This window comes from Mustelus asterias, chromosome 14 (genome assembly GCF_964213995.1).
Source record: "Mustelus asterias chromosome 14, sMusAst1.hap1.1, whole genome shotgun sequence".
Lineage (NCBI taxonomy): Eukaryota > Metazoa > Chordata > Chondrichthyes > Carcharhiniformes > Triakidae > Mustelus > Mustelus asterias.
This window is the reverse complement of record NC_135814.1, coordinates 103880968-104134974: the sequence shown is the minus strand read 5'-3', so window position 1 is coordinate 104134974 and position 254007 is coordinate 103880968. Positions and strand designations below refer to the sequence as shown.

Sequence of the window (254007 nt, the reverse complement as noted above, 5' to 3'; positions counted from 1 at the left end):
GAACCCTGTTACAGGGCGACATGTATTATAGGGAAAATTACCCTGTATGTGTTAAAGGTGTTGTATAAAGTTGCATAGTAAATGACAAAGTCATACTGTTCGTTGTCTGTTCTATTTAGAATCATAGAATCCCTACAGCACAGAAAGAGGCCATTTGGCCTATCGAGTCTCCACTGACAACAATCCCACCCAGGCCCTATCCCCGTGACTCCACACATTCACTCTGCTAGTCTCTCTGATACGAAGGGGCAATTTAGCAAGGCAAATCCACCTAACCAGCACATCTATGGACTGTGGGAGGAAACCGGAGCACCCGGAGGAAACCCACGCAGACATGGGGAGAATGTGCAAATTCCACACAGACAGTGACCCAAGATCGGAATCGAACCTGAGTCCCTGGCACTGTGAGGCAGCAGTGCTAACCACTGTGCCACCGTGACACCCCTTATGATGAGTTGTGGGACTATAAATCATTGTTCTTCCCCCTTTCCTTCACTTCCAACAATCTTCACTGTTTCGGTTTCAATGCTTTTCCTGATACTTTCCTTTCCCAAATCACAAGACATTTTCCGCGGTTGAAACAAATAGGTTGAGAGAACACCAGTCGCAACAACACACAGGACTGAAAGAAAAACAGAAAGTGCTGTAAATACTCAGCAGGTCTGACAGCATCTGCGGAGGGAGGAACAGAGTTAACATTCTGGAAGACTTATGTTCACCTTGAAACATTAACCCTCCACAGATACGGCCAGATCCACAGATACGGCCAGATCTACAGATTTATTTCCAGCACTTTTTATTTTTATTTCAAGTTTCCCGCATCTGCAGTATTTTCCTTCTGTGACGCACGGCGAACTATGACGTTTGCTTCCTCGGCCTCCCCAAACACAATGTCCACTCCCTTAATCACCGGCGCAGAGTGTATGCAACCTACAGGACAACACTGCAGCAAATTGCCAAGGTTACTACAGCTGCATCTTCCCTCATTGAGAGCCATGACTATATAAGAATATAAAAACTAGGAGCAGGAGTAGGCCACCTGGCCCCTCGAGCCTGCTCCGCCATTCAATAAGATCATGGCTGATCTTTTTGTGGACTCAGCTCCACTTACCCGCCCGCTCACCATAACCCTTAATTCCTTTACTGTTCAAAAATCTATCTATCCTTGCCTTAAAAACATTCAATGAGGTAGCCTCAACTGCTTCACTGGGCAGGGAATTCCACAGGTTCACAAACCTTTGGGTGAAGAAGTTCCTTCTCAACTTGGTCCTAAATCTGCTCCCCCTTATTTTGTCCCCTCGTTCTAGTTTCACCCGCCAGTGGAAACATCCTCCCTGCTTCTATCTTATCTATTCCCTTCATAATCTTATATGTTTCTATAAGATCTCCCCTCATTCTTCTGAATTCCAATGAGTATAGCCCGAGCCTACTCAGTCCCTCCTCATAAGCCAACCCTCTCAACTCCAATCAACCTAGTGAATCTCCTCTGTACCCCCTCTAGTGCCAGTATATCCTTTACTTATATCCTTGACTGCGGCAATATCATTGGGAACACACTCACCTTCAAGTTGCGCAAGTCCCAAATTGGAACCATGTCACCGTTTCTTCACTGTAGCTGGGTCAAAATCCTGGAATTCTTTGCCATCTCCATCAGGGTGGCACTATCACCCCTGTACCACCCATCCTGTGGGATACAGGGATTGGGAGGTAAATGTGGGCACAGTAAGAAGTCTCACAACACCAGGTTAAAGTCCAACAGGTTTATTTGGAATCACGAGCTTTTGGAGCACTGCTCCTTCATCAGGTGAGTGGAGAGTTGGGTTCACAAACACGGCATATATTGACAGAGACACAACTGCAAGATAATTATAGATTGGAATACGAGTCTTTACAGGTAATCAAGTCTTTACAGGTACAGAGACTGCGAGTGGAGAGAGGAATAATCACAGGTTAAAGAGGTGTGAATTATCTCAAGCCAGGACAGTTAGTAGGATTGTGCAAGCCCAGGCCAAATGGTGGGGGGTACAGATAGTGTGACATGAACCCAGGATCCCTGTTGAGGCCGTCCTCCTGTGTGCGGAACTTGACTATCAGTTTCTGCTCGGCGATTCTGCATTGCCGAGTGTCTTGAAGGCCGCCTTGGAGAATGCTTACCCAAAGATCGGAGGCTGAATGCCCTCGACTGCTGAAGTGTTCCCCGACAGGAAGGGAACACTCCTGTCTGGTCTAACGCCGGCATCTCCACATCAAGTTAAATGTGGGCATGTCAACAGTGTCCACATCCCAAGAGAGAAAAATGAATACCGCATGGCCTGTGATGTTGGGTAGCCCATTCCCAGCACTAATAGCAGCGCAATGCCTCCCTCAACCCTCACACCTAATAAAAAGGAAATGACACCATTGCAACAAAGAGATTTCACTCACCGCACACATATGGCCAGGTTCAGATGGTGCTAAGCTTCACTGTGATTGACACAGCTACAAAGGTAATCGGAGATAAATGTGTGGGTTTGTTCCCTCGCCCTGTGGTTGACTGACTTGCATCAGGCAGCAGCGACAGGCAACATATGTACTGACTGAGACATAAAAAAACATATCCCAAAACGACCTGATCTTTCCCCAGTTGCAGAGGGTGCATTATCTCCCATTCATTACAGTGCATTAACCCTCAGAGATTACACCATGTACCCCCAGTCATTACAGTGCATTACACTCCAGACATTAGAATAAATTATCCCCCAGCACTTACACTACATTACACAATGCATTACTCCAATAAATTACAGCACATTACCCCAATCATTACAGTTCCATTACCCCCAACCATTGCAGTACTGTACCCCAAACATTACAGTGCATTATTCCAATATTTATAGTACATTGTCCTAATCATTTAAAGTATATTCTTTCCAGAGACGCCAGTAAATTGCCACAATCATTACAGTACAATGCCTCAGTGATTACAGTACATTACCCAGCCATTACAATACAATACCCAAGTGATTGCGGTACGTTACCACAATAACTACAGTGCATTACCTTAATCATTAAAGTACATTATTTCCAGACATTACAGTACATTACTCAGCCATTACAGGACAATATCTCAGTGATTACAGGACATTACTCCCAGTCATTACAGGACAATACCTCAGGCATTACTCAGCAATACTGGAGCCTACCAGCCATTACAGTACCTTACCAGCCATTACAGGTCATTACCTAGCCATTACAATACATTGTCTCAGACATTACAGGACATTACCTCAGGGATTACAGGATATTACTCAGCAATACTGGACATTACAAGCCATTACAGTACATAACTCAGCCATTACAGGACAATATATCTGAGATTACAGTACATTACCAGCCCTTACATGACATTACCAGCCATTATGGTACATTACTCGGCCATTACAGAACATACCTCAGGGATTACAGGACATTACCAGCCATTACAGGACAATATATCTAAGATTGCAGTACATTACCCAGCCATTACAGGACATTATCTCAGTGATTACAGGACATTATCTCAGTGATTACAGGACATTGCCAGCCATTACAGGACAGATTACAGGACATTCCTCTCAGTGATTTTGCCTCAGAGTCAGGCCCCGCCCTCACAGTGATTGACGTTCCCGGAAACCAATCAGGGGTGCGTGTTCCACCTCCTCCCCTCTGATTGGCGGAGGCGGTGACCCGGAAGTGGACAGCGGGCGGCGCTGACCCCGGGAACCGGGGCTGCCAAGGCAACGGGAAAGCGGGATGGCGAGCGGGGAGGAGGCGGTGAGTGTCCCACACTGCGGTAAGGGGCTGCTGTTGGCCTCAGTACCCTGGGGTAGGGGGCTGCTGTTGGCCTCAGTACCCTGGGGTCGGGGGCTGCTGTTGGCCTCAGTACCCTGGGGTAGGGGGCTGCTGTTGGCCTCAGTGCCCTGGGGTAGGGGACTGCTGTTGGCCTCAGTGCCCTGGGGTAGGGGGCTGCTGTTGGCCTCAGTACCCTGGGGTAGGGGGCTGCTGTTGGCCTCAGTACCCTGGGGTCGGGGGCTGCTGTTGGCCTCAGTACCCTGGGGTATGGGGCTGCTGTTGGCCTCAGTACCCTGGGGTAGGGGGCTGCTGTTGGCCTCAGTGCCCTGGGGTAGGGGGCTGCTGGTGGCCTCAGTGCCCTGGGGTGGGTGGGTGGGGGGGCTGCTGGTGGCCTCAGTACCCTGGGGTAGGGGGCTGCTGGTGGCCACAAATAGGCTATTTTCATGAAGCCTTTCACATTCACTTGAGAGCAGATCTGCACTCAGGATTTTCACAGTAACTTCATTGCGGTGTTAATGTAAACCTCCTTGTGACACTGGTAAATAAACTTATAAAGTTTAACATTTGAACTGAAAGACAATATATTTGACAGTGCGGCACTCCCTCAGTGCTGCTGTCGTGCATCAACTTATGCAAATCCTGGCATGGTCACTGTGAATTTCTGATTCAGAGGGTGGGAATCTCTGTGATAAGGTACCACCAGCATTTATTTCTGTGCTCTCTGTGGGAACTTACTGTATGCAAATTTGACTACCCGCATTGCGACAATGTCTACACTTCAAAAGTACACATTCATAGAATCCCTACAGTGCAGAAGGAGGCCATTCGGCCCATGGAGTCTGCACCCACAACAATCCCACCCAGGCCCTATCCCCAAGCATTTACCCTGCTCGTATCCCTGACACTAAGGGGCAATTGGGCAATTTAGTGTGGTCAATCCACCTAACCTGCACATCTTTGGAGTGTGGGAAGAAACAGGAGGAAACCCACGCAGCCATGGGGAAAACGTGCAGGCTCCATAGGGACAGTCATCCAAGGTTGGGATCAAACTCGACTCTCTGGCTCTGTGAGGCAGTAGTGCTAACTGCTGTGCCACCGTGTCGTCCTATTAATTGTAAAGCCTCCACCATGTTATCCTCCGACAGTCGAATACCATAATCCCATCCAGGCCCTATTCCCGTAACCCCGCACCTTTACCCTGCTAATGCCCCTGACACTAGGGTCAATTTAGCATTGCCAATGCACCTAACCCGCGCATCTTTGGACTCATCAATATAATAACGTTGTTATGAGGGAAACAGCTTCCTCCAAGACAAGCAAGCCTTCTTGGGGCTTCTTGAACCCAATACTTCTCTGCTCCGACACTCAACCACCTGAACTACCAGACCACTATTAATTGCCTCTGGTTCATGTGTGAAGGATGGGCAGCCAAGTAGTCTACTAGAGGGTTCTGCTATAGTCTGCAGAACAGCACACAAACAAGAGTAAGCTCATCAAGGATAGGGTAAAGGCAAACAATGTGGGTATATATTACCGGATGGGGTAACCCAGACAAGCACTCCGATCCTGCATGGGTCAGCTGGTGGGAATATTCGCAGACATCTTCAACCTCTCTTTACAACAATCTGAGGTCCCTATCTGCTTCAAGAAGATGACCATCATCCCGGTACCTAAGGAAAACCAAGCAGCGTGCCTTAATGACTATCGGCCGGTGGTTCTGACATCCATCATTATGAAGTGCTTTGAAAGGTTAGTCATGGCACGAATCAATTCCAGCCTCCTGGACTACCTGGATCCACTACAGTTTGCCTACCGCTGCAACAGGTCCACAGCAAACGCCATCTCCCTGAGCCTGCACTCAACCCTGGAACACCTAGATAACAAGGACACCTATGTCAAACTCCTTTTTATTGACTACAGCTCAGCCTTTATTCCTATGAAACTCATCTCCAAACTCCGTGGCCTGGGTCTCTGCACCTCCCTCTGCGACTGGATCCTGAATTTCCTAACTCACAGACCACAATCAGTAAGGATAGGCAACAACACCTCCTCCATGATCATCTTCAACACCGGTGCCCCACAAGGCTGTGTTCTCAGCCCCCAGTGTATATGTATTCACTTCTTATACACTATAAGGAGTGTATACTCCTTATACACCTATGACTGTGTGGCCAAATTCCCCTACAACTCGATTTTCAAGTTTGCTGACGACACCACCGTAGTGGGTCGGATCTCAAACAATGACGAGACAGAGTACAGGAAGATAGAGAATCTGGTGAACTGGTGCAGCAACAATAATCTCTCCCTCAATGTCAACAAAACGAAGGAGATTATCATCGACTTCAGGAAGCGTAAAGGAGAACATGCCCCTGTCTACATTCAGTTCTCATTAGGTTCTGATCACCAATATTTTTGGATCTTTCTGCACTTTCGCCTCCAAACATCATGATGTCTCTCATAACCTGGTTGCACTTTAAATATTCCACTATTATAACTTTCATCAGGCTCTGTACACATTGTCCTGGGCTAACCTCTAGGGCAGTGCACAGTTCACAGTGTCATGAGTTGAATTACTGCTGCTGTGTTTTATTAGTGTCACAAGCAGGCTCACATTAACACTGCAATGAAGTTACTGTGAAAATCCCCTAGTCACCACACTCCGGTGCCTGTTCGGGAACACTGAGGGAGAATTTAGCACGGCCAATGCACCTAAACAGCATGTCTTTCGGACTGTGGGAGTAAACCGGAGCACCCGGAGGAAACCCACGCAGACACGGGGAGAACGTGCAGACTCCGCACAGACAGTGACCCAAGCTGGGAATCGAACCCAGGTCCCTGGCGCTGTGAGGACAACGAGGTTTTTAACCAGGGTTTTAAGTTATAGAATAATACAGCAGAGCAGGTGACCATTAAGCCCTTGGGGTTTATGTCATGTCTTTTGGAGAACAATCTGGTTAGTCCCATCCACTGCTCTTTCGCCTTATTCCTGCAATATTTTATCCTTGACAAAGAACAGCCCTGAAACCCAACTCTTGTCAGCATCTCCAAGTGGTGAGACTGTGGCTAGAGGTACAGAGAGAGCAGGAGGAAAGATAGGCAGGAGAGCTTGGCTATAACTGTACCGTGAACACTCTTGTATCACAGCGGAAAATTGAATTTAGGGGATTTGATTTGATTTATTACTTGATTAATTATTATTAACATACAGTGAAAAGTATTGTTTCTAGCGCGCTATACAGACAAAGCATACCGTTCGTAGAGAAGGAAAGGAGAGAATGCAGAATGTAGTGTTACAGTCATAGCTAGGGTGTAGAGAAAGATCAACTTAATGCAAGCTGGTCCATTCAAAAGTCTGACAGCAGCAGGGAAGAAGCTGTTCTTGAGTCAGATGGTACGTGACCTCAGACTTTTGTATCTTTTTCCCGAAGGAAGAAGGTGGAAGAGAGAATGTCCGGGCTGCATGGGGCCCTTAATTATGCTGGCTGCTTTGCCGAGGCAGCGGGAAGTGTAGTCAGAGTCAATGGATGGGAGGCTGGTTCGCATTATAGATTGGGTAACATTCACGACCTTTTGTAGTTTCTTGCGGTCTTGGGCAGAGCAGGAGCCATACCAAGCTGTGATACAACCAGAAAGAATGCTTTCTATGGTACATCTTTAAAAGTTGGTGAGAGTCGTAGCTGACATGCCAAATTTCCTTAGTCTTTTGAGAAAGTCAAGGCGTTGGTGGGCTTTCTTAGCTATAGTGTCAACATCGGGGGGGGGGAACCAGGACAGGTTGTTGGTGATCTGGACACCTAAAAACTTGAAGCTCTCGACCCTTTCTACTTCATTCCCACTGATGTAGACAGGAGCATGTTCTCCTTTACGCTTCCTGAAGTTGATGACAATCTCCTTCATTTTGTTGACATTCAGGGAGAGATTATTGTTGTCGCACCAGTTCACCAGATTCTCTGTCTCATGCCTGTATTCTGTCTGGGGGAAGGGGGGGATTCCTGCCCCCCCCCCCCCTCCCCCCGCCAGTCTGGACTTTCTCCCTTTTTCAAACTCCACTCCTTTGGAGATTGCTTGCTCTGCTGTTCTGTGTCCATTTTTCACCTGTTGACTATGAATGTTGTCCGGTCTCCCAGACAACCCCAACCAGTCATTATCCAATGTTGAGGAGTAAGAACCCTAACTGTTACCATAGAATCATAGAATCCCCACAGTGCAGAAGGAGGCCCATCGAGTCTGTACCAACCACAATCCCACTCAGGCCCTATTCCCGTAACCCCACATATTTACCCTGCTAATCCCCCGACATGAGGGTCAATTTAGCATGCCAATCCACCTAACCCGCACATCTTTGGACTGTGGGAGGAAACCGGAGGACCCCCTTCTATCTTCGAACAGAGCGAGGGGACAGAGATAGGATTACAACCATTCTCCCACCAGGAAACCAGAATCTCAGTCTTCATGGTACCAAACAGAGTTAATTTGATTCAGATCACTTTCCACTGTACACTGGAGCTATCATAATCAAGGGACATGATGAGAATGTTGGGTTGCTTTCCTGGTAACTTATTTGTTGTAATTTACAAATTACAGGCCAGAGGATTGCAGGTTCAATCCCCAAGTGTTCATCTCAGTCAGGAGAGCAGTTGGCTGCTTTTTCCCTCAGCATCTTTGGCATTGGGAGGGGGGTGGTTCAGAGGGGCAGCACGGTGGTATGGGGTGGCGCGGTGGCACAGTGGTTAGCACTGCTGCCTCACAGCTCCAGGGACCCGGGTTCAATTCCCAGCTTGGGTCACTGTCTGTGCGGAGTCTGCACGTTCTCCCCGTGTCTGCGTGGGTTTCCTCCGGGTGCTCCGGTTTCCTCCCACACTCCAATGATGTGTAAGTTAGGTGGATTGGCCATGCTAAATTGCCCCTTAGTGACCCAGGATGCATAGGTTAGAGGGATTCGCCGGGTAAATATGTGGGATTACGGGGTGTTGAGCCAGGGTGGGATTGTGATCGGTGCAGACTGGATGGGCCAAATGGCCTCCTTCTACACTGTAGGGTTTCTATGATATCTTTCAGTGGGAAGTGAAGTGGGAGGAAAAAAGGGGAGAATGTGCAGCGTTTTTGTTGAGTCACAAGATTCCCAAATCCCTTCCGTCACAGATAGCTGTCACATGGATAGTCACCCAGCTAATCCTGCAGGTCAGAATCTTTCTAAAGGTGGATTTAGTGGGGGATTAGTTTGAGATAAGGTAGCTGCTGACCCACTTACCGAGACTCGAGGATCGCAGACACCATGAGGAAGAAACGAGTGGTGAGGAGCTCGAATTTAAGTTGGATCTGATAGAAGGAATGGGAGCTGGGAATAAGCAATACCTGGAAAGGGAAAAGCAGGTTAATGTTTCAATACCAATGGGTGGCACAGTGGTTAGCGCTGCTGCCTCACAGCGCCAGGGACCCGGGTTCAATTCCCGGCTCGGGTCACTGTCTGTGTGGAGTTTGCACGTTCTCCCCGTGTCTGTGTGGGTTTCCTCCGGGTGCTCCGGTTTCCTCCCACAGTCTGAAAGATGTGCGGGTTAGGTGGATTGGGCATGCTAAATTGCCAATTAGTATCATGGGGACCAGCTAGGGTAAATATGTGGGGTTGCGGGGATAGGGCTTGTGTGGGATTGTTGTCTCTGCTCGATGGGCCAAATGGCCTCCTTCTGCACTGTCGGGATTCTATAATTCTATACAGCAGAAACCAGAGGGTTCACTGTGACCAACGGACTGTAACCAATCCTTCTCACACTAGACGCACCTATCCATTGCCAGCACGTTGCTGGAATCAAAACCATTTAGTGCGATAACTGGTTTATAAGATTAGTCAGTCATTGCTTAGAGGAATTGTGTGATCACTGGTTAGTGGAATTGCACAGTCAATGGTCTCACTAGTTAGAGAGATTTATTACAAGTCAGACACTATATGAACTGGGGTACAGTGTTAGCGGGTACAGACTGTTGCACGAGTGCAGTATTAGCAGGTACAGGTCTGCCACTGTGTAACTGGGGTACAGTATTAGAGGGACTTGCTCTTGTTATGTAGCAATAACCAACATTGCTTTTTTAAAATTCCTTTCAAATCCATCCATTACTTTCTTGGTTTCCCAGCCTAATTTATCACCCATTTCATGGAAATCCAAACCAATTTTGAAGAAAATGAAAGCAGTTATATAGTTCCTTCCATAACCTCAAACAGCCGACTAACTATTGTATTTTTGAACGATCATCCAGCAAGATCTGACAAACAGCGATGGGATAACCGATCAGTTAAAATGTTTTTGGAGTTGTTGATTGAGGGATGAACTTTGGCTGGAACATCAGTTGCTCCCTGTTCTTATTCAAATAGTTCCACAGGATTATTTTAACGGAGATGTGGTTTAAGGTTGTGTCTGCAAACAGCACAATGTCAGCCTGAATAACAGCCCTAAAATCTTGTAATAATTGTATCAGGGACTGTGACACTATGTCCATGATGTGGAGATGCCGGCGTTGGACTGGGGTAAACACAGTAAGAAGTTTAACAACACCAGGTTAAAGTCCAACAGGTTTATTTGGTAGCAAAAGCCACACAAGCTTTCGGAGCCCCAAGCCCCTTCACACAATTTTGTGAACAGAATTCCCACTCACCTGAAGAAGGGGCTTGGGGCTCCGAAAGCTTGTGTGGCCTTTGCTACCAAATAAACCTGTTGGACTTTAACCTGGTGTTGTTAAACTTCTTACTACACTATGTCCCTGACAGCTTCGGGGTGCTATAATGATGGTTTGTACCAGTAACTGCGAGTGGTGTGCCTACAGCTTGACTGTGTCGTCCTTGTGCTAATGATTCTCTGTCATTTTCTTTCAGCGACCACCACGCGCCCTTCCGCCAGTGCCGAGGTAAGACTGTTGAATCTGAAGCTGTAAATGGGTGAGAAGGCACGGTAGTATATCAACTGCACTGTGCTATTGGAGAGTAACAAACAATAGCTGGGGCTGTGATGGCAAATGTTTGGAAACTCATGGATTAATGACCAGTGGCTAATGTGAGAGGACCTTGAGTTGTGGAGTTGGATGCTGGGCCGATGAGTGGTCAAGTGGGGAGGGGTGCATGCTCAGTTGGTGGCGTTGGGTTAGTGTGGCTGGTTGTCCGATCGGTGGCCAGGTGGTTGGGCTATGGGACTGGCTGTGGGTTGGTGTGGCTGGGTACTGGGCCTTTGGGTAGTGGTGCTGGGAACTGGGCATGGGTTGGTGGGCTGTGTTAGTGGCATTTGTTTAATGCAGTTGGTTGTTGGATCGGTGGGCATTGGGGCAGGGGCTTGGCTGTGGGACTGGGGTTTGAGCATGGGTCAGTGGGCTGTGTTGGTAGTGTTTGGTTAATGCAGTTGGTTGTTGGATCGGTGAGCAGTAGGGCAGGGGCTTGGCTATGGGACTGGGGGCTTGGCGTGGGTTGGTGGGACTAGGTTTTGGGCCATTAGTTAGTGATGCTGTGTACTGGGTATTCGGCTGAGTGCTGGACAAATGGTAGCGGGCCAAGTGTTGGATAGGTGGGTAGCAGACGGAACGTTGGATAAGAGGTGAACTCAGTTGAATGGACATCTGGTGTGGATTAGGTTGGTGCAAACAGCACGGAGTTCATTACCCGTTCCGGCTGGGGTGGGATTTGTCCTGCGCAACCCGAGGCGAAGCTCAGGGCTTTGTGGGTTGGACCTGCCTTTGAGCAGGGCACTCCAGCAGGACAAGACAGTAACTCATTCCCTAATTAAAGTTTAATTGCAATGAAGTTACTGTGAAAATCCCCTAGTCACCACACTCCGGCGCCTGTTCGGGTACACTGAGGGAGAATTTAGCATGGCCAATGCACCCTAACCAGCACGTCTTTCGGACTGTGGGAGGAAACCGGAGCACCCGGAGGAAACCCACACAGACATGGGGAGAACATGCAAACACAGACAGTGACCCAAGAACATAGAACAGTACAGCACAGAACAGGCCCTTCGGCCCACGATGTTGTGCCGAGCTTTATCCGAAACCAAGATCAAGCTATCCCACTCCCTATCATCCTGGTGTGCTCCATGTGCCTATCCAATAACCACTTAAATGTTCCTAAAGTGTCTGACTCCACTATCACTGCAGGCAGTCCATTCCACACCCCAACCGCTCTCTGCGTAAAGAACCTACCTCTGATATCCTTCCTATATCTCCCACCATGAACCCTATAGTTATGCCCCCTTGTAATAGCTCCATCCACCCGAGGAAATAGTCTTTGAACGTTCACTCTATCTATCCCCTTCATCATTTTATAAACCTCTATTAAGTCTTCCCTCAGCCTCCTCTGCTCCAGAGAGAACAGCCCTAGCTCCCTCAACCTTTCCTCATAAGACCTACCCTCCAAACCAGGCAGCATCCTGGTAAATCTCCTTTGCACTCTTTCCAGCGCTTCCACATCCTTCTTATAGTGAGGTGACCAGAACTGCACACAGTATTCCAAATGTGGTCTCACCAAGGTCCTGTACAGTTGCAGCATAACCCCACGGCTCTTAAACTCCAACCCCCTGTTAATAAAAGCTAACACACTATAGGCCTTCTTCACAGCTCTATCCACTTGAGTGGCAACCTTTAGAGATCTGTGGATATGGACCCCAAGATCTCTCTGTTCCTCCGCAGTCTTCAGAACCCTACCTTTGATCCTGTAATCCACATTTAAATTAGTCCTACCAAAATGAATCGCCTCACATTTATCAGGGTTAAACTCCATTTGCCATTTTTCAGCCCAGCTTTGCATCCTATCTATGTCTCTTTGCAGCCTACAACAGCCCTCCACCTCATCCAAGCCAGGAATCGAACCCAGGTCTCTGGCGCTGTGAGGCAGCAGTGCTAACCACTGTGCCACCATCAGTGAGAGATGTCTGAATGGTGATTGAGTGTAACTCCTGTGTGGAGATTCACCCTCCTGTCAACATGGCTTCCTGATAGGTGATGTTATAAGCTCCATTAGCAGCGACAGAGGACAAATTTAAGGAGGGTAATGTTCTGTGAGGTGCTGATAGGTGATAGGTGATGTTATAACTGGACAGTATGATGGGGGTGAAGGACCAATTAGATGGGTGTGTGGTTGGAGATGGGATTGAGGAATGTGGTGAGGTTCTGGACGGGTGGGGTTGAGGGATATGATCAGAAGAATGGGTGGCACGGTTTGATTTGATTTATTATTGTCACATGTATTGGGATACAGTGAAAAGTATTGTTTCTTGCGCACTATACAGTCAAGACATACCATTCATAGAGTACATAGGGGAGAAGGAAAGGAGAGGGTGTTGCAGTTACAGGTAGGGTGAAGAGAAAGATCAGCTTAATATAGGATAGGACCATTCAAAAGTCTGATGGCAGCAGGGAGGAAGCTGTTCCTGAATTTGCTGGAACGAGTATCTTTATCCCAATGGAAGAAGGTGGAAGAGACAATGTCCAGGGTGCGTGGAGTCCTTGATTATTCATTAGAGGGACATGGGCGTCGCTGGCTGGCCAGCATTTATTACCCATCTCTAGTTGTCCGAGGGCAGTTGAGAGTCAACCACATTGCTGTGGCTCTGGAGTTACCTGTAGACCAGATCAGGTAAGGGCGGCAGATTTCCTTCCCAAAAGGACATTGGTGAACCAGATGGGTTTTTCCGACAATCGACAATGGTTTCATGGTCATCAGTAGATTCTTAATTCCAGATACCTTTTATTGAATTCAAATTCTACCATCTGCTGTGGCGGGATTCGAACCCGGGTCCCCAGATCGTTAGCTGAGTTTCTGGACTAATAGTCTAGCGATAAGACCACTAGGCCATTGCCTTCCCTATGCTGACTGCTTTCCTGAGGCAGCGGGAAGTGTAGACGGAGTCAATAGATGGAAGACTACTTTACGTGATGGACTGGGCTCCGTTCACATCCCTTTGTAGTTTCTTGCGGTCTTGGGCAGAGCAGGAGCCATACCAAGCTATGATACTTTCTATAGTGCATCTGTAAAAATTTGATTTGAATTATTATTGTCACATGTATTAGCATACAGTGAAAAGTATTGTTTCTTGCGCACGATACAAAGCAAACTGTTCATAGAGAAGGAAAGGAGAGAGTGCAGGATGTAGTGTTACAGTTAAAGCTGGGGTGTAAAGAAAGATCAACTTAGTGCAAGGTAAGTCCATTCAAAAGTCTGACAGCAGCAGGGAAGAAGCTGTTCTTGAGTCGGTTGGTACGAATCCTCAGACTTTTGTATCTTTTTCCTGATGGAAGAAGGTGGAAGAGAGTATGTCTGGGAGCGTGGGGTTCTTGATTATGCTGGCTGCTTTTCCAAGACAGCGTGAAGTGTAGACAGAGTCAATGGATGGGAGGCTGGTTTGCGTGATGGACTGGGCTTCATTCACGAGCCTTTGTAGTTTATTGCTGTCTTGGACAGTGCAGGAACCATACCAAGCTGTGATACAACCAGGAAGGCTGCTTTCTATGGTATGATGCATCTGTAAAAGTTGGTGAGAGTCGTAGTGGACATGCCAAATTTCCTTAGCCTCCTGGGGAAGTAGAGATGTTGGTGGGCTTTCTTAATTATAGTTAGAAGTCTCACAACACCAGGTTAAAGTCCAACAGGTTTGTTTGGTATCACAAGCTATAGGAGCGCTGCTCCTTCATCAGGTGAGTGGAGAGTTGGGTTGGGTAAAGACTTGATTACCTGTAAAGACTCGCATCCCAACCATTATCTTACAATTGTGTCTCTGTCTATATATGCCGTGTTTGTGAACCCAACTCTTCACTCGCCTGATGAAGGAGCAGCGCTCCGAAAGCTCGTGATTCCAAATAAACCTGTTGGACTTCTTACTAAGGAGAGAGTGGGTCTGATGCCCCTTCTAAAAACTAACTCTGCAGCCAAACAGAAAATTAAACCTTAAATTCATTAGGAAGAAACAAAAACTGTGCAGAACACATGACCTCCCTCATAACCCAACCCAGGGTAAAAATAAACAAACCATATTTAAACCATTGATGGAGCAATAAAAGGGCTTCCATGGACAACTCGGCGATGCTGAGAGCTGCAGAGAACATGATTTTTTTAAAAAGCATTTCTTAAAGGTACACTAACGTCACAATAAGGAGTTATAGTAAGGGGCTGAGGACAGAGCCTTGTGGCCACAGGTGTTGAGGATGATCGTGGAGGAAGTGGCACAGTGGTTAGCACTGCTGCCTCACAGCGCCAGGGACCCAGGTTCGATTCCCGGCCTTGGGTGCCTGTCTGTGTGGAGTTTGCACGTTCTCCCCGTGTCTGCGTGGGTTTCCTCCGGGGGTGCTCCAGTTTCCTCCCACACTCCAAGAATGTGCGGGCTAGGTTGATTGGCCCTGGTAAATTCTCCCTTAGTGTTAGGGGGAGTAGCAGGGTAAATATATGGGGTTATGGGGATAGGGCCTGGGTGGGATTGTGGTCAGTGCGGGCCTGATGGACTGACTGTCCTCTTTCGACACTGTAGGGATTCTATGATAAGACTTATGGTCGGATCGTTTAAAGCTGTTTAAAGCTGTTGGTTCCTTTGTTAAACAGTGTTTTACAATTCACGTTTACCTTGTTTATTTTTCCTTTTCTGGCCTGATTGGAAAGAAACACCACAACCAAAGGTAGGCCTTTGTTACGTCGAATCCCTCCCAGCGATATCAGTACCGGTTGTTCTTGTATTTTCAGTCCTTGTTGGGTGAATTAGTTATTTTAATTACCTCAGTAGGCGATGGGGCCTCCTAACAGAAACGGTTTGTTGTTGACTGGAACTGCTGCTCCCATTTGAAGTCCAGTTTCTAATACGGAACATTGCCCATGCGTGTGCACCAACTAAGAACAGCATTGGACGCAGCTTTCACAGTTGAATTTTTGACTCCTGCTCATTGCCATAGTTTATACTTCAAACTACCTGAGACCAGTTAGTATCCGTGTCCCTGTACTCGTGTCCCAGTATCCGTGTCCCTGTACTCCAGCTGGAGATCTCCTTGGGAAAAGGGGGCAACAAATTGGCCAGTTAAAAACATTAGTGGTTTAGGTTAGAGATTCTCTTGGGTCCAATCGAGAATTGTGACACAAATTGCACCTATTTTAAATAATTTATTTTCTCCCCTCTGATTTTTCTCGTTAAGCTTATTTGTGTCGGACCCAAGACAAAAATCCGTCATGACCCAGCACAATTTGACTGTGTTTTAAAATTTAATTTTAAAGAAGGTTGCTTTAGAAATATTCACTAGCTATGATGGGGCAATGGGGGAGAGTGGTGCGGGAAAACTTTATTCTAACATTGAATTGTATGAATATTGTACTTGTATCCTCGATTGCTGTACTCATTGTCCATGTTTAGTTGGGTGGAGTCTTGAATTGTACCTTTTGATAGTTAGTAACAAGCTGCCTTGTCTTTGTGTCCATTACAGATGTACCTATAAACAAACCTAGAAAGAAAAAATCCAGAACAAGCAATGGAGTAGGTAAGCTGCATCAAATACCCATTTACATCTGGTCCGTCCATATCACATAAACGGCCACGTCACTGGTTGTTCCAGTTTTTATTCCCAAGTTTCCACCTCTTTCCTTTATTATTTGTTTTTTTTTTACCCAGTCTATTACATCTGTCTCTCAGTCATTACTTTAAATCTATTGCTGAGCTGTTCCTCTGTTGGGTTAATTTCCCATGATTAGATCAGCAGCAATTCCTCGCTTGTTGGGCTTCTTACATACTGGGTGAGAAAGGAGTCCTATATACGCTACAGAGACTCCAATGACCTTTCCTCTTTCACAGTGCCATCTTGTTAGCTTATTTTAGAATAGTTGAAATCTCCCCTGAATATCACGTTGCGTCTAGACTAATTTCATTGACTTGATAATATATTCTTTACTCCCGTCACTATTAGGTGCTCTGTAGAGTGGCCAAGTGAACATGATTGATCCATTCTTGTCCCTCAACTTTTATCTAGTCCACATGGGTGCTGTTTTATTCTTAATGTTGGTTATGTCCTTTTTTCTACTATCATTATGCTATTTCTAATTAGTACAGCCACCTCACAGCCCATTGTTCCTTTCCTGTGCTTTCTCAGTATGTTATATCTTGCAATATATATCTGCCTGCTATGTTTCAGTATCCCTACTGCATCTGACTCACTGTTACAAACTGTTACATAGAAACATAGAAGATAGGAGCAAGAGGAGGCCATTCGGCCCTTCGATCCTGCTCTGCCATTCATCACGATCATGGCTGATCGTCCAACTCAATAGTCTAATCCTGCTTTCTCCCCATAACCTTTGATCCCATTCACCCCAAGTGCTATATCCAGCCGCCTCTTGAATACATACAATGTTTTGGCATCAACTATTGTTTTCCATTTCCCCCATTTTGTTATGGGTGCTCTGCATATGAAATTAACTTGTTTTTTTATTAATTGCTACTCTTGCTTTAGCTTTAACTTTATGGGGAGGCGATGGCCTAGTGGTATTATCGCTGGACTATTAATCCAGAAACTTAGCTGGGGACCCGGGTTCAAATCCCGCCACAGCAGACAGTGGAATTTGAATTCAATAAAAAGTATCTGGAATTAAGAATCTACTGCTGACCATGGAACCATTGTCAATTGTCAGAAAAATCCATCTGGTTCACTAATGTCCTTTAGGGGAGGAAATCTGCCATCCTTACCCTGTCTGGCTGACGTGACTCCAGAGCTACAGCAATGTGGTTGACTCTCAACTGCCCTCAGGCAACTAGGGATAGGCAATAAATGCTGGCCAGCCAGCAACGCCCGTGTCCCACGAATGAAACTGCTATTTTGTAGTTTTATATTTTAATTTTATATGTTCCGAAGCAGGTTATATTAATCTTTTTCCTTACTTTGGTCAGACCTTTACTCCTGTCGCCTGCAATGCAATGTTGTCGAGTTCATTTTTCCTATTACGACTATAGTGTTTAGTACCAGTTCTCAGTGAAATCAGTGCCTGTGGAACTGCACCCATTTGCAATCAGCGCTGAGTCCTGCCTGGAAGAATTGGGTATCTTGCTTGGAGCGACTCCAGTTCCACATGCTGACTGAAGAGTATCTTGCTCTCAAAATTCCACATGTTTGATCTGAATGTCTTTTACTCAGATTACCGGCACTCAGGGTTGCTGCACAAGTGCTCCAGAGGAACATTTTGGAATCATAGAATCTCTACAGTACAGAAGGAGGCCACTCGGCCCATCGAGTCAGCACCAACCCTCCAAAAGAACACTCTACCTAGGCCTCCACCCTATCTCCGTAACCCCACACATTGATCATGGCCTACCCGCATAACCTGCACATTTTGGGACACTAAGGGGCAAATTAGCATGGCCAATCCACCTAACCTGCAGATCTTTGGACACTAAGGGGCAGTTTAGCATGGCCAATCCACCTAACCTGCACATCTTGGGACACTAAGGGCCAATTTAGCATGGCCAATCAACCTAACCAGCACATCTTTGGACTGGGAGGAAACCAAAGCACCGGAGGAAACCCACACAGGAGAGAACATGGGGAGAACATGCAAACTTCACACAGACAGACACCCAAAACCAGAATCAAACCTGGGTCCATGGTGCTGTGAGGCAGCAGTGCTAACCACTGTGCCACCTTGTTTGATTCGGTCAGTAACAGATGAGCCACTGAGGTGTTTCCATGGGTTTGTGAGGCACCGCAAAGGGGATTTCGCTGAATATTCCAGAGGTTCAACAGGGACTGGCTGTAATGGTGATTACATCCATTACCTTGTCTTTGAAATCTTCCTGCCCTGGTGCTCTGAATCTTTCAGGAGGTGCAATTTCATAGATACCTGAATGTCACCCATACCCACCACCCCCACTCCATTGTCAACCAGTGAATGTGGGTGCTGAGTTACAGAGAGCCAAGCTCAATTCTGCTGACAGGAGCAACGGCCCCAGCTGATTGGACTTCCTTTAGCTGGAGCTGAAGACACTTGTTGAGCCTTATGGGCAGCACAGTGGTTAGCACTGCTGCTTCACAGCGCCAGGGACCCGGGTTCGATTCCCGGCTTGGGTCACTGTCCGTGTGGAGTTTGCACATTCTCCTCGTGTCTGCGTGGGTTTGCTCTGAGTGTTCCGGTTTCCTCCCACAGTCTGAAAGATGTGCTGGTTAGGTGCATTGACCTGATCAGGCGCTGGCGTGTGGCGAATAGGGGAATTTCACAGTAACTTCATTGCAGTGTTAATGTAAACCTACTTGTGACATAATAAATAAACTTTAACTTTACTTTAATTCAGCACAGTCTGCAAGCCAATCTGGGCATTCCCGATCTGTACAGCTGAGGTACACACTGCCATTACAAACCGAGTCATCGGGTTGGGGAATAGATCTCTTGCCTCTTCCTTGACCCTTGTCTGTCTCTCCTTGTCCCTCAGATACACTGGTGAGCACGACAGGGCGGCGCCACTCTGACAGCAACGAACCCCTTACCCCAGATCTTCAGGATACTGCTCCTCAGAAGAAAAAGAAGAAGAAAAAACAACTGGCAGAAGCTGGTGAGTAGAGTCAGACTCCTCTGAACTGCGGAGTGTGAATGATGTTGGAGCGTAGAGCTTGGTCAGTGCTGAAACAATCCCTGACGTGTTGAGACCCAAAACAACAGGCTTTGAGCTCAGCGTGGCGAAGCCCATGCACATTGCGTGCGCCAGTCACGTGCAGTTTTCCAGAATTTGCCTGTAACTCAACATTAAATTCACCCTAGCTTCAAATAAACACCGATTTACTTTCAGAATCCGACTGGCCTATTGTGCTATCCCACCCAAACAAAATCTTTCCAAGTAGCCACTGCGGACGTGCCCACCAGGATTTTGGTAACCAAAAACAAGTGTCGGATTAATCTGCTGTAAAGCCGTAGGGTAACAGTCTGAGCGCTAGGTGCTGACCATAATGCCTGCCTCCTGTCATACATTTAGACTGCGTTAAATTCAGGACTGTGCAGATCATCACTTATATTATTCCAAAACGTATTTCCTTGTGTGGATACTTTGTTCTTTCTTGTATCAAAGTGCTTGGGTTTGTTCATCTAGGTGTCTAACACTGAGACAGGGGTTCGATTCCCGCTTGGGTCACTGTCTGTGTGGAGTCTGCACATTCTCCCCGTGTCTGCGTGGGTTTCCTCCAGGTGCTCCGGTTTCCTCCTACGCTCCAAAAGACGTGCTGGTTAGGTGCATTGGCCATGCTAAATTCTCCCTCAGTGTACCCAAACAGGCGTCGGAGTGTGGCGACCAGGGGATTTTCACAGTAATTTCATTGCAGTGTTAATGGAAGCCTACTTGTGATTAATAAATAAACTTTACTTTGCGTTGAGTTTGTGAAGTTGGAATGTGATGTTGATAAAGATGCAAAAAAAAAATTGTAAAAACGCTAGAGGGACAAAACATTGAGTGATCCCTTTAAAAGCTGGTGTTTGGTTTCAGTGTTTGGAGATTTAAAATGCAAAGTACACACAGAGTCTCAGACTGAAACATTTGTATCCAAAAAGACAAGCTTTAGTCTTAACAAGACAACCTGTTTGTGTTTGAATTTTGCCCAATCAATTTAAAGCAGGCACTCAGCTACCAAGAACCTATAAGACTTAAATTTGATGATGTTGACAACATCAGACCAATCCTAATGTGGGAAAAGTGATCAGTCATCACAGGTATAAAAGAGAATGAAAGGGGGAAAAACAATAGATAGTCACTGTCACCTCTCAGGTCTCGAGAGGGAGAGAGTAGCTCTCCACCCTGCCAGCTTCAGATAGCTCTTAAGAGAATGCGAAAGGTACAAAATCAGAAAGAACTTACAGACCAAGAAAAGAACCGAGAAACTCCAGAAGGATCTGAAAGACACAAAACCTGGTTGTATATATCCTTTTGAGAGTGACTAAATACTATTATTAGTTATTTTGTTAATGAATGGTCCTTGTATTTATTTGAACAGCATTCCAGTAGAATTTTATTTTATTTGGTATGTTACTTGTTTCGTTAAAGTTCCCGGTTAGTTAAATAAATAAATTGTTAAGTGTTCATTTTAAAGTGAATGTGAGGTATTCCTGTGAGTTACCCACTAAACATTACTGTAGGACAGTTCACACCTTCCCACACTTAACAGATTACGAGGCGAGGGATTCCTCTTTCGGGCACTTGATGTTATGTCTCAAAATGGGGACAACCTCTGCATCGTAACAATAGGAACAGAGGACTGGGATAAGGATGAGGCCATTTGGTCCTTTGAGTCTGCTGCACCATTCAATAAGCTCATGGCTGATAGGATCTGTGCCTTCTTTCATTTGTTATCAATGATGCTGCTGTTTCAGTGCAGTTTTCCTGGTCTGGGGTCTTAGAGAAAGTGAGTATTGAGTAATTAATGGTTTCCCAAACCTAACTCCAGATCCATCAAAATACTGGCTTTGTGTTGACTTATGGACCAACTATTTTAAAATGTAAAGGATCACTCTGACCTCTCCCCTCCCGAGGGGAGTCACTCCGACCTCCACCCCCCCCCCCCACCCCTCCCCGAGGGGAGTCACTCCGACCTCTCCCCTCCGGAGATGATGATGTCTGAGGAGCTTTGGAGAGTTCTGCAGTGCATCTTCTAGATGGTACACACTACTGCCACTGTTTGTTGGTGCTGCAGGGAGTGAATGTTTGTGGAAGGGGTGCCAATCAAATGGGCTGCTTTGATGTTGAGTTTTTTGAGTGTTGTTGGAGCTGCATCACACTCCTGACTTGTACCTTGTAAATAGTTGCCACGATGTGGGGATTCCGACGTTGGACTGGGGTGGGCACAGTAAGAATTCTCACAGCACCAGGTTAAAGTCCAACAGGTTTATTTGGAATCACGAGCTTTCGGAACGCTGCTCCTTCATCAGGTGAGTGGAGAGATGGGTTCACAAACAGGGCATATATAGACACAGACTCAATTACAAGATAATTACAGATTGGAATGTGAAGAATGGATTATCTTGCAATTGTGTCTTTGCCTATATATGCCATGTTTGTGAACTAACCTTCACTTGCCTGAGGAAGGAGCAGCGCTCCGAAAGCTCGTGATTCCAAATAAATCTGTTGGACTTTAACCTGGTGTTGTGAGACTTCTTAGTGTAAATGGTGGACAGGCTTTTTTAAATTCATTCTGTGGGACATGGGCGTCGCTGGCTGGCCAGCATTTATTGTCCATCCCTAATCGCCTGAGGGCAGTTAAGAGTCAACCACATTGCTGTGGTTCTGGAGTCACATGTCGGCCAGACCAGGTAAGGACGGCAGATTTCCTTCCCTAAAGGACATTAGTGAACCAGATGGGTTTTTCCGACAATCGACAATGGTTTCATGGTCATCAGTAGATTCTTAATTCCAGATATTTTTTATTGAATTCAAATTCCATCATCTGCCGTGACGGGATTCGAACCCGGGTCCCCAGAACATTCGCTGAGTCTTTGGCGGGTCAGGAGATGAGTTACTCTCTGCAGGATTCCTGGGGTACTGGGAGGACATTTTGTAACTCACTGAAATTTCCCTCCACCCCAAAAGTACCAAACTTTCATTACAATACACCCATTGACCAAATCACAGCTTAATGTAAAGCCCAGCTTAGAGGATGTGTTTAGCTGCCATTAAAAATATGCATTTAAAGCAACTTCACTGTATTCATTAGAGAGCTGGCAACCGATATATAGCTAAAGATAAAATTAGGTTCTTTTCCTGGTGGAAGAGGAGACTTTGAAGGGGTGTATTTGAAGTTCTCAAGATGATCAAGGTACCTGATAAAACTGATCAATGTAAGTTGTTCCTTGTTGGTAGACTTCAGATCCCAAGGGATGTGCGTTTAAAAATGTACACAGAACAAAGAAAATTACAGCACAGGAACAGGCCCTTCGGCCCTCCAAGCCTGCACCGACCATGCTGCCCGACTGAACTAAAACCCCCTACCTTTCCGGGGACCATATCCCTCTTTCCCATCCTATTCATGTATTTGTCCTGATGCTCCTTAAAAGTCACTATCGTATCTGCTTCCACTACCTCCCCCGGCAGCGAGTCCCAGGCACCCACCACCCTCTGTGTAAAAAAACTTGCCTCGTACATCTCCTTTAAACCTTGCCCCTTCACCTTAAACCTGTGCCACCCTGGGAAAAAGCTTCTGACTATCCACTCTGTCAATGCCCCTCATAATCTTGTAGACTTCTATCAGGTCGCTCCCTCAACCTCCGTTGTTCCAGTGAGAACAAACCAAGATTCTCCAACCTCTCCTCATAGCTAATGCCCTCCATGCCAGGCAACATCCTGGTAAATCTTTTCTGTACCCTCTCCAAAGCCTCCACATCCTTCTGGTAGTGTGGCGAGCAGAATTGAACTCTATATTCCAAGTGCGGCCTAACTAAAGTTCTATATGAGCAAAATATGAGCTCAGGGCAAAGTCTTGCAAGGAGTGGGGCAGCTTATTCATGCAGAAGGGACATGGCTGTGGAAGGGGAGTGCTAGTGGACTGTACAATTGGGGTTATGAAATCTGTTTTTAGAGAGAGAAAGGGATATTCTCAGATGGTGATAGGTGTTAAGGGACATGGCTAGAAGGTTGGCAGGTGAAGGTTGGGGCATAAAACGAGAAGGTGAATAGGCTGGTTTATGGGATATGGTGTGAAGGTGGGTGGATGGGGTTGGGGGATGAGGTCAGAAGATGTTGTCCAAGGATGTGGTGGAAACGTGTTCATACCTTTTCCTCATATGGCTCTGCCAGGTGTAGGTTGCTGTACCTCTGTGTCTGTGCCCATGCCCATTGCCACATTCCTGCCCATTCCCAATAGTTTGCACATGCTTCTCCACGTCTGTACCAGGTATGGGTTCTGATTAAGTAAAGTTTATTTATTAGCCACAAGTAGACTTGTATTAACACTGCAATGAAGTTACTGTGAAAATCCCCTCGTCACCACACTCCTGCGCCTGTTCGGGTTCACCTGAGGGAGAATTTAGCACGGCTGATGCACCCTAACCAGCACATCTTTCAGACTGTGGGAGGAAACCGGAGCACCCGGAAGAAACCCACACAGACACGGGGAGAATGTGCAGACTTCACACAGACAGTGACCCAAGCCGGGAATCAAACCTGGGTCCCTGGCTCTGTGAGGCACTGTGCCACCGTGCCACCCCGATGACTATTCTGAACCCAAACCTGTGATGTGTTTATTGGTGTTGCCAGCAGCCAGTGTCTTCCTCCACTTGGTCTTCTGCTGGACTGGAACAGTTTCAGATTAAGTGTTATAAAATCAAACAAGGCTCCTGGCAGCGTCTGATTGTAAACTTTCTATTTGTTATAGAATTGGAGACCTCCTTTAACCAACATAACGCCTTTGACGTGTGCAATTTATACGGCGGACCAGATGACGAAGTGCCCCGGAAAATCAAGAAGAAATCCAAGTGAGTTTTGATAACCGTAACAGGTCCTGCTTGTGTGTTTTGGGTCTGTCATTAATATTCTCTTGAGCGTTGGAGACTTTATTAATAGAGCTACAGTGTACAATAGCCAGGTAGTTATGTTAAACTTGATTAACACCATTGTTTGGCCTCAGCTGGAATATTGTGTCCGGTTCTGAATAGGAAGAATGTGAAGACATTTGAGAGAGTACAGGAAAGACTCACGAGTGGTTCCGGGGCAGCACAGTGGTTAGCACTGCTGCCTCAACTCGCCAGGGACCCGGGTTCAATTTCAACCTCGGGCCACTGACTGTGCAGGGTTTGCACATTCTCCCCGTGTCTGCGTGGGTTTCCTCCGGGTGCTCCAGTTTCCTCCCACAGTCCAAAGATGTGTGAGTTAGGTTGAGTGGCCATGATAAATTAACCCTAGTGTCAGCGGGATTAGCAGGGTAGATATGGGGGTTACGGGAGTGGGGCATGGGTGGGATTGTGGTCAGTGCAGACTCGATGGGCCGAGTGGCCCCCTTCATCTCTCTAATTCTATGAACTTTAGCTGCGTAGATAGATTGGAGATGTCTGGACTGATTTCCTTAGAGAAGGAAAGGTTGAGAGGAGGTTTGATATTGGTATTCAAAATAATGAGGGGTCTGGATAGGATAGATAGGGGAAAACCCTTCCTGTTGGTGGATGGATCGAACAGCAGAGGGCACAGCAGATTCTGTGTGAGTGCAACAGTGCTGGTTACAGCTGTAAGCACACAGAGTATCTTGTGGTTCAGTGTGATACAGTATTGCTCAGCATTTGATAAAGTGGCAGTTTAATCCTGAGCTGTGGCCATCTAAAATCCCTGTGATCAAACTAATTGTGTATAATCGGAAAAAGGACTTCCATCGTTTAGAAAATGCTGTATTTCACGTACAGGTGAATTAATTCCCTCATTCTTTGTTCAGTTTTTGCTTCAGAAACCAGGAGCACTGATGTGGGCTGATTTACTTTGATGTTCCCTCACCTTTTTGATTTTGATTTGATTTATTATTGTCACATGTATTAGCACAGTGAAAAGTATTGTTTCTTGCGCGCTGTACATAAGAACATAAGAAATAGGAGCAGGAGTAGGCCATCTGGCCCTTCGAGCCTGCCCCGCCATTCAACAAGATCATGGCTGATCTGAAGCGAATCAGTTCCACTTACCCACCTGCTCCCCATATCCCCTAATTCCCTTATCGATCAGAAAACTATCTACCCGTGATTTAAACATATTCAACGAGGAAGCCTCCACCACTTCAATGGGCAGAGAATTCCAGAGATTCACTACCCTCTGAGAGAAGAAGTTCCCCCTCAACTCTGTTCTGAACAGGCCCCCCCTTATTTTGAGGCTGTGCCCTCTAGTTCTGGTTTCCCTTCTAAGTGGAAAGAATCTCTCCACCTCTACCCTATCCAGCCCCTTCATTATCTTATATGTCTCTATAAGATCACCCCTCATCCTTCTAAACTCCAACGAGTACAGACCCAATCTGTTTAATCTCTCCTCATAAGCTACACCCCTCATCTCCGGTATCAACCTGGTGAACCTTCTCTGCACTCCCTCCAAGGCCAATATATCCTTTCGCAAATAAGGGGACCAAAACTGCACACAGTTGCGGCCTCACCAGTGCCTTGTACAGTTGCAGCAAGACCTCCCTGCTTTTATATTCTATCCCCCTCGCGATAAAGGCCAACATTCCATTCGCCTTCTTGATCACCTGCTGCACCTGCAGACTGAGTTTTTGCGATTCGTGCACAAGGACCCCCAGGTCCCTCTGCACAGTCGCACGATGTAATTTTTCTCCATTTAAATAATATTCTAATTTACTATTATTTCTTCCAAAGTGGATAACCTCACATTTGCAAACGTTATATTCCATCTGCCAGATCCTCGCCCACTTGCTCAGCCTATCCAAATCTCTCTGCAGACTTTCCGCGTCCTCCACGCAATTCGCTTTCCCACTCACCTTCGTGTCATCAGCAAACTTGAATACCCTAGATTCAGTCCCCTCCTCCAGATCATCTATGTAAATGAATACAGACAAAGCATACTGTTCATAGAGAAGGAAAGGAGAGAGTGCAGAATGTAGTGTTACAGTCATAGCTAGGGTGTAGAGAAAGATCAACTTAGTGCGAGGTAGGTCCATTCAAACGTCTGACGGCAGCAGGGAAGAGGCTGTTCTTGAGTCGGTTGGTACGTGACCTCAGACTTTTGTATCTTTTTCCCGATGGAACAAGGTTGAAGAGAGAATGTCCGGGGTGCGTGGGGTCCTTAATTATGCTGGCTGCTTTGCCGAGGCAGCGGAAAGTGTAGACAGAGTCAATGGATGGGAGGCTGGTTTGCGAGATGGATTGTAGTTCCTTGCAGTCCTGGGGAGCAGGAGCCATACCAAGCTGTGATACAACCAGAAAGAATGCTTTCTGTGGTGCATCTGTAAACGTTAGTGAGAGTCATCGCTGACATGCCTTTTCTTGACAAACTAATGATTGTCAAAGAAACTGGTGTCTGGTTTCTTATTTTTAAGCTCCAATCACAGACCTGCAGCTCTCAGCTCCTGTATAAAACCTGCCTGCTCCACTTTCTTCTATAAGTTTAATCTGGTCACAGGTAACAGTGTGCAGTATCCCAGGCCCGTCAACCAAACCAACAACCTGCTGTCTTCTGCGTGTGGCCTGATCAGACACCTCGGGCAGTGTCCATGCGCAGCAGGTCGTGCTTGGCACAGTGGGTATTGGTTGGCCCTCTGGCATGAGATGACATTCCTTAATATCCCAGGACATCCAGACCTCCCTAGTCTTACTGCAAATCTACCAATGACTGCAGCCTCTTTATCTCTCTTTAAAAAATGCATGATTGCTCCTTTAAACATGCACATTCCCACAATGCTTTTCTTGAAGGGAAAAAAAATCTCAAACTTGAGTTTATGAAATGTTGCTGGAGAAACACTGGTTAGCACGTCTGCCTCACAGCTCCAGGGACTCGGGTTCGATTCTCGGCTGGGTCACTGTCTGTGCGGTGTCTGCACGTTCTCCCCGTGTCTGCGTGGTTTTCCTCTGGGTGCTCCGGTTTCCTCCCACACTCCAAAGATGTGCGATTTAGGTGGATTGGCCACGGTAAATTGCCCCTCAGTGTCTGGGATGTGTAGGTTAGAGGGTTTAGTGGGGTAAATATGTGGGGTTGCGGGGATGGGGCCTGGGTGGGATTGTTGTCGGTGCAGACTCGGTGGGCTGAATGGCCTCTTTCTGCACTGTGGGGATTCTATGGGCCTGATTTTACCAAAACTACGCGCCTGTTTTTGGGTGCGAAATCGCGGTAAAGTTGGGCGTCGGGTCTATACCGCGATCTGCACCCGATTCCGAGCAGATCGCGGCTTTACCGACACCCGATTCGGGCGCGGGTCCGGCCCGCGCCCGAATCGGGCGGCCCGACGATTTAAATGTATTTGCATGCATTTAAATCGACTTAATGAACCGCGCGCCCAACTCTACCGCCAAATCCCACTTTACCGTCTTCTGGCCCGATCCGCGTCCGCGCTGTTACCGACCTGCAAAATAAAAGTCTGAAGTCGCCGCTGCAGCTTCCGAAGAGCGGGGTCAGAGACTGCAACGGCTCCCTGACCCAGGTCATCCTCTGGTCGGGGCGGGAGGGGGGTGGGAGGTGAAGAGGGGTTGTGAGGTCTCATCCTCTGGTCGGGGGGGTTCCGCTGCCTGTCTGCGGCCGATCCCTCCTGGCACCATCACTGCTACACTACCAGCCACAGATTACTCTTCCCTGCAGGTGTGAGAGAGCGGGAGAGATGGCTGTGGCTGGTAGTGAACCAGTGATGGTGCCAGGAGGGATCGGCCGCAGACACGCAGCGGAACCCCCCCCAACCAGAGGATGATGCGTCACACCCCCTGCCCCCCCCCCCCCCCCCCCCCCCCGCCCCCATGGGGATGATACATCACACCCACCCCCCAGGGGATGATCGGTCACACCCCCTCCCTCCCACCCGCCCACCCCCCGACCGGAGGATGATCGTCAGAGAGCCGCTCTCTCCACTTTCTGCTTTTTGCTTCGCGCCCGGGCGCGCTGTCAGATTTTTTTTCGAACTGCGCATGCGCAGTTCAGAGCTCCGATTGGTCCGCCAGTGCTAAGCCCCGCCCACAGCACGGATCGGGCCGGAGCCGGCAAAACGCGTATGGGCGCGCTGGAAAGAGGATTCCAGGCGCGGATTTATTTGACGCCCAGATCCGGCACTTAGACTCAAAATGGTAAAATTCCCCCTTATGATTCTATGAAATGAATTAAAATGGATAGCATCAGCTCAAGATTTAGCAACAGCAGGTGTGGCTAGCGGCCTTCTGTGCTGCAATGTCTGTTATCTCAAAACTAGCTTCCTTTTGTTTAATCTGTTTTATGGGCGGCACAGTGGCGCTGTGGTTAGTACAGCTGCCTCACAGCTCCAGAGACCTCTGTTCGATTCCCAGCTTGGGTCACTGTCTGTGTGGAGTCTGCACGTTCTCCCCATGTCTGCATGAGTTTCCTCCGGGTGCTCCGGTTTCATCCCACAGTCCGAAAGATGTGCAGGTTAGATGAATTGGCCATGTTAAATTCTTCCTCAGTGTACCCAAACAGGCGCCGGAGTGTGGCGACTAGGGGATTTTCACAGTAACTTCATTGCAGTGTGAATGCAAGCCTACTTGTGACTAATAAATTAACTTTAAACTTTATTTTAACTTTAGAAAGTTTGTCAGGATCCGAATCTCTCTTCCTCAGCTCAGCGGTTCTCTAAAACACCTTTGAAGTAACATTTAGTCCAGTAGCAACATTTTGAACCAGTGTCATTTCTGAAGATCAGCAATGATCGGATGGAATGGCAGAGCAGACTCAAGGGGCCGCATGGCCTGTCACTCCTATTTCTTGTTACATGATGTTGTGAAGTTAGTGTTTGTAAAATTATTTTAAAAAGTGGTAAAAATGCTAAGAGTTGTAAAACTGTTTAAAAGGTGGTTCTGTTTTTTCTGCACTTAAGAGCTTTTTAAAAAATGTGTATAATTTTTAGTCACACTCAAAATGCAATCAGGTTTGTCGTCTCCCAGGGCCTTCTATCTTCTTTGCTGATTTCTTCTGCCTTCACTATTGTAATCAGTCCTTGGAGGCAGAAATCCCTTCACGAGAATCCCTTTATTTACAAGTCTGACAACCGCATACAGAGTGCTATCAGTTAGCAGCCTACACTAGGAGCCCCAGAGGAACTGACACTCCTGGTTAAATACAAAACAAGAGGCTCCCTGATTGGTCCATCAAGTTGGCCCTTAATCAAGGAGTTCATATTCATTACAACTATCTTCTTTTGGTACCTTTACGATTGAGATGAGGCTTTTTCTTAAGACATAAATGTAGCTGTCACACTGGCAAAGAGCTGTCTGTGTGTCTCTCTCTCTGTGGCAGTCACTGGCAGGCTGGCTTCTCGCAGTTTGGAGCTGGGGGCTGTTTTATACCCCTGATGACATACCAAAATTCGATTGGTTTTTGGTAGGATTGGTTTACAGGTTATCAAAACATCAAATTCGAATCTGATAGGCTGCTGCTATTCAAATGCCTATTTCAAATTGATTGGTTAAAAAAAATTTTAAAACCTCTCGTCTTGGTAGCACCCCTGCCGAGCCTCGCTATACAATTGTTTCACTCTGTGCTCTCTGTGTACTTGCATATATACCTGCAATGTTTTTTTTTAACTTTTAAGTACTGAAGAAACAGACAAGTTTATAACTCTTAGCATTTTTAAAAATAGTTTTACACACACTAACTTCACACCAATGGTCCTCCATCGAGAAGTATAACAACACCAGGTTAAAGTCCAACAGGTTTATTTGGTAGCAAAAGCCACACAAGCTTTCGGAGCTGCAAGCCCCTTCTTCAGGTGTGTGGGAATTCTGTTCACAAACAGAGCATATAAAGACACAGACTCAATTTACATGAATAATGGTTGGAATGCGAATACTTACAACTAATCAAGTCTTTAAGAAACAAAACAACGTGAGTGGAGAGAGCATCAAGACAGGCTAAAAAGATGTGTATTGTCTCCAGACGAGACACAGTTCCAATGATGGTCTACCCAGATAGCCTGACCTCAATGTCCTGTTTTCCCTTCAATCAGGCTATTCCACCATGGAGAGCTTCACTGCCAAGCCCACGTTGTTGTTTCTGCAACAACCACCCATGTACTTTCCAACAGGAGGTCACTGAGCAAAAGCAGGAACAGTGGCGGCTTGGAGTGGGGCTGCTGCGCCTCTTGTGGTGATGGTCCGGCCTCTGAGTAAGAAGGCCGTGGGTTCAAACCCCGTTCCAGAAACCTGAGCGCATAATCTAGGCTGACACTTGACTGCCCAGTTCTCCCCCCATCCTGCGCACGTGAGTGCAGCTGCCGAGCTGAGATAAGATCGGCAACTAGTGCAGACCAGAGGTGGGCCATTATTTTCTGATCAAAAACAGAAAATGCTGGAAAATCTCAGCAGGTCTGACAGCATCTGTGGGGAGAGAATAGAGCCAACGTTTCAAGTCTGGATGACCCTTCATCAGGGGTCACAGTCTGAGGATTCGGGATAGACCATTTAGCACCGAGATGAGGAGACATTTCTTCACCCAAAGAGTGGTGAGCCTGTGGAATTCATTACCGCAGGAAGTAGTTGATGCCAAAACATTGAATGTATTCAAGAGGTGGCTGGACTTGGGGTGAATGGGATCAAAGGTTCTGGGGAGAAAGCAGGATTAGGCTATTGAATCGGATGATCAGCCATGATGGTGATGAATGGCGGAGCAGGCTTGAAGGGCTGAATGGCCTCCTCCTGCTCCTATCTTCTATGTTTCTATGTATCTAGACTCGAAACGTTGGTTCTACTCTGTCTCTCCACAGATGCTGTCAGACCTGCTGAGATTTTCCAGCATTTTTCTGTTTTTGTTTCAGATTCCAGCATCTGCAGTAATTTGCATTTAACTTGCTGATCAATGTTGCTTGGCTCTTTGTTAATCAATTCATTTAATCTCACAAGCGATCGAGAAGTTGAAAACCTTCCTGTGATCTTCCCCTGTAAGTTTCCTGAATAAAATGGGCACGCTCAGAGAATGGTTGTAACACCGCTTTTGTTTCAAAAAAAAACCAGGAGAACTCGGCATGCAGATCACAGCAATGAGCTTGAGGTGGAGGAAGAGGACATTATCGGCGATGGGCAGGCTCCCCGACCCCACGGCTCTGTTTTCTCCATATCGGCCGGCTCCAGCCAGCCTGTGGACAAATTGTTTCTCGAACGAAGCCGTAAGTAATTGTACTGGTTCTCAGTCGCAGTGTTGGTTTTCAAGGCGAGCGGGTTGGCCAGGGGGGGTTTGCTGGGGGAGTTTAAGGAATCAGAAGGGACTAAACGCTCATGATATTCCATTGTATTTAAACACAGAAACAGACCATTCCATCTGACTGGTCCATATTCTTTATGCTCTACAGAAACCTCCTCCTCCTCTTTCTCTCACTGGGTAATCTTACATAGGGTGGCACGGTGGGCACAGTGGTTAGCTCTACTGTCTCACAGCGCCAGGGACCCGGGTTCAATTCCCGGCTCGGGTCACTGTCTGTGTGGAGTCTGCACGTTCTCCCCGTGTCTGCGTGGGTTTCCTCCGGGTGCTCCGGTTCCCTCCCACATTCTGAAAGATGTGCTGGTTAGGGTGTATTGGCCGTGCTAAATTGTCCCTCAGTGTACCCAAACAGGCGCCGGAGTGTGGCGACTAGGAGATTTTCAGAATAACTTCATTGCATTGTTAATGTAAGCTTACTTGTGACACTAATAAATAAACTTTTAGTTTTCAAACTTTTGTATCCCTTTCTCCTCCATGTATATGCTACCTTGTATTAAGTTGTTCTTTCTCTACACCCTAGCTATGACTGTAACACTACATTCTGCACTCTCTCCTTTCCTTCTGTATGAACAGTATGCTTTGTCTGTAAAACGTGCAAGAAACAATACTTTTCACTGTACACTTACACGTGAATGAAATCAAATCAAAATCAACCTATCCCTTGAATGGATCTGTGCATTTCCTCTGAACCACTCCTCATGATAGCAACTTCCACATTCTTACCACTCTCCTCAATTCCCAGTTGGATTTATTGGTGACTCTTTATGGCCCCTAGTTCTGGTCTGACCCACTCATGGAACCATCTTCGTTAAGCTTACCCTTCAAACCCTTTCATAATCTTCAAAATCTTTACCAGGCATCCTTCAGTCTTCTCTTTTCAAGAGAAATGAGCCCCATTCTGTTAAACCTTTCCTGTTAGGTATAAACCCCAGCTCCATTTCCATGCTTTGCTGTTCCTTCTTAAATTCCTTGTTTTAAGAAATGCAAAACTTGTTTTCATAATTTCTCTTTGCCTTTCTGATTAATTTTTGACTTTCTGAACCCTTTTTTGCAGTCACTTTTGTCATCCTCTGTGCGATTTCTGTGATTCGTGCTATAGTAATGTATAAGATTGTCATTTTGAGAACAGCAATACACAGGACAGCAGATCCAGTGAGGGATTAATTCAGCAGTATTATTGTTGAGAAGAGCAAACCTGGCAAAAGGAATTCAGGAGACCATCGGCCTTATGTAGAGATAGTTTTAAGTAGCTATATTCTTGTCGAGGGAAGAGTGTTTAATCCCATCCTCGTGTTTAAGTCTCTCAATAGCCTAATTCTTCCCTATTTTTAACCTCCTTCCATCCTTTGCATTCCTCCAATACTGACCTCCTATATAACATATTCATGGCTTCTGTTGTCTTATGTAACGACGCAGGGTTTGTTCCCCTTTAAAACATAACACCGAATCCCCCAAAGAGGATTACCTCGCCTTGTAATCTGTGAAAAGTGCTTGGGAAGGTGTGAACTGTCCTTCAGTAACGTTTAGTGGGTAACTAACAGAAATACCCCACACTCACTTTAACATGAACACTTAACAATTTATTTATTTAACTAACTGGGAACTTTAACTAAACAAGTAACATACCAAATAAAATAAGATTCTACTGGAATGCTGTTCAAATAAATACAATACTCATTCATTAACCAAAAAATATAATGATAGAATTCAGTCACTCTCAAAAAATACAACCAGGTTTTGTGGCTTTCGGAAACTTTCGGAGTTTTTCTGTTGATTCCTCTGTCTGTAAATTATTTCTGATTTGGCACCTTTAGCTAGTTAGACGGTGTTGTTCTCTTCAGAGATATCTGAAGCTGGCAGAATTGAGAGCTGCTATCTCCCCCTCGAGGCTTGAGAGGTGGCAGTTTTTCTGGTGCTCTGCTGTTTCTCCCCCCTGCGTGCACACTTATACCGTGATGACCTATCACTTTTCCTACAATAGGATTGGTCTGATGTTGTCAACATCATCAAATTTAAATCTCATCGGTTCTTGGTAGCTTGCTTTAAATTAATTGGGCAAAATTCAAACAAAAACAGGTTGTCTTGTCAAGACTACTGCCTGACTTTTTGGTATAAATGTTTCAGTCTGGGACTCTGGAGGTACTTCGCATTTTAACCCTTCAAGCACTGAAACAAAACACCAGCTGTTAAAGGGACACCTCAATGTTTTGTCCATCTAGCATTTTAATAATTTTCTTTATTAACATCAAATTCCAACTTCACAAACTCAACTTCGCAACACCAGCGTCTAAGTTTTGGAATTAACTTCCTCAACTTCTCCTTTAAGACCCACCGCTTTGACCAAACTTTTAGCCACCGTCCTGACTCCCTGGGTGTTAATTTATGTTTGAGAACACGCCTGTGAAATGCTTTGGGACGGTTTACTATGTTAAAGGTGCTATATAAGTATTTGTTGTTCGCTCTTCACATCTACATGTCAGAGGGTAACTGGACAACCAGGCATCAAAAGCCTCTGTGCAAACGTCTGCGGGAGTCAGTGGAGTAAACCAGCCTCTCATTTGCCTGCTTTGCCCTATGATCTTCAGATTAGTGAGTTCCTCTGTGAGGCTGTCAGCAGCTCTTCTGCCTTATTGTAGCATCTTGCACATTTCTTCCACAGGTCGGTTCCAGGCCACGGACAGGACAGAGATGAAGAAACTTCCCGAGCCGGTCGACGTGTACATGGAGGTCAAGTCCACCTTAACAACCAGAGATGTCTCTTTACAGGTGCACCGCGGATTCAGGTGAGGAGAATGACCCCTCACTTCCCCACTCCCCCAAATTGTACCAGGAAGTCAGAGCTCTGTTTTTTTTAACACTTTGCAGCTGAGATTATTTTGACTCTTTAGCTGCTTCACAGCGCCAGGGACCTGGGTTTGATTCCCGGCTTGGGTCACTGTCTGTGTGAAGTTTACACATTCTCCCCGTGTCTGCATGGGTTTCCTCCGGGTGCTCCGGTTTCCTCCCACAGTCCGGAAGACGTGCTGGTTAGGCGCATTGGCCGTGCTAAATTCTCTCTCAATGTACCCGAACAGGTGCCAGAGTGTGGCGACTAGGGGCTTTTCACAGAAACTTCATTGTTTAGAGTCATAGAATCCCTACAGTGCAGAAAGAGGCCATTCGGCCCATCGAGACTGCATCGACAACAATCCCACTCAGTCCCTATCCCCATAACCTCACACATTTACACTGCTAGTCCCCCTGAAACTAAGGGGCAATTTGCCCATTGTACATGGCCAATCAACCTAACCTGCACATCTTTGGAGTGTGGGAGGAAATCGGAGCACCAAAGGAAACCCACGCAGACACGGGGAGAACGTGCAGACTCCACACAGACAGTGATCCAAGCCAGAATCGAACCCGGGTCCCTGACACTGAGGCAGCAGTGCTAACCACTGTGCCACCGTGCCGCCACATTGCACTGTTGATGTAAGCCTACTTGTGACACTAATAAATAAATGAATAAATCTCTCTGCTCCTCGCCATTTGGAAATAAAATGTATATTTGTCTTGGGTCCAAAGTGAATGACCTCATACTTGCCCATATTGAACTCCATCCGCCGCAATAGTTTTTAAAGTAAAAAGTTAAAGTTTATTTATTAGTCACAAGTAAGGCTTACATTAACACTGCAATGAAGTTACTGTGAAAATCCCCTAGTCGCCACACTCCGGCGCCTGTTTGGGCTAATGCACCTAACCAGTTCCTGCTCACTGAATCTATCATGAGTTACATATAGCGTAAAGCTCCCTTTACATCTCCCATCAATCACTTGCAGGGCAGGTACAGCACAAGGCAGAGTAAGGCTCCCCTTGCTTTGTTCCCAATCGTGGAAGGATATTTAGCATTTTGCAGTTCCCACTTCAGGCATTCTGCAGCCTCTTTGAGTGATAGGCCACCCCATGCCCAAATTCATCAACAAAAGCAAAATACTGCGGATGTTAGAAATCGGAAATAGGAGCAGAAAGTGCTGGAAATGCTCAGCAGATCTGGCAGCATCTGCTCTGAAGAAGTCACATTCGACTCGAGGTAAATCTGTTTCTTTTACCACAGATGCTGCCAGACCAGTTGGGTATTTCCAATGTGTCCTGTCGGTATGTTCAACCCATCAACTGGAGCTCATAGAAACATAGAAGATAGGAGCAGGAGGAGGCCATTTGGCCCTTCAAGCCTGCTCCCCCATTCAGCACAATCATGGCTGACTGTCCAACTCAATAGCCTAATCCTGCTTTCTCCCCATAACCTTTGATCCCATTCGCCCCAAGTGCTATATCCAGCTGCCTCTTGAATACATTCAATGTTTTGGCATCAACTACTTCCTGCGGTAATGAATTCCACAGGCTCACCACTCTTTGGGTGAAGAAATGTCTCCTCATCTCCGTCCTAAATAATCCACACTGAATCCTCAGACTGTGACCCCTGGTTCTGGACTCCCCCACCATCGGGAACATCCTCCCTGCACCTACCCTGTCTAGTCCTGTTAGAATTTTATAAGTCTCTATGAGATCCCAAATAATGTCGATCCCAAAATCCTGGAGTGAAGATGCACACAAGTAAACACCAGCTCCATCCATTGGGTCCTCCGTGTTTCTGATTTCACTTTAATGATCTTCTTTTAAACTGTAATGATGCCTTGCTGGGTTCGTTCTGGAGGGCATCGTGTTGCAGAAGGTGCGTTACTTGGAGCTCAACCCACTCTGTTTCTCTTCTCTTTAGAATAATCGGGCTCTTCTCACAAGGGTTTCTGGCTGGATACATGGTGTGGAATATCATCGTGGTTTATGTGCTGTCGGGTGACGATTTCTCCACGCTTCCTAATCTACTGAAACAGTATACCATGCTAGTCTACCCAAGCCAGTGCCTTCTGTACATGCTGCTGGCCATCAGCACTGTCTCTGCATTTGACAGGTAACAAGAGAAGGGAAAAATAGATGTTTGTCAGTCGGGACGGCATGGTGGCACAGTGGTTAGCACTGCTGCCTCACAGCCCCAGGGACCCGGGTTCAATTCTGACCTTGGGTCACTGTCTGTGTGGAGTTTGCACATTCCCCCCGTGTCTGTGTGGGTTTTCTCCAGATTCAAGATTAGTTTGTGCTTCACCAGCTGATCTTGTAGATATTGGTGCCACGCAAATGCCAGGCAATGGCAGTTTCCAAAAGGAGGGAACCTAACCATCTCTCCTTGAGGTTGAACAACATTAACGAGAATCCCCCACCATCAAAATCCTGGGGGTTACCATCGACCAGGGACTCAACTGGATCAGCCAGCTATGAATAGTGTGATTTCAAGAGCAGGTCAGAGGCTGGGTATCCTGTGGCGGGTAACTCACCTCCTGACTCTGCACAGCCATCTACAAGGCACAAGTCAGGAGTGTGATGGAATCCTCCCCACGTGCCTGGATGAGTGAGGCTCCAACAACAATCGAGAAACTCAACATCATCCAGGACAAAGCAACCCCGCTTGATCGGCACCCCATCCACAAACATTCACTCCCTCCACCACCAGTGTACAATGGCAGCCGTGTGTACCATCTGCAGGATGCACTATAACTCACCAAGGTCCCTTTGGCAACACCTTCCAAATCTCTAGCACCTCTGTCATGGGAAGACCATCACCTGCAACTTCCCCTCCAAGCAGCACACCTTCCTGACTTGGAACTGTATCACCATTTCCTGACTGTCGTTGGGTGAAAATCCTGGAACTCCCTTCCTCACAGCACTGTGGGTGTACCTACACCACACGGACTGCGGTGGTTCACAAAGGCAGCTCACCACCACCTTCTCAATGGCCCATTCGGGAGTAAACACTGATTTAGCCAGTGACGCTCATATCGCAGGAATGAATAGAAAAAGTTGCATGGTTAACATCAGCTGATTGTCCAGTGCCAAAACCAGGGATCCTGCTTTGATTGGGAACTCCAAAGTCTAACGATGACCATGAAACCATTGTCGATTGTCGGGAAAACCCATCTGGTTCACTAATGTCCTTTAGGGAAGGAAATCTGTTGTCCTTATCCGGTCTGGCCTACATGTAACTCCAGAGCCACAGCAATGTGGTTGACTCTCAAATGCCCTCTGAAATGGAGGGCAGTTAGGGATGGGCAATAAATGCTGACCCAGCCAGCGATGTCCTGATCCCGTAAATAAATTTAATAAGTGAAGGCTGAAATGTAGTAAACTGATGTCAAACATGGCTGCAATGACCCTAATGGACACATGACTTGCCAACATTAGTTTTTTAGACAAGTACAAAGGGGCAAGAATCAGAGGGCTGACAACAGAGGCACTAAACAGATATGGAGGCCCATTTGTCTATGCTGGGTTTACAGAGGAAGGATTGTAGGTTTTAATCTGGCCCTCGTAGCCAGTGAGGATTAGGGTGTGAGACTGGATGCTGCAGGTTGATTGAGCTATAAACTAATCAGTAATATGATTCATTCATCGACATCTTGCCGTTTGTTTTGCTGTTCCATTCTCTCCAGGGTTAACATAGCTGATGCGTCAATGGCAATACGTAGAATTGTGACACTGGATCCTGCCGCACTGGCCTCTTTCTGTAAGTACTCTCACTGCTGTCCGAGTTGAAAGCATTCTTGTTTTCCCTTATTTAGTTGTTTGCACATTTTGTGTGTCCGTATCTACATCGTCAACTCTTTGCCCATCGAACTCACTGCCCGTTGCCCGGAGGACGATCAGACACCCTGGCCGGTTGGAATCAAACTGTTTTTTATATCTTTAATTGTTTATAATGTGTTCTATCACTCAAGTTAAAATTGAAGAATCTTAATCCTTCAAAAGAGGGAAGCTTGGATAATAAAATGTCCAATAGGAGAGTGAAACAAAAATACTTTCACATACATGAAGACATTTAGGCCTCATTGTCGAGTTGCCAGCTTCCTTCTGGTATCTGACTTGTGTCTCAGTTCTTTTTGATTAGCCTAGACACAATCTTAGAATCCCTACAGCACAGAAAGAGACCATTCGGCCCATCGAGTCTGCACCGACCACAATCCCACCCAGGCCCTACCCCCATATCCCTACATATTTACCCACTAATCCTTCTAACCTACGCATCTCAGGACACTAAGGGCAATTTTAGCATGGCCAATCAACCTAACCCGCACATCTTTGGACTGTGGGAGGAAACTACCGGAGCATCCGGAGGAAACCCACGCAGACACGAGGAGAATGTGCAAACTCCACACAGACAGTGACTCGAGCCGGGAATCGAACCCAGGTCCCTGGAGCTGTGAAGCAGCAGTGCTAACCACTGTGCTACCGTGCCGCCCAAAGGCTGGAATTTTCCAGTTCTTCGTGACAGTGAGCTCTTCCAGTCCCACCGATGTGAACGGAGATTTCAATGCTTCGCCAGCCCTGATGCAGGCTGGAAACTCCCAGTCAAAGTGTCCAGAAGCTGTTTGAGAACAGAAGCTTTGTTTGCTCACTCTCTCTCCCCCTTGGACACTGAGTTATTAAGCCCCGATTGTACACTGAATCACAGAATAGAATCATAGAATCCCTGCAGTGCAGAAAGAGGCCATTCGACCCATCGAGCCTACACCGACAACAATCCAAGCCAAGCCCTATACCCGTAACCCCATGTATTTACCCTGTTAATCCCCCTGACACTAAGGGGCAATTTAGCATGGCCAATCCACCCAAACTGCACATTTTTGGAGTGTGGGAGGAAACCGGAGCACCCGGAGGAAACCCACGCAGACACGGGGAGAACGTGCAGACTCCACACAGACAGACACCTGAGGCCGGAATTGAACCCTGGCCCTGTGAGGCAGCAGCGCTAACCACTGTGCCACCATGCCGTCCCCACAGTGGCAGAGGTTAGCTAGCTGAGCACAGATTGAGAATCAAACCTGTCTGTCTTCCTTTTTTAAAGAACATGTTTACATTAAACAGTGTCTGTAATGGTGGACTGTAGTGTTTGATTGGTGGTATTTATACTGTTGTCTGTCTGTGTGCAGTGTATTTCACAGCTCTCATACTCTCACTGAGCCAGCAGATGCCGAGTGACAGGCTAAACAGATACCGTTTCCAAATTCCGGCAGGCTCCAATGTCACCCTTTGGTAAGTTGCAGGCCATGCCTTTCTATTGCAACAGGACCCCTATGGAATAATAGAAAGCAAAGAAGTTTTACCCCAGATGTGCCATCTGCTTTTCAATCAGTGAGTAGCACTGTTGCAAACCAGTAATTAACCTGCACCCATCAGTCATTATGATGTGCTGTGCTTTATTTCAAGCCACACCGTGTCAGGCGCTTGTGAAAGGAGGAGAGGTGTAAGTGTGTGGAAATTAAATTGTAATTCCAGCTATGGCCAAATATTTAATTCACTTTGTTCTGCAAAATTAAGGATGCTCACTTCAAATAAAGCACCACAGGGCTGCTGTGAAATTATAGTTAAAAGCAGTTAAAAACTGCAGATGCTGGTGTGGAGATAAGTTACAACAACAAAGACAGGCAACTCTGTCAGCAAATATGGAAACAAGGTCTCATTGAGGTCAGCGGTTGCGATTCAGGAAAGAGACTAATCTAAACCTTTTGTCAGTTTCATAAACACTGCATTCCCGGCCTTGGCCACAGGATGAAACAAAGACAAGTTACCATGACAAATACCAAAATACAAGATATGTTAACATATTATGCTAATGAAGGAGACGGTTTTCTATTGGGTAAGAAAGGGCAAAAAGCAATGCTATGATTGGTGGACTATTTATGCAAATGAAGGATGAGAAAGTTGCTCATTTCTCATTTGCTGTAATTAATTATAACTGCTAATTATCTGTATGAATCCACAGAACACCATTGTGAAATTCAGTGTCTGCTCCTTGCTAGCAAGTAATAAAAGCTTAGAAGATTTGAGTGCTCACCGTGCATTGTCTGGTTAATCCTCAACAAGTGGATTAACAAGGGGGTCCTTGTGCCAGAGGGTGGTGAATCTCTGGAATTCTCTGCCCACTGAGGTGGTGGAGGCTACCTCGCTGAATATGTTTAAAGCGCGGATGGATGGATTCCTGATCGGTAAGGGAATTAAGGGTTATGGGGATCAGGCGGATAAGTGGAACTGATCCACGTCAGATCAGCCATGATCTTATTGAATGGCGGGGCAGGCTCGAGGGGCTAGATGGCCTACTCCTTATGTTCTTATGTTCTAAGTGTAGAGTGCTTTTGTGAAAGGGTTATTCTCCCACCTCACTGAGCCTGTATCAAGAAGGGGAAAAAGTTACCAGCTAATTTAGCAGGAATTTTCTCATTCTTTTCATTTGGGAAACGCATGAAGAACAAGAACCTGATCTGTGGCTCCATGCAGGTTGCAATATTACAGCCCCTGAGTGAAGCATTGCACCTCCTGCACCTTTTGATATTGAAGGCTTCCTCCTCCTCTCGAGGGCAACTTTGGAGCTCCGGCCTGTGTGCTGCATTGGACTCTTCCTAATCACTGTTGGACCCCTAACCCCTTTGCAGCATTGACCTTCCTCCCAAATCGGAGGCAGACTCCCACTCTTAAACATAGCATTGGATCTCCTGAAGCATCAAATTGGCCTTCCTGCCGACCCCGGGTGTTCTTTAGATGTGATTACGCTATAAATCTGTATTTATTACGGTGGCGCAGTGGTCAGCACTGCTGCCTCACAGCACCAGGGACCCGGGTTCAATTCGGCCTCAGTTCACTGTCTGTGTGGAGTTTGCACGTTCTCTCCATGCCTGCGTGGGTTTCCTCCGGGTGCTCCGGTTTCCTCCCACAGTCCAAAGATGTGCGGGTTAGGTTGATTGGCCATGTTAAATTGCCCCTAGTGTCAGGGGGACTAGCAGGGTAAATGAGGGTTATGGGAATAGGGCCTGAAGTTACTGTGAAAATCCTCTAGTCGCCACCCTCCGGCGCCTGTTTGGGCACACTGAGGGAGAATTTAGCACGGCCAATGCATCTAACCAGCACATCTTTCGAACTGTGGGAGGAAACCAGAGCACCCGGAGGAAACCCACGCAGACATGGGGAGAATGTGCAGACTCCGTACAGCTGAGTGCTATTCAGTGTCTCGTCCCAGTTGCAGTGATGCTGGATTTCACTGTAGAGCCTGTGACTGAATGAATCTCTCTCTCTCTCTCTCTCTCTGTGCACAGGCCTTCTGGATCGGAGTTTCAGATTCTGCACCCATGGATTGTAGTGAACCTGGTAGTGACCATCTTGGTGGGACTGGCCTGGGTTTTCCTGTCATATCACCCAACGCTTGACTACACTGAAGGTATGTGAGCAAAGATTATGGTTCAGGGTGACTGACAAATAGGTGAATGGCCAAGGCTCATAGTGAGATCACCACCTCCCTGCTGAGCAAGGTAAAAGAGGGGGCAGCAGTACTAACCACTGTGTCACCCTACGATGGCACACTGGTTAGTACTGCTGCCTCACAGCACCTGGGACCCAGATTCTATTCCCGGTTTGGGTCCCTGTCTGTGTGGAATCTGCACGTTTTCCCTGTGTTTGCGTGGGTTTCCTCCGGGTGCTCCGGTTTCCTCCCACAGTCCAAAGATGTGCGGGTTAGGTGGATTGGCCATGGAAAATTGCCCCTTAGTGTTCGGAGGATTAGCAGGGTAAAGATGTGGGGCTATGGGAATAGGACGTGAGTGGGATTGCTGTCAGTGCAGACTCAATGGGCCGAATGGCCTCCTTTTGTAATGTAGGGATTCTATGTAAATTAGCAAGTGGTGAATCGATGACTCTTGGGTTTGAACGTGGAACGGAGGGAAGATGCTCATTTGTTTTTCCAAAGTTAGGAAGGGCACAACCAAGAACAGGAAAAAAAATTATGCAAGTTCAGGGAATCTGGAGGGGGGAAAAGCCAAGATTCTGGAAATACCCACCTGCTCCTTACAGGAAAAGGCAAGTTGTGACCTTTCCACTGTGCTGCCACATCTCTCTCTGGATGCTGATGGACTTGCTATGTATTCAGGTTTCTCTGTCACGGTACTGGATAGATACATCCTGGCCAAGTACAGGCTTGTATTCAGAAGGTAAAATAACATCGTAAACTGTTCCCATTGATGGAAGGATTGAAAATGAGAGGGCACAGATTTACGGTAATTGGTAAAGAAGCAAGAAGAAACCTTTTGACCCAGCAAGTGGTTAGAATCATAGAATCCCTACAGTGCAGAAGTGGCCATTCAGCCCATCGGGTCTGCACTGAACCTCCAACAGAGCATCTTACCCAGGCCCTAACCCTGTACCCCACTAATCCCCCCAACTGACACTTCTTGGGGCACTAAGGGGCAATTTAGCATGGTCAATCCACTTCACCTGTACATCTTTGGACTGTGGGAGAAAACCCCGAGCACCCGGAGGAAACCCACGCAGACACGGGGAGAATGTGCAAACTCCACACAGACAGTGACCCAAGGCCGGAATTGATCCCAGGTCCCTGCCACCTAGAGGCAGCAGTGCTACCGTGCTGCCCTTTAGGATCTGGAATACGCTGTCCGAGTGTGGTGGAGGCAAGTCCACTCAGCGTTTAAGAGGATTATTGTCTGAAAAGGAATAATGTTCAGGGTTACGGGGAGAAGGCTGGTGAGTGGCATTAGTTCCATTACTCATTCGGAGAGTTGGCGTAGACACAATGGGCCGAATGGCCTCCTGTGCTGTAACGATTCTGTAAAGGTGTGATAGCTTCTCTACCTGTCTACCATGAGCGTGGGCTGTGTTTGCCCTGTTCTGTGAAAGGCCCATTAGGCTGGAGTCGGAATATTCATGCTCATTATATTGTTGGTAGCACACTGGACCAAAGGAACCTCATGGAACATTGCCACAACATTACTTAATCATTGTCAGCAGATTACAGATGGTCCATGAGTAGCAAAACCCTATCACGGTTCTGGGAGGGAGGGGAAGGATTGAGCACAGACATGCAAAAAATGGGTGGGACACAGTTGAGGATCCAGTCGACCATAGTGAGAGTGGATTCCTCAGCTGGGGAAAGGTAAGACATGTCAGAAGTGCCCTCGAGGAAGGTAGCATCATCAGAACTGATGCGACAGAGACAGAAAGAGTGGGAGAAAAGAATAAAAATAATGACAACGAAAGTCCATTCTGAAAATCACATTACCCTCAACTACCAAAGATATGCAGGTTAGGTGGATTGGCCATGCTAAATTGCCCCTTTGTGTCCAAAGATGTGTAGGTTAGATGGATTGTCCATGCTAAATTGCCTCTTGGTGTCCAAAGATGTGTAAGTTAGGTGGATTGGCCATGCTAAATTGCCCCTTAGTGTCCAAGGATGTGTAGGTTAGTTGGATTAGGCATTGTAAATGCACTGGGCATATGGGGCTGGGGCTGGGCCTGGGTAAGATGCTTTTTCGGAGAGTCGGTGCAGACTCAATGGGTTGAATGGCCGCCTTCTGCACTGTAGGGATTCTATGGTACTTAATGTTTCACAAAAAATGTCCTACAGAAATATTATAACATGAAGTTTGGGGCTTTGCCTCCATCAAACATCTGTTCAATGTTTGCTATAATTAATGAAGAGAGGTAAATATAGCCTATAATGCCAGGTTATCATCTGGCTGATATCCGTTTTGATGGGGTGAGTCTTTGTTACTGGAGGCTCACTGTGAGCCACTCACACTGCATTAACACTCTCGCTTCCCTTTGCAGAATCGGAGTTTGGATCACACACCAACGATGTCACTGAATCTGATGAAAAACTCAAAGCACAAGCATAAACTGGTGTTTGGAACATTAGATTTGAATGGCCTGGCTACAGGGTACCTTGGGTTCCTTCTGTGTCACTGTGTGAAACAGAATTATAGGGTGCAGATGTCCAGTCTTGTATTTCACCCCAAAAACAATCTCCAAACGTGTTGGGCAGAATCATAGAATCCTTACAGTGCTGGAAGAGGCCATTCGGCCCATCAAGTCTGCACCAACAACAATCCCACCCAGGCCCTATCCCCATAACCCCACACATGTACCCCGCTAATCCCTCTAAACTACGCATCCTGGACACTAATTTAGCATGGCCAGTGCACCTAACCTGCACATATTTGGACTGTGGGAGGAAACCGGAGCACCCAGAGGAAACCCATGCAGACATGGGGAGAACATGCAAACTCCATTCAGACAGTGACCCAAGCTAGGAATCGAACCCAGGTCCCTGGTGCTGTGAGGCAACAGTGCTAACCACTAGAAGTTGAAAGCAGATCCACAGCAAACATTACAGCTCTCTGTTTTCCAATATGAGAAGCTTTTCAACATTGCCTGTGTCATCTGCCTGATTCCAGTGAGTAAAACGTTCATTTTATGTTAAAACATTGAGGCTGACGACTAATGCAGGGACAGTATTTTGCTATACCTTCAGGGGTGGTCAACTCGTACTCCAAGTTTATGTAAAAATCAGGACTTTTGGGGCGACAGAAATGAGGTCACCTTATACGCTGGCTCACTTTATACATTATGATCTACAGTAATATTTATTGTACTGGGTGTCGAGTAGAGCTTCACACTGTCACTAGTACCTGGCACCCGGTCCTGAGGCAGCCCTGGGTGGAAAACCGCTTTGCCAGTATCACTCCAATCTCTTCCAGATCAGTGCTACCACTCAAAACTGCCCCGATTCAGCAACATTCCCCATCAACTTGGTCATCTTGGAGAAGGTATCAGAATGGCTGGTGGAGAATATGCTAAAAATATGACGTTGATGCATTAAGGGATGCCATAATGGAATGAAGATTGGAATGAAGAACATTATTAGGACAGTTTAACCCGTGTTGTCCCTGCATTGGTAGTGTTTGATGGGGACAGTGTAGGGGGGAGCTTCACTCTGTATCTAACCCCGTGCTGTACCTGTCCTGGGAGTGTTTGATGGGGGCAGTGTAGAGAGAGTTGTCAGATTTCATCCAATAATAAATCAAATCAAGTAACTTAACTGAGAACAGAGCAAGAGTCACTTATTGATGAGCGTTCCTCTTCAAACTGTCCCTCTCTAGTTAAACCGCTACCAATTCAATTGTGCTCAGACTGGGAAAAACACCGGGACACGGATAGGGGAACAAACCAACTGTAATGTGGCCGCAGTCCCTCCCTCCTCACGCTCTCTCCATTTACCATCCTGCACACATCACAGATTTTTGACTAAAAGCTCAGAACTACTTACCAGCGACAGGCCCCGGGTTAGGTTATAAACCTGATTGAATCAATATCTGCTATTGCTCTCTTACTGTGTTCCTGCACACTGCTTTCACCACAGCTGCACAGAGACTGCAGGCACAGTAATCCCTTAATGCTCTCAGGATCCTCAATCCTTTCTCAGATACACATCCAACATTAGCTGGCTGCAAGTCAGCACAACTTAAAGCTAACAGACTCCCCTGCTCCCACACTCAGCACGCTGAGCGCACATACTCAACAGTTTCTAAAGTAGAATGAAACACAACTCTACCACTGAGATTCACACCATTGCTATCCAACATCCAACCTTTACTTAAATAGGAGTATTTGATGGGGACAGTGTAGAGGGAGCTTTACTCTGTATCTAACCCCGTGCTGTACCTGTCCTGGAGTGTTTGATGGGGACAGTGTAGAGGGAGCTTTACTCTGTATCTAACCCTGTGCTGTACCTGTCCTGGGAGGGTTTGATGGGGGACAGTGTAGAGGGAGCTTTACTCTGTATCTAAACCCGTACTGTACCTGTCCTGGGAGTGTTTCATGGGAACAGTGTAGAGGGAGCTTTACTCTGTATCTAACCCCGTGCTGTACCTGTCCTGGGAGGGTTTGATGGGGGACAGTGTAGAGGGAGCTTTACTCTGTATCTAACCCCATGCTGGACCTGTCCTGGGAGTGTTTGATGGGGGACAGTGTAGAGGGCGCTTTACTCTGTATCTAACCCCGTGCTGTACCTGTCCTGGGAGTGTTTGATGGGGGACAGTGTAGGGGGAGCTTTACTTTGTATCTAACCCCGTGCTGTACCTGTCCTGGGAGTATTTGATGGAGACATTGTAGAGGGAGCTTTACTCTGTATCTAACACCCGTGTTATACCTGATCTGGGACTGTTTGCCAGCAAAATTATCAGAAGACACTGAGCCCAATGCTGAGTGCCAATTTAAGGAGCCTGCCCGACTTAAATGTGATTTGGCGGCATCCTAATCGAGAAAGGGGAATGATGTGAGACTCAGTGTAGTAGGAAGAAGCAGCAAACTGCCATCCTCCATATCAAGTGCATCTGCTGGAGTTGCTCACAGAGCGGTGGTGATCGTTACAAGGGAACAATCCACATGTTAGACCATCGAGCTGTGAAAGTTCCACTGTCCTGAGGGAGATATCTGGATAGGCAGGAGGACGCGTCAGGTTGCAGCGCAGTATATCCCTTACAGCGAAAGTCCAGTAGAAATCGCTTCAGGGGACACACAGCGTATGCGCCTCATTCATTTCATGAACCTGAATCATCTATTTTGAATGAAAAGGATTTGTCTTCAGAATGACTCCTCAGATGGATTCTGCTTTGGAGAAGCAATATTCATCCTTACTGTCTTGCCCATAACCATTAAACCACCGGGGCCATGTCCCCATTCAATCCCATATACCTCAGATTACTGATATCAACAGAGCTCATGGTTCTGATTTAGAATTTATCCTCCAGTGTTAGGAACAGTCCTTCCAAACCACCAAGTTCTTGCAGGAAAAAACAATAAATAATATAGGCACAAGTAGGACTTGTGCGATCTGGCGGAATAGTCTGAGATTCCGATTTAGTCCACAAATTTCTCTTGAGTTTCTTATTAAAAAGTGTCAGCCGTGACTCTGCCCTTGGAATGTTTGCCTCTGAGTAAGAAGGTGGTGGATTTGAGACCCACCCCAGAAAGTTGAGTCCAAAATTTAAGCCGCGGGATCCCTCCAAAGTGCCTTGGTGCAGTACTATGGGAGCACTGCACTGTCAGACGTGCCTCTTTTTTGAAATAGATGTGAAACAGCCCTCTCGGGTGGGCATGAGGGGTCCCGCGGCACTGTGGAGGGATCCCGCGGCGCTGCAGAAAGAAGATCAGTGCATTCTCCTGGTGTCTTGGACAATGTTTCCGTCCTGACTGGCGTCACTGAAACTGATTGGTCTTTCATCTTGTTGATGTTTGTGGGATCGTGCTGTGCACCAGCCGACTGCTGTGTTTCGTACACTACAACAGTGACTTCACTTCAAAAGTACTCCATTAGCTGTAAAGCCCTGTGACTCCGAGATTGGGAATGCAAGTTCTGGGGGGGGGGGGGTCTCCAATTTTTGTTTGAAATATGCATTATACTATCATGATAAAACTAAATAACTGAATTAAAATGTGAGCCCTTGTGATTTCTTATGCTTCAAATGACTACTACTACTTACTCCAACATTCTCTCCCTTGTTCTGAACAGGAGATTTCTGCCAGGGTTCAGTTTTGGGTGTTTCAGTAACCTGGCACCATGTCTAAGAGGTCACTGCATCAGTATGGCAGGACAGTGAGTGACTGCAAGCACAGTCTGATCTTCATCCTGTCATCTGAGGACCATGTGGACTATCTGAAAAGGATCACCAGTGAAAAGCCTGGTTCATCATTTCATAGAATCATAGAATCTACAGTGCAGAAGGAGGCCATTTGGCCCTTCGAGTCTGCACCGACCACAATCCCACCCAGGCCCTATCCCCATAACTCCACATATTTGCCCTGCTAATTTCCCCCACACCAAGGGTCAATTTATCATGGTCAATCAACCTAACCCACACATCTTTGGACTGTGGGAGGTCGGCACATTGGCACAGTGGTTAGCACTGCTGCCTCACAGCACCAGGGACCCAGGTTTGATTCTTGGCCTCGGGTCACTGTCTGTGTGGAGTTTGCACGTTCTCCCCGTGTCTGCGTGGGTTTCCTCTGAGTGCTCTGGTTTCCTCCCACAGTCCAAAGATGTGCTGGTTAGGTTGATTGGACATGCTCAATTGACCCTAGTGTTAGGGGATTAGCAGTGTAAATATTGGGGTTACGGGAATAGGGCCTGGGTGGGATTGTGGTTGGTGCAGACTCGATGGGCCAAATGGCCTCCTTCTGCACTATAGGGATTCTATGAAACTGGAGCACCCGGAGGAAACTCATGCAGACATGGGGGGAATGTGCAGATTCCACACAGACAGTGACCCAAGGCCAAAATTGAACCCAAGTCCCTGGTGCTGTGAGGCAGCAGTGCTAACCACTGTGCCACCTTCAGTACAGAAGAGTGAGGGATGAATTGATTCATGTCTATAAGATCCTGAACGGTCTTGACAAGGTAGATGTGGAAAGGATGTTTCCCCTTGTGGAGGAGTCCAGAACTAGGGGGCATTGTTTTAAAATTAGGTGTCACTCTTATAGGACAGAGATGAGGAAGATTTGTTTTCTCGGAGGTTGTGCGACTTTGGAACTCTCTGCCTCAGAAGGAGGCGGGGGGTCATTGAATATATCTAAGGCGGAGGTAGATAGGTTCTTGTAAGGCAAGGAATTAAAGGTTAGCGGGAGTAGATGGGAATGTAGAACTTGAAACACAAAGACATCAGCCATGATCGCACTGAATAGTGCAGAAGACTGAAGGGGCCGAATGGCTTTCTCCTGCACCTGTTTTGTATGTTCAGTTTTTTATTCATTCAGAAGATATGGGCACCACTGGGAAAACCAACATTTATTACCTATCGCTGATTGTCCTTCAGGAGGTGGTGATGAATCCACCTGAGTGACTTGCTTGGCCATTTCGGAGGGCAGTTAACCATGTCGTGTTGGGTCAGGAGTCACAAAAGAAGGATGAGAGATTTTCCTTCCCTAAAAGGACCTTATTGATCCTAATAGGTTTTTTTTTTTAACAATGATCCAGAAAGTTTTTTTTACAACAATCCAGTAGTTTCATGGTCACCGTTACTGATGCTAGCTGTTATATTCCAGATTTTATTTAATGAATTGAATTTAAATTCTCCAGCTGCCATGGTGGGATGTGACCTCGTGTCAGTTGAGTTACATAACCACTACACTACTCATACCCCAATGCTGACACTAGTGATGCACTCCACGATTGCACTGCCATCTCTGTGTCTGTTATATATTTAAGTGGTTGCATGATTGCTTTAAAAGCAGGTCACATGACTTGATCATGACATCATTGGGGTGTTTCACAGGCTTCTGTCTTTCATTTTCTGTTATGTGCAGAGAACATCTCTTTCAATAAAACTTTTGTGTTACTTTGACTCTATGTGTAGAAACCAAATCTTTTTCTTTTTGTGTTAAACGCACAACCCCTAACATAGTTAGGACATTACAGCATCATAGGCCTGTGTGTTGGTGGCCTTTGACAAGGTAATGCATGGTAGGTTGTTGCATAAGGTGAAATCTCTCGGGATCCAGGGTGAGGTAGCTAAATGGATACAAAATTGGCTTGATGACAGAATAAGAAGTCTCACAACACCAGGTTAAAGTCCAACAGGCTTATTTGGTAGCAAACACCATAAGCTTTCGGAGCGCTGCTCCTTCGTCAGATGGAGTGGAAATGTGCTCTCAAACAGTGCACAGAGACACAAAATCAAGTTACAGAATACTGATTAGAATGCGAATCCCTACAGCCAGCCAGGTCTTAAAGATGCAGACAATGTGGGTGGATCAACTTGATTTTGTGTCTTTGTGCACTGTTTGAGAGCACATTTCCACTCCATCTGACGAAGGAGCAGCGCTCCGAAAGCTTATGGTGTTTGCTACCAAATAAACCTGTTGGACTTTAACCTGGTGTTGTGAGACTTCTTACTGTGTTCACCCCAGTCCAACGCCAGCATCTCCACATCTTGATGACAGAAGCCAGAGGGTGGTTGTAGAGGGTTGCTTTGCAAACTGGAGGCCTGTGACCAGCGGTGTGCCTCAGGGATCGCTGCTGGATCCACTGTTATTTGTCATTTATATTCATGATTTGGATGAGAATATAGGAGGCATGGTTAGTAAGTTTGCAGATGATACCAAGATTGGTGGCATAGTGGACAGTGAAAAAGGTTATCTTGGATTGCAACAGGATCTTGATCAATTCGGCCAGTGGGCTGACGAATGGCAGATGGAGTTTAATTTGGATAAATGCAAAGTGATGCATTTTGGTAGATTGAACCAGGGCAGGACTTACTTAGTTAATGGTAGGACATTGGGGAGAGTTACAGAACAAAGAGATCTTGGGGTACAGGTTCATAGCTCCTTGAAAGTGGAGTCACAGGTGGACAGAGTGGTGAAGAAGGCATTCAGCATGCTTGGTTTCATTGGTCAGAACTTTGAATACAGGAGTTGGGACGTCTTGTTGAAGCTGTACAAGACATTGGTAAGACCACACTTGGAATACTGTATACAGTTCTGGTCACCCTATTATAGAAAGGATATTATTAAACTAGAAAGAGTGCAGAAGAGCTTTACTGGGATGCTACCTGGACTTGATGGTTTGAGTTATAAGGAGAGGCTGGACAGACTGGGACTTTTTTCTCTGGAGCGTAGGAGGCTGAGGGGTGATCTTATAGAGGTCTATAAAATAATGAGGGACACAGATCAGCTAGATAGTCAATATCTTTTCCCAAAGGCAGGGGAGTCTAGAACTAGAGGGCATAGGTTTAGGGTGAGAGGGGAGAGATACAAAAGTGTCCAGAGGGGCAATTTTTTTCACAGAGGGTGGTGAGTGTCTGGAACAAGCTGCCAGAGGTAGTAGTACAGGCGGTTACAATTTTATCTTTTAAAAAACGTTTAGACAGTTACATGGGTAAAATGGATAGAGGGATATGGGCTAAATGTGGGCAATTGGGACTAGTTTAGGGGTTTTTAAAAAAAGGGCGGCATGGACAAGTTGGGCCGAAGGGCCTGTTTCCATGCTGTAAACCTCTATGACTTCTGCTGAGGGAAACTGGTCTTTCATAGAATCCCTACATCGAGCCTGCACTGACAACAATCCCACCCAGGCCCTATCCCCATGACACCATGTATTTACGCTGCTAATCCCCCTGTCACTAAAGGGCAATTTAACATGGCCAATCAACCTAATCTGCACATCTTTGGACTTACCCATCCACTCTATCCAGACCCATCATAACCTTGTAAAGGTCAAGGCACCAGAGTCCCAGATGACCATAGGCTGCTCTCCCCTTTGAGGGGGAGAGCTGACCTGTGGTGATTTAACCTGAGGGTCACCACACCTCAGGTGAGGGTCAAGGTTGAGAAGGCGGGGCGGGTCCTTCATGTATAACCTCAGCCGGTACGGGAATTGAACCTGTGCTATTGGCATCGCTCTGCATCATGAACCAGCTGTCCAGCCAACTGAACTAAACCGAATGATGTAGCATGTCCCTTTTTCAAAAACTTGTAGCCACACAGACATGTGAACTGAATCCAGAACAAGAGAGTTTGCATCAGAACTGGGCCGTGCAGGAGTGAAATCAGGAAATACTTTTTCACACAAAGGATAGAGGGATTCTGGAACTCGATGCCAATTGCACTCTTCAAGACTGTGATCGGATGGATTTGAGGTACAGCTCAGCCATGATTTGACCGAGTGGTGGATCAAGATCCAGGGGCTGAATATCTTACTCCTGTTCCTCATTTCCGGAAGCGGTGATTCTCTCTCCACAGATGCTGTCAGACCTGCTGAGATTTTCCAGCATTTTCTGTTTTTGTTTTAGACGCTTTGACCAGTTTATACTATGATGTGGAGATGCCGGTGTTGGACTGGGGTGGGCATGGTAATATGTCTCACAACATCAGGTTAAAGTCCAACAAGTTTATTTGGAATCAGGTAATGAAGGAGCAGCGCTCCGAAAGCTCTTGATTCCAAATAAACCTGTTGGACTTTAACCTGGTGTTGTGAGACTTCTTAGAGATTAAACTAAAACTCATTTACCCAGGTGCTCTTACTCATCAGATGAATGAAGGACAAGAGTTGTTTCATGGTTTCACCCACTTTTACTAACAAATCCTTATCATATAAACTCTATTCGAAAACCACTGTCATTTCCCATAATAGCTATACTTTATACTGTCTAAGATTTCCAATATGATCCCCGTCTATGAATTGATCGAGCTGCCCAACCCAGTTCGCTGAACTCGGCTGGCTCTTGAATTCAGGACCTTCATGAAGGTTGGTCTCGAACCTTCTCTTTCGTCATCACTGGGTCTCCACCTAGTCTTTGCTGTGGATCGAATTTTGGCTGGAAGTCAAGTCGAGCTTTCGCTTGGAGATAGCCTCTAGTGGCCCTTCTGGAAGAATCTCTAGCTTTCAGCCAATGAGGTCACTGGGTGAGGGTCAAAGCACCCAATGGGGTTACCGATTCCATATATGGAGAATGCCCCCCCCCCCCTCCGAGGTGCCCATCCTCAGGTGCACAAGGTGGACATAGCCCCCTTTCCATATATGGTAAGAGCGGGAATGCCAGAGAGTCTGGCCGAAACTGGGGAATACACAAGTACTGACCTTATTTGGTCAGGGCTGAGCACCTCTGGCTCCATTTTCCAGGACAAGTACAGGCTTGCCCTTGCTCACCTCCGACCTCTATCTGTGTCTTAAACGTGGCCTGTCCAAATTTCCATCAGGTCTGACTGCAGAGGCTGATGACCGGTTTAGATTGTCCAGTTCTGTGTCAGGCCTAGTCGCTCAGTCCATTGACCATTTAGCCACATAGAAATATATTCCCCACTATGAGCCCAACAAGAAAATCTATCGGGAAAGGAAAGAAATCAAATCTGGAGAGGAGCCAATGCCACCGGATGGATGATATTAGAGGTAAAGGCTGCCCGCTGGACACATCCTGGAGATGAGGGATGTTCACGAGGTGCATGATGAAGTCTGTAGGGATTTCCGAATCAGACGTGGTGCTTTCACCCACCCCAAGGCCTTGGTGGACTCCTTCCTAACTGTGTTAGCATTCTCCTCCTCAAGCCCACTTTGCCCACCAGCAACACTTAATAACTCACCAACTTTCACCAATGGGTTGGGTGCTGAGAGACTGGGAATGGGAAATTGACAGACTGGGATTGAGTCATGGACAGACATAGGGTTGGAAAACAGAGAAACTGGGACACGGAAAGAAGGGGATTGGGATGTGGAGAGACCTGAGATTGAGAGTGTGGGAAATGTGATTGGGACATGAACAGACCCAGGATCGGGACACAGACCGGGTTTGCGACAAAGAGAATTATGGATACTGAGATTCCCAGGATTGGGACAATGGGAAATTGGGATTGAGACCAAGAGACTGGGATTGGGAATGGGTGGTTGCCATGGGGATGGGCTCTGGGTGGTTGTCATGGGGACAGGCTCTGGGCGGTTGCCATGGGGACGGGCTCTGGGTAGTTGCCCTGGGGACACGGTTGCCATGGAGACGGGCCCTGGGCAGTTGCCATGGGGACGGGCGGGCTCTGGGCGGGGCGGTGTCCAGTGAGAGAGCAGCTCAGCTCCAGCACCGGGATCAGGCTCTGGATCTAGGCGGGATCATGCTGGACTTCGCCATTTTTGCTATCAGCTTCGTGCTGTTCCTGATCGGGGCCGTGCTCTACCTTCACCCGGTAAGGAGGCGCCTGGGCCCCGGGACCGACTTAGGCCCCGCACCGAGCCTCGGACTTTCCTGCTGCCCAGGCCCGGGAATGGGAGCCCAGCCCCGGGGAAGGAGCAGGATGGCCGACCCCTCTCCAACAACCTCCCCCCACAGTCCCGGTACTTCTCCCCCATTCCCCACTCCCCTCCCTCTTATTCCCAACATTCCCAATAACCTCCTAACCCCAATACCAATGTTCCCAATAACTCCCATTCGCCTCCTGTTCCCAATCCCAACCCCCCACATTCCCAATCCCAAACCCCCATTCCCAATCCTAACCCCCCATTCCCAATCCCCCATTCCCAATGCCAACCCCCCATTCCCAATGCCAACCCCCCATTCCCAATGCCAACCCCCCCATTCCCAATGCCAACCCCCCCATTCCCAATCCCAACCTCCCCATTCCCAATCCCAACCTCCCCATTCCCAATCCCAACCCCCCCATTCCCAATCCCAATCCCCCCATTCCCAATCCCCCCATTCCCAATCCCCCCATTCCCAACCCCCCATTCCCAATCCCAAACCCCCCCTAATCGCAACCCCCCCAATCCAACCCCCCCCAATCCCAACCTCCCCCAATCCCAACCTCCCATTCCCAATCGCAACCCCCCCGTTCCCAATCACAACCCCCCCGTTCCCAATCGCAACCCCCCCATTCCCAATCCCAACGCCCCCCCCCCCCCATTCCCAGTGCCCCTATCCCCAAACTCACCATTCTTTGACGTGTTTGAAAATGTTACATTTGTAATTTTGTCCTCCGCTTTAATCATCCTGCCACACATCAGCCCGTCGTCTCGTGAGTGGTTTCATTGTTGATAAAACTGTCGGCCGGATGTTGGCAGATGAGGGTGGCAAAGACTGGTGTTTATTTGCCTGCAGTGAGTCCAGCCCAATACAAAGCTTGCTGGTCTGCGCTAAGGCCATCTCAGCCAGGATACTAATTGTTAACCCTCCCACTTACCAGGATTGTCAGAAAAACCCATCTGGTTCCCTAATATCCTTTAGCGAAGGAAATCTGCCGTCCTTACCCGGTCTGGCCTACATGTGACTCCAGAGCCACAGCAACGTGCTTGACTCTCAACGGCCTTCGGGCAACTAGGGATGGACAATAAATGCTGGCCCAGCCAGCGATGCCCATGTCCCACTAATGAATAAAAAAAAACATCAGCTTGGGCTACTGTTACTTCCAGTGGTTGCTGCTGCTATAAAGTGCACATCTGTATTCGTGTGTAAATGAACTGTGTGGACGTGTGTGTACGAATTGTGCCTGAGCGATTTTGTGTGTGTGTGTGTGAAGTGACTCCACGTGTGGAATCTGAATCATGCCTGTGCATACAAATATGCCTGCCTGTATGCTCATGCACGAACTTATGCCTGCCCCCACAAAGAATCAGATTTGTCTTGGATGCCTTCGCATTTCTTACACATGAATTAAGCGTATAACAGGTGCTGCAGCAGGGGAAGACTGAGATGCTGAGAGCTGTTCCCCATTGGTGAATTGCAGTAAGTGCCTATCCATTAAAGGCTCCAAGTTTGCTTGCATCGGAAATCATCAATTGATGTTGATTGATGAGCCACCTTATGTGTCTGGGCAATTGCAGATTACTATCCAGCTCCTCCCTACAAGAGCTCTCTCAGAAATCTGCTTGTACAGCATGGCTATTTGCTCCAAATTAAATTTTGAGTGAAAATTAAATAGATCCTGGAGGTCACCATCAGTTGCAGAATGCAGGGGTACACCATTCATCCTCTTGAGCCTGCTCCACCACTCAATTCAGTCATGTCTGATCACCTACCCCTATGTCACTTTACTGTGCTGTCCCCATATAAAATCAAGGTATAGTACTGGTGGGGACGGGTCTGTCAGTGTATAACCCTGGGATACGGTACTGGTGGGGGTGGGTCTGTCACTGTATAACACTGGGATACGGTACTGGTGGGGACGCGTCATTCGCTGCATAACACTGGGGTACAGTACTGGTGGGGACGGGTCTGTCACTGTATAATACTGGGATACAGTACTGGTGGGGACGGTCTGTCACTGTATAACACTGGGGTACAGTACTGGTGGTGACGGGTCTGTCACTGTATAACACTGGGATACGGTACTGGTGGGGACGCGTCGTTCGCTGCATGACACTGGGGTACAGTACTGGTGGGGACAGGTCTGTCACTGTATAGTACTGGGATACAGTACTGGTGGGGACGGGTCTGTCACTGTATAACACTGGGGTACAGTACTGGTGGTGACGGGTCTGTCACTGTATAACACTGGGATACAGCACTGGTGGGGACGGGTCTGTCAATGTATAACACTGGGATATAGCACTGGTGGGGACGGATCTGTCACTGTATAACACTGATGTACAGTACTGGTGGAGACGGGTCTGTTGCTATATAACACTGGGGTACAGTACTGGTGGGGACGGGTCTGTCACTATAACATGGGTACAGTACTGGTGGTGATGGGTCTGTCACTATATAACACTGGGGCATAGTACTGGTGGCGACGGGTCTCATTGTATAACACTGGGGTACAGTACTGGTGGGGACGGGTCTGTCATTGTATAACACTGGGGTACAGTGATGGTGGGGACAGATCTGTCACTGTATAACACTGGGGTACAGTACTTTTGAGGACAGGTCTGTCACTGTATAACACTGGGGTACAGTACTGGTGGGGACGGGTCTGTCACTGTATAACACTAGGGTACAGTACTGGTGGGGATGGGTTTGCCACTGTATAACACTGGGGTACAGCACTGGTGGGAATGGGTCTGTCACTGTATAACACAGGTACAGCACTGGTGGGGATGGGTCTGTCACTGTATAACACTGGGGCACAGTACTGATGGGGACGGGTCTGTCGCTGTCTAACACTGGGGTACAGTACTGGTGGGGACGGGGTCTGTCAGTGTATAACACTGGGGTACAGTACTGGTGGGGACGGGTCTGTCACTGTATAACACTGGGGTACAGTACTGGTGGGGATGGGTCTGTCACTGTATAACACTGGGGTACAGTACTGATGGGGATGGCGTCTGTCACTGTATAACACTGGGGTACAGTACTGCTGGGGATGGGTCTGTCACTGTATAACACTGGGGTACAGTACTGATGGGGATGGCGTCTGTCACTGTATAACACTGGGGTACAGTACTGGTGGGGACGGGTCTGTCAGTGTATACCACTGGGGTACAGTACTGCTGGGGACAGGTCTGTCACTGTATAACACTGGGGTACAGTACTGGTGGGGACGCGTCTGTCACTGTATAACACTGAGGTACAGTACTGGTGGGGACGTGTCTGTCACTATAACACTGAGGTACAGTATTACTGGGTATCTGTTGCACCCAAGCTATTAAAAATTGCTGTATATATGTAAGTGACAAAATCACCACTACACCACACACTGTTGTCAATTTGCTCCCATTGTCTCCTGAATATGAGTGTGCTGAACGTGTGACTGATCCTGTTTGAGCAGAACCTTTCCCAGCGCTGCAACAAATAACCTGCCGTAAACCTTAACTGTTGTGTGTGAAATGGGCCTCTGAGCCTGACTGCTATCCAGGAATCGCAGCTGGTTGCCGAATGACAATCCGTTCCAACTGGCCTGTGATTTCACTTGGAATCCAACCATCATTCCCATATCTCAGGAGGAATGATGTGGGAATGGGTTCTTTCTCTATCCATATAATCAGGTTTGCCATGTGTTTGGGGAGTGCTGGAGCCTGTGTCATCTGCACTTTCTGTCCAGTTGGTTTCTCTTGGATACTCATTCTGTGTTTCTCTCCCTAGGCCTCAAGGCAAGCATCTGGAATTCCAGGGATGGCGCCCACAGAGGAGAAGTAAAGTCAATCTTTTGTTCCACTCGCCTGAGATTTATCTAATAAGAATAAAAGAAAGACTTGCGTTTATATAGCACCTTTCATGACTTGAGAATATCCCAAAGCACTTTATAGCCAAGGAAAGACTTTTGAAGTATTTTAAGAGCGTAGGAAACGGGGCACCCAGTTTGTGACCATACTGTGCACAATGAAATAATGATGTTCTTTAAGGGCTAAATATTGACTGGGTCACCATGGAGAACTTGCCTTAATTCTTAGATTTGGGTCCTTGGAATGTTTTACCTTTCATTCAGGTTGCGAGCGTTGCTGGCTTGTTCAGCCATTATTGTCCATCTCTAATTCCTCTTGAGCAGGTAGTGGTGAGATGCCTTCTCAAACAGCTGCGAATTGTGTGGTGTAGGTACACCCACAGTGCTGTTAGGAAGGGAGTTCCAGGACTTGGACGCAGGGACTACGAGGGAGCAGTGGTATTTTAAGTCAGGATGGTGAGTGGCTGGAAAGGGACCTTGCAGGTCCCATTCCCCATCTCGGGGTCTGTTCCCCCCACCCCCCTCCCCAATCCCCTGCTTGAGGTCTGTTCCCCCCCATTCCCCCGCTCGGGGTCCATCCCCCTATTTCCCTGCTCGGGGTCCGTTCCCCCACTATAATTCTGTGACTCTCTAACGGTAACTGTTTGTTTTTACTCTGCAGGGATGGAAATCTCCCAGATATTGTGAGCACAGGGAGCCTTCATCAATTCCTAGTCAATCTCCATGAAAAATATGGACCATTGGCATCTTTCTGGTTTGGCCAACGTTTGGTGGTCAGCTTGGGTTCCGTCAATCTCCTGAAAGAACACATCAATCCGAACCGTACCTGTAAGTGCAGCTGATGTTTTATACACAGTCTGGACAGACCATTAGAAAACAGTCGAGTCCTGAATGAATATCAGGGAGCCTGACAACACTTTGAAATCATTTAGCAGCTGAGTGACGGATACCCAGGGCTCAGTTACAGGCTGGATCTAATGGAGAGGTTCGGCGGGTTCATATTTAGAATAACAGATACCTAGCGGTGTATTCGTTTTAAGGTGTGTGTGATTCATATAAAATCATAGAATCCTACAGTACAGAAGGAGGCCATCCGGCCCATTGAGTCTGCACCGACCACAATCCCACCCAGGCCATATCCCCATAACCCCATGCATTTACCCTAGCTAATCCCCCTGACACTAAGGGGCAGTTTAGCATGGCCAATCCACCTAACCCATACATCTTTGGAGTGTGGAAGGAAATCGGATCACCCAGAGGAAACCCACGCAGACACAGGGAGAATGTGCAGACTCCGCACAGTGACCCAAGGCCGGAATTGAACCCGGGTCCCTGGCGCTGTGAGGCAGCAGTGCTAACCACTGTGTCACCGTGCTGTTCAAACATATACATACACAACATTACCTAACCCAGGCTCACTGAAGCCAATTATAACGGCCTGATTGCTGTCCTGGGGGTTAGCTGTGTCACAGCACACATCAGGGCTCAAACCATGACTCAGTACTGTCAGGGTCTCTGAAAAACTTATGGAAAAGTAAGGCTAAAGCAGCTAACATTTTTAACTTTGCCTATTCCCTGCTGTCTAGCCGATCCATTTGAGACGATGCTGAAATCCTTACTGGGATATCAGTCTGGATTTGGAGGCAATGCTGCTGAGAGTCACGTGAGGGAGAAAGTTTATGAGGCGGGAGTGGACAAAGCCATCCAAAGCAACTTTACTGTCATACTGAAGGTATTGAGTTTGTGTCTGTATTTGCTCTGTTTGTGAACACAACTCCCACTCACCTGATGAAGGGGCAGTGCTCTGAAAGCTTGTGGCTTGTGCTACCAGATAAACCTGTTGGACTTTAACCTGGGGTTGTGAGACTTCTTACTATACCGAGGGTAACCAGACACCTGCTGTATTCACACTGTCCTCACATTTTTCATGTCCTGGCAATCTCCATTACCGTGTTTGAGTGTCTTCTTCCTTGAAAATTTGACTTGCTTTATTATTGTCACTTGTATTGGGTTGCAGTGAAAGTATTTTTTCTTGCTCGTTATGCAGACAAAACATACTGTTCATGGAGTACATTGGGGAGAAGGAAAGGAGAGGATGCAGAATGTAGTGTTACAGTCATAGCTAGGGTGTAGAGAAAGATCAACTTAATATAAGGTAGGTCCATTCAAAAGTCTGATGGCAGCAGGGAAGAAGCTATTCTTGAGTCGGTTGGTACGTGACCTCAGACTTTTGTATCTTTTTCCCGACGGAAGAAGGTGGAAGAGAGAATGTCCGGGGTGCGTGGGGTCCTTAGTTATGCTGGCTGCTTTTCTGAGGCAGCAGAAAGTGTAGACAAGAGTCAATGGATGGGAGGCTGGTTTGCGCGATGGACTGGGCTTCGTTCACAAGCCTTTGTAGTTTATTGCTGTCTTGGGCAGAGCAGGAGCCATACCAAGCTGTGATACAACCAGAAAGGGTGCATCTGTAAAAGTTGGTGAAAGTCGTAGTGGACATGCCGAATTTCTTTAGCTTCCTGGAAAAGTAGAGGGTTGTTCTTATTCATAGAATCATAGAAACCCTACAGTGCAGAAGGAGGCCATTCGGCCCATCGAGTCTGCACCGACCACAATCCCACCCAAGCCCTACCCCCACATATTTACCCGCTAATCCCTCTAACTACACATCTCAGGGACAATTTTTAACCTGGCCAATCAACCTAACCCGCACATCTTTGGACTGTGGGAGGAAACCGGAGCACCCGGAGGAAACCCACGCAGACACGAGGAGAATGTGCAAACTCCACACAGACAGTGACCCGAGCCGGGAATCGAACCCGGGACCCTGGAGCTGTGAAGCAGCAGTGCTAACCACTGTGCTACCGTGCCGCCCCATGGTACACACTGCTGCTACTGAGCGTCGGTGGTGGAGGGAGTGAATGTTTGTGGATGGGGTGCCAGTCAAGCGGGGCTGCTTTGTCCTGGATGGTGTTGAGCTCCTTGAGTGTTATCGGAACCGCACCCATCCAGGCAAGTGGAGAGAATTCCATCACACTCCTGACTTGTGCCTTTTGGATTTGGGGAATCAGGAGGTGATTTACTTGCTGCATTATTCCTGACGTCTGGTCACCGGTTAACGTTCCATCACAACAAACTGCACCTCCTCGTCCTTCACGATCTGTCTGCAGCCTTGGACACAGTTGATCACACCATCCTCATCCAACACCTCTCTACTACCATCCATCCGGGGAGGGTCTACTCTCCCCTGGTTCCATTCTTATCTATCTAATCATATCCAGTGAAGCACTGGCAATGCCATCTCTTCCTGCTCCTGCACTGTTACCTCTGGTGTTCCCCAAGGATCTATACTTGGCCCCTCATATTTCTCATCCACCTGCTGCCCATCATCCGAAAACACAGCTTTAATTTTCACACCGACAGTGAGGACCTCTACCTCACCTCCACTGTTGCTAGCTTATCAGACTGATTATCTGACACCCATTACTGAAGGGGCTAAAATTTGTTACAGCTAAAACATTGGAAGGACTGAAGCCAATGTCTTCAAACTCTGCTACAAACTCTGTTCTCTAGCTACTGACTTCATGCATCTTTCACCTCCTCCCCTGATGCGCGTTATCACACACGAGGCTTGAGATGCTCAAGGAAATAAAGGCTTTTATTTACTATTACAACGAAGCTACCATATATAGTACACGATCCCAGACTGAGGGGTCCCAGACAGAGCAGTGACCTTTATACCTCTCCCAGGAGGCGGAGCCCGACTGGGATGTACCATAATAACTATAATACAGGTGTAACAGCCCAACCCTAACCCCAACAGCAACAAGTAGAACAACCCATCCCTAACCCCAACAGCAACATATATACATACTCGTAGTACTGGCCAGACCCTGGCCCAGTACTACCTAGTGGGAACCAACGGTGGTTCACCACATCCCCCCGAAACTGTCTGAAGCTGAGTCAGACTCAATGGCTGAATGGCCTCCTCCTTCTGCACTGTAGGGATTCTAACCTTCACAACTTTGGTATCATATTTGACTCCAAGGTGAGCTTCCGATCACATGTTTGTGTCATCACTAAAATTTACCTGTTTCCACTTCCATAGAATCACCCATCTCCACCCCTGCCTCAGCTCATCTGCTACTGAAACTCTCAGTCTTGTTACCTTAAGACTTGACAATCCAAATGCAATCCTGGCTGGCCTCCCACATTCCATCCTCTGCAATCTTGAGTTGCATGCTCTGTCCTATCTCTCATATCATGGAATCCTACAGTGTAAAAGGAGGCCATTCGGCCCATCGAGTCTGCACCGACCACAATCCCACCCAGGACCTATCCCCGTAACGCCATGCGCTCACCCTAGCTAGTCCCCCTGACACTAAGGGGCAATTTAGCACAGCCAATCCACCTAACCCGCACATCTTTGGACCAAGTTCGCTTCACCCAACAACCCCGTGCTTATCGACCTCCATCAGCTTATGATCAAGTAACACCGTTGTTTAAAAATTCTCACCCTTGTTTTCAAATCCCTCCATGGCCTCGCCCCCCCTCCCTATCACAAACTTATGAATTAGGAGCCGGAGTAGGCCATTTGGCCCTTTGAGCTCAGTCTGCCTTCCAATAGGATCATGGCTCCTTTTCCCACTCCTGTAGTGTTACCTCTGGAGTCTAGGAATTTATCCTTGACTCCCTTCTTATTTACACGCTGCCCCTTAGCAACATCATCCAAAAGCACAACATCAGCTTCCACATGTCTGCTGATGGCCCTCACCATCCTTTCCATTAAACAGTGCGTTGTCTCTGACCTGTCACCTTGCTTGGCTGGCAATCCCGTAATGGCTGAGTAGAAATTTCTTCCAGTGAAATATTTGATCCATTGTCTTTGGATGCTGCCATGAACCTGACTCGCTGACCACTGCCTCTCTTTGGGAGCTGTCTGAAGCTGAATCAGACCGTTCATAGCATTGGGGGTGTTGTATATGAGTACAGCAAAGGTTTACCGGGCTGATCCCTGGGATGGCAGGTCTGTCATTTGAGGAGAGACTAAGTCGGTTAGGGTTATCTTCACTGGAGTTTAGAAGAGTGAGAGGGGATCTCATAGAAACTTATAAAATTCTAGCAGGGTTAGACAGGGTAGATTCAGAAAGAATGTTCCCAATGGTGGGGGAATCCAGAACTAGGGGTCATAATTTGAGGATAAGGGGTAAACCTTTTAGAACTGAGGTGAGGAGAAATTTCTTCACCCCGAGGGTGGTGAATGTGTAGAATTCACTATCACAGAATATAGTTGAGGCCAAAATGTTGTCTGACTTCAAGAAGAAATTAGATATAGCTCTCGGGGCTAAAGGGATCAAGAGATAGGGAGGGATCAGGATATTGAATTTGATGATCAGCCTTCATCAAAATGAATGGCGGACCAGGCTGGAAGGGCTGAATGGCCTACTCCTGCTTCTAGTTTCTATGTTTCTATATGATGAGCTTCTGACTGCATTTGTGCTCCATCATCAAAACCGTCTGCTCCCCTTTCCATGATATAACCTGACTCCATCCCTCCCTCAATTCTTCAGCCACTGAAACCCTCATTCAAGCCTGAGTTGCCTCTAGATTTGACTCATGCAGTGCTCGACCTGCTGGTCTCCCTCCTTCCACCCCACACAAACCTGTACTCGTCCAGAATTCCTCGGTGCGTATCCTAACTCGTGCCAGATCTCAGTCACCCATGTACCTCTGCATGCTGACCTAAGCTGGCTCCTAATCCGACAACACTTCCATTTTTAAATCCTCATCCTTGTTTTCAAATCCCTCTTGTTCTCACCAATCTCTGTAAACTCCTTCAAGATCTCTGCGCTCCTCTAATTCTCGCAACTCACACATCTCTAATTTTAAATGCCCTCTCATTGGCATCTGTGCCTTCAGCTGCCTGGGTCCTAAGCTCTGGAATTCCCTCCCTACGTCTCTCCACCTCTCTCGTCTCCTTTAAGATTCTCCTTGACACATACCTCTTTGACCAAGCCTTTGAGAATCTGTCCAAATATCTCTTTGTATATCTTGATGACAACATTATTTTTTATGCTTCTTATTAAGCAGCCTGGTTCCTTTTCCTACATTGGGAATAAACCTTTTAGGACTGAGGCGAGGAGAAATTTCTTCACCCAGAGGGTGGTGAATGTGTGGAATTCACTCCCGCAGAAAGTAGTTGAGGCCAAAATGTTGTGTGATTTCAAGAAGGAACTAGATATAGCTCTTGGGGCTAAAGGGATCACAGTCCAAAGATGTGCGGGTTAGGTTGATTGGCCAGGTTAAAAATTGCCCCTTAGAGTCCTGGGATGCGTAGGTTAGAGGGATTAGCGGGTAAATATGTGGGGTGGGATTGTGGTCGGTGCAGACTCGATGGGCCGAAGGGTCTCCTTCTGCACTGTAGGGTTTCTATGATTTCTATGATGATATAGGGGAAGGGGGGAATCAGGATATTGAATTTGATGAATCTGCCATGATCAAAATGAATGGCAGAGCAGGCTCAAAGGGCCGAATGGCCTCCTCCTGCTCCTATTTTCTATGTTTCTATCAGAGATATGATATATTGCAAGTTGTTGTTGTCAGATAGATAGGTGGTTTAAAGAAAAATCAAATCGAGGGATATTGGGAACATGGTGGGCAAGGGACTGTTGGCAAAAGAGGAGTGTTTCCTCAGAAAGTTGGCAAAGCTACACCCACTCCCCCAGGTGAAATATTGGTAGAATCTAATACTGTTCAGGCTGTCAGTTACCTGTTGATCCCCTCCCCCCACAGAGACCACCTCCTGGTATATATTTACAGGAGTGGAATAAATATCAAAAGAGATGATGTGAGAGCATCTTAGAGACCTGTGAATGAGGGTTCCTTGCAGTAAGTCAGCAACTCTGCAAATCATACTGGGACTGAGAAAGCATCGCCAGCCCCTCAGCTTCTGATTAACGAGTTGGAGCACGGATCCAGCAGGAAAGCAACCTCCTATCCCTGCTGCTGCATTTCCTCCTGCACCATATGGCTGGCTTTTTATAACAAGCCTCCTGTGAAAATCCGTACACACCCACAGCTATTTCCCTCCCTTCATCTATCCAGTTGGTCGCTTCTTTGAGAAATGTTTATTATGATGAGACACAGTGCAGGAAAGAGATAGAGAATCTGGTGAGCTGGTGCAACGACACTAATCTCTCCCTCAATGCAACAAAATGAAGGAGATAGTCATCGACTTCAGGAAGCGTAGTGGAAAACATGCCCCTGTCTACATCAATGGGGACAAAGTAGAAATGGTCGAGAGCTTCAGGTTTTTAGGTGTCCAGATCACCAACAACCTGTCCTGGTCCCCCCATGCCGACACTATAGTTAAGAAAGCCCACCAACGCCTCTACTTTCTCAGAAGACTAAGGAAATTTGGCATGTCAGCTACAACTCTCTCAAACTTCTACAGATACACCATAGAAAGAATTCTTTCTGGTTGTATCACAGCTTGGTATGGATCCTGCACTGTCCAAGACCGCAAGAAACTACAGTAGGTCATGAACAAAGCCCAGTCCATCACTCAAACCAGCCTCCCATCCATTGACTCAGTCTACACTTCCCACTACCTCGGAAAAGCAGCCAGCATAATCAAGGACCCCACGCACCCCAGATATATTCTCTTCCACCTTCTTCCATCGGGAAAAAGATACAAAAGTCTGAGATCATGTACCAACCGACTCAAGAACAGCTTCTTCCCTGCTGCCATCAGACTTTTGAGTGGACCGACCTTGTATTAAGTTGATCTTTCTCTACACCCTTGCTATGACTATAACACTAGATTCTGCACCCTCTCCTTCTCTATGTACAATATACTTTGTCTGTATAGTATGCAAGAAACAATACTTTTCACCGTATACTCATACATGTGATGATAATAAATCAAAACTGCTCTGCAAAGTTTGGTGGGATAGCGCACTGGGGAGTTTTAGTCCCTATTGAATTCATGCTGTGCCTGATCTGAGAGTGCTGGATGGGTCGGTGCAGAAAGAGTTGAACCCTGTATCTAACCTGCACTGTACCTGCCCTGGTTTGAAGGAAAATGACAGAGGGAGCTTTACTCTGCACCTAACCTCTTGCATATTTGACCCTTGTACTGAAAGCCAGAATTATTATTGTTAAATAAGCACTAACTTTACAAAAACAGTTGATATATAGAAACATAGAAAATAGAAGCAGGAGGAGGCCATTTGGCCCTTCAAGCCGGCTCTGACATTCATTATGATCTTGGCTGATCGTGCAACTCATTAACCTGTTTCTGCCTCCCCCCATTTCCTTTGATCCCTTTCGCCCCAAGAGCTATATCCAACTCCTTGAAAACGTACAATGTTTTGGCCTCAATTGCTTTCTGTGGTCACAAATTGCACAGGCTGACCACTCTCTGGATGAAGAAACTTCTCCTCATTTCTATCCTAAACCGTTTACCCGGGATCCTTAGACTATGGCCTTTGGTTCTGGATTCCCCCACCATCATGAACAGCCTTCCTGCATCTACCCTGTGTAGTCCTGTAAATGGGAGGCTGGTTTGCGTGATGGATTGGGCTACATTCACGACCTTTTGTAGTTCCTTGCAGTCATGGGCAGAGCAGGAGCCCCAGACCAAGCTGTGATACAACCAGAAAGAATGCTTTCTATGGTGCATCTGTACAGGTTGGTGAGAGTCGTAGCTGACATGCCAAATTTCCTTAGTCTTCTGAGAAAGTAGAGGCATTGGTGGGGCTTTCTTAACTATAGTGTCAGCATGGGGGGACCAGGACAGGTTGTTGGTGATCTGGACACCTAAAAACTTGAAGCTTTCAACCATTTTTACTTCATCCCCATTGATGTAGACAGGGGCATGTTCTCCTTTACGCTTCCTGAAGTCGATGACAATCTCCTTCATTTTGTTGACATTGAGGGAGAAATTATTATTATCGCACCAGTTCACCAGATTCTCTATCTCATTCCTGTACTCTGTCTCATCAGTTATAACATGGGTAAGGGACGGCATAAAGTGACCTTTGCACTGTCCAATCCCGTACCTCTGAAAATCTGACCTTTCTCCATTTTGCAGGCTGCGTTAGATTTTACGAGCCGGGGCCTCTAGGTGCAGGGCTGTGTGAGCAGTCATTCAGCAACCGATTTGATTCCTCCTGATCTTTTCCTTTCTCCTGCAGCTGGCTGACGAGCTGGTCACCAAGTGGCTGTCATACCCTGAAGCTCAGCACGTCCCTCTGTGCCAGCACATGTTGGGCTTTGCCATGAAGTCAGTCACACAGGCAGCAATGGGCCAACACTTCGAAAGTGATCAAGAAGTAATCCGCTTCCGAAAGAACCATGAATCGGTGAGTGGGCTGGAGAGGAGCGCAGGCTTGAGCCTTCACACCCAGTGTTGGGGAGGAAGTAACTTTCTACTGCTGTTCTCACCCAGCAGTCTCCTTCCATTGAAAAGGAACTGCTAACACCGGAAGTAGCTCTTCTCCCTGTATCGATCTGACCCAAACTGACCGGGAATATTGCCAGTTTGGAAGCTGCTCTGTTTATTTATTTAGTTTATTTATTAGTGTCACAAGTAGGCTGACAACACTGCAATGAAGTTACTGTGAAAGTCCCCTAGTCGCCACACTCCGGCGCCTCTTCGGGTACACTGAGGGTGAATTTAGCATGGTCAATGCACCCGAACCAGCACGTCTTCCGGACAGTGGGAGGAAACCGGGACACCCGGAGGAAACCCACGCGGACACGGGAAAAACGTGCAGACTCCACACAGACAGTGCCCCAAGCCGGGAATTGAACCCGGTACCCTGGCGCTGTGAGGCAGCAGCGCTAATCACTGTGCCGTTCCTCACTTAGTTCTACTCTTCTATCCAATCTTAGTTTGAAGCCTTGTTACCCCGGCTTGAACCCCAGGGCGGCACTGTAGCACAGTGGTTAGCATTGCTGCCTCGCAGCACCAGGGGCCCGGGTTCAATTCCGGCCTTGGGTGACTGTCTAAGGGGCGTTTGACCTTCTCCCCGTGTCTGCGTGGGTTTCCTCCGGTTGCTGCGATGTGCACCATTATTCTGGTATTCTGAGATGTGTAACATTATCCTGGTAGACTGAGATGTGCATCAGTTCTCCTCTCATGTCCTGAGGTCTGTCTTGTGTTTGCTTTCAGATTTGGTCAGAGATTGGGAAAGGATTTTTGGATGGATCTCTGGATAAAAGCTCTCCCAGGAAACAGCATTATGAAGAGGGTAACTTAGCATTGTCTCAGGCTTATGGTGATGCTGTGTAATGGAAGGTTGTGTAAGGAAATCTAAATCGGAGCCCTTCCAGAATAAGTCCCAGCTTTGATCACTGGTATAGGGATGTGCATGTGTGAGGGTGGGGCGTGTGAGGGTGGGGTGTGCGCGCGCGTGCAAGGAGGGGGGTGCGCGTGCAAGGAGGGGGGTGTGCGCACGCGTGCAAGGAGGGGGTTGTGCGCGCGCGTGCAAGGAGGGGGGTGTGCACACAGGCGGGGGGGGGTTGCGTGCGCAAGGGGGGTGTGCATGCTCGCTCGCTGATGGGATATATGTTCAGTAAATTAAACAAATCTGGAATAAACCTGGTATAAATAACGGTGACTGAAAATTACCGAAAACCCATCTGGTTTGAGGAAGGAAATCTCTTCTTTGCCTGGTCGAGCCTAGACATGGCTCCAAACCCACAGCAATGTGGTTGATTCTTAACTATTTTCTGAAATGGACCAGCAAGCCTCTTAGTTGTTCAGAATGGGACTTACCACCACCTTTTAGAAGGGAAACAGGGACCGGAGGATAGATGGTGGCCTTGCCAGCGATACCCACATCCTAAGAATGAATTAAAAAACCCCTGACAACATTCTTTGATGAGATCATCACTAATTTTCCGAACCTTTAAGGAATGTAGGATTTGACCAGTAAATCTCTCTTCGTTTGGACAATCCTCTCATCCCATGAATCAGTCTGCACTGTATAAAATACTCCAGGTGTAGTTTCACCCTGTATCATCACTTTGAGACCTCTTTACCTTTGGACTCCAATTCCTTTATAATGAAAGCAAACATACCATTTGCTTTCCTAATTGCTTGCTGTACCTGCAGGCTAACTTTTGTGATTTGCGTTCAAGGACACCCAGGTCGCTTGTGCTTAAGTTCATGACACAGCGGGGGGTCCAATTTGTCCAAACTTTTCATACCTTTAAAGGCTTGTTCTATATCCAAGAGTGAAAGGACCCAGATTAGTCAATCTGCCTCTGCGCTCGAATTCTGGGGATTAACCGTGTATCTCTTTCCCTGTATCCCACCTTGAATAACTAAACATTAGCCTTGGGCGAAACAGCTACAGAAAGTTTCGAGCCGAGGTGATTAATTCAGGAATGCTAAGGGGCAGCAGCATGGTATGGAATTTTAAAATAATTAATTCAGAGAAAGACATGAACTTGCATTTATATAGCACCTTTCATGACCTCGGGCCGTAACCAAAATGCTTCTGAGCCATTGTCGGCTCTCTTGCAGGAAAACAGATTAAGGGATAAAAGCAAATTACTGCGGATGCTGGAATCTGAAACCAAAAGAGAAAACGCTGGAAAATCTCAGCGGGTCTGGCAGCATCTGTAAGGAGAGAAAAGAGCTGACGTTTCGAGTCCAGATGACCCTTTGCCAAAGCTAAAAGATATAGAAAGTGGGAGATATTTATCCCACTTTCTCTGCCTTTTAGCTTTGACAAAGGGTCATCTGGACTCGAAACGTCAGCTCTTTTCTCTCCTTACAGATGCTGCCAGACCTGCTGAGATTTTCCAGCATTTTCTCTAACAGATTAAGGGAATTTATTGAGGAGTTGTTCAACGTCTCAATAGGGCACAGATAGACTTTCTTTAGTCTGAGGTGATTACTCAGAGTAGAGACCTACAGTGCAGAAGGAGGCCATTCAGCCCATCGAGTCTGCACCGACCACAATCCCACCCAGGCCCTATCCCCATAACCCCATGCATTTACCCCAGCTAGTCCTCCTGACACTAAGGGGCAATTTACCAATACCAATCCACCTAACCCGCACATCTTTTACTCAGCAACTATGTATTGAGTTTATAAGTAGGACAGTGACAAATTAACACAGGAAATCTAGGCATCACACATCTTCCCTAGGTGTTGTTGAAATAGCCAAGTGTCAGGTTGAAAAAGTCTTTGCAGTTTTAGCAAACTTGAAGGACGGCCAGTGCAGAGCGACAGCGAACAAACCCAATCGAATGTTGAACTTCAGGGCCAGAATCATCGTCAGATCACGCAGTGCCTCGGTCAGACCTCACCCAGACCACTGTCCAGTTTTGGTTGCTATGACACGACAAGAGGTTTGATCACAGGAGCCACAGGGGCGAGGGCCGCGAGGCTGATCCCTGGTACTGTATTTAATATGTGGAAAGGCGAGAGAATCCTTGGCTTTTCAATCTGAGAATGAGGTATCTACATAGAAGCACAGAAAATAGGAGCCGCAGTAGGCCATTCAGCCCATCGAGCTTGCTCCATCATTCAATATGCGCATGGCCGATCTTCTATCTTAATGCCATGTTCCCACTCTCTCTCGGTACCTAGAAATCTACCTGTTTCCTTCCTAAATATATTCAATTATTTGGCCTGCACAGCCTTCTGTGGTAGAGAATTCCACAGGTTCACCACACTCTGAGTGAAGAAATTTCTCCTCATCTCAGTGCTAAATGGTTTACCCCATTTCCTGAGACTGTGTCCCCTGACACCCCCCCCAGCCAGAGGGAATACCATCCCTGAATCCAGCCCTGTCAGAATTTTGTACATTTCAATTAGATCCCCTCTCATTCTTCTAAGTTCCAATGAATACAGGCCCAGTCAACCCAATCTCTCCTCATACGACAGTCCTACCATCCCAGGAATCAGTTTGGTGAACTTTTGCTGCATTCCGTCGATGGTAAGTATATCCTTTCTTAGATAAGGAGACCAAAATCACACACAATACTCCAGGTGTGGCCTCACCAAGGCCCTATACAGCTGCAGTAAGATATTCTTGCTGCTGTACTCAAATCCTCTTTCAATGAAGGCCAATATACCACTTGCCATATCATCCAAGTGGTGATCTTGAAGAGATCAGGAAAAACATAAACCTGGAATATTACTTCAGCCCGATCAGAATGTTGCCATAAGTTAAATAGTGATAATTTTCAAAGGAAAATTTTTGAATGGATATCAGCAAATGCTGGGCTGAATGGCCTCTTTACGCTCCGTATCCTTTATGTGGTTCTCATGTGCCTTTGCACACTGAGTGATCAATACGTGGAATGGAATCTGAATGGATAATCAGAGGTGGAAACCCTTCAATCATTTTGAAACCAGTTGGATCCAATGATGAGGCTTCAGGTGAACGAACTAAGATGGGCTGAATGGCCTCAGTCATCCATACCCATTGTGTTAGTTATACTGTGTTTGGAGAGATAGATTACTCGATCCTAAGGGGCAGTGGAGGGGGGGGGGGGTGCGGCAGGGAGGAGAGCGTGGGGGGAGGTGGCGGGGAGTGGGGGGGAAAGCGTGGGGGGAGGTGGCGGGGAGTGGGGGGGAAAGCGTGGGGGGAGAGCGTCGGGGGCGGCGGGGGTGAAGAGCGTGGGGGGGAAGGCGGGGGTGAAGAGCGTGGGGGGAGCGGCGGGGTGAAGAGCGTGGGGGGGGCGGCGGGGTGAAGAGCGTGGGGGGGCCGACGGGGGGAAGGAGTGTGGGTGGGGGGGAAGGGTGTGGGGGGAGAGGGTTGTGGGGGAGAGTGTTGGGGGGGAAGGGTGTGGGGGAGAGTGTGGGGGGGAGGGTGTGGGGGAGTGTGTGTGGGGGGGAGGGTGTGGGGCAGAGTGTGGGGGGGGAGGGTGTGGGGGAGAGTGTGGGGGGGGAGGGTGTGGGGGAGAGAGTGTGGGGGGAGAGTGTGGGGGGGAGAGTGGGGGAGAGTGGCGGGGGGAGAGAGTGTGTGGGGGAAGGTGTGGGGGGGGAGAGAGTGGGGGGGGATGGTGTGGGGGAGAGTTGGGGGGAGAGTGTGGGGGGGAGAGTGTGGGGGGAGGGTGTGGGGGAGAGTGGCGGTGGAGAGTGTGGGGGGGAGTGTGGGGGGGTGGAGGGTGGGGGGGAGAGTGTGGGGGGGGAGGGTGTGGGGGAGAGAGTGGGGGGTCGGGTGTGGGGGGGTAGGGTGGAGGGGCAGGGTGTGGGGGAGAGTGGGGGGGAGAGTGTGGGGGGAGGGTGGGAGGGAGGGTGTGGGGGGGGAGGGCGGGGGAGTGTGTGGGAGAGTGGCGGGGGAGGGTGTGGGGGAGAGTGTGGGGGGGGAGGGTGTGGGGGAGTGTGGGGGGGAGGGTGTGGGAGGGTGTGGGGGAGTGTGGGGGGGGAGGGTGTGGGGGAGTGTGTGGGGGGGGAGGGTGGGGGGGTCGGGTGTGGGTGGGTCGGGTGTGGGGGGGCAGGGTGTGGGGGAGAGTGGGGGGGGAGGGTGTGGGGGAGAGTGTGGGGGAGGGTGGCGGGGGGAGGGTGTGGGGAGGGTGGGAGGGCGGACGTGGGGGAGGGTGGGGGAGTGTGTGGGGGAGAGTGGCGGGGGGAGGGTGTGGGGGAGAGAGTGTGGGGGGGAGGGTGTGGGGGGGAGGGTGTGGGGGGGAGAGTGGCGGGGGGAGGGTGTGGGGGGAGGGTGTGGGGGAGAGTGGCGGGGGGAGGGTGTGGGGGGGAGGGTGTGGGGGAGAGTGGGGCGGCGGGCGGGGGGGAGAGTGTTGGGGCGGCGGGTGGGGGAGTATGGGGCGGGCAGGGGGGATCAGGAAGTGGTTGGAGGGGATGGTGTTGTTTGAGAGTCAGAGTGGGTGTTGGGAAGGATGGTGAGGAGGGATATTAGTGAGTGATACGGATAATGGCAGAAATACTGAGATCCCTTCCCAAAAGACTGGAGGGCTGGAAACGTGCTGCAATACATGTCTGTACCAGCAGATGGCACAACTCTGCATCTTATCATCTGCTGATCCCGCCCTGTGCAGACTCAGGCTTGGCCACTGGTGCCCACTTGTCGTATTGATGGGGGGGAGGTGTTGGGCGGGTGGGGTGGCATTGCTTTCCCGACAGCTAACAGCTGCTGAAGGCACCGTGCGCTGGACAGCTCTTCCGAAGCCACCTCACTGACAGCCTGGTCCCCTTCAAGTGGAACAGCTTCAGGGATAGACTGGCAAGGTGATAGCCGGCTAACAAAGCCTGATTGACTGCCACTGCCAAGATAGTGACAACCAGACGCTGTCCTTGCTGAAATGAGCCTCCAGGGATTGGATGGCCAAGAGTTATTCCTCTAATCTCAGTTCCTATCCTGTTTTGCATGATTTTTCAATGTTACAGTTCACAAGATAATTTCAAGTCAGGGAGGTCATTTAATTAATTTGTCCAGAAAGACACCTAAAGCTCCATCAGCTGCACCCGTTATATTTGAAGTGATTCTGCGCATAATGTTTCCGAACTTCTGAAATGTTTTAATTCATTCTCGGGGGTCCTGACAACATCCACATTTATTGCAGATCACAGAGTGGTCTGTTGAACCATACCAGAGGGCAGTTAGATTTGACCGTGTTGGTATGGTGCTGCTGACACACATCGGCCAAACCAGGCAAGGATGGCAGCAGCAACAAAAACAGAAGCTGCTGGAAAATCTCAGCAGGCCTGACAGCATCTGCGGAGAGAGAGAATAGAGCCAAGGTTTCGAGTCTGGGTGACCCTTGGTCTGAGATTTTCCAGCATTTTCTGTTCTCGTTTCACATTCCAGCAACCGCAGTGTTTTCCTTTTATACAAGGATGGCAGCAGCTTCTGTTCCTTAAAGGACGTTCGCAAATCCATTGGGTTTGACCATCTGATGGTTCCAGAGAACTTAAAAAATGTACATCCCTGTCAAACACTGACAGAACCGTGATGACATTGGGAGCCCAGTCCCTGTACTGAGCACCGCTCGCGTGGAAACATGTCCTGGATTTCACTACTTTTGCTTCCTCGAATCTCCGCACCTTCGGTGGCGCAGTGGTTAGCACTGCTGCCTCACAGCGCCAGGGATCCGGGTTCAATTCCAGCCTTGGGTCAGTGTCTGTGAGGAGTCGGCACACTCTCCCCCTGTCTGCGTGGGTTTCCTCCGGGTGCTCCAGTTTCCTCCCACAGTCTGAAAGCTGGTTAGGTGCATTGGCCGTGTTAAATTCTCCCTCAGTGTACCCGAACAGGCGCCGGAGTGTGATGACTACGGGATTTTCACAGTAACTTCACTGTTCAGTAACAACAAGTAAGCCGACTTGTGACACGAATAAAAATTTTAAAATTCACGATTTAATTTAGTGTTCCGTCTTCGCAACTTGCAATTGGAAGTTGCCCAAGTTCAGCTGGGTGCGGATTTTATTTTCTTTGCACTCCAAGTTATTTTCCAAACTCTGTCCTCTCTTCCCAGCCCTCGGGGAAATGGAAGCCACGCTGAAGAGAGTGGCGAAGGAGCGCACGGAGCAGAGCAGCGGCCGGGAAGTGTTCATGGACTCCTTGCTGCACGGTGACCTCAGTGAGAAGCAGGTACAAGGGGCTGGGTTGTGAGAGTGTGTGACTGGAACCTGGCTTTAAATGTGCCACTGCAGTGATGGGCAACCTAGGCTAGTGAGTGGGTCGCATGAGTAGCCCTCCTTCACCTCAGTGGGCCACAAGATTGAAATCGGGCTTGTTCACTAACCATCACCCCATGAATAAAATTAAGTATGTTTTAATACATGCAGGAATTCATCATGAGTTATAGAAAATGCTTAATTATTCATATAACCATTCACCAGCACAGTGGTTAGCACTGCTGCCTGACAGTGCCAGTTCAGTTCAATTCCGGACTCAGGTGACTGTCTGTGTGGAGTTTGCAGTTTCTCCCTGTATTGGTGTGAGTTTCCTCCGGGTGCTCCGGTTTCCCCCCACAGTCCAAAATGTGCAGGTTAGGTGGATTGGCCATGCTAAATTGCCCCTTCATGTCCAAGGATGTGCAGATTAGGGGGATTGACCGTGTTAAATGCGTGGGAGAACAGGAATAGACTGGGGGATGGGCCTGGGTGAAATACTCTTCCAGAGAGTCAGTGCAGAGTCAATGGGCTGAATGGCTTCTTTCTGCACTGTAGGGATTCTATGGTTCTACTCTATTGTGAAACCACTCAGTCACAGTATAACAACAATATGTTCCATTTGTATAGCCCTTATCATAGTAAAACAGCTCAAGATGCTGCAGAGGCGAGATAGCGAACGTTGCCGCATGAGGGGATCACAGTGCAGAACCATGTCCCATCCCTGTGCGGGGAATGTAATAGGCACGGATCCTGCACTCTGTGACCTTTGAGTGCAGCTTAGATTAGAAGCTCATGCTCTAGGGTGACTCAGGGTAAACTAGAAAGAGTGCAGAAAAGATTTACTAGGATGCTACCGGGACTTGATGGTTTGAGTTATGAGAGGCTGGATAGACTGGGACTTTTTTCCCCAGAGCGTAGGAGGCTGAGGGGTGACCTTTTAGAGGTCTATAAAATAATGAGGGACATTGATCAGCTAGATAGTCAATATCTTTTCCCAAAGCTGGGGGAGTCTAAAACTAGAGGGCATAGGTTTAAGGTGAGAGGAGAGAGATACGAAAGGGTCCAGAGGGGCAATTTTTTCACATAGAGGGTGGTGAGTGTCTGGAAGAAGCTGCCGGTGGTAATAGTAGACGCGGGTACAATTTTGTCCTTTAAAAAGCATTTAGACAGTTACATGGGTAAGATGGGTATAGAGGGATATGGGCCAAACGCGGGCAATAGGGACTACCTTAGTGATTACAAAAAGGGCGGCATGGACAAATTGGGCCAAAGGGCCTATTTCCATGCTGTAAACCTCTGACTCTATGAGGTGATTGTTGTCAGCTGAGCTCTGGACTCCTGTACCTCCGAGGCTTCCTCCACTGACTGCCTGTACACCTCTATTCTGTCAGTTACACCCAAACCCCTAAGCCAGTCGAGTCATTCCTACCAGCTGAAGCTGGTTTCTGTGTGACGATTCTGCTGTAACCTTTGTTTGTTTTGCCAGGTTCTGGAAGACAGTATGATCTTCTCACTGGCTGGGTGTGTGATCACCGCAAATCGTAAGTACAGTTTATTTGTAACACAAAAGCAGAATGACCCCAGTTGTCATTCTGTAAATAAAATAAAATCACAATTTGCATTTCTATAGCACCATTAATGTATTCAATGTCCAAAGGCCCTGCACAATAATGTAACTTTTATATATCGTTGTTGAAACGTGGGCAAAAGAGTTGAACTCAACAGGTGACGTGAGAGTAGCTACTCTTGACATCAAGGCAGCATTGGACCAAGCAATGGTTGCTAACTGTATTTAAATTGCCATTTAAATCTGTAAGAGGAATGTTGCTTATTTGGAACTGAAACAGCGATAGGTTAGAAATTAAGTTGTTTCCTTTTCATTTTTAAATATTGTTCAACTGTTAATGGTTAAGGTGCTTCATTTGTTAGAGTTAGATTTAAACTGTGGTATTAAATAGTTTGTTTTACTATAAGCGATCCCTAATTTGTCAGCGGATTCACTCCTAGAGTGAAACATTCTATCATCATATTTATGCCATTATGCTGTACAGTTATCCATTCAGTGTCTGTGTTGTACAGTTATCTTCTCACCGTCACTGCTGTACAGTTATCTTCTCACAGTCACTGCTGTACAGTGATCTACCCACAGTCCCTGTGGAGTACGGTTCTAGATGACTACCTACTCTCTGAAATGATCACATTTGACCTTCTCTTTCCCAGTCTGCATTTGGTCCACGTACTTTTTAGCCACCTCGAAGTCGGTGCAGGACAAGCTTTACCAAGAGGTGAGCCAGGTTCTGGGAAGGAGCCCCCTCACTTTTGACAAGCTACAGGAACTCAGGTGAGAGTGGATTTTTGCAAAGACTCTGGGTTGGGTGATTGACCAAGAGACAAATGTTCCTCATTGTGGCGTGCGCTACAGGCCATCTTACCGTGTCCCCAGGACACCTCAACAGGTGCTGGAACCTGGAGCTCGGCTGGGGCGGGAGGGGGGGGGGGGGGAGGGGGGGAATGGACGTGCAAACTCCCAGATTCAGCCTCGGGTCTGTGCTGCGCACAACTGGGAATGCAGTGCAGGGTGCCATGGACCACTCCACATATCTGCATCAACAGTGAGTGCCAGAGGGCTGCTTGGCTCCAGCCCACCTCACTCAACACCCAGGCAGCCATTATTTCCAGCAGGAATTAGGAGGTGGTGATTGGAGACAGAACCCCTTGTTGATCCCCCACTTGTGGGTGTTGGGGCTGTGTGTGTGTGTGTCTCTATCTGTTTGTGTTTGCGTGTGCGTGAGTGTGTATACAGTTATCCTCTACACAGACTCTGTGTGTGTGTATGTGTGGGGAGGAGGGGTTATTTTATCCAGTTGCTTCGGATCTGTGCTGCGCTAGTTTATATTTACAGCGGGTAGTTACCTGTAGCTTTCACCCATCTTGTCCCTCTCCTGGCACAGGTATTGCCAGCAGGTTCTGAACGAGACCGTCCGCACAGCCAAGCTCACCCCAGTCGCAGCGCGACTCCAGGAGCTGGACGGGAGCGTGGACCGTCACATCGTCCCAAAGGAGGTGAGCCGGGAGAACTGGGACTGCAGCCGCCCTGCTCAGTCCCCTGGCTCTCACATATTGATTATCGCCTCTGTGTGTCGGAGGTGTAAGCTGTCGCTTCAGGTGCAGTTCAGGCAATGCTCATCCTCCCCATGGGATCGTTTTATTTGCTCAATGTATGAGGAACGGTTGAGGACTCTGGGTCTGTACTCGATGGAGTTTAGAAGAATGAGGGGGATCTCATTGGAACTTGGAGAATACTGAAAGGCCTGGATAGAGTGGACGTGCGGAAGATGTTTCCATTAGTGGGAGAGACTCGGATCTGAGGGACGATACTTTAGAACCGAGATGAGGAGGAATTTCTTCAGCCAGAGGGTGGTGAATCTGTGAAATTCATTGCCACAGAGGAGGCCGGGTCATTGAGTGTATTTAAGACAGAGAGAGATAGGGTCTTGATCAATAAGGGATCAAAGATTACAGGGAAAAGGCAGGAGAATGGGGATGAGAAAAATATCAGCCATGATTGAATGGCGGAACAGACTTGATGGGCCGAGTGGCCTAATTCTGCTCCTATATCTTATGGTCTTTATTGTGAACTAGTGTTAGCAGTTCTGGTTGTACATGTTCCAGGAATATCCCAAGTGAATTCATTCAGGAGTCTGTGACCCATCGACTCTGTCACTCACCTTCCTTCTTCCTTCTCTCCCTCAGACTCTGGTCATTTACGCTCTGGGTGTGGTGCTTCAGGATGAGTCCTCGTGGCAGTCACCTTACAGGTATCACCGTCACCGCTTCTTCCTCCCTGTTTACTTATTGTTATGCGATCCTTCGTCCTCAGAAAGGTGGCAGATTGCAACATCAGGAAATTCAACTTCTTTCACGTTCCCATCAAACACTCCCAGGACAGGGACAGCACAGGGTTAGATACAGAGTAAAGCTCCCTCTACACTGTCCCCATCAAACACTCCCAGGACAGGTACAGCACGGGGTCAGATACAGAGTAAAGCTCCCTCTACACTGTCCCCACCAAACACTCCCAGGACAGGTACAGCACGGGGTTAGATACAGAGTAAAGCTCCCTCTACACTGTCCCCATCAAACACTCCCAGGACAGGTACAGCACGGGGTCAGATACAGAGTAAAGCTCCCTCTACACTGTCCCCACCAAACACTCCCAGGACAGGTACAGCACGGGGTTAGATACAGAGTAAAGCTCCCTCTACACTGTCCCCATCAAACACTCCCAGGACAGGGACAGCACGGGGTTAGATACAGAGTAAAGCTCTCTCTACACTGTCCCCATCAAACACTCCCAGGACAGGGACAGCACGGGGTTAGATACAGAGTAAAGCTCTCTCTACACTGTCCCCATCAAACACTCCCAGGACAGGTACACAACGGGGTTAGATACAGAGTAAAGCTCCCTCTACAATGTCTCCATCAAACACTCCTAGGACAGGTACAGCACGGGGTTAGATACAGAGTAAAGCTCCCTCTACACTGTCCCCCGTCAAACACTCCCAGGACAGGGACAGCACGGGGTTAGATACAGAGTAAAGCTCCCTCTACACTGTCCCCCGTCAAACACTCCCAGGACAGGTACAGCACGGGGTTAGATACAGAGTAATGCTCCCTCTACACTGTCCCCCATCAAACGCTCCCGGGACAGGTACAGCATGGGGTTAGATACAGAGTAAAGTTCCCTCTACACTGTCCCCATCAAACGCTCCCGGGACAGGTACAGCATGGGGTTAGATACAGAGTAATGCTCCCTCTACACTGTCCCCCATCAAACGCTCCCGGGACAGGTACAGATTCTGTTCTCTTATTGGTGAAGATGTAGCTGTGTGTGTTTGTGGCTTGTGAAACATCACACTGTCCTCCGCATTCAGTGCCAAGTTGAATGCTAGCCGTGTGGGCACATGGAAGAATATGTCTGTGTCTGTGTCTCTCTCTCTCTCCTACACCTTCAGTTCCAAACCTGTGTCTGGGAGCACCCCGTTTTGCACCATACACTATCCTGGTGACAGCAATGTACATTATTCGGACTGGAGATCTGTTTTAACTGAGCCACTCGTCTCCTCGTCCTGCAGGTTTGATCCTGAAAGATTCGACGATGAAGCTGCCCGGAAGCAGTTTACATTGCTGGGATTTTCTGGGAGCCAGGAATGTCCGGAGCTGAGGTAAGGGATGTAAGATAAGAAAAAAAGAGCAGCATGGACAAGTTGGGCTGAAGGGCCTGTTTCCATGCTGTAAACCTCTGTGACTCTGAGGGGGCTTGACAGGGTCGATGCTGGGAGGATGTTTCCTCACTCGTGGGAATTTACAACCGGGGGCAAAGTTTAAAACTGAGGGGCCTCCTGTTAAGATGGAGAGGAGGAGGAATTCCTTCTCTCAGGGTCATTAGTCTTTGGAATTCTCTTCCCAAGGGAGCGGAGTAACTACGTATATTAAAGGCTGAGTTAGACAGATTTCTGATCAACAAGGAAGTTAATGGTTATGGTGCTCAGGCCACAGTCAGATCTGCTATAGTTGATTAGGCCCTTCGGCCCAACTTATCCATGCCGTCCCTTTTTTTTAACCACTAAGCTAGTTCCAATTGCCCGCGTTTGGCCCATATCCCTCTATATCCATCTTACCCATGTAACTGTCTAAATGCTTTTTAAAGGACAACATTGTACCCACCTCTACTACTACCTCTGGTGTTACAGTCATAGCTAGGGTGCAGAGAAAGATCAGCTTAATATAAGGTAGGTCCATTCAAAAGTATGACAGCAGAAGGGAAGAAGCTGTTCTTGAGTCGGTTGGTACATGACTTTTTCCCGATGGAAAGTTTTTTTAAAAAAAATTTATTTATTAGTGTTACAAGTAAGCTTACATTAACACTGCAATGAAGTTACTGCGAAAATCCCCCAGTCGCCACACTCCGGCGCCTGTTCGGGTACACTGAGGGAGAATTTAGCACGGCCAATGCAGCTAACCAGCATGTCTTTCAAGCTGTGGGAGGAAACCGGAGCCCCCGGAGGAAACACATGGGGAGAACGTGCAGACTCTGCACAGACAGTGACCCAAACCGGGAATCAAACCCGGGTCCCTGGCGCTGTGAGGGAGCAGTGCTAACCAGTGTGTCACCGTGCTGGAATGCTGCTACTTATGGATTGCATCTTTTGATCCACTTCTGTCCCCGAGTGTGGGTGCTGTTCTCTCCCAGTTGCCAGTGACAATAAGGGGAAGCAGCAAAAGCACAAGCTCCATCCGAGGGAGAGGTTTTGGTCAGTAACATAACGTGGGCTCAGCTGGTTTTATAAGGTTGTTGTACCTCACATCCCTCCCAGTCTCAGGCTGTCTGTGTCTCCCTCCCCCTTAGGTTCGCTTACACTGTGGCTACAGTCATGCTGACCACACTGATCCGGAAGCTGAGCCTGCATCCTGTGGCAGACCAGGTAGTGGAGATGAAGTATGACCTGGTAACCACTCCCAAAGAGGAAGCTTGGATCACCATCAACAAGAGAAGCTAGCCCGACCCCCGCCAACCCGGTCCAAGCAGGGGCTGGAGCAGAGGGAGCCCTGTCGGTAGGACGTTGCAATGATCGTTCCCAGCCATGCCAGGCTTGTATCCTTCTCTTCCTTTACAAACAGGGATCTTGCCGGTTTCAGCTCCTCCACTACTCGTTAAAACACAAAGCTAACCTCGGATGGATAACCTCGTGGTCAGACGCCTTCACAGCAGAACCTTTATCAGAGCTGAACGATCCTCTCATTGCAGTGAGCAGCGATGTGGAAACGAGGGATGGCTGTCCCTGATTTCACTGCCAACCCCAGAGACAGTCGCGGCCGTCCTACAGGCGATGTACACCACACACAACTTGGATAAAAATGGGGCAAATGTTCAGCGAGTGAGGGAGGAGAGGAGGTGATGATAAAATGGGATAGGAAATCATGGTGACCACAATAGCGCAGATCGATGCTGGATTAATGCACACCGGCTTTGCAGATCAGTGGTTTCGTGTCGGGATTTGGGAGCAAGTCTTGTCACCAGACCACTCACCTTCAGAGTTCGAATCCCACCCCGGCCCCACTGCTTCCAGTGATAATCCTGCGCCAGGAAGATGCCAGGCTGATCTCCAGCCTGGGTTGCAAAGGGGCTGCCTCAACTGGTCTCAGTGTTCCTCCCGTCCATCCGGAGGTTAACTCCAGGAACAGCCAGGCCATGTATCAGTCCTAATCCAACATCTGTGTGCCCTGGCTGAAGACAGAATCTGGATATCTTGCTGGGCACTTTGCATCTGCGCGAAGACTAGGCTGGCTCTGCCACAGTGAGTTGGCACCATCTGGAAAGGAGAGGGGCATTAGACCTTGTTCTTTAAACATTGTGTATGGACGTTTGGTGCAGTTATCATGTCAGATAAGTGGGACCGGTAATTATCAGAAGGCTCTGTAATCATTTATCAATAAAGTTGCTGAAAGGACAATGCAGAGGAGTCTCTGTCCACTTGTGGTTGCTGTCTAGAGGTCAAGATGGCCTGCAGAATGTTTAAACATTTCAGCTCCCCCACTGAGTCAGATACGGTACTTGCTTGCATGCCCTGGTCTAGTCGCAGCAATGGAAGGCTCAGCCAGCATTCCCTCCCTCCGGGGATCACTGACCCATACGGAAAATCACCATGGGTGAGGAAAGCGTCGGATTTGACTGTGATTTCACCCCATAATCCAGACCACAGCATAAAGATAGGGCACTTGGAAAAGATCCTGGAGGTAGAGACAGTGGCAGAGGGTGAGGGAGAATGGCCTCGGAGGCAGAGATGGTGTCGGAGGGTGAGGGAGGAGGGGATAGACTCAGACTTGGGGCAGGGGATAGTTTTAGAAAGGTACATCCAAACAGGCACTGCGTTTGAGAGAGCACTTGTCAGACAGACAGAGATCCAGCAGAGGTCAGTTGGAGTTTACTCCGTGTCTAACCGGTTGTGACTCTCACCATCGTGAGCCCTTCAGTTCAGCTGCAGGATAGTCCTGGCCAATTGCACAAGTGATTCATTAACTCATTCCACTCGGGAGCACACAAAACAGAGGAATATTCAACAGGAAAGGTCAAACAAGCCCCCTCCCCTCCCATAGAACAATGCTGCATCCCACCCTTTACACACGAGCGCACCTCCTCGAACACAAGCGCACCTCCCCGAACGCCAACGCAGCTGCCTACAGACAAGCACACACTGATGCACACACATGCAAACACCTGTACACCTATGCAGACCCACATACTCAATACAAGTGGCATTACCAACAGGGTTGCACTTAAGAGCCTCATGAGATTTTGTGCTCATTTTCTTTTCCCCTTCAGATAATTATCCAATTCTCATTTGAAAGGCAGGATTGAATCTTCCTCCTCCACCCTCTCCGGAGGTGCATTTCCGATCCTGGTCACTCGCTGTGTAAAAAGGTTTGTCCTCATGTCACTCTTGGTTATCTTGTCATTGACCTTAGCTCGGTGTTCTCTGAGCCTTCCCCCAGTGGGAGCCGTTTCTCTCTCTCTATACTCTAACGCTATGGGGTAATTTAGCATGGCCAATCAATCTAACCAGCCTCCCATCCATTGACTCTGTCTACACTTCCCGCTGCCTCGGCAAAACAACCAGCATAATTACGGACCCCATGCACCCCGGACATTCTCTCTTCCACCTTCTTCCATCGGGAAAAAGATACAAAAGTCTGAGGTCACATACCAACCAACTCAAGAACAGCTTCTTCCCTACTGCTGTCAGACTTTTGAATGGACTTACCTTCCATTAAGTTGATTTTTTTTGCACCCTAGCTATGACTGTAACACTACATTCTGCACTCTCTCGTTTCCTTCTCTATGAATGGTATGCTTTGTATAGCGCGCAAGAAACAATACTTTTCACTGTATACTAATACATGTGACAATAATAAATCAAATCAAAATAACCCGCACAACTTTGGACTGTACGAGGAAACCCATGCAGACACGGGGAGAACGTGTAGACTCTGCACAGACAGTGACCCAAGCCGGGAATTGGACCCGGGTCCCTGGCGCTGTGAGGCAGCAGTGCTAACCAGTGTGCCACCCAGCCTCTGCCCATAACTGAAGACCCTCATGTCTGAATCCATTCTCATCAATCTTTCTGGCATCCTCTCTAAGGTCTTCACATCCTTCCTACAGTGTGGTGCCTAGGAGTGGACATGATACTCCAGTTGAGGCTGGACCAGTGACCAAAGGAAAAACCATAATTTCCTTCCTTTTGTACTCTCTGCCTCTTATAAAGCCCAGAATCTTGTATGCTCAATCCATCAATCACTTTCTCAATTTGCACTGCCACCTTCAATGATTTGTACACATCTACCCCCTCATTGAATTAGAGGGCTGATTTTTATACCCTCTGTTATAGAATCCCTATAGTACAGAAGGAGGCCATTTGGCCTATCAAGCCTGCACCAACAACAATCCCACCCTATCCCCATAACCCCACATATTTACCCTAGCTAATTCCCCCCAAAACTAGAGTCAATTTAGCATAGCCAATCAACCTAACCTGCACGTCTTTGGAGTGTGGGAGGAAACTGGAGCACCCGGAGCCAATCCATGCAGATGTGGGGAGAACGTGCAAACTCCACAGAGACAGGAATTGAACCCGGGTCCCTGGCACTGTGAGGCAGCAGTGTTAACCAATGTGCTGCCTGTATCAGACGGGAATGGCGCAGTCGGGTTTATGGAGACAGGGAAGGAAAGGCCATTACAGCCTTCCTGAGGAATAGCAGCGTCACGTAGGCCATTTCTAGTCATGGCTGTTCTGCTGAACCTTGGGCTGGGTGTGCGTTAACCAGCAAGTTCAGGAGGCAGCGACGGATGCTGAGAGACACTGGCTGTTACCCCGTCTGTTTGCGATCAAGACATATTAAGGGAAACCATTTTATGCAGACAGATTACCACATGTGATGCGGTGAGACAAGTTTTATTTTTAGCTTTATTCTGTAGTTTTGAAAAATAAACTAAAATTGGAGGTCTGCGAGAAGTTGAGAATGGGGCTGTGTGCGGCCTGCTTCCGAGCTGGATCACTTAGTGTCTGCGTTTGCATCGGCTTCATCATCCCAGCTGGAGATTCGGTTCCCTTTTTGTGGCTTCCTAACCACAGTTTGGATGCTTTCTGTGCAACCTCCAGACCACAATCCGGAGCAGGCCTCGAGACAACGTGTGAGCACTTGGAACTGAAAGTGGGCAAAGGGTCACTGGGGTAAAGGCCATGGGGTAGCACAGAATAAAAAAAGTGAGGGTGAAAGGAAGAGAGTTAGAAAGCTGAGCAGTGACAGATTATTCATATATAACCTCAGCACTGACAGAGTGCTTGTAACACTTATTAAACACAATATAGATTGGTGGCACGGTGGCACAATGGTTAGCACTGCTGCCTCAGCGCCAGGAACCCAGGTTCGATTCCCGGCTTGGGTCACTGTCTGCGTGGAGTCTGCAAGTTCTCCCCATATCTGCATGGGTTTCCTCCGGGTGCTCCGGTTTCCTCCCACAGTCCAAAGATGTGCTGGTTAGGGTCATTGGCCATTGCTAAATTCTCCCTCAGTGTACCCGAACAGGCGTTGGAGTGTGGTGACTTGGGGATTTTCACAGCAACTTCATTGCAGTGTTAATGTAAGTCTACTTGCGACACTAATAAATAAACTTTAAACTTAAACCTGTGAGTGGTTTTGACAAAATATTTGAGTTCATTATTAATACAGAGGACTGCAGCTTTTGACTATATATTAAAGCAAAATACATTCCTAAGAACATCACAGATGGGTCACAAGTTCTAGAGTATTGTAAGTTTATTAATTATACTAATGTTCCTCACATTACAGTTTATTTCGTGTTTTATTTTGCACTAAGGAAGCATAAAATGGAAAATGCTATCAATTCAGAAATATTATAAGTTCCTAAGATATCGGAGCAGAATTAGGCCATTCGACCCATCAAGTCTGCTCTGCCATTCGATCATGGCTGATATGCTCCTCATCCCCATTTTCCTGCCTTCTCCCCATAACCCTTCAACCCATTCCCAATTAAAAATCTGTCCAACTCCTCCTTAAATTTACTCACTGTCCCAGCATCCACCGCACTTTGGGGCAGCGAATTCCACAGATTCACAACCCTTTTGGAGAAGTAGTTTCTCCTCAACTCTGTTTTAAATTTGCTACCCCTTATCCTAAGACTGTGACCTCTCGTCCTACAATGCCCCACAACAGGAAGCATCCGCTCCACGTCTACTTTATCCATACCTTTTATCATCTTGTATACCTCAATTTGATCTCCCCCCATTCTTCTAAATTCCAGAGAGTGTCGGCGTAAACTGTTCAATCTCTCTTCATACGACAAACCCCTCATCTCTGGAATCAATCTTGTGAACCTCCTCTGAAGGAAAGTGTGAAAGTTAATGACTGCAGATGCTGGAATCGGAAGCAAAAATAAAAAGCGCTGGAAAATCTCAGCATCTGTGATTGAACGGGAGTACTTCTTTCTTTGTTCATGAGGCAGGGCTGGGAAACATTACTTTTTACTTTGAAATGAGTTGAACCAACCAAGATCATGTCTTCCCCGGCAGATTGTGTTACACATTGAAGTAAGAGCAGTGATAATGTAAGCAATAAACCAATGGTTTTTTTGGTCATTTCGTCATATGGGTAGCACGGTGGTTAGCACTGCTGCCTCACAGCACCAGGGACCTGGGTTCGATTCCCAGCTTGGGTCACTGTCTGTGTGGAGTTTGCACGTTCTCCCCGTGTCTGTGTGCGTTTCCTCCGGATGCTCCGGTTTCATCCCACAGTCCAAAAGACGTGCTGGTTAGAGTGCATTGGCCATGCTAAATTCTCCCTCAGTGTACCAGAACAGGCGCCGGAGTGTGGCAACTGGGGGAATTTCACTGTAACTTCATTGCAGTGTTAATGTAAGCCTACTTGTGACAATAATAAATAAACTTAAACTTAAGGATGCAAACTCTTCCATTTTTAGAACCCTTCCAGTTCTTTTGTCACACAGTGTACCTGTGGTGCTGTCATTTAAAGTAGCAATGTTAGAAATTGATGGAAAATGGGTGTATTTTCAGTTTCTTAAAATGTATTTATTAGTGTCACAAGTAGGCTTATATTAACACTGCAATGGAGTTACTGTGAAAATTCCCTAGTCTCCACACTCCAGCGTCTGTTCGGGTACACTGAGGGAGAATTTAGCATAGCCAGCGCACCTAACCAGCACGTCTTTCAGACTGTGGGTGGAAACCGGAGCACCCGGAGGAAACCCACACAGACAAGGAGAGAACATGCAGACTCCACACAGACAGTGACCCAAGCCAGGAATCGAACCCGGGTCCATAGTGCATAGATTTCCTCTGGGTGCTCTGGTTTCCTCCCACAGTCCAAAAGACGTGCGCGTAGGTGCATTGGCCATGCTAAATTAACCCTAGTGTCAGGGGGATTAGCAGGGTAAATATGAGGGGCTGGGGAATAGGGCTTGGGCGAGATTGTGGTCAGTGCAGACTCGATGGGCTGAATGGTCTCCTTCTGCACTGTAGGGAATCTGTGATTCTAGGGGAGACTTGATCACAACGTGCATGATATTTCAATGTGGTCAGGGAGGGGTTTAATAAGCAAAATAAATTGCATAGATATTTCCCTCAGAGTTTGATCGAAGCTTTTAATCTAGGTTTACGAGGTAATGATTTTTAGTTTATTGCACAGCAGGATTCCTTCAGGACCAAGATTAAATGGTAATCTCATGCGGACGTGTCATTTAATTGGGCATAAAGAAGCTGTTCAGCAGCTGAGATGTAAGGAGAGAAGTTGCGTTGCCTGTTGGTTCTACAGTTAGCACCTGAGGCGGTCATGGTGGAAATTCGTCATTTTACGACAATAGAAATAAATGTTTAGGGCAAAAGGAAACTCGAGTGTACGCATGAGGGGCATAAATCACTCGGGAACAAACCCAGCAGAAAATATCAATCTGCAATCAATGCACAATCTGCTGAAAGTTAGGAAAGAGTCATTATAAAAAGAAAGATTTGCATTTATTTGGCTCTTTCCATTACCCACCGGATGCCCCAGCACTTTACTGCTACCAAAGCATTTATTGAAGTTGATAAATTTTAATGAAGTTTATTTATAGAATCGACGGCACGGAGACAGGCCTTTCGGCCCAAACTGGTCCATACCGACCAAAAAGCCCATCTAAGCTGATCCCATTTGCCTGCATTTGGCTCATATCCCACTGAACCTTTCCTATCCATGTGTCTGTCCAAATGCCTTTTAAATGTTGTCAATGTCCCTGCCTCAACCACTTCCTCCGGCAGCTCATTCCACACACGCACCACCCTCTGTGTAAAAAAGTTGCTCCTCAGGTTCCCATTAATTCTTTCCCCTCTTAACTTAAACCTACGCCCCCTAGTTCTCGATTCCCCAACCGTATCCATGCCTCTGATGATCTTATACACCTCTATAAGATCACCCCTCAGTCTCCTACGCTCCAAAGAAAAAAATCGTAGGCTGTCCAATCTCTCCCTATAACTCAGTTCCTTGAATCCTGGCAACATCCTTGTAAATCTCTTCTGTACTCTCTCCAGTTTAATAACATCTTTCCTATAATAAGGCAACCAAAACTGAACACAATACTCCAGGTGTGGCCTCACCAACATCCTGTACAACTGCAACATAACTTCCCAATTTCTATACTCAATGCCCTGACTGATGAAAGCCTTCTTCACTGCCCTATCTACCTGTGACTCCATCTTTAGCGAACCGTGCACCTGAATTCCAAGGTCCCTCTGTTCCACAATACTCCCTAAGGTCCTATCATTCACCGTGAAAGTCCTACTTTGATTTGACTTTCCAAAATGCAACGCTCACACTTATTTGTATTATGGATAGTCAATTAATGGCTTTCTCTTGGAATCATCATAGAATCCCTACAGTGCAGAAAGAGGCCATTCGGCCCATCGATCCTGCATCAACAACAATCCCACCCAAGCCCTATCCCTGTAACCCCATGTATTTACCCGAGCTAGTCCCCCTGACACTAAGGGGCAATTTAGCATGGCCAATCAACCTAACGTGCTCATCTTTGGACTGTGGGAGGAAGCCAGAGCACCCGGAGGAAACCCACGCAGACATGGGGAGAATGTGCAAAGTCCGCATAGTCACCCGAAGCCAGAATTGAATCCTGGTCCCTGCCACTGTGAGGCAGCAGAGCTGATCAGAGTGCTGCCCACATGTAACTTGCACTCCCTATTTCGTGAATTCACTGAATCGCGCAGAAGGCTCTGTAAACCAGATTGCCTGTTGTGGGCTCAAACAGCATCGTAGAATAGAATCATGGAATCCCTACAGTGCAGGAGGAGGCCATTTGACCCATCGGGTCTGCAGTGACTCTCCAACAGAGCATCTTAACCAGGCTCAGCACCCCCTCACCCAGTAACCCCAAACATTTACTCTGTTAATCCATCTAACCTGCACATCTTTGGAAATATCTGCAGTATTACTCATTAAAAAATAGAAGCCATCTTTTAAAAATGCCAAAAACAGAAAGAAAAACTGCTGAAATGAAGTTTAGGGTGACACATTGGCACAATGATAAGCACTGCTGCCTCGCAGCTCCAGGGACCCTGGTTCAATTCCCGGCTTGGGTCACTGTCTGTGCGGAGTCTGCACGTTCTTCCCGTGTCTGTGTGGGTTTCCTCCGGGTGCTCCAGTTTCCTCCCACAGTCCGAAGATGTGTGGGTTAGGTGGATTGGCTGTGCTAAATTACCCCTTAGTGTCCTGGGATGTGTAAATTAGAGGGATTAGCAATGTAAATATGAGGGGTTATGGGGATAGTGGTTGTGTGGGATTGTTGTCGGTGTAGATGTGATGGGCCGAATGGCCTTCTGCACTGTAGGGATTCTATAATTGTAGGGTATAACTTTCGATTTCACTGCAGTGAAACCCCCGTGAATGATGGAATGTTACTATATTTTATAACCTGGCCGATGTCTGCAACACTGGCACCACACAGGGAGAGATTCAAATCAGAGACCACTAGACATCTACAGCCACCACTTCCACCTTGTCTTTTGATGTTTCAATGTGTGACCTGATCTCGGGATGCGGGTGTGTGCCCGCACAGATGTGATGTGGCCTAGAAATTGCAGAAGATGTAACGGAGAATGGGCCTCGGACAAGTGGTTACGTTGCCAATGCCACAATATGAAATGCATCACGGGACTCAGAAGCCACAGGAGTAAAAGGAGTGCTGCCTCAGTGCCGAGGATTATTTATTGATATTGTATTTCGAAGAGCAGAGATTGGTTTTTATTACTTCCCCATGATGGGAATTTGGGGAGGCGATGGCCTAGCGGTATTATCACTAGACTATTAATCCAGAAACTCAGCTAAAGTTCTGGGGACCCGGGTTCGAATCCCGCCACAGCAGATGGTGGAATTTGAATTCAATAAAAAATATCTGGAATTAAGAATCTACTGATGATCATGAAACCATTGTCGATTGTCAGAAAAACCCATCTTGTTCACTAATGTCCTTTAGGGAAGGAAATCTGCCATCCTTACCCGGTCTGGCCTACATTTGACTCCAGAGCCACAGCAATGTGGTTGACTCTCAACTGCCTTCCAAGGGCAACTGGGGATGCTCAATAAATGCTGGCCCAGCCAGCGATGCCCATGTCCCATGAATGAATAAAAAGACAGAGAGATTGTACAATGTCACCGCTGATTTATACTTTCTATTCTAGAGAGCTGACAAACACTGCAGATGAATAAACTGGGTGTGTGAATGAATGAAACAGTGATGATAGAGTGAAGTGCACTGTTGTTCATCGGACAGATTTGAAATGAAAGTAGGGGAGGGCATAGTTTTTGTAATGCAAAATTTCATTGTAGAGTTCCCTTGAGTTAACACTGAAATTGGAACAATTAAAGGATGAAAAGAAATACTTATTCAGAATGAGCCACAGGAGTAAAAGGAGTGCTGCCTAAGGGCAGAGGATCATTTATTAATATTGTATTTCGAAGGAGAGGGGCTTGATTTTCATTACTTTCCCCATAATGTATCAAAAGTTTCCTTTAGCAAGAAGATTTGAGTATAGGGATAGGGATGTTTTTGCTGCAATTGTATAGGGCATTGGTGAGGCCACACCTGGAGCATTAGTTTTGGTGTCCTTATCTGAGGAAGGATGTCCTTGCTATAGAGGGAGTGCAGCAAAGATTTACCAAGCTGATTCCTGGGATGGCAGGTCTGTTATATGAGGAGACACTAAGTCGGTTAAAGTAAAAATTAAAGTTTATTTATTAGTCGTAAGTAAGGCTTACATTAAACACTGCATGAAGTTACTGTGAAAATCCCCTAGTCGCCACAGTCTGGCGAATGTTCAGATCAATGTACCTAACCAGCACATCTTTCAGACTGTGGGAGGAAACCCACGCAGACATGGGAAAAACGTGGAAACTCCACACAGATAGTGACCCAAGCTGGGAATCGAACCCAGGTCCCTGGTGCTGTGAGGCAGCAGTGCTAACCACTGTGCCACCATGCCGGTTATGATTAGATTCATTGGGAGTTTAGAAGAGTGAGGGGGATCTCATAGAAACTTATAAAATTCTAACAGGGTTAGACAGGGTAGATTCAGAAAGAATGTGCAAATGGTGGGGGGAGTCCAGAACTGGAGGGTCACAGTTTGAGGATTTTAGAACTGAGGTGAGGAGAAATTTCACATGGTGAAAGTGTGGAATTCACTACCACAGAAAATAGTTGAGGCCAAAATGTTGTGTGATTTCAAGAAGAAATTAGATATAGCTCCTGGGGCTAAAGGGATCAGAGTATATGGGGGGTGGGGATCAGGATATTGAATTTGATGATCAGCCATGATCAAAATGAATGGCAAAGCAGGTTTGAAGGGCCGAATGGCCTCCTCCTGCTTCTAGTTTCTATGTTTCTTTGTCGGTATCATGTTAGGATATGTTAATTAAATGAAACTTAATCAAAGAGCAAATGGTTTGAAATAGGATTGTGATGCTAATAAGGTGAAATCTGAGTCCTGGGCCATTTAATTCCCAAAATCCCAGGCAGGGGAACTCTTCAAGATTAAGGTTGAGAAATATGTTTTTCATGGAATAGTTTTCATTGTTTTCAAATCAATAGTTCCATTGTGGAAACCTTCAAGCAAAATATAGTTAACAAGTGATACCATAGAATATCAACAACTCATAGACTAGTACAGCACAAGAGGAGGCTATTCTACCCATTGTGTCTGTACTGGCTCTTTCAAAGGGCAATCCAGTCAGTTCTACTCTTTCTCCATGGGTGACACAGTGGTTAGCATTGCTGCCTCACAGCGCCAGGGACTCAAGTTCGATTCCGGCCTTGGATCACTGTCTGTGTGGAGTTTGCACATTCTCCCCGTGTCTGCATGGGTTTCCTCCGGGTGCTCCGATTTCCTCCCACGGTCCAAAGATGTGCAGGTTAGGCTGATTGGCCATTCTAAATTGCCCCTTAGTGTCAGGGTATTAACAGGGTAAATACATGGGTTACGGGGAGAGGGCCTGGGATTGTCGTCGGTGCAGGCTCGATGGGCCAAATAGCCTCCTTCAGCATTGTAGGGATTTATGATTCTATATTCCTACAATTTTATTTAACTCTCTTTTAAAGGTGACTATTTAATGTGTCCAGCACCCGATCAGAGAGTGCTTTCCAAATCCTAACCACTCATTGTGTAAAACGGATTTCCTCATGTCACCTGTGGTTTATTTGCTAATCATCTTCAATCTACACCCTCTTTTCCTTCAATCTTTAGCCATTGGAATGTTTCTCTTTATTTACTCTCTTGGAACCCTGCAGGATTTTGAACACCTCTATCAAATTTCTTCTCAGCTGCCTCTGTTCTAAGGAGAAGAATCCCAGCCTCTCCAGTCCAGCCGCATTAACTACTCCCTAATGCCTGCAGCCATTTTAGTCAATGTTTTCTGTGCCCTCTCCAGGTCCTACCTAAAGTGTAGTGCAAAGAATTAGACTCCAATTGGCATCAAATTATTATTAGGCTTATTCTTAGGCTCAGTTGAGTTTGTGTCTCTGTGTGCCCTGTTTGTGAGCACATCGCCCACTCCACCTGACGAAGGAGCAGCACGCTCCGAAAGCTAGTGGCATTTGCTACCAAATAAACCTGTTGGACTTTAACCTGGTGTTGTTAGACTTTTTACTGTGTTTACCCCAGTCCAACGCCGGCATCTCCACATCATGGATTCTATGATACAGGACTTGATGGCCAAGGAAGGTGTATTCATAACGTGACCAAGCAGATTGAGTATCAACCTGCAAGTCCTTCCAATGCACACCACGGAGAATGTAAGTGGGAGTGATTCCTGCTCAGCCTATGATAGAAGGATTTTGGAGCCTGTACCATCACTGTCCATAGCTCCAAACTATAATGTGCATGTTGCTACGGCAACCTGGGCCCGTGAGTGAACTGAACACATCACCAGCATATAAAATTGTTAAAACTGAACCCTCCTATAACATCGCCTTGGATAGATCTCCTACTTTCAGAGTTGCATCTAAATCCAGCATGTGTAAGTGGATCATTTATGTTTTGTCCTGAGATTATGCTGTGAAGCTGTTTTGGGTCTTTAAGTTGATAACACTGAATGTGAAACAGAGAATGAAGCTCGGGGCGGACTGACATCACCGCCTTCTAATCACAACATTGTTACAGAACAGGAGGAGGCCATTCAGCCCATCACACCTGCAGCTCTCTCCAAATGAGCAATTCACTTGGTGCCATTCCTCTCTCTCTAACCCTGCATCTTCTTCCTTTTCCAATAGCAGTTTGAAAGCTTCAATTGAACCTGCCTCCACCATCCACCCAGCAGTGGTTAGCACTGCTGCCTCACAGCGCCAGGGACCTGGGTTCGATTCTGGCCTTGGGTCACTGTCCATGTGGAGTTTGCACATTCCCCCCATGTCTGCATGGGTTTCCTCCGGGTGCTCCGGTTTCCTCCCACAATCCAAAAGACATGCTGGTTAGGTACATTGACCACGCTAAATTCTCCCTCAGTGTACACGAACAGGCGCCGGAGTGTGGCGACTAGGAGATTTTCATAGCAACTTCATTGCAGTGTTAATGTAAGCCTACTTGTGACAACAATAAATAATTAAACTTTAAACAGCGCTTTCCAGATCACAACCTGAATCTTTTTCTCTCTCACGTCTTTCTTTAAAAGCAAAATCATTTTAACCGTGAGGTTGAGAGATGAAGAGAACAAAGAGCTCACCGTTATTTTCAGTCGCAGAGTATCCTTTGTAATCTCGGTGTTGGTTGTCAGTGTCACAAACATTTGAATGTGTGCCCAATAAGCCATCCTTAGGCATAGAGGTAAGGTTCATGTGCATCGATCGTCCATAGAAGCCCTTCAGTGCAGAAAGAAGCCATCCATCCCATCAAGTCTGCACCGACTCTCCAAAAGAGCATCTTACCCAGGCCCAGTCCCTGCTCTATCCCTGTAACCCCATTTACCCCCTAACCTACACATCTTTGGACACTAAGGGGCAATTTAGCATGACTAATTCCCCTAACCTATATATCTTTGGACACTAAGGGGCAATTTAGCATGGCAAATCCACCTAACCTGTACATCTTTGGTCACTAAGGGACAATTTAGCATGGCCAATCCACCTAACCTGCACATCTTTGGTCACTAAGGGGCAATTTAACATGGCCGATCAACCTAACCCGCACATCTTTGGACTTTGGGAGGAAACTGGAGCACCCGGAGGAAACCCATGCAGACATAGAGAGAACATGCAAACTCCACACAGACAGTGACCTGAGGCCAAAATTGAACCCGGGTCCCTGGCGCTGTGAGGCAGCAGTGCTAACCACTGCGCCACCACTTCAATTCGATCTCATCGGGGAGAATCTGGAGGTTGCACTTCCAGAAATTTCTAGACTCTTCTCCTTCCACTATTTCTTTAGACCTTCCCTATCAATGCATCAAGTGGTGGACACGAACGCAGCTTAAGGAAAACACGGGCCCTTTGGTTTAAATAAAAGACCCACAATAGCTAAACATGGTGGCAGGGACAACACACCTCCTTTACAAACTGCGTCTCTGAACCTGCTGCCTACAGATTCTGCTAGCGTTTTAAACGCTCCCTGCATCCTCTGAATAACTTATTGCCCTATTACACTGGTGTTACATACCTGACCCTCCATGAAATCCAGCAAGTTCAGCATTAGGCACAGGGCAGAGGTCCTCTCCTGGTGACACATCCCCGTGGATTTACACAGCTATTAGTTGAATCAGCTTAAGGGCAGGATTTGCTTTAACTGACAGGCAAGGAAGCTCATCTCCTGTATGTGCTGGTTGCTAGGGTATGTTGCCAGGGCACCTGTCTGTTTAGATTCCTCCATGACTCAGCCTTATCACAGAACCTGTCTGATGTACGGTATTGGGTGAACCAAAATTTCCTCCAATTGGATATAGGAAAGGTCGAGGACATTGGGTGGGATTTTCCGGCCACGCTCCCCCCGAAACTGGAGAATCCTGCCTGAGGTCAACGGACCTTTGCAATGGTCTGCCCCTTGCCCGTTTTGATACCCATGGTGGGCAGGGTGGGAAAATTTGCCCCATTGTCTTCAATCACCCACCACCACCTTCCCATCCATCAACTCCGTCTTTCTCCCTGGCCATTGGCTGACTGCTTGCAACTTCGGCTCCCTATTTGATCCTGAACTGGATTCTGATCCCATACTCTTTCCCTCGTCAAGCGTGTTTGGTGGTGCAGTTTGGATGGGTCTTTATCTGCTGAAAGTAAGCGTGCAGGTACAGCAGGCAGTAAAGAAGGCAAATTGTATGTTGGCCTTCATAGCGAGAGGATTTGAGTATAGGGATAGGGATGTTTTACTGCAATTGTACAGGGTGTTGGTGAGGCCACACCTGGAGTATTGGTGTCCTTATCTGAGGAAGGATGTCCTTGCTATAGAGAGAGTAGAGTGAAGGTTTACCAGGCTGATTCCTGGGATGGCAGGTCTGTTATATGAGGAGAGACTAAGTCGATTAGAATTATATTCACTGGAGTTTAGAAGAGTGAGAGGGGGTCTCATAGAAACTTATAAAATTCCAACAGGATTAGACAGGATCAATTCAGAAAGAGTGTTCCCAATGGTGGGGGAGTCCAGAACTAGGGGTCATAGTTTGAGGATAAGGGTAAACCTTTTAGAAATGAGGTGAGAAGAAATTTCTTCTCAGAGGGTGGGGAATGTGTGGAATTCACTACCGCAGAAAATAGTTGAGGCCAAAACGTTGTGTGATTTCAAGAAGAAATTAGATATAGCTCTTGGGACTAAAGGGATCAAAGGATATGTGGGGAAGGGGGGATCAGGATATTGAATTCAATGATCAGCCATGGTCATAATGAGTGTCAGAGCAGGCTCGAATGGCCGAATGGCCTACTCCTTCTTCTACTTTCTATGTTTTAACTCATCCAGTACTTCCATCTCTGTAAAATCACCCAATTCCATTCCTGCTTCGACTCTTCAGCTGCTGAAACTCTCTTTGTTCTTGTTGTTCCAATTGTTTCAACACTCTCTTGACCAATTTCCCGCCTTGAATCCTCCATAGATGTGAACTCTTCCAAAGCTCTGCTACTTGTATCCTAACCCCCACTCATCCATCACCCCTGTTCTTGCTGGCCTATATTGGCTCCTAGTCTTTTAAAATTCTCATACTTCTTTTAAAATCCGACACTGCCTTGCCCTTCATCTCTGTAACCTTTGACAACCCTTCAAGATCTCTGCACTCTCCCAATTCTGGCCCTCTTGCGAATCTCCCGTTTTTTCCCTCTCCCCAGTGATGGTCATGACTTCCACGGACATGGCCCTAAGTTCTGGAATTCTGTCCTTAAACTCCTCCACCTCTCCTACCTCCCCGTCCTCCTTTAAGATACTCCTCAAAACCTACCAACTCTTTAGGTGATAATTGCTCCAGTGAATTGCCTTGGGTCGTTTTACAATGAGAAAGGCACTTTGTAAATGCATTTTGTTTCAGGGTGGTGTACCTATTGGGGGTCGGTTAGCTCAGTGGGCTGGACAGCTGGTCAGTGATGCAGTGTGATACCAACAGCGTGGGTTCAATTCGTGTTCCGGCTGAGGCTATTCATGAAGGCCCCGTCTTCTCAACCTTGCCTCTTGCCTAAGGTGTGGTGATCCTCAGGTTAAATCACCATCAGTCAGCTCTCCCCCTCAAAAAGGAGAGTAGCCTGTGGTCATCTGGGACTATGGTGAAAGAGTGCAGAAGAGATTTACTAGGATGCTACCAGGACTTGATGGTTTGAGTTATAAGGAGAGGCTGGATAGACTGGGACTTTTTTCTCTGGAGCACAGGAGGCTTAGGGGTGACCTTATAGAGGCCTATAAAATAATGAGGGGCATAGATCAGCTAGACAGTCAACATCTTTTCTCAAAGGTAGGGAGGTCTGAAACTAGAGGGCATAGATTTAAGGTGAGAGGGGAGAGATACAAAAGGATCCAGAGGGGCAATTTTTTCACACAGAGGGTGGTGAGTATCTGGAACAAGCTGCCAGAGGTAGTAGTAGAGGCGGGTTCAATTTTGTCTTTTAAAAAGCATTTAGACAATTACATGGGTAAGATGGGTATAGAGATATGGGCCAAATCCGAGCAATTGGGACTAGCTTAGGGGTTAAAAAAAAGGGCGGTATGAACAAGTTGGGCCAAAGGGCCTGTTTTCATGCTGTAAACCTCTATGACTCTATGACTTTGCCTTTACTAGTTGTTTGGATGCCTAGGCTGTTCATGCTTGTACTATTCAGGGATCCTGTGTATGCTTAGCCCTGTTTGTTTCAGTCTATGCAAAGACTTCATTTTAAGATATCTCCCAATGCACAATTACATTTAAATGCTAGACTGTAGGAGTTAACTAACTCTGCTCAGCTGAACAATTGTAGCTAACTTGACGGCATGTAGAATTAGAAGGCATGATGGGTGAGCTAAAAATTGAGTGCATTTTACACAATGCAGGCAAATAACAGTTTCCCATAACAGCAGCTGCAAGGGTTGTTTTTCTTGACAAAGACAGCATGCGAAAAACACTTCCAATAACGAGATAAGGGTTGAAATATATTTTGGTTTTAGAGTGTTCAGTTCAGTTCAAGTCCAGTTCAGTTCAATTCTTAGATTAGAGGGACTGGCTGAGATGGCACAATGGTTAGCACTGCTGTCTCACAGCGCCAGGGACCTGGGTTCGATTCCTGGCTTGGGTCACTGTCCATGTGGAGTTTGCATGTTCTACCTGTGTCTGCGGGTGCTCCAGTTTCCTCCCACAGTCTGAAAGACGTGTTGATTAGGTGCATTGACCCGAACAGGCGCTGGAAGCTAGGCAACTAGGGGAATTTCACAGTAACTTCATTGCAACGTTAATGTAAACCTCACTTGTGACTAATAAATAAACTTTAACCAGTCTCCAAGTTGACTTTTTTGCTTCTGTCTCATTAATATTGTAAGTCTGTTTCAATAAAAGAAAAGCATTTTAAAACTCATAACAAGTGCTGTCCCCTCGTCTCGTCAATCGAATGAATGGACCCAACAACTCTTTTGCAGGTTGCGAACATGTTCCTGGACAACTTATCAGATGTTCAGCTCTGTGGAAGTGCTTTTGGTTGTGCGTCACTGTTGCAAATTCTGAGTGTCCCTCACAAGCTGATGAACCAGTTTCTCCAATAGAGTGAACCTCCTGACTTTGTAAAATCGTCGCTGAATGTCGGTGATCCATTGGTGCTGTCTGTATGATGGTCAATTGCAGCTGGCAACTGATCATTATACAGACAACACCAATAGATCACCGCCATCCTTATGGATTGAGCTGGTTTCGAGGTGAAACTTCTTCCGTTCCTTTGCAAGCTGAAAGCATTTTCTAGGTTCTTTCCTTTCCTCAGGAATCAGCTACAGAGTGTTGCAGAAAACTTGCCTGAAATAAATCTACTGGGAGCCTCAAGATGGAAGTTTGACATTTGTAAACCGGATACTTGGTAAATTGCCAAGTGTATCCGGGTTATCAACTGCAATTAAATGTATTCTGGAGTTTCATCACATGACTTGTCCCATGAAGTTGATCTTTCTCTACACCCTAGCTATGACACCCCAGCTATGGGCGGCACGGTAGCACAGTGGTTAGCACTGCTGCTTCACAGCTCCAGGACCTGGGTTCGATTCCCGGCTTGGGTCTCTGTCTGTGTGGAGTTTGCACATTCTCCTCGTGTCCGCGTGGGTTTCCTCCGGGTGCTCCGGTTTCCTCCCACAGTCCAAAGATGTGCGGATTAGGTTGATTGGCCATGCTAAAATTCCCCCTGAGGTGCGTAGGTTAGAGAGATTAGCGGGTAAAATATATGGGGGATAGGGCCTGGGTGGGATTGTGGTCGGTGCAGACTCGATGGGCCAAATGGCCTCTTTCTGCACTGTAGGGTTTCTATGGAATTTCTATGGAATTCTATGACACTACATTCTGCACCCTCTCCTTTCCTTCTCTATGAACGGTATGCTTTGTCTGTATACTGCGCAAGAAACAATACTTTTCACTGTATGCTAATACATGTGACAATAATAAATTAAATCAAAACATTCCAGCCATTAGTCGGCCAACACATCCACCCTTGTGACACACAACCTACGCCACTTGAAAAGCCACAAGACTCATTACCCAACTGGATGATGATTGACTGTCAGCCAAACAGCCTTTTCCCCACATTATCAACATTTTATGGCAGCCCTGTGGTTAGCACTGCTGCCTCACAGCGCCAGGGACCCGGGTTCAATTCTGGCCTCAGGTCACTGTCTGCATGGAGTCTGCACATTCTCCCCATGTCTGCGTGGGTTTCCTCCAGATGCTCCAGTTTCCTCCCACACTCCAAAGATGTGCGGGTTAGGTGGCTTGGCCATGCTAAATTGCCCCTTAGTGTCACGGGGATTAGCAGAGTAAATATGTGGGGCTATGGGGATAGGGCCTGGATGGGATTGTTGTCAGTGCAGGCTTGATGGGCCAAATGGCCTCCTTCTGTACTGTAGATATTCTAAAAAGTTAAAGTTTTTAAGTTTATCACAAGTAGGCTTACATTAACACTGCAATGAAGTTGTTGTGAAAATCCCCTAGTCGCCACACTGGCGTCCGTTCGTGTACACTGAGGGAGAATTTAGCACGGCCAATGCACCTAATCAGCATGTCTTTGGAGTGTGGGAGGAAACCGGAGCACCCGGAGGAAACCCACGCAGACACGGGGAGAACGTGCAAACTCCACACAGACAGTGACCCAAGCTGGGAATCGAACCCAGGTCCCTGGCGCTGTGAGGCAGCAATGTTAATCACTTTGCCACCATGCCACCCAATTCTATGGTTCTTCTATGATTTTTATATCTGGAAAACAGAAATGACTAAAGAAAATTACAGTTTTTAAAAAATATCCCAGTGATCTTTCTTCAGGGTTGCACAGTGTACCAGAGGTTGGTCTTCAATTCCTGGAGGTTCCAGGTTGTTCCAGGAGGGTTTACAAACCTAATCTGGTGGGATGCACATATGAAACCTGAATTCAATATATGTATATTTCATTTATTAATAAAAAAAATGAAATTAAACTGATCTACTTTTGAATAATCCTGTTTTTGAGCGCAGTAGTGAGATGACCTGAGCTCAAAAGAGCAAGATGGAGAATCAGTTTAAGTAGAAATAGAAAATAGGAAAGGACCTGTGGTCAAATGGACAACGGCCTGAGAAATTCAGCCCAACATAAAATTGGACACTTTATTTAATACAGCTAAAACGGCTTCTAAAAGATTACCGGGCAAAAGCCAACAGGGACACATACCAGCACTGTCTCGCCGATTGAACAGGGATACTTCACATTAACAATAGGGAAGTCATCATGACCAGAACCCAGAACCCAGACCTTTTACATGTTGAATAGAGAGGCTCAAACTTTACAATGGAATAACCATTATGGCTCAAAACCCATTAGGAGGTACTCAGCCAGAAGACATCATGATTGTGTATTCCCCAGTTTCAGCCCTGCTATTAACCATATCCTGAAAAGAGATCCACCTTCGTGCCGAAGACCCCGAGTTCACCTGTCGTTATGAGCTCAGTGAATTGAATCCAAAAGCTCAATCAATTTTACCAGACCGGGGTAATGTCTATTTCTCAGGCAATTAGCCTAGTTTGGGGAAAGTTGCCTAATTTGTTGTGTAAGAATTGTTTCCTTAACCTGTGAGTGTTTTAAATAAAGTTATGTTTGAACCACAGTCCTCTGTCTGTCTCATAAAGTAAATATTTGAGTAAATGTGATAAACTGCCCAAAGTTTCTGTATAGAATATTTCAGGACAACATGTCATACTGTAGGATGGAGGCCTTGTGGCCCAGTGGGTAGTGTCCTTACTACTGGACCAGAAGCTCTGGGTTCGAGTTTTTTTTTTACTAATTTGTGAAACATGGGCGTCGCTGGCTGGTCAGCATTTATTGCCCATCCCTAGTTGCCCTTTGAACTGAGTGGCTTGATAGGCCATTTCAGGTGGTAGTTGAAAGTCAACCACATTGCTGTGGCTCTGGAGTCACATGTAGGCCAGACCGGGTAAAGATGGCAAATTTCCTTCCCTAAATAACATTAGTGAACCAGATGGGTTTTTCTGACAATTGGCAATGATTTCATAGTCATCAGTAGATTCTTAATTCCAGATATCTTTTAATGAATTCAAATTCCACCATCTGCTGTGGCGGGATTCGAACCTGAGCCCCCAGAACTTTAGCTGAGTTTCTGGATTAATAGTCCAGCGATAATACCACTAGGCCATCACCTCCCCACAATGCCAAGACTTGTTGGCTATGAGAAGAGCATTCAACACGGTTCAATGGGCTGATAATCAACTTGGGAATCTTACCTCCACTTCCCTCACTATTCCCCAAAGTAAGGGTGTGAAGATACGCAAGAGAGAAAGAGGACAGAGTATAGAGGAATATATGCGCCCCGTAAGAAATTTACTGTAATAACCACAGCTGACTTCCATCTTCATGTTGATTGGGTGAGTCAGATTGGCAAAGGAAGATGGAAAATTAGTTCAAATGGTGTATTTGGAACTATTTCCTAGAGGAGCATGTTCTAGAACCAATGAGGGAGCTGGCTATTCTAGACTTGATAATGTGCAATGAGGCAGGATTAATTAATAACCTCACAGTAAAGGAGCCTCTAGGCAACAGCGATCATAATATGAATGTCATGTTCAGTTTGAAGCTGATGGGTGTGGGTCAAAGACCAGTGTTTTAAACCTAAATAAAGATGATTAGAAGGATATAAAAGCAGAATTGGCTGAAGTGAACTGGGAAATTTGTTTAAAAGATAAGGTAATGGAGAGGGGCGGCATGGTAGCACAGTGGTTAGCACTACTGCTTCACAGCTCCAGGGTCCCGGGTTCGATTCCTGGCTCGGGTCACTGTCTGTGTGGAGTTTGCACATTCTCCTTGTGTCTGCGTGGGTTTCCTCCGGGTGCTCCGGTTTCCTCCCACAGTCCAAAGATGTGCGGGTTAGGTTGATTGGCCAGGTTAAAAATTGTCCCTGAGATGCGTAGTTAGAGGGATTAGTGGGTAAATATGTGGGGGTAGGGCCTGGGTGGGATTGTGGTCGGTGCAGACTCGATGGGCCGAATGGCCTCCTTCTGCACTGTAGGGTTTCTATGATTCTATGATTCTAGATGTTTGAGGGGATATTTAATAATTCTTGGGAAAGATTTACCCAGTGAAAAAGGAAGTCTCTTTGAGAAAGGTGTATCATCCATGACTAAATATGGAAGTTAATGATAATATCAGATTGAAAGATAAACTGTACAATTGAAAGTGGTAGGTCAGAATTTGATACCAATTAAAGAAAGGCTAAGCAAAAAGGGGGAAAAATTACAGTCTGGAAGAAAGAAGGTTGGAAAAATGAAAATAGATAATAGGAATTTCTATAGGTATTTAGAAAGGAAGGGAGTAGCTAAAGTGAGTTCTGGTCCTTTATAGTGATTGTCTGGATGATTAATTTTGCAATGGGAGTGGTAGGATCCAGTTGTTGTGGCCCATATAGGCACCAACAACATAGGTAGAAATAGGAAAGAGTTTCTGTATAGAGAAAATAAACAGCAGCCAAGCACTAAGTTAGAAAGCAGAATGTCAAAGGCCATAATTTCTGGATTATTACCCGAGCCACATGCAAATTGACATCGGGTCAATAAAATAAGAGAGGTGAGTCCAAAGATGTATGGGTTAGGTGGATTGGCCATGCTGAATTGACCCTAGTGTCAGGGGGGTTAACAGGGTGTGGGGTTACGGGAGTAGGGCCCGGGGGGGGATTGTGGTCAGTGCAGAGTCGATGGGCCGAATGGCCTCCTTCTGCACTGTAGGGATTCTATGATTAATGTAAAAGAAGGCAATGATGGGGGGAATTCAACAGTTACTTGGTGTTTGTCTTCATTGTAGAAGACTTAGAAAACTTCCCAGAGATACTTGAGGATCAAGAGATGAAAGGAACAACTACCATCCCCTGGGAATAGGTACTGGGATAACTATCAGACCTGAAGGCTGACAAGTCCCCAGGGTCTGATAACCTCCATGTTCAGGTCTTGAAAGAAATTGGCTGTAGAAATAGTAAAGGCATTTGTTATAATCTTGCAAAATTCCTCAGATTCTGGAAGGGTCCCAGCAGATTGGAAAACAGTATTTTTTTTCCTTTGTTCAAGAAAACAAGGAGGCAGCACATTTTGGGCCCGTTAGCCCAACATCTGGCATAGGGAAATTGCTGGAATCCATTATGAAGGAGAATATAGCAGGAAAATCACAATGGGATGGGGCAGACATGATGTAGTTTTGAGGAAAGGAAATTAAGCTTAAGTAATTTATCGGAGTTCTTTCGAGGAAGTAACAAGTAATGTGGAAAATCGGGAACTTGCAGGTGTGGTGTACCTGGATTTTCCAAACGCATTTCAAGGTGCCACATCTGCTCTGCCCAAGACCGCAAGAAACTCAAGGAGTTGTGAATGAAGCCAAGTCCATCACTCAAACCAGCCTCCCATCCATTGACTCTGTCTACACTTCCTCCTGCCTCAGAAAAGCAGCCAGCATAATCAAGGACCCCACGCACCCCAGACATACTCTCTTCCACCTTCTTCCATCGGGAAAAAGGTACAAAAATCTCGGGTCATGTACCAACCGACTCAAGAACAGCTTCTTCCCTGCTGCTGTCAGACTTTGAATGGACCTACCTCGCACTAAGTTGATCTTTCTCTACACGCTAGCTATGACTGTAACACTACATTCTACACTCTCTCGTTTCCTTCTCTATGAACGGTATGCTTTGTATAGTGTGCAAGAAACAATAATTTTCACTGTATGCTAATACATGAGAATAATAAATCAAATCAAATCAAAGGTTGTCACACAAGTAAGAGTACATTGGTATAGGGGGTAATTTATTAGCATGGACAAAGGATTGGCTAGCTAGCAGGAAGTAGGGAGGAGGGATAAATGGGTCATTTTCAGGTTGTCAAGCTGTAATTCTGTCAGAGTCGATACAGACTTGATAGGCCGGATGACCTCCTTCTACACGGTAGGGATTCTAGAATTCTAGAACATAAACTCATGGGGTGCCCCAGGGATCAGTGCTGGGGCTTCAGCTATTTACAATCTGTATCAATGACTTGTATGAGGGAACTGAATGCATGATAGCTAAAATTGCCGATGGCACCAGGATAGATCGGAAAATAAGTTGTAAAGAGAACACAGGAGGTTTGCAAAGGTTAAGTGAGTGGGAAATATTTTGGCAGATGGAATATAATGTGAGAAAATGTGAACTTGTCCACTTTAGCAGGAAAAAGGGAAAAGCAGGTTATTATTTAAATGAGGAAAGATTGTAGAACCCGGTGGTACAGAGGGACCCGGGTGTCCTAGTATATGAATCACAAAACAAATGCAGGTACAGCAAAGGGAAGGCAAGTGGAATGTGGGCATTTATTACAAGGGGAATGGAATATAAAAGTCGGGAGGTTTTACTGCAGCTGTGCAGTAAAAGTGGTAGCAGCCGTGCCACTGGACCAGAAGCTCCGGGTTCAAGTCCAACACCATGACTTGTTGGCCATGACAGGAGCATTCAACATGGTTCAATGGGCTGATATTCAGCTCAGAAATCCTTCCACCACTTCTCCCACTATTCCCCAAAGGGTAAAAAACAAGATGGGTGTGAACGTACGAAAACAACAACAACAATTGCAGCTGTACAGGGCCTTGTGAGACCACATCTTGAGTACCGTGTACAGTTTGAATTGATTTATTATTCTCATGTATTAGCATACAGTGAAAAGTATTGTTTCTTGCACACTATACAGACAAAGCATACCGTTCATAGAGAAGGAAACGAGAGAGTGTAGAATGTAGTGTTACAGTCATAGCTAGGGTGCAGAGAAAGATCAACTTAATGCGAGGTAGGTCCATTAAAAGTCTGGTGGCAGCAGGGAAGAAGCTGTTCTTGAGTCAGTTGGTACGTGACCTCGGACATTTGTATCTTTTTCCCGACGGAAGAAGGTGGAAGAGAGAATGTCCGGGGTGTGTGGGGTCCTTAATTATGCTGGCTGCTTTTCCGAGGCAGCGGGAAGTGTAGACAGAGTCAATGGATGGGAGGTTGGTTTGCATAATGGACTGGGCTTCATTCACGACCCTTTGTAGTTTCTTGCAGTCTTGGGTAGAGCTGGAGCCACATCAAGCTGTGATACAACCCGAAAGGATGCTTTGGGCTCCTTGCTTGAAAAAGGATAATACTGCATTAGAAGCAATTCAGAGAAGATTCACTCCACTCATTCCTGGAATGAAGGGCTTACCTTATGAATAAATGTTGAACAAGTTGGAGGAAGAATGTGCAGGGGAGAAAGAAAGGAAATGGAACTGGATGAGGCAGACACGCTGGCATCGTTTAAGACTTACCTGGATAGTCACATGAGCAGTCTGGGAATGGAGGGATACAAACGAATGGTCGAGTTGGACCAATGAGTGGCACAGGCTTGGAGGGCCGAAGGGCCTGTTTCCTGTGCTGTACTGTTCTTTGTTCTTTGAGTTTCCTCATTTGGAGAGCTGGTGCAGGCCTGATGGGGTGAATGGCCTCCTTCTGCACTGTAACAATTCTGTGTTTCTGTTGGGCCGATACCCATTGGAGTTTAGAAGAATGAGACGTGATCTCATTGAAGAATATAAGATCCTGAGGAGACTTGACAGGGTGGATAATGGAAGGAATTTTCCTCTTGTCGAGCAGGCTAGAATTAGGGAAAATAGTTTAAGACAGAAACAAGAAAAAAAATTTATATCAGAGGGTCATGGGTCTGTGGAATTCTCTTGATTTGATTTGATTTATTATTGTCACATGTATTAGTATACAGTGAAAAGTATATTAAAGATATTATTAAACTAGAAAGAGTGCAGAAAAGATTTACTAGGATGCTACTGGGACTTGATGGTTTGAGTTATAAGGGGAGGCTGGATAGACTGGGACTTTTTTCTCTGGAGCATAGAAGGCTGAAGGATGATCTTGTAGAGGTCTATAAAATAATGAGGGGCATAGGTCAATTAGATAGTCAACATCTTTTCCCAAAGGTAGGGGAGTCTAAAACTCAAGGGCATAGGTTTAAGGTGAGAGGAGAGAGATACAAAAGGGTCCAGAGGGGCAATTTTTTCACACAGAAGGTGGTGAGTGTCAGAGGTAGTAGTAGAGGCGGGTACAATTTTGTTTTTTTAAAAAGCGTTTAGACAGTTACATGGGTAAGATGGGTATAGAGGGATATGGGCCAAACACGGGCAAGTGGGACTAGCTTAGTGATTTTTTAAAAAGGGCAGCATGGACAAGTTGGGCCGAAGGGCCTGTTTCCATGCTGTAAACCTCTATGACTCTATGGCTATATTGTTTCTTGTGTGCTATACAGACAAAGCATACCATTCATAGAGAAGGAAAGGAGAGAGTGCAGAATGTAGTGTTACAGTCATAGCTAGGGTGTAGAGAAAGATCAACTTAATGCAAGGTAAGTCTATTCAAAAGTCTGATGGCAGCAGGGGAGAAGCTGTTCTTGAGTCGGTTGGTACATGTCCTCAGACCTTTGTATCTTTTTCCAGATGGAAGAAGGTGGAAGAGAGAATGTTCGGAGCAGTGCAGGCTGGGTCATTGAATCTATTCAAGGTTGAGTTAGATAGATTTTTTGATGGATAAGGGAATCGAGGTGTATGGGATGACAGATGGGAAAATGGAGTTGGGACAACAACTGGATCAGCCATGATCTTACTGACTGGAAGAGCAGATTCGAAGGGCTTAATGGCCCCTCCTTTGTTCCAATGGTGATGTTTTTGAAGAATAATTTTGCCAGGACAGTAATCTTTAAAACAAATTTTAACTTCAGATGTGTCGAACTAAGGCAACTCTTTTCAGTTATTGATTTTTGTGATTGCAAAGTTGCTTCTGATAGTACATTCAGTGCAAACAGCAAAAAAATTGCAACCATTAAACCTGTTCCTCAGACCAAAGGCATTATCTATAACCAAGCTGTAGATGTACCACTCGAGCAGGTTCATTTAGAGACCAATGATATATTTTTCTGTTAAAATAATCAATTGAAATCTTAAGGTGCAGCATAATGGTTAACCTTTCGGTCCTCCTGCAATAAAAACATGGCTCTTACTTTTCTTGGCTTGGTAGAAGTCAGGCTGTTATGAATGGCGATCTCTGTTGCTGTGGCCTGTGCTTTGCTATTGATGCAGCAAATTTGCCGTTGAAATCGCTGAATAATGTTCTGCTTCTTCCTTCCTGTGGATGTGATTATTTTTGCTGGATTCCCCCCTGACTTGTGGTTATTAGTAATTTATCAGCTCCTGGGTGTACCTGTTTCCTCATCATTATGATGGTTGGTTGCTGGAGTGTGCGACTGTTGTCAGGGAATATGCTGGTTGCTAAGAATGATACCGGTTGCTAAGGTGAGTATTGATTTTTTTGGGGATATGCTGGTTACTGGGGAGATGATGCTGGTTCCTATGGGGAGATACTTGTTGTCATGGAGGGGGTGTTGGCTGTTATGGGGAGATGTTGGTTACTATCGTGAGATGCTGGTTGCTATGGGGATGTTGGTTACTATGGAGAGATGCTGGTTGTCATGGGAGGGGTACTGGTTGTTATGGGGAGATACTGGTTGCTATGTGGATGCTGGTTGCTATGGGGAGATGTTGGTTGCTATGGGGTTGCTGGTTGCTATGGGGAGATACTGGTTGCTATGGGGATATTAGTTGCTATGGGTTGCTGGTTGCTCTGGGGAGATGTTGGTTGATGCCCAAATATGTGCAGTTTAGATGGATTAGCCAATGTAAATGTGCGGGGTTACAGGGATAGAGCCAGGGTAAGATCCTCTGCCAGAGAGTCAGTACAGACTCGATGGGCTAAATGGCCTCCTTTGGCACTGTAGGGATTCTATTAATCAATTTGGTTGCTAGGAGAGATGCTGGTTGCTAGGTGAATGCTGATCGCTAAGAGGGTTGCTGGTTGCTAAGGGGGTGCTGGTTGCTAGGGAAAAGGCTGGTTGCTAGGGAGAATGCTGGTTGCTGGAGAAATGCTGGTTGTTAAGGGGATTCTGATTGCTGAAGGATGCCGGTTGCTAGGGGGATGTTGGTTGCTAGGGAGATGCCGGTTGCTAGGGGAGATGCCAGTTAAGGTGTTGCTGGTTGCTAGGGGATGCTGGTTGCTATGGGAGAGGCTGATTATTAGGGGGATGCCGGTTGCTAAGGCAGATGCTGGTTGCTCGGGGAGATGCTGGTTAAAGGGTTGCTGGTTGCTATGGGGATATTAGTTGCTATGGGTTGCTGGTTCCTATAGGGAATGCTGGTTGCTAAGGGAGATGCTGCTTGCTAGGGGAGATGCCGGTTGCTAGGGGAGATGCCAGTTAAGGTGTTGCTGTTTGCTAGGGGATGCTGGTTGCTATGGGAGAGGCTGGTTGTTAGGGGGATGCCGGTTGCTAAGGGGATGCTGGTTGCGGGGGGGGGTCGGAGCTGCCCGGAAGTGACCCCTCCCCCTCCCTCCCGGTTTCCGGTTCCGGTCCCGCAGAGTCGGAAGATGTGGGTAAGATGGCGGAGCTGCAGATGCTGCTGGAGGAGGAGATCCCCGCGGGCCGCCGAGCGCTGCTGGACAGTTACCACAACCTGGACCGGGTGGCCGAGTACTGCGAGAGCAACTACATCCAGGTGAGGGCCCGGGGCCTGGGGAGGGGGAGACACCGCCCAGCCCGGGGGGGTGGGGTGCTGCCGGGGGTCCCGGGCCGCTCGGATCCCCCTCCCCGGGCAGCCCGAGGCCGCATCCCGCTTTGGGCTGGTGGCCCTGAGGCGGTGCCCGGGGCGGGGGTTCCTGTGCCGGGCTCTGACCTGTTGGACTGTCCGCCCCGCCGCTGCCGCAGTCACCCTGAGCCTCCAATCACACCCCTCCAGCCGGAGCCTCACCGCCCCGCTCCCCCCACACCCCCCCCGCCCCCCCCCTCCATCTCCCCCCCTCCATCCCCCCCCCCCTCCATCCCCCCCATCCCCCCCCTCCCCCCCCTCCATCCCCCCCATCCCCCCCATCCCCTCCACCCCCCCTCCACCGCCCCCCTCCACCCCCCTCCACCCCCCTCCCCCCCCCTCCATCTTCCCCCCCCCTCCATCTTCCCCCCCCTCCCCCATCCCCCCCTCCATCTCCCCCATCCCCCCCTCCATCTCCCCCATCCCCCCCTCCATCTCCCCCATCCCCCCTCCATCTCCCCCATCCCCCCCTCCATCTCCCCCATCCCCCCCCTCCATCTCCCCCATCCCCCCCCTCCATCTCCCCCATCCCCCCCCTCCATCTCCTCCATCCCCCCCCCCACCTCCCCGTCCCCCCCCACCTCCCCGTCCCCCCCCACCTCCCCGTCCCCCCCCCACCTCCCCGTCCCCCCCCACCTCCCCGTCCCCCCCCCCACCTCCCCGTCCCCCCCCCACCTCCCCGTCCCCCCCCCCACCTCCCCGTCCCCCCCCCCACCTCCCCGTCCCCCCCCCCACCTCCCCGTCCCCCCCCCCACCTCCCCGTCCCCCCCCCCACCTCCCCGTCCCCCCCCCACCTCCCCGTCCCCCCCCCCACCTCCCCGTCCCCCCCCCCACCTCCCCGTCCCCCCCCCCACCTCCCCGTCCCCCCCCCACCTCCCCGTCCCCCCCCCCACCTCCCCGTCCCCCCCCCCCCACCTCCCCGTCCCCCCCCCCCACCTCCCCACCCTCCCCCCCCCCCACCTCCCCGTCCCCCCCCCACCTCCCCGTCCCCCCCCCCACCTCCCCGTCCCCCCCCCCACCTCCCCGTCCCCCCCCCACCTCCCCGTCCCCCCCCCCACCTCCCCGTCCCCCCCCCCACCTCCCCGTCCGCCCCCCCACCTCCCCGTCCCCCCCCCCACCTCCCCGTCCCCCCCCCCACCTCCCCGTCCCCCCCCCCACCTCCCCGTCCCCCCCCCCACCTCTCCGTCCCCCCCCCCACCTCTCCATCCCCCCCCCCACCTCTCCATCCCCCCCCCCACCTCTCCATCCCCCCCCCCACCTCTCCATCCCCCCCCCCACCTCTCCATCCCCCCCCCCACCTCTCCATCCCCCCCCCACCTCTCCTTCCCCCCCCCCCACCTCTCCATCCCCCCCACCTCTCCATCCCCCCCCCCACCTCTCCATCCCCCCCCCCACCTCTCCATCCCCCCCCCCACCTCTCCATCCCCCCCCCCCACCTCTCCATCCCCCCCCCCCCACCTCTCCATCCCCCCCCCCCACCTCTCCATCCCCCCCCCCACCTCTCCATCCCCCCCCCCCCACCTCTCCATCCCCCCCCCCCACCTCTCCATCCCCCCCCCACCTCTCCATCCCCCCCCCCACCTCTCCATCCCCCCCCCCACCTCTCCATCCCCCCCCCCACCTCTCCATCCCCCCCCCCACCTCTCCATCCCCCCCCCCACCTCTCCATCCCCCCCCCCCACCTCTCCATCCCCCCCCCCCACCTCTCCATCCCCCCCCCCCACCTCTCCATCCCCCCCCCCACCTCTCCATCCCCCCCCCACCTCTCCATCCCCCCCCCCACCTCTCCATCCCCCCCCCCACCTCTCCATCCCCCCCCCCACCTCTCCATCCCCCCCCCCACCTCTCCATCCCCCCCCCCACCTCTCCATCCCCCCCCCACCTCTCCATCCCCCCCCCCACCTCTCCATCCCCCCCCCCACCTCTCCATCCCCCCCCCCACCCTCTCCTGCTCTCTCTCGCAAACACACATTTGCCAATATAGAATTTTTGCATAAAAGTAACGGAATGATGGATGTGGCCTAAAATATGTCGAGTGTTGCGTGGGCGGCTGCGTGGCATCAACCTCCCAAAGACGGTGGCCTGAATCAATGCGATTGTCGTGCGGGTGAAGCTGGTGGGGCTCTGTGGGTGACAGCTAAATGCCACAGCTTGTCATGCTCAGTGCCGCTCAAAACAGGAGACTGGAATCAAATACTGAACAGGCAAAACCAAGCTTGGGTTGCAGAAAGACAGCAGGAGAGCATGAATGAGGGAGCTGAACCATGGGAACTGATTACATTTGAACTTGGCGGGGAGGAATGTGTGTGGCACAGCCTCATTACAGCTGGCAGTTCAGGGGAGTGTCGATTTATAGTCTAGCAGTAGGAGAGGAAAACAAACCTTTCATATTAAAGATGGATTGGGATGTTTTAATGGGGATTATGATCAAGAAGGCATGATGATTGCGTATCTCTGTCAAATGTTTTCAGGAGTTTGTTAAATTAAATCTGCCTGCAAATCATAGCTGTTGAATAAATTATTATTTTTTTGGTTTGTGGAACAGAGTAGCGTACATTTCTTCACTACTCCCCAAAGCTGCTCCCTCTCTATTGCGTTGAATTTCATTTGAGTTATGGGTCAAGCAAAGTCTAATTGAATGGGCAGAATGGCCACCTCCTGTTCTATAACTTGTATTTATGTACCACTGATTGCGTCATAAAATGCCCAAGGTGTTTGACAGGAGTGTTATGAAATAAAATTGGACACGGATCACAGAAGACAAAGTTAAGGGTGGCACAGCGGTTAGCACTGCTGCCTCTCAGCACCAGGGACCCGGGTTCAATTCCAGCCTCGGGTTACTGTCTGTGTGGAGTTTGCACGTTCTCCCCGTGTCTGCATGGGTTTCCTCTGGGTGCTCTGGTTTCCCCCCATAGTCCAAAGATGTGTAGGTTAGGTGGATTGACCATGCTAACAATTGCCCACTTATTGTCCAAAAATGTGTAGGTGAGGTGGATTAGCCATGGTAAATGCATGGGGTTATGGGAAAAGGGTTTGGGGGCGGGGAAGGACCTGAGTAAGTTGCGGTGTCAGAATTGGTGCAGACTCGATGGGCCAAATGAGCTCCTGATGCACTGCAGGGATTCTATGGTTCTAGAGCAGATGGCTGAAAGTGTGACCAGAGAGGTAGTTTTTAATGGAGAGACTTCGAGGAGGAAAGAGAAGCGGAGAGATTTAAGAAAAGAATTCCTGAGATTCGGGTCCAGGCAGCTGAAGACACCGTGTCCCATTGTGGTCCCATTGAAATCGGGGATGCTCAAGAGGCCAGAATTAAATATCTGAGGGTTGTGGAGCTGAAGGAGATTGCATTGATGGCAAATAGTGAGATCTTGAAGCAATGAAGAGAATTTTTAAATCGTGATGTTGCTTACCAGGCATCAGTATAGGCCAGCCAGCAAAAGGGTAAATGGATTGGGTGTGAGTAAGGATATGGGTCGCAGGGGTTTGAATGCTCAAGTCTATGGAAGCTGGATTGTGAACGACCAGCAAGGAGTACCTTGGAATAGTTGAGTCCAGCGGTAGCGAAGGCATGAATGGGGGGGTTTCAGCAGCAAATGAACTGAGGCGGGGGTGAAGTCTGACGATGAGGGAGGTGGAAATAAATGGGTGATCTTGCTGTGAATACGCCATGGGCAGCTCATCTTGAGGTCAAAACTAATACCAAGGTGCATCTGGTTTAGCCTCAGGCAGTTGCCAGGGAAAAGGATGGAGTTGTTGGCTGAAGAATGGAGATAACAGCAAACAATGGCTTCAGCCTTCCCAGTGTTGGAGGAATGTTCTGCTCATTCAGCACTGTCTGTCAGACAGGTTGTCTGATAATTTAGCAACAGTGAAGGTGTCAAAGGGAGGTGGTGGTGAGGTAAAGCTGGGTGTTGTCAGCGTACGTGCGAAAACTGAAGCTGTGTTTTCGGATGATTTCGCAGAGAGACAGCATGTAGATGAGAAATAGGAAGGAGCCAAGGATAGATCCTTGGTGTAATGGAGCAGGAAGAGAAGCCATTGCAACTGATTCTCCAGTTAGGGTGGCACGGTGGCACAGTGGTTAGCACTGTTGCCTCACAGCAGCCAGGGACCTGGGTTCAACTCTGGCCTCGGGTCACTGTCTGTGTGGAATTTGCACGTTCTCCTTGCGCCTGCGTGGGTTTCCTCCGGGTACTGCGGTTTCCTCCCACAGTCCAAAGACGTGCGGGTTAGGTTGATTGACCATGCTAAATTGCCCCGGGATCTTGGGTTCATGTCACACTATCAGTAACCTCCACAGCTTGCCTCCTGGACTTGCAGAATCTCACTGGCTGTCCTGTCTGGAGACAATACACCTCTCTTTAACCTGTGTCGGGGATTCCCAGGGTAAATATGCGGGGTTGTGGGGATAGGGCCTGGGTGGGATTTGCTATTTGAATTTTTCATGAATATTTTTCAGCCTCAGTGTGCTGTGTAACAGTGTGATTGCAGTAGTATGGGGGGTGTGCTGGAATATACATACCCCATTGCAAAAGGATCCTGAAAGTCGTCACCTGAATTTGTAACTCAATAAGCCTTCAAAATGGCAGATTCCACCACCTTCTGTGTCACGTGGATTATTTTACAGTGTGATGTTTGAGAGAGGGGGATGCAATTCTTGATGTTTGCAATCTGGTTTGAATTTCAAGTTGGAAGAGGAATACATTAAACTATAAAGGATGTGTATGTAAGTTGCAAGAGGAATATGTTAAATGATAAAGGATTTTTATGTATATATTGTACAACCACAGGCTCCGGGTGATAACCCAGCCAAACCCCTCTTGCCAGTTTGGCCAGATAGGGTGGAGTACATCAGTCACTATCTTAATTAAACCTGCTCAATCATAAATCAATTCCATCCTGATCCACATTGCAGAATGCCAAATCTCATTGCACCCATTTTACAGCTTCACTCTTTGTCATCCTGGTATCAGTGCTTTACAGTGTGTGTGAGCCAAAGCCCAAGACGTTCAGTACAGCAGCTTTGGGAAATGCAGCATGTAGCCTTTCTGTTCACTCACATGGTGAAAGATTGTGACATTTTCTTTTATATTCGAGTGTATCTTTGAACTTTGTGATCTGTTTGGACCGATAGAGAGGCCAGTTGTTTTTTAGGAAACACTTTTTAAAGTTAATTTTGTACTCTTGAAAGTAAAGGAGGCCAGCATTGGGGAATGTAGTTATGTCCCGATCAAACACGATGTGGAGATGCCGGTGTTGGACTGGAGTAAACACAGTAAGAGTTTTAACAACACCAGGTTAAAGTCCAACAGGTTTATTTGGTAGCAAATACCATTAGCTTTCGGGGCGCTGCTCCTTCGTCAGGTGGAGTGGAAATCTGCTCTCAAACAGGGCACAGAGACACAAAATCAAGTTACAGAATACTGATTAGAATGCGAATCTCTAGAGCCAACCAGGTCTTAAAGATACAGACAATGTGAGTGGAGGGAGCATTAAGCACAGGTTAAAGAGATGTGTATTGTCTCCAGACAGGACAGCCAGTGAGATTCTGCAAGTCCAGGAGGCAAGCTGTGGGGGTTACTGATAGTGTGACATGAACCCAAGATCCTGGTTTAGGCCGTCCTCATGTGTTTGATAGCCAAGTTCTGCACACTTGATTTTGTGTCTCTGTGCCCTGTTTGAGAGCAGATATCCACTCCATCTGACGAAGGAGCAGCGCTCCGAAAGCTAATGGCATTTGCTACCAAATAAACCTGTTGGACTTTAACCTGGTGTTGTTAAAACTCTTACTATCAAACACTCCCAGGACAGGTACAGCATGGGTGTTAGATACAGAGTAAAGCTCCCTCTACACTGTCCCCATCAAACACTCCCAGGACAGGTACAGCATGGGGTTAGATACAGAGTAAAGCTCCCTCTACACTGTCCCCCATCAAACACTCCCAGGACAGGTACAGCATGGGGTTAGATACAGAGTAAAGCTCCCTCTACACTGTCAAAGAATCTCTACAGTGCAGGAGGCCATTTGGCCCACCGAGTCTGCACCAACCTCAATCCCACCCAGACCCTATCCCTGTAACCCCACATATTTATCCTGCTGCTAAGGGACAATTTAGCATGGCCAATCCACTTAACCCGCACATCTTTGCAGTGTGGAAGGAAACCGGAGCACCCGGAGGAAACCTATGTGGACATGGGGAGAATGCGCAAACTCCGCACAGTGACCCAAGGCCGGAATTGAACCCAGGTCCCTGGTGCCGTGAGGCAGCAGTGCTAACCACTGTGCTGCCTTGTCCCCATCAAACACTCCCAAAATAGGTACAGAACAGGTTGGATTCTGTCGTAATTGAGAAATATGGACACTTCATTTAAACCAATAGAATTATGCTACAAGATTTCAAGTTTTTAAAATAAAACTTTATTTTCTATGAAAGGCTTGAAGAAAACAAGTACTATTAATTTTACAATGTGATCTATTGTGTGTCATGCACCCAGATTTACTTCTAACTTCCCAAGAATTCTCTTCTGCTATCTTAATTATTTACTCCTATTGTGAGCACCCAAAAGTTTGCCACAGTACTCTGGAAATGACTTAAGTTCTCCTCAGTTCCAGCTAACCTCAGACTTTCATACACTGCCTCTTGAAACTAGATGCTTCAGTCCCTTGTTCTGGTTACTGTCTCAATACTTCCAAGCTAACCTGCTGGCGGCTTTCAGACTCTGAGGACCACTGTAGATTTTTCCACAAGCTTCAAACTGGGCCATCTTCCAGCTCGTTCATCATGGGATCAAACTGAGATTAAGCTCTACCTCACTCCACCTGATCAATGATGAAGGTAGTCTTTTTGTTTCTTTCAGTGCAGGCCTAGCTAACTGTCACTTAGTTTGGTTGTCTTCTTTCAGTAAACTGCACCACACTGAAATTCTAACCTGAAACTAAAAGAAACTTTCAACAAACACCCATTGAAACCAGAGAATCTCCCTAAACTTTACCCACCTCCATGACAATGTGGCATGCTCTGGGATGTCCTCAAACAGTTTTTCAGGTTAATTATCCCTCATTTACAATTATTTTTGAGGAAAAATAATTTGGTTTTTACAACTTTTTTAGGATTTACCATTTATGTTTAAACAAATTTAACTGCAAATCTCAAAAACATTTCTGAGCTTCCCTTGCTGCAAGGATTGCAGACTTCACGTCTCCGCTAAAAATCCCACAGCTCAGTTATCCATGGTTTAAGTTTCTCCATCTGCTGTTTTATGACCTTATCTGTTTGGTGTTAATCTCTAGTCAACATGACCCAAATGTTTTAAGTTTGAATTGCATTTACTTAAGGATTATTACCAGTTACTCAACGACATACTCCGATTCCCACAGTTAAAATCTTAATTCCTAAAACCAGAAATAATCTGCTGAAAGCAGCTAGCAGATTAGCTTGGAAGTATTGAGACCGTAACCAGAATAAGGGACTGAAGCATCCAGTTTCAAGAGGCAGTATATGCAAGTCTGAGGATAGCTGGAACTAAGGAGAATTGAAGTGATTTCCAGAACACTGTGACATACTTTTGGGTGCTCCCAATAGGAGTAAATAATCATAGAAACCCTACCGTGTAGAAAGAGGCCATTCGGCCCATCGTCTACCCCAATCCCACCCAGGCCCGACCCCCATATCCCTACATATTTACTGCTAATCCCTCTAACCTATCCATCTCAAGACACTAAGGGGCAATTTTAGCATGGCCAATCAACCTAACCCACACATCTTTGGACTGTGGGAGGAAACCCACGCAGACACGAGGAGAATGTGCAAACTCCACACAGACAGCGACCCGAGCTGGGAATCGAACCCAGGTCCCTGGAACTGTGAAGCAGCAGTGCTAACCACTGTGTTACCGTGCCGCCCTTATAATTAAGATAGCAGAAGAAAAATCTTGAAGTTAGAAACAAATCTGAGTGCATGACATACAGTACAGCAGATAATAAAGAAAGCAAATGGAATGTTGGCATTTATAGCTAAAGGAATAGAATATAAAAGGTAAGGAAGTATTGCTGCAACTGTACAAGGCATTGGTGAGACCGCACCTGGAGTATTGTGCACAGTTTGGTCCCCTTATTTGAGGAAAGATGTAGTGGCATTGGAGGCAGTTCAGAGGAGGTTCATAGATTGATTCCAGAGATGAGGGGTTTGTTGTATGAAGAGAGATTGAACAGTTTAGGCCGATACTCTCTGGAATTGAGAAGAATGAGGGGAGATCAAATTGAGGTATACAAGATGATAAAAGGTATGGATAAAGTAGACGTGGAGCGGATGCTTCCTCTTGTGGGGCATTCTAGGACGAGAGGTCACAGTCTTAGGATAAGGGGCAGCAAATTTAAAACAGAGTTGAGGAGAAACTACTTCTCCCAAAGGGTTGTGACTCTGTGGAATTCGCTGCCCCAAAGTGCGGTGGATGCTGGGACAGTGAGTAAATTTAAGGAGGAGTTAGACAGGTTTTTAATTGGTAATGGGTTATGGGGAGAAGGCAGGAGAATGGGGATGAGGAGCATATCAGACATGATCGAATGGCGGAGCAGACTCGATGGGCTGAATGGCCTAATTCTGCTCCTATATCTTATGAACTTGTGAACTAATAGATCACGTTGTAGAACAAATAAACAATGAACTATGTATTATCTACAAGGTACAAACCGGGAGTGTGATAGAATAGTCCCACAATTATGGGGATGAGCGCAGCTCCAACAACACAAGAAGCGCAACACCATCTGGGGCAAAGCAGCCCTGCATGATTGGCATCTCATCCATCACTTCATCCTCCCCCAGCACACAGTGGCAGCAATGTGTACCATCTGTGAAATGAATTGCAGCACATCACAAAAGCACCTTGGACTGCACCTTCCAAACCTGCTACCTTTACTACCTAGAAGGACAAAGCTAGCAGATGCATGAAAACACAACCTGCAAATTCCTCTCCAAGCCCCACACTATCCTGACTTGGAACTATGTCACAGCTCCTTCATCGTCACCCGGCCAAAATCCTGGAACTTCCTTCCTAACAGCACTTTGGATGCACCCACACCACATGGAGTGCAGCCGTTCAAGAAGACAGCTCACCACCACTTTCTCCAGGGCAATAGGGGTGGGCAATAAATGCTGGCCTGGTCAGCAATACATGCAGTCAATGAATTAAAAAATATCCCTGACAGTACAGTGTAAAGCTCCCTCTGCATTGCCCCGACATTGAGTTAACAGTTGAGATTGATGGGATGAAAGTTTATTTTATTTTGTAAAGGAAAGTGAATTAATTTTGGCAACTTCAATGGGGAGGGGAGCCAGGACGATTTATTGGGAAGAAGAAACGAGATGCATAAAGGAATGGGAGAGGCAGCCAGGGGAATGTAGACTAAATCAGGGTTGATACTCATTTGTGTAAATGCATAAAGCGTGATAAATAGACCAGGGATTTATTCCCTTGAGTTTAGAAGATTAATAGCGGATATAATTGAGGCATTTAAGATGATTAGTTTTGATTGGGTCAACGGGGGAAACAATATTTTGTGGTGACGGTAATCTGAGCTCGGTGCACCAACCTTAAGTTGAAATTTGTCTCTTCCAGAGTGATGTGGGAAGTATTACTTCACAAAAGGATATTGAAAATCTGGAGTTATTTCCCCCCGCCCCCAAAAAAAGAGCAAGAGGAACTGGTACACACTGGACCACAATACTGGAAAGAACTAGAGGCTGAACTGGCAAACAAATGTCCAAAATATTTAAAAGCAGTGGTGGTAAAAATAGGGGTTTCAATTATCCTGATCTAGGAACAGGAGGGAAAATTCCTAAAATGAGCACAGGAGAACTTTCTTATCAGTCTGTTCCCAATTCAATGAAGGAGGAAACTATGAAGGACCTGGTTCTGGGAAATTAAGTGGTCAAGTCGAGGATCTTTTAGTGGAAGAACATCTGGGAAACAGTGATGATTAATTTGCAAGTAGATTTGGAAAGGGATCAGAAGCAATGAAGGCACTTGAGATCTAATTTCAGTTAGCTGATCTGGTCCAGCTGGTTTGGAATCAAAGATTGGCAGGTAAACCAGTAAACGAGCGATGCGAGACCTTCAAAGGGAGATATCTCAGTTACAGACTAAACACATTCACACAAAGGGAAAACAAAAGGCACGCAAAGGCCCCTGGATCACAAAGACATTGAGGTTGAAGTAAAATAGGGAAAGGAGGTTTATGATGCGTATCAGATTCGTAATACAATAGGAAATCAAACCGATTTTGGAAAGCGCAGAGAACTGAAAAAGGAAATAGAGGAGAGAGTGTGCATTAGAATAACTTAGTGGGTAACAAAAGGAACACTAAAGTATTTTATAAACCTGTACAAAGGTAAAAGGTTGCCAGAGAAAGGGTAGGTCTGATTACAATCTGAAAACAATCTCTTGTAGAGGCTACACTTTCCAAACACGTGACCTTTACCACCTTGATAAAGGCAGCAGATGCATGGGAACACCACGATCCTCTCATTCCCCTTTAAGCCACACACTATCGTGATCTGGAAATGCATCCCGTTCTTTGACTGTCAAAATCCTGGGGCTCCCTTTTTGGCTGCACTTTGGGTGTGCCAGCACCACGTAGACTGCAGCGATTCCAACCACCAGCTCGAGGGCAATTACTGATGGGCAGCAAATGCTGGCTGAGGTAGTGATTCTCACCACATTAAAGAGTTTTTAAAAAAAGCCATGAGTGAGGTATTGAACAAGAACTTTGCATCTGTCTTTACAAAAGAAGTGGTTAGTGTGCCAATGAAACAGAGGAAGTAGTCAGATATAAATGGATAAAGAACAGTAAGGTCGGCAGCTTAAGATTGAAATGTCACTCAGTCCTGATGGAATATATCCTCAGTTGCTGAGGGACGTATATGTGCAAATAGCACAGTCTCCCAACGATAATCTTCTAAACTTCCTTGGATACGGAACTGGTGCCAGAGGAATTGAGGATTGCAAATGTTACCCACCTGTTCAAAAAGAGGTGTAGCAAGAAATGAGCAAAGTTAATAGTATATTAGCTTTTATTACAACAAGGTTGTGGCACTAGAGTAAATACATTTCAGTGTAATTCTACAGCATCTTGGTGAGACAACAACTGGATCACAGCGCAGCTTACCAAAGGAGGGAAATACTTAGAGGGAGTGAAACTAAAGGTTACACAGACTGGTTACTGGAATGAAGGGATTGTCCTTGAGAGATTGAGGAGACATGGCCCAGTTTGGAAGGTGATTTAACTGAAACATAGAAACTTCTCGAGAGGCTTTACAGCTGAGGATGTTTCCCTTGGCTAGGGGATTTGGAACATGATTTGATTTATTATTTTCACATGTATTAGTATGCATTGAAAAGTATTGTTTCTTGCGCACTATGCAGACAAAGCACACCGTTCATAGAAAAGGAGAGGGTGCAGAATGTAGTGTTACAGTCATAGCTAGGGTGTAGAGAAAGATCAACTTAATGCGAGGTAGGTCCATTCAAAAGTCTGACCGCAGCAGGGAAGAAGCTGTTCTCAAGTCGGTCGGTACGTGACCTCAGACTTTTGTATCTTTTTCCTGACGGAAGAAGGCGGAAGAGAGAATGTCCAGAGTGCAGTGGTGTCATCAGCGAACTTGAAAATCGAGTTGGAGGGAAATTTGGCCATACAGTCCTAGGTGTTTAAGGAGTATAGTAGGGGACTGTCTCAGATAAGGGTTCAGTCACTTCAGACTGAGATGAGGAATTTCTTCTCTGAGTTGCAAATCTTTGGAATTCTCTACTACAGAGAGCTGTGGATGCTCAGTCGTTGAGTATATTCAAATCCGAGATCGGCAGAAGTTTGGATGCTAAAGGGAATCAAGGAATATGAGGATAGCCCTGGGAAGGTGTAGCTGAGGTGGAAGATCTAACACAGCTTGAATGGCGGGGCAGGCCTGAGGGGCCAAATGGCCTTTTACTGTCCCTCTTTCTTAGAATGATAAATCCATTAACTACAGACCAGTCAGATTAATACAATTGGCGGGGTAGCGACATGGAAAAAATAATTGTCATTTGGAAAAACATGGATTAATGAATGGCATCCAGCACAGACTTGATAAAGACAATCGTGTCCAACAGACTGGAGTTCATTGACGTAATAGGATAGAGTAGTTGATGTGTATGTGGACTTGATAAAGTACCACATAATAAATATGTTAGTGAAATTAAAACCCTTGGGATTAAACGGCAATGGCAACATGGATGTGAAAGTGAGTAGGGGATAGGAGCAGGGAGTAATGGTTGATCAGATGTGTTTTCAGACTGGAGGGAAGTGTGCACTGACGTTCCTCAGGGTTGATATTAGGACCTTTGCTCTTGGCTTATATTAAAGCTTTCGGGTGACACAAATGTCAGAAATGTAGCAGTGAGGAAGCCAGTAGCAGACTTCAGGAGGGCAGAGACAAAGCAGTCAGGTGAAAATTAACGCAGAGTTTTAAAAAACGTGTAAATGAGTTCCAAATGCTACCAGAGAAATGGGTGGAATTTGTTTAGTCCTGTCTGTGCAGTTGCTGTGTGTGAAGAGGATGATGCAAATGTTGGAAGTTTTCTCTTATCTTAGCTATTCCTTGTCTGATGCTGCACTTGGTAAGTGTGAGTGGCAGTGAGGAGTCAAGTGTAAATGACCATGTGTGGGCGTGCTGTGCTCTTCACTCTGCAGGATTGTACTAGAGAATGAATTGTACCATACATTGGCAGCTTCAGCTATTGTAGTTGACCCAGTCTATATTTGGTTCAGCTTTTATTTACACAAGATTGTCTTTAACTCATTCGTTGTTCATGCTACTGTCCTCATCTTTGCCCGCTATTACCTATCTGATTGTAGCTAGCAACTGCTTTTCAAAATGTTTGGAGTCAGCTTCCATCTGTACACAAGTGACATACAGCTCTACCTCTCGAACCCTCACTTCCTCTGTGCTTTGTAGCATCAAGTCCTGGATGAGTTGTATCATTCCACAGTTGCACATTGAATCCATTGTCCTTAGCACTCACTGAAGTCTCTACCTTCTCCACTAATTTCATGTCATTCCCTGAACACTGTCCCACACTGAACCAGACTGTTCCTGATCCTTCCACATTTCCACCTTCAGATCCTTCCTGTCATGACGACTGCCTACTTCAATCTGCATAACATGTTCTTCTGCTGCTACCCCTGTCCATGTGTCGCTAAAACTCTCCTCAAATTTCCATCTAGTTAGGAAAATAATTAATAGCTTGTTATCCATTGACTTTTCCATTTACTATTGGGGGTTACATTTAATTGAGAGAGAGAGAGACAAAGAAAATTACAGCACAGGAACAGGCCCTTCAGCCCTCCAAGCCTGCACTGACCATGCTGCCCGCCTGAACTAAAACCCCCTACCCTTCCGGCGACCATATCCCTCTATTCCCATCCTATTCATGTATTTGTCCAGACACCCCTTAAAAGTCACCATCGTATCTACTTCCACTACCTCCCCCAGAAGCGAGTTCCAGGCACCCACCACCCTCTGTTTAAAAAAAAAAAACTTGCCTCGTACATCTTGAGGTGACTTGAGGAGTTGGGCTGTGTCACTAAAGCAGCAATGGTTAAGAAGTGCAACAAGCAAAAATACTGCAGATGCCATAAATCTGAAAATAAAAAGAACGTTTTGGAAGTACTCAGCACTGTTCAAAGAGAAAAACATTTTCAGGTCTGTGACCTTTCTTGGGAACATGAGTATGAGGTCATCTAACTGCAGTGTTGAAGAATATGAAGTTTTATTAGAGTAAATTGTGAAAGACTATTTCCACTGGTCAGTGATAAATTAGAATATCCTTCTTTTCAAGGGTTATTACAGTGTTGAATTCTCTGTCACACAGTGATTAGCACTGCTGCCTCACAGCTCCAGGGACCCGGGGTCGATTCCTGACTTGGGTCACTGTCTGTGTGGTGTTTGCACATTCTCCCCGCGTCTGCGTGGGTTTCCTCCCACAGCCCGAAAGACGTGCTGGTTAGGGTGCATTGGCCATGCTAAATTCTCCCTCAGTGTACCCGCACAGGCACCGGAGTGTGGCGATAAGAGGATTTTCACAGTGGCTTCATTGCAATATTAATATAAGCCTGACAATGATGAATAAAAAACTTTAGGAGATAATTAGGTAGTTGCTTGAATAAGAAAAATGTTGTTGGACATGTGGAGAGAGCAGGAGTGGCAATAGAATAGGTGCAATATAAGGTTCAAACCTTACTTCAGAATCTTAAGTTCATATATAGGCTGACATTCCTGTGTAGTACTGAGGGAATGTTGCACTTTGAGGGATGGTCTTTCAGACAAGATGTTAAACCGTGCTCTTTGGTGGATTTGATGGCACTATTTGGAGAGGCGTGGGGTTTTGATGTCCTGGTCTATATTTATCTCTCAACTAACGCCCTGAGAACAGTTTGCATGAGAGTGTTACTTTACCAAAGGGATGGGCTTCAGGTGGAGGGTCAATGTATCAGAGCGATGGGCTTCAATTGGGAGAGTTTATGTAACAGGGATGAGCTTCACAAGCTGTTTAGCTGTTTATCATATGACTTTTCTAATCCTGTGTTTTGAATGGGAAGGTGGCTGTATTTCTGCTGATGTTTCACAGAGCGGTGCAGACATTGAAGTTACAAAGGGTGCCGAGTGCTGACAGTTGATTCACTGATGTTTGGGTTGGGCCTCTCCACTGCTGATTAGTGACTTCTCTTTTCATTATAGGATTACAGAATAAAGGGAGGATAAATGGCACAGATTTAATGTGAGCATTTTGATATCTGCATGTTTATAAAGGGCAGACTGAGTGACAGGGAGGTCGCAGCCTTGAACTGTGCTGAGTTAGCTGGGATAACAGGCTGGAATTGACCTTTCGTACAAAGGAGTGTAAAGATGGCAGCTTCTGTCCCCGACCCCTCGTGTTAGTCTGAACTAATGCCTTGCATAAGTCTACTCCAAGTCTGCACCTGTGTTTCCCCTTTTCTTAAATGAGAGTTCAGGCACAGTCATGCTTGAAAGATTAAAAGAGGGAAAAAAGGGGAAGGAGGCCTGAGCGGCAGATTTAGATAGTTTGCCAGGAAGCTGGAACCTTTTGGTTATTAGTAAGCTTTGAAAAAGCAGAGAGTTCAGGAGCAGAGATTGAATTACAATGTGTTTTTTCAGGGTACTTTCTGCTGCTGGCCCCCAAGTTACCACAGGGGTATTTGAATGTATGGCCGACAGGTTACTAGTCAACACTCACAACTATTAGTGTTTGTGTGTTGCAGGCCAATTGGTGGTTTCTCGTAGTTGAGGCATGTTTTATTTTTGCAGGTGTGCACTGTATGAGCTGCATTTTAACAGAGCTGTTTGAGGTAGAATTGAAGGCTTGCTTAGACTAGATGTGGAGCAGGAAGTGGATTAGACCTTAATTATAGAGGGGCAGAGCTTGGAGGGTGGTCAGGAAGGATAGCAGACCAAGGAACGGAAAACCTGGATAGCATTAACAAGACACAAACTTGAAAGATGCAATAGCTGCACTTAAGTGTTGTGGTAAAATGCAAGATGCTTGAGAGGCATTTTAAATGACCAGATGAGGCCTCTCTGCCTCTTGCTCTCTCTCCTACCATAACTGGTAATCAGATCCACACTGGTTGGCGAAATTAAAGCTAAGACACAGCTGCTTTCTTTGCTGGAGGGCTTGTTGACTTATTTCACAATCAACACTAAAACCCCCAGTGTCCTAGCTATCCCCATTTATATTATTTTGGGTAAAACAAATTAACAGTTAAAGGGGACAAATTAACAAAAGATTAAAGGGGCATCATCTTAAAAGTGAACTATCCCCATTTACACCTGCACAGATACCCATCGCCAGTTTAACCATGTAATCGCTATTAAACAATAACAATAATTAATAAGATATTGCCAACTGCAATCAAGTCACTTATTTCAATATCTCCTTTTGTAGTTTGGTGACAAATTGTTTGATAACGGTTCTGTGAACCCCATTGGGACACTTTGTTAAAGGCTGTATAAAAATGCAATAAGTTGTTGGTGTTTGTAGCAACAGTGTTAGTGTGCCCCCTAGTAATTGGCTCTTCCATCCTGGGAAAAAGCTTCTGACTATCCACTCTGTCCATGCCCCTCAATCTTGTAGACTTCTATCAGGTCGCCCCCTCAACCTCCATTGTCCCACTGAGAAACCAAGTTTCTCCAACCTCTCCTCATAGCTAATGCCCTCCATACCAGGCAACATCCTGGTAAATCTTTTCTGTGCCCTCTCCAAAGCCTCCACATCCTTCTGGTAGTGCGGCGACCAGAATTGAACACTATATTCCAAGTGCGGCCTAACTAAGGTTCTATAAAGCTGCAACATGACTTGCCAATTTTTAAACTCTTAATGCAAGAAAAGCCAAAAAAAAGAATAATCCATTCAGCCCATCTAAACTTGCCCCTTCCTCTGGTACATTAACTCTCCCATTGAAGACCTTTCAGCTAATATATTAACTTAATTACCTCTCCTGAATCTGTACAGCTGCCTATTCAACTCTCCAAAGTGTATTCATCTTGAACATCCCACATTCCTGCAATCTGATTACATTTTAATGATCTGCCAGGTGTACACTAACACTGTGCAGGCTTGGAGGGCAGAATGGCCTGTTCCTGTGCTGTAATTTTCTTCTTTGTTCTAATAACGTTAGTTGTTAAATATTTTTAACTTGTTTGCTCTTTGGCTGCTGGGGCAGTATCACCTCCTTACATCATTGTCTTCGTTCTTTAAGTTATGAAGAGAGGTTGGATAGGCTTAGGTTGTTTTTGTTGGAACAGAGAAGACTGAGGGGCAACCTGATCAAGGTGTACAAGACATGGACAGATTGGATAAGGAGCAGCTGTTCCCCTTAGCTGAAGGGTCAGTCACGAGGGGATATAGGTTCAAGGTGAGGGGCAGGAGGTTTGGGGGATGTGAGAAAAATTATTTTTACCCAGAGGGTGGTGATGGTCTGGAATGCGCTGCCTGGGAGGGTGGTGGAGGTGGGATGCCTCACATCCTTTAAAAAGTACCTGGATGAGCACTTGGCACATCATAACATTCAGGGCTATGGGCCAAGTGCTGGCAGATGGGTTTAGGTGGGAGTTCAGACGTTTCTTGTGTGTTGGTGCTGAGTGGACTCTTCTGCACTGCATGATTCTATGATTCTCTTTGCTGGTGAGTGAGAAGTGGAGAAAAAATTGCTCTGAATCCCAACTCAGCTGCATCCCAGAGCCAGTCAGACTGTGAATGGGCATCCAGTGCCGCATGAAGCAGCAAGTCTGCTGTGGGTCATCAGTGAAGCAAAAGTAGGCTGTAAATGGCCAGCTGTAAGAGATATACAAGGCACCGGAGTAACTGCTGTTCTATTGGCATTCATAGTTTGGGAATTTGAACAATTGTAATTAGATTACAATCAGACTGTCACCTTTATTCGTGGTGTACACCACCATTGCTGGTTTTGCTGCTCTGTTGTGTACGTATTCCTGTGCTACTTTGAGAAAGCTGACAATCATTCCAATGAGATATTGAACCAGAAACGGGTAATCTTTCTCTACACCGTAGCTATGTCTGTACCACTATATTCTGCACCCTCTCCTTTCCTTCTCCCTTGAAGTACTCTCTGATTGGTATGCTTTGTCTGTATAGCTCTTTTGCATTTGGCCTCTGCTACTGAGCCAGCTTTCTCACTCCTGATTCCAACTGGAGAAGTGTATTTGTAGAAATGGGGTGAGAGCGGGGCTGGATTTGTTGCTTCCCAACAGTTTGCTAATTCTCCCATTTGCACTATTTGTTTTCTCAAGTAGGATAGCTGGTTGGATAAGGAGCCTGAAGCGAGCCTGGCACCTGTGGAATCGCATGTCAGGGAGAACTTGTGCCCCTTGGAAATTAGGAAAGAAATGTCAAAAAATTTAATGATGGGTACTGTCAGTAGGGACAGTTGCGGGACATGATGGATGGTATCCGTTTATTGCAGAAAGAGTAGGCTTGCGTTACCGAGATTTCCCTTAATGGCAAATCATAAATGTTAAAATTTGACTCAAATTACAGCTTAGAAACACTGTGCTGTTGGAGATAGTTCCCTGTTGCTTTATGGCTAAATTAGCTGCAGCTGAAGTTCTGCATGTATAGCTCTCTTTCTCCTCCCCCTTCTCTCTCTCTCTCTCTCCCTCCCCCCACACCACCAGTTGTCATGTTTCCTGGAACTACAGCCCATCTGAGTACACGGATCCCCCAATGTCATCCTGGTCTGTTGAAAGCTCCAGTTTAATTCTGTCCTTGTTGCATCAGCTACCTGCTGTGCCTCAGAATGTGCCAAGCTGTACTTGGCTTCTCTTTCGTGGAACTTGCTAACTTACAATCCTGGCAGGAAGTGTGAAAAATTTGAATGAAATTATTTGGAAGCAGCAATATTGTTCTCCCAGAAGGAGGTATTGAGCAATTATATGAAAGTTACAATGCTTCCTGGATTGTCTCTGAGCCCTCCTACTTTGCCACGCACACAGTATTAATCTTGGAATGTTTTCAGTAATAGTTGTGGTTAATCAAACTGCCTGTGTTGTCTTCATTCTTCTTCCACTTCTGTTTCCCTTGTCCCCCTCCCACTGCCCACCCCTCACACTCCTCATCTGTCCCCCCAAGTTTATACAGCCTGCACTTCTGAATCTGTTATTTCACCAGTTAGTATATGTTCATCTATTCAGTGCCTGAACTGATTTCTGACTCGATGGGCAGAATGGCCCCCTTCTGTATTGTAGGTATTCTATTCTATGATTCTATTATCCTTTGCAATTCATTGCGCTCTCCATCCCTTGGGATGAAGCAGTCACTCAGGAATAATTTTACATCCCATACCTCAACAACTGAATCTCTTGAGAAATAAATTGAGCTCTGTAGCCTGAATGCTTAACAGAAATTTAGGAAAAGCAAAAGAACAGTCTGTGTGGAGTCGGTACGTTCTCCCCGTATCTGCTTGGGTTTCCTCTGGGTGCTCCGGTTTCCTCCCACAGTCCAAAGATGTGTGGGTTAGGTTGATTGGCCATACAGAACGTTGGTTCGGCCGCATCTGGAATACTGCGTCCAGTTCTGGTCGCCACACTACCAGAAGGACGTGGAGGCGGCACGGTAGCACAGTGGTTAGCACTGTTGCTTCACAGCTCCAGGGTCCTGGGTTCGATTCCCGGCTCGGGTCACTGTCTGTGTGGAGTTTGCACATTCTCCTCGTGTCTGCGTGGGTTTCCTCTGGGTGCTCCGGTTTCCTCCCACAGTCCAAAGATGTGCAGGTTAGGTTGATTGGCCAGGTTAAAAATTGCCCCTTAGAGTCCTGAGATGCGTAGGTTAGAGGGATTAGCGAGTAAATATGTGGGGGTAGGGCCTGGGTGGGATTGTGGTCGGTGCAGACTCGATGGGCCGAATGGCCTCCTTCTGCACTGTAGGGTTTCTATGATTTCTATGATTTCTATGAGGCTTTGGAGAGAGTACAGAGGACGTTTACCAGGATGTTACCTGGTATGGAGGGGCTTAGTTATGAGGAGAGATTGGGTAAACTGGGGTTGTTCTCCCTGGAAAGACGGAGGATGAGGGGAGACTTAATAGAGGTGTATAAAATTATGAAAGGCATAGATAGGGTGAACGGTGGGAAGCTTTTCCCCAGGTCGGTGGTGACGTTCACGAGGGGTCATAGGTTCAAGGTGAAGGGGGGGGACATTTAACACAGATATCAGACGGACATATTTTACACAGAGGGTGGTGGGGGCCTGGAATGCGCTGCCAGGCAAGGTGGTGGAGGCGGACACACTGGGAACGTTTAAGACTTATCTAGACAGCCATATGAACGGAGTGGGAATGGAGGGATACAAAAGAATGGTCTAGTTTGGACCTGGGAGCGGCGTGGGCTTGGAGGGCCAAAGGGCCTGTTCCTGTGCTGTTTTGTTCTTTGTTGTTGTTCTAAATTGACCCTTAGTGTCAGGGGGATTAGCATGGTAAATATGAGGGGTTAAGGGAATGATGCCTGGATGGGGGTGTGGGCGAATGGCCTCCTTCTGCACTGCAGGGATTCTATGAATAAAAAAAGGGTCCTGACTTTCACTGTCATTAATTCCTCTGATGATTAAAGCAACTGTTACTTAGACGTGTGACAACTATACAGAATATTCTAGTACTCTATCCTTAATTATAATGAGAAAAATCTGCAGTGCAAATGAGATAAATACACATCCTTGAATCTTAGCTGCCTTAAAACGTTGTGCCTTTTCAATAGTCGCAATTTTTGAAGACAATGGAATTCTTAAATCTAGGTCATGTGGCTGTAAGGCAGGCAATGCGTCTGTGAACGCCCATTTAAGATTTGTGAACAAGCAAGTGGAATCCATTTTAAATTCAATTTGAGGTGTATATAAAAAGCCACGGGATTGTTTCCCTGTATTTGCCACTTAGTTCAATACATTTCAGCATGTGACATGCCTCTTCTGTGGTGCATCAGTCAGGCTCAGGGGAAAATGGCTGGAAGAATCGGGGCTTAGAACCAGAGGGGATTAAAAAGTTTATTTGAAAGGCTTGGGGTGAGTTTTCATTTGGTCAATAGTGACTCGGGGTAATTGTTCAGAATAATCTCTAGCCCCACTCGGGCTGAGTTGGAATCATAGAATCTCTACAGTGCAGAAGGAGGCCATTCAGCCCATCGAGTCCGCACCAACCCACCCAGGCCCTAACCCGTAACCTCGTATTTATCCTGCGAGTCCCCCCCTGATACTAAGGGGCAATTTTAGCATGGCCAATCCACCTAACCTGCACATCTTTGGACTGTGGGAGGAAACTGGAGCACTCGGAAGAAACCTACACAGACACGGGGAGAACATGCAAACCCCCGCAACTATACAGTGACCAACAACTGTGTGTATCGGAATTCTAATTGCAAATGTTTACACGGCAAGTTTCCATTTAGATGTTGAAGTTGCCTTATTCGTAATCACAACAGCAGGAGTTAAGTATTGCAGGTGAAAAATGCCTGATATATGTAAGAATTGTAACATAGATTGGATTGGCAGTAGACACATTATTCAAGAATCCCCAATCAGTCAAAGGTTTTATCCTCTTCTATAGGTCCTCTCACATCTGAAAAGTCTACTGAGATTGGCATGGACGCGCACTGAACTGGCAGTTCAAGCTGTTGGTACTTGGGAAGGATTTCTGTAGCTGCGTCACCCTGGGCACATTGGGTTTTGTGAGTTTGGCATAGATGATCCTTAGTTCAGTGCCTGCCTCTACAGTTGACCAGTTGACTGCAGTGATTTTCCCAGTGAGGTGTTCTGCAATGCAGAAGTTTGTAAGGCTCTTCTTTTAGGCTGTCCTTGTCTCATTTGTACTAACCTCCTTGATGTAAATTTGTCCTGAGATCGTTCCCCATGGATATACACTAGTAGATCTCAAGTAGTGTTATCATGGAATCCCTACAGTGCAGAAGGAGGCCATTCAGCCCATCGAGCCAGCACTGACAACAATCCTACTCAGGCCCTATCCCCATAACCCCATGTATTTACCCTGCTAGTCCCCCTGATACTAAGGGGCAATTTTAGCATGGCCAATCCACCTCCCCACATCTTTGGACTGTGGGAGGAAACCCACGCTGACACGGGGAGAGCCTGTAGACTCTGCACAGACAGTGACCTGAGGCTGGAATTGAACCTGGGTCCCTGATGCTGAGAGGCAGCAGTGCTAACAGTCTTACTCATGGTGGGTTAAACAAAAATCACTCTAATAAATGGGTATGCCATGTGATAGTCAGTCATCAAAATGTGATGTTGAAAGTGTTACTGTACATGAAACATTTTCCAGTAAGTATGCAAAATCTGCAGAACCTAAAATATAGATAAATGGCAAGTCTCTTTATTAGCTATCCTTTTTGGATAATTGAGATGCATTGAAATAATAGAATTCCAAAACCATTTGAAAAGGCTTTCCTCATTATATTGTAATTAAGTGTAGAGAAGGGAATCTGCATTTGTCACAGTGATTTCCTTCAGTCAATCTTTTACCTGCTTATAAATTGGAGCATCAAATCAATGCTATGGTGGCAAAATCCATTTTTTCTTATTAGCCCTCAGACAGTGTGGAGAGTCATAGCTTTATATCTGCTTGCTTTGATGGCCAGCTGCTTGGTGTTGCTGTCTTTAGTGAAAAGCTCATCGTGGGACGGAGGTGTACAGACAAGGAAGGTCCAGGCTCAATCCTCAACCCATATGGATTTCGAGCAGGGCTGTAGTATTGAATGTTGCCATTGTGAGATTTCCCGTTATTGATCTCCATATAGTGAGCTTTGGCGTGCGTGAATGTTGGATGACAGCAGGATCAGGTATGGTTATTATTTGCACCCACAACTACTGGGGTGGCACAGTGGTTAGCACTGCTGCCTCACAGCACCAGGGACCCGGGTTCAATTCTTCCCTCGGGTCACTGTCTGTGAGGAATTTACATGTTCTCCCCATGTCTGCGTGGGTTTCCTTCGGGTGCTCTGGTTTCCTCTCATAATCCAAAGATGTGCGGGTTAGGTTGATTGGCCATGATAAATTAATTATAGTGTCAGGGGGATTAACAGGGTAAATATCATAGAAACCTTACAGTGCAGGAGGCCATTCGGCCCATTGAGTCTGCACTGATAACAATCCCACCCCAGGTCCCATCCCCGTAACCCCACACACTTACTCCATTAATCTCTCTAACCTACACATCCCGGGACGCTATGGGCAATTTAGCATGGCCAATGAGGGGTTATAGGAATAGGGCCTGGGTAGGATTGTGGTCGGTACAGACTTGATGGGCCGAATGGCCTCTCCCTGCATTGTAGGGATTCTATGAATTGTTGAGTTTGCACTCCAGCCTCAAATTGGCTGCTTGGTTTGGGGAGCTTGCGAGCTCATTCTGCCGCACGTTGGTACAGGAGAAGGAAGTTGTGTTAAGGTTGGACGGGCTATTGTTGGGGATGTGAAGTGGGCCACTTTTTATCGCAGTGTCAGATCCTGCGATTGTTCTTTCCAGTTGGATGATCATATCTCTGCTGGGCACAGAGAAGGGCCTGATGCTGTCAAGACCATACTTGTTGATTTGGAGACAGTGGCTTTGAACCTGGTCCTTCAACTGCTGCAGTCCTTTTCTTACAATGCAGTAGTGATTGTGTTGGGAAAATTCAGACCATCAGCTAGGCGACAATGAAGGAATGGTGACATGAGGCCAAGACAAGATGGCGGCTGATTTGGAGCAGACCTTAGCAATGGTGACATTTGCGTGGCATTGCTTCTCGGTGATAGAGATTGGGAAGGACTGTGCAAGGTGGGGGTTTCCCAAGGTGAATAAACTTGGTGAATTGTTGCAATGCATCCTGTCCACCCCTATATGCAGGATGGTGGAGGCAGTGAATCTTGAGACCAGCAGCAAGATCATCTTTCAAACTGGATGCGTTTGTCTTCATGCAATTTCAGCTGATGTTTCAGTCTTTTGCTGAGACATTGCCAAAGGTGCCATTCTTTGGATGAGACATTCAGCTGCAACGTCAAAAGATCCCCTCTGGGACTATATGGAGTGACTTCTCACTTCCTGGCCAACATTCTTCCAGCACCCAACACACCAACTAATTCAATCACGTTCCAGCAGAACTAATTAACATTCATTTCAAATAACCACCATCGTTCATTCACTCATCATATCACAAGGTGTTACTCTGCACAAAATTGTGGACCCGTTGACTTGCATCAAATAGTCACCATTTTAAAAATTCATTCTCCATAAAGTATTTTGAGTAATGAGGCAAGACCAGATTTATTTTGGCATTTCTGGAGTGTTTTTACAACTTCGAATGCTTTCTCCAGACACTGCCTAAGCTAGGATTTCTCTCCGCTTGAATGGACATTGTGAAGATTTAATGCACCCATCCTTACACCAGAATCCATTGACATTCTCCCAGTATGACCTGTGACTGATTACAATGCCCAGTCTTTCAAATTGGACCAGTTAACCTTGTAGCTCTTCAGAGCTGAGTAGTGAAGTAAGCCCGTGCTTGCAGGTGAATTCAGTACGTTGCACAAATATTTTGGTACAGAATTGAAGTATATTCACTTAACAGAAATCTCTTCAGCGCAACTATGTTCAAAAAGCCAAGAGAGGCCACAGATATTACCCAGTACTAGAATGTTGGATTCCGCTTTCGTGCCATTGTGCACGCTCTGGCAGCTCTTGGCCACCCTACAGCAGTGACTACTTTTTGGTCAGAATCTGGATAAGGGGGGTGCCACGACCAAAGCCCGTTCAGAGTCCACGTGTGCTTAGTGGGAGGTGGTGATCACCAGGACAAACCTCACTGTTCCAAAAATGTCACCTTCCCTCCATCCGTCTTTCCCATTGAAGCCAGGGCGCACAGGCCAATTGCATTGTCTGTTCTTTCCTTCATTTGTTCCTCTAAGCATGGCTCTTGTGCACATAGCCTTGCTATCCAACCGCTTGGACACATTTATTAACACGTGTGTGACCTACAACTTCTATTAGAGATCAATATGACAGCTATCAATCCTCCAAGATCGCCATTGAAACAAAATTAACTCCAAGCCTCCTTCTTTGCCCCAGTTCTTTTATTTCCTGAACCTGAAACCTGTGAAATTTCTCCCTCCCCTCCTGAAACCGGGGTGTCACCAGTCGCTTACTTTCTATCTGAAGCTTGTAGTTGCAGTGATACGGTGCCAGCCCTGAGCACAGTGTCGTTGTGCATCTCCCCACCGACTCCCGCTCTCCATGGCTTCATCTTCCATGCTGTCTGTGAGCCTTTGTTCCTGCTTTCAGCTCTTAACCTTTTCCTGTGGGCAACAGAAGCAGCAGCAGCTGGGGGGGAACCTGAAAAGTTGATTTGCAAAGGCTTGAAAATGACTCATCTAGGAGACCTCTTTGCTGCAAAGGCTGATATGAGGATTCATGGGTTTTGCCAGCTTTTAAGTTCTTTAAATTGAATTTTAATCAGTCGGCATTAATCTTTGTGGTGTGAGATCAATAAGAATTTCCTGCTTGTCTGTCAGGAGATGACAAGTAAGATGCTGTGTTCTGCTAACACCATTCTTTGCCCTGAAATAGGATTACAAGGAATTAAAAGGATGATTCTCGTTGGATTGAATCTCCTTGCAGTGTGGAAGATGCAGCCTGCAGCATAGAATCAAATTGCAGCTTCCAGAGTGCTCTGAGCTTCAAGTCACAAGGTTTTAGTGCACAATTTATTACAACACCATCAGAGCAGGTTGCCATTTTTAAAAAACTCTCAGAATACCCATGCATCTCTGGAGGTAACTGCTACCTCTCTCTGTCCTCCACTTCTTCCAGTTTCATTCTCCAAGTCTCTCATCATTCATGTTGCAAAGGGGGGAAGAAGTTGATGCTGCTTTTGAGCCAGCTGCTTTGCAGCGACTGGCCTGTGGTCACTTCCTCCCCCTGCTTCCCATCCATTCCTTTCCATACTCTGAAACCTCTGCAAATTCCTCCCTCCCCTCCTGCAGTCAGGGTATCACCAGTCCGACACGTCCCACCTGAAGTTTGCACCTGGAGCAATAAGGCGCCAGCCCTGAAGGAGGCTTCTCTCCCCTGTCCCTTGAAGGGACTCTCTAGTCCCTCAAGAAACTAGAAAAGGCCGTGAATGTAGCTCAATCCATCACGCAAACCAGCCTCCCATCCATTGACTCTGTCTACACTTGCTGCTGCCTCGGCAAAGCAGCCGGCATAATCAAGAACCCCATGCACCCCGGGCATTCTCTCTTCCACCTTCTTCCTTCGGGAAAAAGATACAAAAGCCTGAGGTCAGGTACCAACCGATTCAAGAACAGCTTCTTCCCTGCTGCCATCAGATTTTTGAGTGGACCTATCTCGCATTAAGTTGATCTACACCGTAGCTAAGACTGTAACACTACATTCTGCACACTCTCCTTCTCTCTGAACGGCATGCTTTGTCTGTATAGTGCGCAAGAAACAATACTTTTCACTGTATCCCAATCCATGTGATAATAATAAATTAAATTTTGCAAGGGGGCTTGACTATAAAAATAGGGAAGTTTTGCTTCAGCTGTAGAGGGCATTGGTGAGAACACACCTGGAGTACTGTGTACAGTTTTGGTCCCCTTATTTAAAGGGGACATACTTTCATTGGAGAAGGTTCACTAGAGTTATTCCTGAGATGAAGGGGTTGTGTAATGAGGAAAGTTGGCAGGTTTGACTGTTCATTGAAATTTAGAAGAATGAGAAGTGATCTTTTAAAAGATTCTGAGGGGGCTTGATAAAATAGCTGCCAAGTGGATGGTTCATTTTGTGAAGGGATCTAGATCGGGGGCACAGTTTCAGAATAAGGGATTTCCCAATTAAGGTGGTGATAAGGAGGAATTTCATCTAAGTCACTAGACTTTGCAATTCTCTTGTGCAGAGAGCAGTGGAGGCTGGGTTATTGAATATATTCAAGGCTGACTTAGATTTTCGATTGGCAAGGGAGTTCAGCGTTGTAGGTTTTTGTTATGTTTATTTATTAATGTCTCAGGTAGGCTTACATTAACACTGCAATGAAGTTACTGTAAAAATCCCCAGTGTCTGTTCGGGTACACTGAGGGACAATTTAGCACGGCCAATGCACCCTAACCAGCTCATCTTTCGGACTGTGGGAGGAAACCGGAGCACCCGGAGGAAACCCACACAGACACGGGGAGAACGTGCAGACTCCGCACTGACAGTGACCCAAGCCGGGAACCGAACCCGGGTCCCTGGCGCTGTGAGGCAGCAGTGCTCAGCACTGTGCCCCTGTGCCGTTAAAGTGGAGTTAAGACCACAATCCGATGAGCCATGATCTTATTGAATGGTGAGGCAGGCTGATTGGTCTACCCATACTGTGTTTTGAAATTATGTAATTATTTTCTGTCCCCCATTGTCTCGCTGTCTGCACCCTCAGCCTTAAGTTAGATGCTGATTAAAATTATGGTTCAGCATCCCACCCAAGTGGCTAGGCTTTGAATCTGGATGGTAACTTTCAGTCCGTACTGTTTCACCATGGGTCTATTACAGCGGAACCTGACCCTGAAAATATGCGCGCACCATTCGTACACATCCTCACACAATGATGAGATTAATTGGGATTTAATGATTGGGCAACAAAGGGCTTCAGAAACCTGAAGAATGTGGAAGGAGTGTTGATTCCAGCTGCTTTTTATTATTCTTATCCACTGTGTAATAAATGGTGCAGCAGAGAAAGGAATGCATCTGGAATTAAAAAGGAAAGAGCTATTTTGGGCAGTAGCTTTCACCTGAAACTCAATTGTACATAGCACTTGTCTCCAAGTTCTCATCGTGTGAGCGTCAGATTCAATTTCGAAATCACCTCTCACCGATCAGATCCCATGTTAAGACGAGCTCTATGTGCTGTTGTTGGGTGTTGCATTTTCTTTTTCTCATCTCTTGAAGGTGGTGCCTCTTACTGGGATGTGGTTTTGCAGGGGCAATCAACTCTGTGGGATCTTCCCAAGCAGACATTCTTCATGTCAGCTAAGACACGTGAGATTATTTAGGGAACAGGCAAGGTAAACACTTAAACACAGACATCGAATTTAGTGTTGCAGCTTTCTTTGCATCTGAATGGGAATTTCTGCCAGGTTTTAAAATGTAGATTATTTGAACTGTTCCACATGCGAGTGTCCTTCACTTTAATTGCTTTGTAATTATCTTAAAATTATTTCCTCACTTTGATGTCTCACTGACAAATGGGGAAAAAAAACTTACTGCTGTTTATCTGATCATAATTTGTACGCCTCTCTCAGTCCACCCGTTAAATTTTTTTATAGAAACCCTACAGTGCAGAAGGAGGCCATTTGGCCCTTCGAGTCTGCACCGACCACAATCCCACCCAGGCCCTACCCCCATATCCCCACACATTTACTTTTGTAAAAGTTCGACATTGCCTCCGTTTGAAATTTGTTCCTTTGATATGCCAGTTAAGTCGAAGGATTATATCCACAGTCAAGGCTTCAGAAGGAAGAAAATGCACTTGTTAAGGAAGCCCTTAGAATGTTTGCTCCAAGTCCAGATGTAGATTTTGTTGATATTGGGAAAGAATCATAGAAAGAATCATAGAAACCCTGCAGTGCAGAAGGAAGCCATTCGGCCCATTGAGACTGCACCGACAGCTATCCCACCCTATCCCCGCAACCCCACATATTTACCCCGCTAAACCCTCTAACCTATGCATCTTGGGACACTAAGGGGCAATTTAGCATGGCCACTCCACCTAACCGGCACATCTTTGGACTGTGGGAGGAAACCAGAACACTCGGAAGAAACCCACGCAGACACGGGGAGAACGTGCAGACTCTGCACAGACCATGACCCAAGCCAGGAATCGACCCCGGGTCCCTGGAGCTGTGAGGCAACAGTGCTAACCACTGTGCCACCGTGCTGTCCACCTGGCATGAAAAGGCTTCATGTGTGAGGAGCTCAAATGGAAGAATTTGTACTTAAAAACAGAGTTGTTGAAAGTGTAGGATGGGAGTAGGCCAACGGAACTATCTTATGCTGTCATCGAGTCCAAAACTCCATGAAGTCGATGTTGAGGGTTCTGAGGGCCACTGCCACCTGACAGTATGCCACTGTGCTCCCATCTCTAGTAGGTCTGTCCTGAAGGTGGATGTGCCCACATTCAGATGAACGAGTCTGTGACATTGGATAATGGATATGATGTGAATATGAATGTTAGATTGTCGCTTAACTCAAAACTTAGGCACCGGTCCCCAGATGTGAGTGGGGAGTGTTTTACAATATTGACGAGCTGTCAGTGCCAAATGGCTCATTCAGTTTTATCCTTTGCAGCAGCTTAATTGGGCACTTCAGTTTGCTGACATTGGTGTGGGACTGAAATCACATACAGGCCAGACTAGGTTTCATTTCCTAAAGAACATTAACGAATCATTTGAGATTTTACCACAAGCTGACAGGTCATGGTGACTCTGGAAGAATTCCTCTCCACGGCCCTTTGACCAGTGAATCTAGTCCAGGAAACCACATCGACCTTGACTTTAATACCAGGCGTTTACCTCTCGTACAAGATTTCTGTCCTGGGCAGAAACAGTCCTGGTTCTCTCCCTTTTGAAGGGCTTCCTCCGGGTGCTCCGGTTTCCTCCCACAGTCCAAAGATGTGCGGGTTAGGTTGATTGACCAGGTTAAAAATTGCCCCTTAGAGTCCTGAGATGCGTAGGTTAGAGGGATTAGTGGGTAAATATGTAGGGGTAGGGCCTGGGTGGGTTTGTGGTCAGTGCAGACTCGATGGGGCAAATGGTCTCCTGCACTGTAGGGTTTCTATGATGAATCACTGTTCATGCAGGGGCCAGGAGCCTACTCGAAAGTACAGTATTCTCAGAACTGTTGATGATCCAACCTCGTTCAGTTCTTGTGTACCTTGCAAGTGTGCACTCTGGTCCTCTCTAACCTACCTAGTTCAAATAATTTTTCCAGTTTATCTAATCTCTTCAGTGTTTCATAAACCAGCGTCAAATCTCCCAGCCTGTGATGCCCAGAGCCAGTTCTTTAAGCCTATCTGTGTAATTAAACTGGGAAACAGAGCTCCCATCATCCTGGTTCATTCAAATCTAAAGGAACTCCATGGTGCCTCTGAGTAATGTACGATATCTCACTAAAATACCAAGTTTGACTCACTTCACACTCACTCACACTCACACAACTATCTGTACTGAGTTATAATTGATCCTGTGTGCAGGGGGTACAGTTGCTTTCACATGCCCCTTGGCTGGCAGGGAGAAAAACATCAGTCAGGCTTTCCAGACCTGCGTCTATGCAACGCCTTCTGTGTTCTCGGGTGTCGGGTAAAGACAGGATCAGGTTCAATTGTGCTGTCGTCTGTGATGGAGCGTGCTGCTGGCACTAGCTGTCTCGTTTCACAAGTGAAGAATGTTCAGCTGATTTAAGGCCCAGAGGTGCTGGTGCTTTTGGAGCTGAGACCTAATAAATCAGCACATCCAGGAGAGGGAGGAAGATGATGGGGGGCTGGGGAACCAAATCTTTTCACTTAAAATATCTTCAAAAATTTGTAACGAGCTATCTATACTTGTGCGGTTTTGTTTCTAACGCATTAGACCATACTTGAATTTTTTCACTGCATATCTGGCTCTGTACTCCTGAAAATCACAACTATCTAAAATATAAATAAGATGGAATGCAAGTTCTGAATGTGCAATTCCCTCCCAACTTGTTTAAAAAAAAGCGATTCTTTTTAAAAAGAGTTACAGCAAATGAAAGTACATTCTTGCCTCAATTAGAATGCTCGAAGTCAGGATAATGATTAGGTTGTTTATATTGTGCATTAGCAAAAGAGTGTGGAGCTATCAATAAAATTAACTTGGATGCCTTCGGTGGAAATAACCGACCAGGAATAGCAACCTTGACATTTAAATTTGTTCAGTAAAAGGGCAATAGCCCTGTGTTTGTCCAGAGGGTCTTACCTCTAACCAGAATCTGTACTTGCTCAGCACTCTCCATTTAACACTGCAGCTCTCTCTGTATTGAAGCTGAATTAGCTCACCCTTGCACACAATGCAAATTTATTACAATGGAAAGTTTTCTAGATTAAATTTTAAATTATTTGCTTTCCTTTCCTGTGCCAGTTATGCTGCAGCTTGTGGTGCTGCATGCAATGGGATTTACATCAATGAACCTTTCTTGCAGGCAGTCTAAAGCCAGTGTATTTGAATTTCTCAATGGCATTCAGCGGAAATACAGGACAAAATAAATTCAGCTCAGCCACAAGAGTCACAGTGCAAGAACAGATTTGAAATTATCATTACAGGCTCACTTTGTGGGGACTGGACAGTCACTGCAGTACAGAACTGGCACTGTATCAAACTTTGGGGGAGGGGGAACAAGTCTGTCACTGTAATGCTGAGGTACAGTACTGAGGGGGACGGGTCTGCCACTGTATAACACTGGGGTACAATACTGTTGGGGATGGGTCTGTCACTGTATAACACTGGGGTACAGTACTGGTGGGGACAGGTCTGTCACTATAACACTGGGGTACAGTACGGTGGGGACAGGTCTGTCATTGTACAATGGGGTACAGTACTGGTGGGGACTGGTCTGTCACTGTATAACACGGATACAGTACTGGTGGGGACAGGTCTGTCACTGTATAACATGGGTACTGTAGGGTGGGGACAGGTCTGTCACTACAACACTAGGGTACAGTACTGGTGGGGACTGGTCTGTCGCTGTATAACACTGGGGTACAGTACTGGTGGGGACGGGTCTGTCACTATAACACTGGGATACAGTACTGGTGGGGACGGGTCTGCCACTGTATAACACTGGGGTACAGTACTGGTGGGGACTGGTCTGTCGCTGTATAACACTGGGGTACAGTACTGGTGGGGACGGGTCTGTCACTGTATAACACTGGGGTACAGTACTGGTGGGGACGGGTCTGTCACTATAACACTGGGATACAGTACTGGTGGGGACGGGTCTGCCACTGTATAACACTGGGGTACAGTACTGGTGGGAACTGGTCTGTCACTGTATAACACTGGGGTACAGTACTGGTGGGGACGGGTCTGCCACTGTATAACACTGGGGTACAGTACTGGTGGGAACTGGTCTGTCGCTGTATAACACTGGGGTACAGTACTGGTGGGGACGGGTCTGTCACTGCTATACCATTGTTTAGGAGCAAGCATATGTTTGAGAAACCACTTGATATGCCTTGATTTTTCATATAAATCTGCAGCATAAACCTGGAGTGCTGCAAATTCACAATATTGAAGGAACTGAAAGAAAGTCTGTTCTAATAGTGTTTCTTCTAAGGCAACTGATCTTTTTTTCTGAATGATGCTGGCAGGCCTGTGTATTTCCAGCACTTCAGGTTTGTGTCCTTTGTCAGCTTCCTTTCAATTTGAACAATAGGACCACTGTGAGTATGTAAATGCGCCGGGATCTCTGGGTGGAATTCCTGCTCGCAGCTCTCGCTAACGTGACTGCCTGCACCCAGGCAGTGAGATTTGTAAAATGTCGGCTCCATCACTGAAAGATGGTTGGCGTTTCTCTTGAGCTCTGGCTCAGGAATTTATCTGTCCAAGTTATGTTCACTTGTAGGTATCAGAAACATGTCTGGTTCATGAATAAATCCGCAGCTGAAATATTACTTCTAATCTCCTTTTCTTATTTGCAGGCTAGTCACAGATCAGGAGGGTTCATTTGAATTCTTCTACCCACAGATATCCTGCTGCAGCATCCACTTTTTTTCTCTTCCTGCTTTTTTTATTGCTGCTTCTGTCCTGTCTGGGAGACTGCAAACACCAGTTCTCGCTTTGTTTCAAGAAGAATTTCCTTGTATCACTCCTAAAATAACTTGTTCTAGTTTGTATCTGTGTCCCTTGTTCTGCTTCTGCAATTTAAAGCGCTATTACGTTCTCCATATCTCCTATCACTATAAAGGTTGCCTCACAGGTACTCCCTTCCCAGGTTGAAAAGCCCAACTTTCTCGCTTCGTTTTTATAATCGGGCACCTGACACCTTATGACTAAAGGCCTGAATCCTACCTAATATAAAAGCAAAATACAGCAGACGCTGGACTCTGAAACAAAAACAGAAAATGCTGGAAAATCTCAGCAAGTCTGACAGCATCTGTGGAGAGAGAATAGATGTGGAGATGCTGGCGTTGGACTGGGGTAAACACTAAGAGTTTTAACAACACCAGGTTAAAGTCCAACAGGTTTATTTGGTAGCAAATGCCATTAGCTTTTGGAGCGCTGCTCCTTCGTCAGATGGAGTGGATATCTGATAAAGTGCAGATATCCACTCCATCTGACGAAGGAGCAGGGCTCCGAAAGCTAATGGCATTTGCTACCAAATAAACCTGTTGGACTTTAACCTGGTGGTGTTAAAACTCTTACTGAGAGAGAATAGAGCCAAAGTTCGAAACGGGACTAGAGGTGCATGTAACAAGGGTAACACAGGAATCATGGAGGACTTCAATCTATATATACACTTGGCATACCTAATTAGCACTAATGCTATGGAGGGCGAATTCCTTGAATGTATACAAGATGGTTTTGTGGAACAGCGTGTTGAGGAATCAACTAGAGAATGGGCAATTTTAGATCTAGTAACGTGCAATGAGAAATGGCTAATTCACCTTATTGTAAATGAACCTCTTGGGAAGAGTGACCATAAAATAATTGAATTTTACATTAAACTTGAAAGTGATGTTGTTCAACCCGGAACAAGGGTCTTGAGTCTAAACAATGGAAACTACAAAGCTATTAGCAGCAAGGTAGCTGAAGGAAATTGGAAAAAATACATTACCATATGTGAAGGTAGACTGGCAATGGCTAGCATTTAAAAGAATTAATACATGGTTTACAAAAATTTGCATTCCTTTGAGGAACTGAATTCCAGAAGGAAAGGTGATCCCACCATGGCTAACAAGAAAAGTTAATGATTTTATTAGATCAAAGGAGAAGAGGCTTATAAAATTGCCAAAAACGTAGTATGCTTGAGGATTGGAAGGAATGTACAATTCAAGAAAGAAAAACCAAGAAACTACTAAAGAGAAAATAGAATATGAAATTACACCGGCAAGAAACATAACAGACAGTAAAACCTTCTCTATATAAACAGAAAAATATTGGCAAATGCAACTATGATGCCACAGGCAGAGACAGGAGAATTTATAATGGGAAATAAGGAACTGGCAAAAAAGTGAACAAATAATTAGTGTTCGTCTTCACAGAGAAAGGTACAAAGCACACCTCCAGGAATACTAGGGACCAAGGAATGAATGAGAATGAGGAACGGTGGCACAGTGGTTAGCACTGCTGCCTCACAGCGCCAGGGACCCAGGTTCGATTCCCGGCTTGGGTCACTGTCTCTGTGGCATTTGCACATTCTCCGTGTGTCAGCATGGATTTCCTCCAGGTGCTCCGGTTTTCTCCCAGAGTCCAAAGATGTGCAGGTTAGGTGGATTGGCCATGCTAAATTCTCCCTCAGTGTACCCGAACAGGCGCCAGAGTGCGACGACTGGGGAATTTTCGCGGTAGCTTCATTGCAGTATGAATGTAAGCCTATTTGTAACTAATAAATAAACTTTAACTTTGAATTGAAAGAAATTAGCAAAACAATAGTACTGGAGAAATTAATGGACCTGAAAGTTGATAAATCCCCTGGACCTGATCTACATCTCGGGGTATGAAAGATGTGGCTGTAGAGATAGTGGATGCCTTGGTTGTCATCTTCCAAAATTTTATATATTCTGAAACGGTTCCTGCAGAAGGTAGCAGATGTAACTCCTTTATTTAAGAAAAGGAGAGAGGAAAGGAGGATTTGTGGATCTGTTAGCCTGCCATCGTAAGGGGAAAATGCTAGAATCTATTGTAAAGGATATAATAATTGGACACAGAAAATAATGGATTGGACAGAATCAACATGGATTTCTGAAAGGGAAACCATATTTGACAAACTTGTTTGAGTCTTTTGAGAGCACAGGTAAGAGAATAGATAAGGGAGAACCAGTATTTGGATTTTCAGAAAGCTTTCAATAAGGTTCCACAGAGAAGGTTAGTGTGCAAAATTAAAGCAAATGGGATTGTGGCTAATATACTGGTATAGATTAAGAACTGGTTAATGGACAGAAAAGGAATAAACAGGCCATTCTCAGGAATGGCAGGAGGTGACTAATAGTATATCACAAGGATCAGTGCTTGGGTCCCAGTTATTCACAATCGACAGTGATGCATTTACCCAGAGTTACTGGGATACATCAGTGTCCCCTTAAAAACAAATGGAGTAAGCAATTCCAAATTGAACTTGTGTTTTATAATATGTTTAATAACTTGCTGCAAAATGTGTCTGGTGTTAAACTGACCAGTGGAGCTTCTTAATCCCAGCCTCTATTTCACTGTTGGGATTGTATAACCTCTGTTATTAACCAATCTGGGTTAGAAGCTGTGCCCTTTACTGATCACTTAGCTGGCTTTCATTCTTTGGCTCGGCCCTGCCTGTTTCCACAGTGACATCCTTTTCAGCCTGAACAAAAATAGTCAGAATCAATAGCACTGCAAGGAAGTTAACTAGCATGTCTTTCTGATTTCCGATTCCTCTCCTCTCAAGGTGATGACTTGTGTTGGATATTTTTCAGGAACCAGCGTCCCCCAACCCAACAAGCTATTCTAAAATGTTTTTCTGCAGAAGAGGTTGTTCTGCCATTCAGTTAGATCATTTTTAATCCTTTTCGCAAGAGGTGGGCATCATCAGCTAGGCCAGCATTTTGTATTACCCATCCATAATTGCTCTTGAGAAGGTGGTGGTGTCCATGTGGTGTAGGTACATGCACAGTGCTGTTGGGGAGGGGGTTCCGGGATTTTGACCCAGCGACAATGAAGGAACAGCGAATATATTTCCAAGTCAGGATGGTGAGTGACTTGGAGCTGGCAGTGGTCCTAAGCTTTATGCATTGTGGATGATCTGTATGTTATCGCGGGGCAGCACTGTGGTATGGTGGTTAGCACTGCTACCTCACAGCGTCAGAGACCCGGGTTGAATTCCAACCTTGGGTCACTGTCTATGCGGAGTCTGCACATTCTCCCCGTGCCTGCGTGGGTTTCCTCCAGGTGCTCTGGTTTCCTCCCACAGTCCAAAGATGTGCGGGTTAGGTGGATTGCCCATGCTCAATTGACCCTAGTGTCAGAGGGATAAGAGGGGTAAATATGTGGGGTTGCAGGAATAGGGCCTGGGTGGGATTGTGGTGGTGCGGGATTGTGGTGGTGCAGACTCGATGGGCTGAATGGCCTCCTACGCTGCAGGGATTCAATAATTAATCCTTTCTTTCACTCCCCTTGAATCCCTTACCCCACAAAAACCTACATTGATGTTGAAAGTTTCAGTTGGCTTTTTCAAATTGGCCCGACTCTGCTGTGTTGCTGATCAGATGGATGTTGTTCTGGGATGCCCAAGGTGGACACCTATTTTACAAGAAATGGGAAGTGCAGGAGTGATGACAGGAAGGGGCTCAGCTGGGCTCTGCTTCTCCTAGATCAAGGCACTCACTGTCAGATAAAATGAATGCTTCAGCAAGGCAGCTGGTGGAAGTGTCTTGGCTGCTTTCACAGGAATCTTCATGTCATGACAGGAAATTCATCCAAACTTAAGCAGGCTGGAAAACCTCAGGAAAAATAAAAGACGACCATGTTAAAGACGCGAAGGATAAATTGACAGGAATGAGGGCGTACGCCCAATAAATAATTCATGATACCTTTTTAATTCTTTTCTTTTTGTCTGCTTGAGTAAATTAGAAGCTTCCACAATTTGTGCAGTGCCAAACTCCCCTTGCATTTATTAACCAAGCTCAGTTTTATTCATATAATTTAACTCACCCTATGCCGGTTCTCAGTGCCCCAAAGGGGTAAGCGAGTGAGCAGACAAACTCAAAGGCTACTGTTTGACATGTAGTGACCAGATCATGTGGTGCTGACAGAGACACCTTGGAACCCCCTCCTCTACTGGTAATTAGTGTTTAGTAATGGGGGACGGAAGAGATGGGTAAAAATGTTCTGCGCTGTAGATGGTCCAAGCCCTGATCTAGCATTAGTTAACTGATCTTAAAGAGTACGGCAGTTGGCCTCCTGGACAAAGGGATAGGGAAAACCAGCCGGGTTTCCAGCTCCTAACTGCTCTCCAATGACTCCTGTTTGAAAGTTGCACATTGGAACTGTTTCCCAGCCAGAATCGCCACCTGCAAAAAAAAAATTGTCAAAAGCCAATGTTAAAGTAGTCCTATTTTATTTAGCTGCAGGACCCGCATTATCCCCCTTACTGAAATAATGTAATATCCTTAAGTCGGATTGTCGTGGGTTCAAGCCCGCTTCCAGAGACTTGAGCAAATTATAGGATGGTGCTCCAGTACAACAGATTGCATTTATATGGCACCTTTGAACGTACCCTAGTAAAACATCCCAAGTACTTCACAGGAGTCATTTTCAAACATAATCTGACAGCAAGGCCTATAAGGATATCTTAGGACAGGTGATCGAAAGCTGGTGCAAAGAGGTGGGTTTGGAGGAGCGAGGGGTATGGAGGCGGGAAGGATTAGGGCAGGAATTCCAGAATGGAGGCTCTTGCCAACTGAAGGAATACTGCCAGTTGTCGAGTCAGAGTTGTACAGCACAGAATTAGGCCATTCAGCCCATCGTTCTGCGATTTACACATTCCAATCGCTTAATGGGCTGCTAGTAACACCATTCTCGGCCTTTATTACCACCATTTACATTCCCCTTGTCTTTCATCTATGACATCTTTGTCAAATACACCCCCTTCACCCTTACAGTATAAATCTTGTCCTATTTTCTTTCTCCTCAGCTCTGCGAAGGGTGATGCAGACTCGAAACATTGGCTCCATTCTCTGTCCATAGATGCTGTCAGACCTGCTGAGGTTTTCCAGCATTTTCTGTTCTTGTTTAAGATTCCAGCATCCACAGTATTTTTAATTTTATATTAGGGAGATCCAGGACTTTGACCCAGCAACGGTGAAGGAATGGTTAGAAGCTTGGCATTGCTGAGAAACCTTAGTGATGTCCAAGCCAGGATAGTGAGAGACTTGGGAGGGGAATGTGATGATGGCGGTGTTGCTTTGCATGTGATGTCCTTCTCAGGGTTAGAGGTCACAGGTTTAGCAGATGAACTTGTCCAACTGAGGGATCTTGGAGATGATGATGTCCCTACAACATTGTTGCTCTTGTCTTAGTGCTGGAGGCCAGTGGAGAAGGAATGGCTGTCGTGCACCCTATTGGCTGCACAGACTGTCCACCCAGGGTGCAAGCCGCCTTTCCGTTAGCCATTTAGTAAATTTTGTTTTAATGGCATGCCTTATTAGTAAAAAGTCATGTTGTAAAGGCTTCCCTGTGGAGCCTTGAATGCAGCTATCTCCTGAAAAAGAGGAAATATGAATGCACTATGGAAATGAGATCGGGACAGCTGCCTCACTCCCCCAGTGTTTCTATTTCCAAGAATTACTGATACTTTAGTGTGCTAAAACCGGAGTTAGAACTCCCAATCCATCTGTAAACTGATTGCATTCTAAAGCAGTCAGACTCTTAGCTTTTCCTGGGAGGTTTTTTCTTAGCTAAATTATTGAAGAATGGTCAGTGAATTTCAGGCCTGTCCAAGGAAGTGTTCTGGGTTTGGTAAGAAGATTAGCTCAGGCATACTGAGGGACAAGCGCTTAGTGCTTGATGCAACTTGCTCGGGAATGGCTTGGGGTTCTGGCTTGTTGTCCTTGTGTTTAGCGTCACGAAGCACTCCTACAAGCAGACCTCACATTGTTGAGGAAGCAGTGTGTGCCATACTTAATATCATGTAAGATGTCTCATCTGTGAGTAAGGAGGTCATGGGTTTGAAACCCACTCCAGAGACTTGATCTCATCATCTAGGCTAACCCCCCATTGAGGGAATGCTACGTGGTTGGAGGTATTATCTTCATATTGAGACTTTAAACCAAGGCTTCAGCCTGAACAGCCGGTGTCCTAGCCAATGCTTATATCAACCAATGGCACCATAAACAGCATCCCAGGCTGCTAATGGAAGTAGTAGCAGAAACTCTGATCAGCATTTTCCAATTCTCTCTGATGCTGAATGACTGCTGATGTTGTAGTGTTTAAAACGGAAGACGGGATCGCCACAGTAATCACAGGCTAGTCAGCCTAACATTGGTGGTGATTGGTACAAATTTTGAGACAATATAAATCATCACTTGGAGAAGCATGGATTAATTAAGACAGGCGGCATGGATTTGTTACTGGAAGGTTGTAGCTGATGAACTTGATTGAACTTTTTTTGAGGTGATAACAAGGAGGGTTGATGAGTAGCACGGTTGATGTAATCTACATGGATTTTAGCAAGGCTTCTGATGCAGTTTTGTGGTAGACTGGTCAGGAAAGTATGATATCCCAGGGAAAATTGACTTTGTGCAGGAAGCAATGGATTATGGTTTTTGTGACTGGAAGGCTATTTCTGGTGAGGATCCAAAGGATTCATTACTGAGCTCCTGAACCAGTGGGCAGCACAGTGGTTAGCACTGCTGCTTCACTGCTCCAGGGACCTGGGTTCAATTCCAGCTTGGGTCACTGTCAGTGTAGATTTTGCACATTCTCCCCGTGTCTGCGTGGGTTTCCTCCAGTTTCCTCCCAAAGTCCAAAGATGTGCAGGTTAGGTGGATTGGCCATGCTAAATTGCCCCTTAGTGTCCCAGGATGTGTAGGTTAGAGGGATTAACAGGGTAAATGTGTGGGGTTGTGGGGATAGGGCCTGGGGTGGGATTATTGTCGGCCAAATGGCCTCCTGCATTGTAGGGTTTCTATGATTCTACTCTTTGGTGTATATGTGACTTAAAAATAGGGTATATGATAAAGACATTTGCAGGTGACATACAAATTGGCCCTGCAGTTAATGGTGAGGAAGGGAGCTGTAGACTGCAGGAAGATACCAGTGGACTAGTCAGGTGAGCAGAAAAGAGGCAAATGAAATCCATTCTGGGGAAGTGAGCTATGTATTTTAGGAGGATAAAGAATGCAAAGTATTGTACAATAAATGGCCGGATTCTGAAAAGTGTAGTGGAACCTTGGAGTGTTTGTCCACAGATCCCTAAGTTCGCAGAACAGGAAGTGGTTAAAACAGCATAGGGGATGCTTTTCTTTATTGGCCAAGGCCAGAGTAAAAGAATGGGGAGATTGTTAGAACTGCATAAAACACTAGTTAGACTGCAGCTAAAGCATTGCTTCTGGTTCTTAGAAACCCTACAGCACAGAAAGAGGCCATTCGGCCCATCAAGTCTGCACCGACCACAATCCCACCCAGGCCCTACCCCCATATTCATACATATTTACCCACTAATCCCTCTAACCTACACATCTCAGGACACTAAGGGGCAATTTTAGCATGGCCAGTCAACCTAACCCACACATCTTTGGACTGTGGGAGGAAACCGGAGCACCTGGAGGAAACCCACGCAGACACGAGGAGAATGTGCAAACTCCACACAGACAGTGACCCAAGCCGGGAATCAAACCCAGGTCCCTGGAGCTGTGAAGCAGCAGTGCTAACCTTCTGGTCACATTATAAGGAAGGTGTGATCACGCTCATAGAATAGACTCCTACAGTGCAGAAGGAAGCCATTCGGCCCATCGAGTCTGCACCAATCACAATCCCACCCAGGCCTTATCCCCATAACCCCATGCATTTATCCTAGCTAGTCCCCTGATGGGCAATTTAGCATGGCCAATCCACCTAACCCGCACATCTTTGGAGTGTGGGAGGAAACCGGAGCACCCAGAGGAAACCCATGCGGACATGGGGAGAACGTGTAAACTCCACACAAACAGTGACCCAAGCTGGGAATCGAACCCGGGTCCCTGGCGCTGTGAGGCAGCAGTGCTAACCACTGTGCCACCGTGCTGCCTTGCTCGAGCGTGTACAGAGGGAATTTGCGAAGAGGTTGCTGGGCATGGCATTGATGGATCAGCTGGGCTTGTATTCTTTGAAACAGAGGAGACTGAGGGAAGATTTAATTGAGGTGTATGATGGGTCCAGGCGGAGTGGATAGAAAGGATCTACTCCTGTTGGCAGATAAGTCAATAACCATGGGACATAGATTCACAGTAATTGGACAAAAGGAACAGTGGACTGTTGTGTATTTTTTCACCCGGAAGGTGGTGAGGGTTTGGAACTCGCTGTCTGAAAGGATAAGAGGCAACATCCCTTATCACATTTGGAAAGAAATATTGGATATGCACTTTCTATATTTAAAGCTGTTGCATTTCTGCTGGTAGAATGCCACGTGACCTGTAGTGATGTAAACAAGAGGTGTCCATGGTCTTTTGGAGCACTTCTATCTTGGACCTTGGATGAGCAGCATCTCCTCGATTAAACCTGTATAGTGTTTGACTTTAACCTAGGAGTGTGGCACTTCATCACTTCCCGGTCAATATTTCACACACTTGTACTGCTGTAACCTACAGAACTATGGACCAAGAACTTGAAGATGAAGTTGGACTGGATTGTTGTTTTTTTACAGCCAGCATGCACGATGGGCTGAATGGCCTCCTTTGGTGCTGTAAACCTTGGTTTCTAGATTAACTGATCACTTTTCTCATTGTTTAAGGGAACATTTGCTACTGTATTTGCCCACAAAACAACAATGACATTTAAAGATAATTGGCTGTCGATGAAGAGTGTTCATTTTAAAGGATATTTACTTTTATTAAAAACTTGAGTTTTCTCCTCAGTGCCAAAGCAGTAAAAGCTCTTGGGGATTCTCAAAATAATGTTGATCCATGAAACTTAAGTTGCCGTCCCCTCTGTAGTGAGATGGGCCGTCTGATTGCGTTCTTGGCCTAGTGGCCTTAGATTGACAAAGCTGAGTGCAGTGCAAATGAAAGTCGATAATCGGAAGCTATTGACAGTCTGAGCTAACCGTCAGAAGTCTTTCCCTATCTCTTAGACTTGATGATACATTTCCTCACCCCTCAAGGCTGTCAGTCAAAAGGTGGCCAGCTGTGCATCAATCATATGGGATGTTTGAATTGAAGGGCTCGATCTGAGTGTCCTATTGACCCATCCCAATGACTTTGACCAACTGGAGATTGTGGGGAAAAGAAACTCCTCCCAGAGAGCGATGAGGGATGTTGCTGGGTAGGATGACACTTGTCGCCCGCTCTCAACAGTCGTTAAATATGTTTGATTACCCTTGCTCTTGCTGATGCATGTTACTGCTTTTGGTGCTTTGGACTACCATCTATATTCTCTGAAACATGCAGGAAATGTTAGCAGTTTTGACAGTGTGTGGCCACGAATATATTTATTATTAATACAACACGGACAAAATGCTTGATCTTTGTTCCTTTTGATCCGATTGTTTCAATCAGCGAAACTGCTGCCTCCTCTCCCTCTCTGGGTCTCTCAGATGTTCGAGAAACTTTCAGAGAGAGAGGAAATTCGTCAGCAGGATATTGGAACAATTATTTTTTTGTTACCAAGTACTAGGTGGGAGGATAGATGTGTGAAAAGAAAAACTGAGACAATGTGTAGCCTCGTCCAGAAACTACCAGCCTCCTGAAACATATTACTTAAATTTCACATTGCTCCTGTTTGCGATGATTAATCATAGAAATCATAGAAACCCTACAGTACAGAAAGAGGCCATTCAGCCCATCGAGTCTGCACCGACCACAATCCCACCCAGGCCCTACCCCCATATCCCTACATATTTTACCCACTAATCCCTCTAACCTACGCAGCTCAGGACACTAAGGGGCAATTTTAGCATGGCCAATCAACCTAACCCACACATCTTTGGACTGTGGGAGGAAACTGGAGCACCCGGAGGAAACCCACGCAGACACGAGGAGAATGTGCAAACTCCACACAGACAGTGACCCAAGCTGGGAATCAAACCCAGGTCCCTGGAGCTGTGAAGCAGCAGTGCTAACCACTGTGCTACCGTGCCGCCCAATCTTAATGATTTCACCAGCTGTACCTTTGTCCGAAAGTGATCAATGCTGCAGTTTGTGTTCCAGAGCTGACTCTGGCTGCTTCTGTAGTTTAGAGGCAGCAAGACCCAAGTGCCAGATACAAAGAAAAAAATTCATATAACATCTTCCACAACATTCCAAAGAGTGTTACAAACAAACGCTCAAAAATGTAGTTACCTCTTGTGACGCAACGTGCAATTTGTGCATGGTAAGATCCCACAAACAATGATGAGATAAATGCCCGAGTAATCTTTTGTTGGTTGAGGAATAAGTGTAGGCCAGGACACCAGAACTCCCCAGCTCCTCTTCTATTAGTGTCTTCACCTGAGAGAGAAGACAAGAGCCTCATTTGAAGAACTTCATCTCTGACAGTGCACAATTCCCTCAAGTGTCAGCATAACTTTTCTAAGTCAGATCTCTGGAATGGGTACTTGACACCTTACAACTCAGGCCAAGGGTGATGCCTTAATAGAAAATTCCAACAAGTAGCTCAAATTCTTCGGCCCAAAGTGATGAGAATGTAATTACTTAGGCCTCAGATTGAGAACTACTTGTTTGTGAGTTTGTCCTCAGATCCCACTTCCTTTTTTCTGTGTCTAGGGACTGCAGATACATCAGTCTTGGATATATCACCAGACAGGAAATGTGCTCTACAATGAACAGAATATATTCTCCCAAGTGGCGCAAATGGTTATTTTCAGCTCAGCATCAATTTCTCCGATTCTTCTCCAATTTGCACAGGTTTATAATCTTCTCTTGCCTTTATTCTTTCAGTTTCTGTAATGATAGCACTTTTGCTTCTGAGTCATATGGCTAGAGGTTGTATATGGCCTGGGTCCATTATCCAAGTTGACATGCCCATACACTACTGAGGGAGTGCTGTGATGCTGAAAATGCTTTTCCCAGGAGAGAAAAATAATGAAGGGCAGCCGTGTACTTGGTGTCCTGGTCAACATTCTTCCTTTAACAACAACATTTTGCATTTATTCAAAACTTATTTAAAGTTTATTTATTTGTCACAAGTAGGCTTACATGAACACTGCAATGAAGTTAGTGAAAATCCTCTGGTCGCCACACTCCTGCGCCTGTTTGGGTACACTGAGGGAGAATTTAGCATGGCCAATACACCTAACCAGCACGTTTTTCAGACTGTGGGAGCAAACCGGAGCACCCGGAGGAAATCCACGCAGGCACGGGGAGAATGAGCAGACTCTGCACAGATGGTGACCCAAGGCCGGGAATCGAACCCGGGTCCCTTGCGTTGTGAGGCAGCAGTGCTAACCACTGTGCCACCGTGCCGCCCCAGCACATTTAATATAGAAAAATATCCCAAGGCACTTCACTGAGCATAATCCATCAAAAATGAGTAGATTTTAAGGAGAGTCTTATAAGATGGAAGGGAGCTGGAAAGGTTTTTGGGACTGAATTGGGATTACTTTCTTGCCTTTCTTTGAATAGAGCCGTAGGATCTTTTACACCTGAGATATAAATTGCCTCAACAGATAAGGGTGCTATAGGATATGGAGGAAGGTAGGTAAATGGAGTTGAGGTACAAATAAGTCATGAACTAATTGAATGGTGAAACAGGCTGTCGGAGCTGGATGGACTGCTCCTGTTCTTGTACTCTGCACTCAGCTTATCAGCAAAATGGTCAGGGAGTGAGGAAGCATCATTCAGCTTGTGTACAAGGCAGCTAACTTCAGTGTTGCAGCAAACCCAGGATTTTAAAAAAATTTATAAGATAATCTTGTTCCCTTTCAGAATATCTGAAATCTGGAATATATTTGGCAACTGTCTGAGTATGTTACGGTGATAAATTGAATAGTTCCACGTCTGTAGTAGCTGCTTATCTGAATTATTGATCAAAGCCCCTATTCTGATAGAAGCTGTACAGATCTTTGGGAAGATGTAAATACCTGAAGCGTAATAGACAGCTTGCAGAGAATTTTGTTGCTTTAATTCAACCGAGTCCTCCTAATGAACCCATCAGAGTCCCGGGGGTGAATAAGGTTGACTGACAGATGTTTGTTTTTAAGTATCAAGTGGGCTGTTAATATTTTTCCCTTGTTGGGGTGCAGTTCCCAGGGCACATCTTTGGGCTGTGGGAGGAAACCGCAGCACCCGGAGGAAATCCACGGAGACATGGGCAGAACGGGCAAACTCCACACGGACAGCTGAGGTTGTAATTGAACCCGGGTCCCTGGCGCTGTGAAGCAGCAGTGCTAACCACTGTGCAACCGTGCCACCCCACTTCACTGAATAGTGATCAGCATCGAGTCCGAGGTTTACAGCATGGAAACAGGCCCTTCGGCCCAACCTGTCCATGCCACCCTTTTTTTAACCACTAAGCTAGTCCCAATTGCCCGTGATTGGCCCATATCCCTCTATATCCATGAAACTGTCTAAAAATGCTTTTTAAAAGACAAAATTGTACCCGCTTCTACTACTACCTCTGGCAGCTCGTTCCAGATACTCACCACCCTCTGAAAAAATTGCCCCTCTGGACCCTTTTGTATCTCTCCCCGCTCACCTTAAAGCTATGCCCTCTAGCTTTAGACTCCCCTACCTTTGGGAAAAGATATTGACTATCTAGCTGATCTATGCCCCTCATTTTATAGACTTCTATAAGATCACCCCTAAGCCGCCTACATTCTGGGGGGAAAACACTCCCAGTCTATCCAGCCTCTCCTTATAACTCAAACCATCAAATCCCGGTCGCATCCTAGTAAATCTTTTCTTGCATTTCAGGGAAATTATCTCTTCACAAACCAAATGTAATGTTGCCCCCAAGGGGAGTTCCACTCATTCATCAGACAATTTATCATCTCTCTGCTAAAAGATTCTCAACTTTTGGCTTTGTCGCTAAAAGCAACTGTCTTAATATTAGGCAACAATGGTGCAGCTGAAGCAGAGATTGGTGATGTCTTCAGCTCTTTTTCCAGTAAATTAATGATGTGCGGTAGCCAGTTCATTGCACCTGACGTGCCCGAGGCTGTATCCAGTGGAGCTGACGTGCCTGAGGCTGTATCCAGTAGATTGGCAATACACCCGATGTTGTATCCATGGGTAGAACCAAGGCCCTAGCTGGGAATGGAACTAGATGGTAACAGTAAATTTAAGGTAATGAGAGGGGTGATGTTCTGGAAACACTGGCACAGGTGTGGCACATTCTTTACCTGCCTTTTTTTTTTAATTGATCCGAGTTGGTTTGTGGATGGAGAGAAGAGTCAAGCTCTGCCTCTAATTCTGCCCCATTGAAGAAGTGTTTTTAGAAACTGGCTGGTCTCTTTCAATTGTTCTAGTTGAGCGTTATCTGTCAGTGGGCTGCTAATTGACATGGGGAACCAATGAGGCCGTACCACAAATCAGGGAAGTTCAAATAATGGAGTGTGAATGGGTTGACCATAAGAAGTAGAAGCAGAAGTAGACCATTTGGCCCATCAAGTCTGCTCCATGCAGTGAGATCAGGACTAAGCTGATATAATCCTCAACTCCACTTTCCCGCCTTATCCTCATAACCCTTGATTCCTGTACTGATTAAAAAATCTATCTCTGCCTTGAACATATTTAATCCAGCCCCCACAGCCTCTCCACAAATTGACTACCCTCTGAGTGAAGAAATTCATCCTCATCTCTGTCTTAAATGGGGAGCCACTTATTCTGAGATTGTCCTCTGGTTCTAGACTCTCCCACAAGAGGAAACATTTTTTTATTCATTTGTGGAACATGGGCGTCGCTGGCTGGCCAGCATTTATTGCCCATCCCTGGTTGCCCTTGAGAAGCTGGTGGTGAGCTGCCTTCTTGAATCACTGCAGTCCACATGCTATGGGTTGACCCACAATGCCTTTTGGAAGGGAATTCAAGGATTTTGATCCAGCGACTGTGAAGGAACGGCGATATATTTCCAAGTCAGGATGGTGAGTGGCTTGGAGGAGAACTTGTAGATGGTGGTGTTCCCATGTATCTGCTGCCCTTGTCCTTCTAGATGGAAGTGGTCGTAGGTTTGGAAGGTGCTGTCTACGGATCTTTGGTGAATTGCTTTCAGCATCTCAGCATTTACCCTGTCAAGCCTACTGAAAATACTGTGTCTGAATAGGTCACCTCTCATTCTTAAGGCAAAAGATTAAGACTTAATCTCTCAAACTCCCACACTTAGCAAAACCCCAGAGTTCCAGCTAGCACTCCATGCAGTTGGCACTTTGAGGCCTTGTTTTTATAGTGTCAGCCTCCCTTGTTTCAAGAACCAGTCTTAACCAGTTACTAACTGCTCCAATTAACTCCTCTGGCTTATCCCAATAGGAAAACTTGTTTTTATTCTCCTTAGATCTGAAAGATACTTAAATGCCTCCCAGTTACCAGCAGTTTGATTTTAAGGTGGCAAAAGACTTAGTCTCTCAAACTCCCACACTTACAAAACTCTTCCACTCTCTGTGGCTAGCATTCCATCTCTATGTTCTGGGTTCTGTGGTGTAAGGGTGAACACTCTGGACTCTGAATCAAGCAATCTGAGTTCAAATCTTGGTGAAGCCTTGCTTAGGGTGGCACAGTGGTTAGCACTGCTGTCTCTCAGCGCCAGGGTCCTGGGTTCGATTCCCAGCTTGGGTCACTGTCTGTGTGGAGTTTGCACATTCTCCTCGTGTCTGCGTGGGTTTCCTCCGGGTTCTCCCGTTTCCTTGCACAGTCCAAAAATATGCAGGTTAGATTGATTGACCATGCTAAATTGCCCCTTAGTGACGGGGATTAGCAGGGTAAATACATGGGGTTATGGGAATAGGGGCTTGGGTGGGATTGTGATCGGTGCAGACTTGATGGGCCAAATGGCCTCCTTCTTCACTGTAGGAATTCTATGATAATTCTATGATATCCTTGATCAATTGGAAGTTCGACCTCATAAAGCTTCAGTCCATAACCCCATTAATTCAGATGGATCCCCTGCTGATGATTTAGTATTTATCTGACTTTGAGGTAATGGAGCTGGGACCCGCCCTCTTCAAACCTCCAGGTCCATCAGGTTCTAACAGGACCAATTCTAGAAGCCAAAGAAACGCAAACAGAGCCGAGTTGCCTGAACTTCATGGACGGATATATTCGCAAAAGTCAGGTGTATAAACAAATATAACTGTATTGGGGATATGAAGGGATTTGTCAGCACCTAAAGAGGGAAAAGGCAGCATATTTGGGATGTAGACTTCAGAAGTTTTTTTGGTGTCAAAAGCAAACCTATTGCTCAGCTACGATGCAGTTTGGGCCCTGATAAGTGATAAATGAGCCTTTTTCCTTGGGATCTTTGTGCGTGATTGTTTGGTTGAATGTTCCTCTGTGTTGGCAATTTTGCCTCCCAAAATGGGATCCTTTGTGTGTTTATGTGTGTGTATGTATACTGGGGATATAAGACCTCATTGTGAGACTGTCTGCATCCAATCAATTGCTCGTCTTATGTGAGAAGAGGGAAGTGGAGCATTCTCCTGTAAACATGTTTACTGCATGGAAGTATTTTTTAAAACACAAGGAAGGAATTATGTGGTGTTTAGTTGGACTCGGTCAGTGTTCCTAGACTGAGAAGCATTTGAAGTAGGCCAGCCCTCGAGCTGGCATAACGTTGTTCATGAATGTAACAGGATTGGCAGCTGCATTTCTTTCTTGAATTGGTGCAGTTGTAGCCCATGTTAACATAAGGCCATAAGATATAGGAGCAGAATTATGCCCTTCGGCCCATCGAGTCTGCTCTGCCATTCAATCATAGCTGATATTTTTCTCATCCCCATTCTCCTGCCCCCTCCCTGTAACCCTTGATCCCCCTATTGATCAAGAACCTATCTATCTCTGTCTTAAAGACACTCAATGACCTGGCCTTCACAGCCCTCTGTGGCAATGAGTTCCACAGATTCACCACCCTCTGGCTGAAGAAATTCCTCCTCATCTCAGTTTTAAATGAGCGTCCCTTCACTCTGAGGTTGTGCCCTCGAGTGCTGGTCTCCCTCACTAGTGAAAACATCTTCTCCACGTCTACTCTATCCAGGCCTCTCTGTATTCTGTAAGTTTCAATGAGATCCCCCTCATCCTTCTAAACTCCATCGTGTATAGACCCAGACCCCTCAACTGCTCTTCATGTAACAAACCGTTCATTCCTGGGATCATTCTTGTGAGCCTCCTCTGGACCCCCTCCAAGGAATGGGGCTCAAAACTGCTCTCAATATTCCAAATGAGGTCTGACCAGAGCCTTATACAGTCTCAGCAGTATATCCCTGCCCTTGTATTCTAGTCCTCTAGAAATGGGCTCAGACATCTTGGCAGAATGATGACCTGTATGCAAAGTGGCCAGCTCACGCACTTTATAGAATCCCTACAGTGCAGAAGGAGGCTATTCGGCCATCGAACCATTTACCCTGCTAGTCCCTCTGACACTAAGGGGCAATTTAACATGGCCAGTCCTAACCCGCACATCTTTGGAGTGTAGGAGGAAACCGGAGCACCCAGAGGAAACCCACGGAGAATGTGCAAACTCCACACGGACAGTCACCCAAGATTGGAATTGAACCCGGTTCCTTGGCACTGAGGCAGCAGCGCTAGCTACTGTGCTGCCCCAGCTTTGTTGAATAGCCAGACACCAAATGGGAAAGGCAACAGGACATCAAGGTTGACACCTCTTAGAATAATGCACTAAATGTAGTGCTTTACTGACTAATGTCTTTCTTTGAGATAATCACCCCATTTATTAAGCTGACCTTGTGCTCCCTTGATTGTTTTAATTGCACTACATTCTTGTAGCGCTTGATGCAGTAGAGTACTCTGATTTGGATACTTGACTCATTTTGGTGTGACGCACACGCCTTATGTTTACTGCTAATGGATTCCTTTCCAGGGATCTCTGGACAGATCTGGAGTGGATCAGGTTTGTCAATGCTTGACCCCGGTGTCCGAGTGCACCAAGATAGGCTCAGTTGGAGAATCGATGAGATGCTCCATGGTTACTGCTGGCCACTTCTGCCCTCCAGAGTGATGGCAGCAAGGAAAGGTGAACTGACTCGGCCTCGAGCAGCAGTGTACTTCCACACGGCACCGCCTGGGTACTGTCACTGTCCTGCTCAGTTGCTTTCCAAGCATGTCTTTGAACAATGAACTATTTCTTTAGTGCTGCCGTTCTCCAAGCTCGCTTTGTGCCCAGTCTCAGAACAACGAGGTTTATATTTTGTGAAGAACTGGTTGCGGAGACGTTGCTCAGTGAATGATTGTAAGTACGGATGGCTTGATCCAACCGGTGACAAGAGCCTCTTTGCTCAGTGCCCGCTGGACAATGTTCAGTGAGAATTAAAATTCTCTTTCAGCTGCAGCTGCCAGTTGAAAAATAAAAAGTTCTTTGTTGAGCTGTGTCGGTTCACAAAAAAGACTTCAAACATCTTCTTTGCTTTATCCCTTTGTCCGACTGTGCGTCTCTGGACCTCGCTCCCGCTCTGTCATTCCTGCTCTTTATGTTTTTTATTAGTGTCACAAGTAGGCTTACATTAACACTGCAATGAAGTCACTGTGAAAATCCCCTAGTCGCCACACCGGCATCTGTTTGGGTACACCGAGGGAGAATTTGGTACGGGCAATGCACCTAACCAGCACGTCTTTCGGACTGTGGGAGGAAACCCACGCAGACACAGGAAGAATGTGCAGACTCCGCGCAGTCAGTGACCCAAGTCGGGAATCGAACCCGGGTCCCTGGCGCTGTGAGGCAGCAGTGCTAACCACTGGGCCACCGTGCAGCAGTTCAGTGAAAGTAGAAGCGAGAAGAGGGCTAATTTCAGTGAGTTGATAAGAAATCTGGCCCAGGTGCATTTGAATGAAAAATTGGCAGTAAAACAGTAAATGAACAATGGGGGAGATCTTCAAAAAGGACAAGGAGCAGGTGCAAACTGGACACCATCTCGCAAAAGGGAAAGGAAAGGCTTGCAAAACTTGAGCTTACTGGGTGATGAAAGACAGATTGAAACGAAAATTCAAAATGTGCTTGTAATAAAAGGCTCATAACATGGACTGAAGCTGAATACAGAAAACACAGGAGAAATGAGAAAGGAAATGGGGGTGTATGAGAATAGATGATCAGATTAACACAACTTTTATAAATGTATAAAAGTATAATTCAAGGAAAGGTAGAGCTGATTAGGATCAGTAGTGTGTGTGCAGCATTGCGCACAGTGTCAGTCATAAAATAGGGAAGCTGAAGGCAATCCTGCATCAGGAGGAAACAGGCATCATCGGGATTACTGCAACAAGGCTGCAGTAAAATCAGGACTGAGAATTAAACATTTCAGGATGTAACATATTTCGAAAAAGGAGATGGAGTAGCTGTACTTATTAGGAAATAACAATGACAGTTTTAAAAAAAAAAGGGACGCAGCTATCAACAAGACAAAAATGAATCCATAAAGATAGAAAAGGAAAAAAGGATCCATCACACTAATAGGTGTCAGCTACAGAGCACCTCATCGTAGAAGGGAAATGCAGGAAGAAGCATGTAGACAAGTTAGGGAATTGAGTAAAACACTAGAATAATCACAGGGGCTTTCAACTACCCTGATATTAATTGGACAGGAGGTAGGTAAAGGGGATAAGGGAATGGTTCCTCCAATGTGTATAGGACTCCTTCCTAACCGTGTGTATGTGAAAAGCTTACAAGGGAAGATTTGCTATTGGATTTAATGATGGGGAATGAAGCAGAGCAAATACGAGGAGTAACAGTAAGGTAACATCTCTGCAATAGTGACTGTAATAGAAGCTTTAAGTTGATAGGAAAGGCTATAAGTCTGAGGAAAACCAAGTTTGTAGATTGGAGAATAACTCATTTTGAGGGACTGAGAATAGAACTTGGGGGAAAAATGAAATGGGAAACTATATTGGGAAAGTGAAATGGGAAGCTAACTATATTGGCAAACAAGGACGTTGAACCACAATGGGAAACATTTTAAAATGGCATTCGACAATGTAGGGGAAAAAAACCCAGTAATCCACAAAGAAAAGAACAAACTAAACACTAGGATGCCACCAGGACTTGATGGATTGAGTTATAAGGAGAGGCTGAATAGACTGGGACTTTTTTCTCTGGAGCATAGAAGGCTGAGGGGTGATCTTAGAGGTCTATAAAATAATGAGGGGCACAGATCAGCTAGATGGTCAATATCTTTTCCCAAAGGCAGGGGAGTCTAAAACTAGAGGGCATAGGTTTAAGGTGAGAGGGGAGAGATACAAAAGTGTCCAGAGGGACAATTCTTTCACACAGAGGGTGGTGAGTGTCTGGAACAAGCTGCCAGAGGCAGTAGTAGAGGCGGGTACAATTTTGTCTTTTAAAAAGCATTTAGATAGTTACATGGGTACGATGGATATAGAGGGATATGGGCTAAATGCGGGCAATTGGGATTAGCTTAGGGGTTTAAAAAATAAGGGTGGCATGGACAAGTTGGGCCGAAGGGCCTGTTTCCATGCTGTAAACCTCTGACTGACTCTCTGACTCATTGCAACAGGGAACAAAGGATTAGAAAAGAGACATATATGGATTATATAGACAGCAGAGACATGCGTGATAAACAGTATGAAGAGAGAAACAGAGATGTCAAAAAGAATAGGAAGGCAAAGAGAAACTATGAAATTAAATTACCAATGAATGTAAAATACTAAAATATTTGACTGGCATATCAATAAAACAAGGAAGGCTGGAAGGGGAATAGGTGCATTGAGGGGTAAACAGGATAATCACAGGTAATGATAGAGAAATAGCAGAAATATTAAGTTATTATTTTGCTTTGGTATTTACCAGGGAGATGGGAACAGGAAGGCAGAATGTTGGATGATGAGATGAGAAGTGAATTTTTAATTTTTAAAAACCACATGTACTGAATAAACTAATCAAATTCAGAGGATAAATCCCCTGGTCTGGATGGATTGCATCCACATATTTTAAAGGAATCTAGGAAAGGAGATAGCAGAGGTGTTACTGCACACATTTAATAATTCATTGGAAAAAGAGGACTGGTGGATAGCTAAAATAATTCATCTGTTGCAGAAGACTGATCTAGAGAATTGTAGACTGGTCCACTTAACACTAGGAAAAATAACGGAATCATTACTAAAGGAGAGAATAGAAGAATATCTAGAAATAATATAATAGTGTGGAATTCATTGCTTGCTGTTTCCCATCCTTCCTGATGCATTTGCGGATTTTATTTGTATTTTATCTCCCTCGTGACTGAAATAAAACTTCATTTTAACGTGCTGGCAACTTGTCTGATTGATTCTCAGGTTTTTTTTGTACCAAATTGCTCGAAGCGGTAATTGGACTGTAAGTGGATTGTAATAAAAATGAGTGTTCAATCAAACATTCAAATTAATGTAAAACGCATTCCGAGCAGTGATTGAAGACAGGCAGCGGTCACATGCTAATTACATGATTTCATACTCTGTGACGATACCTACTGTTACAGTTCATTGAGAGCGTTACTACTTCATCAAAAGCTTATTTTCACTGTATATGTATTCAATTATAGCTGTGGGGTGTGCCTTCCAAAACCCTTTGATGTCTGTGTGCGATTATATTTAAAATCTGATTCACGCTGTGTGCTCCTCGAACAACCTTGGTCTTATGCAAGCCTAATTTGTCTTCACCTGATGTGTACACATGCTTTCAGTGGGGTGGGAGCACAAACCCTGGCCTTTTATAACCTTCCCATTCCCCCTCCCCACAGAGACAAAGTGAATCAGGACCCTGAGACCAGTCAGTAGTACAGACTGAAGCCTCCGGCCTGACTGGCTAATTTCCACTTAATCAGCTTATCCGATGTGTACTTGACTCCAAGCTCTCTGCTGCAGCCTTTTTGTTCTGGGCTATTTCGTAAAACCCTCTTCAGAGGTTTTTCTGAAGTCAGGCGTCCAATCTTGACTGGTAACGAGTACTTTGTGATTGATCATGTTTGATGTTGGAGACATCCTAAAGGTACTGGAAAATCAGGCTGCCCTTTTCTTCCCCCAGATGGCTGGAAGAGTAGACCTGGTGAGTTTTTGCAAAGGAGAAAAGGATCAAAGAACTTTCTTACCAAAGGACTCGAGGGTATTTTATTTATATAATGATTTGGATATGGGCAGAAGCAGAACTCTGTTGGAATTGGCTGTGTTTCATTTCATGGCAGACTGTGGGGAAGCAATTAAAAGACTGGAGATCAGACAGGTTAGCAGTGTGCCAGGTCAGTGATAGATGTTCAATCCAGAGTGCTGTGAAGTAGGATTTTCTACATGCTTTAGGTCCAGCAAGAAAGGAGGCAATACTCGACCTGGTTCTTGGGGAATGAGCTGGGCCAAGTGGATCAAGTGGCAGTGAGAAAACGTTTAGGGGACTGTGATCATTGTACCATCAGATTTAGACTGACTACGGAAAAGGGCAAAGACCAATTCAGAGCAGGATTAATTAACTGGGGGAAAGCCAGCTTCAATGGAAGTGAACTGATCTGAGTCGAATGAATTGGAAAAAACAATAGCAAACCATGGAGACCTTTAAAGAAGAGAGAATTTGGGCATGGTCAAGGTTTCTTCCCTTGAAAGGAAAAGCTCAGGCAAACATAGCCATTGCTCTAAAATAGAAGAAAAATACTGCTGGTGCTAGAGCTCTGAAATAAAAACAGGAAATGTTAGATAAACATTTTTTATTCATTTGTGGGACATGGGCATCACTGGTTTGCCAGCATTTATTGCCCATCCCTAGTTGGTCAAGGGCAGTTGAGAGTCAACCACATTGCAGTGGCTCTAGAGTCACATGTAGGCCAGACCGGGTAAGCAAGGCAGATTTCCATCCCTGAAGGACACTAGTGAACTCAATGGGTTTTTCTGACAATCGACAATGGTTTAGTGGTCATCAGTAGATTCTTAATTCAATAAAAAATATCTGGAATTCAAATCGCACCATTTGCCGTGGCGGGATTCGAACCCAGGTCCCCAGAACATTAGCTGAGTTTCTGCATTAATAGTCCAGTGATAATACCACAAGGCCATTGCCTCCCTCAACAGGTCTGGCTGCACCTGTGGAGAGAGAAACAGAGTTAATGATTCGAGTCTAGTCTGATTTTTCAGAACGGGTTGAAGTTCCTGAAGAAGCAGCCTTCGGAGCAGTTCTGAAAAAGAATCATGTTGGGCTTGGAGCATTAGCTTCATTTCCCCCTCCAAGATTCCAGGGTGGACGTGGAAGAATGGCAATAAAGGAATTATTTAGAGAATCCATGCGCTCCAGTGGGCCGAATAACCTCCTGCTGCCCTGTAACAATTCTATGATTCTATATTTTGGGATGATGGACAGTGAAAGGAGGTAGAAACATAGAAAATAAGAGCAGAAGTAGGCCATTCAGCACTTTGAGCCTGCTCTGCCATTCATTATGAAAATGGCTGATCCTTTATCTCCATGCCATACTCCTGCGTGCTCTCCATGCCTCTTGATACCTTGAGTCTAGAAATCTATCTATTTCCTTTTTAAATATGTTCAATGACTTGGCCTCCACAGCTTTCTGTGATAGAGAATTCCACGGTTCACCACTGAGAAGATATTTCTCCTTATCTCAGTCCTAAATGGCCTAGTTCTAGACTCTGCCCCAGGCAGAGGAAGCATCATCCATCCAGTCTGTCTAGCTTTGTCAGAATGTTATGTGTCAATGAGACTTCCCCCCCCACTTTTTCAAATTCCAGTGAATGCAGGCCTTGTCAACACAATCTCTCCTCGTTCAATTATCCTGCCATTGTGATTTAATTTACTGGAAGTGCAGGCTGGTGACGGCGTAGAAAGGACAACTGGGACCTTATTGAACAATGGGACCCACAGTCTATCTGCTTAAGCAATGGGAAAGAAACAGGAGCGACAGAGAAGAAGGCCAAGTTATTTAGTATATTCAGTGTGAAATGATGTACACAGACAGAGAGAGGTTGGATTGAGAGAGAGAAAAAGAGGCAGAGAAAAAGTAACCTTTTTAAAAATTGGCTTTCTGAAATGTGGTTGCATCCGGGAATGAGACTCCACAGTTTACATTGTTCCTCCTCTGGGCCTGACAGATGGATTGTTAATAAGGTGCTTGCACGGTTAAGTTCCTATCCCAACATTCTGCAGCAAGTTTAGTGGAAATTAACTCATGTCCAGCAAGTCTTTATGAAGGGGGGCTAATAGTCCACTGGATTAATAGTCCAGTGATAATACCACAAGGCCATTGCCTCCCTCAACAGGTCTGGCTGCACCTGTGGAGAGAGAAACGGAATTAATGAATCGAGTCCAGTCTGATTTTTCAGAACAGGTTGAAGTTCCTGAAGAAGCAGCCTTCGGAGCAGTTCCGAAGAAGAGTCATGTTGGGCTTGGAGCATTAGCTTCACTTGCGTCTCCAAGATTCCAGGGTGGAGGTGGAAGAATGGCAATAAGGGAATTGCTTATTTAGAGAATCCATGCGCTCCAGTGGGCCGAATAACCTCCTGCTGCTCTGTAACAATTCTTTGGTTCTATATTTTGGGATGATGGACAGTGAAAGGAGGTAGAAACATAGAAAATAAGAGCAGAAGTGGTACAGTTGTTCTGAAACATTTCCTGTTTTTATTTCCGAGCTCTATATGTGTGAAAGCAATGGTGGAGTCACATAAATCATCTGGAGATTCCCAACTTTTAGCACATCTCATAATCCCCTAAACTTGTTGACCACAGTCCAAAGATGTGCAGGTTAGGTTGATTGGCCATGCTAAAATTGCCCCTTAGTGCCCTGGGATGCGTGGATTAGCGGGTAAAATATGTAGGGATATGGGGGTAGGGCCTGGGTGGGATTATGGTCGGTGCAGACTCGATGGGCCGAATGGCCTCTTTCTGTACTGTAGGGTTTCTATGATTCAATGTGCATGTGGTGTTAATGTTATTTTTCCCAGCAAGATCTGGTTTGCAGATTGATGTTGATGCTGGAGTCTGATGATGCAGCTGTATAGAATGCTGGTTAGGCCACATTTGGAGTACTGCATCCAGTTCTGGTTGCCGCACTACCAGAAGGACGTGGAGGCATTGGAGAGAGTGCAGAGAAGGTTTACCAGGATGTTGCCTGGTATGGAGGGTCTTAGCTATGAGGAGAGATTGGGTAGACTGGGGTTGTTCTCCTTGGAAAGACGGAGAATGAGGGGAGATCTAATAGAGGTGTACAAGATTATGAAGGGTATAGATAGGGTGAACAGTGGGAAGCTTTTTCCCAGGTCGGAGGTGACGATCACGAGGGGTCACGGGCTCAAGCTGAGAGGGGCGAAGTATAACTCAGACATCAGAGGGACGTTTTTTACACAGAGGGTGGTGGGGGCCTGGAATGCGCTGCCAAGTAGGGTGGTGGAGGCAGGCACGCTGACATCGTTTAAGGCTTACCTGGATAGTCACATGAGCAGCCTGGGAATGGAGGGATACAAACGATTGGTCTAGTTGGACCAAGGAGCGGCACAGGCTTGGAGGGCCGAAGGGCCTGTTTCCTGTGCTGTACTGTTCTTTGTTCTTTGTTCTTTGGGAGTACAGTTCCATGGATGCTTTGTGAGCAGCCAAGCAAAAGCACTTGAACACCACTGTAAGGGTTGCTTTAGCTATTCAAACTATTGCAGCCAAACCTATATCTGCCCTGCCTTGGAGTGCTCACACATGTACACTTCCCCAAGGAGCTGTTGGGTAACAATCCGTGCTCTATGGCCAATTCCCACATCTGTCTTGCAGCCATTCTGGTTTCACGTATTTACCTTTCAGATTGGTGTCAGCCAGAGCTGGGACTGAGCCTGGCCTGTTGTCTCAGTTCCACATTGGCTGATGCGGCCATCCATCCAACTTCACCCGGTCACAGGATTCCCTAATTGGGAGCTCTAAGTGAAGGCGTGTGTAGTATGGTTTATCCAGTGGTACAGTTGTTCTGAATAGTGCACACTTTAGGGGCGATTCTCCCACCCCGCCACGGTCGGGCATGCACGGGATTCGGGTATGCGTTCCTGCCACGAGCTCATCTCCCAGCGCTAGATTTCCAGCGCCGTCAGATCCGCGCTGGAAACCGGCGGGAAGACCAGGTAAGTCATTTCAATCTGTTTTTAACATAATTTAAATGCTATTAGCGGACCTGGGACTGGATTCTCTGGGCCCGCTAGCCTCTCTGGGTCCCCTAGCCTCTCCCACCCTGCCAGAGTGTTTCACTCTAGCGGGGTTTACTCTAGCTCCCCACTTTTGGGGAATATGGGACGACCCTGCTGGAGTGAAGGGGGGGCAGTCGGGATGCTCCAGGATCAGGCAGTGGGGATGGTGGTGCCCCCTTGTATAGGCATCCTGGCAGTGCTAACCTGTGCCCTGGTACTGCCAAGGGGCAAAGTGTCCATGCCCAGGGGGCACCTTGGTACTGCCCATCGGGCATGGGCAGTGCCAAGGGGGTGGGGCCAGGGGGCAATCAGTGGAGGGAGTCATTCTGCCAGTCTGCATAGGGGTCGATGAGGGGCAGGAGGGAGGCCAGCGATCGGGGCGGGCTGCGCGGTTTCAGCCTTCCAGGCGTGAATAGGCCCCACCCCCTGAAATTTAATGATATTCGCGCTGGTGGCCTCTGCATTGCACAGAGCGTGGGAGATTCTAGTCTGAACTCCCACTGAAAAAAACCGTGAATTATTCCAGTTTTCCCGTGAATTCGACACTTAGAATTTTTTTGGGAGAATTCTGGCCTTTATCTTTGTATACTGTGGTAAACAAGCGAGAAGTGCAACGCAATGTTGAGCTCGTGCTGATATCTGACCTTGCAGGGGAGATTACAATTTCACCATCCTCACTCCTCCACATATTGTTACAATGGACAGGGAAGAAAGGGAGTTCTTAAAAATAGCTGATCACTGAATGCTGGTGTATTGCAGTCTTCTTTGCTGTGCTGTGCTGTAAGTGGGAAGAATGCAGTGGTGTTATAGACATCTGTAATAGACCTCTCGGGCAGCTTGTGTCATTCTGTTAGCTATGACTGTACAGAGCCACATTCATTAAGAATCGTGCTGGAGCAGTGCATCTTGCTGGGTGCAGCATTAGTTAGACCTTACCTTCCACACCTTTCTGCTTGAATGTTTTTTGTGCTGTAACGTGCGACAGGTGTGAGCAGATAATACTGCAGCAAGGGCAACTGGGTTCTTAGTGAACGATGGGAGCGGCAGCATAAGCAATGAGACTTAAACATTGAGAAAGTAGAAGAAAAAGTGGCTAAATTTTGAGGACTAGTTGTTTCAAATTGTAGGAGCTTATTATTCAGTGTTGCAGAGCTGAGATTTAGTCTATAGGAGAAATCGACATCCCTTGTACATTCCAATGACCCATTCTATGCTCAATTTACCTCTGACACCGATGTTGTTGGACGATATGCGACTGGTCTGAGTGACTCCCCTGGGACATATGCATACCTTCGGCCAACTCTGACAATAAGGGTCAAAAAGCCCCCTACAGGAAGTGGGAGCCAGAGTTCCCTAATGTTCAGTGTTGTCTTTGAGGGCAGACTGAATGTCTGATTACAGATAATCGAGCATCGTGCCAACACTTCCCTGGCTGGCCTCCATTATACACAACCCTGAGCTCATCCAAAGTTCTAGCCTGTATCCTAACCAAGTCCTGCAGTTCCACTTGCACATTGGCCCTGTGCTGGCTGACATGTATTGACTGCAATGGTTCAAGAGGGCCACTCACCATCCCTTCTGAAGAGCAACTAGGGATAGGCAATAAACGCTGGCCTAGCAGCAACACCCACATCACTTAAATTAATTTTAAAAATCAAAACCTTAATTTTTAAAAAAATGTCATCTCTATGCTCAAATCTCTCTGCTGCCTTGCCTTTTTCTATTTCCATAATGTTCTCCAACCCAGCAACCCTCAGAAGTCTTCTGTTCCTAAAACTCTGGCCTCTTGTGCATTCCCCGCATCTTTTATGTCATTATCGTCGGCTGTGCCTTCAACCATCCAGGCCCTAAGCTTTGGAATTCTCTCCCTGATCTTCCCTTCTCCCAGCTCATCCCTCCTTTTAATATCCTCTGTGAAACCTATCTTCATTAAGGTTCTGTACTAATTTTTTGTTTGCTTGGCATCCATTTTTGTCTACACCTCAGTGAAGTGCCTTGCGATGTGACTGCCATCTAAGTGAACTATTATAAGTTCATAAGATATAGGAGCAGAATTAGGCCATTCGGCCCATCGAGTCTGCTCCCCCATTCGATCATATGCTCCTCATCCCCATTTTCCTGTCTTCTCCCCATAACCCTTCAACCCATTCCCAATTAAAAATCTATCTAACTCCTCAAATTTACTCACTGTCCCAGCATCCACCACACTTTGGGGGAGTGAATTCCACAGATTCATAACCCTCTGGGAGAAGTAGTTTCTCCTCAACTCTGTTTTAAATTTGCTACCCCTTATCCTAAGACTCTGACCTCTCATCCTAGAATGTCCCACAAGAGGAAGCATCCGCTCCACGTCTACTTTATCCATACCTTTTATCATCATGTATACCTCAACTTGATCTCCCCTCATTCTTCTCAATTCCAGAGAGTGTCGGCCTAAACTGTTCAATCTCTCTTCATACGACAAACCCCTCATCTCTGGAATCAATCTAGTGAACCACCTCTGAACTGCCTCCAATGCCACTACATCTTTCCTCAAATAAGGGGACCAAAACTGTGCACAATACTCTAGGTGCAGCCTCACCAATGCCCTGTACAATTGCAACAATACTTCCTTATCTTTATATTCTATTCCTTTAGCTGTAAATGCCAACATTCCATTTGCTTTCTTTATTATCTGCTGTACCTGCTGCTAGTTTTGAGTTTTGTCCTGTTTCCCTATAGTTTCTTTTTCCTCTTTCTCTGGGGAAGTGCCTGGCTTTGACAGTAGCTCACACATTTCACTCTGGAATCTGCAGAATTTGACGCACTGTCAGTAGCTTTTGGACATAGAACTTGCCGAGTACAGATATAGACTGCTGATTAGACACACCTTTCATTGGGATTCTCATTCCAAATGCCAATCTGTTTCATCTCAGTGGATAATCCTAATAGCTGTTTCCTATTTTGTTCCACATTTCCAGTATCTGCACTCTGTATACCGGATATATTTTGATAGCGTGATTAACTTGTCTTTTTCTTTTACAAAAGGCGGCAGATAAACAACGAGCTCTCGAGGAAACCAAAGCTTACACGACTCAGTCCTTAGCAAGTGTGGCCTACCTGATCAACACCTTAGCGAACAATGTGCTCCAGATGCTGGACATCCAGGCATCCCAGCTCCGACGCATGGAGTCATCAATTAATCATATCTCACAGGTAGGCTGACATGTGTCTTTTCACCGCCCTCTGATTCTGCTGGTGCTCAGTTGGTTATTCTGTGTAATGGGATCCTAACCTACCTTTTAAAAAATGCATTTAACTCTTTGGTGTGCTTCACAATTCAAGTCTTTGAACAAACCTCTATGACTTCATTTATCTCTCCTCTTCACTCACTCTTGCTTAGGGCACAGGGCTCCACAGGTGCTGGGTGCTTCTAGAACTGCACGCAAATAGCCGGTGGATCTGATTTAAACAGCAGTGTTTTTCAGCAATTCAGCTATGGTGGGAGGCAATCGAAGGCATGCTCTGTACTCTCCTGATGTCCATGGCGACACAGTGGTTAGCACGGCTGCCACACAGCGCCAGGGACCCACATTCGATTCCTGCCTTGGGTGACTGTCTGTGTGGCAGACCCCGTGTCTGCGTGGGTTTCCTTCGGATGCTCCGGTTTCCTTCCACAGACCAAAGATGTGCAGGTTAGGTAAATTGCCCCTTAGTGTCCCAAGGTGTGCATGCTAGGAGGATTAGCGGAGAAAACGTGCGAGTATGAGGGTAGGGCCTGGGTAAGATGTGGGGCAGACTCGATGGGCCGAATGGCCTCTTTCTGTACTGTAGGGATTCTATGGCTTAACTTTTTGTCGAGGCCTACCTGCCCCTGCTTCCTAAGGCAGCACTGTCTCAGTTGGCTTGTCCAGTCCCACTGTTTATATTGCTGACTTCTGTCCTGCCCCATTGTTTATGCTACAGCACTGTCACCATGGACCTGTATTCTGGTTCTGTCGTATATTACAAAGCTGTATCCATTGACCTGCATTATTCTCATTATTGGCTGCAATATTCAAGTGCTGTCTCCAGTGTTTATTCAGCCTGCTCCTCTTGACTCATTATCCATCATTTCAGAAGTGAATAGAAAACCTTCTGATTTCTGAGCCTTTTGTGTAGCTTTAGCAGCTCTCCCCTCAAGGTGTGATATCAGCATGCGTCTTTAAGCAAACAGTGGGACGCAGCAACTGCTTGAGTTTGAGGGGGCGGGCACACTGTGGCCTTGAGTGAATCTTCATTCATCTTTGCTGAATGTGCCGAAGCCTGGATATCAGTGATGGCTCAACAATAGAAGATTTTGTCTGTACTCTCTGTTTAGAGCCTGTGAGGTCGTTGAGTACCTTTGTACATCTATAAGCAACTAAAAGTTCCAGTCCAAGGTGGGGATCAATTCTGCTTTGTGTAACCCAGCACCACACCCCCTCATTGCTTTGAAGAATCCATCCATCCTGCCCTCTCAGACTCGAAGAGAATCCGTCACAAGCCTTGTCTATACATTGACTCAGCAAGAATCCGTCAGAAAATCTGTCTGCACTGTCTCACTAAGATGTTATTTGGAAGATGTTCTGCGTGACGACTACATTTGACAGAAGCCCGTTCAGCGGCGTTTAATCATCAGGCATCAGTGTGGCTGTTACTGTAAACATCTGAGCTTTCTGATCAACCATGGGGTTGGTTGAGATAAGCTGGGATTTCTTGTCTCTCTCTCTCTCCCCTCACAAGCAAGACAAATGCATAATCCCCACAAGTTCTTTTGGAAATGTTGCCTAACGTGATTGTCACCAGATCTGTGGTGAAATGTGTTGGTGCACTCTAACCAGCTATGTGTGAACCCTTTCCAGAAATGGTAAGAATTAAAGCAAATGCCTTTGGAATTACATTAATTTTGAATAATATTCATCTAACTGTATCCCTGTTGTCCTGATCAGTGGCAAAATATCAGCCATCACACCTTCAAATCCTGGAATTCAGTGCCTGTGAATTCTTGTGAACAGTTGTAAAAGTCTTCTAGGCACCCACCTTTTCAACCATGCTTTAGGTAAGCACACTGAACCTTTCCCAGTCTCCTGTTCAGCCACTTCTCTGAAGCAGGCAGGAGTGTTCCCTTCCAGTTGGGGAGCACTTCAGCAATCGAGGGCATTCAGCCTCCAATCTTCGGGTAAGCGTTGTCCAAGGCAGCCTTCAAGACACACGACAACGCAGAATCGCCGAGCAGAGACTGATAGCCAAGTTCCGCATGAGGACGGCCTCAACTGGGACCTTGGGTTCATGTCACAAGACATGTAACCCCCCACCATTTGGCCTGGGCTTGCAAAATCCTACTCACTCTCCTGGCTTGAGACAATTCATACCTCTAACCTGTGATTATCCCGCTCTCCACTCGCACTATCTGCACCTGTAAAGACTCAATTACCTGTAAAGACTCACATTCCAACCATTATCTTGCGATTGTGTCTTTGCCTATATATGCCGTGTTTGTGAATCCACCCCTCCACTCACCTGATGAAGGAGCAGCGCTCCGAAAGCTTGTGATTTCAAATAAACCTGTTGAACTTTAATCTGGTGTTGAGACTTCTTACCTAGGCTAAAAATGATTTACAAGTGGAAGGTTTCTTTATGTTTAAAAAAAAAAGAGAGAAACCAACAGATTTGATGAAAGGTCATAGACCTGAAACATTAACTCTGTTTATCTCTCCATAGATACTGCAGATGTGCTGAGAATTTTCTTGTTTGTTTCAGATTTGAGCAACTGCAGTATTTTGCTTGTTGTTTCTAACAGATGTGAGTCTGTTTGGCTAGGAGCATGGTAACCTACAGCATTATTTTCTAGTTTCAAACGTGCAATATTTAGCAGTACCTTTGTCCCTGTAGCAATGTAGTTGCTAGGTCTTGGCATTGTTTTATCTTTTGACAGCACAATGCGATGGGTTAAGAAATGTTTCATATGTTTAATTCATTAATCACATCAATACCAACATCGGGTGTTCCCTTGGGGAAGAGCAAAATACTTTTGAGCTGGTTCAATTTGTGCTGGGAGGTGTCACATGAGAGATTTTTACATAGGCTGCTTCTATGCCATTGATTCTGTTTTGGCTCATTGGTTCCCAACTGGGAGAAAGGTGCAAGAGTGCTGCAGCTGCTGGCACTTCTACAGATGCACCCTTCCATTAAGCAATCAGAGAAGGCCCAACCGTTTGTCTCGATGACTGCCCAGCTCTGCTGCCCTAGACAATGGGTTAATTCTGAGTACGTTATATGAGGTTGAATACTTTGGAATAACTCGCAATTTACCTAAATAATCCAACCAAAATTCCAAACAACCAGATCTCCGATTTGTCATTTGATATTGTGACTGTTATATCCTTCCGAATAGATACCGGTATTATTCTGTTCGAGACTCCAAGTACATTGATCCAGCAAATATTTTACTTTGATTTGCTCTCTAATTCTGGTTTTACGTTCAGTATCACAATGGAATAAACAAGTTATCTAGTCACATGCTCACCTCCAGCTCTTTCTATGCAATTTGGTTTTTATTATTTCAGATTTACTGGCTCGATAGAGTATGAATTGTGATTTTTTTCTATCGTATGTTTCACCCTCCTATGTGTTCCCTCTTTTTGTCATCAGGATAAATACTTTTACCCGCCAGATTCCTAAAGTACTTGCACTGAAAAATCCAAACTTTACATTGTGTTCATTCTGCATTTCATTTTCTGATCGTTTGTTGAATTCTAATGATTCAAATGGTATCAAAGGATGGCAGATCTCGCAAGCAATCAAATGCTGCTTTGAATTAAGCTTGCTTTGAGAGTAAGATCACCATCGCGCAATTTCTATCTTTCCAAGACTTCAGGAAGCATAGTGGAGGGCATGCCCCTGTCTACATCAACGGGGATGAAGTGGTAATGGTCGAACGCTTCAGGTTTTCAGGTGTCCAGATCACCAACAACTGTCCTGGTCCCTCCATGCTGACACCATAGTTAAGAAAGCCCCACCAACGCCTCTGCATTCTCAGGAGGCTAAGGAAATTTGGCATGTCCATTACGACACACTCCAATTTTTACAAATGCACCATAGAAAGCATCTTTCTGGATGTATCACAGCTTGGTATGTCCCCTGCTCTGATCATAAGACCATAGGGTGGCACAGTTAGCACTGCTGCCTCACAGCGCCAGGGACTTGGGTTCGATTCCTGGCTTGGGTCACTGTCCGTGCAGAGTCTGAATGTTCTCTGTGTCTGCGTGGGTTTCCTCCCACAATCCGAAAGACGTGCTGGTTGGGTGTATTAGCTATGCTAAATTCTCCCTCCTTTCAGCCAAACCGGCACCGGAGTGTGGCGATTGGGGATTTTCACAGTAACTTCATTGCAGTGTTAATGTAAGCCTACTTGTGACTAATAAATAAACGTAAAACTTTAAATAAACTTTAAGAGATATAGAGACAGAATTAGGCCATTCAACCCATTGAATCTGTTCATAGAAACATAGAAACATAGAAACCCTACAGTGCAGAAGGAGGCCATTCGGCCCATCGAGTCTGCACCGACCACAATCCCACCCAGGCCCTACCCCCACATATTTTACCCACTAATCCCTCTAACCTACGCATCCTAGGACTCTAAGGGACAATTTTTAACCTGGCCAATCAACCTAACCCGCACATCTTTGGACTGTGGGAGGAAACCAGAGCACCCGGAGGAAACACACGCAGACACGAGGAGAATGTGCAAACTCCACACAGACAGTGACCCGAGCCGGGAATCGAACCCGGGACCCTGGAGCTGTGAAGCACCAGTGCTAACCACTGGGCTACCGTGCCGCCCGTGGCGGATAAGTTTCTCAATCCCTTTCTCCTGCCTTTTCCCTGTATCTTTTAATGCCCTTGCCAATCATGAACCTATCTATCTCTGTCTTAATTACACTCAATGACCTGGCCTCTACAGCCTTTTGTGGCAATGAATTCCACAGATTAACCACCCTATGGTTGAAGAAATTTCTCCTCATCTTGTTCTAAAGGATTGTCCTTTTACTCTGAGGCTGTGCACTCTTATCCTAGTCTTTCCTACTAATGAAAACATCTTTCCATGAGATCCCTCTTCATCCTTCTAAACTAAGTCAAGTACAGACACAGTCCTTAAACGCTCCTCATACGTCAAGCTTTTCATTTCCGATATTCTCATGAACCTCCTGTGGACCCTCTCCAAGGCCAGCACATTCTTCCTTAGACACAGGCCCAAAATTGCTCACAGTATTCCAAATGTGGTCTCACTAGACCAAGACCGCAAGAAACTACAAACAGTTGTGAATGTAGCCCAATCCATCATGCAAACCAGCCTCCCATCCATTGACTCCGCCTAAACTTCCCACTGCCTCGGAAAAGCAGCCAGCGTAATCAAGGACTCCACGTACCCTGGACATTCTCTCTTCCACCTTCCGTCTGGAAAAAAATACAAAAGTCTGACATTACGTACTAACCAACTCAACAGCTTCTTCCCTGCTGCCATCAGACTTTTGAATGGACCTACCTTGCACTAAGTTGATCTTTCTCTACACCCTAGCTATGATTGTGTCACTACATTCTGCACCCTCTCCTTTCCTTCTCCCCTATGCACTCTATGAATGGTGTGTTTTTCGGTATAATGTGCAAGAAACAATACTTTTCACTGTATCCCAATACAGTCAGAGGTTTACTGCATGGAAACAGGCCCTTCGGCCCAACTTGTCCATGCCGCCCTTTTGTTTTATAAAACCCCTAAGCTAATCCCAATTGCCTGCATTTGGCCCATATCCCTCTATATCCATCGTACCCATGTAACTGTCTAAATACTTTTTAAAAGACAAAATTGTACCCGCCTCTACTACTACCTCTGGCAGCTTGTTCCAGACACTCACCACCCTCTGTGTGAAAATATTGCCCCTCTGGACACTTTTGTATCTCTCCCCGCTCACCTTAAACCTATGCTCTCTAGTTTTAGACTCCCCTACCTTTGGGAAAAGATATTGACTATCTAGCTGATCTATGCCCCTCATTATTTTATAGACCCCTATAAGTTCATCCCTCAGCCTCCTACGTTCCAGAGGAAAAATGTCCCAGCCTCCTTATAACTCAAACCATCAAGTCCCGGTAGCATCCTAGTAAATCTTTTCTGCACTCTTTCTGGTTTAATAATATCCTTTCTATAATAGGGTGATCAGAATTGCACACAGTATTCCAAGTGTGGCCTTACCAATGTCTTGTACAACTTCAACAAGACGTCCCAACTCCTGTATTCAATGTTCTGACCGAAGAAACCAAGCATGCCGAATGCCGCCGTCACCACTCTGTCCACCTGTGACTCCACTTTCAAGGAGCTATGAACCTGTACCCCTAGATCTTTTTGTTCTGTAACTCTCCCCAACGCCCTAACATTAACTAAGTAAGTCCTGCCCTGGTTCAATCTACCAAAATGCATCACCTCGCATTTGTCTAAATTAAACTCCATCTGCCATTCGTCAGCCCACTGGCCCAATTGATCAAGATCCTGTTGCAATCTGAGATAACTTTCTTCACTGTCCACTATGCCACCAATCTTGGTGTCATCTGCAAACTTACTAACCATGCCCCCTATATTCTCATCCAAATCATTAATATAAATGACAAATAACAGTGGACCCAGCACTGATCCCTGAGGCACACCGCTGGTCACAGGCCTCCAGTTTGAAAAACAATTCTCTACAACCACCCTCTGGCTTCTGTCAAGAAGCCAATTTTGTATCCATTTAGATACCTCACCCTGGATCCCATGAGATTTAACCTTATGCAACAACCTACCATGCGGTACCTTGTCAAAGGCCTTGCTAAAGTCCATGTAGACAACATCAACTGCACTGCCCTCATCTATCTTCTTGGTTACCCATTCAAATAACTCACATAAATTTGTGAGACATGATTTTCTACTCACAAAGCCATGGTGACTGTCCCTAATCAGTACTTGCGTCTCTAAATGCCTGTAGATCCTGTCTCTCAAAATACCTTCCAACAATTTACCCACCACAGCTATGAGGCTCACTGGCCTGTAGTTCCCAGGCTTTTCCCTGCAGCCCTTTTTAAACAAAGGCACAACTTTTGCCACTCTCCAATCTTCAGGCACCTCACCCGTGACTTGATGATTCAAATATCTCAGCTAGAGGACCCGCAATTTCCTCCCTAGCCTCCCACAATGTCCTGGGATACACTTCATCAGGTCCCGGAGATTTATCTACCTTGATGTGCTTTAAGACTTCCAGCACCTCCTCCTCTGTAATATGTACACTCTTCAAGACATCACTATTTATTTCCCCAAGTTCCCTAACATCCATGCTTTTCTCAACAATAAATACTGATGAGAAATATTCATTTAGGATCTCGCCCATCTCTTGTGGATCCGCACATAGATGACCTTGTTGATCCTTAAGAGGCCCTTCTCTCTCCCTTGTTACTCTTTTGCGCTTTTTGTATTTGTAGAAGCTCTTTGGATTCTCCTTTGCCTTATCTGCCAAAACAATCTCGTGTCCCCTTCTTGCCCTCCTGATTTCTCTCAACTCTACTCCTACACGCCCTATATTCAACAAGTTTCTGGTGATGGGGCTGGGTTTTGTTGTTTGTTTACTTGCTAAAATTGGAAGCCTTCCAAGTTGACTTCCGAATCTCCCAAGTGGAATGATTCCCAATAATCTGCTGGCTGGAGGAAGGATTCCATCATTATTACCTTCATCTCCTGGAACTCAACTCACATCAGAGATGCTAGATCGTCAATATCTTTTCCCAGAGGCAGGGTAGGCTAAAACTAGAGGGCATAGGTTTAAGGTGAGAGGGGAGAGATACAAAAGTGTCCAGAGGGGCAATTTTTTCACACACAGGGTGGTGAGTGTCTGGAACAAGCTGCCAGAGGTAGTAGTGGAGGCGGGTACAATTTTGTCTTTTAAAAAGCATTTAGCTAGTTACATGGGTAAGATGGGTATAGAGGGATATGGGCCAAATGCGGGCAATTGGGATTAGCTTGGGGATTAAAAAAATAAGGGCGGCATGGACAAGTTGGGCCGAAGGGCCTGTTTCCATGCTGTAAACCTCTATGACTCTGTCTGCCTGTGTTAGCTACCTCTAGACTTACTCCCAAACTCTCCAACAACCCCCCCACGAACCCCCCTCACTGAAATCCTCTGATTCTGCACCTCTCCTGCCACACAGACACACACCCTCCCCTCCCTCTCATGGAAGCCGCCAAAAATGCAGCAGGTGCAGCGTTCCATCTCCATGGAGACGGAACACCATGTGGCCCTGCTCCTTGTGTGTGATTGGCCAGTGTCGATTTGCTACCACAATGTTTACGAGCAATCAATTCTGCTGGAAAAAGTGGGAGTGCCGTGGAACTGTCTCAGTGAAGTGTTACTGGAAAGGTTGGGAGCCACTGGTCTATAGTCACAATTATACTCGGCTGAGCCAGTCTCCCAGTTTAATTGGCTCTTTACAACCTGCCCCTATTGCCTTTTCAGTCGTGTATTCTTGCCTGCAAGAAAGCCAACCAGTGTGCCTCCTCAAAAATACACCTGCCACCTAGTGACTTCACTGGGATTTTGGTCCCAATAAGACTTCATCACCTGGAGGCACTAAAGACCATGGAATCTCCTGAAGTATTTGCAGCTATTGGAGTATGGGCATTGTTGTAATGTCGGAAATGTGGCAGTCAATTCGCAACACAGTTTCCACAAAGCAGCGATGGGATGACAAGCCGTCAGTTTTTTGGGGGATAAATATTGGCCCCAGGACACTGGGAGGACTCCTATATTCTTCAAATCGTGCCAAGGAATCTTTGGCATCACCCGAGGAGGAGTACTCAGTTCACTGCCTCATCTGAAAGATGGCACCTTGGACAGAGCAGCACTCCTTCAATATTGCATCAACATTTCACCCTAGATTATAGACTTGAGTCTGGTGTGATATTTGAGCTCTCAATCTTCTATCTACTAAAGCAAAGCTAACATTTTGAAGTCTTGCTGTGTAGCTGAGCCAACAGAGGTTAATTGCTGTTGGGAATAAAGTAATAGTAAAGTACCATCTTATGCATTTAATCATTAGGAGCCAGGAGTTTTTGATACTTGTAATCAATATGATTTTGGTGTTACCCAGCATCTTTCGCATGTTAATGCAATTTCCAAATGAAGTCAACTTTATTCTCTCTCCTGACCTAGAGTTGCCCAATTCCACAGTAAATTGTTTGCTGGAGAATGTGTAGGATGTCCCAGACATAGAATCCCCACAGTGCAGAAGGGGGCCATTCGGCCCATCGAGCCTGAACCAACAACAATCCCACCCAGGCCCTATCTCCGTTACCCCATGTATTTACCATGCTAGGGGCGGCACAGTGGTTAGCACTGCTGCCTAACAGCGCCAGGGACCCGGGTTCGATTCCCAGCTTGGGTCACTGTCTGTGCAAAGTCTGCCCATTCTCCCCATGTCTGTGAGTTTCCTCCGGGTGCTCCAGTTTCCTCCCACAGTCCGAAAGACATGCTGTTTAGGTTCATTGACCCGAACAGGTGCCGGAGTGTGGCGACTCGGGGAATTTCACAGTAACTTCATTGCAGTGTTAATGTAAGCCTTACTTGTGACTAATAAATTTTATTTTAGTCCCGCTGACACTAAGGGTCAATTTAGCATGGTCAATCAACCTAACCCATACATCTTTGGAGTGTGGGAGGAAACCGGAGTGTGGGAGGAAACCGGAGCACCCAGAGGAAACCCACGCAGACACGGGGAGAACGTGCAAACTCCACACAGACAGTGACCACAAGACCAGAATTGAACCTGGGTCCCTGTGCTGTGAGGCAGCAGTGCTAACCACTGTGCTACCCGTCTTGTCAGTTAGGAAAGTGGAAAATAATCACAATGAAGGGCAACTTTGTCTAGGTTAAACTCTTCATCAGATTTACTTTCAATTAAAATTGAACAAATGGATAGTTGATTTGTGTCAGAGATCTAGTGCCTTTCCCTTTTAAGTCTGCGGGTTTCAGCTTCTCTGGAAATAAGTTTTTTTTTTAATGCACCAGATGGATGGTAATGAATGGTTGTCTGTCCTAATGTTTGAAAGATGTGGTTTTTCCACTTGCAAACGCCAATTCCCCACAGATTGTGAATTTATGCTGGAACTAGAAACCGGCACCCCTCAGATCTCTCCTCATCTTGAATAGCTTTTCAAGAAATCAATTGAATGCTGGTAGGATGATCCAGAGGCCGCTTCATGTGCCGCTTGCCCATTCCTGTGTTTCCTTCCGACAGAACATGTGATCGTAAACAGAAATAATTTTTCCCTGTCACACCACGATGAACTCAAATAAAATGTTTTAGTGGAGAATCCCAGGGGTGTTAATGACAGATAACCACATGTCGTAGGATTTCAAATGCTGGCAGGTATCCCAGTTCAAAATAATTAGCAGGGCCAGTCTAATTCACACCTGGCAGAAAGAACATATTGCACCTGTATAGCACCTCATCACACCCTAGGGCATTCCTGAAAGCTTCACAACTAATCACTTGATAAGGAAATGGCTCGTGAGACTAATCTAGAAACTCAACTAATGTTCTGGGGACCTGGGTTCGAATCCTGCCATGGCAGACGGTGGAATTTGAATTCAATAAAAATTATCTGGAATTAAGAAGCTACTGATGACCATGAAACCATTGTCGATTGTCGGAAAAACCCATCTGGTTCACTAATGTCCCTTTAGGGAAGGAAATCTGCTGTCCTTACCCGGTCTGGCCTACATGTGACTCCAGAGCCACAGCAATGTGGTTGACTCTCATCTGCCCTCCAAGGGCAACCAGAGAAGGGCAATAAATGCTGGCCAGCCAGCGATACCCATGTCCTATGAATTTAATTTTAAAAAAAAACTTGTGGTATTGTGCTATTGATATATTTTATGTTTCTGTAGAATGTTTAAAATTAAGATTTATTCTGCAGGTGTCCGGAAAACATTCAGCACAGATGCTAGTTAAACAGGATAACTCATTTTAGCCATTGTAATGTTTATTAAGAGAGCTAATGGACCTTTGTTACAAAAAGAAATCCCCAGGGATTTTTGACTAAAAGAAAGGAACGTAGGTTTTTGATTTGGTTGGTTGACAGGGTCATGTGATAATGTGGTTAATGGGAGAGGATCTAGGTTTGTAGCAGAGAAAATAGCTTTCAGTTTCTGGTTGGGGTTATTTAAAGACGGAAGTCTGCAAGCTGCTCTGAAAATCAAAACCCCTCTGAAAGTTTCAAGGTTGTTAACACAATTTATAGCAAGTATGCCTGGGTTTGCTGTCTGTATTTAAAGTGGCATTTAGGTTTAGGGGAATGTTACTTGGAACTGAAATAGTGACGTTAGAAATTGTGTCCTTTAATTTTTTTGACTATTGCTCAACTGTTTAACAATTGTGCTACACCATTTTGGTAGTTATATTTAAACTGTGTTCTGAATAAAGCCTGTTCTGATAAAAAGATCCGTAATTTGTCAGTAGAATTACTGCTGGAACGAAACATCCTATCTTCACAATTGTGCTAAAATAAAAATTGTTGGGGGTCTAGTCTGGCTTCATGATGTACCTTGGGGTTCGGGTCCACGATCTTAACACCTTTTTGAACTGTAGTTACTGGTGGTGCTGCCAGTATGTGTGTAGCAAGCTCCAAAAAACAGCAAATGAGATGACGCACTAAATGCTTTTTCTGTTAGTCAAGACACTCGGAGGGAATTGCTGGTTCCATGCAATCTTGCGCAGGTGAGGGTCTCTGTTTAATGTCCTATCTGAAAGGCAGGGCTTTGAGCAATGCGGTCACCCCTTTGATATTTCGCTGGAGTATCAATCCAGGTTATTTGCTCATATCCTGCAGCGGAGCTTCAACCCACAACCGCCTGACTTTGAGATGCAAATGTCACCGACCAAGCCAGACAGGAACTAAGGGAGTAAAGACAAAATATTGCAGATGCAGGAAATTGGAAATAAAAACTGAAAATGCTGGAAAAATTCAGCAGGTCGGCCATCTGTGGAGAGAGAAACAGCCGACGTTCCGAGTCAGTATGACTCTCATTACAGGCACAAAGGGACTTGCGCAAAGCCATGCCAGGTGCACCATTTCCAGAGCTCAGTTTAAAACTACAGTGAAGCACAAGGGAATATTTGTTTGTCAAAATTGAGTATTGGCTTAATTGTGCTTTTTATCTAATGAGCCTTGTAAATCAATCATCTCTTTGCCTATGCAATTAAACTGGCAGAGCCATATCAACCACTACTGTATCCCAGTGTATTACACTGCTACAGTGCTACACTGTGACAGATCAGCACAGTTGGCAGTAATAGATCACAGTCCATTACAACACAGGAATAAGCCATTGACTCTCGGAGCTTTAAAGTACAAAAAGACCCTTCAGTCCAAGTTAATTTGCACATGAATTGCCCATTTTATTCCCAATCTCCACACGCTCTTAATAGCCCTCTTTTGCAAGTAACTACCTAATTCCTTCTTGCAAGTGTTATTGGACTCGGCTTCAACAATGGTCCATGATAGAATTACAATTCTCGCCTCCCTCAGCATGGAGAGTTTTTTCTAATCCCTCCCTCAATTATTTTGTGATGACTTTAAACGTGTACCCCTCTGTGTGGGAATCACTGTTTACTTCATCAAAACTCCTATCAGGTCATGACTCATACAGATTCAATGAGCTGATCTCAAGCAAAGTGGCATTGGGAGTGATGTAACTGACCTAATTCCCTCAGCTCCCAGAATGGGTAATCAGCCAGCTTTTCATGCTTTCGGCATGGACCCGTGGCCCCTGCTGGAAAATGGCCATTTGTGAGCAGCAGGTGAAGGTCCGATTACAGTTATAGCACAACTGGCACAACCTGCCAACAGTCCATTCATTCACTTAAAATGTGCTTGCTTGGCACAAAAGAACACAAGAAATAAAAGTGGGAGTGGGCCACCAGGCCCTTCACATCTGCCCCGCCATTCAATACGACCATGGCTGATCTATGCCGGCCTCGATTCCTTTTCTGTACCATTTCTCCATAGCCCTCTATTCCTCGATCTATCAAATATTTATCCACCTCCACTTTAAATACTTCCAATGATCCAGCTTCCACCACCCTTTGGGGCAGAGAATTCCAGAGATTCACCACCCTCTGCGAGGAGAAATTTCTATGCACCTCGGGTTTTAAATGACCGGCCCTTTATCTTGTAGCTTTGTCCTCTTGTCCGAGACTCCCCCACTAGTGAAAACATATCATCTACCCTGTCAACCTCCCTCAGCATCTTATATGTTTGAATAAGGTCATCCCTCACTCTTCTAAACGCCACCGAATACCGAGCCAGGCTATTTAGCCTCCTTTGATAGGACAAACCTCTCTTCCCAGGAATTAGCCTGGTGAATCTCCTTTGGACTGCCTCCAATGTTGCTATATAATTTTGAAGGTAAGGGGACCAAAACAGCTATCACCTGTGGAATCTCTCACGAGGTGGTGCCATCATGGGAGAAGGGAAAGAAAAATCATTTTCGAATGTCAGCGTTGCCAGTGTTTTTTAAAGATCTTTGTTTACCTCTTCCACGTTTGGCATAACAGTTTGTATTTTGAAGGTGTCAATATGAGTGGACACTGTGCACCACTCGATTAGGACCTAGCTCCAACTGAGCTGGACCTTCTGTTTCAGGATTGTCTTTGAACAATCTATTGGCATGATTTCAGAATGCATGGTTGCTCTTAAACAAGGACTTGGCAATCTCATTTCAATGGGCGAAACAGATGTTAACTGACCGACAAGGCCAGAAACAAGAGGAGAGCAAATTGTTGCTTTGTTCTCCTCGCTAGGTGTTGGGATAAAGACGTTGCTTCATCAGCAAGCATTTCTGTGCAAGATTTGACAGCAGCCTGAACCAGGCTCCATCTGTGTTGCTTTGACAACGCTTCTGCTTGGATGAGCTCTGTGTTACTGAAGAGATGGCACTTCCAGTCTCCATAGTAGCAGAGACAAATGAGAACAGAGATTCTGTCAATTTTTGGGACCCTTCATTTTTTTTCTCCTGTGTTCGAAGAGAACTCCTCCCCTGATGCTCTTGTGTCTGGCCAGAGAAGAGTTCCAATTGTCCTGTGTGACTGCTGATGTTGAGAGCTTGTGGACTGGTCAGTTCTCGGGAGCGTTGGTCTGATCTCCAGTTCAGTTGAATACATGTGTATCTTCCAGCAGGGCCCACTAGTTAACAGTTCGGACCAGGAACCCTGATTCATTTGCTGCTTTGCCACTATGGACCTAGAGGCCGATTGTTCCTCCACATTGAGAGAAACCCAGGACCTTCCAGGCTGCTTCGCTGTCAGCTCCCAAAGAATCAAATGTGCATTTGCCCGTGAGATTTTCCAGTATAGAAGACTGTAATTTGGTCCAGTGATGCTTAGATAATGTAGTTATAGGGCGGCTCAATCAGGCTATTTTGCAGGCAGTTTCACAGAATAATTCTATGCTGTCAGACTTGGCGGGCATGTGTTGGTTTACAATCTCTCCGCAGCATTGGTGGCTTTGTTTTATTTTCACATACTGGCCTTTTCTCATTCGTTACTCCCACACTCTGGCCACCTTGCTATCCAACCCTCCGACACCCTTTAAGCAGCATTGAAGGAGTATGGGGCACCTTATCCTTCCTACCAAAATATATCACCTAATATGGTATGGTGGCACAGTGGTTAGCACTGCTGCCTCACAGCGCCAAGGAGCCAGGTTCAATTCCCGGCTTGGGTCACTGTCTGGAGTTTGCACGTTCTCCCCGTGTCTGTGTGGGTTTCCTCCGGGTGCTCCGGTTTCCTCCCACAGTCCAAAGATGTACAGGTTAGGTGGATTGCCCATGCAAAATTGCCCCTTGGTATCAGGGGGATTAGCAGGATAAATATGTGGGGTGACGGGAATAGGGCCTGGGTAGGATTGTGGTCGATACAGACTCGATGGGCCAAATAGCCTCCTTGTGTACTGTAGGGATTCTATGATTCTACATTAAAACTGATTTGCCAAATAAACATGAATTCTGAAAATTTGTTAATGTTACTTGTATTTTTTCATGTTCATCCTCTATTAATACAATCACCACTAAAACCATTGAATTAAGGACAAAACGTATGTACAATTAAAATGATATTTTCCATTGCCAGCAAAGTGCAGTATGTCCTTTGGTGAAACAAACCAGCGGGTACCATGTGGGGAGTGGCACAGTGGTATTGTCAGTTGACTAGTAATGCAGAGACCCAGGGTAATGCTCTGGGGACCAGAGTTCGAATCCCACCACAGCAGGTGGGAACCCAGTAAAATATCTGGAATTAAAAGTTGATTGTCGTAAAACTCATCTGGTTCACTAATGCCCTTTAGGGAAAGAAACCTGCCATCCTTACCTGGTCTGGCCTACATGAGACTCCAGTGCCACAGCAATGTGGTGGACTCTTGGGCATTCCAACTGATACAAATGGAACACAAAGGAATGAAGCTGAATGGACCACTCAGCATCAGAAACAACAACGGCAAACCCAGCCCTGCCGACCCTGCAAAGTCCTCCTTACTGACATCGTGCCAAAATTGGGAGAGCTGTTTCACAGACTAGTCAAGCCTGATGTAGTCATACTCTTGGAATCATACAGATAAGCAGCACGGTGGCACAGTGGTTAGCACTGCTGCCTCACAACGCCAGGGACGCGGGTTCGATTCCCGGCTTGGGTCACTGTCTGTGTGGAGTCTGCACGTTCTCCCTGTGTCTGCGTGGGTTTCCTCCCACACTCCATAGATGTGTAGGTCAGGTGCATTGGCCATGTTATATTATCCCTTCGTGTCCCAAAGTGTAGGTTAGATGGATTAGCCATGGTAAATGTGGGGGGTTAATGAGGATAGGATGGGGGAGGGGGTCTGGGTAAGATACTCTGTCAGAGGGTCAGTGCTGACTCGGTGGGTCGAATGGCCTCTTTCTGCACTGTAGGGATTCTGTGAAGTCAGGAGATGAATGACCTAATAATAAATTCCTTAGTGGTATTTATTGAGGGATAAACATTGGCCAGGACACTGGGGAGAACAGCTGCTTTTCAAATAGTGCCCATGGGATTTTTTGCATCCACCTGAGAGGGAAGAGGGATCTTTGGTTTAATATCTTATCCGAAAAAGGACCCCTCGCTTCCTCAGTCCTGCCCTGAAGTGTCAACCTGGATTGTAGGCTTAAATCTCTGAATGGGGCTTGAACCCATGACCTTCTAAGGAGAATGTGCTACTGCTGAAGCAGTGCTAATGCTTTCTAGCCTGCCAATGCTTTAAATTTGTCCCATTTAAGCTGTGGAGTAGTTGCAGCACCTTGCGAAAGAGCACACCATTGTTCGAGTTGCCTTTGTGAGAAAAACTATCGTACGTTTGTCTGTAATTTGAGTGTTTCTATGCTGCGTCTCCTCGCTTGAAAGCAGGCACTTTGAAGAAAGATGAGTTTTTATAACTGCTCGTTGGAAATTGGCTTCTGTTCCTTTCCCTGAAGTAGTTAAAATAAAAAAAATCCAATCACCGCAGTAAGGTGGAATAAAAAGAAAATACTTCTGGAAATCTGGACCAAAGTAGGAAATGGTGGGTGCACTCAGCAGATCAGGTGGCATCTGTAACAGGGGGAAAATGTTGGAAGTTTCGGACCCATTATCACAGTCCGGTAACAGGCCGTTCGGTTCAACTGGTCAGTATTGGCATTCAAAGAACATTACAGCATAGGAATGGGCTCTCCAAGCCTGCACTGACCATGTTGCCCGACTGAACTAAAACCCCCTACCCTTCCGGGGATCATATCCCTCTATTCCCATCCTATTCGTGTATTTGTCAAGATGCCCCTTTTTTAAAAAAAAAATTCATTCACCCACTCGCAAGCCTCTCATTCTTCTAACCCAATCAATACAACCTTACATTCCTTCCTTCCGTCATGAGTTTATCTGGCTCCTTTGTATACATGTCCTTGCTATTTGCCTCTATTTCATGTGGTCGACAAAGAAGTTTCTCCTGAATTCCTTGTTGTATTTATTCGTAACTATCTTATGTTTATGCCCCATAGTTTTGGACTCGCATTCAAGTGGAAACATTTTCTGTACATACACCCGATCAAATTCTTTAATACTCTTAAAGCCATGTATCAGGTCACTCCTCAGTCTTCTCTTATTGAGAGGAAAAAGCTCCAGCCTGCTTAATCTTCCTACTCAATATATCTTCTCGTTTCATGATAGCATCCTTATGAATCTTTCTTTGTACCTCTTCCAGTGCTTCTGCGTCCTTTTTATAAAATGGAAACCAGAATTATTCACAGTGCTGCAAGTGTGGTTTAACCAAAGTTAACAAGTTTTAACATCATCTCTGCTTTGTAATTCTGTCCCTCTCCAAAGGAACTTGTGTTATATTCACTTTTCAGTTCATTTGCATTCCTAGTTTTAATGACTTGTGTATCTGTACCTGTAAATTCCTTTGCCGTGTCTTCATTTGTCAATTAAATTTTGCCAGTTTATTATGGTATCTTGTATTTTTCCCATCACCTATCTTGGGTTGTTTTCTCATATACATTTCTTAGCAATCACCAAACAAGTGGCGTTCTAGAAAAAATAAATATGCATCACCAAGCTATTAAGCAAGAACGTAATTCATTCAGGGTAGGCTTGACAAAGACAGCACTTGTCAGACACCACTTGTGTTGTCAGACACTACAGGTGACCTTTATCACATGTTGTAGAGCTTTTTGTTCATAGACAGTCTTCTCAAAGGCAGACAGTCATTCAAATATTTAATGCTTATAAACATTCAATGCTTAGCAATGTCCAGATTCCTCCTTATGCAGGAATGCACACACAACAAGGGGAACTAGGGCATTTTCACAGTAACTTCATTGCAGTGTTAATGTAAGCCTACTTGTGACACTAATAAATACATTTTTAAAACTTTTACTTTAAAAGGCACATACCTACAATGATGTAACCCGTCGTTAACTTAACGTTATAATAATGACACAGCTCTTCCTGCCTGGTTAATGCTCTGTAAATACAAAGCTGTTTTTTATTAAGAGCTTCCATCTCACTGAGGAGGCTTCAGGTCAATCCACACCCCACAACCTGCTCTGAAAACTCTGCTCACGTTTTTTGACAGCTCTGACAATTTCCACCACAACAGCTGAGACGATCCACAACATTCTAAGATAATCAACAAGATTGTAAATAAAACAACCCACAATATTCTAATTGAAAAGTCAACTTGCCCTATCTCTCAACATCAATGGATCCTTTGAATAATTCCAGGATCCGAAAAATGAATTATTTTTTCCTTGAGCCATACCCCACCTATTTACAAAGTTTGTCTCATTAGCTTTTGAGATATATTGTTTACAGACTAACAGGGTGCAAACATTCCCTCTGCCATCACCACTTCAGTGGCAGAGAAGACAACCCATCACATCTTTAAGAAATAGTCCTTTCTCCCAATGTTAACTGATTTAAAAAAAATATCCAGGACCTGAATCTGCATTTTCACAAACTTAATTGGTTCTTCTGTGTACCAAGTTTCGGTGAAATCCATCCATTCATTTTTGAGATAGAATGAAGCCCAGTCCATCGCGCAAACCAGCCTCCCATCCATCGACTCTGTCCACATTTCCCGCTGCCTCGGAAAAGCAGCCAGCACAATCAAGGACCCCACGCACCCCGAACATTCTCTCTTCCACCTTCTTCTGTCGGGAAAAAGATACGAAAGTCTGAGGTCACAAACCAACCGACTCAAGAACAGCTTCTTCCCTGCTGCCGTCAAACTTTTGAATGGACCTACCCTATATTAAGTTGATCTTTCTCTACACCCTAGCTATAACTGTAACACCACATTCTGCACTCCTTTCCTTCTCTATGAACGGTATGCTTTGTCTATATAGCGCGCAAGAAACAATACTTTTCACTGTATATGATACATGTGACAATAAATCAAATCAAATAATGTTTAAATGCAAACAGGCTCACAAGTGGATGAAAACATTACCTCCACCGATAGTCAATAGTAGAGGTAATTACAAAGCCGCAGTGATCGCTAGGGATCAGGCAGCGGCTCCCTTTTCTGAGACGTGTTTCGGGATTTTTCCACAAGATCAGAGCTAAAAAGCCATTTGAGTGAATTTAATTGACAGACAGATTGGTCCCTTTGATGAACCTACTTCAGCAACTGGCTGTTACTGCATCATTCTGTGAATGACTTTATCCTTAAATAGACTTGTTTCGTCTGTTGTCTGCCAGAAACATGTACAATGTAAATGCCATTAATTGTCTTCTGAAATGACAGGAGCACCTGATGGAAAACCTCGCTCGATATTGCTGAGTTCAATTACAGGTCCACTGTGCCGGCTTTTCATTTCCCCCAACTCACATGATCCAACACTACTTGGTGCACAGGCTCTCGTTCAGTTTGCAGGAAGTGTGAGGTGGTCTACAGGAGCTGACATAGAATCATAAAATCCTGCAGTGCAGAAGGAGACCATTCAGCCCATCGAGTCTGCACCGACCACAATCCCGCACAGGCCCCACTCCCGCAACCTCATGCATTTACCCTAGCTAGTCCCCCTGACACTAAGAGTCGATTTAGCACGGCCAATCCACCTAACCCGCACATCTTTGGAGTGTGGGAGGAAACCGGAGCACCCGGAGAAAACCCACGCAGACACGAGGAGAATGTGCAAACTCCGCAAAGGCAGTGACCCAAACCGGGAATTGAACCCAGGTCCCTGGCACTGTGAGGCAGCAGTGCTAACCACTGTGCCACCGTGTCGACTTACATGCAGGGAAACATTTTGCCAGCAAGATGGTACATTTGACACTGTAGCCCCTCAGTAATAGTACACGGGATTACATGGCCGAGCCTGTAGTGGGGCTTGAACCCATGCCTCAGCAGCAAGAGTCCTCTCAAATGAATCAAATTGGAACGTGTACACTGGGTAACTTACCGAACATGATAGAATTATGGAGCAAGACTGTAATGAGTCCCCAGGTTCAGCAGGTGAGCTGTGCAGAGCATGAAAGAGCCAGGTTTGATCCCTGGTCAGTCCTAGGTTAGCTGATCTCAGCTGGAATGCTACAGTTGGCCTCAGTGAGGAAGATCAGTTTGGATTCTTGCCCCAGACTACTGCTCAGTGACCCTTTTGTGGGAAGGTTGATCATTGGGCGAGGGAAAGATGCCCTTCCTGAATTGATTGGTTGCTGACTCTCACTCCTGAGCTTCAGACTCAAAGGCCGGCAGCTTGGGTGAGGGACCAGAGGGGAGGTTTGGACTGTACTCCATGGAGAATCAAAGCCCCCAGGAGAGTTGCTGGTGGGTGGAGATGTAAATATTGGGTTCTGTAGAGCAGTCTTTCATGGGTCCTTTAAACAGGCGACAATAAAATGCCTTAGTCAGTTCCTCAGCATGATTTGGTTTGATGGGTTCCGAAATGACTGATCAGTCCAGTGTACGATCTCCAGACTCTGCCACATGTGGGTACATGAAGGGTTGGGCAGATGGGCTGCTTGGAGGTTCGTACGCTGCCTCCATAGTCTCAACTTCACCTGTAATGGAGTCTCCCAATGTGCCTGGTGTCTTCTCAAACAAGCCTTCTCCATTTTGCTCAGCCCCAAGCTAGGATGTCCCATGAGACAGCGAGTGTGCTTGATACAACAGTTACCAGCAAAAATGACAAATAATGTGGAACAAAGTCAAAGGATTTTGAAAGGGCATTCTAAATAACTTATATTCGTGGGGCACTTTTAGCACAATAAAGCCACCCCAAGATGCTTCATAGAAGTAGTATAAAACAATGTATTGCACTAAGCCACATAAGGGCATGTTAGGTCAAATGACTAAAAGCTTGGTTGAAGACTTAGCTTTTAAGGAGTGCCTTAAAGGAGGAAGGCAAGGTCAAGAGGTGTAGGGAGGGGAAATCCCGAGCTTGGGGCCTAGGCAACTAACAACATGGCCTCTAATGGTGGAGCTGTCAAAATTAGGGATGGCGGACATCTCGAGGCAAACCTACAACATCTGTGATTCTATTTCAAGAGCTTCTCAGTGAAGTTGATGGCACCACAGAACGCTCAATGTAATGTAGACAATGGGGCCTCTTTGAAACCTGAGGATTGACTGTCAAATAATGAGATGCGGAGGAGGATGGGGGTGGGGTGGGGGTAATAAATAGGTAATGACTGTTAAAACTCTGCATTCCCAAAGCAACCACTTCAGATGAAAGGCAGGAGTGAAGCCTTTGAATAAGAATATTTATACAGTGCTGACTTGTGTGCTGCAGTGCACATTGGCTAAGCATCTTGTGGCATGTTGTCTTCTTAAGAGAGACTTCTGATTGAGGAATGGGTTCAATCAGAAGTGTGAGTTTAATGAGCTCATTATTCCCTTCATCAGCACAGGATCTATCTGCTCCTCCTGCTCTCCAACACCTGTCACCAGTCCGACACTGTACCACTCTTCCCTACCAGCTGCTACCTTGCGCCAACCCCCCTTGCCTCCATTAGCCTGTGGTTTCACCTCACCTCTGCAGCCTCCTCCGGCACTCGCTGCATCTTCCACTGTGGCCTATGGTTCATCTCCTTCCCTCCCAATCATCCACCCCTCGATTCTACCATTGATAGGAGACCCTTCAACCATCCGAACTCCACCCCAACATTTCAAAACCCGCTTTGACTTCACCTGTGCACACCTTCCCTAACTCTTCCTTATGTCTGACCTCTATCTCTGGACTACCTTGACACCTCTTTATGTTAAAGGCCATACATCAGCGCAGGTGGTTCTCACCAGACATCCATATCTATACTCTTTCGAGTAGAACCACGAGTGGGAGCATTGGCTGATTTCCCCCTAGTTCAGAGGTACAGAGGCCAGTTCAAATAGGACCTGTTCGTGACTAGGCTGACATGAGCTCATTCAACGTAGACCAAGATTTGAACCTGGAGTTTCTGATCCCTCTAGCCTATTGCTGCCTTTGAGTGTCTTAATGAGGGGTGGTTGGAGAAACTTGCTCTCAAGATATTTGGAATAAAATGAGCCTGTAACTCATAATGAGGTAAAAAGGGCTGTAAATTGGACTCTGAAATGTATAGGGAAAATGCTGGTAATACCCAGATCAGTGCCTGACACAGAGAGAAGGAGCAACACGATGGTACAGTGGTTAGTACTGCTGCCTCACTGCCCCAGCGACATGGGTTCAATTCTGGTTTTGGGTCACTGTCTGTGTGGTGTCTGCACGTTCTCCCCGTGTCTGCATGGGTTTCCTCCCATAGTCCATAGATGTGCAGGCTAGGTTGATTGGCCATGTTAAATTGCCCCTTAGTGTCCAAAGATGTGCAGCTTAGGTGGATTGGCCATGCTAAATTGCCCCTTAGCGTCAGGGGATTGGAAGGGTAAATGCGTGGGGTTGCGGGGATAGGGCCTGGGTGGGATTGTGGTCGGTACAGACTGGATGGGCCAAGTGACGGCCTCCTGCGCTGTAGGGATTCTATAAAAAAAGAAGATATATTCATGTTAAACTCAGGACCTCTCCTCGTGCCAGTCTGGTTAGGGTCCTCGCTGTTTGAATCAGTTGAACAATGTGGGCAGGCTGGAGGGGATGCTTTATACGATGCAAGATTCTGGTGCTGGGGAATGGAAGCTTTTTCAGCCTTGGTGTCCAGTATTGCCTCATCAGCAGGCCACCAACAGTTAGGCACACCGTTTCCCCTGCTTTCACAACTTAACTCCTGCTGCATTGCTGTCATATTTTCTTCTCTTGCACAAGCCACTCTGACAGCTCTCTGAATTAGCTGGCTGAATTTGCTGCAGTTTTGCTTTATGCTTTCAAGAGCTGAATTGATACATCATGCTAGCAGCTATGGAGGTCAAGTGAGCTTGGATCATGAATGGGGCTGGGTTAATGCCTCGCACTCTGAGCTAAGAGGGCATCATTTTAAAAAAGTTTATTTATTAGTCACAATTAAGGAATACATTAACACTGCAATGAAGTTACTGTGAAATTCCCCCATTCACCACGTTCTGGCACCTGTTCGGGTCAATGCACCCTAACCAGCACGTCTTTCAGATTGTGGGAGGGTTAGGGGGCACCCGGAGGAAACCCACGCAGACACAGGGAGAGCGTGCAAACTCCACACAAACAGTGACCCAAACCGAGAATCAAACCCGGGTCCCTGGCGCTGTGAGGCAGCAATGCTAACCACTGTGCCACCGTGCCACACCGTAACCCCTTACGCCATCGAATTCCCTGCTTCGTCCTTCAGCAGCAAGGCATCTGCTGCAGGCTTGAGTAATTCCTATGATTGGCACTAATCCCCTAGCTACCTTGATACCATCTGCACGGCCTGTTGCTGGAATATTCTGGATAAAATCCTGGGACTAGGCAGAAGGTTTGGGCTCTTTCTGGTGTCTTGTAAGGCCCTGATGATGGTGTAAAATTTGCAATGTAACCGGCCAGCTATCTGACAGGGTGCTTCCAGCTGGTTACAAAGAACAAAGAAAATTACAGCACAGGAACAGGCCCTTCGACCCTCCAAGCCTGCACCGACCATGCTGCCCAACTGAACTAAAACCCCCTACCCTTCTGGGGACGTATCCCTCTAATCCCATCCTATTCATGTATTTGTCAAGACACCCCTTAAAAGTCACTATCGTATCTGCTTCCACTACCTTCCCTGGCAGTGAGTTCCAGGCACCCACCATCCTCTGTGTAAAAAACTTGTCTCGTACATCTCCTTTAAACCTTGCCCCTTGCATCTTAAACCTATGCCCCCTAGTAATTGACTCTTCCACCCTGGGAAAAAGCTTCTGACTATCCACTCTGTCCATGCCCCTCATAATCGTGTAAACTTCTGTCAGGTCTCCCCTCAACCCCCGTCATTCCAGTGAGAACAAACCAAGTTTCTCCAACCTCTCCTCATAGCTAATGCCCTCCATACCAAGGCAACATCCTGGTAAATCTTTTCTGTACCCTCTCCAAAGCCTCCACATCCTTCTGGTAGTGTGGCGACCAGAATTGAACACTATATTCCAAGTGCGGCCTAACTAAGGTTCTATAAAGCTGCAACATGACTTGCCAATTTTTAAACTCAATGCCCCAGCCGATGAAGGCAAGCATGCCTTATGGCTTCTTGACTACCTTCTCCACCTGCGTTGCCACTTTCAGTGACCTGTGTACCTGTACACCCAGATCCCTCTGCCTATCAATACTCTTAAGGGGTTCTGCCATTTACTATTACAGTGCAAGGGTCTCACCTCCCAGTGGTCACCATCAACTGAGTTGAAAGCAGTGGCACTTTTTAAAATTTTACAGCCCTTTGTGTCTGTGTTGACTGTTTGAAATAGCTATCCAACTTGTCTCATCCTCTGTCTCCCCCATAGCCCTGCAGTTTTTCCTTTCCAAGCATGCATCAGATTACCTTATGCAACTTTCCATTGAATGTGCTTCTACCATCCTTTCAGGCAGTGTATTCCAGATCACCATAAAGTGCTGCATAAAGTAAGTTCTCCTTGTTTAAAAAATATCAGTCTTAAGCCATGCCCTGTGCTGCCTCAGTTATGATCCCAGCCAATGTTACTACCAGACAAGTCAGATCCCAGGAGGAACCTGGCTTGATAGTCCCGAACACTTATTTTATATTCAGAAACGTGGAGGGCAGCTACTTAACAGAGTCACAGGAATCAGCTGGTGAACTTTTAACAAAAGAATTAAACATTTTAAACAAGAAAAGATTAACTATATTACACTACTCCTTCACCCCAGCTATACCTTTAAGGTAAGGTATACAAATTTGTAAAGATAGCACATGTTACAGAAAATGTATCTTAAACCCTAATGTTCCCAATAAGTATACAATTTATGTAAACTAATAGACAAATTGTGGTTGGATAACCTACATTCCAAAAGAAAGTTTTGATTTCCCATCAACTCCCAAATATTTGTCACACCCTGAGCCAATTGGCCTTGCTGAAACCCTGTCTTTCTCACAAGGCCTTCCAGTTTCCATATTCGATGAACTTATCCTGGAATTCTCTCTCCCAAACGATACCTTCACTTGGATATCTCCAACAAGGATCCATCTCCAAGGTTTCATCCTCTCCTTCTACGGTTCCTTTAACCTGGGTCCCTATGTACATTCAAGCTGCGCCTTCCATGCACACTTAAAGTTTGGCTGTGCCAAGCAGAATACTGCTGCTTCAAAGGTCCATAGTAAGGAGTCCTCGACCTTCAACTGTCTCCTCAGATCTTCTGGCTTCTTTCAGGCCCACTTTGTTCCAAATCCGCTCCTTACACCTCTGCTCCTTACTTTCAGTTCCACTGAACATGATTTGTTTCCGATTCCTGTCCTTGTTCTTTGACTTGACTTGTTTTCCTGGTCCTTCTTTCTGTCCCACTTCCTGGATTTTGGGACTTAGTTCTTTTCTTGGGACCTGCTCCCTACAGTTCCTGTACTGCCTCATCTGGCACTTTCTCTGAAATGGTGCTTCTCTGTGGAGACGTTGAGGGTCACCCGATCTTCCCTTTGCACTGTTTCACTTTCTTCCTCTTCCTCTGCGCAGGTGCAGAGCTGGCTCCCAAACCTTAAAAGAAAAGTTGCCCCTGCACACAAGGGCCATTTACTGACCTGCAAGCAAAACAAATGCACCAACTGCACGTGTACGATCATTCTCTGGCCAGTATGTTCGCAGAGACTGTTGGGACACAATCTCTGTTTTTAAAAAATAAGTTTCTTTTATTTTCCTCTTGGACTCGTCACACCATCCGCTACCCACCTGGCCAAATTTCCTTGAATGGTCCTCCTTGCTCCAATCCTGAACTCGCATCTTTCTCTGGTTTCTCTCCCGTCTCCCCTCATGCTCACTCTGAGCTCCTCTTGTCCATGAGACTCGCCTCCTATTCCCTTGGTCCTATTCCCATTTAAACTGGGAGGCAGCACGGTGGCACAGTGGTTAGCACTGCTGCCTCTCTGCGCTACAGTCCCAGGTTCAATTCCGGCTTCGGGCCACTGTCTGTGTAGAGTTTGCACGTTCTCCCCGTGTCTGGGTGGGTTTCCTCCGGGTGCTCTGGTTTTCTCCCACTGTCCAAAGATGTGCGGGTTAGGTTGATTGGCCATGCTAAATTGACCCTAGTGTCAGGGGATTGGTGGGGTAAATATGTGGGGTTGCGGGAGTGGGGCCTGGGTGGGATTGCAGACTCGATGGGCCGAATGGCCTCCTTTTGCACTGTGAGGATTCTGTGAAACTGCTGCCCACCCAACTTACCCCCCAGGTCCCCAAGTTAACCCAGATTGTGAACTGTTCTCCCCCTTCAGGTGTTGCCCCTCTTTCCTTCAAATGTTCCGTCATCACCTCTGCCTTTAAAAGAAAACCCTCGATACCTCCATCCGTGCAGACTACCGCTCCAGCTCCAACTACCTTGTCACTCCAAAGCCCTTGAATATGTTATCGCTTCCTAAATCAGTTCCCATCTTTCCAGGAACTCCGTGTCTAAATCCTTGCACTCTGGTTTCTGCCCCTGCTTTAATACCACAACAGCTCAAAGTCGCAAATGCCATCCTGTGTGACAGTGACAAAGGTAAACTTTCCCTCTCCATCCTCCTTGACCTGTCTTCAGTCTTTGACATGGTTGACCACGTTATCTTCCTCCAACAACACTCCATTGTTACCAAGCTGAGTGTGACTGTTCTCATCCAGTTGTTTTCTTATCTAATTGTATCTAATCCACTTGTACATTCCCAATTATAATTGCTGCACCATTGATGGCTGTGCCTATAACTGCCTCGGCTACAATCTTTGGAATTTCCTCCTACACCTCTTGACCTCTCTGCCTCTTTCTCCTCCTTTGAGCCTTTTTATTTGGTTGAAATTCAGCACAATAGGAAACAATTGGGTAGAGGGACTAATTGGATATCTACTTCAATGAACATGCAGGCACAATGGACTGAATGGCTTCTGTGCTATATCATTTGATGAAATACCGTCCCACGATACTGATGCCAAATCTCCTCTGTGGCCCTATTAGCACTGAGTTGATAACCACTGGCTCCCCATATGTGTTGGGTAACCTGTACCTTTTCTGCCTGTTGACACTGGTCCTCCCTCATTCCTGCTCATTGGTGGTGGAATCTTTTCTGCTCTTGCTTATTGGTGCTGTGTGACTGTTGCCCCATTGGTCAAGCTGTGCCCACTAGCTTAGCTCTGTCACTGTCTCCTGGTCATTGGCAGGGCCCTATACCTTTTTCATTTATTAGTCACAAGTAAGGCTTACATTAACAGTGCAATGAAGTTACTGTGAAAATCCCCAAGTTGCCACACTCCGGCGCCTGTTCGGGTGCACGGAGGGAGAATTTAGCATGGCCAATGCACCTAACCAGCACGTCTTTAAGACTGTGGGAGGAAGCCGGAGCACCCGGAGGAAACCCATGCAGACACGGGGAGAATGCGCAGACTCCGTGCAGACAGTGACCCAAGCCAGGAATTGAACCCGGGTCCCTGGCGCTGTGAGGCAGCAGTGCCAACCACTGTGCTGCCGTGCCGCCCCGTACTTGCCCTGACAATGTGATTTCACTTGTGCCCCTTATTTTATATCCAGTTTGCAGTTTTGTTGCTATTTTGACTGAGTCAATATTCCCTTTTCAGACTGTGGATATTCACAAAGAGAAGGTTGCCAGAAGAGAGATTGGTATCTTGACCACCAACAAGAACACCTCCAGGACTCATAAAATCATCGCCCCGTCCAACCCTGAGAGGCCTGTCAGGTACATCAGGAAGCCCATTGATTACGCCATCTTGGATGACATCGGTCATGGAGTGAAGGTATGCTTTGTAGGACTGGGAACTGGTAACAGAGCGCTCGCGGCTGGAGGTGGAGTTACAGGAGTTGCTTGGGTAGAGGCGGGTATATCGGGACAGTCGCTAACAAATGCTGCAAATTGGAAATGGTTTGAAATTCGTTCTTTTAAAGTCGGCACCACGTTGAAGAAAACTAGTCACTAATATGCACAAAAAGGCTTACTGGAGAGTTAATAATATGTGATTTTATATAATGAATCACCCAGTAATCCATGTTTGTAATCTCATTAGCACATATTCCTTTAAGTAACGGCTAACTAAATAGGCTTAATATTCTAGTTATAGAAAACTGCCATTTGTAATGTTCTATTTGTAATCAGTCCTTGGAGGCAGAAGTCCCTTCACCAAAATCCTTTTATTTACAAGTCTAACAGCATACAGAGCGCTTTCAGTGAGCAGTCTATACTAGGAGCGTCAGAGGAACTGACACTCCTGGTTAAATGCAAAGCAAGAGGCTCCCTGATCGGCCCATCAATTTGGCCCTTAATCAGGGAGTTCATATTCTAACAGGCCCACTTGATTAAAGTCATTACAGTATTTAAGCTGTCTCATGGCAGACATTAGCTGTTAGAGGTAGCTATGTCCGCTAGCACATAGAGGTTTATATTGAAGTGCTTTTGTTTTGATGCATCCCAGGAACAATATGCTGAATGGGAAATCAAAGCATTGCCCATCCTCTTTCAGTTGACCTCCAATTTTGGAAAGCTCCACATTTCACACTTCCACCAATACCCACAGTGGGGGTGTCTATGAAAATCTGACCTCCCCCCTTTAATATTGTGAGGTACATAAATCTGCAGAGGGGGAGCAGATCGTTGGGCTCCAGATCTGGTCTTCATTATGTATTGAGGCAGCTGATCTCCTCCCAAGATGCCAGGAGTTCTGCATTACAAAACAGCAAAAGAATGAGCCAGTGTTCCTGGTCTTGATCCATATCCAATGACCCCTGCTGAGAAGTATGTGGAGGCCATGGGAGGATGGGAGAGTGGACTTGGCAATGATTCCCCCTAATTTCCTGCTGGCTCTCACTGTCCTGATTCACGTATTTCAACAACTATTTAGGTGGAAGGTTGCCTGTGGAACCGTATTCAAATGAAAGTCACCTTCAGGAGATGAGGGGCAGAATAGGACAGTGATGTAGAAACATTGATGATTCACTAGGATAGAGACAGAGAAATTATTTCCTCAGAACATGCAGGCATGGGAGGCGACAGCCTGGTGGTATTAACACTAGACAATTAATCCAGAAACTCAGCTAATGTTCTAGGGACCCGGGTTTGAATCCCGCCACGGCAGATGGTGGAATTTGAATTCAATTTTAAAAATCTGGAATTATGAATCTACTGATGACCACAAAACCATTGTCGATTGTCGGAAAAACACATCTGGTTCACTAACGTCCTTTAGGGAAGGAAATCTGTCATCCTTACCTGTTCTGGCCTACAAGTGACTCTTAAATGCCCCCAGGAATAGGCAATAAATGCTTGTCCAGCCAGTGACACCCACATCCCATGAACTAATTTATAAAAATTCACTGAGCAGCAAGGGAGACGTATTGGAGGAGAATGGCATGGTTATGTTGAAAGCTGCAGACAGGTTCAGGAGGAATATTTTACCTTTGTTACAGTCATATCTAACTTGCATGAGATTCACTTCAATGCTGTCAACCTGATTGGAAGGATTCAAACCTGGTCTTCCAGCAAAGAGGGACATAGATTTGGGAAGCTTCAACACATAGGGCGGCGCGGTGACACAGTAGTTAGCACTGCTGCATCACAGCGCCAGGGACCCAGATTCGATTCCACCCTCGGGTCACTGTCTGTATGGAGTCTGCACGTTCTCCCTGTGCCTGAATGGGTTTCCTCTGGGTGCTCTGGTTTCCTTCCACAGTTCAAAGATGTGCGGGTTAGGTTGATTGGCCATGCTCCTTGGTGTCAGGGGGATTAGTAGGGTAAATATGTGGGGTTATGGGGATAGGGCGTGGGTGGGATTGTTGTTGGTGGAGGCTCGATGGGCCAAGTGGCCTCTTTCTGCACTGTAGGGGTTATATGATTCTACATTCAAGGACTTGAGGGAGTTAAGGGAGTTTGAAATGGAATGGTTGCCAGCAAGGACTCAGGAATCATGGCTGGATTTTTTTTTAAGGTACGGTAATGGTAATGGGCATATGCTCCACCCACAGTGACATCAAAGATTACAAGGCCCAGATTCCATCCCTGAGCTCTGCTGGGTTAAAAGCTGGCAGCTAGGGCCACAGCACCATCAGGCTGAGGGAAGTATAGTTAGCCAGCTGGCCAGTTCCTAATCACTGCCCCATGGATCCCTTTGAGAAGTGCACCCTCAAACATCATGACAGAATGGGGTTGGACAGACTGGCACGATTTGTGCGAGGGCCCCAGTTTCCTGCAAGGCCAAACTGCAGAACGATATCAAGTCAGCACTCTGGAGACAGAGAGCGTGAACCAAGGGGAAAGTGTGGCTGGTGACTGCTCAACATGGCTTCGTTCTTGGGGAGTGCAAATCCTGCACCAAAGTCTTTCAGTGAAAATTGGACACTGCATTAATAGTGGAATCTTGTCTGCATTTAGAATTAAGTGCCTGCATTGCTGTCGGCACAACAGCTTTGAGAAATCACTGCGAAATATTGACTCCGAACACAACCTTTTATCTTGTAAGCTCTGTGAATTGCAGTGCGATAGATTAGCTGAATGGTTCCGGATTCCCAGTCTGGAGAAATGTCCCTCTGAATTCCCACTGTGAGCTCTGTGCAGACTGCTGTTCTCAAAAGATAGAAATGCTGCTTTATCTCTCATTATCTTGGAATCTCGTGATTGTAGCTTAACCTGGTGCTGGGTACCCCCTACTGGTGTGTTTCTGAAAGTGTTGTTTACTGCTGAGGTAAATCTAAGTGGGTTGACCAATGTTGAACTGAAGTAGAATTGAGATAGGGCAGACTGAGTCACCAAGCACCTTATGTTCATGCAGCAAGGCCCTGTGCTATTTCCAACATCAATGCTGCACTATTCACTAAAATGGCAGCTGGTTTACAAAGCCTGGCAAAGGTTTCCACTCCTGCCTGCCTTCCTGTAGAGCTTTCCACAGCCAAGATCTGAAATTCTTGACATTAATCAGGTCTCCTTGAGCTACCCTGACTATGTTAACACAAGCTTCAATTCCCTCAGTCCCAGCCCACCCACAATCTCACCACATCCTGGATTCTCACCATCATCCTCAGCCCATAATTTCACTCTGTTGACCCCAACTACCTATCTTCTCACAGTATCGTGAATCACACCTTCTCACTGTATCCAGAATCACACCTTCTCACTGTATCCTGAATCACACCTTCTCACAGTATCGTGAATCACACCTTCTCACAGTATCGTGAATCACACCTTCTCACTGTATCCTGAATCACACCTTCTCACAGTATCGTGAATCACACCTTCTCACTGTATCCTGAATCACACCTTCTCACAGTATCCTGAATCACACCTTCTCACTGTATCCTGAATCACACCTTCTCACAGTATCGTGAATCACACCTTCTCACTGTATCCTGAATCACACCTTCTCACTGTATCCCGAATCACACCTTCTCGCTGTATCCTGAATCACACCTTCACACTGTATCCTGAATCACACCTTCTCACTGTATCCCGAATCACACCTTCTCACTGTATCCTGAATCACACCTTCTGTTTGTATCCTGAATCACACCTTCTGTTTGTATCCGGAATCACACCTTCTCACAGTATCGTGAATCACACCTTCTCACTGTATCCTGAATCACACCTTCTCACTGTATCCTGAATCACACCTTCTCACTGTATCCTGAATCACACCTTCTCACTGTATCCCGAATCACACCTTCTCACTGTATCCTGAATCACACCTTCTCACTGTATCCTGAATCACACCTTCTCACAGTATCCTGAATCACATCTTCTCACTGTATCCCGAATCACACCTTCTCACAGTATCCTGAATCACACCTTCTCACTGTATCCTGAATCACACCTTCTCACTGTATCCCGAATCACACCTTCTCACTGTATCCCGAATCACACCTTCTGTTTGTATCCTGAATCACACCTTCTCACTGTATCCTGAATCACACCTTCTCGCTGTATCCCGAATCACACCTTCTGACTGTATCCTGAATCACACCTTCTCACTGTATCCCGAATCACACCTTCTCACTGTATCCTGAATCACACCTTCTCACTGTATCCTGAATCACACCTTCTCACAGTATTGTGAATCACACCTTCTCACTGTATCCTGAATCACACCTTCTCACTGTATCCTGAATCACACCTTCTCACAGTATCCTGAATCACACCTTCTCACTGTATCCTGAATCACACCTTCTCACTGTATCCTGAATCACACCTTCTCGCTGTATCCCGAATCACACCTTCTCACTGTATCCCGAATCACACCTTCTCACTGTATCCTGAATCACACCTTCTCACTGTATCCTGAATCACACCTTCTCACTGTATCCTGAATCACACCTTCTCACTGTATCCCGAATCACACCTTCTCACTGTATCCCGAATCACACCTTCTCACTGTATCCTGAATCACACCTTCTCACAGTATCGTGAATCACACCTTCTCACTGTATCCCGAATCACACCTTCTGTTTGTATCCTGAATCACACCTTCTCACTGTATCCCGAATCACACCTTCTGTTTGTATCCTGAATCACACCTTCTCACTGTATCCTGAATCACACCTTCTCACTGTATCCCGAATCACACCTTCTCACTGTATCCCGAATCACACCTTCTCACTGTATCCCGAATCACACCTTCTCACTGCATCCTGAATCACACCTTCTCACTGTATCCCGAATCACACCTTCTCACTGTATCCCGAATCACACCTTCTCACTGTATCCCGAATCACACCTTCTCACTGTATCCTGAATCACACCTTCTCACTGTATCCTGAATCACACCTTCTCACAGTATCGTGAATCACACCTTCTCACTGTATCCTGAATCACACCTTCTCACTGTATCCTGAATCACACCTTCTCACTGTATCCTGAATCACACCTTCTCACTGTATCCCGAATCACACCTTCTCACTGTATCCTGAATCACACCTTCTCACTGTATCCTGAATCACACCTTCTCACTGTATCCTGAATCACACCTTCTCACTGTATCCTGAATCACACCTTCTCACAGTATCCTGAATCACACCTTCTCACTGTATCCTGAATCACACCTTCTCACTGTATCCAGAATCACACCTTCTCACAGTATCCTGAATCACACCTTCTCACTGTATCCTGAATCACACCTTCTCACTGTATCCTGAATCACACCTTCTCACTGTATCCCGAATCACACCTTCTGTTTGTATCCTGAATCACACCTTCTCACTGTATCCCGAATCACACCTTCTCACTGTATCCTGAATCACACCTTCTCACTGTATCCCGAATCACACCTTCTCACTGTATCCTGAATCACACCTTCTCACTGTATCCTGAATCACACCTTCTCACAGTATCCTGAATCACACCTTCTCACTGTATCCCGAATCACACCTTCTCACAGTATCCTGAATCACACCTTCTCACTGTATCCTGAATCACACCTTCTCACTGTATCCCGAATCACACCTTCTCACTGTATCCCGAATCACACCTTCTGTTTGTATCCTGAATCACACCTTCTCACTGTATCCTGAATCACACCTTCTCGGTGTATCCCGAATCACACCTTCTCACTGTATCCTGAATCACACCTTCTCACTGTATCCCGAATCACACCTTCTCACTGTATCCTGAATCACACCTTCTCACTGTATCCTGAATCACACCTTCTCACAGTATTGTGAATCACACCTTCTCACTGTATCCTGAATCACACCTTCTCACTGTATCCTGAATCACACCTTCTCACAGTATCCTGAATCACACCTTCTCACTGTATCCTGAATCACACATTCTCACTGTATCCTGAATCACACCTTCTCGCTGTATCCCGAATCACACCTTCTAACTGTATCCCGAATCACACCTTCTGTTTGTATCCTGAATCACACCTTCTCACTGTATCCCGAATCACACCTTCTGTTTGTATCCTGAATCACACCTTCTCACTGTATCCTGAATCACACCTTCTCACTGTATCCCGAATCACACCTTCTCACTGTATCCCGAATCACACCTTCTCACTGTATCCCGAATCACACCTTCTCACTGTATCCTGAATCACACCTTCTCACTGTATCCCGAATCACACCTTCTCACTGTATCCCGAATCACACCTTCTCACTGTATCCCGAATCACACCTTCTCACTGTATCCTGAATCACACCTTCTCACTGTATCCTGAATCACACCTTCTCACAGTATCGTGAATCACACCTTCTCACTGTATCCTGAATCACACCTTCTCACTGTATCCTGAATCACACCTTCTCACTGTATCCTGAATCACACCTTCTCACTGTATCCCGAATCACACCTTCTCACTGTATCCAGAATCACACCTTCTCACAGTATCCTGAATCACACCTTCTCACTGTATCCTGAATCACACCTTCTCACTGTATCCTGAATCACACCTTCTCACAGTATCCTGAATTACACCTTCTCACAGTATCCTGAATCACACCTTCTCACTGTATCCTGAATCACACCTTCTCACTGTGTCCAGAATCACACCTTCTCACAGTATCCTGAATCACACCTTCTCACTGTATCCTGAATCACACCTTCTCACTGTATCCTGAATCACACCTTCTCACTGTATCCTGAATCACATCTTCTCACTGTATCCCGAATCACACCTTCTGTTTGTATCCTGAATCACACCTTCTCACTGTATCCCGAATCACACCTTCTCACTGTATCCTGAATCACACCTTCTCACTGTATCCCGAATCACACCTTCTCACTGTATCCTGAATCACACCTTCTCACTGTATCCTGAATCACACCTTCTCACAGTATCCTGAATCACACCTTCTCACTGTATCCCGAATCACACCTTCTCACAGTATCCTGAATCACACCTTCTCACTGTATCCTGAATCACACCTTCTCACTGTATCCCGAATCACACCTTCTCACTGTATCCCGAATCACACCTTCTGTTTGTATCCTGAATCACACCTTCTCACTGTATCCTGAATCACACCTTCTCGCTGTATCCCGAATCACACCTTCTCACTGTATCCTGAATCACACCTTCTCACTGTATCCCGAATCACACCTTCTCACTGTATCCTGAATCACACCTTCTCACTGTATCCTGAATCACACCTTCTCACAGTATTGTGAATCACACCTTCTCACTGTATCCTGAATCACACCTTCTCACTGTATCCTGAATCACACCTTCTCACAGTATCCTGAATCACACCTTCTCACTGTATCCTGAATCACATCTTCTCGCTGTATCCTGAATCACACCTTCTCGCTGTATCCCGAATCACACCTTCTCACTGTATCCCGAATCACACCTTCTCACTGTATCCTGAATCACACCTTCTCACTGTATCCTGAATCACACCTTCTCACTGTATCCTGAATCACACCTTCTCACTGTATCCTGAATCACACCTTCTCACTGTATCCCGAATCACACCTTCTCACTGTATCCCGAATCACACCTTCTCACTGTATCCTGAATCACACCTTCTCACAGTATCGTGAATCACACCTTCTCACTGTATCCCGAATCACACCTTCTGTTTGTATCCTGAATCACACCTTCTCACTGTATCCCGAATCACACCTTCTGTTTGTATCCTGAATCACACCTTCTCACTGTATCCTGAATCACACCTTCTCACTGTATCCCGAATCACACCTTCTCACTGTATCCCGAATCACACCTTCTCACTGTATCCCGAATCACACCTTCTCACTGTATCCTGAATCACACCTTCTCACTGTATCCCGAATCACACCTTCTCACTGTATCCCGAATCACACCTTCTCACTGTATCCCGAATCACACCTTCTCACTGTATCCTGAATCACACCTTCTCACTGTATCCTGAATCACACCTTCTCACAGTATCGTGAATCACACCTTCTCACTGTATCCTGAATCACACCTTCTCACTGTATCCTGAATCACACCTTCTCACTGTATCCTGAATCACACCTTCTCACTGTATCCCGAATCACACCTTCTCACTGTATCCTGAATCACACCTTCTCACAGTATCCTGAATCACACCTTCTCACTGTATCCTGAATCACACCTTCTCACTGTATCCTGAATCACACCTTCTCACAGTATCCTGAATCACACCTTCTCACTGTATCCTGAATCACACCTTCTCACTGTATCCAGAATCACACCTTCTCACAGTATCCTGAATCACACCTTCTCACTGTATCCTGAATCACACCTTCTCACTGTATCCTGAATCACACCTTCTCACTGTATCCCGAATCACACCTTCTGTTTGTATCCTGAATCACACCTTCTCACTGTATCCCGAATCACACCTTCTCACTGTATCCTGAATCACACCTTCTCACTGTATCCCGAATCACACCTTCTCACTGTATCCTGAATCACACCTTCTCACTGTATCCTGAATCACACCTTCTCACTGTATCCCGAATCACACCTTCTGTTTGTATCCTGAATCACACCTTCTCACTGTATCCTGAATCACACCTTCTCACTGTATCCCGAATCACACCTTCTCACTGTATCCCGAATCACACCTTCTCACTGTATCCCGAATCACACCTTCTCACTGTATCCTGAATCACACCTTCTCACTGTATCCCGAATCACACCTTCTCACTGTATCCCGAATCACACCTTCTCACTGTATCCCGAATCACACCTTCTCACTGTATCCTGAATCACACCTTCTCACTGTATCCTGAATCACACCTTCTCACAGTATCGTGAATCACACCTTCTCACTGTATCCTGAATCACACCTTCTCACTGTATCCTGAATCACACCTTCTCACTGTATCCTGAATCACACCTTCTCACTGTATCCCGAATCACACCTTCTCACTGTATCCAGAATCACACCTTCTCACAGTATCCTGAATCACACCTTCTCACTGTATCCTGAATCACACCTTCTCACTGTATCCTGAATCACACCTTCTCACAGTATCCTGAATTACACCTTCTCACAGTATCCTGAATCACACCTTCTCACTGTATCCTGAATCACACCTTCTCACTGTGTCCAGAATCACACCTTCTCACAGTATCCTGAATCACACCTTCTCACTGTATCCTGAATCACACCTTCTCACTGTATCCTGAATCACACCTTCTCACTGTATCCTGAATCACATCTTCTCACTGTATCCCGAATCACACCTTCTGTTTGTATCCTGAATCACACCTTCTCACTGTATCCCGAATCACACCTTCTCACTGTATCCTGAATCACACCTTCTCACTGTATCCCGAATCACACCTTCTCACTGTATCCTGAATCACACCTTCTCACTGTATCCTGAATCACACCTTCTCACAGTATCCTGAATCACACCTTCTCACTGTATCCCGAATCACACCTTCTCACAGTATCCTGAATCACACCTTCTCACTGTATCCTGAATCACACCTTCTCACTGTATCCCGAATCACACCTTCTCACTGTATCCCGAATCACACCTTCTGTTTGTATCCTGAATCACACCTTCTCACTGTATCCTGAATCACACCTTCTCACTGTATCCTGAATCACACCTTCTCACAGTATCCTGAATCACACCTTCTCACTGTATCCTGAATCACATCTTCTCGCTGTATCCTGAATCACACCTTCTCGCTGTATCCCGAATCACACCTTCTCACTGTATCCCGAATCACACCTTCTCACTGTATCCTGAATCACACCTTCTCACTGTATCCTGAATCACACCTTCTCACTGTATCCTGAATCACACCTTCTCACTGTATCCTGAATCACACCTTCTCACTGTATCCCGAATCACACCTTCTCACTGTATCCCGAATCACACCTTCTCACTGTATCCTGAATCACACCTTCTCACAGTATCGTGAATCACACCTTCTCACTGTATCCCGAATCACACCTTCTGTTTGTATCCTGAATCACACCTTCTCACTGTATCCCGAATCACACCTTCTGTTTGTATCCTGAATCACACCTTCTCACTGTATCCTGAATCACACCTTCTCACTGTATCCCGAATCACACCTTCTCACTGTATCCCGAATCACACCTTCTCACTGTATCCCGAATCACACCTTCTCACTGTATCCTGAATCACACCTTCTCACTGTATCCCGAATCACACCTTCTCACTGTATCCCGAATCACACCTTCTCACTGTATCCCGAATCACACCTTCTCACTGTATCCTGAATCACACCTTCTCACAGTATCGTGAATCACACCTTCTCACTGTATCCTGAATCACACCTTCTCACTGTATCCTGAATCACACCTTCTCACTGTATCCTGAATCACACCTTCTCACTGTATCCCGAATCACACCTTCTCACTGTATCCTGAATCACACCTTCTCACAGTATCCTGAATCACACCTTCTCACTGTATCCTGAATCACACCTTCTCACTGTATCCTGAATCACACCTTCTCACAGTATCCTGAATCACACCTTCTCACTGTATCCTGAATCACACCTTCTCACTGTATCCAGAATCACACCTTCTCACAGTATCCTGAATCACACCTTCTCACTGTATCCTGAATCACACCTTCTCACTGTATCCTGAATCACACCTTCTCACTGTATCCCGAATCACACCTTCTGTTTGTATCCTGAATCACACCTTCTCACTGTATCCCGAATCACACCTTCTCACTGTATCCTGAATCACACCTTCTCACTGTATCCCGAATCACACCTTCTCACTGTATCCTGAATCACACCTTCTCACTGTATCCTGAATCACACCTTCTCACTGTATCCCGAATCACACCTTCTGTTTGTATCCTGAATCACACCTTCTCACTGTATCCTGAATCACACCTTCTCACTGTATCCCGAATCACACCTTCTCACTGTATCCCGAATCACACCTTCTCACTGTATCCCGAATCACACCTTCTCACTGTATCCTGAATCACACCTTCTCACTGTATCCCGAATCACACCTTCTCACTGTATCCCGAATCACACCTTCTCACTGTATCCCGAATCACACCTTCTCACTGTATCCTGAATCACACCTTCTCACTGTATCCTGAATCACACCTTCTCACAGTATCGTGAATCACACCTTCTCACTGTATCCTGAATCACACCTTCTCACTGTATCCTGAATCACACCTTCTCACTGTATCCTGAATCACACCTTCTCACTGTATCCCGAATCACACCTTCTCACTGTATCCAGAATCACACCTTCTCACAGTATCCTGAATCACACCTTCTCACTGTATCCTGAATCACACCTTCTCACTGTATCCTGAATCACACCTTCTCACAGTATCCTGAATTACACCTTCTCACAGTATCCTGAATCACACCTTCTCACTGTATCCTGAATCACACCTTCTCACTGTGTCCAGAATCACACCTTCTCACAGTATCCTGAATCACACCTTCTCACTGTATCCTGAATCACACCTTCTCACTGTATCCTGAATCACATCTTCTCACTGTATCCCGAATCACACCTTCTGTTTGTATCCTGAATCACACCTTCTCACTGTATCCCGAATCACACCTTCTCACTGTATCCTGAATCACACCTTCTCACTGTATCCCGAATCACACCTTCTCACTGTATCCTGAATCACACCTTCTCACTGTATCCTGAATCACACCTTCTCACAGTATCCTGAATCACACCTTCTCACTGTATCCCGAATCACACCTTCTCACAGTATCCTGAATCACACCTTCTCACTGTATCCTGAATCACACCTTCTCACTGTATCCCGAATCACACCTTCTCACTGTATCCCGAATCACACCTTCTGTTTGTATCCTGAATCACACCTTCTCACTGTATCCTGAATCACACCTTCTCGCTGTATCCCGAATCACACCTTCTCACTGTATCCTGAATCACACCTTCTCACTGTATCCCGAATCACACCTTCTCACTGTATCCTGAATCACACCTTCTCACTGTATCCTGAATCACACCTTCTCACAGTATTGTGAATCACACCTTCTCACTGTATCCTGAATCACACCTTCTCACTGTATCCTGAATCACACCTTCTCACAGTATCCTGAATCACACCTTCTCACTGTATCCTGAATCACATCTTCTCGCTGTATCCTGAATCACACCTTCTCGCTGTATCCCGAATCACACCTTCTCACTGTATCCCGAATCACACCTTCTCACTGTATCCTGAATCACACCTTCTCACTGTATCCTGAATCACACCTTCTCACTGTATCCTGAATCACACCTTCTCACTGTATCCTGAATCACACCTTCTCACTGTATCCCGAATCACACCTTCTCACTGTATCCCGAATCACACCTTCTCACTGTATCCTGAATCACACCTTCTCACAGTATCGTGAATCACACCTTCTCACTGTATCCCGAATCACACCTTCTGTTTGTATCCTGAATCACACCTTCTCACTGTATCCCGAATCACACCTTCTGTTTGTATCCTGAATCACACCTTCTCACTGTATCCTGAATCACACCTTCTCACTGTATCCCGAATCACACCTTCTCACTGTATCCCGAATCACACCTTCTCACTGTATCCCGAATCACACCTTCTCACTGTATCCTGAATCACACCTTCTCACTGTATCCCGAATCACACCTTCTCACTGTATCCCGAATCACACCTTCTCACTGTATCCCGAATCACACCTTCTCACTGTATCCTGAATCACACCTTCTCACTGTATCCTGAATCACACCTTCTCACAGTATCGTGAATCACACCTTCTCACTGTATCCTGAATCACACCTTCTCACTGTATCCTGAATCACACCTTCTCACTGTATCCTGAATCACACCTTCTCACTGTATCCCGAATCACACCTTCTCACTGTATCCTGAATCACACCTTCTCACAGTATCCTGAATCACACCTTCTCACTGTATCCTGAATCACACCTTCTCACTGTATCCTGAATCACACCTTCTCACAGTATCCTGAATCACACCTTCTCACTGTATCCTGAATCACACCTTCTCACTGTATCCAGAATCACACCTTCTCACAGTATCCTGAATCACACCTTCTCACTGTATCCTGAATCACACCTTCTCACTGTATCCTGAATCACACCTTCTCACTGTATCCCGAATCACACCTTCTGTTTGTATCCTGAATCACACCTTCTCACTGTATCCCGAATCACACCTTCTCACTGTATCCTGAATCACACCTTCTCACTGTATCCCGAATCACACCTTCTCACTGTATCCTGAATCACACCTTCTCACTGTATCCTGAATCACACCTTCTCACAGTATCCTGAATCACACCTTCTCACTGTATCCCGAATCACACCTTCTCACAGTATCCTGAATCACACCTTCTCACAGTATCGTGAATCACACCTTCTCACTGTATCCCGAATCACACCTTCTCACTGTATCCCGAATCACACCTTCTGTTTGTATCCTGAATCACACCTTCTCACTGTATCCTGAATCACACCTTCTCGCTGTATCCCGAATCACACCTTCTCACTGTATCCTGAATCACACCTTCTCACTGTATCCCGAATCACACCTTCTCACTGTATCCTGAATCACACCTTCTCACTGTATCCTGAATCACACCTTCTCACAGTATTGTGAATCACACCTTCTCACTGTATCCTGAATCACACCTTCTCGCTGTATCCCGAATCACACCTTCTCACTGTATCCTGAATCACACCTTCTCGCTGTATCCCGAATCACACCTTTTCACTGTATCCCGAATCACACCTTCTCACTGTATCCCGAATCACACCTTCTCACTGTATCCTGAATCACACCTTCTCACTGTATCCTGAATCACACCTTCTCACTGTATCCTGAATCACACCTTCTCACTGTATCCTGAATCACACCTTCTCACTGTATCCCGAATCACACCTTCTCACTGTATCCTGAATCACACCTTCTCACAGTATCCTGAATCACACCTTCTCACTGTATCCTGAATCACACCTTCTCACAGTATCGTGAATCACACCTTCTCACTGTATCCCGAATCACACCTTCTCACTGTATCCCGAATCACACCTTCTCACTGTATCCTGAATCACACCTTCTCACAGTATCGTGAATCACACCTTCTCACTGTATCCTGAATCACACCTTCTCACTGTATCCTGAATCACACCTTCTCACAGTATCGTGAATCACACCTTCTCACTGTATCCTGAATCACACCTTCTCACAGTATCCTGAATCACACCTTCTCACTGTATCCTGAATCACACCTTCTCACAGTATCGTGAATCACACCTTCTCACTGTATCCTGAATCACACCTTCTCACTGTATCCCGAATCACACCTTCTCGCTGTATCCTGAATCACACCTTCACACTGTATCCTGAATCACACCTTCTCACTGTATCCCGAATCACACCTTCTCACTGTATCCTGAATCACACCTTCTGTTTGTATCCTGAATCACACCTTCTGTTTGTATCGTGAATCACACCTTCTCACTGTATCCTGAATCACACCTTCTCATCATAGCTTTTAGTTTCACCCCATCTTCTTTTCATTATATTCATCAATTCCCCCACTCTGTCATCAAAAATCTCTACCTCCATTTGTCCACCATCTCAACATATTTTTGAGCCACTCTTCGCACCCTCTCCCCATATCTCTCACTCCCACCCTCTCCCCATATCCATCACTCTCACCCTCTCCCCATGTCCCTAACTCCTATTCTCTCCCCAGACCCCTCACTCTCACCCTCTCCCCATATCCCTCACTGTCACCGTCTCCCCATATCCATCACTCTCACCCTCTCCCCATGTCCCTAACTCCTATTCTCTCCCCATAACCCCTCACTCTCACCCCATATCCCCCACTGTCACCCTCTCCCCATATCCCTCACTCTGACCCTCTCCCCATGTCCCTCACTGTCACCCTCTCCCCATATCCCTCAGTCCCACCATCTCCCCATGTCCCTCACTCCCATTCTCTCCCCATATCTCTCGCTCTCATCCTTTCACCATACCCCTCAATCCTACCCTCTTCCCATATCCATCATCACAACTCTCACCATATCTCTCACTCAGTGTGTCACCATATCCCTCGCTCCAATCCTCCCACTATATCCTTCACTCCTACTTTCCCATCATATTCCTGACTCCTATCCTCACCATATCCCTCACTTTTGTCCTCGCACCATATCCCTCACTCCCACCCTCTCATTGACTTCTGGTGGTGCCATCTACTCACAGGGCCTGAATGCTGCAACATTCTGTCAAATTCAGTGTTTATCTAAGTTGGAGACAACATGAGGTTGATGCAGGGCATAAAGGACAGGAAGGGGGAGGGGGATCAATCATTAGAAGATGCAGATGATGACTCTACTTCTTGTCCACTTTTTCCTTCCTGTCCTGAAGATGTTGAACCTTGCATTGCTGTCCACAGGTAACTGGTCATTCATGATGTGTTGCCCTGGGGCAGGGAGTTTCAAGCAGCTTAACTATGGGCCTCAAAACGGGTTCACTTCTCACCAGATGTGTGGACTTTCCAGGTGTGGCTGCTGGGTTCTGATCCAACTCCGGAGGCCAGGCCAATTCTTGTTCACGTCCCTAACTCAGGGGAGCTGAGATCCGATACTTGTCCAGCAGTATGCCAGCTTTTGACCAGTCCCACACCACCCAAGAATCGGACCATGGCACTGTCTAGTCTGTATGATACACAAGGCCATTTACCCACTCAGCCTTTGGGGGAACTTCCAAATTCAAATGGGGATTCTGCCTTCAGCCAGAGTATTTATAGAATCTACAGCGCAGAAGGAGGCCATTCGGCCCATCGAGTCTGCACCGACCACAATCCCACCCAGGCCCTCTTCCCATAACCCCACACATTTATCCTCCTAATCCCCCTGACACTAAGGAGCAATTTAGCATGGCCAATCAACCTAACCCGCACATGCTTGGACTGTGGGAGGAAACCGGAGCACCCGGAGGAAACCCACGCAGGCACGGGGAGAATGAGGTACACAGTGATCAAATCAAAGAGTCCTTTATCTGTGTCTGAAATGAAAGTTTCTCTTTCTGCGCATTCACTCCACCCAGCCCCAGGTATTTTTAAATGTTTGTATAAGATGTGCTGTAATTGTGTGATCTGGAATGGAACAGGAGACCCTTATCACAAACAGCAACTGGAGGATTGTGCAGCTGTGTGTCTGGATTAAAGTGACCTGCACTCCCCCCTTCCACCGCCCCGCTCCCTGTCAGAGCAGAACAGTGTGGAGAATTTGCACAGTGCACACAGTTCAAGCTGCACCATTGCTGCAATCACTGAATCGGAGAAGTGTGATCAGAAAACCATGACTTTAACATTGGGGATGATTGAATCACTTCTCTGTGTGGGTTTACAGCCAAAGTGTAATTGCAGTGTGGTCAAAGGTCTCCTCTTTTGATGGCCAGTCAGCACTTAATGTCCTGTGAGCGGGCGGGTTGTACCTTAGTCCAGGCTGCGGCCGCGACTTGCGTTCTGCTTCAGTCGAGAACCGACTTGTAATGTGACTCGGTATCAGATGCTTTAACATTGATTCCTTTTGTACTCCTATCCTGTGGTTTCGACTAACCTGTCAATGCTGTTTTTTTTCTTACTTCTTTCATTTGCTTCATTTATGCATTAAGTGGTTGCTTAGATTTAAGGTAAGATATCTCAGTGCTTCTCTGCCATCCTATTGCTATGCTGAGGATATTACAGACTGGGTGGTTAAATGCTGCAGAGCTTTTGTCCTTTAAAGCAATGATTTCCTGTCAAACCTAAGGGTGTAGATTCCACCTTTACAATGATTTGTAACATTACCAAAATTTACAGACACCTGACCCTGAATTTTAATGCCCAAAGCCTCTGTTGTAAAAGAGAGCGGCAGATTCTGACTTAAGTGTATGATCTAAAATCTGAGGTTCACAGTATGTGCCCATTTATATATCTAGGCACTGGGGAGGCCAGACTGTGGGCAGCTTGGAAATGTGGTGGAAGTAGCTCAGTAACCGGTATAGCTTTCTCATTGCCATCTCCCTGCAATCCAAGGCACTTTTGAAATAAGAGAGGTTCTTCTGGACCTCTCAGGTATACGTATGCATGCACCCTGGGAAGGGGCTGTCTGTTGATTGAACGCAGACCAACTTCTCTAAACACCGCTGACATAATATTGACTAGTGCCATCTCTGTCACAGTCCAACTGTTGTTGGCATCCTGTGCCTTTGTTTACGTCCAGACTCACTATTTCATTGCTCTCCTGGCTGGCCCCCCTACACAATCCGAATTCACCCAACATTCTGCTGCCTTTATTCTATCCCACCCCCCCCCCGTCTAACTCAACCATTATCCTACATTGGCCGCCGCTCCACCAACACTTCAAAAATCAATATTCTCATTTTTGTGCTTAATTCCTCTCACCTCTCCCTCTATACCTCCAATACCTCACGCCCCTGAGCTTTCTCTTCCTCTGACTCTTGCCTCTTGTGTATCCTGCCTTCCTTTTGGCCCCACCATTAGTGGCCGTGCTTCAGCCATATATAACCCTAGGAGGCGGCACGGTGGCACAGCGGTTAGCACTGCTGCCTCACAGCGCCAGGGACCCAGGTTCGATTCCCGGCTTGGGTCACTGTCTGTGTGGAATCTGCACGTTCTCCCCGTGTCTGCGTGGGTTTCCCCCAGGTGCTCCGGTTTCCCCTCTCAGTCCGAAAGATGTGCTGGTTAAGTGCATTGGCCGTGCTAAATTCTCCCTCAGTGTACCCAAACAGGCACCAGAGTGTGGCGACTAGGGGATTTTCACAGTAACTTCATTGCAGTGTTAATGTCAGCCCATTTGTGACTAATAAATTAACTTTAACCCGTATGCTGAAATTTCCCCTCTCAATCACTCCAGCTCTCTCATTACCCCTAAAAAACCCTTCTTAAAACCCATCTCTAATTCAAGTATTTGGTCATTCCTCCCAGTATCTCCTCCTGTGACGTGGCACTGATTTCTGTCTGATTACCCTCCTGTAGGACACATCTTGCTATCCATGTTCCAACATTGCTACCCAGGCCAGCTCCACTATACTGGGAGGCAGGGCAGTCTGGGCTCCCTGCTGGCCAGATTTACACCGATTCCTGGATAAAAGCAAATTACTGCAGATGCTGAAATCTGAAACCAAAAGAGAAAATGGTGGAAAAACCCTTCAGGGGTCGTCTGGATTCGAAACGTCAGCTCTTTTCTCTCCTTACAGATGCTGCCAAGCCTGCTGAGATTTTCCAGCATTTTCTCTTTTGGTTAGTCTGATTCCTCCCTCTCTTGCTCCAACATTAGTTGCCCTCAATTCTGACATCTGTTAACAGAAAGGAAATGGTACCACTCTATTTGTGATTCCATACCCTGAAACCTACCTCCAGGTGAGAGCTACTGGCTGCTGTTGTAGTACATTACAAGTTCAGTTTGTCAGGGAATCTGGATTTCTTGTCGCAGTTGACAGAACAGTAGCCGAGAGGCCAACTGTTACCAGGACCCGATGATGACTGATAGCTGTGCAGATATATTGCTATTTTGGCCCCACTGCTTGAACCTTACTGCAGAGCTCCAGCCCTGAGCTCTTAATATTCACGCTAAATAGAGATAACTAGACAGCTTACAGTAAACTTCATTAAGAGGCAGAGATCAATAGGAAGCTTAGATAATTTAATCTCCGGCCACTGACAGTCTGGAATATTCAATATTGACAATGGAACTGCACCAAAAGAAAAGCAGTTCCTGGTGCTGCCTCAAACCTAAACCTGTCACCCAAACTGGGAACTGTGCATGCTTTTATTGGACAAGTAGTGGCTGTACTGTGATGCCCTCTGCTGTTGATTAATTCACTGGCACTCAGTCTCAATTCACTCATGAATAGTCCGGAATTCAGCCAAGTACTGAGTAGTGCTCAGTGCTTGTGGCGCTGCGTCCAGTGGGGTGAGGGAGGGATTCTAGATAAAGATGCTGGAGTCACACACACAGGCCATTCAGCCCAACAATGCTGGACTATCAAGAGAACACATAGAACATAGAACAGTACAGCACAGAACAGGCCCTTCGGCCCACGATGTTGTGCCGAGCTTTATCTGAAACCAAGATCAAGCTATCATTCTGTCGTTAGTTGCCCTTTGACCATCTCCACCATGTCCAATTATTCCAACATGGAGTTCCCCTCTGTCCTCATCCCCAATTAACCTCACAGCAAAAGACCACGTCCAGTCATTTTGCTCCACCATGGGTTTCCTGGTCTGTCAGCACCACTTGTTGATTCCCTTCTTTAAGAAAGAATAAGATAACGCCTTCCCTCTGTGAAAATTAAACAAGCAGCGCTCTTAGTGTCTGCCAGCCTCTAACTCCGATCGGATATCCATCCAGCCCCTTTTAACAATGTCAGTAGACCCTGTACAGCTGCTGTTCACACCAGTTAATGGGCAGGAAGTAGTTACAATGCTGAGACGTGTAGGTCATAAACTTAGCAGGTGAGGAACAGTCTACAATCTGGAGCAGGGAAAAGGCTACTTTCATTGGGCCTTGCTCCTTGCTCCCCTCTGCAGTCCAATCAACTCATCTTGAGAATCACTTCAGTTCTTAAAGCTCCTTGTGTTTTCGGCCAAAGAATGAAACCACACAAGACAAAATGAACTTGGAATAATTGTTTTTTTAACAATGTAGGGCGTGCACACGGTCTGGAATCCCCAGTGTCAGCTGAGTTAGCAGGAATTTATCTCCCTGGTATGTGATATCCTGCTTATTCTATATATGTCAATTTTTATTTGAAAAAAAAGAAGTCAAAGGTTGGACCATTTCTGCATCATTCCTTGAATCATCCTGCCCAGCTCATTCTCGGGTATTTTGGATAGGAAAGGAATTGTCAATTGGGTTTAGAGCAGCATCTATGCAGCTGCTAGTGAGCAGGATCCCGCAACACCAAACTGCTGATTTCACACTCAATTGTTATTTTATTCAGAGACACGGGGTAGCTGCTGTGAGAAACATCAAAAAGTTACACTGGTGCAATAGGGAATGTTCTATGGTATAAAAGCCAAGGCAGGTGCAAGTGCCTGAGACAGTGTAGAGGGAGCTTTACTGTGTATCTAACCCCGTGCTGCACCTGTCCTGGGAGTGTTTGATGGGGACAGTGTAGAGGGAGCTTTACTCTGTATCTAACCCCGTGCTGCACCTGTCCTGGGAGTGTTTGATGGGGACAGTGTAGAGGGAGCTTTACTCTGTATCTAACCCCGTGCTGTACCTGTCCTGGGAGTGTTTGATGGGGACAGTGTAGAGCGAGCTTTACTGTGTATCTAACCCCGTGCTGCACCTGTCCTGGGAGTGTTTGATGGGGACAGTGTAGAGGGAGCTTTACTCTGTATCTAACCCCGTGCTGTACCTGTCCTGGGAGTGTTTGATGGGGGACAGTGTGGAGGGAGCTTTACTCCGTGTCTAACCCCGTGCTGTACCTGTCCTGGGAGTGTTTGATGGGGACAGTGTAGAAGGAGCTTTACTCTGTATCTAACCCCGTGCTGTACCTGTCCTGGGAGTGTTTGATGGATACATTGTAGAGGGAGCTTTACTCTGTATCTAACCCCGTGCTGTATCTATCCTGGGACTGATTGATACTGCCAAAGTTACTTGGCACTAACGTCCCTCAACCCAAAGTGCTTGTGCGTAAAAACCTTCAGCCCAATGACACACTAGCACCGCCCTGTCCCTGCAGCTGCAAACTGTATTTCCATACTTGAAGCCCAGATGTCCAGCATTGGGGGCAGCTCCATTCTGAGGCCAGGTGAAGTATTCTGTGCCCTTGGGGAGCCTGGAGCCAGTGTTTCTATCAGTGGAGTCAGTGCTCAAAGCAGTTAATAACAATTCCGATCTCCATTAAGAAAATTCAAATACTGGAACGGACAGGATTGGCTTTGGAAAGCAGAGTGAGCTGGTCATGAATAATGAAAAACCATTAGAATGTCCGACCTCAACAAATGCATTTTCTGTGGGAGGTATTTGTTTGATATTGATTATTAGTGATGGTGTGATACGGCCATTTATCTCTGAAATGTGATTACGTATATAGAATAAATCACTTCCTTCTTATCCTGCAAATGTAGTTGTGACCACTGTATGAATAATCTTGAAGGAATTACCGTTAGTGCAGTCACTTACGGGACAAGGTGCAAGGTTTGTGTAAATTTAAAATAGAACTAAGAACTCGAGTCGTACGTGTGGCAGGCAATCACGTGTATTTCTGACATTAAATGACACAATAGTGTTGTCTGTGTAAGCCCAGTCTGCACTGACCCCTGTCTGACGTGGTGTAAATATCAGACAATCTGAGAGTTTGCCCATTTCAGTTGCTGCATTACAGCATCAGGGTTTTCAGAAAAGGGCCATGGTTCTTGCTTCTAATCATTGCTCAACGTGCTTGTGTGCGGGCATGCCTGAGTGGGTGTGAGAGAGAGAGTTGGCTGACTATGGGGTTGGGTTTGTCTGTGTCCTGATCACACTGTTCTTTTGCAGTGACTGAGGATAGTTGCAGTGACTGACTCCAGAGGAGGCTCTGAACACTGGTATAAGTGTTCCGTCTGCCTGCGAATCGGAAGTCACTTGGAGGAGACTGGCTAGACATGTTTCCTGGTTATAGTACTTCTCGAATGGCATCAATGCTGCTTCTGAACTCCAGTTTTCAAAATTCCCTGACCACACTCCCTGATTTGGGAGAGTCTTTAACCACACTCCCTGATGTAGGGGAACCCCTGACCACACTCCCTGATGTAGGGGAACCCCTGACCACACTCCCTGATGTAGGGGAACCCCTGACCACACTCCCTGATGTAGGAGAGTCTTTAACCACACTCCCTGATGTAGGAGAGACTTTAACCACACTCCCTGATGTAGGAGAGACTTTAACCACAGTCCCTGATGTAGGAGAGACTTTAACCACACTCCCTGATGTAGGAGAGTCTTTAACTACGCTCCCTGATGTAGGAGAGACATTAACCACATTCCCTGATGTAGGAGAGACTTTAACCACATTCCCTGATGTAGGAGAGTCGTTAACCACAGTCCCTGATGTAGGAGAGACTTTAACCACACTCCCTGATGTAGGAGAGACTTTAACCACACTCCCTGATGTAGGAGAGTCTTTAACTACGCTCCCTGATGTAGGAGAGACATTAACCACATTCCCTGATGTAGGAGAGACTTTAACCACATTCCCTGATGTAGGAGAGTCGTTAACCACAGTCCCTGATGTAGGAGAGTCTTTAACCACACTCCCTGATGTAAGGGGGGCGGGGGGGGGGGGGGGGGGGGGGGGGGGGGGGGGCGCGGGGGGGGGGGCGCGGGGGGGAGAGAGAGAGAGAGAGAGGGTCGCTGACCCTGGAGTGTTTCTCACTGTACTCCCTGTTGTACGGGAGCCCCAGATGGTATTTCTGGTGTTAGGAAATCTCTGACCACTCTCTGTCTTTCCTATGCACCCACCATGATTCACCCCTGTGCACCCTCCATGCATTATCCCCTGTATACCATCCAAACATCACACAGCCTCTCCTCTGCATGGCCCCCCCGACTTGACGGCAGTGTGATTGAAACGGCATCAACTGTTCTTGTGACCATCCATTAGTTTACGATTTGTTTGTAGTTTTCACAACATCGAATCATTTGCAGATCGGGGGGCTGGTGGGGAGGGGGGAACAACTTGATCAACATTTACCGAGAAAGATCAGTTGGTGTCTCAGGTGAAACCTGTCCCTCTCATGATGATGGGCGGAAAAAAAAGCCGCTGTTTCTCTGTCTGTTGCCAATAGACGGTTGCATACTTGCCTTTTTCTTGTGTTTTTTTTTAAAACAATTGCTTTTCTGCTATTTTAAATTGCAAACCCTGTATCTGTTCTGTAAGATCATTTAGCCACCTAGAAAATGTGTAGACAAACACTTTGCATGGCCTCGCTCCCCTTTCCTTTTCTTTTCTTCCTTCTCTCCCACTCTAATTAAACCACTGCATCAGCCTCTCATCAGTGTTGGTGTGATTGATGAGCCAACACGCCGTCTTCTTACGTATCCGCCTCTTGCTTGTCGCCTTCCAGGTCAGCACCCAGAATATGAAGATGGGTGGGCTTCCACGGAGCACCCCACCCACGCAGAAACCCCCCAGCCCACCAGTGTCGGGGAAGGGCACCCTCGGGTAAGCGGAGAATGCAAGTTGGAGCTGAGAGTGACTAGTCAGTCTGTAAGTCTTTTGAACCCATTTCCATAATTACCCTCTGCTCCTTTAGGAGATAGATTCCCTGCAGTGCAAAGGGAGGCCATTCGGCCCCATCGGGTCTGCACCGACAACAATCCCAGTCAGACCCTATCCCCATAACCCCATGTATTTACCCTAGCTCGTCTCCCTGACACCAAGGGTCAATTTATCATGGTAATCCACCTAACCTGCACATCTTTGGAGTGTGGGAGGAAACCCACGCAGACACAGGGAGAACGTGCAAACTCCACACAGACAGTGACCCGAGGCCGGAATCGAACCCAGGTCCCTGACGCTGTGAGGCAGCAGTGCTAACCACCGTGCCACTCAGATCATTGAGTTGGTGGTTAAAGTATAAAATTAATCTCCTACCTTTGACTCACTCCTCTGATAGACTGGCTCCTGGTACAGGCAACCCATATGATAGCTTCTCCAAGTAGGTGACCATCATGTCTGAATCTAGATAGCATGAACCATGGTGAGGACAGAATCGCAGCTACACTTGATACTGGGAGTGAGACGCAGACTTGATTTCGTCCCTACCCTGCTTGTTGCTGTGTTTCACTGGCTGCAGTGTAACATGATGTGGGGGTGCCGGCGTTGGACTGGGGTAAACACAGAAAGAAGTCTAACAACACCAGGTTAAAGTCCAACAGGTTTATTTGGTAGCAAACGCCACTAGCTTTCGGAACAGGCTGTTCCTTCGTCAGGTGGGCGGGAGTTCTGATCACAAACAGGGCACAAAGACACAAACTCAATTTACATGAATAATGATTGCAATGTGAGTCTTTACAGCTAATCAAGTCTTAAAAAGGTACATTGTCTGTATCTTTAAGACTTGATTAGCTGTAAAGACTCACATTCCAATCATTATTCATGTAAATTGAGTTTGTGTCTTTGTGCCCTGTTTGTGATCAGAACTCCCACCCATCTGACGAAGGAACAGCCTGTTCCGAAAGCTAGTAGCTTTTGCTACCAAATAAACCTGTTGGACTTTAACCTGGTGTTGTTAGACTTCTTACTGCAGTGTAATATGGCAGACGCTATTTATCCATTAGCAAGACTCAATGATATAACTACAAGACACAGTGTTGGGTCCGTTGTGATGCGTTGGGTACAATGTATGTTTTGAATATCAAACACCAACAGGTAGCACACCAAGTGAGCTTGCAGGTTCAAACCACACTCCAAAAGTTGATTTCATAAATAATCTGACATGGAGTTTTACAGCACAATAAGAGGCCTTTCGGCCCATCGTGTCTGCACCAGCTACCAAGCACCTATTCTAATCCCATTTTCCAGCACTTGGTCTGTAGCTTTGTATGCTATGGTGCTTTAAGTGGTCACCTAAATGCTTCTTAAATGTTGTGAGGGTTCCCGCCTCTACCCCCCTTCCAGGCAGTGAGTTCCAGATTCCCACCACCCTCTGGATGAAAACGTTTTTCCTTAAATCTCCTCTAAATCTCTTGCTCCTTACCTTAAATCTATGCCCCTGGTTATTGACCCCTCTGCTAAGGGGGAGAAGTTCCTATCTCTGTCCCTCATAATTTTGTACCTCTCATGCATGCGTGCGTGCGTGCGTGCGTCACAAGCTGCTCTGAACTAATTTGTCTTCTCTGCCTGCAGCCGGCACTCTCCTTATCGTACACTGGAGCCTGTCCGCCCCCCAGTCGTCCCAAATGACTACGTACCAAGTCCAACTCGCAACATGAGTGCCTCACAGCAACAGAGCCCAGTGCGGACGGCTTCTGTAAATCAAAGAACAAGGACTTACAGGTATAGAAAGCGCTGTGCCCCATCAACCCGGCCGACGCTGCAAAGCTGAATTCAAATGTAATAAAGCCCATGCATTTTCATTTGAAATTTAGACCTGTGCTGTGCATTGTGACAACGTTTCTCTGGTGAAGCACTTGTTGCTTTTAACTGAGCTCCACATGAGGCAGCTGCAGTTCTCAGTCTGTTCTGAGTTAGTAAATCTCAACTGGGTTGTTATGAGTTGGATTCTGCTGTAAAATCCTCCCAGTGGAATACCCACTGACACTTCACTTTTGAAACTCGCACAGTGACCATTGAGGTAAAGAGCTGGAGGGAAACAGGTGCCTGTGAGGTTGTACTTGAGCATGAGTCAATACCACCAGGGGAAGCGAGCAAAGACATTGATATAAAGATCTAAATGACAATTTCTCATTTTATTTGGGTAATGTAACATTCCCATTTCTCAATGTCTCCCCTTGGTTCTAAATGAATAAACTTTGATATCCAAAGTGCTTCACCTGCATGGTTATCCAATAAAGGTATTTAACATTGCACTGCGTCTCTGATTAGAATCCATAGAATCCCTACAGTGCAGAAGAAGGCCAGTCGGCCCATCGAGCCTGCACCAACCACAATCCCAAGCAGGCCATATTCCTGTAACCCTACACATTTACCCTGCTAATCCCCCTGACACTGGGGTCAATTTAGCATGGCCAATCAACCTAACCCACACATCTTTGATCTTTGGGAGGAAACCGGAGCACCTGGAGGAAACCCACGCAGACAGGGGGAGAACGTGCAAACTCCACACAGACAGTGACCCGAGGTCGGAATCGAACTCGGGTCCCTGGCACTGTGGGCAGTAGTGCTAACCACTGTGCCACCATGCCAGATATAATTCTCCTTCCGTATGTTCCAGGCAAGCAAGATGGTGGACCATAATGCATTTAGTATTGAGTAACTGGGACAGACTTGGTTCATAATCTAACCAAATTTGAAAAGGAGAAACTAATATCCTATATTGCAGAAAGTATAAATTTAATGAGTCGAATTACAGCGTAATTGCAAATAACCTGTGGGGAATGAGCACAAACTGAATATCTAAACGTATTTAACATCACAACTTTAATGCTGTTGGCTCCTGCTGCCCCATACCCACTATCACCAAATTCCCCCTGCCCCCTCGTCCACACAAGGTTTAGAAACTTTGCATCCAGCCCTGCGCTAAAAGAGCAAGCATAGCGGAGAATCTGCACGTGTGGCAAAGGCAGCCTTAAAGTTATGGAAGGATTTGATATGGCAGTGGAGGAGGAGATCTAAATGGCACGGTGGCACAGTGGGTTAGCACTGCTGTCTCACAGCGCCAGGGACCTGGGTTTGATTCCTTGTGTGGGTCACTATCCGTGTGGAGTTTACACATTCTCCCCGTCTCTGCGTGGGTTTCCTCCGGGTGCTCTGGTTTCCTCGCACAGTCTGAAAGACGTGCTGATTAGGTACATTGGTAGAGGAAAAAGGCAATATAAGACTTGAAAAAGCATAATTACATCTGCTTTGGTGCATTAATCTGAAACTGACTGGAATACAAAAAGATGCAGCATAAATCTCTCAAATTCTCCCTCAGTGTACCTGAACAGGAGCCGGAGTGTGGCAACTGGGGGATTTTCACAGTAACTTCATTGCAGTGTTAATGTAAGCCTACTTGTGACACTAATGAATAAACTTACAAACAAACTTAAACTTATGGTTATCAATTTCTGATCATCAGTAATAAATCTAATAAGGCATTCAAGAGAAACTTCTTTGAGAATGTGTGATTGTGGAGCTTGTTCCCACCTGGAATATTTGAGGAGAATAATGTGGATGCAGTTAAGGGGAAGCTAGATAAACACGTGAGGAAGAAGGCAATAGAAGAATATGCAGATAAGGGCGGAGGAAACTGGTGTGGAGCATATGCTGATTGGGCCTACAGGCCTGCTTCTGTGCTGTACATTCTAGAGAATTTATGTAAGTCTTTTCAAAGTGTAGCTACCATTGTTTTGTAGAGGGAAAAGGCAATACAAGACTTGAAAAAGCATAATTACATCTGCTTTGGTGCATTAACCTGCAACTGAATGGAGTACAAAAAGATGCAGCATAAATCTCTCAAATTCATTGTGGTGCAAGTTTGGATTGTGGGAGTAAAAAGACAAGTGGGGGTGATCAGATGGAAGTGGTGGGGGTAGATCTGATGGGAGTGCGGGGGGGGGAGGTCTGATAGGGGGGGCGATCAGATGGGAATGGGGGAGATCAGTTGGAAGTTTCTAAGGTCCCTCCTAGAAAACGCACACTCCGTTTCAAGAACGGAAGATGCTGGAAAACCTCAGCAAGTTTGCCAGCTTATATTAGGAGAGAAACAGACTTAATGGGCAGAATTTTACTGGCACGTCCGCCCAAGGTTCATACGATCCCCCCCCCCCCGAGGCCAATGGAGAATGCCGTTCTCTCACCCCCCGGAATCGGGGCGGGTGTGCCAGTAAAATTCCGGCCACTGTTTCAAGTGCTTAGACTCTGTCAGAAGTGAAGGGAAGGGAGAATGTGTTAACGCTGTGGAGACCGCAATAAAAACTAGCAACTTTAAGAATGACACGATGGGCGGGATATTACAGCCTCGCTCGAGCGTGACCGAAAATTCCCGCCCGAGATTGATGGACATTTCTGTTGTCCGCCCCTCACCCGCCCCGATTCTGTGGTGGGCGGGGCAGTAAAATTCCAGCGTCGGTTTCTGTTGGGTTCAGGGAGGCTCTGACTCGAGATAGGTGAAGAACAAGAAGAGAGACGGCATGCTCCGTAAAGCTGTGTGTGAGTGCTGACATACGCTGTGCTCTGTGTATTGCAGCAGCAGTGGGAGTAGCGGGGGAAGCCACCCGAGTAGCCGCAGTAGCAGCAGAGAGAACAGCGGCAGCGGCAGTGTTGGGGTTCCCATCGCTGTGCCAACTCCCTCTCCGCCCAGTGTCTATCCAGGTAAGGGCTGCATCAGGTGCAGTGCTCGGCACTGAGATTCTGGCCAGACTTTGCTTTATTTAATCCAATGCTCATACCTCACTAACACATAAGCTTCCTCCAAATTTCACTCCCCCTTCTTTGTGATCCCTCAGAATTATTGGCATTAAGTACTTCAGAATGTTTATTCGGGAAATGGGTGCTGCTGTGGTTCAGAAAGTGACCTTTCACTCAAAGGAAATGAGTTTGAATCCGGCACCAGGTGTTTTGATAAAAGCCTGTGCCAGCAACTACAAGCCTTGCCAGCTATCTCAATCCAGTTTATAGTGGGCATGAAACTACTCTTAATTGATAGTCTTACTCATTGTGGCCACAAAATGGCTGCTGTGCAAAATACAAAAGTGTCATTTGGGAAGGTGCACATGTTTGGTACCAGGGATAAATTATTAGAACAGTTTAGAGGGAGCTTTACTCTGTATCTAACCCCGTGCTGTACCTGTCCTGGGAGTGTTTCATGGGAACAGTGTAGAGGGAGCTTTACTCTGTATCTAACCCCATGCTGTACCTGTCCTGGGAGTGTTTGATGGGGACAGTGTAGAGGGAGCTTTACTCTGTATCTAACCCCGTGCTGTACCTGTCCTGGGAGTGTTTGATGGGGGACAGTGTAGAGGGAGCTTTACTCTGTATCTAACCCCGTGCTGTACCTGTCCTGGGAGTGTTTGATGGGGGACAGTATAGAGGGAGCTTTACTCTGTATCTAACCCCGTGCTGTACCTGTCCCGGGAGTGTTTGATGGGGACAGTGTGGAGGGAGCTTTACTCTGTATCTAACCCCGTGCTGTACCTGTCCCGGGAGTGTTTGATGGGGACAGTGTAGAGGGAGCTTTACTCTGTATCTAACCCCGTGCTGTACCTGTCCTGGGAGTGTTTGATGGGGGACAGTGTAGAGGGAGCTTTACTCTGTATTTAACCCCGTGCTGTACCTGTCCTGGGAGTGTTTGATGGGGACAGTGTGGAGGGAGCTTTACTCTGTATCTAACCCCGTGCTGTACCTGTCCTGGGAGTGTTTGATGGTGACAGTGTAGAGAGAGCTTTACTCTGTATCTAACCCCGTGAGATTTAATCTGTATCTAAGCCTGTGCTGTACCTGTTCTGGGAGTGTTTGGTGCTGACACTGGGCACATGATCAGAGGAAATTATTTGAAAGAAGATGTTGCTGAAGGAATGAACCTTTTGTTACAAATAAGGGGGTGACAACTCTGCTAGCAATGTGCGTTGCCATGTCGTTTTATCCTATGAAAATCTGGAGCATGAAATCTTAGTGTTTTTCATTAACTAATTCATCTTTAAGGAAGTTAATTTTTAAGTGATTTTTAATTTATGTTGCTGGAATGATGGAACAAATGCCACCGCGAGTCACTTGTCACTTGTTTTCTGTGACAATGTTGACCAGTTTATTAAGTGACTTTAATGCACTCAGATGCATATTTTAGTGCCCCCTAACCGACGCCCCTCACTCTCACCTCTTTGGCTGACACCTCTGCCCCCCTCCCTCTGTTTCCCCACCAACCTTTCCTCATTCCTGTGTGGACACTTGAGTGAAATGTAATTGGATTTGGCAGTGATGTGTTGCATCTCTAGCCTTACATGTGAAGAATGGATCAGTCCTCTGGCACTTCATCCAAATGGCTCAGATCAGGAAAGCAGGAATAAAACATCACGGATTCTACTTCATGGGAGGAGACCCTTCAGTTCATTGCAACCGTGCCAGTGATCAGCCCTCACTCTGTGCCCCTTGTTACCGATCCACCAAACAGTGGGACCAATCTCCCAAACCCTCTCGGAACCCAGTTATGAATTACTGGACAATAAGTTTCAAGGCTGAGAATAACAAGGAAATATGTAATAGGTTCAAAGATGCTAACTATTATTATAACCTGATTTAAAGATCTCCTTTCCTGAATATGCTGCGGTTCTGAGAAATGCAAGTTATAGCATGCTGCACCTTTAAGATTGTATGTGCTGTCAGATTTGAGTGCAGTGGATTACCATGAACCAGCCAATATCTGGATAATTAGATGAACTTATGCTGCCAGTCATTCCACATAAATGATTAACTTGACTCTTAATTTAAATTCCTCATGGGTGCATCGACAGGTGGAGTGCAGAAAATTTCCCTCAGAATCATAGAATTCCTACAGTGCAGGAGGAGGCCATTCGGCCCATCGTGTCTGCACCAATCACAATCCCACCCAGGCCCTATCCCCGTAACCCCACCTATTTACCCCAGCTAGTCCCCCTGACACTAAGGGGCAATTTATCATGGTCAATCCACTTAATCCGCACACCTTTGGACTGTGGGAGGAAACCGGAGCACCCGGAGGAAACCCACGCAGACACGGGGAGAATGTGCAGACTCCGCACAGACAGTGACCCGACGCTGGAATTGAACCCGGGTCCCTGGCGCTGTGAGGCAGCAGTGCTAACCACTGTGCCGCCCCTCATTAATGCGATGACTAATTGAGATATTGCAGAGTGAGAATGGGTATCTTTGCCATGTTGCTGAATCATTGAGTTGTCCACTCAGCCTCATCAGCCCCTGATTGCACCACTCACACTGCTGGAAGTGCCTGCGCAACCTTTGGAGTGATTTCATGCAATGCACCAAACGTTTCCCCATAAACTGCTCCACTCTAACTGAATAAATCAGATTCTGTTCTTATTGCGGGGAATTCTGGTGAAAGCCAGCGCTTGCGCATAAATATCTCTTTCCTGTCACCGCCAGGCCCGATGTAACCTCCAGCATTGTGGCCACAGCCCAGACAAGTTGTAGATTTAATCGCTGCTCTACGCTGACGTTGCTGATGTCTGCTGAGTTTGAAGGGGTATTACCTTCTGCCTCCGCCTTCCTTGAGGCGGGGTACAATAGCAGAGTGGCAGTGATACTGGGTCAGTAATCCAAAAGCCTGCACTAATAATCTGAAGACAAGACTTCAACTCTCGCCATGGCAGCTGGGGAGTTTAAATTCAATTAATTCAATAAATCAGGAGTAAAATGCTAGTCTCAGCAATGATGATCATGAAACCAGTGGATTGCTGTAGAAATCCATCTGGTTCACTAGTGTTTGGGCTGGAAATCAGCAATCCTTGCTCAGTCTGACCTACATGACTCCAGACACACAGTAATATGTGGCCTCTTAATGCCCTCTGGAATAGCCGAGCAAACCATTCAGTTATAGAGTCATAGAGGTTTACAGCACGGAAACAGGCCCTTCGGCCCAACTTGTCCATGCCGCCCTTATTTTTTTTTAAAAACCCCTAAGCTAATCCCAATTGCCTGCATTTGGCCCATATCCCTCAATACCCATCGTACCCATGTAACTATCTAAATGCTTTTTAAAAGATAAAATTGTACCCGTCTCTACTACTACCTCTGGCAGCTTGTTCCAGACACTCACCACCCTCTGTGTGAAAAAATTGCCCCTCTGGACACTTTTGTATCTCTCCCCTCTCACCCTAAACCTATGCCCTCTAGTTTTAGACTCCCCTACCTTTGGGAAAAAATATTGACTATCTACCTTGTCTATGCCCCTCGTTATTTTATAGACCTCTATAAGATCACCCCTCAGCCTCCTACGCTCCAGAGAAAAAAGTCCCAGTCTATTCAGGCTCTCCTTATAACTCAATCCATCAAGTCCCGGTAGCATCCTAGTAAATCTTTTCTGCACTCTTTCTAGTTTAATAATATCCTTTCTATAATAGGGTGACCAGAACTGCACACAGTATTCCAAGTGTGACCTTACCAATGTCTTGTACAACTTCAACAAGACATCCCAACTCCAGTATTCAATGCTCTGACCGATGAAACCAAGCATGCTGAATGCCTTCTTCACCACTCTGTCCACCTGTGACTCCACTTTCAAGGAGCTATGAACCTGTACCCCTAGATCTCTTTATATTCAAGGGTGGCTCAACACCGCTTTCTCAACAGCAGTTAGGGAAAGGTAATACATGTTGGCCTTGCCGGCAGCACCCACATCCCAGGAGTGAATTTAAAAAAGCAAAAATGACACTGGATAGAATCATAAAATCCTTGTAGAAGACTGTATCTTACCCAGGCCCTCTCCCCCGCCCTATCCCTGTAACCCCACATATTTACCATGGCTAACCCCCTAACCTACATATCTTGGGACACTAAGGGGCAACTTAGCATGGCTAATCCACCGAACCTGCCCATCTTTGAACCGAGGAAACCGTAACATATGGAGGAAACCCACGCTGACTGTGCAGAGTCTGCACATTCTCCCCGTGTCTGCGTGGGTTTAGTCCAGTTTCATAGAATCTCTACAGTACAGAAAGGGCCTATTCAGCCCATCGAGTCTGTACCAACCACAGGCCCTATCCCCGTAACCCCACATATTTACCCCGCTAATCCCCCTGACGCTAAGGGTCAATTTATCATGGTCAATCCACCTAACCCGCACATCTTTGGACTGAGAGAGAAAATTGGGGCACCAGGAGGAAACCCATGCAGACACGGGGAGAACGTGCAAACTTCACACAGACAGTGACCCGAGGCTAGAATTGAACCCGGGCCCCTGGCGCTGTGAGGCAGCAGTGCTAACCACTGTGCCACCGTGCCGTCCTCGGTGAGCTTCCCATTTCTGATCATCATTCAGCAACCGCTTCTCAGCTAAAAGTGTGTGTGGAGATCAGTTAGTGGCAGGATCAAGTCTGGCAGTGTTACCCCAGTAGTTACCGTGGTGATGTGAAGGAGAACAACAGGCACCAGAGAAAAGATTTGACAGTCTCGAGACGTGGCAAGCGAAATTATAATCATGATTACTGATCGATATCTGTTTCCAGTTTGAAGTAAGCACCCTCTTGGTATAGCCTGAGTTAATGGTATAAGTTCAGAGTGTCTGGATAATGCAGCTTCCTCTCAGCTTGCGGATATTCTCTCCTACAGCCTTGTGTTGCAATTGTTATAAGCATGGTTCTTGCGTGATTGAAACTTTAACTAACTGCTCAACAAGCTTTCTCGCCCCAGCTAACGTTCTCGTTTGTGTTAATCCTTCTTTTACACCCTCCCCTAAGGCTCTGCTGGTACCCCTCCACCACCCACCACGCCTAATCCTACTTCAGTTCCTGTTCCTCCTACTCCTGCCTCTGCTCCAGTTCCTGCTTCAACTCAAGGTCCTGTTCCTTCTGCAACCCCTACCCATGTTCCAACACTGACCCCAGACTCCGTAGCAGGAGCTCAGCCCTTTGCTGATGGCTTCATCTCACCATCTCTCCCTGCTGTCTCTTCCGCTCCTACTGCAGGTGAGTCTCTTCTTTCTCTCTGGCTCTCTCGCTTTCTCAGCACAGTTGTTTCTCAGGCAGTCTTGCAGTAAATTCTACACCTAACTGACTCCGACCTGCTTTAAAAAGGTAACGCAGCAACACCTATAACAAATAAAGATTTAGAGATGATGCATCTTATTCATATAAAGCCAGCAAGGATGGTTGGAGACAGCAATTAGTATCGGGGCCTTCATGGAATCATAGAATCCCTACAGTACAGAAGGCGGCCGTTCGGCCCATCAAATCTGCATCGACCACAATCCCACCCAGGCCCTATTCCCATAACCCCACACATTTACCCTGCTAATCCCCTGACCTAAGGTCAGTTTAGCATGACCAATCAACCGAACCCGCATATCTTTGGAGTGTGGGAGGAAACCGGAGTACCCGGAGGAAACCCATGCAGACACGAGGAGAATGTGCAGACTCCGCACAGACAGTGACCCAAGGCCAAATTCAACCTGGGTCCATGTCGCTGTGAGGCAGCAGTGCTAACCATTGTGCCACTGTGCCAACTTGAACCTTCCCCGTGCCAGTTCAGGTTCCGCTGAGCATTAGTCTCCAGTGGTGCCCTCCAGTTCACTTGGTATTTGTAATAGTGTGTGACATGGGAAGCATATTGGGCCTAAACTGTAGGGGGAAGCAGTTCTACCGTCATTCTCCCACATCTTCCCTGCTCCACATCTTTCTCAATTCTTTTAGCAGCGATTCTTGTTAGTCTATGAAACCAACTATACAGAGCCTTGACCTGACCGTCTCTGGTGTACTACATTCTGCTTTGCATCTTGATCCTCAGAAAAAAATAGATAGACCTTTTAAAGTGCCGATTCACCAGAATAACATCCAGAGTTTAAAAGGATTAAAAACTGTGGGGGGAGGGCCTGGGTGGGATTGTGGTCGGTGCAGACTCGATGGGCCGAATGGCCTCCTTCTGCACTGTAGGGTTTCTATGTCTATGTTAAGATCGGATTTCACAAACTTGTCCTGCATTCCTTTGAGGTTTGAAGGTTGGATCTAATCATGTTCTTAGAAAATTATACAGGATCATAGACTCATAGATTCCCTATAGTGCAGAAGGAGGCCATTCAGCCCATTAAGCCTGCACCGACCACAATCCCACCCATGCCCTATCCCTGTAACCCCATGTATGTACCCTAGCTAGTCCCTCTGACTAAAGAGCAATTTAGTATACCCAATCAGTCTCACCGCACATCTTTGGACTATGAGAAGAAACTGGAGCACCCAGAGGAAATCCACGCAGACACGAGGAGAATGTACAAACCCCATACAGTCATGCAAGGCTGGAATTGAACCCTGGTTCCTGGCGCTGTGAGGCAGCAGTGTTAATTACAGTGCCCCCGTGCCACCCTATATCTAGTGACAAGAAAACGTTGACATTATTTGGTGATTGGGAAGACTGTGGCGTAGTGGTAATGCCCCAGGACTCGAACTCCAGACGGCCAGGCTGATGCTCTGGGGACATAGGTTCAAATCCCATCATGGCAGCTGGTGGAGTCTAAATTCAATTAATAAAACCTGGAATATAAAGCTTGTCCCAGAACTATCATCAGTTGTTGTAAAACCCATCCCGTTCAATAATGTCCTTTGGGGAAGGAAACTGCCAGTGACATCCCATGAAGGAATAAAGAAAAAGAAAGAACGCAGCAAGATTTTCACTTAAGAGTGCTGAAAGCTCTCCAGTGGCTGAGACATTAATCTCCTCGCCCTGACTCATTCACGGTAGAATCCTGGTCTTCATTTGATCTTTGGCCTGTGCTAAGCACAGCTCTGGTCATGCTAAAGATGCTACAGGTCACCTTGAGACAAGGAGAGAGCCTTGTCAGATGTGCAAATGTGGATTTATCAATCATGTTGTTTTAAGATTCCCCCTCTCTGGTTGGGTTCCTCTAGGAAATCTGCCGTCCTTACCCGGTCTGGTCTACATGTGACTCCAGAGCCACAGCAATGTGGTTGACTCTCAACTGCCCTCGGGCAACTAGGGATGGGCAATAAATGCTGGTGTGGAGATGCCGGCGTTGGACTGGGGTAAACACAGTAAGAAGTCTCACAACACCAGGTTAAAGTCCAACAGGTTTATTTGGTAGCAAAAGCTACCTCAAGGCTTTTGCTACCAAAAAAACCTGTTGGACTTTAACCTGGTGTTGTGAGACTTCTTACAATAAATGCTGGCCAGCCAGCGATGCCCATGTCCCACGAATGAATAAAAAAAATTTTAAAACTTAGACCCGCAGGGACCTTGGGGAGCTGCTTTACCATGTTCAATATTTCCAGGCTTGAGTCAGTTTATAGTTTGTCCATGTCAAAACTGCCTGCGAAGCACATTTTCCATTGCCTTTATTTGGCTGCATTGCAGTGAGTACGAATGAGGTGAGTCTTTCTAAGCAGGCGGTGGATTTGCAGGTCTCATGTGGGAATGCCTTTGTCTCTATCAGGACTTGTCCTCAGCTCTGTCTGGTGGAATTAGGGAGGGGCCCATGTGTCGTGTATGTGGTGTCGGTCTCTTTGAGAGTACAGCGGAATTGTGTCACCTGGGAACTGAGAGTGAGTGATCACACCAGAGAGAGAGGGCCCTCTCTCAGGCATTTTACTTCTGGAACCATGTTGTAAGCATGTAGAACTGGGGCCCTGCTCGGATCGGGAGCTTGAGTCTTTACATGCTTACAACACGGTTCCAGAAGTACAATGCCCGAGAGAGGACTCTCGTTCTCTCTTTCAGTTCCATTTGGTCCCTCAAATCAGGTGACACGCTTCCACTGTACTGTCTTAAAGAGACCGACAGCATGTACACACCATGTGACTCACTTGTTGAGAGTCCCATGAAGAATTCAACTGCAGCAGAGTAGCCAGTCTTTCAGCTGTATTTCATGTGACACCGGTTTTAGTTGTTTATGTATATAGTTTAAATCAAGCTGGTGCTCGGATCTGTTGATTTTCTTCATGGTGGGGTGATTAGTCTCAGGAAACGATTCAATTGGGTAAGGGTTGTACCAAAAAGTCATCCATGAGATGTTTAACCAAGGCCCTGTTTGTCTCTCGGGTGGATAAAGTATCCAATGGCACCATTTGAAGAAGAATGGTGGCGTCCTCTAGGTGTCCTGGCCGAGATTTATTCTTCAACCGGTGTCACAAACAGATTGCATAGAATTTACAGCAATGAAACAGGCCATTCAGCCCATTTGCTTTGTGCCTGAAGTGGTGTCAAGCACAGGAATCTGGCCAGCACACATCTAGTCATTTTCTCTTTGTGGAATCTCGCTGTGTGTAAATTGACTGTTGCGGTTACGACAGTCCCTACCTTTCAAAGGTTCGTTGACTTGTAAACGCGATGGGAAGTCTTGAGGCTGCGAAGACGCGCTAGCAATGCAACTTCTGATTCATCTGTAGGGCTTTGTCAAAAGACCACTTACTTATTCAATCTTTTTTCCCTCCCTCAAATGTTTCAGGGCACACTCCTCAGTTCTACAGCATGAATCGACCAGTGCAGCGGCAGAATCCTACCACTATAGGAGGATCACTACCCGGCTACAGACGCCCACCATCCATGACCTCACAGGGCAATGTCCAGAATCAAGTCAATGGGGGCCCGTACTACAGTCAGAACCAGGCAACTGAATCGAGAGGTAAAGACGGCCTCGGCCAGTCCCACTTAAGGTCCTAACAGTCCTCCACAAATAACTCTGGGGTCTCTGGGAACTGTAGGTGCTCCCATTCCATTCTCAGCACTAGGACTGAGTGTGCAAATGGATATTCTGTTCCCATTCAGAGAGAAACTGAAACTTATTCAATTTGGTCATTGTGTGAGTCTCAATCTATCCCAATATTTTCCACAGTTGTGTGCTAACAGCCCAGTGGCCTTGCCAAACGGGGACAGACAACAGAGCTATCATTCTTTTAACTGTTGCTTTGTATCCTCATCATGAAGGTATTGCAGAACAAACTCAACTGTACTTGTTGTAACCTGAGAACTAAAATCTGACTTATCTATTATAAAGCTGTGTTATAAACCGGGCCCCTGATCTCAGCTGTAGCCTTTTATAAAACTCTATTATGACCAAGGATCTAGAACCTGGCTGTACTTTCTTATAAAGTTGTTGCAACCAGTATCACAGAGTTTAGCCGAACCTTATTATAAAGGTGTCAAACCAGGGCTGAAATGGCTGCACCCAATCTTAGCCACGGTTCTTTCAGTCCACCTTGGATTTGGGAGTGGTACCGGAGAACCGGATGGTTGGTTGTGACAAAGAAGAGAGCCAGCTAAACCTGGTAACTACAGGCCAGTCAGCGGAACGCAGCTGGTATAAAACCTTTGGGACAATAATCAGGGACAAAATGAATTGTCGCTTGGAAAAGCACGGGTTAATAAAAGACAATCAACACCAGTTTGTTAAAGGCAAATAACAAACTTGATCGAGTTAATTCAGGAAGTGGCTCAGAGGGTGGATGAAGGTAGTGTGGTTGATGTTGGACTTCAAAAAGGCATCTGAAAGCATGCCGACTTGTTGTTATTTGATGTCCATGGGGTGAAAGGGCCAGTGAGCATGGAAAATAAATTGGAACAGAAAGCAGAGAGGCAGGGTGGACAGATATGTAATAGATGCAAATATTCAGTGGTGTTCACCAAGGGTTGATATTAGGATCACTCTTTTATATATTAATCATCAGGATTTGGGTTGAAATGATCAAACAGAGAAAATGCTGGAAAATCTCAGCAGGTCTGGCAGCATCTGTAAGGAGAGAAAAGAGCTGATGTTTCGAGTCCAGATGATCCTCTGTCAAAGCTAAAAGGCAAAGAGAGTGGGAGATATTTATACTGCAGAGGGAGAGAATGAAAGATGAGACATAGCCACAGAAACCAGGGGAAAGGCTGCTAATGGCAGCCCATAGAGAGAATAGAAGGTGTGAATGGCCAAACGGCAGAGAAGCTAAAATCAGAGGGTGAACTGTGACAGATGAAGATCTGGGAGGAGGGGGGGAGGTGGATGGGAGAGAGGTAAAATTGAGAAAAAAGGGGGGAAAGGGAAACAAAGGGGGAGAAAAGTGGGGATAAAATAGAGGGAAAGAGTGGGGGAAAGAAAAATAAAGAAAATCAATAAAGAAATAAAAGATGGAGAACAGTTAAAAACAAAGGGGTGGAGGTGGGGTGGAGCTAATCATCTGAAGTTGTTGAACTCGATGTTGAGGCCGGAAGGTTGTAAAGTGCCTCGCCGGAAGATGAGATGCTGTTCCTCCAGTTTGCGTTGAGCTTCACTGGAACATTGCAGCAGGCCAAGGACATGGGAGCAGCATCCTGTATTAAAATGGCAGCAACCGGAAGGTCCTGATTGCGCACAGACTTTTATCCAGAATTTACAGGGAATTGACACATTTTGCATGGAAAAATGAGGAGAGGCGATATAAACAGAACAGTGCAATTTTAAATGAGCCGAAACTCCTGAGGTATATTTGAAAGTGGCAGTCATGTTGAGAAGGCTGTACATGGGATTACATAGTATATATGGCACAGAAACTGGCCATTTGGCCCACCCAGTCCATGCTGTTAATGCTCCACTTGAGCCTCCTATCTTTTCTCATCTAAATCTATCATTGTAACCCCCATTCCCTTCTTTCTCATGTGTATGTTTAGTTTCCGCTTACATGTATCTATTCCGTTTGCTTTAACCACTACCTTTGGCAGCAAGTTCCACATTCTCACAACTCTGTGGATAAAGGAAGTTTCTTCTGCATTCCTTACTGTATTTCTTGGTGATTATTTTCCATTGATGGCACCTAGTTATGCTCTTCCCCTTCTTTCAGTAACTATCAAAACCTTTTCTAAATTTACAGACCTCTGTTAGGTCACCTCTCGGCCTTCAAGAAAAAGGTGATCCAGCCTGTCGATCCTTTTGTGAGATGTATACTCACAAATTTCTGGTATCAGCCCTGTAAACCTTCTTTGCACCCTCTCCAGTGCCTCTGTATCCTTCTAATAATATCGCAACCAAAACTGCTGACAGTACTCGAAGTGTGATCTCACTAAGGTTCAGTACAGGTTTAGCATAACTTTCCTACCTTTCAATTCTCTCCTTCTGGGAGTAAAGCTTAGTGCCGTGCATGGTTTGCTTTGTTTTAATGTCCTTACTAACCTGTGGTGTAACGTTTAGTGATTGGCATATTTGTACTTCAAGATCCCTTTTGTCTATTTGTCTCACCTCGACTCAAACATTCCAAGTAATAAGTGACTTCCCAATTTTCCCAACAAGGATGTGCCACCTCATATTTATCTGTGCTGAAGAGAATTTGCCAATTATTTGCCCATTCTTTAAGTTTATGAATGTCCTCCTGTAGTTTGTTGCAGCCCTCCTCAATATTAACTTCTCACCTCCACTACCGCGCCCCCCCCCCCCCAAACGCCCGTGCCAGTTTTGTGTCATCCGCAAATTTTGAAACTGTGTTCAGTTCTGGGTACCAAACTTTAGATAGGAGGTCAAAACGTTGGCAAAGTGAGTTATGAGAATGGGATTTCAGTTATGTGGAGGAACTAGAGAAGTCGGGGTTGTTCTCCTTGTAGCAAAGAAGGTTAAGGAAAGATTTAGTAAGACGCGTTATGGTGTTTTGTAAGAGCAGGATAGGCAGGTGAACAAACAAAACATATTGAAGGAAATTTGCAAGAGAACCAAAGGGGAAATGTTTTAACACGGAGAAAGTAATTGTGATTTAGAATGTGTCTAAAAGGGTGCTGAAAGGGACCAGCAGATTCAGTAATAACTTTCAAAACACTTGGAAAAGAAACGTTTGCAGGACCCTTTGCACAGAGCAGGGATTTGGGACCATTTGAATAACTCTTCAAAGAGCTGGCACAAGCATGATGGGCTGAATGGCTGCCCTCTGCACTGTCTGATTCAATAAAGGGAGCCTGAAGTCCAGCTGTACTGTATTAAATGTGCTGTAGGCAGTTTTCCATTGTAAACATGAACACAGGCATTTCCAATGGAAAAGGTCAACACAGAGTGTGAAACAAAAACTTAACAAGTGTGCAGACAGCTAGTTCATGCAGGCATAAGAATTTTAATACCAGTGGATGTATGAAAAGAAACTTAGACCTTATCTGCTGGCTTTTACAACCTGATAACTAGCAGGGGTTATTGAGTTGTTGAGAAGCACAGTGAAATTGCACCCAATCTTAGGAAACCAGCAACAATTGAAATTCTCCTCGCCATGACCCCCAACTGTTCTGCATCACTGACACACAATACCTGAACAGTGACTTTATAAAGGGCCAAGCTAGCAAATAAACATTGCACCTGTGCTTCAGATTCCAGAGTGTCCTCAGGGAGCTCTGTGGGACATTGGCTGGTAGGGAAATTGATGAGTCTGTGGGAGGGGGAATTAATATCACTGTTAAACAGTCGTGAAGTCACCCAGTCCAGATGCATTGGTTTAATGTGCTCCTGACATTGATCAGTGTGTGTCTATGAGCAGCCATTCCTTTTGATTACCTCTGGTTGTGAAAGCTTTGCCCTCCACCTGGCTTTGCGCCTGATGTGGGTTTATCGATGCAGCTTGCAGACGTGTGCTTGTTTTGCTTGTAAATGCTTTCTCTGCTGCTTCTCATGGGTGTTTGTTCCCCTCCTTTCCCTCATTCCTGTGTCTGCTCTCCTGTGCAGCGCCACTGGCTCCACCCCCACCTTCTATTCTGCAGGTTACACCACAGCTGCCGCTGATGGGCTTCGTGGCCAGAGTTCAAGATAACAGTAAGTCCACGCTTTCCACCCTCTCTATCGTGGGAAACCGGGCTCTCTGTACCCACACAGCTTCTGTAAAAACATTACACCAAGACAGAACATGAAGCACACAAAACACTGTCAGCCTATCCAACACCCTGCACATACCAAGGCAAGTGCAACTCACATCTAAACTGTCATGTTAAACATTGTAAGAAGTCTCACAACACCAGGTTAAAGTCCAACAGGTTTATTTGGTAGCAAATACCATAAGCTTTCGGAGCACTGCTCTTTCGTCAGATGGAGTGGATATCTGCTCTCAAACAGTGCAAACAGACACAGAAATCAAGTTTCAGAATACTAATTAGAATGCGAATCTCTACAGCCAGCCAGGTCTTAAAGGTACAGACAATGTGGGTGGTGGGAGCATTCAACACAGGTTAAAGAGATGTGTATTGTCTCCAGACAGAACAGCTAGTGAGATTCTGCAAGACCAGGGGGAAAGCTGTGGGGGTTACTGATAATGTGACATAAATCCAACATCCCGGTTTAGGCCGTCCTCATGTGTGCGGAACTTGGCTATCAGTTTCTGCTCAGCGACTCTGCGCTGTCGTGTGTCGTGAAGGCCGCCTTTAAGACCTGGCTGGCTGTAGAGATTCGCATTCTAATTAGTATTCTGTAACTTGATTTCTGTGTCTGTTTGCACTGTTTGAGAGCAGGTATCCACTCCATCTGACGAAGGAGCAGTGCTCCGAAAGCTTATGGTATTTGCTACCAAATAAACCTGTTGGACTTTAACCTGGTGTTGTGAGACACCTTACTGTGCTTACCCCAGTCCAACGCCGGCATCTCCACATCATGTTAAACATTCACAGGACAGGTACAGTTAGGGTTAGATACAGAGTAAAGCTCCATTTACACTGTCATATTAAACACTTGCAGCCAGATACATGAGGTTAGATGAAGGCATGGGTGATAGGACATGTAGAATCAAGGACCCTCAGAACTATGGCCGCGGTTAAAGCAGAACCAAGCTTTGTCCACTCTGTCCCAACTGTACTTCTGACAACAAAACTTCTCTATCAGTGTGACAGTTTTCTATTGCTCAGGCAAGCTAAACACATTTACCATTGTTGCTGATGATTTTCAGTCTGGGCTGAATTTGAATTAAGGAGCTGAATGTGAGATCCCCGCATCTGACGCACTGCATCACCTCTCCCATGTTTGTGATTAGCTGCAAGCACCCCAATCAGCTTGGTTGACTCAACATGGTCCAGAACGCAGGTGAAAGGCAATGTGTGAACCACTGTTCATCCATTCCTTTTCTGTTTTCTGGCTCTGACAGAGTAGAAAGCTGATTGGAAACCCATTGTGCTTCCTTGTGCAGCTTGTAGACATGTGCAGTGGATTAATTTGGGATATTATTTAATACTCTTTTTCTGGAGTCTTTGAAAATGAACTGCTGCAGTTTAGGTTGATCTGTGCAGCACAGGTTTGCAGGTTTTGAAAGCTGCAGGGAGCTGCAACAGCAAAACTCCCCGATACATAACCTTTTTGGCCGCTCACCATTATATTAGCCCCTTCTCACCTGTCCTCTCCCGAAATCCTCAATGGGCATAGTTCCACTGGCATTACTGGTCCTCCGTTACCTCACCCAAGAAGTCTGTCAAACATTGTTAACTAGCATTCAATTCAACATGAAGGTCCATCTAAACTGCTCTAAAAATGCAACTCTGACCCAATCTTGGATGATAATAGAATCTACAATGCAGAAGGAAGCATTTGACCCATCGAGTGAGCAGCGACAGCAATCCCACCCTGGTCCTATCCCCGTAACACCACATATTTACCCTCTTAGTCCCCCTGACACTAATGGTCAATTTATCATGGCCAATCAACCTAACCTGCTCATCTTTGGAGTGTGGGAGGAAACCCACGCAGACACAGGGAGAACACGCAGACTCCACACAGTGATCCGAGGCCGGAATCGAACCCGGGTCCCTGCTGCTGTGAGGCAGCAGTGCTAACCACTGTGCCACCATGCCGCCCTATGTGTTCAAGCTTCCCAAATCTGTGTCCCTCTTTGCTGGAATACCAGGTTTGAATCCTTCCGATCTGGTTCACAGCATTGAAGTGAATCTCATGCAAGTCACATATGAGCACCGTGCCACCGGTGTCCCTAATGTCCCTGAGTCGCAGGAATAACCTTTTACCTTCCCACATCCTCCGAGTAAAGTTACCAACTTAGTGCGTCGCTGCCACTTGTCCATGCCTCTTGAGAATTTGGATTGGGGCTGTTCAAACTAATGTAAAATTCGAGCTGCCAACAGCAAAGATTTCAACCCTTCAGTCAGTGTATCATATCCCGGAGGATATGCACCATCAAATCGCCATAGCACTTGGCAATCCTGCCTCTTATCTTGGATGGAGAACATGGCGACTTGACAAGGCTGTCACAATCTGGACAATGCAGAGGATTTCAGGATGTTCTGACTCACGTCACGGGAAATATTGTGAGACTGGGGACCATTGAGTAGAGACCGTTTGAAATTGACAGAAGCAAATGTGCTTTCAAAGTAAAATACAAATTGCTGAAAAGTGAAACATTCATGCTGAAGCTTTTTATCTTGCACTCATCAGGACTAATAAAATTCAACAATGTTAAATTTCAAAACGATCGCAACAGTTTATACAACAGACGAAAAGGGTGCTGATTGCTAAGCAAGTTGACTGATTGGCTGAGGTGTCGCTGTGGAGAAAGCAATGGGGGAACAATAGGCTCCCCAATCTCCCAGGTAATTTAGAACGGTCATTTGAAATTTGGCATTCTTGCATTTGTCCTGATGAGTACAAATTGGAAAACTTTTGGAAACACGTCTCTCTTTTTAGCAGTAAAATTAAAATTACTCTGGCAGTGAGAATTTTAGTTACCCTATTAACATTAGCAAAATGTTTTTTTCTATAAATTTGCATAACCTTTTAGGAGTTGGCAGAGAGTTTAATGTAACAAAGATGCAAATGTCCAGCTCGTATAACCTGTGGCAAAGTATAGGTTTAATTGCACGTTGACGCCTTGGCTTACTTGTATCTCTGAGTAGGTAATTTGTGGGTCCAAGCCCTGTACCAGAAATGAGCAAATACTCCAGGTTGACACTCCAGTGCAGTACCGAGGGTGTGCTACATTGTTGGTGGTGCTAATTTTTGCATGAAACATTAAACTGAGATCCCATCTTCCTTCTGGTCTTCAAATGCATGACACTGTTTGAAGATCAGGGATTACTTCGGTCTCCTGGATCAATATTTATCCTCAATCAACACCGAAAAGCAAATTGTGTGGTCACTTGCCTCACTATTCTTTGGCTGCCACATTTCTTTTGTTACTAAACTTCAGAAGGAGTTTGTTGGCGATGAAACGCTACAGGACGTCCCGAGGTCATGAAGGGCGCTAAATAAATGCAAATCCTCTCCTTTAATGTGATCTCAACATTATAGTTTCAGAGGGCTCTACTCCACCGCCACCCCCACCAGCTGAAGAAGTAGTCTTCGACGAATCGCCCCCTCCTCCGCCACCACCAGAGGATTATGAGGAGGAAGAGACTGCAGTGGTAGAGTATAGTGACCCGTATGCAGAGGAGGATCCACCGTGGGCACCCAAGAACTATTTGGAGAAAGGTCAGTGGAACAGGGTGCCCGGAATTTGTGATGTGGTGTCTGATTTTCACGTATTCCTTCTGCACCCCTCTCCCCCATATCCCTCTCACCCGCACCTCCACATCTTGCACTGCCTGTGTCTTCTCAATGATTCCTAACACTGTCATGTTCCTTGATGCAAGATACTGTCCAAGATTCAGCATTACTGTAAGTGTCCCCTATGATCTGGAGTCTTTTCCAGCCAGCTGTCCGGGTAACGATTCGATTCTTGGCTTAGGTCACTGTCTGTGTGGAGTTTGCACATTCTCCCCGTGTCTGCGTGGGTTTCTTCCGGGTGCTCCGGTTTTCTCCCACAGTCCAAAGATGTGTGGGTTAGTGGATTGGCCATGCTAAATTGCCCCTTAGTGTCAGGGGGACTAGCTAGGGTAAATACATGGGGTTATGGGGATAGGGCCTGGGTGGGATTGTGATCAGTGCAGACTCGATGGCCTCCTTCCGCACTGTAGGATTCTAGGATTCTCTAACTGTTGGCGGGATCCCTGGACTCTTGCTGTGCATCAACAACGACTTGAAGAAAATCACAGGATAGTGCATGTAGCACGTCTCTCTATAAAGTGGAATTAATGTGAGCAGACTGTGAACTAACGTCTGACTTGATTTGTTTCAGATAGGTGAATAAACAGCGCACCGCTGCGCTCCTTGTTAAATCAAATGATGAAAGCTGCCGTTCACTTGCTCTGAAATATTGATTCCCAACATGAACTCATTTCCTATATTGTGGACTGGGCTACTGCTGCTAACCAGCTGTTAACACGCACATGGAAATGTGCACAGTGCTCTCAGACTGCAGAACCGACACTCGCTTTTGATTCATTTACTCAAACACATTGTGATTTCAGTATAGTTTGGACCAGGGAGATGCCCAGAGCTACAGCAGTGTGCTTTGTAATTGGTCTCGATCAGAACTGTCAATCAAATTTACTATCCCCAGGCTGGACCTGACTCGGTGATCCGTGCCAAGATCTCTCGGGATGCCCTCTGCAGACAAACATGGGTACATGGCCCAAACCTTTTTGAATCTGCATAGAAACATGGCGATAACATGATGATGGTCCTTCAATATTGAATGGATATGGATGGTTTGAGTTATAAGGAGAGGCTGGATAGACTGGGACTTTTTTCTCTGGAGCGTAGGAGGCTGAGGGATGATCTTATCGAGGTCTATAAAATAATGAGGGGCACAGATCAGCCAGATAGTCAATATCTTTTCCCAAAGGTAGGGGAGTCTAAAACTAGAGGGCATAGGTTTAAGGTGAGAGGGGAGATACAAAAGGGTCCAGAGAGGCAATTTTTACACACAGAGGGTGGTGAGTGTCTGGAAGAAGCTGCCAGAGGCAGTAGTAGAGGCGGGTACAATTTTGTCTTTTAAAAAGCACTTAGACAGTTACATGGGTAAGATGGGTATAGAGGGATATGGGCCAAATGCGGGCAATTGGGACTAGCTTAGGGGTTTAAAAAAAAGAACGGCATGGACAAGTTGGGCCGAAGGGCCTGTTTCCATGCTCTATGACTATGACATGGAATGATATAGATTCTGCAGCATGAAACCTGGCTGTTTAGCCTCTTTGGTCCATGCTGGTATTAATGCTCCATCTGAGCCTCCTCTTCGTCTAACTCTCTCAGCATATTCTTCTATTTCTTTCTTCCCTACGTGTTCATCCAGCTTCCCCTTAAATGCATCTCTACTGTTCATTTCAACTATTCCTTGTGCTGGTAAGTTTCATATTCTTACATTGTTTTAGACATTTCTCCTGAATTCCCTGCTGCATTAATTGGGGACTCTTGAATATTCATGGCCTCAAGGTGTGGTCTCGCCAACAAGTGAAGACATCTTCTCATCGAACTCTCCATTATCTCAAAGATCTCTATCAGGTCACCCTTCACTCTCTCGTCTCAAGTATGAGTCCTATCCTAGTCGGTTTTTCCTCAGTTTTGGAATTATTCTTTCTGAATCATTTTTGCATCTTTGTCAATGTCTCCATGTCAGTTTCATAAAATAGAGACTTTGACAATGGTCGAGGACTTTTTATTGAACGTGATGATCCTGGCCAATTAACACTTTAAACAATCCATTTGGTGCTTGCCTTCGAAGCTCGCCTTGTGGTGCTCCCTCTAGTTAACCCCTCAACAATCAGCTTTACTGTTTACAAATACAATCTTGGATTTAACTCATTCGATACTCTTGGTGTTGGAATACCAAGTACAAGCTTAAAAGGTCAATGCAGACCAAAAGTGCATTATGTTAGACAGCAATGACTTATTAACCCGTACAACATGTCAACTCTAGGTTTCCACAGTATAATTTCACCCATTCTGCCCACACAGTGAATTGGGTGCCATTGGTTTAACCATTGGTGTCACAGAGCAGTCGTGTAAATTCTGAGCAATAGGAAGCTATGTTCCAGTCCATCATTTTCCAGCAGCTGCAGTCATTCTCTTTCGAGAAACAGCATCGCCTGATTACTTTGTGCCTGGACAATTTATTATTCTGTGCAAAATCAAGCATTTTCTGTTGAAAATGAGCAGCGTTATACACTTACCTCAATACCTTATCATGATTGCATTGAATTCTTTCTCCACTCAGTTTTTTTGCTAGCCCCGTCCTCTTTCTCTCCCCATCCTCTCCCTCTCCCTATCCTCTCCCTCTTTCTCTCCCTCTCCCCTTTCTCTCCCTCTCCCCTTCCTCTCCCTCTCCCTCTTCCTCTCCCCTTCCTCTCCCTCTCCCTGTCCCTTCCTCTCCCTCTCCCTTCCTCTCCCTCTCCCTGTCCCTTCCTCTCCCTCTCCCCTTCCTCTCCCTCTCCCTTTCCTCTCTCTCTCCCCTTCTTCTCCTTCTCGCTCTCCCTCCCCTTTCTCAACTTTCTCTTCCTTGTGTTTCAACCTTTGTTGTGATTTTGCCATTTTCATATCCTTCTATTGATGTTACATCACCCGAAAATGGTGCAGTTTACACCAGTTCTCACCAGTTGTTATCAACAAGTTGCAGGCTCTCTGAACAGCTATCAGCCAAGGCTGTCTTTCTGCTCCCCAAGGTTGGCTGAAAAGACCCTCCCCGGATCTTTGGCCTAATTTTAGTGGGAGTGCAGGGATAGAGGAACCCCGGGGTGTATGTTCGCAAATCGTTAAAGGTGACAGAATTGCAAAGGATGTGAACATATAAATAAAAGCGCAGTACAAACACAAGCAAGTGACAATAAACCTGAAGAAAACTAGAAGGACCGATCCAGAATAGTCCCACTAACACCTCCTCTTTCCCAAAGCCCGGCAGTCGTTTCCATTTCAAGTATTTATCCAATTCCCTCTTTCGCATTCTGACCAAATCTGCTTCCATCACTCTCACAGGCAGCCCATTCCAGATCATTATAACTCGCTGTGAAAAAATCACATTCTCATCTACCTCCTGGTTCTTTCGATTATCTTCAATTTGTGTCCTCTGATTACGGACACTTCTTCGGCTGGAGACAGCTTTCATTATTTACTCGATAAAAACCATTCAACAATTTGAACACCTTTGTTAAATCTCCTTCTCTGTTCTCGGAAGGACAAACCCGGCTTCTCCGATCTCTCCGTACAGGCTCAAGTCCCATATCCTTGGGATCATTTAAGTAAACATCGCTGCACGATTCCTATTGGACACAACACTCCAGATGTAGCCAAACCAGTGCTTTATAAAAGTTCACTGTCACTGTACTGTTCTTTTATTTATATGTTAACATCCTTCCTCTGTCGGGGAAAGGGCAGGAAAGTGGACGCGAGGAATGTCGGATCAGCCATGATCCTATTGAATGGTGGAGCAGACCAGAGGGCCAAATGGCCTGCTCCTGTTCCTATTCCTTATAGTCTATGGTCTTTGCTCAGTTTCCCCTTAATCTAAGTCTTCATCATCTCCAGAAACAATTACTGCACAACACACTGCTTACTGGTCTCCCATCGTCCTGCTCTATACACTTTAATCTGTCCAAAACTCGGACCTATCCTGAACCGTGTGCTTTCCTGAACCCAGTGCCCCTGAATATTGCTGGCCTATTCCTCAACACATCACATTTCAATTCCTTACCCCTGTCTATAAGAAGAAGGCTCAGCAGTGCCTATACTTCCTGAGGAGGCTAAAGAGAGCCAACCTGTCCCCCCAGCTTCTCTCAAACTTCTACCAGTGCACAATAGAGAGCATCTTGTCGAACTGTATTATGATGTGAAATGGCAGTCACTCCATTTCTGACCGGAAAGTTCTGCAGCGGGCAGTCAAAACTGTCCCAATACATCATCGGCACCCAGCTACCAGCATCCAGTACATTTATCACAAACACTGTCTGTGGAGATCTCTCAGCACCACCAGAGATCCCACCCATACACTATTTGCCCCTCTGCCATCTGGGAGCCCGTACGACCAGGCTGAGGAACAGCTTCTTCCCCAGAGCTGTTACCCAGCTTAACTCCATTCTTTAACATATTCCCCAGCCGATGGGTATTGTGCAATGCATGTATTTACTTAATGACTATGGCACTATTTTATAATGACTACTGTATTTGTTTTATTTATAGAATCATAGAATCCCTACAGTGCAGAAGGAGGCCACTCGGCCCATCAAGTCTGCACCGACCACAATCCCACCCAGGCCCTATTCCCATAACCCCACATATTTACCCTGCTAATGCCCTCCTAACACTAGGGTCAATTTAGCATGGCCAATCAACCTAACCCGCACATCTTTCAGACTGTGGGAGGAAACCGGCAAACCTGGAGGAAACCCGCGCAGACATGGGGAGAACGTGCAAACTGCACACAGAAAGTGACCCAAGCCAGGAATCGAACCCGGGTCTCTGGCGCTGTGAGGCAGCAGCGTTAACCACTGTCCTTTGTATCTTGGGAGCCTGCAAGTTCACTTTTCAGTGTATTTGTATTTGTGCACTATACAGTGACAATAAAGTTGAATTGAATTAAATTGAATAAATCTCTCTGTGGTTTACCCCACCCTACCTCTGTAATTCACCTCTTAGTCTATCTTTTCCCAAGTGTTCCACTAATCTCCAACTCTTTCCCCCACTGTTGGTGGCAGAGCTTCCAGCTGCCTTGGTGCTTCTTGGTGGAACATCCTTCCTAAACTTACCCTCACACCTCTCTCACCTTTAAAACCCTGCTCTTTGACCACAACTTCAATCACTCACCTCTCCCCATTTCTCCTCCCCAGGTTTGACTTTACTTACATCTATTTGTGAAATTCCTTGGGACATTTACATTAATATTACTTTTACATTGAACACAATATAATCTGAGTTATTATTCAATCAGGGGACTGTGGCCAGCTTCCAGACGAAGGTTACAACAGGCACTTCTAGTAGAACAAGGGCAATATTATGGGGAATTGGGAATGGACAGTAAATGCTAGCCTGGCCAGCGATGCCCATGTCCTGTGAAAGAATAAAAGAAAAACTCCCTGACCCAGTAGTGCTAGTAAGAAGTTTAACAACTGTGTTTACCCCAGTCCAACGCCGGCATCTCTACACCAGTAGTGCTATGCATAGCTTCATTTTAATAGCATCGTCCATCTAACGACCTGGGAACTGAGATAGCCTCTTCCCCTAATGACAGGGCTTTCCCCCCTCACCGTGAGAACTAAGAAAGCCCCTGCTCTAATGACAGGGTCCTCCCCTTCCTCGTGGTTAGGTATAGATTTGATCTGATTTGATTTGATTTATTATTGTCACATGTATTAGTATACAGTGAAAAGTATTGTTTCTTGCGCGCTCTACAGACAAAGCATACCGTTCATAGAGAAGGAAAGGAGAGAGTGCAGGATGTAGTGTTACAGTCATAGGTAGGGTGTAGAGAAAGATCAACTTTCGCACGGTAGCACAGGGGCGGCACGGTAGCACAGTGGTTAGCACTGCTGCTTCACAGCTCCAGGGACCTGGGTTCGATTCCCGGCTCGGGTCACTGTCTGTGTGGAGTTTGCACATTCTCCTCGTGTCTGCGTGGGTTTTCTCCGGGTGCTCCGGTTTCCTCCCACAGTCCAAAGATGTGCGGGTTGGGTTGATTGGCCATGATAAAATTGCCCCTTAGTTTCCTGAGATGTATAGGTTAGAGGGATTAGTGGATAAAATATGTAGGGATATGGGGGTAGGGCCTGGGTGGGATTGTGGTCGGTGCAGACTCGATGGGCCGAATGGCCTCTTTCTGCACTGTAGGATTCTGTGAACTTAATGCAAGGTAGGTCCATTCAAATGTCTGATGGCCTAAGGATCGCCAAATTTGTAAGAAATTAAACTAGAGCATTGTTAGAGAGTTTAAAAACGTTGGAATGAAGTTTTAGAAGCACAGAACGAGAGTAAAAGATAGAATTAGAAGGTATGCTGGGCACAGCTTGCAAGAAGTTGCCACACTCCGGCGCCATCTTGAAAAAGTACGATGAGTATTCGATGGATAATTGGCCCATGAACTTCCACTATTGTTTAGATTGAACATTGAGGAAAGAACAGAGGCTGCTTCAGAGATTCTTTTACTTGTTATAGAGTGTCCAGATTGAGTCACTGTGCCTGTGCTAATTGTTGCTCTTCTCTGTTCACAGTGGTCGCGATCTATGATTATTCAAAAGACAAAGAGGACGAACTATCCTTCCAGGAAGGCGCCATCATTTACGTGTTGAAGAAGAATGATGATGGCTGGTATGAAGGGGTGATGAATGGTGTGACCGGTCTGTTTCCAGGCAACTACGTGGAATCCATCATGCATTATGCGGAGTGAGCCGCTGGAGGCAGCCCCCCGGCAGCTGTCCCTCTCCTGCTGGTGCACTGTCGCACCCTTGGCTTCCTGTCGTGCTGGAAAAGGCACAAGCTGAAATGAAGGATTTGAGTAAATGATGCACACAAAAAAACAACCTTTTATTCAACTAGGATGGAGTGAAGTGACGTTGTCTCTCAGGAGTCTGTCATTCCTGCTGCCGGTGTCAGCTCCGAGGGCTGTTGAACTCGTTGTGAAATGAGCTCTCTCTGTATCTGTCTCATGCACATAGCACACTGCCTGTCTATCTGCCGCTCACACACAATCTCTTGCACACACGCACACAATCTCTCACACACACAAACACACAATCTCTCACACACACAAACACACACAATCTCTCGCACACACAAACACACACAATCTCTCGTATACACACACACACACAATCTCACACACACAATCTCACACACACACAATCTCTCTCACACACACACACAATCTCTCACACACACAAACACACAATCTCTCACACACAAACACACAATCTCTCGTATACACACACACACACAATCTCACACACACACACACACAATCTCTCACACACACACACACACAGTCTCTCACACACAAACACACAATCTCACACACACACACAATCTCTCGCACACACACTCACAATCACGCACACAATCTCTCGCACACACACAAACTCACACACACGCACACACAATCTGTCACAGGCACACACACAATCTCACACAATCTCTCACACACACACAAACTCACACACGCACACACAATCTTTCACACACAATCTCTCACACGCACATACACAATCTCACACACTAACACACAATCTCACACACACACAATCTCTCACACACACACAATCTCTCACACACAATCTCACACACACACAATCTCTCACACACACACAATCTCTCACACACACACATGCACACACACAATCACACACACATTAACTCACACAAACACACCGCAAATTCTCTCACCCACACTCTCTCCATCTTTCAGGCATGCACGCACCACACTCCCATTCACACAAACTCTCTCTGCCTTTTTCATATACACCTCCGTGCATACCTCACTCTCTCGCGCGTGCATGCCCACACACACACACTCTCTCTCTCTCTCTCGCTCACTCGCTCGCTCTCTCTCTCACTCGTTCTCTCTGTCTCGCTCTCTGTAATGCAGTCATTGAGGTGTTAGGGGTTGACCGATACCACCGTTACTACAGGGCAAGTCCCTCACCAGGTAATGGTCCAAACAAAATGCCTCTGTAATGGTGCTTCCATGTTCTGAATTAAGCTGTTCACCCTCTCAATTGCAATCTGCCAGGAAAGCATCCAGACGATAGAGGCTCAAGAAGCTAGTCAGCTGGAGAGTGGATGTGTAAAGCAGTCACATTAGAGTACTGTTGTACAGAGTATCCCGGAGCACAGTTCCTGCCTATCCTTCGCTTGTCTGCCAATATGGATACCACAATTTCACTAAAGTTTGGTTTTCATCTGTAGCTGAGCGAAACAGTGACAAGTACCATCCTAGTTTCTGCCCTTCCAAACGTGGGTGGTGTCTGGAGAGAGCAATTTGAGCTGTAAACCATTTGGATACCATACTGGCAGGCACGAATCTGTCTCTGAATGACACTGGTGGGGACAGGTCTGTCACTGTATAACACTGGGGTACAGTACTGGTGGGGATGGGTCTGTCACTGTATAACACTGGGGTACAGTACTGGTGGGGTCGGGTCTGTCAGTGTATAACACTGGGGTACAATACTAGTGGGGACAGGTCTGTCACTGTATAACATTGGGGTACAGTACTGGTGGGGACGGGTCTGTCACTGTATAACACTGGGGTACAATACTAGTGGGGACAGGTCTGTCACTGTATAACATTGGGGTACAGTACTGGTGGGGACAGGTCTGTCACTGTATAACACTGGGGTACAGTACTAGTAGGGACAGGTCTGTCACTGTATAACACTGGGGTACAATACTGGTGGGGACAGGTCTGTCACTGTATAACACTGGGGTACGATACTGGTGGGGACGGGTCTGTCACTGTATAACACTGGGGTACAATACTAGTGGGGACAGGTCTGTCACTGTATAACACTGGGGTACAGCACTGGTGGGGCCGAGTCTGTCACTGTTTAACACTGGGGTACAATACTAGTGGGGACGGGTCTGTCGCTGTATAACACTGGGGTACAGTACTGGTGGGGACAGGTCTGTCACTGTATAACACTGGGGTACAATACTAGTGGGGACAGGTCTGTCACTGTATAACACTGGGGTACAGTACTGGTGGGGCCGGGTCTGTCACTGTATAACACTGGGGTACAGTACTAGTGGGGACCGGTCTGTCACTGTATAACACTGGGGTACAGCACTGGTGGGGCCGGGTCTGTCACTGTATAACAATGGGGTACAGCACTGGTGGGGACGGGTCTGTCACTGTATAACACTGGGATACAGTACTGGTAGGGACGGGTCTGTCAGTGTATAACACTTGGGTACAGTACTGGTGGGGACGGGTCTGTCGCTGTATAACACTGGGGTACAGCACTGGTGAAGACGGGTCTGTCACTCTATAACACTGGGATACAGTACTGGTGGGGACGGGTTTGTCACTGTATAACACTGGGGTACAGCACTGGTGAGGACGGGTCTGTCACTGTATAACACTGGGATACAGTACTGGTGGGGCTGGGTCTGTCACTCTATAACACTGGGGTACAGTACTGGTGGGAACGGGTCTGTCACTGTATAACACTGGGCTACAGTACTGGTGAGGACGGGTCTGTCACTGTATTACACTGGGATACAGTACTGGTGGGGCTGGGTCTGTCACTCTATAACACTGGGGTACAGTACTGGTGGGGACGGGTCTGTCACTGTATAACACTGGGGTACAGTACTGGTGGGGACAGTTCTGTCACTGTATAACACTGGGGTACAGTGCTGGTGGGGACGGGTCTGTCACTGATGGGAACCTTGGCATGAGGATTATAGAGTGCAAACGCAGGGAAGGTATGATGAACCTTCATGAAATATTGGAGTATTGTATCAGTGCTGGGCACAGTGAGAATGGCTCCAGGAGTGAGGGTCTTTGATTATGTGCATGTTTTGGAGAAGCTATGATTGTTTTCCATAGTGGTGGGGTGGGCGGTTGTGAGGTGCGGGGGTGCGGGGGGTGGTTTGGGTTCTGATTTGAGAGGGGTGTTGAGGATCATGAGGGGGTCAGGACAGAGTGGAATGAGAAACTGTTAGTAGAGGGGTCGAAGCCTGGACATGGCAGGTTTGAAGTGATTGGCAGAAAGAAAAGCAAAGGCGAGGCAAGGCAGAGCTTCTTTACACAGACCTGAGGTGTACAACCTGGAGGGGACGGTGGAGGCAGATTCCAATGTGGCTTTCAAAAGGGAATTGGATCAGGAGCTGAAAGACTACATGCGAAGAAGAGCGAGTTAAATAGTTCATGCAGAAAGCCAGCATGGACTGAATGACCTCCTCCTGTGCTGTAACCACTCTATGTTGATGGCATTTGTTCATCTTACAAGTTTGGAAAAGGGGAGAGTTTTGTCTCATTACCGTTAGAACCTTACGGTAACATTTTTCCTCAGCTACATACTTTCATCTTAATATCAAATTCATATTTAGCTAAATTAGGGCGAGCACTGGATAACAGAACAGTCGGTGCAATCAGAAAACAGTGAACAATCCCCTGGCTGGAAGGTGCCAGCTGATGTTTTTGCTCTGTGCTGTATTAACACCTCAAACTGGGCAGGAGTTGGGTGACTTACCGTCAGCCTGAACTTGCTAATCCTAATCAATATCCATTGAAACTAATGGAGTGTGTCCTTGGACCAACTGAACTCGTACACTGGGGAGGCGATGGCCTAGTGGTATTATCGCTAAACTATTAATCCAGAAACTCAGCTAATGTTCTGAGGTCCCGGGTTCGAATCCTGCCACGATAGATGGTGGAATTTGAGTTCAATAAAAAATATCTGGAATTAAGAATCTACTGATTGTCGATTGTCGGAAAGACCCATCTGGGTCACTAATGTCCTTTAGGGAAGGAAATCTACCATCCTTACCCGGTCTGGCCTACATGAGACTCCAGAGCCACAGCAATGTGGTTGACTCTCAACTGCCCTGGGGCAACAAGGGATGGGCAATAAATGTTGGCCAACCAGCGACGCCCGTGTCCCACGAATGAATTTTTAAAAAGTTGCAAAGCTGAGACAGGTGGGCACCCAGGGGAAGGAACCATGTTGGCAGAGTGGGGGGGTGGGATTTGAGAATGGGCACAGTGTAAGCAAGGGTCATTTCAAAACAATGAATCCATTAGCAAACCGAGTTTCATCATTCTATAGCACAGTAGCTAACTGAGGAGTGGGGGCCTGGTTCGGTAAATTTATCCTTGGTTATAAATGGCTCTTCCCTGCAGTTGGAGGAGGTCAGTCAGCAAACGGTTGGGAATCA

General features: G+C 46.3%; 3 protein-coding genes across 13 annotated transcripts; all 3 read left to right on the top strand.

The window, feature by feature from the left end:
* Window positions 1-3714: 3714 nt before the first annotated feature.
* Window positions 3715-49917, top strand: LOC144503934 (transmembrane protein 237-like). 2 transcript variants are annotated; one of them, XR_013499570.1, is made up of 14 exons: window positions 3715-3792; window positions 10676-10707; window positions 15434-15450; window positions 16243-16296; window positions 19230-19349; window positions 24145-24244; window positions 31412-31563; window positions 34315-34438; window positions 36409-36600; window positions 38174-38247; window positions 39671-39773; window positions 41828-41949; window positions 44349-44866; window positions 48892-49917. XR_013499570.1 is itself a non-coding variant. In XM_078229076.1 (13 exons), the coding sequence occupies exons 1-13, from the start codon at window positions 3772-3774 to the stop codon at window positions 44414-44416; spliced, it is 1179 nt and encodes a 392-aa protein (XP_078085202.1). In that variant the 5' UTR covers window positions 3715-3771; the 3' UTR covers window positions 44417-44950. The 2 variants fall into 2 exon arrangements, 1 of the variants encoding a protein (XP_078085202.1); XM_078229076.1 differs by lacking the exon at window positions 48892-49917 and having other exon boundaries at window positions 44349-44950.
* A 4129-nt stretch (window positions 49918-54046) lies between these two features.
* On the top strand, window positions 54047-83764 carry cyp20a1 (cytochrome P450, family 20, subfamily A, polypeptide 1). Its single transcript, XM_078229075.1, has 13 exons — window positions 54047-54242; window positions 58070-58119; window positions 58810-58976; window positions 59735-59880; window positions 67340-67507; window positions 68320-68398; window positions 74601-74716; window positions 76229-76283; window positions 76963-77083; window positions 77694-77805; window positions 78496-78560; window positions 79878-79967; window positions 81152-83764. Exons 1-13 carry the CDS (start codon window positions 54171-54173, stop codon window positions 81300-81302), a joined length of 1392 nt encoding a protein of 463 aa, XP_078085201.1. The 5' UTR covers window positions 54047-54170; the 3' UTR covers window positions 81303-83764.
* Window positions 83765-108961: 25197 nt separating this feature from the next.
* LOC144503931 (abl interactor 2) lies at window positions 108962-249777 on the top strand. 10 transcript variants are annotated; one of them, XM_078229066.1, is made up of 11 exons: window positions 108969-109105; window positions 169983-170150; window positions 197662-197838; window positions 221110-221207; window positions 222894-223043; window positions 225901-226022; window positions 231098-231325; window positions 234811-234987; window positions 239011-239097; window positions 242560-242739; window positions 249342-249777. In XM_078229066.1, exons 1-11 carry the CDS (start codon window positions 108989-108991, stop codon window positions 249515-249517), a joined length of 1680 nt encoding a protein of 559 aa, XP_078085192.1. In that variant the 5' UTR covers window positions 108969-108988; the 3' UTR covers window positions 249518-249777. The 10 variants fall into 10 exon arrangements, with proteins under 10 accessions (XP_078085195.1, XP_078085198.1, XP_078085199.1 ...); XM_078229065.1 differs by having other exon boundaries at window positions 225898-226022; XM_078229069.1 differs by lacking the exon at window positions 231098-231325 and having other exon boundaries at window positions 108962-109105; window positions 225898-226022.
* The last annotated feature ends 4230 nt before the right edge of the window (window positions 249778-254007 follow it).

Bases quoted from the DNA above. Each gene is read 5' to 3' on its own strand.
- LOC144503931 (XM_078229065.1), top strand. From the start codon at position 108,989: ATGGCGGAGCTGCAGATGCTGCTGGAGGAGGAGATCCCCGCGGGCCGC. The intron at 231,326-234,810 runs GTGAGTCTCTTC...CAAATGTTTCAG, and splicing joins CTCTTCCGCTCCTACTGCAG to GGCACACTCCTCAGTTCTAC. The intron at 239,098-242,559 runs GTAAGTCCACGC...TCAACATTATAG, and splicing joins GGCCAGAGTTCAAGATAACA to TTTCAGAGGGCTCTACTCCA.
- cyp20a1 (XM_078229075.1), top strand. From the start codon at position 54,171: ATGCTGGACTTCGCCATTTTTGCTATCAGCTTCGTGCTGTTCCTGATC. The intron at 58,977-59,734 runs GTAAGTGCAGCT...CCTGCTGTCTAG, and splicing joins CATCAATCCGAACCGTACCT to CCGATCCATTTGAGACGATG. The intron at 76,284-76,962 runs GTAAGTACAGTT...TCTCTTTCCCAG, and splicing joins GTGTGTGATCACCGCAAATC to TCTGCATTTGGTCCACGTAC.
- LOC144503934 (XM_078229076.1), top strand. From the start codon at position 3,772: ATGGCGAGCGGGGAGGAGGCG. The intron at 38,248-39,670 runs GTAAGTACTCTC...GTCTGTGTGCAG, and splicing joins TGCCGCACTGGCCTCTTTCT to TGTATTTCACAGCTCTCATA. The intron at 39,774-41,827 runs GTAAGTTGCAGG...CTCTGTGCACAG, and splicing joins GGCTCCAATGTCACCCTTTG to GCCTTCTGGATCGGAGTTTC.